This window comes from Neopsephotus bourkii, unplaced genomic scaffold, assembly GCF_033783945.1.
Source record: "Neopsephotus bourkii isolate Nb327-2 ecotype Australia unplaced genomic scaffold, CSIRO-AGI_Nbou_v1 NB_533, whole genome shotgun sequence".
In the NCBI taxonomy this organism is placed as follows: Eukaryota; Metazoa; Chordata; class Aves; order Psittaciformes; family Psittacidae; genus Neopsephotus; species Neopsephotus bourkii.
In genome coordinates, this window is record NW_026901034.1 from 2,369,427 (window position 1) to 2,635,524 (window position 266,098).

General features: G+C 44.1%; 10 protein-coding genes and 1 pseudogene across 22 annotated transcripts in view; 8 read left to right on the forward strand and 3 right to left on the reverse strand.

The window, feature by feature from the left end:
• AMDHD2 (amidohydrolase domain containing 2) overlaps positions 1–7,920 on the forward strand; it is a 9,741-nt gene extending 1,821 nt beyond the window's left edge. Inside the window, exons 5-12 of one of the 3 annotated variants that reach the window (XM_061350806.1) lie at positions 894–1,106; positions 1,849–1,937; positions 2,256–2,400; positions 2,648–2,755; positions 3,467–3,535; positions 3,620–3,698; positions 3,962–4,063; positions 7,833–7,920. In XM_061350806.1, the coding sequence (XP_061206790.1) occupies positions 894–1,106; positions 1,849–1,937; positions 2,256–2,400; positions 2,648–2,755; positions 3,467–3,535; positions 3,620–3,698; positions 3,962–4,025 (767 nt within the window). In that variant the 3' untranslated portion in view covers positions 4,026–4,063; positions 7,833–7,920. Of the gene's footprint in view, positions 1–893; positions 1,107–1,848; positions 1,938–2,255; positions 2,401–2,647; positions 2,756–3,466; positions 3,536–3,619; positions 3,699–3,961; positions 4,064–4,423; positions 6,143–7,832 lie in introns of those variants that run through there. The other 2 variants (XM_061350805.1, XM_061350804.1) reach the window with 2 other exon arrangements.
• On the forward strand, positions 7,012–13,902 carry CUNH8orf33 (chromosome unknown C8orf33 homolog). The gene is made up of 6 exons (XM_061350801.1): positions 7,012–7,920; positions 9,466–9,603; positions 9,699–10,495; positions 12,027–12,117; positions 12,233–12,379; positions 12,510–13,902. Exons 1-6 carry the CDS (start codon positions 7,824–7,826, stop codon positions 12,704–12,706), a joined length of 1,467 nt encoding a protein of 488 aa, XP_061206785.1. The 5' UTR covers positions 7,012–7,823; the 3' UTR covers positions 12,707–13,902.
• A 38,578-nt stretch (positions 13,903–52,480) lies between these two features.
• LOC133210936 (uncharacterized) lies at positions 52,481–55,295 on the reverse strand. Its single transcript, XM_061350829.1, has 3 exons — positions 53,860–55,295; positions 53,565–53,725; positions 52,481–52,507 (listed from the first exon to the last, which is right to left on the reverse strand). The coding sequence occupies exons 1-3, from the start codon at positions 54,341–54,343 to the stop codon at positions 52,481–52,483; spliced, it is 672 nt and encodes a 223-aa protein (XP_061206813.1). The 5' UTR covers positions 54,344–55,295.
• An 11,388-nt stretch (positions 55,296–66,683) lies between these two features.
• On the forward strand, positions 66,684–76,364 carry RNPS1 (RNA binding protein with serine rich domain 1). Of its 2 annotated transcripts, XM_061350749.1 has the most exons (8): positions 66,696–66,826; positions 69,821–70,012; positions 70,364–70,519; positions 70,805–70,996; positions 72,208–72,310; positions 73,072–73,225; positions 73,812–73,953; positions 75,293–76,364. In XM_061350749.1, the coding sequence occupies exons 2-8, from the start codon at positions 69,942–69,944 to the stop codon at positions 75,396–75,398; spliced, it is 924 nt and encodes a 307-aa protein (XP_061206733.1). In that variant the 5' UTR covers positions 66,696–66,826; positions 69,821–69,941; the 3' UTR covers positions 75,399–76,364. The 2 variants fall into 2 exon arrangements, with proteins under 2 accessions (XP_061206734.1, XP_061206733.1); XM_061350750.1 differs by lacking the exon at positions 69,821–70,012 and having other exon boundaries at positions 66,684–66,826.
• Positions 76,365–76,473: 109 nt separating this feature from the next.
• Positions 76,474–98,892, forward strand: TELO2 (telomere maintenance 2). 3 transcript variants are annotated; one of them, XM_061350779.1, is made up of 20 exons: positions 76,474–76,795; positions 77,213–77,490; positions 78,191–78,259; positions 78,896–79,043; positions 79,421–79,523; positions 83,253–83,321; positions 84,234–84,375; positions 85,572–85,708; positions 86,296–86,384; positions 87,570–87,680; positions 89,490–89,575; positions 89,858–89,949; positions 90,953–91,069; positions 91,817–91,888; positions 92,435–92,605; positions 93,307–93,398; positions 94,161–94,260; positions 94,625–94,689; positions 95,311–95,426; positions 98,483–98,892. In XM_061350779.1, the coding sequence occupies exons 1-20, from the start codon at positions 76,509–76,511 to the stop codon at positions 98,584–98,586; spliced, it is 2,448 nt and encodes an 815-aa protein (XP_061206763.1). In that variant the 5' UTR covers positions 76,474–76,508; the 3' UTR covers positions 98,587–98,892. The 3 variants fall into 3 exon arrangements, with proteins under 3 accessions (XP_061206763.1, XP_061206764.1, XP_061206765.1); XM_061350780.1 differs by having other exon boundaries at positions 87,573–87,680; XM_061350781.1 differs by lacking the exon at positions 95,311–95,426.
• A 1,013-nt stretch (positions 98,893–99,905) lies between these two features.
• IFT140 (intraflagellar transport 140) lies at positions 99,906–180,572 on the reverse strand. Of its 2 annotated transcripts, XM_061350757.1 has the most exons (30): positions 179,868–180,572; positions 179,381–179,556; positions 177,923–178,144; positions 173,159–173,280; positions 171,901–172,043; positions 167,774–167,949; positions 166,566–166,657; positions 165,220–165,326; positions 164,208–164,353; positions 161,087–161,290; positions 160,646–160,718; positions 156,012–156,103; positions 155,006–155,133; positions 153,226–153,343; positions 152,658–152,785; positions 150,242–150,389; positions 148,545–148,676; positions 146,863–147,059; positions 108,647–108,824; positions 105,881–106,071; positions 105,080–105,175; positions 104,597–104,729; positions 104,252–104,395; positions 103,751–103,879; positions 103,236–103,418; positions 102,089–102,295; positions 101,665–101,877; positions 101,421–101,587; positions 100,937–101,078; positions 99,906–100,386 (listed from the first exon to the last, which is right to left on the reverse strand). In XM_061350757.1, exons 2-30 carry the CDS (start codon positions 179,525–179,527, stop codon positions 100,183–100,185), a joined length of 4,362 nt encoding a protein of 1,453 aa, XP_061206741.1. In that variant the 5' UTR covers positions 179,528–179,556; positions 179,868–180,572; the 3' UTR covers positions 99,906–100,182. The 2 variants fall into 2 exon arrangements, with proteins under 2 accessions (XP_061206741.1, XP_061206742.1); XM_061350758.1 differs by lacking the exon at positions 161,087–161,290 and having other exon boundaries at positions 179,868–180,566.
• Positions 117,767–146,567, forward strand: TMEM204 (transmembrane protein 204). The gene is made up of 3 exons (XM_061350816.1): positions 117,767–118,744; positions 131,621–131,776; positions 144,444–146,567. The coding sequence occupies exons 1-3, from the start codon at positions 118,465–118,467 to the stop codon at positions 144,686–144,688; spliced, it is 681 nt and encodes a 226-aa protein (XP_061206800.1). The 5' UTR covers positions 117,767–118,464; the 3' UTR covers positions 144,689–146,567.
• A 5,424-nt stretch (positions 180,573–185,996) lies between the features above and the next one.
• On the forward strand, positions 185,997–190,654 carry LOC133210866 (intraflagellar transport protein 140 homolog). The gene is made up of 4 exons (XM_061350632.1): positions 185,997–186,755; positions 187,871–187,962; positions 189,202–189,308; positions 190,175–190,654. Exons 1-4 carry the CDS (start codon positions 186,660–186,662, stop codon positions 190,357–190,359), a joined length of 480 nt encoding a protein of 159 aa, XP_061206616.1. The 5' UTR covers positions 185,997–186,659; the 3' UTR covers positions 190,360–190,654.
• A 5,253-nt stretch (positions 190,655–195,907) lies between these two features.
• Positions 195,908–241,515, forward strand: CRAMP1 (cramped chromatin regulator homolog 1). Of its 4 annotated transcripts, none has more exons than XM_061350771.1 (21): positions 195,908–196,199; positions 198,396–198,739; positions 211,839–212,029; positions 213,230–213,383; positions 215,532–215,615; positions 217,200–217,248; positions 219,711–219,796; positions 220,569–220,692; positions 221,776–221,857; positions 222,296–223,555; positions 226,320–226,497; positions 230,504–230,694; positions 231,312–231,386; positions 232,596–232,677; positions 233,367–233,471; positions 234,433–234,608; positions 235,192–235,272; positions 236,612–236,846; positions 237,138–237,302; positions 237,883–238,028; positions 240,244–241,515. In XM_061350771.1, exons 2-21 carry the CDS (start codon positions 198,397–198,399, stop codon positions 240,397–240,399), a joined length of 3,963 nt encoding a protein of 1,320 aa, XP_061206755.1. In that variant the 5' UTR covers positions 195,908–196,199; position 198,396; the 3' UTR covers positions 240,400–241,515. The 4 variants fall into 4 exon arrangements, with proteins under 4 accessions (XP_061206755.1, XP_061206752.1, XP_061206753.1 ...); XM_061350768.1 differs by lacking the exon at positions 195,908–196,199 and adding an exon at positions 197,830–197,965; XM_061350769.1 differs by lacking the exon at positions 195,908–196,199 and adding an exon at positions 197,830–197,965 and having other exon boundaries at positions 230,504–230,685.
• A 5,661-nt stretch (positions 241,516–247,176) lies between these two features.
• Positions 247,177–256,295, forward strand: JPT2 (Jupiter microtubule associated homolog 2). 4 transcript variants are annotated; one of them, XM_061350823.1, is made up of 5 exons: positions 247,177–247,292; positions 250,961–251,109; positions 251,593–251,735; positions 253,133–253,178; positions 253,895–256,295. In XM_061350823.1, exons 1-5 carry the CDS (start codon positions 247,270–247,272, stop codon positions 254,071–254,073), a joined length of 540 nt encoding a protein of 179 aa, XP_061206807.1. In that variant the 5' UTR covers positions 247,177–247,269; the 3' UTR covers positions 254,074–256,295. The 4 variants fall into 4 exon arrangements, with proteins under 4 accessions (XP_061206807.1, XP_061206806.1, XP_061206808.1 ...); XM_061350822.1 differs by lacking the exon at positions 247,177–247,292 and adding an exon at positions 247,358–247,408; XM_061350824.1 differs by lacking the exon at positions 247,177–247,292 and adding an exon at positions 247,575–247,964.
• A 1,707-nt stretch (positions 256,296–258,002) lies between these two features.
• LOC133210933 (major facilitator superfamily domain-containing protein 1-like) lies at positions 258,003–264,855 on the reverse strand (annotated as a pseudogene).
• Positions 264,856–266,098: the final 1,243 nt, after the last annotated feature.

A 266,098-nucleotide genomic window follows, 5' to 3' on the forward strand; every position in this document is an offset into this window, starting at 1 on the left:
TCACTGTCCTCTCTCATTCTACTCTAAGAAGGCAGTTATCTTGTTAAGGGGAAAGAAACTACTGTAGGAACAGCACAGATGGGGGCTGGAGCTCTTTTCATGGGAGGGATGGGTGGTCACAGACCACACCTGGAATATTGTGTTCAGCTCTGGGGGCAGCAACACAAGAGGGATGTGGAGCTGTTGGAGCGAGTCCAGAGGAGGCCACGAAGATACTGCAAGGGCTGGAGCAGCTCTGCTCTGGAGCCAGGCTGAGAGAGCTGGGCTGGTTCAGTCTGGAGACAAGAAGGCTCCAGGGAGACTTGAGAGCAGCTCCAGTGCCTAAAGGGGCTACAAGAAAGCTGGAGAGGGGCTTTGGATAAGGGCCTGTAGGGACAGGACAAGGGGGAATGGAGATTGAGATGAGCTCTTAGGCAGAAGTTCTTCCTGTGAGGCACTGGCACAGGTTGCCCAGAGAAGCTGTGGCTGCCCCATCCCTGGCAGTGTTCAAGGCTAGGTTTGATGGGGCTTGGATCAGTCCGGTCTAGTGGAAGGTGTCCCTGCCCATGGCAGGGGGTTGGAAGTGGATGAGCTTTATGGTCCCTTCCAAACCAAACCAGTCTGGGATTCTGTGATCCACTTTTTCTCTCAACCTGTGCCTGGCCTGTGAATGGTCTGTCATTGTACGTGCTCTGCTTCAGCCCTTTTGTCCCTACGGCTTAATGGCCATGGGGTGGCTGGGCTTGGCTAGCTTCCAGCCCTGCATCTTTCTCTGTGCGGAGCTCAGAGTAACCTGAACTGTGTGTTTTGCTGCAGAATGGCAGGAGCTTGACCGGAGCAGGGTAGACACAGCAGGTTTCCTGGTCCTTGGCAGGGAAAGGAAGGGTCATGGGTTTGTGTTCCTGTTTGGGCAGGGGCCCACCTGGAAGGACCGTTCATCAGCAAGGAGAAGAAAGGGGCGCACCCAGAGCACTGCCTCCGCACCTTCGAGGCAGGTGCCTTCCAAGACCTCCTGGCCACCTACGGGTCCCTGGACTGTGTCCGGATTGTCACCCTCGCCCCAGAGATGAAGAGGAGCAGTGAGGTGATCCGGGAGCTCACCAAGAGGGGCATCTGTGTCTCACTGGGTAAGAGCTAGGGGAGAGGAGGCTTGCGGGGGGGTTCTGTCTCCCTGCCCCTCTTTTGGGGGGGTGTCTCAGTGTTACTGAACAGGATGGGATTTTCTTTTCCCTGGCCTTTATAGAGGTGACAGACGTATCACAAATGGTGTGACACAGTGTGGTGCTGTGAATCTGCGGCCCTTTGTATGATAATAGCTGAAATTCATATTTATTGATTGAGGAGCCCCTGCTGTTGAACACAAGGTAGCATTTGGTGCTGGTCATACACAGGAAAGAGTAGCAGTCTTACTTGAACAAAGACATAATAGAGGATTGGTGACATGGAAAGGTTGAAACTTTGAAATTTCACTGCTTTAGGCCTTACTTGACAGGTGAAATAAATTTCTAAAGGTTACTGCTGAGTTTTGATAACTTTTTCAACCAGAAGCACTGTAGGAGACCTCTCCCTCCAATATCTTGCTGGCCACTGACTTAACACTGGCTGCACTTTTCTTGTCTTCTGTTTCACAAACTCTTCTTTGCCTCAGATCATTGAAGAAATCCCTTTAAAAGAAAGAAAAAAGAAAGAAAGAGTGGGGCAGTTATTCAGGGTGAATTTCACCCTGACACATTAGACATCTCTGTGATGAGGCTGGCATCTCACGGTGAGGCATCAGAGTTGAGTCCTAGTGATGAAGCATCTTCACTCCTGCAAGGAAATAAATGGAGGTGAGTAGTAGAGAAATCAGGTATTGGTCTTTGTTCCCAGGTCACTCAGTGGCTAATCTCTCCCAGGCTGAGGATGCTGTGCAACATGGCGCTACCTTCATCACTCACCTCTTCAATGCCATGTTGCCGGTGAGTAGCTGGAGACACTTGCCCAGCACTGTTATTGCTTCTGGTGCTTTCATCTCCTGCATATAAAATATGCATGGATGCATATTTTCCCCAGGTTGTTTTGTACCAAGTCTTGCAGTGAGGTTTCAGCACTGAACCTCTGGCTTCACGTTTCTACAGTCTGATCTAAAAGACTTGAGATTGGAGGAAATGTTCAGATTTGCCTCGTAAAGGACAGAGCATTTAGCTGCCAGGCACTGTTTAATAGAGATGGCAGCTGCATCCCCTGCCATGAGTCCTGGTGGTGCTCCACAGCTTGTCCTCTCTCCCTTTGGGCAGTTCCACCATCGTGACCCTGGGATTGTGGGGCTGCTGACAAGTGACAAGATCCCATCTGGGCAGAGGGTCTTCTATGGCATGATTTCTGACGGCATCCACACCAACCCTGCTGCCCTGCGAATTGCCCACCGAGCCCACCCCAAAGGTGAGCCATGATGGGCCCACGCAGTGACACCAGCCATTGCCCACAAAACACACGAGTTCTGTGGTGTGCTGCCCTTGCTGCCTGACATACCACAGCCACAGGGGCTGACCCACTAGCCCTTTTGCTTTGGTTGCATGTGGCTAGAGGCATCTTGGCCCCTCTTTGGGAGGGCTGGTGAGGTGCAGTGCTCAGAGCTCAGTAAGATGAGCTGCAAAGCTAAGGCAGCCCCTTTTCTTGCGTCCCTCAGGCCTGGTGCTGGTGACAGATGCGATTGCTGGCATGGGGCTGGCACCAGGTCGGCACACACTGGGGCAGCAGGTGGTGGAGATTGATGGGCTGAACACCTACATTGCAGGTAAGTGTTTCTTGCTAAAGAGCCAAGGACAGTGCTGGCAGTCATGCCTGTTCCTGGAGAGCTCAGCACACCTTGCAGTGCCTGTCAGAGCAGGGCAGCACTTGTGCCACCCTCTTGGGTTTTGGTGCCTGATGGCTCTGCAGGGACTTGGCCCTGGAGGGAATGAGACATCTCATAAAGAGGGGAAGTACCCCATCTTCGTGGGGTGAGGAGGAATCTTGCAGTTCGTAGCTGTCTGCAACACCTTTGAACACTGTCATGGATGCCAGAGGTTCCAGTGGGATCAGAAAGGACAGAGAAATCCTACACATACTTATTGTCCCTTGTCTACTGTAATACGACCACTGTTGCTAAGTTCCCTAAGCTGCAAGCAGTTGGAAACGGGGAAGGTATTTCAGGAAGGATCATTCTCAGTGTCCTTCTGCTGTCTCTGGCAGCAGATGCCTGTGTTGTATGCTAGTTTCACCCGGTCCAGCTGGTCTAACACTGGAGCTGTGGGGGGACATCCCAGTACCTCTCCCTGCACTGCCAGCACGTGTCCTCTCTTGCTGCCTTCTGTCACTGGGCAGCAATGGCTGAAGGCCCTTCGACTTGCTTCCTGTGCAGTCCAGGATTTCTACCCCTTCTGGTCATGTTTTACTTTCTAGCCACTCCACTTCTCCTTGCTATGAGTTTTGGGACCTGCTCAGCACTATCCTGTTCCTCTCCCAGGCACAAAGACCCTGAGTGGCAGCGTGGCGACCATGGACACGTGTGTGCGGCACTTTCAAGAAGCCACAGGTAAGTAAGTGTTGTCCACAAGCTACTGCTCCCTACCTTGACATGGGAAGAGGTCTCTCTTGCCAGCTGTGTCCGCTCCACCAGGCAATGTTCCCTCTCACCTGAGACATGATGAGAAGGGCTGGGATCAGCAGCACTGGCCTCGGATGAGCACCTTTTTTTGGTGAGGGTTCATTTTAACCCATAGCACTGTTGAGAGGTGAACCCTCCTGTGCTTTTCTCCCCTTCCCATTCCCTAGATGTTCAGTTCTCCTCTTCCTTCTATCTCCCATAGGGATGTTTCCCCTCCCGAGCTCTATCCGCTGTGGTCAGGGTGTTCCAGGTCAGGTCCCTGCCAGGCTGACAGTTTCCTTAGCTGTGGGGGTTCAGGCTGCTGTAGCAACAGGGCTGTTTGCTGCCCTAATGTCTCCCCCTTCTCTGTCCAAGGGTGCTCATTAGAGATCGCGTTGGAGGCAGCGTCTCTGCATCCTGCCCAGCTGCTGGGGATTGAACACAAAAAAGGGACACTAAATTATGACTCCGATGCAGGTACTGGTGTGGGGACTGGAGATACTGGTATAGGGACAACAGTGTGAGGGCTCCTGGCTGCTGGGGCTGCTGCAAACACATCTTCAACCCCTGCTTCAATGGGGGCTGCAGGGAGACTTGCTCCACCTGGGATTTGCTCTGGGCTTTTGCTCCAGGGGTGTTTCCCTTGGTTGCTGGTTGTTTTGTGAGCCCTTCGGTGAGACCCCATTTCTCAGCCAACATGAAGCAGAGCTGCCATAGCAAGGATGGCACCATGCCGCTGTCCTGCTGCCGTTTGTGGGGTGGGGGGAGTCTCTTCCCTGCTGAGCCAGCTGTTCCCAGCCAGCTTCAGCTGCTTGCTTTCTCTCTCACCCGATGCAGATTTCCTGATGCTGAATGACGATCTGTATGTGCAAGCCACGTACATCGCAGGCGAGGAAGTCTGGAGACAGGATGCATTGGGCATGTGACGCTGGGCTGTCCCAGTGCCCTCCAGGCTCCCTGGCACTGTGGTAGCAGCTGGGGCAACCACCCCACTTCTCTCTTTTCTTTTGTTTTTTTTTAATTCCTTCCTGCAGTTCCCTTAAAGGAGCCTCATACCAAAGAGCTGCATTTTCCAGCGCAGCCGCTGCTTCCAGTTACAGCCATGCCTGCACCACATATGTTGGTGCTTGGTTGGTGGTGTGGGGAGAGCAGGCAGATCTGTGCGGGGGGTGCTGCCAGGCCCTGGAGTGACCTGAAGGCCTGCACAGTTGTCTTGCGTGGTGTCCCTAGATAGAGGTGCGCCTGTCACCATCTCGTAGCAATGTGAAGCTGTCCCAGCCTTTGCACTGTTTTATAGAGCACACACTAACCTGCCCTTGTGCCCGAGGCAGGCTCAAGCCATTTCCATTTCCCTGCCTGCTCTTTGCCTTGCTTCTGGGCAGCCATGGCTGGTTAGACATCAGCTTCCACCATCTCAGCTCTCAGCTCTTCACATTAAAAGGTTCCTGTTGTGTCAACAGAAGTTGAGGATCCCATTCTGTTCCCCCGGCAGTCCCTCTGCCGTGTATCCTCAGAGCAAGGCTGTCACAGCTTGCTGACTTGGTGCTGTTGTGGGGCTGTGAATCCATGTGGGCTGAATCCTCAGGACAGAGGTCAAACCAAGGAAAAATGAATCATTGCTGGTCCTTTGTGCCTTTCCCCTTCATGGGCACTGAGTTCATAGCGCGTGATTTCAGCTGGAGACATGAACAGCATCCTGCCACAGAGGCAATGTTCCTCTTAACCCCTTGTTCCTGATAGATGGGTTCTGCAGGGTCTGTGCTCAGCCCCTGATGGGGTTGTGAATCCTCAGGTCACAGACAGGAAGTTTTGGTTTAGGGGATGCATCCAGATTGATGCTGACAGGCACACAAGCTCTCAGTCCAGCTAAGCGACAGAAAGAAAGAGAACTACACTCAGATTATGCCATTTCAAGGCAGCTTGTGATAGCTCATTATTCCCATATTATCATCATCTCTGGTGTCTGGCTGTCAGCTCTTTTCCTGACACTTGGCCACTTCTGTGTGAAGGCTGTTTTTGATTTCAAACCTACCACAGTCAGAACAGCCTTGTGATAGTTCTTGGACAACCCCTGGACAAGTCTCAGACCAATTAGATGGGTTTTGTATGAGGGGAGGGCTTAGACAAGGGCTAAGTCTTATCAGGAGTGGAGGCTGTAAGGCAAGGCAGGAGCCCCGGTCAGGATGGGCAGAAGTGTGCTCTTTTTTTTCCAATAAATTTTTGCAGCCTTTAACAACAACATTTGGAAGTACTTTCCTCACACTTACAGCCTTGCTGGAATAACTGGCAGCCTTGGAGAATTTCTAACATCAACTGCCAATGTCAGCAGAAATTATAACCTCCATGATGTGAAACATTTGAAAGAAACATCAAATACTGTGCTAGGAAACATGACCTGCTGCAGCATTACATATCCCCATGAGGGCATTTTGGGCTGCTGTTGGAAAAAAATCCAAGGGGAAAAAAATGCATATGAAACAACGTGTCTAATTTTTTTCATTATTATTTACAAAATTAAGCAATTGAAATCTAAAATAGAAATGGAATTAGACAACATCTGTACCTATCTGTTTATTGCCCTCTTTTGATCTGCTGAAGGTATGGTGTACCCTGTGTTGTATGGTGGTGTGTCAGGGTGGGGTGGGTGCTGCTGTCCCAGGGCCTCTGCACCTGGGTGGGGATGCTGCTGAAGTGGCTGTGGGATTTGGACCATGGAGGGAGGCCACAGCTGAACAGCGGTGTCCTGGCACTGGAAATGCATCATGGAATGGTTTGGGTGGGAAGGCATCTTGAAGCTCATCCAGTTCCAACCCCGTGCCACGGCAGGGACACCTTCCACTAGACCAGGTTGCTCCAAGCCCCGTCTACCCGGCCCAGCAGCTCCGCGTGGGGTTCAAGAGGCAGGAGGCCAGCTGGGGGCACAGATGCAACACCGAGGCTGGAGCTCGGCTCATCCGGTCCCCAGCCGCTCCGCGCCTCGTCACCTCTGGCCTGTCTCCAGCCAGTCCCGCGATGCAGGCCCCGCCGTGGGCTACCACCGGGCTTCCTCTGCCCTCGGCGGGGCCTGTCCATTTCCCTACTGGCGGGTCCGTGCCGCGGACCGGGCCCTGGCTGAGAAGGGCGCCGTTTTCGCCTGGGCGAGATTGCGGAACGAATGCGCGGGGACGAAGGAGCGGGCGGATCACAGCGAGGGGCGGTGTTCGGGCGGTGCACGGCGGACTGTCTTTTCGCGCCTTCACCCGCGGCCCTCGGCGGCTGCCTCAGGGCTGGGCCCCAGTCCTTGGTGCTGGGCCCTGCCAGGGTGAAGCCCGACCCTGGGAGCCCACATGCTGGGAGCTGGCCCGGAACCTCCAGCATGGAGCAGGTAAAGGCTTTGCTTGTCCCAGCTCCCTCAGGCACGTCTTGCCCCGGTGCTTCCGGGGTCCAGGCTCTGCTCCGGCCGCGGCTCTGCCCACAGCTCCCGGGGGCTCTGTAAAGCGCTTTCCGTGGCACTTGTGCTGCCTTTCCCAGTTCCTGATCACCTCCGTATCCCCCTAAGGCAGGATTGTTAATTCACCTCCTAATGCGCCGTAAGGTGTATCTTGTTCACAGGCGGGCTTCTTTGATTAGTAGGAGGCAGAAGGGGTGTAAATACAACAGTCTGGAGGATTTGTGTTCAGCATAAAGATAAATTCTGTGTATTGTCAGCGCTGTGCTGGTGGGAATTTTATACTGCATTCTCTCCTTTTCCTTTATTCTTTCCCATATTCCCATCTAATGGCTTGTTGTTCAGTTCTGCTACAGTTCTGCTTTTGTTCTACAGACGTAATGAAATTATGCCATAGAATAAGCTTCACGAAAAATGAGAAGTCTTTCACTGGGGCCTTTAAAAAGGGTAGAGTGGGGAAACAACCAACCAAACACCCCTAAAACCAATAAAATAATCAGGAAGCCCTGGTTTGCCATGAGGGGCTGGTTTACTGCTAGTTAGAGTTTGTTGTCTCTAATTTTTGAGATAAAGAGGGCTCATTTGGTGCCCTCTAAATAGGGAGAATTGTAGGGCATTTGTCCCACCCTGTGCTGTGTTGATTTATGGTATAAATTGAAATGTGACATGACACACTTCAATCATAACGCCAGAAAAGGGGTTAATGACTCATTAGTTTGATCTCCTATAAGATGGGAGAGGAAAAACTCCATTTTGGAATCAGTTTTGCAAGCGAGAGATTTGTGCTTCTTTTAAACACTGTGCCTTCCCATGTCCAAGGGTCCCCAGGGCACTTTCCAAGAGAAGCTGCAGTGCTGCATTTCACAGCTGGAGGCAAATCTTCGCCTCAGCCCAACTCCCAAACAAGGTATGTTGCCACCTTCACAGTCCACAGCCATATTCCATCCTCTGACCTGGGTGCTTTTCTGTTTCTACTGTTTCCTGTTCTTGTGTTATATGGGATTTATTCTAAATGCAAAACAATATAAAGCATTGAACTTAAGATTTGTCTGTCTGGAAGCAGCTTTTATTCCTGTGACTTTAATCTCTGTTTTATTTATTCTTTCTCATGTTCCCTTCTAATGGTTCATTGTTTGGCTCTGCTAAAGCTCTGCTTTTGTTTTCTGATTGCAGTGAAATACTGTGTCACTGCATCTGGCCCTTAAGCACCAGCAGGTTTATTTCTGTGAAGCTTGTTCCTCACTGTTCATGTTCCAAAGACAAATTACACAAAAGATAAAATCCTATTAAATCATTTTCAGCAGAAGTTACATCTGGTCAGTCCAACGTGTAAATGTATGAAGGAAGGCATATATCCTGCTTCTGCCAATGTCTGGTAGTTAACATTTAGAGGAGTGGTGTGACTACCCTTTGTAAGGTGCCAAGGTGAGTGTTTGCTGGGGCACCCGAGGTTATAGCAGTGATGAATTTATGCCCACACACCAGGCTCGACCATCGGACCATTTTGTTACACCTGTGTCTTGTGCTTGGTACCTAGTGTCCAGCAGCAGAGGGGAAGGCTGAAACTTTTTCTAGCTCTTTCTTTGTAGCAGCTCTTAATAGTGAGCAGGCCTTGAATACAACCAGTCAAACGCCTTGAAAGTAGGGGGAAATATGTACTCAGGGCCTTGACACCCACTTTTAGTGGGCAGCTGCAGACCTGCTGTGGCACTTATGCCTGTGTGTCATTGCTCTTTCTGTAGCATGGGACTAACTGTTGAGTCTGGAAGATACACCTCATTTGGAGAGTTCTAGAGAGGTGCACTGCAGCCAGGGCAGATGGGGGGGGGGTGTCCATTCCAAAATACTAGTTGAAGTACATTAAGCTTTTTTGTGGCTTGAAATGTGTGAGACAAGCACTAGAAGACTCTGCATATCTGGAGTTCTGAAAACAAAGTGTGTTGGGAGCAACTATTCCTTTTAGAGAATTACTCTGTCTCACAGAATTGGGATTACTGTTGTGGTCAGAGTGGTTCATCTGGGAGTCAAGCAAGAGTCCTCCTTTTCAGGGTGTTCTCTATACTCAGATTTTTCCCAGTTTTCCAGAGAAGAGACACCAAGCTAGGCTCTTGGATTTGTCAGTGGCTTTGGGGGAAGGGTTGTTGAACCCTGTGTAGCTTCTATGCCATTGGTGGCACACCTTCTGCAGTTTAAGATTCTTGCTGTATATAATAAGCAGTTAAAATCTACTTATTTACACACACACACACCCCCTTTAAGAACATTTCATGGTATTCCAACTTCTAGAAGCACTTGGAGTTTTCTTTCAATTGAAGGCCAGTCATGGATTAGTCAGAAGTGGAATGAATACGACACATTCAAAGGAGACCCAGTCATCAGCATCCCACAGTGTGGTGTGTAAGGCCCACTGTAACTTGCCTCTTGTCTCTCTTGGTCTTTTTCTTGAGTGCAGCAGAGGAGACCCAGTGCATTCTCAAGGTCCTGTGCTCCCATGACACCCCTTTTGTGAATAAGCAAGAAGTGATGAACCACATGTTTGAGGATAATCACCTCAAGATGGCTGACGATCAGATGTGCATGGACAAAGCAGGTGAGCTTCAACTGTCAAGGGTGATGGTGACATTTGGTTCTTTCCTGTTGATTTCTTACACTGCAGCTTATGACTGGATTGTCTCTCTGTGGCAGTGTCTTACAGAGGGAGTTGCAGTAGCAGTGGCATCCACACAGTAGGAAACTGGCAAGTTGATAGAAACGTTATGCTTTCTTTCCTAGTCATGAAACCTGGTGATGTGGAAATACAGCAGAGCAGTGGGCAGACTTCAGATGGTGTGCATGGGGAGCGATGTGACCAAATCTCCAAGGCAAAGCCAAAGTGGTTTATGTCACCTGACAACAGCTTCCGATTTGATTTTACACTTTCTGACAGTGACCCAGAAGCAACTGGCACACCTTTGGAAACAGTCTCTGATGTCAGTGATGATGAGCAGATACAAACCAGTGTTGGAGCCACTGAGCAGGAGAATGAAGCCTTGAGTTTTGCTGCCTCTGGACAAGAACCCAAGTTTGCTTTCAACTTCGCCATCGCAGATGAAGACTGTCCTCTGACTCAGTTAGTACCAGGAAGCCAACAGACAGACTGTACAGCAGATCATGAGGTGCTGGGTAATTCTCTGCTTGCTGAATCAGGAAGTATGCCACAGATTGCAGCCTTGCAGAAGCCTGAATTGGCTCAAACTACAGGTAGTTCACCAAAAGAGGATAGAAGCCATGTCACATTAAAGATCCCCCAATCAGAGACTGCTCCTGGAGATGAGACAGTGGCAGAGAAATCAGCAGATGGAACTGCAAAGAAGAAAAAGAAGAAACAAAAAACATCTGTCAGTAAAAAGGATATAAAAGAAACTGAGATCAACAGGAAGGCAAGGGCAGAAGCCAGCAGATGTCAAAATGCAGGTACTTCCCACCAGGATGAGACCTCTCAGGTATTTAAATATTGATAGGATCCTGTAATTTATAAATCCTTGAGCAAAGGAGAAGCTTCATGTCTTTGCATATTTAACAGTGTAGTGGCTTGAGAGAAAACCTGACAGACCAGGGTTGCTGCTTATTTCTTACAGCAGCTGTTTTCTTTCTCTGCTAGACAGCTGAAGAACCTGATTAGTTGAGAAGAAGTTAATGGTCCTTCGTTGTCTGCTTCAGGCTTGTGCTGAAACATTTAATGTTTAAACTTCTGATGGCTAATCCTAGTAAGCTGGGTGCCACAGTTTCTTAAAAAAAATAGATGCAGCTCTCCTCAGTCAGAGCTAAGCTGGTATCTGTGCATGCTGAACCAGGCACTATACCCTGATTGGCATGTTACTGGGTACGGTGAATTGCCCACATAACACAAATAGCAAATCTGAAGTGCAGAGCTGTTGCCTGGTATAGCAGCAGCTATGGCAGGGTCTGGTGTGAAGCTTAAAGGTACTTCTGAGAAGATTCTTGGTGTAAGGCATGGCCAAAAATACACTGAAGTTGTACATTATGTGTAAACACACCATTAAGGCACACCCCGAGGTTTTCTGGTGTTCTGCTAAGGTCCAGATCTTCACTTCATTCTTCTTTCCAGCACTGGTATAGTTATTATTAACAGACAATGCCAGCTAAGTGATATTGAAATACAGGATTGCAAAACACTTGGTTACATTAACATTTTACACAGAAATTGCACTGAGTGGTTACCTGCCTCTTCAGGCATTCCATCCAAAATGCTGCTTCCACAGCTACCCTACCAATAAACACAGCTGAGTACCGGGAGGGTAGGAAGGTGATGGAAAGATGGAAAGGTGATTTAAAACTCCTTCAGCCCATTGGAATGACACTGTTATAAGGAAGAGGAGACAGTGTGAATGCTTTTGTGTTTACATGTACATAACAGTTAAGAATTGCTTCAGCCCCAGAGTGCTGCTCTCATTCCTTCTCCCTGCCACTGCTCAGTTAGCCAGCTGGCTTTGCTCAATGGGACTTAGCTTCTTTCATCTTCATGGGCGTCAGCCTCCTTCTCATGCATTTCTGGTTGTGCAGGCAACCAGAGCTTGATGTTTCAGGAGCTGAAACACTAAGACTCAGTTTCTAATTTGACCATTGTTTGCTTTTTGGATTACGGGCAGGTTTGGGGCAACTTTATTTTTTTTTTTTTGTTAATGCTTATTCCTCCCACCTGTAAGTTGACTTGACAGCTTCTTTCAGAGGCCTGGAAAGCTTTCCAGAAAATAGCATTCTGATGATGCATCTAAATGACAGCCAAATATTAAATCCATGAAATAGAAGCAGTAAGTTGCAACTAAACATTTGTCCAGTGCTTTAAGTTTGTCCAATGAAAAACACTACAGGGGAAAGTCATGAAGTTTGTGAAGTGATAACCAGAACATGAAACTTGGAATAGTCCTGCCTCTATGCAGATGCTTTTTTCCTGTGTAGCACCTGCTGCTCTAATTTTTGGATGTCATGCTCACTCTGCTTCATGTTGCATAGCAGTCTAGGGACCAGCTGTGGAAGGAGGTGGACTGGTGTGTGGAACAGCTGGAACTTGGCCTGAAGACACAGAAATCTACTCCAAAGCAGGGTAAGCATTCCAGTGAATAAGAGATCTCCCCTGTGGGAAGGGCTGGCAGGCATGTTGGAGCATAGAGCCACCTGGGGTCTTAAACTGTGCCTTGTTTCTCCTTTGGGTGCTTCAGTTGATGAGGCTCTCCGTGCAATCAAGACATTGCGCAGTGACAAGGCTCCACTGGTGAAGAAGCGTCAACTCATGAGAGCCATGTTTGGAAACTACAGGAAGAAGATGGAGGAGGAGCTGTGCAAAGAGCTGAAGCTCATGGAAGCAGGTAAGAGAACTTTGCATGATGGGGGAAGAGAAAATGAAAGTGCTTTGCTTTTCATATTGCTTTACAGAGTGAGACCTTGCTATACGAGATTAGTAAACGTCTTTCATTGCTCTTTGCTCCCCTCCTTGAGCTGTGAAATCTGCCAGAGTTGTGAAAGTGAAGAGAAACATCTGCAAGAAGAAAGGCCAGTTCATCCGGAAGTGCTCAGAAGCTTGCAGGAAAAGCCAAGATTCAGCAGGATGCCTTTCAGAGTCACCTAGGACACTTAACACAGGCCCGTTCAAATTCACACCTTCCCAAGAAGAGTTTCGCTTTAATTTCTTGTAGGAAAGTCTAAAACTGTGGCTGAAACCTTTGCCATATATCCTATAAACCTAAGAATAGTGGAAAGATGCTGTGCAGTAGGAAATGTTACCCAAAAAACTGTCTTTTCTAAAGTAAGGTTTGTCTTTCAGAAGAAGGTTAAGTTTCTGTGAAGATTCAGCACAGAAGCATCCAACTATAATGGCTGGTTGGATGCTTCCACTCCGTGTGAGTCAATGCAGCGTCTGGTACGCAGAAAGCCCTGGGCAGTGTGTGTCAGCACTGCCACCTAGAGTAGGAGTTCAGGGTCTTGGAGGAAAATGAGTGAGAATTCTTGCTCATTCATCTATTCAGTTGAACAGGTATAGACTTCAAAGACAATTGCAAATGCTGCTTTAATCTAGCTTAGGGATGGAAGGACAGTTGTTTCCAGACAGGGATGGATTTTTGTTGCTGAAGCCAGATACTGGCCAGCTGGGAAGGTTGTACAATTGGCTCTTGGAAAACAAGTTTACTGTATAAGTAGCCCGTTTACAATCACCAGTGACTCAGAGGCTGAATCAGCTGCATGCCAAGCTTGGGTGGTGGTGAAATGAACTGAGAAAGCCCACTGACTCTTCTGCGTTGGATATGTATTAAATTTTTGCTACCTGAACAGTTGAATGTGTCTTTCCACACAGTGGAGTTTCAGTGTTTCAATACTACAACCCATCTCCTGTGTTTATGCAGAAAATCTTCCTCTTTAAGCTTAAAAAAGATGAAGGAACAGAAGTCCTTTAAAAGGAAAAATGGTATCAGGTGTCCCTGGGTGCAGTGCTCTCCTTCCTTTTTATAGTCCAGTCATCCTGCCTGAGAGACAAGAAAAGAGAGTGTAGGCAGGTTCCAGGATATACTGGGAGCAGCTGAGATGGTGGAAAACGTTTGCTAGGAAAGGCTTCAAAAAACCTGATGTTGGCTACAAAAAAGAAATAAAATACTAAGCTCTGATACAGTTGGTTCCATCTGTAATATTTTTTTGTTTGTTTTAAAGAATGCTTGTCTAGCATAAGGAGAAACTGAACCTGGGTAACATACCTGATGAGGAAAAATATACAGAGAAAACTTTTAAGTCTTCTGGAAATCAGTAGGTGAGCAAATTAATTCTTTTGCTTGCCAAGGAGCACTGCTGGGACTTTGACTGTATGGAACAACACTATACTGTGGTGTGTTTTTTTATTTCCAGGGCCTTATATTACGCATGCAGAAGCTGTGTCATAAAACTTTGTGTTTTCATGCCATTTAGTAAGATTAAAAACAATCTTGTACATGACTTGGATCTACAGTTGTCTTCTTTTCCAGCTGATTATGAAGCATAAGTCTGGAAAAGCAGGTATCTTGTTCCTACCTTGTTTCAGGTCAATCATTCTCAGATCTGGGAATTAAGTTTGCACTTTCTAGAAGTGTACAGTCCTTAGGATGGAGGAAAAGCAAAGGAGGCTCCTTTCTCCAGGCTTGGCCTAGTTGAGCACACAGAGTAATCTGTAGTGGCAATATACAGGCTGACCAGGTACATCTAGTACAGGATAATTATTTCCATATGAAGAATCCCAAGGTCATTATTCATATAAATTCCCATGGAGGTCAGTTGAGCAAAAATTTGAGGCATTCCCCCCAAATACAGAATACATAAAGAGTATTTACAGTAAATTGCAAATATAATCAAAGCTGGATGATACACTTTGGAATCACTCTCTTACTAGCCATACTGATCTTATTCCCCTGTTTTTTTTTTCCCTCTACTTGGATCAGTTGCAAGTCAGCTAGCTGGGAAATCCTTTCAGGCAGGAAACTGCACAGCTAGTGTTGGTAAAATGTTTAACATCCTGTGCAATGGAAGGCTGCAGGAGTATTCTGGGAAGCATTCTTAGATAATTGCCTTGTGATTATAGTATTTGTTAGGCTTTTACAACTAGAATAAAGAAACTGGTGGGGTGGACATTTGATGTAACCTAATCCAGCTGGTGTGTCTCCAGAGAGATCAGAGAAAAAAGCATTCTAACACATGAATGGCTCCTGTGGCTTTTCAGAGGTCTTCACAAGATGCTAACCAGCCAGACCATATTCCTTTTGCAGTGCTTCATTACTAGGGGACCTGGAAGGCAAGTGTTAACCGAGGCAATGCTTCATAGCCCTGAGTGCACCTGTGTGCAGTACCAGAGCCTGCTGGATCAGTTCACGACTGTGTGACCCTGGCCAAGGCATTTTGCCTTTCTGTTTTCATAGTTGAGATGATGCCTCCTGCCTTTATGCCGGACCTGCCCAAGTTATTTCATTAATCATTGTGTCTTGAAGAGGCAACTCTGTAGTATTTTGCATGTGAACTTACATCTGTTGCATTATCATTTGTTTGAAAGGAAGCTGTTATTTGAAGTTACAAAATGCTGTCACTGCTCCATTTGTTTGTTTCCCTTCACAGCAGCTACAATGCAGTCTTAATGACATTAAAAAAACCCCAGTGTTCTCTCCTTTTAGCATTTCTTTCTTTCAGATTTCAATGTTGGCTATGATTTCAGTGATGTCTCTTATTACAGCACTGTCAGGTTTGGGTCAGGGCTTTGCTCTATGAGTTACTGTAATATGTGTGGCTGGAGGTATGATCCATGCCTGAAGGCACTGATGGTGTACAGCAGTGAGGGAGAAAGGTGTTCTCATCAGCTTGGAGTGCTCCGTTCCAGTGCTCTTGCATTAAGGAACCATAGCTCGGGTTTGGTAGAAAATTGAGCACAGTTCTGGCTTGCCTCTTTTTCTGCATTTTCTCCTCCATTTTGTGCTGTGCATTTGGCATTGGTACCAAAGGGGTGACTGGATTTGTGGTACAATATCTCTTTGGTGATTGACCAAATAAATGCAGTGCAGCAGTGCCATGCCCAGGCTTGTAGGCAGCAAACTGCTTGCAAGAGCTTCCAGCATGGTTGTGATAACAGCAAGCTGGGTGGGAGTGCTGATCTTCTGGAGGATAGGGAGGCTCTTCAGAGGGATCTGGACAGGCTGGATCGATGGACTGTGGCCAATGGGATGAGGTTCAACAAGGCAAAGTGCCATTTCTTGTGCTTGGGACACAACAACTCCATGCAATGCTGCAGGCTTGGGGAAGAGGGGCTGGAAAGCTGCCCATGGAAAAGGACCTGGGGGTGCTGACTGACCGAGCTGAACATGAACAGCTTATGCCCAGGCAGCCAAGAAGGCCAACAGCATCCTGGCCTGTGTCAGCAATAGTGTTGCCAGCAGGACCAGGGCAGTGACTGTCCCCTAGTACTGGACACTGGTGAAACTGCACCTCGAATCCTGTGTTCAGTTCTGGGCCCCTCAGTACAAGAGAGAATTGAGGTGCTGGAGTGGGTCCAGAGAAGGGCAACAAAGCTGGTGAAGGGTCTGGAGCACAAGTGTGATGAGGAACAGCTGAGGGAACTGGGGGGTTTAGTTTGAAGAAGAGAAGGCTCAGGGGGGACCTTATCGCTCTCTTACAACTGCCTGACAAGAGGATGGAGCCAGGAGATGACTGGTCTCCTCTCCCAAGGAACAAGTGATAGGACAGGAGATGGCCTCAAGCTGTGCCAGAAGAGGTTTAGACTGGATATTAAGAACAGTTTCTTTACTGAGAGGGTGTTCAGGCATTGGAACAGGCTGCCCAGGGCAGTGGTGGAGTCACCGTCTCTGGAAATGTTCACGAACCATGTAGATGAGGCCCTCAGTGACATGGTTTAGTGGTGGCCTTGGCAGTGCTGGAGGAACAGTTGGACTTGATGATCAACCTGATGGATTCTAGGATTCTATGACCTCAGAAATGACTTTAAGGCAGAAAGGGGGTGTGAAGTACAACACTGCCCCTAGAGCAAATCTGGCTCAATTGCATTGGTCTTGAAAAAGCAAAAGCTGAGACTCAACTTCTAAAGTGAATGGGATGGGGGAACAGGGATGTTGTAACTTTTCTCAGACCATCCACTGTAGCAATGCATGGGAGAGGTCCTGATTTTGAGAACAAAGTGAAGAATTTTAGAGTTGTTTCTGTGGTGCGGTGAGCCCAAGAATATTTCTACATAGAGGCAGCAGAAATCTGGGTGTGAGTTCTGCTCTTAGGCTTGGCACCCTCATCTGTAAACAGATCCCCCAGCAAAGGTTAGGAAAGGCAATGCCCTTCCAGGCAGACCCTACCGCGGGGGGGGAGCAGACAGTGGCAGCCCTGCCCGGGTAGCTGCACATCTGTGCTTACGTTTCAGTTGTCAACCTGGATGCTGGGCACCAATTGGTAAGTTCTTTCAACCCCTTCCCTTGGGCTTGGTCTGTGGGAATGCATTTATTCGTCTCTGTGCTGCCTATCTTCTGCTTTAGGTTATGGGGGACCAGAGTCACTGAGAAACAGGCTACAGAGGATCTCCAAGGGATCCCCATGAAGCTCAGCTGAAATTATCTCCGGAGTCCCAGAAGCTGCCTCTATGAGGACTCCCTCTCCCAAGACCAGCAAGGACAGAAGGAGGCCAACAACAGATTGGTCCTACTGAATCCCTAAGTCAGGTGACTAATGTTCCTTTTTGATACTTAAATTGGTTATAAGAGTGCTGAGGGTAGAGTGTGAACTCAGCGTCTAATGACCCCTACAGGATAAAATATTCTGTTCTCTTCCTCTGGGGAGGAAAATCCCAATCCTAACTTCTCTTTTCTTCGAATTAGAAAGAAGAAAAGCTTTGCCACTTCAAGCAAGACAACAGTTTGAATACTGTAACAGAAGGAATGTTCTTTGAAGAGAATAGACATTGAACCTGCAGTTCCTTAAGCAAAAAGAGAGATTCTGCTGTTTTAAGATCATATGGAGCTGTGACAGATGATCTTGTATTTTTCTGCTACTTTACTTCAAGGACAAAGTTTTATTTTCTTTAATTTCTTTCTCTTTTTTTGCTGCTCACTGTTTATGCTGCTGTCCTATTTAGAACTGCAGGAAGGTTTGTAAGCCACACTGCTTTAGAAAACATAGAAAATCAATTACCACAGTGCTTTGATTGCTGGCAACAGTCCTTCCTGTGGATGCTGACGGCTGGGAAGCGCTGAGCACCCACTGTGCCTGGCTCATCTGTCTTCTTCCCTCTGAGTACATCAACAGGGACTACTAGCTTCTTGGTATCTCACCAGACAAGATGGAAGAAGTCTGGGTTGTGTATCTCTGCCTGATCTTGCTTATCATAGTGCTTCTTCTAATGAGGCATAACCCACACGTGGAAGAGGCCAAGAAGGAGAGGGAAAGCAGAAGCCCCCCACCACCCTCCTCCTTTGCTCCCAGTGATGTCGGCAAACAACTGGAACACAGCCAGGAAGAGCTGGAGCACTATCTGGACAGGCTGACCCACGTCTTGTTTGCCACAGAAGCCAGGAAAAGGGATGGCCACCACGATCAAAAGTCCCACCATCACAGAAGTGCTGATGTTATGTCTGAAACTAAGGAGCATTCAGGAAAGGAGGCAGCACATGCTCAGTATCTGTCCAGCTACACTAGGGTTCAGGTATGAGGCTTATAAAAAAATTTTAGACTCAACCAGACTTGGAAGTCCTGGCTGAGGTAGAAATGAAATGCACAGTTCATGAACTTGGATTGGGAGTGGGGGAGGGAAGTCTCACTATATCAAAGGATAATACACTCCTATTTTTCCACTGTGTATTTCAACATTGAGCAATTATCCAGAGACAGCTCTATGTGACATGAGTTGTATGCATGTTATGTATGTAAGATATCAGTGTTGGCATTAGCATCTATGCACATATGTTTATCTATATGTAAGTGTATTATCTTCCTGTATTAATAGAAATAGGCGTCGTTTCTTACTTCAGGAAATCCTTGTGCAGCTCTTCAGCTGCTCTTCAGCAGAGATTTATCTTGACTCTGCCCACAGTTTCCCAGCTCAAGGTCTGGTCCAGGAGCTCTGCAGACACTTGTCTAAAGTGAGCGCCTGGTATTGAGCCCTGGAAACACGATGCATTTCTGCTGTGCACCACAGTCATGCACTGTGTACTCTGTAAACATGACAGTCACTATTGTCAGCCTGCAAAATTCTCTTTGCCTTGGCCAAGGCTCATTTTTAGGGGCTGGAACATGATGCATGCCTTTATATTTTTATCGTTATCCTCATTGCAATACATCAGATTTTGCCCTTCAGATGACGGAGGCTCATGGTAGCCATGCGAGGCTATGTTACTTTATGCTAGCAGCTGTTTATGGTCTTCATTCTTGAGACGTGTATCACGCAGGGCCAGTGCCCTGCTCTTTCACTGAGAACACTCTAGGTCCAGGTGGGAGCTCCAGTACAAAGCCTCATGGTTAGAGGGGGGAGCCAGAGCTTGATATTAGTAATTATGCCCTGCCAAGGAATCAAGACACGATTTCTTAGCAATAAGGCACTGCTGTAAACAGCCTTTACAGTGAGCCAGGTCATAGTAACTTCTAAAGTCCTCAGGAGATGCCTGAGCTGTTTGGGGAATTGGTACTTTCAGTTGAAGGCAGAGGGGCAAACATACGAAATGTGAGGATGTTGTGCAGAGTATGTGGGCTGAAAAAGTAATTCAAATGGTTCTTTACCTACCAGCATATTTTGTTTACTAAAGAAGGTGCTATTTTATAAGACCTATTACAGATTAAAAAATAGTAATGATTTTTTGTTACAGAAATGGATCATAGAATCACAGAATAGTTAGGGTTAGAAAGGACCTTAAGATCATCAAGTTCCAACCCCCCTGCCATGGGCAGGGACACCTCACACTAAGCCATATCACCCAAGGCCTCGCGAATCATGTTGCAAAACAATAGTGTTAGCTTAGTTTCCTACTCTGGTTAAAGACAACTGTTTGCAGAATACAAATTGGGGAAAAAAAGGGTGCTGTGGTCACTATTTTCATCCAGTTCAATGTAATGCTATTTAGCTTCAGTGAACAGTCACTTGCTTAGAAAAAGGGAGTACACTTTTTTTTGTAGGCTTGATGCAGCAGATGGTCCTCCTTTGGACCGTTGGATACTTTAATAAAAGTTCCTTTGTATGGAATGGACAGTAGTCATACAGAAGTAAAGTAGCAGAAATAATCTTTTATTGTCCCTCATTTTGCATTTTGGGAGCAGTGAGAAAGAAGTCACCACCTAAACAAACCTACAAAAGCACTTGTCAGTAAGGTGTCCAGCCACTGAAATGAAATGGGGAAGTCAGCTTTGCTTGGAATAGCATTAATGCCAAAACTGCTGGGAGGGGGTGTGCATTACTCAGGCAAAGGCAAAGTGTTGGAATGGTTTCAGGAGCTGTGTTTGAGCATGGTTACCTGGGTGCATGGTATGACGGAGATGCAATCAGCTCAGAACATGATTTATGGGCCATCTGCAAGCATGAGAACGTGTAGGTATGTACAAAGGCTTTCAGGTCTCTCCTGGGTCAAGGAAGGACATTTGTCCAGGGACGGAGTAGCATTCTCTTCCTTCTGCTAAGAATTTTGCCTCTCTTTCGGAGTGAATGTAGGTTGTTGGGACAAACCCAGTTAGGATCTCTGGAAAATTAAATCCTCAGCATTGTCTAGCAGAGGTAGGAGGAGTTGCAGTGAAAGCTTCCTAAGTGTGCCAGTCTTCTCAACCAGCCACAGCCAGGATCTCTGTAGCCTGCTTTTTCCACCCAGTTCTGGAAAAGCCTGCAGATCTGCCAGCAGTATTATGCAGAGAGGAGTGATCTGCAGCCTGTTACGGATGGAGAAAGAGAAAATACCATCAAGCCTGAGCAGTGGGCAGGGACATTTAGGAGCAGTATCTGTGGAAATTCAGAGTAATGTAACTAGTATTAGCAACAGGCAATACTAGTTGCAGATTTCTCAGGGGGCATTGGACTTAATTAATGGGCTTTGGTCATGCTTGGTCACCTGTCAATGTAGACACCTTCAGTTATCCCGTTTTCCACTGGAGGAAGGTGTTTTGTCTTGCAAATGGATGTTCAGAAGGAGCTAAGTTTGGGATTTTTTTGTCATTCATTGCACTTATCTAAGCCCTTGCCTAGTAAGGTAGAATTCATATTTACTTGCAAATTTCTGTTTGTTGCTACACATGAAATTATTAAATAAACTAAAAATAATTTATAGATTTCCCCCCATTTCCCAGTGGCTCCCTATTCTCTTGGAAACTGAGCAGTCCACTCATAACAGCCAAAATAGGAGGAAAACAATGGATTCAGGAGTGCAGGAAGGTAGGATGGGTAAAGGCAGTAGGTGAGACAGAGCAGTAAGAAGGTTATTTGAGAAGAATGTACTTGGAGGGTTTCCTGCTTCATTAAACTTAATCCAGAGTAGGTTTGTTTTCAGCAGCAGTGAAAACTGAATGGCAGCAGATGGCAGAGAGGCATGCGGCCGCCTACATGCTGGAAAAATAGCTTACCAGCCTGTGTGTTCATGTACCATGGGTGGCTAAGCACACATGCCTGTTGGGACAAGGCACAAGTTGGAAGTCTTTAACACAGCCATGGATTTAGAAAGCCCACAGTGCCAGCTTCAGGCCATGCAGTGGGGAAAAAGCCAGTGCAGTGCCCCAGCTGATGGTGAGTTGAGAGCTGTTTGGCTGAGCACTGATGTGTGCCCCATGACAGCAAGAACTGGAGTTCAGAAGGAGTGTGTTGGAGATGTCTGTCATCAGAGGCTGTCAGATACCTGCTGGGTACATTCACAGTAACTTCCCTTACTCCAATGGACCTGTGTTTGTGTATGCCATGTTTTACATGGGTGAGCCAATGCTTCTGCTGGAAGTTCTTCCCATAGCCAGTCATCTTCAATGCTGTCCTTAACCTGAATAGGTTTGAGTCATACCTATGGCAATTCTTGTGCTGCGTTCGTCAGTGCTAACACAGCACATGAGCATGGCACCAACAGGGAGAGCTGCAAGGAAAAACAGTTTTTATTCCTCTGCAGGAGGTTGATTTGTGTGGTAAAATGTTGGGCCTCCTTGCTTCTCCGGGTCTGGCAAGAGTAGCAAGCTTCCTGCGGTGCATTCCTGGTGGACTTGGTGGGTATACTCATGCTGGAGGAGGCTGTACTCCCTCAGTCCATCATCTGATTCAGTCTGCTGCTTTAGCCCATCACAGGCCCTGAAAACTATGATGAAATCATATTATGAAATGTCTTTGTGAGACTCAGGCTGTGGTGATTGACACCTTAAATGACATTACCTGAGATAATACTGTTGGGGCTTGTTTCTGTAACCCTCTCAAGACCTGCCATTGTGCTGCTTTTTAGGTCTGTGATGCAGCTGTCAGTTTTCAAGAATAGGGGCTTGTATGCAGAAAGGGTATCTGTCATTACAGTCATGGATTTTACATGCACAAAAGCTTCTCTGCTTAATTTCTTCCCCCCCAGCTATATCATTTTCTCTCAGAAAAGGTATCTGTCTGACACACTTGGGTTCCAGATGCCACTGGCCTATATTGTCCCCTGTGGAACCACAGAGTATCACAGTATGTTAGAGATTGGAAGGGACCTCAAAAGATCATCTAGTCCAATCCCCCTGCCGGAGCAGGAACGCCTAGATAAGGTTACACAGGAACGTGTCCAGGCGGGTTTTGAATGTCTCCAAAGAAGGAGATTCCACAACCTCCCTGGGCAGCCTGTTCCAGTGTTCTGTCACCCTCACTGAGAAGAAGTTTCTTCTCAGGTTTAAGTGGAACCTCTTGTGTTCCAATTTGTACCCATTACCCCTTGTCCTTTCATTGTTTGCCACTGAGAAGAGCCTGGCTCCATCCTCATGACACTCCCCCTTTATATATTTATATACACTAATAAGGTCACCCCTCAATCTCCTCTTCTCCAAACTATAGAGACCCAGCTCCCTCAGTCTTTCCTCATAAGGGAGATGCTCCACTCCCTTAATCATCTTAGTTGCCCTGCGCTGGACTCTCTCCAGCAGGTCCCTGTCCTTCTTAAACTGAGGGGCCCAGAACTGGACACAATATTCCAGATGAGGTCTCACCAGGGCAGAGTAGAGGGGAAGGAGGACCTCTCTCGACCTACTAACCACCCCCCTTCTAATACAACCCAGGATGCCATTGGCCTTCTTGGCCACAAGGGCACAGTGTCGGCTCATGGTCACCCTGTCGTCCACCAGGACCCCCAGGTCCCTCTCCCCTACACTGCTCTCTAACAGGTCGTTCCCCAGCCTATACTGGAACCTGGGGTTGTTCCTGCCCAGATGCAGGACTCTACACTTTCCCTTGTTATATTTCATCAAGTTATTCCCCGCCCAGCTCTCCAGCCTGTCCAGGTCCCTCTGGATGGCAGCACAGCCTTCTGGCGTGTCGGCCACCCCTCCCAGCTTAGTGTCATCAGCAAACTTGCTGATAGTACACTCAATTCCCTCATCTAAATCATTGATGAATATATTAAATAATACTGGTCCCAGTACCGACCCTTGAGGCACTCCACTAGATACAGGCCTCCAACTAGACTCCGCCCCATAGACTACAACTCTCTGGCTTCTCTCCTTCAGCCAGTTCACAGTTCACCTCACTACCCGATCATCCAGACCACACTTCCTCAATTTAGCCGCAAGGATGCTGTGGGAGACCGTGTCAAACGCTTTGCTGAAGTCAAGGTAGACCACATCCACCGCTCTGCCATCATCCATCCACCGTGTTATTTCCTCATAAAAGGCTACGAAATTGGTCAAGCATGACTTCCCCTTGGAGAAGCCATGTTGACTGCCCCTCATAAGCCTCTTATCCTTGATATGCCTTAAGATGGCACCAAGGATAAGGTGTTCCATTACTTTCCCAGGAATGGAGGTGAGGCTGACCGGTCTATAGTTACCCGGGTCCTCCTTCGTGCCCTTTTTGAAGACAGGAGTGACATTTGCTTTCCTCCAGTCCTCAGGCACCTCTCCCGTTTCCCAAGACTTGGTAAAGATGATGGAGAGCGGTCTAGCAATGACCTCCGCCAGTTCCCTCAGCACCCGCGGGTGCATCCCATCTGGACCCATGGATTTATGGATATCCAGATTGCTCAACTGGTCTTTAACCCATTCCTCATCGACTAAGGCAGACCGCTCCGTTGACCTGTCTTCATCCGAGGTCTCAGCAGTACAGTAGATGAGGTTAGAAGGTATGTCTGTAGAGCAGCTAGTCCAACCCCTCTGCTCAAAACGTGGTCAGCTAGAGCAGATTGCCTAGGATTATGTCCAGTCAGATTTTTAGTATCTCTGTGTAGTTCCTTGGATGTTTTCAACACAGTAAAATTTGAGCATTTTGTGCAGGAAAAACAGCACACTGTCTCTTTTGAAGTCCCTGCTTCTATCCAGGTCCTCCATCTTTGTATTACATCTAGATATTTTCTCAGTCTCTTAACTCTGTCACCCCAGAGAAGTTACTTAGGCAGGTGTCAGGTTGTGTATCTGAAAATTGAAGTTTCATGTTTGTGCTTGAGCCCTAACTTTGATCAAGTATGTTCTATGAAACATGGTGAACTTCTAAGCTTCGATTTGAATTGTGAGGAGACAGTTCTGCCCTCTTTTTCTTTCTGGTAAGGAAGCCTAGGATGTTCTAGCAAGATGATCAGAGGTTCACTAGGTTTCAAGCCTATGATCAGTAACAAGCATTGGTTTACAGGTACAGAATTTCCTTCCCCTTGAATCACTCTCCTTCCCTCAGCAGCTGGTGGCAGTTAAGTAACAACTGTATTTCTAGTCTACAAGACTAGGATTTTTTGACTCAGTTGGCTGAACAGTTAATTGTGGTATAGGCTTCTTGTGATCCACAAGCTCTGTAAGAATCCAGCATGTCTCAGCAGTCTGTAATGTGAGCCAGTACTCAGCAGTGTAGATGTGTGTGTGAATCCACCCCCGTATTTTAGAAGGACTAATACAGACTGAAGAGGAGCAGGAGAAGGAGAACATTCATTTAATCATTTTTGCTTTGTCAGACAGCATGTCTGAGTTTTTTGTGGACTTGTTGTCCAGGAATTGATAGAAGAATATTCAGAGAATAAGTCAGTATCGTCATCCTGTACACATTCCCATTTTTAGGCTTGTTGAATTGATTTCCCATTTCAGTAGTGGATGTAAGATTAGGATGTAAGGGGTAATGGCTTTAACCTGACAGAGGGGAGACTGAGATGAGCTCTTAGGCAGAAGCTCTTCCCTGTGAGGGTGCTGAGGTGCTGGCACAGGGTGCCTAGAGAAGCTGTGGCTGCCCCATCCCTGGCAGTGTTCAAGGCCAGGTTGGACGGGGCTTGGAGCAACCTGGTCTAGTGGAAGGTGTCCCTGCTCATGGCACGGGGTTGGAACTGGATAAGCTTTAGGTCACTTCCAACCCAAACCAGTCTGGGATTCTGTGATTCAGGTTAAAGGAGATAAAAGCAGTGGTATAAAGTGACAGATTAGTAAGACTATTAGAATGGCAAAGGATGGATATTTACAGTCCTCTGTGGGCCTTTGCTCTTAAAAGACTGCCTAGGCTTGAAGTTTCCAAGAACTCTGCCCCTGGATTTTATTTCTTTGAGGATATTGTGCAAATAGCCTTTAGGTTATTCCTAAACTGACTGTACTGCATGTGCTATCCTTTGGCATTACCACTGTGCATTGTGGTGAGGATCATGTGGCACTTGCTCATAGAGCTGGGTGAGTCAAGATGAAGAAAGAGGGCATATCACCTCAAGAAGACATTTGATTCTTTGGGGAAGAGTAGAAAGAGCTGATGTATTTTGGGGAAGAGTAATGAAGAAGAGTTCATTGGAAGAGCCTTGTCAGCTTCCACTGTTTCCTTTCCCAGCTGTTTGAAACAGGCAGTGTTACCATAGCGTTAGTGAGAGCAGGTACTACATCTCCTGCAGCTAAGCTGGTGCTGAGCTTTAGTCTGAAGTTTTGCCACCTGCTTATTGCAGTCATTGTCATTACCTGCTTATTCTTTCACTGGTAAGGTTAGGAGGGTCATAGGATCTGAATCATACCTGCCGTGTCAAATTATTCCAGTGCTTCTGTCTTTGACTCTGGTTGTTGAGCACCACTTCATTTGTAGTAGGCCTTACAGACATCCAAAAGGCATAGCAGGGTAAAAGCAGAAGAAAACAACCATAAGTAAGCAACCTCTTGGTGTAAGCAAAGTCAGTATGGTATCATCCTCACAGATAGCCATGCCTACCAGTGCTGCTTTGCTGGTTCTCCCTTTAATGTATCAGTCTCTCCTTCCAGCTCTCCTCTTCAGTGGCGCTGTCCCAGACTGTGATAAATGGGAATCTGTTTAACTGAGAAGAGTTTGTGATCACTGTTCTCTGTACTCTGTTCAAAGTGTTACCAGGTCTGGAGCTGTATTCCTGTCAACGTGTTCAGGTGAGCAGAAGTGACCTCAGGGGTATTCAAACTATGAAACTGCAGATATTAACTTAGGTGCCCTGAGAGAGAGGTGTGATTTGGAGCACTGAAGGTAGGAGCAAAAATAAAATGCCTAAAATAACCTCAATTAATGGTGTGATTAACCATACAGCACCTCCCTTCCATTAGCTTGTCCCTAGCCTGCACCACTGCAACGAGCCATGACATTGCCACTGAAAAGAGGTGAAAATGCAGACTTGCAGCTCAGGCTTTAACATTGCCTGTGGTGACAGGCTTTAACATTGCCTGTGGGTCTGAGCCTAAAGCTTTAACTTGTCTGACTTGAGACATACGTGGGAGGAGAATTCCTGTGCCTAAACTTAGGCCCCTGAAAGTTAGATGGAATCATAGAATCCCAGACTGGTTTGGGTTGGAAGGGACCATAAAGCTCATCCAGTTCCAACCCCCTGCCATGAGCAGGGACACCTTCCACTAGACCAGGTTGCTCCAAGCCCTGTCCAAGCTGGTCTTGAGCACTGCCAGGGAAGGGGCAGCCACAGCTCTGGGCACCCTGTGCCAGCGCCTCAGCACCCTCACAGGGAAGAACTTCTGCCTAAGGTCTCATCTCAGTCTTCCTTCTTGCAGGTTAAAGCCATTCCCCGTTGGTCTGTCCCTAAAGGGCCTTGTCAAAAGTCCCTCTCCAAGATGTGGAAACCTCGAGCTAATCAACCATGGCTCCACCTGTAGCCAAGACAAACAGACATCACTGGAGGCTAACTCATTTAGTGAATCACCGTCTCCACTTAGATGGATTGCCCATGCTGGGCAATGAGTTCCATCCCTCTTCATGGCACAGCATGGTGTGGTTTAGAGCTGCTGGTGGGAATGGGTGGTAGAACAGGTGGTCTCTGTTGGAATGGTGCTCTGTGCACACTACTTAGCATTTTCCTTAGCATTTACTTTAAACCAATAGATTTTAGATTGTTCCACCATTTGCAGGTCATGGTTTTAGAATTCTTTTTGTTTATTTCCCTCCACAGACTCTGTGAAAGGGGCAAAAATGAGCAATATATCTGCATAATAATCCAGAGGCTAATAAAGGAGCAGGAGTCTTCCCATTAAGTTCAAGGTCTTGGGAACAGTCATGTTCTAGCACGGATTTATCTCATTTGATCCTAGTTAAACAAATGAACAAAGAGATTATCAAATGTATACTTTAGCCTTAAAACAAGATTTCTATTACTTGGTCAGGGTAGTTCTTGTGATTATTCTGTGGATTAAAGGCAGTAGAGTAGTTGATCTTCAATGGCTTGAGTTTTTGCTGTAAACTGACAATCAATCAAAGAGAAACCTCCTGATGGAAGGAGTTACAAGAGCTAAAGTCCTTGTCACTGGTCCCAGAAGGAAATACTGTAGTTTGGTCATTTTTTCTTTGTGGGTGAACACATATTTACATTATGATAAGGTGATGGGCTATAGCAGCTTGATGCATTCCTCTTTATCCGTGAGCTTTCTACAATGGCAGACCACAGTATGTTAGTTGAAATTATCCTTATATAAGGGTAATGAAAATACCCTTCATTGAGCTGTATTAGTGTATTTGCTTCAGGCTGTTCAGGCAGATCCTTAGTTCTGAAGAAATCTCTCAAAGCCAGTTGTGTCTGAAAACACACTTGAACAGGTGCCTGAATATTTAAGGAATTGTACATACACAGTAAGTAGTTTTCAAGTGGATGCCCTAAATACCAGCTCCTCAGTGAGTGAGTGAACACTCTTGCACCTGATTTTCCAGTGGCTTCTGACATCTTTATTTATAGAGTCTACTTGTTAGTAAACACATATTTTTGTCTCAGGTTGGTACCTGCTGGAGTCTTGGCACAAGCTGTGGAGCTAGCTGTTGCTGCTTGCCAGGCCTGTTTTGTGGGCACACACAGAAGTTTGCTTTCTGATACAGTTGATCTTTCTGCTTTCAAGCAAACACCAAATTCAGTTTTGTTTCTGAAAGCATTAATCTAAATTTCAAATGTGTCTCAGAGAAAATCAGTTTAAGATGATATAGTAAAGCCTGAAGGACTGAGAAGGTGAGATGGGAATGACTGTGCACTACCTCTCTTTCTGTGCAAAAATGTGGGTTAGCCAACAAAATTCCCAGGCATCAGATTTAAAGCAGAGCAGCACTCACGGAGCACATCATTTAACTGTGAATTTCTGCAAATAACCTGGAAACCAAATGTATTAATTGCTTTCTAAAGGATTAAATGCATTTATAGAAGCTGGGGCCATGACAGGCTCTTGAACACTTTTGTCCCTGAATCCCAGAAACCAAAAGGACAGCTGATTTGTCCTTACATGTCCTTAGTTTACATAATATAGAACTCACTCCAAAAAAGTTACGTTATGCATGCCACATCTTGGATTTGGACTGAAAAATACTTTTCAGTGTCCCCTTAAAAACTGGAAGAGTTAAAAGTAGACTATTTCACAGGCTGAATGGAGGCAGGACATGGCAGGTGGGCTGAATATTTAGCCTTTGGAGCCCTGCTCAAAAAGGAAGAGTTTTCCGAACCCTGGCAAACATAGAAAGTGACCTCACAGATAAACCAAGAGAGCCATTTGTTTTATCTTGCCTTCCTTCTGACAAACCAGGTTTTGAGATGTTCTGGCCACTGGCATGGTTGCTCGCTATCCAAACATCAGTAGTGAGCAATGACAGCGGCATTCAGAGTGACAGATTTACTGTTGGTCATATATCTGTCTTCAGACCTGAGACAGCTGAAGGGCTCTATGAAAAATGTGGATGCGTTGCAGAGGTCCCCTGAAAGAGCACACAGGCCTGCAGAAAGATGTGGAGCCAAGCAGGGTTAACCCCCTTGAGGAACCATTACAAGCCTAAAGGTAATGTCCAAGACATAACGATGACTCCCTTCTTCCAGCTGGCCAAAGGTACTGCTTCTTGAGACTGATGAGGTAGGACTTACCTTTCAGAGTTTGGGAGCTTGTGCTAAGATAGTAATATTTAATATTTAGCTCTTTTCAGATTCCTGATCTTTGATGTATAGGAGGGTAGTAGTATGGTCAAGGCTTAGGAGTTCTGGGTTCTATTCCCCACTTTTCCACTTCAGCTTGGGTAAGTATTACTGTAGGCTTTATTTTGCAAAACATTTGGAGGCTGCCATCAAGAACAGGTTCATGAAGAGAACAGCATGTTCTCCCTAGATGAAGGACCATTTGGTCATTAGCAAGCATATGCAAGGTTGCTCATGGGGCACCTACACAGGCTTTGAACGCATGGGAAGACAGCTGGGTGCACACTGCTCCTGGGAGACACAACGTTAGCTTGTCCTCTGAAAATGGAGCTAATTTATCCATATGTAAGAGAGCCTTAAGGAAAAGGTTGTATTGGGCTGCAAGAGGAGAAGTTAAAAAAGGCTCATCTACGCTTTTCAGCTCTTCAAAAATCATATGAGGAAGGTGAATGACCAGGACTTAATGAAAGCTTGTGTGCAGAGGCAAAGACAAAAGTTTCCAATTAATACGAAGTGGTGGAGGGAGTATAACATGACTAGGACAGAAGGGAAATGACAAAAGTTCTTAGTGAGGAAATAGAGAATATGCCTATGGCACATCAAATAGACAAAGCTGGTGTAGACATACAAGAGATGAGAAAGGCTGAGAAAGTTGGGGCTGTTCAGCCTGGAGAAGAGAAGGCTGCGTGGAGACCTCATGGCAGCCTTCCAGTATCTGAAGGGGGCCTATAGAGGTGCTGGGGAGGGATTCTTCATTAGGGACTGTAGTGATAGGACAAGGGGTAATGGGTTAAAACTTAAACAGGGGAAGTTTAGATTGGATATAAGGAAGAAATTCTTTCCTGTCAGGGTGGTGAGGCACTGGAATGGGTTGCCCAGGGAGGCTGTGAATGCTCCATCCCTGGCAGTGTTCAAGGCCAGGTTGAACAAGGCCTTGGGTGATGGATTAGAGCGAGGTGTCCCTGCCCATGGCAGGGGTGTTGGAACTTGATCTTAAGGTCCTTTCCAACCCTAACTATTCTATGATGCCTTGGCAGAGACACCAAGATAAGTCATCAGTGTAAAGGCAACAGGTGGCAATCAAAAGACTCTTTATTTGGCTCAGAACTGGTAAGAAGCAATTAAAGAGTAGAACTGGCACTGGGGCTTCCAGCAGGAACTGGAAGAAAACAAGGCAAGGTGAGTATAGAGAGGGCCAGAGGACTGTGGAGGATAGAGTTGGGTAGTAAACTGGAAAAGCAGATGGATATGAAAAGTAAACAAGAAGGAAAAATGAGAGGGGATGTATTTCACGACAGCAAGCCAGAGAGGACCAGAGTTTATGGACTTGTGGACTTACAGTCCACCAGTATATGATAGAAATATAAATAAAAAAAAAATGCTGGTTTCATCAGGAATGAAAGAGAGAAGTCATAAGATAAACTTGAGAAGTCATAGAGTAACAGTGGTGGAAGGAAGAAGGAGTAGCTAATTGAATTTCCCCAGGCTGAACAAAGAGGGCTAAATGTCATCTTTGTAAAGAAGAACTTGTTCAGAGAGCTGTTAAGTCCAGAGGACTTGCTGGATGGAGAGAGCAGGGCAAGCCCAGAGTGGTGACAAGGGAACAGCAAGAGTGACCAAGACAAAACTCAGGAGAATCACAAAAAAGTGATGAAAGATTCTATAGTTAATAAAACTTTCCATCAGAGATGCAGGAGCTGTTATGTGGATACTTTTAGCACAAAGCAAGTATGGAGGTATGGTGTTAGTTTAAATCACTCTCAAGTCACTTCTGCTTTCCAACCAGCATGTGCCTTGGCTCAGCTGACTGGTAGAGCATTCAGGTGCAGTAAGTTGATCTCATAAGCCTGAGGCAGGATGGAGCAAAACCACCACTGGCTGTGTCCAGTGGCAGTAGTGCATCCATGGGTGCCACTTCTTAGCAGATACCCTTTTAGATTTATTATAGAATCATAGAATCCCAGACTGGTTTGGGTTGGAAGGGATCTTAAAGCTCCTCCAGTTCCAAGCCTCTGCCACAGGCAGGGACACCTTCCACCAGACCAGGTTGCTCCAAGCCCTGTCCAACCTGGCCTTGAACACTGCCAGGGATGGGGCAGCCACAGCTTCTCTGGGCACCCTGTGCCAGCGCCTCAGTGCCCTCACAGGGAAGAACTTCTGCCTAAGAGCTCATCTCAGTCTCCCCTCTGTCAGGTTAAAGCCATTCCCCCTTGTCCTGTCTCTACAGGCCCTTGTCCAAAGCCCCTCTCCAGGTTTCTTGTAGCCCCTTTTAGGCACTGGAAGTTGCTCTAAGGTCTGCCCGGAAGCACAGCTTTGTTCATCTAGTTGAAGTTCAATTAGCTACTCCTGCCCGTCTCCTTCTATCACTATTGTCCCATTTAGAAAGCGCAAGTTCATGATGGCTGGGGCAACTAGTTTGCTATAACCTACCAAGTACGAGGAAAGTGTCTGTGCTCTGCTTGCCTGGCAGTGGGTACTGCTGTGGTTCTCCTGTAGATGTTGCACTGGGTGGGGGAGCTGGTTGGTTTGAGTTCAAAACCAGCAGTGTGTCAGACACTCTGGTCCACTCTTCCTGTCTGCTTTTGTTCAGCTTTGCATCAAAGTAGTTGCTTTTCCACTGAAGGGTGCTTTCAGGAAACCCGTAGCTCTTGCTTGGAAAAACCTTGGTGAACTGTTTGCTGCGGGAAGCCTGTCTTTGTTCAAGCATCACCCTTGCATGCTTCTGCCTCCTGTCCTCTCCAGTGGTGTGCATGGGGCGCATGGCCTATGAGCAGGAGCCAGGCTCTGGGAGTCCTGCTCCCAACAGCGGGTTGCTGCAGCACATGGACTGCCTGACACAGACTGTATAGAGTAACAGTCAGGCCCCTGCAGGAACGCAGGGCTGTACCAGTATGTCCTGTTCAGATATCCCAACCGAGAGCAGGAGCTGTTGGCAGCCTCTAAACCGGAGAGGTCAAGTTAATGCCACAGCACACTTTTGCCAGAAGGAAGGCTTCTGGAATTGCAGTCTGGGAGCTAACTGGATATGTTTTCCCCATCTGTTCTGTATTTTTCCATTCCTTTGTTTGGTTGTTCCTTCTCACCCACCAGCCCTAAGCTGCTGGAATAACATCAGGGTTTGGATGCTGGAGGGCAGTAGTGGAAGTGGAGCACATATGAGCCAATCTTTCCACTGCAAGGCTCAGATGGTCCCTTCAGGTTCTTTAAAGCCTGACAAAGTTCAGGGGGGCAGGCAGCACTCAGCAAGGAGCCCACATAGCACGTCCACAGTAATTCTTGCCTGCATGGAGGCCTGCACATTAAACAGGCATTTCTGAGCTCAGAGGTCAGGTCCTGCTCAGCTGCTCAGGCAGGTTGTACTTGACTCTTGCCCAGGACTTAAAGTGATAACTTGCACTTGAGTTAAATTAAATCAGACTTTTGTTACTTTCTCCTTATGAGTGTAAAAAAAAAAAAAAAAAAAGAAAAAAGAACGGGGGGGGGGGGGGTGTTCTTTACTCTGATTTTTTAAAGCTTCTTTTAATTTTTTTCTAATTTTTTCTTAATATTTAAAATCATACGCCACATCATGGACTCTGTGGTGTGATTTTCTTTGTTATCCCAAATAACAAAGCACTAAATACTCTAGCACCTGTGGAATCAATGTAGTCAGTGTTTCCCCTGATAAACTCTTTGAACGAACCCCTAGGGAAATTCATAACATCATTTCACTGGATTTCCTTTCCTAATTTAACTTTTTCTATTGTTGCTGAGTTGAAAAGATTAGAAAATGGCATTTCATGTTTTCAGGTATTGGCATTCATCGTTCAGCTGGTATTAGGGAAGCCTCCTCTGGTACAAGTGATTAGAGGGAGTGGATTCCTGATCCATTCTTTTGGTGCAGGAGGGTGAGATACAGCTCCTGTAGACGTGAAGGTGCCTGTGGGCAGCTCTAGAGTGGAGCTGCAGGGGTACAGCACATCTTTGACTGGGTTTGCAGTGCCAGTGGCTGCATCTCAGTAGGACCTAAGCCTTTTGTATACACAAATCTCTAGTAATTTCACAGATCATGGAATACCAGGTTGGAAGGAACCTCAAGGATCATCTGCTCCAACCTTTCTAGGCAAAGCATGACCTAGACTGGGTGTCCCAGCACCTTGTCCAGACAGATCTTGAAAGAGTCCAGTGTTGGGGAGTCCAGCACTTCATTGCTTGCTCCACACCTACCACTGGTGATAGGGGCAGGTCTGGGGGCAGAATCGTTCATCGTTGTTTCTCTGTGTGCGTATCAGTCCTGTTAATGGTGGCTTTCAGGATGAACAGTAGCTGTTCTTGCTCTTTAACCCAAACTATGGAGCAAACACTGTCGACTTGCACTTACCTGAATGTTCCTTTTTAAAGAGAAAAAAAAAACAAACAACCCTGAGGAGGACTTAGCTCTTGAAATGGTTGCATAGCGGCATAATTGAAGGGCTTGCGCTGGCTGGGATGGACACCACTGCTGGGTGGAGTGGCTGAAGACATCAGGGGCTGGTGCTGAGAGCAGGAGGGCAGCAGTTTGGTGTCCGTGGTGTTAATCACAGCAATGACCAGGAAAGCCTCAGCGCTTCCGATTCCTCTGTCATAACAAAAGGGCAGGTTGAGGGGGCATCCACCTGAGGCTGTTACTCTTGTTTTGTTTCTGAACAGGAGAAAACCACTCCTCCTGGAAGCACTGAGAATATTGTGGAAGAGATTGGTGAGTTGGGCCAAGCCCTAAGATTATGGCTGGAGAAATCTTCCCCCATGCAGGCATTTGCTTTTCCATGTCAGCCAGGAGTGACAGGGAAAACACTTCTGATTTTTTCATCTCATGCACCAATATCTGTACACCCAGACAAATAGTCAGGTTCCTCCTCCTTATCACCTTCAGTCTAGCTGTGAGTACTGTGCATTATCTGCCAGGCAAGTGGGCATTTCCCTGCTGATAGTTTTTGAAGGAAAGAAGGGAAATCAAGTCAGGAGATGTCTTTGGGCATTGGTTTCATGAGAGACCATTGTCCTGAACACTGTGGCGCTAAGCCTTAGAGCCCAGGAGATGAGTTCTTAGTGGGCAGAGGTGGGTAAAGGAGGGTTTACCAGGATGAGGTGAGGAGCTCATGCTCATCCCAGCCCTTCCATAGGCAGTGGCTTTCAGAACTGCCCTCCACAAAATGTCGCTGACAATTACTCTTGATGGCAGCTTTTGGGAACTTGTATTGCTTCTATCCATGTCTTAACAAGCATTTTTGACCAAACCCCAGATAATTAAATGCATGTTTTTTTTACAATAAATCTTCCATTGCCTACATTCGATTTGACCAGCTCTACAGCCATTTAGTATTGTGTGTGCTGAAAGGAAGGAAGCCCCCCTAATTTTAGTTTCCTCTTTATCACCTGCAGGTAAAGCTGCTTTACCCACTTCTTTACCCTGCAGTCCTGCAAATTTATGTTTGGAAATCACAGCTTATTTATATGCCTCCTTATTGTGCTCAATGCACACACATATTTATCATAAGTCACAATGGACTGTGTGACACAAAAAGCACAAGGCCAGACCTTCATCTGCACCAGCTGGTGAGGAAGAGACTGAACAGCCATGAGCTGATGGCAGTTCTCCAAAGGGGGAGGGATTTTTGGTTTGGCCATTTGGTTTTGTACTTTTCTGAGCTGTTAGAACCTATGTGGGAATTGTAGCAGGTGATGTACCTCCTAGGAGAGCAGGACAGATAGCTTCAGGTATTGAAAGATGTGCTGCCTTCATATGGTGTAAGGCCAGTCTTGTTGGCCAGTGTGGAGAAGAGGGAGACCACAAGGATGTCAATGAAGTCATTTGGTCTCCTGCACTGTGCAGAAGTTGTGGTATTCCGAAGGTCAGTGTGCTGGGTTTCCAAAACACCACCCTAAAAAAGCACCAAATTTGAGAAGTTTATTAAACATGAGGGGATAAAGACATTTTCAACTGAGAAAAGAAGGAGGGCTGCAATACAGGTTTTGTGAACTTTTACATAATATCCACCACTCAGGAGTGCCGTTCCTCACCCCATGGTGTTCATCCCCCACCACCAACTATTCTCGGGCAGTCTCCTGCAAGGAGCTGCATCGACAGAGATTTATCTTTCTTTGTCCTGTTTCCAGAGCAAGCGGTTCAGGAGACAGTAGCCACAGATCTGTATGTGAGAAGAAGACAGCACCCAACTGCTTCCAGGAGATACCTTGAGGGTTACTGGTAAACACAGCTCTCCACAGGCATCTTGTTTTGGCTGTAGCTCTCCTTGCATCCTTCTTCTTTTCTTTTCCTGCTCTTCTGGACTCTGTTTATGCTGATCTCAGCTGTATCCTTACAAGGTAGGGTGAGAGGACAACTGTTGACAGCTCTTCATGGTGCTGATGGCTCCCTGTGGGAGGTGTCCAGTGGCTCAGGGATAGGAGGGGACTACAGATGAGTGAAGTTGTGAAGATGGGGGACGTGGATGATCACAAGATGGTTCTGGGGTACCTTCCCCTGTTAATATGGGGCAGAAGCTTTGGCCATGTGGGATGAGAACAGCTGGGGAAGAGTTGGCATAATTTTCTTCCTTGACATGGGCCAGTCAAGGAATTGGCTGACATGTCAGCAAAAGCCCTACCTGGCTTCCGTTGTTCACCTCTGTGTGCGTGTCATGGGGCAGTGTCTTGTCTTGGGAACCTCTGTGGAAATGGAGAGGCCTTTCCCAGTGCATGGCCTCAGGGTGGCAGCTGAGCCCTTCATGGAGCCCACAGCATCTAGATGGGCTGCAGTGGCCATGCCAAGTAAGATCTGGAGGCAACACTGAAGCTTGGTCTTGCATTGTCCAAGCTGTCCTCGGTCACTGTGCAGGGACAGTGGGGGCTACACCTCTGAGGTGGAAAGGAAAGGTTTTATTTCTGTTGATGAGCCTTTTCACTGCAGAGACTCAAATTGAACCATGCTGATGGACCACAGCTCTACAGCCTCGGTACAGCAGACTCAGTCCAGCTCCAAAGTGGACCAAAGTAACAGGAAAGGGAGAAATGGCACCTATGGAAACTCAGCTCCTACAGCAGCTGTCTGTCCAGGTTCTGCCCACTGCAGGGAAAGGAGGAGAGCAAGGGGGATATAAGGTTTATGTAGGTTTTCTTTCTTTTCCATTTCAGTGGTCAATGCTTACACAGTCTGAGAGCGGTCCTATCATCTATAGCTTGGGGGAGCTTAGTTCCACTCCTTGTAGTGGTGCTCTTTGTCTAACATAATGCACATCGTGTAGACAAATGTATGTGCATGCACAGCTATGTGAGTATATATTTGTCCAGCACATCCTCTGCCATTTCCACCTTCTCCAGCACGTGTTAAACATTTGCTCTGGTTCCACAAACTGAAGCGTGGTTGAAGATAGTTCATGTAAGCACACTTACATTGTTAGGTATCAGGGGAATACCAATATTTGTGATGCATTAGCTGTGTACAATAGGTCATATAGGGAATATATTGTGTGTGTGGTATGGGGATGTAATGACACAGTTTAACATCACTTTGGCTCTGCAAGATAGGTCATGCTCTGTCATGGCAATTTAGAGGTGACTGAGGGTCTATAAGCATCAGGTTATGTTGGCAGCTGAAATAACCTTCCTCAGACATGAAAAGCATCTGCTGTTTTACAATTAGAGCCTTTTCCTCAGAAGCTGCACCAGTGCAAGGTCTGTTCAGAGAAAGATGGGGAATGGGGAGGAGTGATGTTCATGCTACGTAGGTGTGGGACCTTGGTTGATCATGTCAGCCACCATCAACCATGTCAAGGGGAAGGTAGCTTGGTAGGACCCACAAAGCCATGTTGTGGTCACAGGTCTGGGTCTCAAGGGAGCAAGGAGCCCTGCCACTCCGCATGGAGATGTTCACCCCGTGTCCAGGACTGGGCAGATGTTTAGGCAGCTTCCCCTTTTTGCCTTGAGTACATAGTACTTAAGGGAAGTAGATTCAGAGAGCCCATATCCCTGGAGCTGATGAGCAGGGAAGAAGATATCCTTTTCTGTCAGATAGATATCCTTTTCCTTTCCATGCATGTATCTGAAAGCGAGAACTCCTCATGCTTCCAAGTGTCAGGGGTTATGTGCATGTTTTGACGCCCTTTGAAGTATGTGCAAACATTCAAGCACTCACTGGGCAAACAGTCTCAGCATTTCATACCTGGGATGCTCCTTGAGAGTGGGCACTGGGCCTCTGCATGCCGGAAGGGTCTTTGACAATCTGATCTGCTGCGGCTGCTGTTTTGCTCATCTGTGCTCTGTCACAGCTCATTCTGGTATGAAGTCCAGCGTGGGGCACTGAAGTTATTTGGTCTTTGCACCACTGCAAAGAAGAGGAGCATCTGGGCTGTAGCCATAGGTGTGCAAAGAGCTCTGCAACTGGTTGACCACAAGCTGCTCTGCTCTCCCCAGAAACCTTGGTTTGAATTGCTACATCCTCAGCCTATGAGCAGCATCAGCAGGTCCCACCTGCAAGCACTGGGCTGACGACCACTGACTGCTTCACCCTGGTGAAAGTATCTTTCCTCCCAGGGGTGATGCCACTGTTTAGTTTCTCCTCTTGCTTCAAAATGGGGTTGTCACCTGCCCACTGACTGCCTGTGTGTTTTGGTTTTGTTCTTTTATTGCAGGCCTGAAATAGCCACTTAGCCTGAGACTGATGCTGCTTAGTGCAGTTATTGGTAAGTGTCCCCCATCATTCACTGCTGTTTTCTGTAGCTCACTCAGGCTGTAGGGGTTAGGTGGCCACAGCTTGTGACACATCTGTGGGTGGTCTGTCTTGTCTAGCCATCATGTCCACAGATCAAGAAACTGCAGAGCACAGGGTCTGAAGTCCTGAACTTTGTATTGCACCAGCAGTCCCAGTGGGCTTAAGAGTCCCATTGAATGCCTCTCCCTGCCTGGCCTGTCCCTGCCTGAATGCTGCCAGAGAGGAGGACTAAGGTTGAACCCCTCTGCCTGCACTGCTCCATGACCACAGGGCTCCTGTCTCAGCCTCTTGTTCATGTGGTTCCCATGGGTATGATCTGTTCACCAGGTTGAGACTCTCTTGGTGCTGCCAAGACTCAGCCTGTACCTCTGTAAGAGATGCAGAGCTGGCAGAAGTACTGCTCTCAAAGCTTTCCAGAGCCACTTGGATCAGCAATCAAGAAATGGTCTTTGCCACCAGTTCTCTTCCCTGTGAGGGTGCTGAGGCGCTGGCACAGGGTGCCCAGAGAAGCTGTGGCTGCCCCATCCCTGGCAGTGTTCAAGGCCAGGTTGGACGGGGCTTGGAGCAACCTGGTCTAGTGGAAGGTGTCCCTGCCTGTGGCAGCGGTTTGGGACTGGATGAGCTTTAAGGTCCCTTCTGACTCAAACCATTCCATGATTCTGTGATTATTGTCCTCTTCCCTGAACTGAAGCTGGCCCTGAGTAGACACTTGCCTTCCATGAGGGCATGGTCTGTCAGTGCTTCCTCCTGCTGCTCCTCCCAGAGTCTTTGTTTACATCCCACTCCTGTGATCTTCAGCCAGATCTCATTCCTTTTTCATTTCTGTTCCCTGACAGCTCCAGTTTTCATGGTGTGTAGCAGCAGCTTGCAGAACTAGTGTCATCGCAGCCTTACCAGAGGAGACCCGGCATGAACCAAGGGGTTTGGTGGGGTGGGGTGGGATCCAGGCACCTTTTGGCATGTACCTGGGTGAGGGGATCGCTTGACATTGTAATTCTGTTGCAGCTAAGACAAAAAGCTTTCCCTGTGTTGAGGCCAGGTGAGGTACATTTGCTGTTTCTTGAGAATAAGCATCCCATCATGCTTGTACAGCTGCAGTCTTCCTTCACCATATGTTCACTGGCTGAAGACAGGCTGCTCTCCTGCTCCTGTCAGCAGCCATGGCTTCTCCCCCAGCTGGAGGCCCTGTCCAGCACCAAGCAGCACTGAGAGAAAAGGCAGTGACTAGAAAGAGAAAGTGGTATCTCAAGAAAAACCGAATGGCCTGTCCTGGCCAGCTTCTTTGAGCACATCAGCACAGCAAGTGCCTGTCTCAAGCCATGTGGAATCCAGACCCATGTGGAATCCAGGCCCATGTGGAATCCAGACTCATGACCCAAGAACTGCTGGCATTTATAGCTAGTGGCTGCCTGGCTTGACCCTTCTGTCTACAAGGAGATAGGGTTTGTACAGTGGTGGAACCACGGGGCTGGATGTGCGTCCTACTGTCAGGGCCCAGCCCAAAGCCATAACCTGTGGCTCCGGTTCACGTCTCTGAGCTTAGAACAAAGCGAGAGCATGCTGGGGCTAAGCACTGGCATGTGTCCTTGTTTAGAGCACTTTTTACCCTGTTCAATGGCTTTCCAAAGCTCCCTCCCACATGGCAGTACTTGGAAGTCAGAGGAGTTGGATAGCACTGGTGATACTGGGTGGCAGAGGGCAAAAGCTTGGTAGGGTAAAAGAGCCAGTACAGCTGGTACAAATGCTTTGGGCTGTGGATCCATCCCATCGAGCCTGCTAATCCCCATCGGTAGCTTTTTCAGCCCCTTTTTTGTGCAATGTAAAGTCTGTCCCCAAAGCAGCCTCAGTTCATCATGTCCTCAGCCTTTTTGCCTTTGTGACTTGGCAGAGGGGGAGGAGAGCTTTCCCGAAGGCTAGTACTCCTCTGGAATAGACTTGGAGGCAGTAGTAGGCTCTGCTTTGCTCCCAGATCTCCTTGCCTTTTCTGGCCTGCGTTGTAAGTCCTGTGGGAATCCTAAACCCCTTATCTGCATGGGAGATGAGAAACCCCCCTGGCTGTGCTAGGATGCTCTGCCAGTTAAACACCCCTGCGGCTGGGATGGCAGAAAGCAACACAAAGAAGCATTTCCTAACTGCTCCGCACCTATTGTCCTTTGAGTGGGACATGTGGCAGTGGGACCCCACAGGAAGCACAATGAGTGTGGTCTGCCAGGAAAAGGAAAACAACTCTTGGCAGATCTCCTTCATGGCCATTACAGGCAGTGACTGTGGAAGGAAGAAAGGAGGATAAATAGTAAGGATTTCCTCAGGATTGTGACTGCAGGTGAGCAGCATAAAGGTGCTGAAAACAGTCTCCAGGCGGACAATAACCTCTCATCCTTGAGAAGTGCCAGGGCAATAGCACCTGGAGCAGGGCTGTGTTCAGCAGGAAGGTAAAGGCCATGCTGTCACTCAGGCAGCAGATCCCATGGAGGGACAGCATCCCCCAGAGCCTGGCTCAGGACCATCTCCTGGATCCCATGTAACAGGATAGGTCACATGTTTTTGTTTCTTGTGTTCTCATCCTAATGCCAGTGTCTGTCAGTCATCCTGCGCTTGGTGCTGTTTTTTCGGGTGGCCAAAGCTACCTACCAGCCCTTTGCAGAGGGGGAAGGGGATGGAGGAGGGCTACAGCTCATCTAACTATGCCCCTGTGGTCTCCCCAGGTCCTGCCATTGGGTCCTACATCTGGGCAGCATCTCCTGGCTGGGTGCCACAGAACCCACCTGGGGACCTCGCATCTTGCCTCCTGATGGGCTCATCCCCAGCAGGAAATGGCTCATGTGTCTCAGCCTGCAAGGGACAGGTCAGCAGCTCTGAAAGCAGTTTGTTGGAAGCAGTGGGGAGGACTCCAGCTCCAGAAGGGCAGCACTTGTTAGACTTGCTCTTGCTTTGCAGCAGCAGCTTTTGAGGCAGTACAATGTACCGCAACATAGCGGAGTGATAAAAATCCTGTTGACTGCAGGACAGGAGCTTAGAGATGTCTCTGTGGTGGCAGCAGAGCAGAGGTTTGGGCAGCACTTCTGAGGGATGGGGGTGCTGGTGCAGGCTGGGGCATGATGGATCCAGGATGTCAGGATCGCTGTGGATGCGGCTGCAGCGACAGCTCACGCCTGTGTGTGCCACAGGGAAAGCTTGTTCCTTGGACAAACCAGTTGGAGTGAAACCAATAAAACTGAGTTCTCTGTGCCTGCATTAATCAGTGAGCTGGGCCTCATTCCACGTCACTTTATCTCATGGAATCAACCAGGTTGGAAAAGACATTTAAGCTCATCAAGTGCAACTGTTCCCCAGCGCTGCAAAGGCCACCACTAAACCATGTCACTGAAGGCCTCATCTATGTGGTCTGTGAACATTTCCAGGGACGGTGACTCCACCACTGCCCTGGGCAGCCTCTTCCAATGCCTGAACACCCTCTCAGTAAAGGAATTGTTCCTAATATCCAGTCTAAACCTCTACTGGCACAGCTTGAGGCCATCTCCTCTTGTTCTGCCACTTGTTCCTTGGCAACAGAGACAGACCCCAACTCACTACAACCTCCTTTCAGGCAGTTGCAGAGAGCAATGAGGGCCCCCCTGAGCCTTCTCATCTCCAGACTAAACCCCCCAGGTCCCTCAGCCGTTCCTCATCACACTTGTGCTCCAGACCCTCACCAGCTCCATTGCCCTTCTCTGGACCCACTGCAGCACCTCAATGTCTCTCTTGTAGTGAGGGGCCCAGAAATGAACACAGAATTCAAGGTTCAGCCTCATCAGTGCCCAGTGCATGGGAATTGTCACTTCCCCACACCCTGTCCCTGCTCTAGGTGCCCAGTGCAGCTCAGCTGTGGCCACCTGACCAGCAAGACAGGACACCCATGGCCATGGCTGCCTGTCTGGCCGCGATGCCCAGAGCTGTGGGTTGCCCTCCACACCTGTGTGTGCTGCAATGCAGGGTGAGTACCCACTGCTTGGCCCCCACCCCATGCTGGGCTGCACTGTGACCACATCCCTGCCACCCCCCACCTGGCAGTGACAGCCCACAGTGCCCAGTCTGGGCCCAGGGTAGGAGTGGTGGGGCCCTGGTGCACTGTGAGGGCACGAACTTGGCCAAGCACCCCAAGGGGCTTTGGTGGAGAGTGCTGGAGTTGGTTCTGCTTGTCCCATACACTCAGCATCAGCCCCCTCTGACCTCCTCCGCCACTGCAGGTCCCACCCCAAGGTAAGACCATTCTGCCCAGTGTTGTGGTTTAAGCCCAGCCGGTAACTCAGAACCACTTGCTCATCCCAGAGGGATAGGAAGGAGAATCAAAAGAATGTAACTCCCACAGGTTGAGACAAGAACAGTTTAGTAACTAAGGTATAACAGAAATCACTGCTGCTACCACCAATAATAGTAATGATAAAGGAAATAACAAGGGGAGAAAATATAAAACTAGGAAGGGAAAACCAACAATAAACACAAGTGATGCACAATACAAACACCACTCGCTGATTGATACCCAGCCTGACCTAAGCAGTGATCTGGGCCTTCTGGGTGACTCCCCACAGTTCATATACTGGGCATGACGTGCTGTGGTACGGAATACCTCTTTAGCTAGTTTGGGTCTGGTGTCCTCTCTCTGCTTCCTCCCGGCTTCCTGTTCTCCTCCTCCTTGGCAGAGCGTGAGACTAAGAAGTCCTTGATTGGGGTAAGCATCACTTAGCAACAACTAAAAACATCGGTGTGTTATCAGCACTGTTCTCAGACTAAAGCTGAAAACACAGCACTGCACCAGATGACTAGGAAGGAGAAAAATAACTTACAGCTGAACCCAGGACACACAGGTATAGGCCATGCTCCAGCACCTGAACACAGCAACTTCCTCTGCGGAAGGGTGTGTTTTGACACAAGAAACACATGCCTTTGTGCAGCATTTCAGCCTCCCAGGTTTTCCTGCCTTCAACAAGCCCAAAAGCAGCAGATCTTATCCAGAATACATGTATGAAATCTATTCCAACAGTGAGGTGTTTTTCCTACAGAAGTGGTTCAAGGTTTTGCAGGGCTGCACCTGCTTGACCCGCAAAGCCATCGGTCTGAGCTTGGTGGCCACAAACAGGAGGTTCTGCCCCACCATCCCTTTGCTTCTCCCGTCTGCTGGGCAGGTTCTCATGCATGGGCAGCAGCCCCTCATGGTGGGGGGGACCACATCCTATCATCTCATGGCACAACACCTGGTCTTCTGTCCCCAAATCCCCCCTTGCTCTGCCTCACCACAGGTTGGTGGGCTCTGGTGTGGCTGGAGAAGGCACACATGGGAGGAAGGAGCTTTCTGGGGGTCTGGAGCAGACCCATTGCAGGCGTGACTGGGAGCTGCTGGAGTCCTGATTGTGCAATGCAGTTCCCAGCAAGGGACAAGTCAGGGCTCTGCTGGGCAAGAGTGTCTCCCCAGCAGCTCCCCACCTCCCTTTCTCATTCCAGAGCCTTGTGACTGCTTCAGTAGAGTGTCTCCAAGATGTGATAGCTCAGCTGAATAATCTGTGTCAAGAGGAATATGAGCTCTGCTGCCCAGCACTGGGCACTGTGCAGGGCTCTCAGCCCAGCACTCAGCTCTGTGTGATCAGGAGTTCATCCTGCTCAAGCCTGTAGTAGGAACAGCATCAGTGCTGCTCCAGGGGTGCACACCGCTGGAGCCTGCACTGAGTCACTGGGAAAGGTGGGAACACTCACACTGCTGAGACCCTTCCTCCCATCCCTGGGTACCAATGCCCTTGCGCTCTTTGACACTTTTCACTGTTTGACACTTGGGGCTGTACCTGCCCCTCACAGCACAGCCTCTCCTCCAGGAATAACCATGGAATCCATGAAGATGTGGGGGCTGCAGGAGAACAGGCCCCTCTGGCAGACCCCCCCTCCCACCCCCCCCGCCCCCACTCTGTTACTAGAGAGTGGAGACAGCAGGCTCCTGAAGCACATGCAGCGCACACATCTGGTGCAGCTGTGGGAGCAGCTGCTTTGGTAAATGGGCATTTGGCACTGAGTCCAGCCCAGAGCAGGATCTCTGAGACCTCCTCCTCCTTTTGAGTCCCCCTGTCTGCAACCACAGGTGTCTCCTCGTGGGGTGATCCAGGGAAGGGGCACTGGGCAGTGCCATGAGGAGGTCTGGAGCAGCAGAAACCAGGAGTTGATGAAGAGGAAGAGGAAGGCTAGCCCTGCTTCTTCCAGACTGCCCCGGGAGTAGGGTCCTAGTGCAATATGGTGGGGGCTTAAAGCTTTCCAGACTAGGTGTGCTGGGATATGCACACTGGGATTTGCTCTTCCCTGACATCTGGACAGGCTGGGTGCTGGATCCTACACAGCAGAAGCACAGCACAGCATCTCATGGAGGCTGCAAGGAACAGCCCCACGGGAAAGCCCCAGCACTGCACAGCCCTGCAGCTCCTGGTTCAACCACTGCAGACAGTGCAAGGAAAGACACAATGTCCTTCAGCATGGCCCTGCTGCACATCCTGTCTGGGGAGCCTGAGGCCTGGGAGGGATGGATACAACCAACTGGTAAACACCTATCTGTCTGTCTGCTCATTTAACAAAAAATCACACAATCCCAGACTGGTTTGAGTCGGAAGGGATCTTACAGCTCATCCAGTTCCAACCCCATGCCAAGGGCAGGGACACCTTCCACTAGACCAGGTTGCTCCAAGCCCCATCCAACCTGGCCTTGAACACTGCCAGGGATGGGGCAGCCACAGCTTCTCTGGGCACCCTCTGCCAGTGCCTCAGCACCCTCACAGGGAAGAGCTTCCTTTTTGTATTTAGTCTAAATCTTCTTTCTTTTAGATTAAAATATCACCCCTTGTCTGTCCTTTAACAGACCCTAATAAAATCTGTATCTTTCTTTCAAGCCCAGTTTAATTACTGAAGGGCTGCTCTAAGGTCTCCCCTTAAAGATCCTTCTCTTCTCCAGGCTGAACCAGCCCAGCTCTCTCAGCCTGGCTCCAGAGCAGAGCTGCTCCAGCCCTTGCAGCATCTCTGTGGCCTCCTCTGGACTTGTCCCATCCCTCCCTTCTTCCATCCCGCCTGGAAGAAGACCTGGATAAAGCCAAAGAACAATCCTGGGCACGGGGCCAACTGAACGTAGGTTAGGGCGGGACCCTTCTCTTTCTCCGCCCCGCCCTCCCAGGCACGGTCCCGGCGGGGGGCGGCAGCGAGCGGTGAGTGCTGGGGGCGGCGGGGCCGCTTGGGGCTGCTCCGTGCCGGACTCTCGCAAACCGGGCCGGGCGCGGAGGGTGCCCGGAGCCGCAGCCCCGGGGAGCGCATGTGTCCGTGTGGTTTTCCCGCTGTTCTCTCCGGTTCTGGGGGTCTCCTCCCGGCCTGCGCACGCTTCTGGGCAGGAACCCCCCCCCGTCCCCCCCGTGTTCCTGCTCCTTTCTCCTGCCTCCCGCTGAAGTGGGCGGGGCCTGTGGGAATTAGGCACCTCGGGATGAGGAGCAGAAGCTGCTGCAGTTCTTTTTTCTTTGGAGGCGGGGCGAAGAGTCTGCCAGGGGGCTGATGTTGATAGTGATTTTGGGGATGAACTGTGCCAGAAAGGGGGCAGAGACCTGTCTGACAGTGACCATCTAACAGAAGAAAGCAGCGCCGGCCCGATACTGCGCGGCGGAGGTGTGAGGGGTGTGTATGCTCCTGCATCTTCTGCAGCCTGAGAGTGAAGGAGCTTCAAGTGCAGGGAGGGGAAGGTGTTTGGGGGCTCAGGGTCGTTTCTCCACCGGGGTCTGTTCTTTTGTGCAGTTGCTGTCAGCTTCATGCTTTGGCGATGCTGCAGTTTCTGCAGTTATCTGGAGTCCTGTGTCCAGCTCTGGGGCAACAACACAAGAGGGATGTGGAGCTGTTAGACTGAGTCCAAAGGAGGCCATGGAGATGCTGCAAGAGCTGAAGCAGCTCTGCTCTGGAGCCAGGCTGAGAGAGCTGGGCTGGTTCAGCCTGGAGAAGAGAAGGCTCCTTAAGGGGAGACCTTAGAGCAGCTCCAGTGCCTAAAGGGGCTACAAGAAGCCTGGAGAGGGGCTTTGGACAAGGGCCTGTAGGAACAGGACAAGGGGGAATGGCTTTAACCTGACAGAGGGGAGACTGAGATGAGCTCTTAGGCAGAAGCTTTTCCCTGTGAGGGTGCTGAGGCGCTGGCACAGGGTGCCCAGAGGAGCTGTGGCTGCCCCATCCCTGGCAGTGTTCAAGGCCAGGTTGGACAGGGCTTGGAGCAACCTGGTCTGGTGGAAGGTGTCCCTGCCTATGGCAAGGAGTTTGAACTGGATGAACTTTAAGGTCCCTTCCAACCCAAATCCATCTGTAGGCCTATGATTTTCTCCTGTTTGTGAGGAGACACTAGCACTAGCTCAGGTGGCCGTGATTAAACAGGACCACACTAGCTCTCTCACAGGCCTGGGTGTTTGTGTCTGTAGTTAAAGGTTGCTTTATTATGCTACAGTCCCACTGTAGCTGGAACTTCACCCCTTCGGGCTGCTGTGATCTTCAGATGTAATTTTAACCAGCTGGAGGATTGGGTGTTATCCATCAGCCCTGCATGGATGTGGCAGGCAGGAGATGGGCCTCTTGCATCTGTGCTGGCAGTCATACACAGGTTGGAAACCTTCTGTCTGCTCTCAGCTGGCCAAAGGTTGCAAGGAGACCATCTGAACCCAGCAGGTGATGGTATGGCTCCTTCTGGAAATATCTCTGAAAATGGGAAAACTAATTTAACTTCTTGTTTTTCTTTTTCCAAACACCTCATATCTCCAGTTCCTCCCCATGTGTGTTCTGCATCTGTTGGTGCTGCAGCAGGCTGGGTGGGTTGGTCACTGTGGGCCTCAGCAGAGCTGCCCTGTCATGCATGTGACAAGAACCCAGCCAAACCGATTTGTCCTCTCTTTCCCCACCCTCACCTTGATGGAGAAGGTTGTTACTATCTTATTTAGTGCTGTTTTGTGTTAATTCCTGTGGCTGGACTCAGGGAAATAACCGGTAACCACAGACACCAGACAACTTTCAATGTTTGTTCAAGTCTGCTAACTTAGCAGTTAAGTCAGAGGACCAGCTGAGCACCCTGCTGCTGGCATTTAGGACTTTCCTAGAGACACACAGACTTGTGAGTTTTGGCAGAAGGAACATCACAGCAGAAAGCTCCTGCTTCAAGGATATTGATGTGCTAGACTTGCCTCCAGGTACCAGTCATCATTCTTACAGGTCAGGGGATATAATGTGTTTGAAGGTGGACATGTGCACCCACCTCTCCAAGAGGAGGGAGTTGTCCCTCCATTCCCCAACTCTGGCAAAGATCCTTTCTGATTCCATTGCATCCAGTTACTAGAGCGCATGTTGCTCATTATCTGGGTTAACAGCAAGCTCTGATGTTAGAGCTGGTATTAGCCAGAGTGTGGCCAGGGCTCTTCTAAGGAGTACAGAGCACAGAGATGATAAAAATTGTAGTCAGCATCCTCAGTCCTCTGCTGAAAGTGGTCTCCCCCCAGCAGAATAGTGTGCAATGTTGTGTAGTTTCCCATATTTGTGGCTTTCCACTGAAGATACTAGAAGTGACTGAAGAGCCTTCTGTGCAAGTGCCCAAGTTATTCATCAATAAGATGAACTCAAGACAACCCAGGGGGAGGGGAGGAGGCAGAGTACATTGAACTCTTTTACACTGGATGGATACAATCTGACCTCCAGGGATACTGGTTGGTCCTCTACAATGGTAAAAATAGCCAGGTCTACTGGGTGTTGGACCTGTCTGGACACCACACAGATGAGCTGGGTTACTTCTTGGTGGGGAGCAGCACCATGAGCCCAGCACCCATGATCAAGCTACCCCCCACACCATCTAGAATGGAGCGGGCACTGTGGCTCTCTACTACAGCAGCACCACCCTCTACAAGGTGAACGTGACTGTGACTGCGGGGGGGATGGTAGTTGCCGTGGTGTACACGTCCCAGATGCTGGAGAAGGCAACCCAGCTGCTCACAGTGCTGGTGCCAGGGCAGAGCATCCTCTATGAAAAGAGTTCTCACAGCACTAAGGATGAGTCTCTGAGCCACTGCCACAACCTGAGCACTAAACTCCAGAGCAGTTTCCAGGTGGGTTGACAGCAAATTTCCTTTCTCCATCCATAGTCACAGGAGGGCAGCAGTTGTGTTTTCCGTATGCCCTTTATTTGGGAAAGTGGGTCATTCTTGTGTGCCACATCTACCTCATGCCATCTGCTGGTGCTCTCACCAGGCCTCACCTCCCTGCCCCATCCACCTGCCTGTTGACAGCCAGGTGAGAGCTCCCTGCCTTGTGCAGCGTGGCTCGGAACCAGGAGATCCCTCAAGACAGCTCACATGCCACCAATGACAGAATGAGGGAGTCTGCTTCTGAGCAGCATCCTGGACTTTCAACTTACCCTAAGCCAGATGTGGAGCCACCTCCACAGCCCTGCTTATCTGGTGCTGGCTTTTGGATGTGTAGCACAGCACATCCCTGAAATCAGCTTCCTGCAGGGCTAATGTGTGAAGGATATCCCTTGACCACTGGTGTGATGGATTCATGTTAAAATGCATCTGAACTGTTCCTTTTAATTTCAAAATATCTAGTTTCAGATAGTTCCCTAGAAGGAATATGTATGTTTTCCCTGTACAAAGTTGGGTAAGGGAGGGCTTTGCTGCCCCACTGCTGATGCCTGCTGGGATAAGGCTGGTACAGAGGTTTGCTCAGATCCAAAACTGGGGCAATAAAACTCTAGAAGCAGAGGAGGTCTGCGTTTGCAGTGGGAGAGGACCACAAAGAAGCTTTTAAACTCAAAGAGGGGACATTTAGATTAGACATTAGGCAGAAGTTCTTCCCTGTGAGGGTGCTGAGATGCTGGCACAGGGTGCCCAGAGAAGCTGTGGCTGCCCCTTCCCTGGCAGTGTTCAAGGCCAGATTGGACGGGGCTTGGAGCAACCTGGTCTGGTGGAAAGTGTGCCTGCCCATGGCAGGGGGTTGGGACTGGGTGAGCTTTAAGGACCCTTCCAGCTCAAACCAGTCGGATTCTGTGATTGTACAAAGTGCTCCCAACAGCAGGGAAAGAGAATTGTTCCTAGCCATAAGGGTGGGAGCAAAAGGCAGGGATGGGAATGCATGGTGATGGGACCCCATGGTCAGGACAACCCTTGTGCAGATGGTGAGGTGAGGAGCAGCTGGTGTGAGGCAGAACCACCACGTCCTCCTCATGCCTCAGGAGGGAGCTGGAGGATGCACAAGGAAGAGGTGACGCAGTGAGCCACTCTACATTGGAGAGCAGCGTTGGCTGCAGCTTTTGTGTCTCCCCGCAGGTGACTGTGGTGATGCCACTGCAGGAGAACTTGTGCAGCAAGTCCTCAGTGCTGGTCCCTCCTGCTGTCTGCATCAGTGAGCTCTGTGCCTCAGAGGAACCTTGATCTTTTTGGATCCAAGCAGTATGGCTCAGTCCTCACTCCAGAAGCAAAAGTACAAGGGTGTTTCCAGCCCCTGCAAAGGCCATGGTTGGATCAGCTTGGGGCAGTCAAGACCTGGGTAAAATGAAACAGAGGTTCCTCCTCCAACTCCAGCCTCCAGAGAGGGGCAGGCAGTGGACCTCTCCCTCCTCTCCCAGCATGAGAGACCACTCTGTACTCAACTGTGTGGTGGGGCATGTCTCTTCTCCACTCCCCTGTGAGGTTGATGAAGGAGAGAAGCTGCTGTACATGGTGGTAGAAGGCTACCAGTGAAGACTCACCCTGCAGGGAGGGCGGAAGGAGGATGGGATATGGGCTCTGTAGAATCTCTGCTTCTGAAGTCAGGCATGAAGCCAAGTGTTTTGGAAGGGGTATGCAGCTGGGAGCTTATTAACAGCCCCAAGGTGTACCCAGAAAACCGTATCTCCTTCCACATGGACCCTGCACCAAAGGAGGATGCTGGAAAGCTCAGAAAGGGTCTTGGTGAGCTCCCTAGAGGAGAAGTGCTCCTGTGGCATCTCTGAGCTCTATCTGCAGTTTGCAATGCCCTCCTCCTTCCCTCATCCACAATGCTCATCATCAGGATGGTCCCTTCTTAAGCCAAACTTGCAGGCTTGCACTCCTTCAGTGTCTTATACATTTTTGAAATACCTGGACCAAAAAGTCACTTCTGGAAGTGACCTATAGCGTTTGAAGGATGGGAAGAAACATTTCCTATTTTCTGTCTGGTTTTGTAAGGAAGTTACAAAAGGCCAAGGTTGGATGGGGCTTGGAGCAACCTGGTATAGTGGAAGGTGCCCCTGCCCATGTCAGAGCTTTGGAACTGTATGAGCTTTAAGGTCCCTTGCCACCCAAACCAATCCATGATTCTATGAAGTGAAGGATTCACAGCTGTGTTTTGTCTCCCTCATCTTTTTGACCCTTTGAAACACTTCAGACAGCTCTCACTACTGGGTAGAGATCTTGAAGTTACAAAGTGTAGTACAAAGTATTCTACTGGGTTCCAAGTCCCTTTTATCACCAAAGGTTGGGTATGTGCTCAAGTTACCCGCAGTAAAGCATGGCAACATAATTTCTGAGGGAGAAAAGCATGGGAGCAGGAGGGTTTTACTGGAGCAGGGCATGAGGTCATGGGAGCAGTAAGTTCCCAAACAGCCAGAGAGTTTCTGACCGCCTGTGTTGTTCCTCTGCAGAACTGAACGTGATGTGCGTGGGCTTCCTGGCAAAGGTCTGGGACCAGGCATGGGCTCGGCAGCCAGAGCAGCAGCACTCCATTGAGACATGGTGCTGGTGCTTCCTGGCCAGCCCCGACCCCTTCACAGTGAATGGCAGTGTGCTGAAAACCAGCCCTGAGTGCATTGCTCCCAAAGCCACCCTGTCCGTGTCACACGGCGCTGGTGAGCAGGAAGCAAAGCTGAGCATGGTGATCTGCTTCCAACACAGAAAGCAGGCCTGAGACCAGGGTTAGGATACTTCCCCACGTGAGAGGGGCAGTGCAGGGCAAGCCACCAGACTGGGCTTCACCAGCTAGCTCCTTGCTTTTGGAGCTCTTGGACAAACGGCTCAGAAGCCCAGTTGCTCAGAGCAGGAGCTGGGACCTAGGCTGGAGCTTGCCAGAGCCAGCACACTGTGAGGATGCAACCAAGGGGTGGAAGAGGGGCTCTCCACCTCAGGAGGCTGGTACAGCCCAACCTGTTGTCACCCATTGAAGCTGTGTGTGCCCCCATCATTAGAAGTGTTCAGCGCCAGCTTGGACAAGACAACCAACAAGGGACAAGAGGGAATGGCTTTAAACTGACAAAGGGTTGAACTAGATCATGTTGAAAGGTCCCATCCAATCCAATCCAGCCCAACCCAACCCATTCTGTGACCTCTTAGTGGCAGTCTGTGCTGCGAGAGATCCTGGCTACAATACTCTGTCTCTGCCCTTGCACTCTCCGCTTCCTCCAGGAATGGGAAATTGCCCTGTTTCTCATGGGATCTCTCCTGCTCATGTTCTTGTTGGTTGGCCTGGCATTTTACTTCATCAAATTGTGAGAAACCATCTTCCTATCTGCCTTACATTTCTCACTCTCTTTCCCCAGTGCTTCCTTTCTAATTGATATGCAGTGACCTGCTCCTTCTCCCAGGTGATCACCTACATTCTTCATCCAGACACTCCAATATGTTGCTCTTAATTTTTTTTTGCAGCAAAGCCCCTTTGCTTTTGGTTCTGCAGGAGGTTAAGGGAAGCATGAATGAAAACATGCACAATGCTAGGCATGTCAGTGGGCACAGTGTAAAGACCATCAATCTTACTTAGAGCATGTGGTGGGAGAGCAGAAAGCTGAAGGCTTGTGGCACACAAAGGCAGTGAGAGCTAATGCTTTGGCTGCAGGGAAGAGCCCTTTCTTTAGAGCAGGGTGGAAGCAACAGACAGCTTAGGATTGATTACCTTGCTGGGAAACAGCTTCCACATTATAACATGGCAGCACTGTAAATAATTGCTTGAAGTTCTCTAATGTCAGCAGGCAACGTGCAGTTTAACAGGCTGTATGTTTAAAATGAATGTTATGGGGGATGGGTTATTTAACTAGCCCAAGTGATTTTTTACCATTCATTTTTACTAATCTGATGTACAAGAGTTAGAAAGGAAGAAAGTCCTTAAAATTCATCTGGGGAATAGAAAACTGTGAGTAACTTTTTAAAGACATTTTAGAAATATCGTAAGTCAGGTTTAGGGAAGCTGTTTCAGAAACTACTGTGGGTTTAAGTTGATGTACACGTGCCAGGTGATGGCAGGAGTTCTGCTCTTGGTTTTCCCCAAAACATTAACAAAGACCTTAGGAAACTGTGTGCCTGCTGAAGGCAGATCCAGCGTCTTCATTTCAAGTGCCAAGGAAAATGCAGGTTAGTTGTGCAAAAGAGCAGAGTGACTGATTTCCCATTTCCCTTTGTCTTTTGCTTTTTAGACACGCCCAGAACTACACCAACATTGAAATGAGCGACCACGGGAAGACAGTAGCAGAGTTCTAATGCTGCCAGCACAGCAATGGGACAGCCATGTGTCTGGGGAGGTTACACACACTGCTGCTGCAGGGACCTGGGAAACACCTGGGGGGGGTTGGATGTGAGTACAGCTCTGTGTGTGTGTGTGCTCACAAATACGTGGATTATGTTCAGCAATGGCAGGGGAGCTGGGAGCAGCGGGAAGTACTGAACTGCCCCAAGCAAGGCTTGGATTTGCAGGGCTCGTGGGGTTCAGCAGGACCGTGTGAGTGCTGTCATCTGGGAAGCAGGAGAGAAGGGAGGGTGAAACATTGCCAGCTGCTCCTTCAATGACATTTGGCAAAAGGAAGATTTATTCTGTGCTTAACTACAAAGTGTGAGAGAAAGCCATCACTTCGTTAGGGACCTCTAGACTTCATCCCCACCCAGCCCCTCTGCTGCTGCTCTGCAAGAGCTCCACATGCTCTGCATGCTGGCAGCATGTGTTTAGACATCCACTGGTGGATGCTGTTCCTGGACCAATGTCAGGCACACGTTTGCTCTGTGCAGGGACAGAAATAACACATCCTGGGGTTTTCTTTCTAGTCCCTCTATGTCTTGTATTGTATCCTGAAGCAAAGAACTGTTCTGCTCACTAGGGAGGACCACATGTGGTTTTGAGACCCCGGGGAGCTTTTCTTCTGGAAAGGGTGTTGAGCAACCTGTGTCCTCTCAAGCAGCTGGAAGGGCTCTTGGCAATCACTTATGGGACAATGTATGCATGGCCACAGCCTGGGGGTCTCGTGGCATGGCAAGGCAGGGGGGTACACAATGGGGATTACAGCAGTTGGATGTGTCCCAGGGGTGGCTGTCCTGGCTGTGTCAGTCTGTTGTGGCCTGCCACAGCCCTTCATCTCCTGGTACAGCACCAAGTCATGCAGCTGCTAATGTCCTTGTGGTGGGCTGGGGAAGCTCCTGAGCTGGTACTGAAACCAAGCCTTAAAGAGGGGGTTTGTGAGCTTCAGGTTGGAGGCCAATGCTAGCAAAACTGACCTATCCATGGCTGGCATCACCTAAGAACAGCAGCTGTGTGGGCAGCATGTCCCACAGCCCTAGAGAACAGAGGGGCTTCCCAGGCAAGCTCCCAAAGTGCCAGGATTGAGCATTGCTGTAGAGTGCAGGTAGCAGAGGTTGGGAGGTATTTCAAGAGTGTTTTGCCCCCAGCAGCCTGCCCCTTCCATCTGCATGAAGTGGATACAGCAAGGTGCTGTGCAGGGTGTCCTGTGGGCAGCACCACCGCAGCTCCTGCCTGGCACAGACAGGCTCTCTCACCCCACCGTACTGCCCAGCAGCCTACCTGTTTCTGCAGGATGATCGTTCTGTCCACAAGCTGCTTCTTCACCATCAGGGCTGGGTTCCTGGCCAGGGGTGCACTTGGCCACTCTTGGCTGGGCAGGGGCTGGTGAGTGCTGGCCATGATCCCTGGAGCCAAGAGAGCACCTGTGGAGCTGCCATCGCCTGCAAGGGACAGAAAGAGAAACGCCTTGAAAGGAGACTCCGGGGCAACCCAGTGCAGGGCTGGGAGTCCTTTCCCTGATCCAGCATTGCTGAGGGTGCCATGGCAGTGACCCCTGTTGGAAGCCAGGCCTTACCATTCCCAGGGGGCAGCCCCATGGGGAAGGCCTCGCTGCTCTGCCCACCGCCCTGGCACAGTGAGGCTGGGCTGACACTCTGGGTGCCCTCCTTGGTGTCAGGGCCAGCTGCGGGGCCCTGGCTGACCAGTGGGTCCCCACCAGGCACTGCGGGGGAAAAGGGACCTGCCAGCTTGGGCAGCTTGGTCTCTTGTCCTTGCAGTGGAGGCTGGGGCTCATCTGTGTCCCAGGCAGCTGACACCAGCACCCGCTCCACACTTTTCTGCTTGAGGAAGAGGTACACTGCCTGTGGCATCACGTAGATGTCATCCAGCTCCAGCACCTTCTTGATCTTGTGGAAACTCAGCCCGGCCCTGCACAGCTCCACAATCCTTCTCTTAGCATGGTCATCCAGCCGGCCCATAGCTCCCAGGACCTCCCCTAGCCAGCACCTACATCCCCCCTGTGGTGACAGCAGCAGCACCCTAACAGCACCAAGCCCCATGGTGGTGCTCAGACCCTGCTAGTACTCTGCTGCTGGGCTAATGGCCCTGGCTGTGGATCCACAGGGTGCCATCCCCAGCTTTCAGCAGTGACCCAGCTCCCAGCCAGAGAGGAGGAAGGAGCTGGCTCTTCCCACCAGAGCTACTAGGGACAGTCCAAACCCTGTCCCTAGCTCACACAGAGCCCCCTTGGAGCTGGAGGTCCAGCCTGGTCCCCCTGTCTGCTAAAGGCACAGAGGATGGTAACAGACTTGGCTGTGTCCTGTCCCCCAAACCGGACATCAATTCTGCACTGACAGCAGCACAGGGAGGAATTAGGAGTGGAGTCAGCAGCAGTTCAGTATCTTGGGAAGCTCAGTGTGAGCCCTGGCAAATGGTGGTTCAGTGCACAAGGCTGGAAGGTTCCTACCAGAGCTTCACATCTCCTTGGTGGTCTGGAATGGGACCAAGCAGAACCTGGGAGGCCCATGATTGCAACATCTCCATGGGAACTGCTTGGACTGCAGAGCCTGCACTTCGCATTTGAAGAGGACACTATCCTGTACCTTTGGGAGAAATAAAAGCAACCACCTATACACCAGTTGTAAAATGGCACAAGTGTAAGTGTAATGACAGTACCTCCCATGCCTCCGTGTCCTTCCCAGGGGCACAACCCTGGCTGGTGGCTCAGGAGGTGTCACACTCATGGTGCACGCATATGTGATGTAGCAGGGATGGTGCTGCTGGTGTGGTCCCTGCATGCGTGACTCCTCTGGGTCACATCTCAGAGCCAAGCACCATGGTAGGACCAGCCCATTTCCTTGCTGCAGGTATTATGACAGGGGTGGGTCAGGATGTGCAGTGCTTGAAGCTGTGTCTTTGAGTCACGCACCTCAGTTATTTTGCATTGCTATTGTTATAAAGCCATAAAACTTAACGTTACTTAGAATTGATTCTACTTATTTACAAAGGTTTATATTTTGTGCCTTTTCGTCTCAAATCCCCCATTTTTCTGTTCTTTTGCAAATCCTTTTGCAAATCCTTTACTACCATTATCATCTAGAGTCTTTTTTAAATAATTTCCTGTTTCTACTTGATGTTGATTTCATTTCTCTTCCAATCTTCATAATTCATCATAGATCGTTTACAATACCAGAAGGAACATTGTATCATACCACAAGTAATCAATATTAAGACAATATTAATATTCCTCCAACCAGTTGCCTCAACCAGGACAGATTTGATAACCACAAAGTTAACTTTTTCCATATTTCTTCAAAACCCCAGGAGACATGGGGATCCACAGAGGATGATCATCCCAGGAGAATAATTCTTGCCCATTTCATTAAATACTTTAGTTTGTTTCCACGTTTCCTCCAGATCTGTTTCAATTCTGCCACTTTGATCTATGTAGGAACAGCAACTTTCATTGACTATGGAACAAACCTCTCCTTGTGAAACCAATAACATGTCTAGAGCCATTCAGTTTTATAATACCACTTTAGATACGCTAGTTATCTCTTTTTGTTCTGCTTGGATTATACCAGTAGTTTTACTTTCTATTTCCTCTGTGGTTGCTGAGATATTTACGACTGCCTTCTCTAATTCGCTTACTCCCAAAGATGGATTTAGCCATCTCACAAAACTATGAAATGCGGTGTTCCATTCAGCAATAGGGTTAAACCCTCACTTAATCTGTTTAGCAAAACTTCTAACCCAGGCTCCAGAAGGATACATGTCAATAATAGTAAGACTGGGTATCACAGCACCTAAGGTACATGCCCGCTTCCAGTTGTGGGGTAGTCTTATAAGCATTTTCTTCACATAACCAATACCGTCCTTTCCCTTCAGGAACAGGCCACCACTGAACTACGATACAATCTATATTAATAGTGTGATTGGAATTTGAATGGTGACCTACATCTGTGGCATTTAAACAAACATAATCTCCTACTCTGGTTCCTGTAAACAGGTATAGTATTTTTTACTTGGATTAGGATTAACTACCCCAAATCTTAACCTTTCTCTCAGATGTAGACTACTAGTGTTCACCCACAAATTTCTCCATGAGATAGTGTTGGTAATTGGAATGCCAATTAATGGAACGTCCAGATTTTCTCCTGATTTAGGCAATTGTGCACACACCCAACAGTCACTATGATTAAAAACTTTAGTAACATTTAGTAACATTTTAGTAACAAGTTTTGGTCCCAAGCTTGTATGCCAGTTATCATATAAATCCAAATTATGACTGACACAATTTTATACGTAAGGGTCCTGAAGGTTCAATCCGTCGTATCTTCTCTGGCTCTGGTGCTTTCTTCATTCTTGAATAATGTATCCAAGCAGGTTGTTCCTTTATCTTCACTGCTGTAAAGGTGGTCGATAATATCTGGTACAGTCCGCTCCACTTCTCCTGTAGAGAATCTCCTGTGAAGTGGTAGTAACAGCATACCCTGCCTTTCATTCACCATTTTTCATGAAACTACTACCATCAGTAAACCCAGAATCAGCATCTTCCAAAGGTTTTTCTTTCAAATCTGATCGGCTCAAATATACACTCTCTATAGCGGCCAAGCAGTCATGTGTTAGTGGTTCTGTTGACTGTTCCTACAAAAAGGATGCAGAACATAATCATGAATTCAAAGTCTGCACCATCCAGTCATTCCCAAGAATGTCTGGAGCTCCTTGACGGTCACAGTATCACAGTAGGTTAGAGATTGGAAGGGACCTCAAAAGATCATCTAGTCCAATCCCCCTGCCGGAGCAGGAACGCCTAGATAAGGTTACACAGGAACGTGTCCAGGCGGGTCTTGAATGTCTCCAAAGAAGGAGATTCCACAACCTCCCTGGGCAGCCTGTTCCAGTGTTCCGTCACCCTCACTGAGAAGAAGTTTCTTCTCAGGTTTAAGTGGAACCTCTTGTGCTCCAATTTGTACCCATTACCCCTTGTCCTTTCATTGTTTGCCACTGAGAAGAGCCTGGCTCCATCCTCGTGACACTCCCCCTTTATATATTTATATACACTAATAAGGTCACCCCTCAATCTCCTCTTCTCCAAACTATAGAGACCCAGCTCCCTCAGTCTTTCCTCATAAGGGAGATGCTCCACTCCCTTAATCATCTTAGTTGCCCTGCGCTGGACTCTCTCCAGCAGGTCCCTGTCCTTTTTAAACTGAGGGGCCCAGAACTGGACACAATATTCCAGATGAGGTCTCACCAGGGCAGAGTAGAGGGGAAGGAGGACCTCTCTCGACCTACTAACCACCCCCCTTCTAATACAACCCAGGATGCCATTGGCCTTCTTGGCCACAAGGGCACAGTGTCGGCTCATGGTCACCCTGTCGTCCACCAGGACCCCCAGGTCCCTCTCCCCTACACTGCTCTCTAACAGGTCGTTCCCCAGCCTATACTGGAACCTGGGGTTGTTCCTGCCCAGATGCAGGACTCTACACTTTCCCTTGTTATATTTCATCAAGTTATTCCCCGCCCAGCTCTCCAGCCTGTCCAGGTCTCTCTGGATGGCAGCACAGCCTTCTGGCGTGTCGGCCACCCCTCCCAGCTTAGTGTCATCAGCAAACTTGCTGATAGTACACTCAATTCCCTCATCTAAATCGTTGATGAATATATTAAATAATACTGGTCCCAGTACCGACCCTTGAGGCACTCCACTAGATACAGGCCTCCAACTAGACTCCGCCCCATAGACTACAACTCTCTGGCTTCTCTCCTTCAGCCAGTTCACAGTTCACCTCACTACCCGATCATCCAGACCACACTTCCTCAATTTAGCCGCAAGGATGCTGTGGGAGACCGTGTCAAACGCTTTGCTGAAGTCGAGGTAGACCACATCCACCGCTCTACCATCATCCATCCACCGTGTTATTTCCTCATAGAAGGCTACAAGATTGGTCAAGCACGACTTCCCCTTGGTGAAGCCATGTTGACTGCCCCTCATAACCCTCTTATCCTTGATATGCCTTAAGATGGCACCAAGGATAAGGTGTTCCATCACTTTCCCAGGAATGGAGGTGAGGCTGACCGGTCTATAGTTACCCGGGTCCTCCTTCTTGCCCTTTTTGAAGACGGGAGTGACATTTGCTTTCCTCCAGTCCTCAGGCACCTCTCCCGTTTCCCAAGACTTGGTAAAGATGATGGAGAGCGGTCATGGAGTTTGACAACTGGCTTATTTTCTAGTGGTTGCAAGTTCTCTCTGTCCTCCTGTTATTTCATATCCTGGGATTTCAGATGCCCAAACTCCTGGGTATACCTGATTGAGAATTTCTTCTACTTTGGGTGAATTGGACTTCCTGATTTCCTTCCTCTGAGGAAAGACCCATTGTGGTGCATTTTCACATAGTTTCTCTGAGCTTGTCCAGAAACTCTGTTGGCAACCCCTTTGGCCCCTGTCTTATTTCAAACAGCACTGACCAGTTTACTGCTTTAGGTATAGCGTTTTCAAGCCCCTATTTAATCCAATGTTGATATCTCTTTAGAGATGCATAATCTCCAGCATCATTATAACCCCAATCTGGAGCTGTAAAGGGAATATGATCTTCAACCCTCCCAGCCATTGCCCCTGCAGTAATCTAAGCATTTACCTGAGTACAAGCAGTTTTTATAACCAATTGTTTTTCTGTCTCTCTTAATGCATCCAATATTACATCTATATCCTTCCAATCAGGATCCTGACTTTTTACCAGTATCTCAAATTTCTTAGCTACCCCTATGGGGTCATTTTGATCTTTTTTTGCCATCTGCTTCCAATTACCCAAATCTCCTAAAGAAAAATTCACTTTTATCCTGCTACATCCCTTTGATCCCATTGCTTCCCTAAGAGGGGCTTACAGGACAGTCTTAGTTTTATTAAGGACATGGGTGGCAACAGGAGTGGAGGGAATTTTCTCTACACTTTGTTCTGTTCTTGCTCTTCATCTGAAACAGAGGATTCCTCCTGAATCGGAGGTGATCTCTGATCCAGTACCTTTGAGGAAACATAATCCTCCATTCTATCCTCAACCATGTTATCCTCAGCTCTTAAGTTTCAAACACGTTTCCCCAATATCACAACCAGAACAACATCTTTCCAATCTATTCCCAGCCTGCTTCCTTTCTTTTTTTAAAGCTAAAATTAAAGGATCTGAAGGTGCTATATTAATTCCACATTCCTTCTGCCATTCCAGGTGGTTTTGCAACATGAAAAACTGCATACATCACTTCATCCCATTTTCCCTGCTGCCTCAAAAACAACATTAATTGTAACAGTGTATTATAGTTCAGAGTTCCATTTTTAGGCCATTTCTCCTAGTCCTCCAGAGTATACAAAGGCCACCACTGGTTACAATATTTTACCAACATTTTCTTATTTACTGAGCCCCCAGGAGACACACACACACACACCCCGGTTCTTTTCAATGTGCCAGAATGCCCCCTAAAGGACTCTTTTTCAGTATCTCTCCACTCTGCTGGTTTCCCATTATCAGTCTCACATTCACACACGCACATGGGATCCCACAGACATGCTCCACACAGTTAACAACACTTGAGACAGAGACTAAAATCGTATCAAACAAACAAACAACAGTAAGAGTTATAACATCCTGTCACCAATACCAAAATCACAAGACCAAAATCATCACTATAACAAGCCACAACATAAATCGAATATCAGTAAGATCCCAAACCATTTCCACAAGACACCCCCTGTATCTTGTAGGACCCAAATCACAAGATGCCCCCTGCTTCTCGTGGGTGTATACCAAATGGACGCTAGCAGCCGGGTATATGCCTTTACCTACCAGATTTCATATCAGTCTGCAGAAGGCTTCCTAACCTTGCGTACGCTTACCAAACCAACCCAATTTAGTACCTTACAGACTATATAACAGAGTATCTTTTGTGAAGATGGTCTTTGTCTGCCCCCGCAGTGATCTGAATGAGTCGAAGGGTCCCTCCGGGAAAAACTCCCGAGGGCCCGAGGGAGCCCTGTCCTCAGCGGGTCCTGCAGCCGAGCAGAGCGGGTCCCATCTGGGGTGCTAAATTGATTCGGAGAAAACTCCAGGAACAAACTTGCCAACAAAGTTTTCAAGTTCACAAGCAGGTATTCTTTAGGGCGGCGCCGGGAGACACGGGGGATAGCTCCACCTAGCGTGTGTCCCTTTATTGCTACACAAGCCGCCCTTATATAGTCACTGGGCATACATACATATTCATGAGGCTACGTATTTCTCTTGACCCAGACTATGCCTCTACAGCCTGGTGCTAACTGGGGAATAGGGCATAAAGAGAAGGTGACAGGGTAAATAGCAGTGTGCACATGTAAAGAGTATTAGGATTGTATAGGGCACAGGGTAAAGCCAGTGTAAACATAGTACTATTTCCTCATGATTGAGGGAAGGAACAGTTTCAGGAACACAGGAAAATCCTCCCTGATGGTCAGAAGGTCCCAAGCCATGCAGCACAAAGCAGTTGTAAGGGATACAATTATGATTCGTGTCAGCAGCTTAGAAACCCTTGTAAGCATTGCACTTGGTATAAGAAGAAAGAAGAAATAATGTAATAATCATTTTTTTATATTAGTTAAGTACCATAAGAATTATATTGTAAAATTCTGAACACTTTGTAAACTTTAGAATATTGCTTAAAGGGAAACAGCTGTAACCCCCAATATATGCTTATGCAAGATTGTAATCACAATATATAGGAACTAAGTCTTAAGCAAATAACAGATGTCCGGTAGTGCCAACAATGCTTATACAAATTGAGCTCTTTGCAAAGGGATGATTTGTCACTCAAAGGTCACGAGATAAGGAAGAAGAATGATAAGGAAGAAGAATGATAAGGAAGAAGAATGATAAGGAAGAAGAATGAAGAGCAATCTTCAAGAAAGCAGGATAAGCAAGAAAACAGAACAAGGACCCTAACAACAGGATACCATAGACTCAGACAATACCCTAACAGGACACGTATGCAGGATGTAAAGAGCACAGATACCAGATGTGATAATGTATAAAAGAATAAAACCCAAAAGAGACAGCGTGCGTTGCTGGTGGAGTGAAGGCTCCCCTGCGCACCCAGCGCTGCTTGCTTATTGCCTCTCAATAAATTGTAAATAAATTAAATTTGGACCAAAACCCTGTCTATGCTAAATTTTTATAACACAGTGACACTGTATAAAATCACGTTGATGAATACATTTTTGTACAAAAAATCTTTGCATTGGATCAGCTCTCCTACAGCTCAAAGCCAACATTAACACCATATCACAAGGGCTAACACATTGAGCATGGTTGTGATTCTGTGCCTGTACCTGATAAAGGTCGGGTTTGTATTAAGAAAATATTTGGAGCATCCAAACCTCATATGAAGGCCTGTGGAACCACAGCTTGAAGGAAAAAGAGGCTTTCACAGACCTGGGGGAGAGGAACAGGCTGGATTTCACATCCAGGTTCAGAAATCCATTTCTGCTCTGGAACTCAACAAATTTGTCAGGCTGAGCTATTTGGACAAGAACAAATACTGCCAACATCTCCCTGCCCTGCCTTTACCTGTACAGTCAACATTAGCCTCTCTTTAAAGTGTTACAGAGCCTTAAGTATCTACTCTCCAAAGATACAGCCCTTCCAGCAGAGTTGCAAAGGCTAAACCACACGCACACCTTGATTTTCTAATGTCTTTCACATGGGTGAATAAGAAGCAAACAAATCACTGCATGGTATTTGTTCCTTGTGGTGCAAGGAGGTTTGAGGAAGGTTAACATTGAGCAGGCACATTTCTGCAGGGTCGAGGCATGCTTTCTAAGTGTTGCAGGAAAACAGAGAAAAAGTGCATCGTAGCACAATTTGTTTGCTAAAAGACATGAAATACAAATGTGTGCACAGGCACATTCGGGTGCAGATAGTCCTTAAGTGTTGAGCTTGTCCACGGCCTAGCTGCTGGTGTAGACTGCAAGCCTCAGACCTTGAGAGAGGGCAGGCTAGATGTTCAGACTGCTGCTGATGATTTCATTCAAGCGTTTCAGCTAAACTGCTACATTCACCTCCTTCTGCAGAAAACAGAGAAAACCCAGAAATACATTTTTTTTTCTGCTGTTCCAAACCTATACCAGTACTCAACACCGCAGTCATTGGAAATTGAGGCTCATCTCAACTCTATGCAGAGATACCCAAGGCAGTACTACACATTAGGTTGAAATATTTCCAAGCCTTCAGAAGACAAATCCCACATCCTCTAACTTCTGTAACAAAGCCACACAGACTATATTCTTGAAAGGCAGGCATACACCTAACCCCACTCTCATACAGCCGCAGGGGGAGTGACAGACTGAACAGGGAGATGACCCAAGCTCTTACAGCACAGGGAAAACACCAGTATTAAGATGTTGTGGGCTGAGACAGTGCTGCAGTTCAACCCTTACAAGCATGAAGCAATGTCTGGTGCAGGGCACCTTGCACCTCACCATGAAAAATGACTACCAGCAGTTTAGTGCTGCTGTTGGCAGAATAACCCACCGATTGCCTGGACCTCCTAGGACTCAAGGAGAGCTCTTTGCAGCCACACCCCTATGCTGCAGTGGCTCCAAACACAGAGCAAGTGAATGGGAAGGACAAAGGGAGTACCCAGTTGCAAGACAGTGCAAAACATAGGACAAGCACTTTCAGCCTCAAGTGGTAATGCAGACACAGTGACTAATTAGTCCTGACCACCATCTGCCACCACAAGTGGAGCAGTTCATCTGCAGCAGTGGCAGTAAATAGCACTGTTCTCATAAATAGCCTTGAGATGCAGGAGGGAAGGGATAGAAAAATACAGAGGCAAGACCCTACAGCACTTGTGGTGCTCTGTTCATTCCTCTCCTGCTCATCTACAATGTCTTGGCTGGAGCAGCTTTGTGGTTGTCTGATGCCTTAAATCCACCACCCGGCACTCTACTGACACAGGGGCAGTTTCTAAAGAGGGTCTGCACCTCTGCTGAAAAATTTCTGGGCAGGCTGCTGGGTTCAAGAAGCAGCTGGGGACAGCATTTTAGATGGGGCACACCACTCCCACCCTGACACTGAACCTCGGCATCCACTGAACCTCCAGAAGCCAGATCTCTGCATCCCCACTTGAGCGCATCACCAGTCTGCATGCTGGGCAGCAGTCATCTCCATCCAGCAGTGCTCTGCCAAGGGCCACAGGACCCCAGTGACACTGGCCTCTGGCCACCTCTCGCTGCCACTCACCCCCCGTTGAACTACCACTGCCAGAAGTTTCTCTTTATCTTTCCCCATCACTCTCCCAGCACCCAAACCAGCTGAATGCACAGAAGCAAACAGGCAGAAATCCACCTACAGGGAATAAAGGGGAGTACCAGGATCCTCTTAGGCGATGGCACCAACCTGCTGCCACTGCTGCATGCTCCCGCAGCTGTGGGCAGGCCAGGCCAGGGTCCCAGCACAGCACAGCTCTCCAGCAGCAAACTTTCTGGGGGGCTACTGCTCGATAAGCTCCTACCCTCTTTGTTTTGTTGAGGCAGAGCCAGCAAAGGCTGCTGGGAAGGTCACCCAGGAGGAGACTTATATACCCAGAGGGAGGAGCTCTCTCTTAATTCTTTCAGGGCAGCCTTGCTTCAGGACCATGAGGAGCAACATCACCTCTGCATTCTCAGAGCGCTGACCTGCCATCCATCCCATTTCCCACCACCCCTGTGTCAGATGATGGAGGATAAGCCCTACAGGAGGCAGCAGTGCTGTCTCAAGAGGTCCCATCCAGACCTTGCATGGGACTGCAGTGGTGACCGTGGGCTGAGCTGCTGGCATCTACAGAAGATCTCAGTGGTGCCGTTCACTGAGGTGGACACATGCTCTGTCTGACCTGTTCTCCCAGACGAGATGTTCAAATATCTCTTTTTGCTCAGGCTTGGCCTTAAGGCTCAGTCCTGCTGACTGTTCAGCAGCCACTGGCACCCTGGTGCCACAGTCCTGGGGATGGTCCTGCTGCTTACAGCTCTGTGGGGAGCTGCTTCAGGGAGACAAATATTAGGAAATATCTTTTTTTTTTTTTTTTTTTTCCACAGTAGCATTATTTTTCTGTTTGTTCAGTGAATTCACCTGACCACCCTTGGAGAGATGACAGCCATTATGTGAGCATAAGGGTGTGCATGGCCTTGGAACCAGCCAGCCAGTATGGCTTTGCTACAGCTGAAAGAGGATAAAAGTTTAAATATCATGCTCTAAGGCTAACAGCAGTCAGCAGAGTAAGTGGGCCCAAGCCTGGTGTCCATTCCCCCATCCGAAGGAAGTACAATCTTTCCTGTGGGTCCTTTTCTCCACAGCAGGCTAGATTGCAACTGAGCACTAAAAGGCTGTCACTAAACAGTACAACCTGCTGAAAGCCACAGGTCCTGTGGGTACGGCAGGCTGAAATATCTGCCTTGTCTTTGTGGGGCCTAATCTTTAGCCCATATTGCCATTTACTGAATCCAAGTGGTGGCACTTGCCATCTTCCATAAAGTGTTTTCAGATTAGCAGCTAGAATGTGCTACACAAGAGGCCTGGAGCACAGGTATGATGAGGAACACCTGAGGGAACTGGGGGGGTTTAGTCTGGAGAAGAGGAGGCTCAGGGGGAACCTTATCACTCTTTACAACTACCTGAAAAGATGGAGCCAGGAGGTGGCTGGTCTCTTTTCCCAAGTAACAAGGGGTAGGAGAAGAGAAATGGCCTCAAGCTGTGCCAGGGGAAGTTTAGACTGGATATTAGGAACAATTTCTTCCCCAGAAGGGTTGCCAGGCATTGGAACAGGCTGCCCAGGGCACCCTGGAGGTGTTAAAGGATGTGTAGATGTGGTGCTTGGGGGCATGGTTGAGTGATGGACTTAAAAGTCTTTTCCAACCTAAACTATTTAATGATTCTAAGGCCATCATGACAGTCTGCTGATAGCCTTCAATAGGCATAGCCCGGTTTTTTGTTGAACCCATGAAAACTTTTAGTAGGCTACCACATCCTATGGCAGGAAAACCTGCCCTTTATCAAACTGTTACGTGAAGAACAACTTCCTTTTGTGTTTTTCTGAGCCTGCCCACAGCAGGTGTTCTTGCAGCAGAAATCAATTCTCCTTTCCACACAAGATCTTACAGACACCAGACCTATTCTCACTCACATTTTGTGATGGAGTTACACAGGCCATGTTCTTACTCTGTGTTTAGGAGGTGGACCTGTCTTCTCTTCACAGCTGACAAGCACACCTGCTCCTCAGAAGGGTTTGTCATGTTTAGGGCCCTGCATTAGGAATGGGGTCAAAGCACACTCCCGGCTTTGTTCCTTTGAAGTCAGAAAAAGTAAGGCAGCCAATACAGCTGGAACACAGTGTGATGGGTCAGAAGACCACTACCTCCAGTGGCAAATTTCCCTGTAAACAGCACACGTTTTGGTGGGGAAAGGGAAGAAGAGGTGGGGGGACAGGAAAAGAGAAAATCCCATATAAATCTTTGGATTTATAGAATACCACTGGATGGTGCTCCATGTTAGGTCTTTCGCTTGTCTCTTAACATTCTTCTTGCACTTGTGCAGGCCAGGCAGCAGGTGACTCCCCTCCTGCGGGTGCTGTCCCTTTTTGCTCCGGGTATCCTGAGGGGACATGACTGCCACCACCTCCAGTTACAGAACTGAGCTGAGATTAATTCAATTGAAATTTGAATCTGCAACCTGGGCATGACACTGGGCACGACACCAGGCACAGAATCCACCTACCAGGGAACACCAACAGTTTGCTGAATTGTCAGACTTGTGAAGAGTCAAGAGTTGAAGCCCTGGCTGCTATGATGATGATGATGACGGTGACAATGATGACGACAACTTGAGGGGAGATCTAGATTAGACATTAGGGAGAATTTCTTCCTTGTGAGGGTGCTGAGGTGCTGGCACAGGTTGCCCAGAGAAGCTGTGACTGCCCCATCCCTGGCAGTGTTCAATGCCAGGTTGGATGGGGCTTGGAGCAACCTGGTCTAGTGGAAGGTGTCCCTGCCCATGGCACAGGGGTGGAACTGGATTAGGGTCCTTTCCAAGCTAAACCATTCCATGGTTCTATGATTCCGTGGGGCTAGGCAGGTCAGAGATCCCTGCGTGAACGGGGCTGGACACACTGAGCTAGACACCTCCAGCCGGGGGAACACTGGGTGCTCCAGTGGATGTGAGTGACTTCTCCAGGGCAGAGCTTGTCCTGCTAGCCAGTGTCCTTGGACATGACCACAGCCCATCAGCTCTGGAGATCCCTGATGAGCAACTGAGGTCCCCTTGCAAGAACGCACGGGCCGTTTCCTTCTCCTCCCACTCCTACTCCCAAAGACTGTTGGTTGACCGCTGCCACCATCAGCCCCCCGCCGCTCCGGCACTGGCCCTTTAAGCCCGCCCTGCTCCCTTCCCCGGTGCGTGACGATATCAGCGTGCGCCGCGCCCCTTTCCGTGCGCGGTGCGTTGGTTAAGTGCGACGGTTTCGTATTGGCGGTTGTGGCGGGTGCCGAGGATGTGAGTGGGGCAGGGGTTAGGGCCCAGGGCCCATCGGCGTCCATCCAGCTTGGCCGCGGCGCTGAGCGGGCCCGTCGCTGCGCGGGGGTGCTGAGGGTAGCGCGCCTTAGCTGCCGAGGGGGAGATGGCGGGTCGAGGATCAGCGATGGCGCCTCGGCGCTACGGCCTACCGTTCCCGGGGGCGGGGAGGGAGGCCGGGGGGCGGAGCCAGGCGGGACCGGGTCGGGGCCTGGATGGGAGCTGGGACCAGGTGTTTAGGCGCTCCCCGCGGCTGGAGGAGCGCTGTGCGGACCCGGGGCGGGTGGCGCGGGCCCCGGGGTGCGGGATTTTCTCTGAACCGACTGTGTGCTTGGTCTGTGCTTTTCTCTCCCTGTTCCTCAGCCCGCGCCTTGGCTTCGGTCGTAGTATGGCAACACGTACGGTGCGGTCAGCAGCGACAAGCCCTTGGTCCGCCCGGCGCCGTAACGTACCCCATGGCGTGCGAACCGGGACGTGGAGCTGGCTGCCCTGCGCTCCTGCGGCCCTGCGCGCTGTAGTTAGCTAGTCCGGGTCGGCCGTAATTTTGCAAAGAACTGCTGAGCATTGAACCCTCCCGTCACATGAGGAAGTCTTTACCGTATTTTGTAAATGAGGATCTGAAGCAAAATGCCATTAAAGGACTTGTCTGTAGTCAGGCAGGAAATCCTGGGAGAGCTGAGTTTCCTTCCTTTGCCACAGAATCGCAGCTCTCTTAAGAGTGTAAATCAGCTTTTTAAAGCAGAGAAGTGTGCATGTATTAAATGAATGCTTGGCCTGTGTAGACTGCTCTTAGACTTGTTTGAGGTGAGTGTTGCGAAAACATTGGCTGGCTAGGGATGGAGAGGATTTTGGATTGTAAGAAAGCAGTGTGTTGCTTAGAAATGAGTTTGCTATACACCCTCCTGTGAAGACCATGGTTTTGTGCTTTCCATATCTTTCTGTGAAATCTGAACACGTGCAGGTGACAGTCCCACAGGCTGTGTCTCTTGGACTCAGGTTTGCAGGTGAAGTAAGCTGGCGAATGGCATTTTTGACATAGGTACATATATTTCGGTGGAGAGAAATGCTGTTTAGTTTGGAGGTGGCTTAAATGCTGAAAGTAACACCATATGGAAGTTTGCTGACCATGCAGACATCATGTGATTAATTTATCTGATCTGAGGAGCGGCACCAGAGCTGTAGCTGTTTAGCTGAAGTATTTCCTAGTGCTCCAGCAGCAAAGCATGTGCTGGTCTTCCCTTGGGCCCTCTCTCCCCCTCCCATTAGGGCTGAAACAAGCTAGCTATCAGGTGATATGAGATAGTTTTGCATGGCTGAGTTGATAGTATCAGCCCTGTGATATCCACAGGTGCAAGGTAAGTTGCTGTGTAGGAAGATATAACACAAAACTGGCTATGGTATATTTAGAACGAGAAAGAAAGCGATTGGTTTTTTTGGTCTTGTGAGTCCAGAAACATGTCTGCTCTGTTATTCAAAGTAAGTCAGTGAGTCTCATGCAGTGGCTTTCAATTTTGAACTTCAGTGTAGAGGCATGGAGCTGGTTAGAAATGTTGTAAAGCTGAATGATGTACACAGGTTTGCTTTTTTAGTCACCTGTGCAACACCTACAGAGCAGTCTGTGGACTGCCTTCTAATCACTGCTGGTGTTAGGGAAGACCTTTCCTCTCCCAGCAAACCTTGTGGTGTCACATTTGTGTTGTGGGTTTTCTGTTCTTCATGCAAAACGGCATTGGTTTTTCTTGGCTTCTGGATCTGTGGGGAGCTGGATTTGTGAATATTTGTGTTGCTTTTTGGAGTTATCGTGTTGTGGAAAGCTGTGAAGCTGAAAATCAGGAAAGTGAGCTCAGCTGTTGAGGAATGAACAAACATGAATTTGATTGTAGTTTAGAGAATTAAGTAATTGCTTACCAGAACCTGACACCAGAAGTGTAGAAGAAACAAGACTGTTGGATGCAGTGGACTAGAGAGGGTTTTTTTTCTTTTCCTTGTTAGCTAATTTTGCCTGTGATGCATGTGGAGGTACAGATGTTTCTAACATCATGCATTACTGTGGATATTCAGTGCCACTTCAAATGGGCCTGGCAGTTAAGACATGCTTGTGCCTGCTCTTCCGTTTCCTGCATGTTCCATTTGTAGTAGCTAAAGGGTGTCACAGCAAATCAAATCTGCTACCCTCTTTATGTGCTTATTAACATAGGTTGGAGGCAACCATGTAATCCAGGTGTTAAACAATCCATGTGGAATGGTTAAAATGCAACAGCCTGTTTAGATATTGCAGAATATGTGGTGGATGCAGCCTTTTCATGGGAAACATTCAACTAATGCTCAGTATTTCAGTGTTAAATAGTGGGGTGTTAAATTTGTCTCCTTTTGGAACTAGTGTAAAGAGAGAACTGATTTGGGTAGATAGGTCAGAATCCAGTTCAGCCTTTCTGCTAAGAAGTTAAAGCAGGATCTGCTATTGCAGCAGTACAGCAAACTGGGCCTTTTAACCTGGTCTTTCCAGGGCTGACAGAGCTTTGGGAACAGCAAGTTGACACTGAAAGCAGACAGAATTCAGTAGCGGGGGGGTTGTTCTGAACAACCCTTTCTTCCTGACAGACATGATGTACAGCACAGATTGTCTTTGGAGAAAAAACAGTGTTTACTCCTCCGGAGACAAGGTTGTTACGAAGGTGCATGAGCTGCATGTGCATCTTGCCAAGAAAATGGCTGTTCGCAGTCTGCCATTCTTTGGATAATTAAGATCCTCTGTACCTCTGTGAATGTCATATGAGGTGGAGACTGCTACACTAGGCACAGGGTGCCATGCAAGGGGCACAGAGCCCCCGTGTCAACAGTGGTGTGACAGTGTGATTGAAGTACACTGTGAGAGTCAGTTGATGCCCAGTGTGCTGCTATTGCTGCAAAGTAGGTTTGTTGTTTTGTGCCTATCTATTAATTTCTTGTTTCTAAACCCTCTTATCTTGTCACTAGGCTGTTCTTTGGAGTTTATTGCACTCGATTAGGGATCGGTTCTCAGAATCAAGGAGTTAGAAGTGAGATTTGAGATAAGTGAGGCCCATTCAGTGCTGCTTTGGACACCTCCGAAGGGAAAATGGAGTTATCAGGATTGAAAAAGAAGAGTTTGCTAGGACTCAAAGAAAATAATAAAAAATCCAACACTAGGTAATCATTCTGTCCGAATTTTCTAGGTGTAATGAACCTGGGGGTGTTACAGGGTGCCAGGGCTGTCCCAGTGAGGGTGAGGAGTTGAAAATGCCCCTCTTCCCATGTGAGTTTCTGTATTTGACAATTTCTGTATGCTATAGCTGTCTTCCTCAAAGCTGCTCTGCAATGTATTTTCTTTTTTCTAAGAAGTCCAAACTTGTCTGATGCTTTAACTCTGCAGTTACAGTGATTTTTGAGTTAGAATTGAAGTTCAATGTTTTGTGTTGCTATTCTGTTCTTCGGGCATGGGGTATTTTGTTGTTCATGTTTCTCTGTATTATAAATGTCTTCTGCAATTTGTTCTTGAAGGGCTCCTTCACCAACCAAACGCAAGGATAGGTCTGAAGAGAAATCAAAGGACAGGTCCAAGGATAAAGCAGCCACTAAGGAATCGGGTGAAAAGGATCGTGGTCGAGACAAGACACGCAAGAGACGCAGTGCTTCTAGTGGGAGCAGCAGTACTAGGTAGTTACTCCTCCAGGCAGTAAGAAATCAGTGTTTTCAGAAACCACCAGTTTGATTTCCAGTATGTTTCTATTGAAGGCTGGCGCCATGTTAGGCATGGTGCAGGTGCATCTAACTGAAGGGGTTGGGATGGTTTAGGTGTGAGTTTCCTTACGCTGTCTAGTGAGCTGTGCAGCAGTAGTTTGCATTGTTCCCACTCACAGCCGCTCTCTGGAATTATCTGAAGTTTTTCAGCCACTCTTTTTTTGGGTATTCCACTCATCTTTATTCCACCCCATGCTCTAGATCCCGTTCCAGCTCAACTTCCAGTTCTGGGTCCAGTTCCAGCACTGGTTCAAGCAGTGGCTCCAGCTCCTCTTCTGCTTCAAGCCGCTCTGGGAGCTCCAGCACCTCACGCAGTTCCAGTTCCAGCAGCTCCTCGGGATCTCCAAGTCCATCTCGACGGAGACATGACAACAGGAGGCGCTCCCGCTCCAAGTGAGTTTTATTTGCCTTCTGGGAATTACCAGGTGGCAGGTTCTTTTCACATAGATTGCAGGATTGTGGTCAGAACAGATTGTTTTCTGAAGACCAGTTGCTTTCTTCGCAAGCTAGAGATCTGAATTTTGTTAGGATGGGTGTGCTCCTTTTGCTTATGATTGAAGCATATTCTCTGTAGGGGAAGAGGTTAGAATCACTTATTTTAAGATGAGTAATTTTGAACTTTGTAGAGGCATTTTTAATCAGTGTTTACCCAATAGTATGGGTCTGAATGGGGACTGGATAAGAGTAAAGCTCTTTGTTGCCTGTAAGTTACAGCCAAGACTTAACAGAAACATCAGGGCTGAAAATGGTGTGTGTGTTCTTATGTATGAAAAAAATGAAAGGCGGGGGGATGGGAGCAAGGGATGCATTTTCCACTAAGGGTTCAAATCAAGCTCTGTTAATGTCCATACAGTTCTTCTGGGCAATTCTGTAGGTAGGGTGCTGAAGGCTGATAAAAATCTACTGAAGTATTATAAGCCAGTGTGGGGTTTTTGGTTGGGATTTTGAGGTTGTTTTTTTTTTCTATCACTCCATTTATGGAGAGTAAGATTAGAAAGAAGCATAAATCCAGATTTTCTGCATACTTATTTTTTTTACTGATTAAAGTTACATTCCAGACTTTTTGGGTTTTTACCTTGTCGAAGAAATTATGATACGCAGCTACTTAACTGTGGCATTTTTGGATCTCTGTAGTGAACTACAGGTACAGAGACACAAATCTTTGGATCCATTAACTGCCTGTTGTGGTATGCTTTGGTGCTTATGTCCTCCTTTTGCCTCTCTAATTGTTGAGGCAATGAATGTTTTTTGTCTGAACAACTGGGAAATTCTTACTGTAGCCAACAATTTTATAGAAAAGTTTGCTAAACTTCATGTTTGTTAACCTTCTTGCAGTAAAATTGAAAACTCACAAAAAAAATGGTCTCAAATTCCAGAATGTTCTAAAGCAAAAGCAGACAGGACAAATGCAGGTCTTGAGAGTTTCCAAGTGAAATGCTCTCAACACCACCCCAGCACTTCCTAACCTTAACTTTCTTAACTTCTGAATAAAGATGCCCTACCAGGAGAAGTGCTACTTCTTAATCATGTGTTATTGACCCGCCTCTTGGTTTGGTCTTGCTTGTTCCCTGAAAATTATAAGTATTTTCTGCTATGAAAATCAGGTCCAAGCCACCCAAAAGAGATGAAAAGGAGCGGAAGAGGCGGAGCCCATCACCCAGACCTACAAAAGTGCATGTTGGAAGACTCACTAGAAATGTGACCAAGGTAATGCCATGCTCCCTGTCATGGGAGGCTCATGTATCATTTGTGAGGACATGCGAGTAGCTCTTTTGAAGCTCTCAAGACTTTGTTGCTGCCAAGGTGTTCCTTTTAGAAATTCTTGCTTTTTGTCCAAATGATCAGTGAGGAAATTTTTGGTAGGATTTTACCGAGTCAAATACAGTGCAGGCTTTTGCAGCTGTAGTGCTGGAGAGGTCTGTCTGCTTTGTCAGTGTTTCAGGCCTTGTATCCTACCTTCCTAGGAAGAAAGCTGTAGAACTTCTGAAATAACCTCGGAGGCATTAATGATGTATAGAGATTCTTGATAAAGGATCTGAAGAAAGCTGGGCTGGTTTGAGTTGTCTTTGTTAGAATGTAGCTCAAAGGTCTTCAGAGGTAAAGGGCTTCAGGTGCTGAAAAAAAAGTGTTTTAAGAAATATTACAGTTGCACCTTAAGAATTTTCAGCTGGGGGCATAAGCTCCATTTACAGGTCCCCAAGAAGATTTTTACACTAATTGTATTTTTGTAGCTGGTGTTGACACGCAGCAGTAATGCTGCTAGAGCTTAAGGTTTGGAACAATCTGAGGAGCTGAACATCAGTAGAGAAAGTAGTGGTAATCCTCCCGCATCTGGCCAATGAAGTTTGTTTTCCTCATGGTGGGATTCATCCAAAGCTGATCTAGTGCTATGGATTTACTGCTCTGCATGAGCCACATCTGGTCACTAAGTGTGGTCTGTGTCCTTAAGAGTTCCTCTTTCTCTGCAGGATCACATCATGGAAATTTTTTCCACTTACGGAAAGATTAAAATGATTGACATGCCAGTTGACAGGCTAAATCCACACCTGTCTAAAGGTTATGCTTACGTGGAGTTTGAGAACCCAGATGATGCTGAGAAAGCCCTGAAACACATGGACGGAGGTAGGTATCAAATGCTGCAAGGAGGCTGGGTGCTTTTAAAAGTCTTTGGAGCAGATGAGTTTGATCTGAAGGTGAGTTAGAGATGATAGGGATTCAGAAGTCTTTGGGGAACTGATCTCTGCCCAAAAGTCTTTGGCTTTTGTGTGCTTCAGGATAGATCCAAAACATAACAGAGCTACTAAAACTTGAGGGTTGGGGTTGGGCTTTTGTTTGGCACGTTTGTTTGTTTGGCACGTTTGTTTGTTTGGCACGTTTGTTTGTTTGGCACGTTTGTTTGTTTGGCACGTTTGTTTGTTTGGCACGCTTGTTCATTTTTCCCCAGAATAGTAATAAATTTCTTTAATTTTCTGTGAAAACCTTTCCCAATTAACATCTGAACTGCAGTGCGATAGGATGTCGGATTATGAAGTCTAGCATGTACATGGACTTTGTCAGAACAGTTCCTGAGTGGGTGGTGGGAATGGCACTGTTGGCTGATTCATGGTTCGGCTGCTGGTGACAAAGCTGTGAGTTTCAGTAATGTGATGTGTAGACATTAGTGTTGGAAAATACTTACTTCTTCCTGTTCCTGCGGTTCCCTAAAAAGGCCAGATTGATGGTCAGGAGATCACTGCCACAGCCGTGCTGGCACCACGACCCAGGCCACCTCCCAGGCGCTTCAGCCCACCCAGGAGGATGCTGCCACCACCACCAATGTGGCGCCGGTCCCCCCCTCGCATGAGGAGAAGGTGAGAGCTGTGACAACTTATATTTCCTTCTCAGTATAACAATAGGTTATCGCTGAAAGACTTATTTGGGCAACAGTTTCATCCTGTTGGACTTGACTTTCTGGTCCAAACAGCAGGAGCACCTTTTGGGTGTCAGTTGAACCTGGATTGTACTTTGGAAGTTGGTCACATGAGGATGACCTGCTCTGGCCTACACCCCAAACGCAGCCTCTTGGAAGTGTCAGGTGCCTTCCAGCTTGTTCCCTGGAGTCCCTTCTGCATAAATGCTTCAAGGTGGAGTGGGAAGGGACTTGTAGCTGGCAGAATGTGTTTGGCAGCCTGCTTCAGCCACTCGCTATTCTGCTGCCCTTGCACCTCCCTCCATTATTTCTGTGGATGGGCACATGGCCGAAAAGCATCAGTTGAGTGGAGAGCACTTGATCCCAAGATGTGACCCTGTGTGCCTGCGCCTGTTCTGTGTTTCAAGGCTGCCTGAACATGCTCTGATAATAAGTCTTCTGGAGTCTCCCTCAGCATCTGAATGGTCCTTGCTTGTGGCAGGCGGTTGGAACTGGATGAGCTTTAAGGTTCCTTCCAGCCCAGACCAGTCTGGGATTCTGCTGTTGGCTGCTCAGTCTTGGAAATGGGCTTAAACTCTGGTTGCTAGTAAAAGTGCCTCCAGTTTGAGGCACTTGCTGAACAGTTTATGATCTACAGATTTAAAAATGAGAACTTAATGTGGCGTGTGATCCACCACTGCCTATTGGTCCTCCTCTGAACATGCCTTTTACTGAGGCCTGGCAGGTGGTAGGTTTGACATTCCCTCCTCCTTGTTTGTACTCTTCCCTGGTCAGCTTCTGTTACCCTGCTCAGGATCCGTTAATACTCTGTGCCTGAAGCCTCAGTGTCATGCTGGTGGCTGTACAGATTGGTTGTAGTACTGAAGGGCTTGAAGCTTAACTGCTTCTTTAAAGTTAGACTTCCTCTAAGAAACATCCCTGTGGTTTGGAAGGGTTTATAGGAATCCTTTCCTTGAATACCACTGTACTTCAGGAGTCAAAGCTGACTTTTCAGGTGACAATCTGATATAGAATCAACTTGGGCTGGTTTTGCTTGAGGAAGAAGACGAGATTGTTGTCTGTTCTGTGGATATTAAACATTCATTCCACTTCTGGAGCAGAGGGAGGGTAGCCAGAATATCCCTGCTGTGTAGTCAGTGGCTTTTTCCTCTCTTGAGCTGGAGTGAAATACTCGCATCGTGGTGTGTGGGGTTGGAAGGAGTGTGTTTGAAAAACTGACAAATGACTGGAACCTGTTGCTCTTGTCTTGTAGCTAAAGGTTTCTCCTTCCTCTCTGCCAGGTCGCGTTCTCCAAGGCGTAGATCCCCTGTTCGCCGACGATCAAGATCTAGATCTCCTGGACGAAGGCGCCACCGGAGCCGCTCTAGCTCAAACTCCTCACGATAAAGCAAAAGAACTGGACAGCTGTTTAATTTTTAACTTAAATCCCATCAGACTAAATATTGTACCTTTTTTTTCTTTTTTTTTATATAATGGGTCTGGGTGAGGAGGAGTGTGAGAGAGAAAGAATCCTGGCAGTGAAGGAAACCTAAAAGGAGAGAGCAACAGCCCCTGGCCAGTGTATCACCTGTGCTGTAGGTTTCAAGTTTCCTGATATTGAATCAAAATGATTTTAAAATGGCTTTGATTTTTAAAGGACGCAAAAACATCTTTTCCTGCTAAATGAAAGGAAAATTTGGTGCAGTCTCTCTTTCTCCAGTTAGCAGGCTGCTGCTTGGTGATTTTGAAATGTTTAGCATGCTGTTACAGACCAGCATGTAAATCTTGAGCTACTTCAAAAACCCTGTGTGGTAAGACAGGAAGGCATTTAACCTGAGCTTGGGGTTCCAGCACAGAACTTCTCAGAGCAGCTGGAGCCCAGATCTGCTGAGACTTAAATTCCAAGCTGTTGCTTTATCACAGCTCCCAGACAGCTAGTTTCTAACAGCGAGCTCTTCTGCAGATTAAGCTCTTCTAACGCATAGACGAGAAGCAACAGTCCAGCCCATGAAACATCATGCTTTAGAAAAGAAGCCAGAAGTCTTAAGAACTGGTTTGTAGCGGCCCCTGTAAATCGATTTATTTCACGTTCCCTTAACGGGTTTTTGTAAAACCTCCCGCAGCCCTGGGTGGAACAGTGCTTCTGCTTTTACATGTCCCAAATTGACTGGGTGAATCCCTGGAGGCTGCTGAGCAGGGAGGTGCTGGCTGGATTAGCTGGGCTTCCCTTGGGAAGTGCAGAGGATTCACCGCCCTTTGTACAGTCAGTGCTATACAGATACTTTGGTTTGTTTTGTAAAACTTTGTAGCCTTTTGGGCCGTGTTGTGTTTGTACTTGTGTTAAGACTTGAATAAAGCAGTAGACTGAGAAGATCTGGCCTGCTTCGTTCCTGCTTCTGCCTGTCTCTTTTAAGACCTAACGGCGCCTTTTTCTGGCGTTACGCGGGCAGGCACCGCTGATTGGCTTTAGGAGAGGGCGGGCGGAAGTGGGACAGCGGCGTCTTTGCCGTTTGTGTCATGGCGGCGGCGGGGCTGGAGTGGGCTCTGCGGGAGGCTGCGCCGTGGCCGGGGCGGGCCGGGGAGGAGCAGGCGGCGGCGCTGGGCGCAGTGCGGGCCGCGCTGGCGGCGGCGGGGGGCGCAGCAGCCCTCGGGAAGAGAGAGCGGGCACTCTTTGGAGCCTTTTTGCGGAGCCTGGCCGGGGCGCCCCGCGCTGCGCGGCCCGAGGGCGTGTGGCAACGCTGCTTCCTGGAAGGGCCGCCCGTGCCCGTGTTCTGCGTCCTGCTGGAGACGCTCGGCTGCCCACGGTCAGTCCCCGCTGCGGGCGGATGTCACTCGGGGGCTGCCCGAGGCTCGTTCTTCGCAGCGCAGGAGGGAAGGGCGAGGGCGTCTCTCGCCTGTGAACAACGAGGGCATAAATATGCGGGCGACAGCACGGGGGAGGCACTGCTGTGCCCTCAGGTTTTCTGGTTTCAAACTCACATGCAGTGCTGGTGCTGCTCGCAGAGGTCACCAGGCTGGGTTTAGCAATGCTGGCAGGGTGTCCTGAGACATTAGGGGCTGAGGAGGCTGAAGACCAAAGAGATTAAAATAGATTCGATTTTAATATTATTTTGATTAAAATTCTGATACAGCAGGAGTGTTGTCGTGGTGAGACCACAAACAGTATGCACGTCTCTGTCAGTTAAGAGGGGCAGGGGCTTACTGCTGTTGCTCTCTTCCAGCCCTAGCCTACATCCGAGAGAGGTGGTGGAGGTTCTGGAGCAGTTCCTGCAGGAGGGACGGATGTTGGCTCTGCTGTGGGAGGTCTGTCAGCAGCCAGTCCAGGCTGGCTCCCAGGAGCTGCAAGAGGCCCTGCTCAACAGGATTGTGTGTTTGCCCAGCCACGTGAGCAATAAACTGGAGGGGAAAAACCCACCAGTGTTCTTCCCCCAGAACTACTTCCCTCTCTTGGGTGGTGCAATTATCCAGGTGCTGCAGAAGATCTCTGATTATCTAAGAGGTAAGATTGCATGAGGAATGTGCTATGGAGATGGCACTTTTGAAGAGGTGTTTTGTGCATGGACCCCATTGGCTGATGCTAACAGGTATTGCAGAGCTTCAGGTTCATCCTTGAGGCTGAAGTTCATTGTGCTTAAAAGCATAAGGTACTAGGGATGAGGAAGATGGCCATGGTTTTTTAAAATCCCACTGAAAGCTGCAATCCTATAAGTAATGTATTAGGACAAGGGGGAATGGCATTAACCTGACAGAGGGGAGATTGAGATGGGATCTTAGGAGGAAGCTCTTCACTGTAAATGTTGTGAGGTGCTGGCACAGATTGCCCAGAGAAGCTGTGGCTGCCCCATCCCTGGCAGAGGGTTAGAACTGGATGAGCTTTAAGGTCCCTTCCAACCCAAACCAGTCTGGGATTCTGTGATTTGTTGACAAAGCTTAACTGTGGTCATTTGGTCTCTGCTGAAGGAGTCATATGGGAAATTTAAACGGTAATGAGTGACACTGTGGCTGTTACCATTGTGTTAAAGAGGGACTGAGCTACTTTAGTCCTCTGACTCAGTGGTTTGTGCCTGAAGGCAGGTGGTGGAGGAAGAGATGATGCTTGAAGAGAGTATTTTCAGTCTTCAGCACTTGCAGAACCTCCTTAAGGTTGTTTGAAGGGTGCTGGTAATGCCCTTGTTAAGCTTGTGTCTGTTTTATCCCAGGTGGCTTGGATTGCTCAGTCTCTTTTGTTTCTCATGTCTTGGGGAAGGTATGCGCTCATGGAAGACAAAGTGAGTGTTTCACAATCCTGTTCTGGGGAGGGAAATGTCTGTTTTACCATATTAGGGCAGAAGGATGGCAGTGATGATTGGCAGAGGAAGTGGGAGACTGACCAGTTAATGCTTTGGGAGTTATATGAGTTGGGATGTACAGGCTGCTCTCTGCTTTCTGAGGTCAGCTACGTATCTGATAGATGTTGATGCTTTTCTGTCAGCTTCTGTCAATGTGATCTGTTCTCTCAAAGACTGATAAGGTAATAAGCTGCCTCATCCTCCCATTTGGGGCAAAACTATTAAATGTTCTTTTAGGGCTTTTCACCCAGTGCTCTGAAACGCCTTGTAAGTACCAGCAGAAATCACTCCTATGGGAGTAGCCTTCAGTCTGGCTTTGCTTAGGATTTTGAAGCCACTGAACACAGAAGCAGTGAACAGGGCTGGGGAAGAACAGGAAAGATTTTTTAGCTGTTTAGTGTCATGAGGAATACTTGAAAGTTCCTTAGCCTGCTTAGGTTAGTTTTTGCCAGAGGAGCAATTTAGAACTACAGTCTCTATATTGTATTTTTTCATCTTGTAAGGATGTTGACCTTGAGTACTGTTGCACCAGTTCTGGCCATCTGGTGTATTTACCTGTTTCCTTTTATGCTTCAGAGGAAATCCTGAGCATTCTGGTGCCTGGCCTGATGGAGCTCACCAAGTCAGACTGCATCTGGCAAAGAATTTGCTGGCAACTGGTTGAATGTGTGCCAGACCGCTGGGTGGAGGCGGTGGTCCTTGGTTTTGTGCAGCAAACACCTGGGTAAGAACTCTGCTTTCCTCCCTGATCTGGAGCAAAGTCTGGAAGTTTTCCATGAATACTTGCAGAATCAGTGTCTGAAAGATGCTGGGGTGTGTTTGTGCAGGTGGTTTCTTCCCAGTTCCTGAGAGACTCCGGGGTTCTAAAGTAGCTAATTGTCACCTCTCATGTAGAACATCCACCATTCCTTAAAGATCTGTGTTGTGACTTACAGTGAAAAACCAAGTGTAAACATTCCTTGCAATTACTCACTTACTCTTGAAGTTTAGCAGTGTTTTAGAGACTGTTGCAAATAGCTACTCACAGAATTTCCTGATTAGTCGCAGCATGACAGTAATTCCATGGATTCCTAATGTTTTGCTCTTGTCTTGATTTGCTAGGGCAGATGTCCTGTCTAGGCTGCTGGGAAACCTGGTTGTGAAGAACAAGAAAGCTCAGTTTGTGGTGACACAGAAGGTGCTGCTCTTGCAGTATGGCCACACGGTGAGAACTCTGCCTTGAACAGCAGCGTGGGAATGCCTTTTTTTTCCCCACGTGCCAGTGTGTTTTCTAGCTGAGCTGCAGGTCTTCATGGGTAAGATTTAACTCTTTGCTCTGAAATCAGTCTCTCCGCACATACCTGAGCTGTGTAGTTACAGTATCACAGTATGTTAGAGATTGGAAGGGACCTCAAAAGATCATCTAGTCCAATCCCCCTGCCGGAGCAGGAACACCTAGATAAGGTTACACAGGAACGTGTCCAGGCAGGTCTTGAATGTCTCCAAAGAAGGAGATTCCACAACCTCCCTGGGCAGCCTGTTCCAGTGTTCTGTCACCCTCACTGAGAAGAAGTTTCTTCTCAAGTTAAAGTGGAACCTCTTGTGTTCCAGTTTGTACCCATTTCCCCTTGTCCTATCATTGTTTGCCACTGAGAAGAGCCTGGCTCCATCCTCGTGACACTCCCCCTTTATATATTTATATACACTAATAAGGTCACCCCTCAGTCTCCTCTTCTCCAAACTATAGAGACCCAGCTCCCTCAGTCTTTCTCATAAGGGAGATGCTCCACTCCCTTAATCATCTTAGTTGCCCTGCGCTGGACTCTCTCCAGCAGGTCCCTGTCCTTCTTAAACTGAGGAGCCCAGAACTGGACACAGTATTCCAGATGAGTTCTCACCAGGGCCGAGTAGAGGGGAAGGAGGACCTCTCTCGACCTACTAACCACCCCCCTTCTAATACACCCCAGGATGCCATTGGCCTTCTTGGCCACAAGGGCACAGTGTCGGCTCATGGTCACCCTGTCGTCCACCAGGACCCCCAGGTCCCTCTCCCCTACACTGCTCTCTAACAGGTCGTTCCCCAACCTATACTGGAACCTGGGGTTGTTCCTGCCCAGATACAGGACTCTACACTTTCCCTTGTTATATTTCATCAAATTATTCCCCGCCCAACTCTCCAGCCTGTTCAGGTCCCTCTGGATGGCAGCACAGCCTTCTGGCGTGTCGGCCACCCCTCCCAGCTTAGTGTCATCAGCAAACTTGCTGATAGTACACTCAATTCCCTCATCTAAATCGTTGATGAATATATTGAATAATACTGGTCCCAGTACCGACCCTTGAGGCACTCCACTAGATACAGGCCTCCAACTAGACTCCGCCCCATAGACTACAACTCTCTGGCTTCTCTCCTTCAGCCAGTTCACAGTTCACCTCACTACCCGATCATCCAGACCACACTTCCTCAATTTAGCCGCAAGGATGCTGTGGGAGACCGTGTCAAACGCTTTGCTGAAGTCGAGGTAGACCACATCCACCGCTCTACCATCATCCATCCACCGTGTTATTTCCTCATAGAAGGCTACAAGATTGGTCAAGCACGACTTCCCCTTGGTGAAGCCATGTTGACTGCCCCTCATAACCCTCTTATCCTTGATATGCCTTAAGATGGCACCAAGGATAAGGTGTTCCATCACTTTCCCAGGAATGGAGGTGAGGCTGACCGGTCTATAGTTACCCGGGTCCTCCTTCTTGCCCTTTTTGAAGACGGGAGTGACATTTGCTTTCCTCCAGTCCTCAGGCACCTCTCCCGTTTCCCAAGACTTGGTAAAGATGATGGAGAGCGGTCTAGCAATGACCTCCACCAGTTCCCTCAGCACCCGCGGGTGCATCCCATCTGGACCCATGGATTTATGGATGTCCAGATTGCTCAACTGGTCTTTAACCCATTCCTCATCGACTAAGGCAGACCGCTCCATTGACCTGTCTTCATCTGAGGTCTCAGCGGTACAGGGCTCTTCAGGACTGCCTCCAGCAGAGTAGACAGAGACAAAGAAGGCATTCAGTAACTCTGCCATCTCTGTATCTTCTGTCACCAGGGCACCAGTCCCTTTCATCAGCGGGCCTGCATTGCCTCTGGTGTTAGTTTTATCTGCCGTGTATTTGAAAAAGCTCTTTCTGCTGTCCTTGACCCCTCTCACCAGCTTTAATTCCAAGAAGGCCTTAGTCATCTTAGCAGCTTTCCTACATCCTCTAGCAGCAGCCTTATATTCTTCCCAAGTGGCCAACCCTTCCTTCCATGACCTGTAAACTCTTCTCTTCCACTTGATCATACCCAGCAATTCCCTATTTAGCCACACCGGTCTCCTGACCCTCTTCCTTGACTTCCTACGTGTCGGGATGCTCCGATCTTGAGCTCGGAAAAAGCAGTCCTTGAACGTCAACCAACTATCTTGGGCCCCTTTACCTTCAAGCAGCCTAGCCCATGGGATTTCCCCTAGCAATCACTTGAAGAGGCTAAAGTTTGCCCTGCTTAAGTCCAGGGTTGCAATTCTACTTGCTATTCTACTGACCCTACCACACAAGATCCTGAATTCTACCATCTCGTGGTCGCTGCAACCAAGGCAGCCCTCAACCTTCACTCCTTCAACCAGACCCTCCTTGTTAGTGAGGATGAGATCCAGCAGCGCACCTCTCCTGGTTGGCTCATCCACCATTTGCATGAGGAAGTTATCATCTATACACTGGAGGAACCTCCTGGACTGTGGCTGGGTTGCCGAGTAGTCCTTCCAGCAAACATCAGGGAAGTTAAAATCCCCCATGACGACCACGGCCTGTGACTGTGAGGCCGCTCTCAGCTGCCTATAGAAGGCCTCGTCAACTTCCTCACCCTGATCCGGTGGCCTGTAACAGACCCCCACAACAGTATCGCCCCTGCCAGCCTGCCCCTTAATTCTCACCCACAGACTCTCAACTCGCTCATCATCTGTCCCCGGACAGAACTCAACGCATTGTAGCTGCTCTCGCACATAAAGAGCAACCCCACCACCCCGCCTGGCTGGCCTGTCTTTCCTGAAAAGAACATAGCCCTCCATGACTATATTCCAGTCATGTGAGCTGTCCCACCATGTCTCTGTAATTGCCACCAGGTCATAATCTCCTGACTTAACACAGGTTTCTAGCTCCTCCTGCTTATTTCCCATGCTGCGCGCATTGGTGTACAGACATTTCAGGGAGCGAGCCGAGCACACCGATTTCACCCTAGGATTACAGGAGGCCTCCCAGTCTTCATCAATTCTGGAGCGCTGTCCCACTGAGGCATGTTCACTTACATCCCCTCAACTGAAGGTAATGAAGAGGGAGATGTTCAAAGCAGTTGCTTTAAATCACAGGATTCATATGCTGTCAGGGTTGATGGTGAGCAGAATTACTGTACTCTCTTTCTGGAACCAAGTGGTTATTTGCACATAATTTCAGTGTTCTAGGGAGACCTAGTTAATTTAGTATCTGAAAGAAGACACTGAAGAAGTCATGACCCACCCTCAGGGGTAAGAAATAGGTTAAAAGAGATAAGACAAGGACTGTTTGACTTGGTTTTTTCCTGTGCACCTAATTTTGGCACAGGGTGTTAAGAGATGTTCTGTGGTTTGTGATTATTGTTGAGAGAGATGTTCTCTAAGACTTTGTGTCCCATGTTTGCTTGAGACTGTCCTAATGTGGTTTTGATGGTAAAAATACTGCTCTGTATTTCTGTCCTGGTTTTCCATGTATTTTGCCAGCAGCTGCATGTGTGTGGGTTTGGTTGGTTAGTTGGGTTCTTTTAATTTACTCACTTTCCTGTTTCTGGATGTTGTAAACCAGTCCCTCAGAATGAAAAGTTTAATGTAGTAGAAGTGCACACATGTCCTTGTCGTCACTTTTTGCCCAGTTAAAGCAAGTCCTGTGGTTTTTGTTGCAGACTGCAGTGCTACAGAGCCTCCTTGGCTACCTGGCTGTGGATAGCCTTCGACGTGCCTTGTTGATCAAAGTAAGCTGTAGTAACACTGTTGGTGAGGTACCTGATGGCAAAACCCTCTGCTGTGTGTTGCGGGGGGGGGATGCACAGTTTTGGTACTTCTCTGAGACACTTCTGTTCCTATCTGTGAGTGTGAGGGAAACCCTGCCTCAAGTAAATGGTGATTTACAAATCAAAGACTTTCTGCACTGCTGAAACGTTAGTTTTTCATAATTAATTGCCAAATTCCCTGTCAGGTAGCAAACCTAAGGAGGCTTGGATTCTAGTAGATGTCCCCTGTCCTCCATCTTTCTCAGCTTCCTCTGTCGTCCCCTGTTTGCATGGCTGGGCAGCTGGCAGCAAGTGATGAAGTTGGTTGAGAGCTGTCTGTGTGCCAAATGGTTGATGCTTCAGAATCTCTCATGTACCTTTTCCTCAGTGGGGATGCAGATATTTTCCCTTTCCAAGTCAGCAGTGTGATGGAGCTTCTAGGAAATCTGGGTCTCTGGAAACCTCTACCATTTTTATTTTTTTTCTCTCCACTGGTTACATGTTCTAAAATTCTAAGGGGATATTATATAAGATTGGACTAAACTCCTGTCATATCACATCGTTTTTTGACAATAATATGCATTGCTTTATCTAGACTGTTTATTTATGAAAAGTAAGTGTATTTACCACTTTAAAAATCTATATATTTAATAATATATCAAATGAAGGTGGCATGGAGGTCTCCATTGGTGAAACACAGTATGTTTTGGGCCCTGAAATACAATGTTAGCTCCATTTGTAGGAGCGTAAGATTCACTGGGAAACATGAAGACCAAAGGGCAATCAGAATATATAGCATGTTTTATGAAAGTACATACGAAAATGTGTTTCAAAAAGATTGCTTTTACATGTAGAGGAGATCCATTTCAGGCCAGCTTGAGTTCTTTGCTTCAGGCTCTGCAAGAACTATTGGAGACGTGGAGCAGCAGCAGTGCTGTGAGACACTCGCCACCTGAGCAGCAGCAGTATATCAGCAAGGCCATACTTATCTGCCTCTCCCACCTGAAGGAGACTGAAATCGAGAGCTGCAGACAAGGTCAGGCAATGGGAAAAGTGGAGATGAGATTTATTAGCAGAAGGTCTGTGAGTAGAAAAACATCTTGTTTTGCTGTGTGGATAAACAAAATGGTCCCATTTTCATCTTGGCAAACAGGGTAGCCTGCTGGAATCCTGTTTAGCACCCATATATTACCAAGTGCATAGCTTGAAATTATGAGAGTGCAGAAGCATCTCTGACTTGAGGTCAAACCTAAATATGGTTTAGGAACCCTTCAGTTTTGTTGCAGGAAAAGGAGAATTAACTCTGGGACTAGTTAGAGGAGTGGTGTGATCTGCAGTTTTTATGCTTAGTGTTGGAGCATGAGGGTACAGCAGAAAGTATGTCAGGATAAAAAGCTGTTTGGTTGGTCTCTGACTACCCATGTGCCCAAGGACCTCCAGTTTATTGTACACTGTGCAGTACATTGGGGTCCTGCTCTGGAATTTATGCTTTTATTGCAATAACAAAACCTTAACTGTTCAGTGTTTAGAGTTACTTCTGTGTGTGGCTTTCTGGGGGGAGCAGATTGACTTACAAGACCTGTTAATCTGCTTCATTTAAAACTTAATTCTTTAGGTGGGTAAGTGACCTGTTACCCACTAACAGTAGTGTAGTTTTATAATCAGTTTTTTATCTGACAGCTGTTGAAAAGTTAGCTTTTCTGAGTTGAAGGATGTCTTTCTAACACAGTAAGCCTGCCTGGTAAAGCTGGCAACCATCCTTCTGTGTGGGCTGAGAAATAGCGCTGTTATTTGCCTGTTTCAACTTACCTAGGTGCTGTGGGAAATTTCTCATTCATGATTGTTGTACTGGTCAGAATTTGTAGCTTCCTCAAAACGTGACTTTAGTGGCCTTGAAGCATTCCAAAACAAAGCTAAAGATTGACTAGACTTACGACCCTTTTTTGTTTCAGTGAAAACTTAAATACTCCAAATTTAGACTGTTGTAATGCTTTGTTGACTTCATACCTCGTGAAAAAGCACGGGTTTACTGTATTGGGGCAGAAGAACAAAACAGCCACTGCAGAAAGATAAGTCACAGTTGCATGGGCCTTTATGTCTTCCTTCCAATGGCTGGGTGGTGACCAGCTAAGGATGCCCTCTCAGGAAGGATGTTTCTCTGTCACTTTCACCTCATCAGGTGGATGTTTCTCTGTCACCGTTTCATGCAAAGTTTGTTGGTTTTGTTTTCAGAGCTTCTCACAAGCATGATGGAGGGTGTGAAATGCCACTTGGACAGCAGCCTCCCACAAATACGGCGTCTGGGCATGATTGTGGCAGAGAGCATTAGTGCAAAAATAAACACTGATGGGCCTGTCCTGAAGTTTAAGGTGAAAGTTACAATGAAATTTATGTCTAGTGTGTAGGGTGTAGAGGAGAGAAAAGCTTTAAGCCAGGTGATTCAGGACATTCTGACAAGTTCTAATATTTACCCTTTAGAAATAAGGAGAGGCAGCAACACTCTGAAAAAGAGAGGAGATCTGTTTACAAAAACCAACTCTATAGCAAATAGCCTCTGACTTGAGTTTTTCAAGACTGACAAGGGGAAATACGCTTTGCTGTTTCCAGGAGAGTTTAGAAGAATTATGTGATTAAATCACATTAATTCTTTAAAACCCTGCATCATCCCTGATGTCACATTGCTATTTATTAAGTGTTTTAAATATTGTAATAATATTCAGGCAAGGTCTGATCAGGTGCCACTGTTAGATAGGGACAAAGATTATATGTGGCACAGATTGCTTTACCGCATAAATACATTACTGCTGGCAGCAGAATGATGGAAACAAGTGGGATTTGTTTGGGTTCATCTGCTCGTGATTCAGTCTTCACTGGCAAGAAGCAGAAGGGTGAAATGTTGAATACTGAGCATATTGCAACCAAATAGAGTTCAGTAACAGTTGTTCTGACTGTCCAGTATGAAGAAGATGATGAAGCAAGAGAACTGAAATCCCTCCTGGTGCAGACTCCACCATTCTGTGCTGTCCCCAGCCTTCCACGTGATGAGTAAGATGTTGTTACTGTTCATCTCCATGCTGTTTGTTTGTCCTCTCCGTACCTCTTTTGAGTCACATGCTAGAACTGTATAGAGTGTGCAAGATGTTATATATATTCTTAAGCATTATAATGCACCTTATTCTTACAATGCAGTGTAGCAGTTACATTAAATTCATAACCAGAATGGTAATATGTATTAAAATTGCTTGTTGGATAGCTGAATGTGGTGAAACCATGCTCCAGGGGTCCTTTGTGCTCCTGGGTAGGATCAGATGGGCCTTTCTGTTCTTACTTACTGTATTCACTCTACTAAATATGTTTATTCTCCATTTGTTCAGTTTCATTGACAGCTTTAAATATGGGGCAAGCCAGGTTACTGCAGGGGAGCACAGCAAATTTTTGTTACCTATTGCTCTTAAGATAGAATCATAGAATCATAGAATAGTTAGGGTTGGAAAGGACCTTAAGATCATCAAGTTCCAATCCCCCTGCCATGGGCAGGGCACCTAAACAGTGCCACCCAAGGCTCCGTCCAACCTGGCCTTGAACACTGCCAGGGATGGAGCATTCACAACCTCTCTGGGCAACCTATTCCATTGCCTCACCACCCTTACAGGAAAGAATTTCCTCCTTATATCCAATCTAAACTTCCCCTGTTTAAGTTTTAACCCATTACCCCTTGTCCTATCACTACAGTCCCTAATGAAGAGTCCATCCCCAGCATCCCTATAGGCCCCCTTCAGATACTGGAAGGCTGCTATGAGGTCTCCACTTAGCCTTCTCTTCTCCAAGCTGAAAAGCCCCAACTTTCTCAGCCTATCTTCATATGGGAGGTGCTCCAGTCCCCTGATCATCTTCATGGCCATCCTCTGGACTTGTTCCAACAGTTCCATGTCCTTTTTATGTTGAGGACACCAGAATTGCATACAATACTCCAAGTGAGGTCTCATGAGAGCAGAATAAAGGGGCAGGATCACTTCCTTTGACCTGCTGGTCATATTCTGCTTTTTTTCTCCCGTCACACAATTCTCCTTCCCAAGACATTGTTCTGTGTGTTAGCCAAGCTAGGTGGGAGACTGCAGCAGAAGTAATTATTTGCCATTCTGTTCAGGCAGCAAGGGTTGATGGTGTGGGTAGTTTCTTGTACATAAGGTCTGTTACTGTATTGGTTTTAATATTTCTTGTTCCTCACAGCAGGAATGAGAAAGCAGACACTGCACTGCCGGTGGTATTGGAAAGTAATGACAAATCACATACAGCAGCCCCTCTGATGCTGGATGAGGAGCTGGATACTGAGCTTGACAGGTATGGGGCAAGAAACTGCTAGGAAGTGGAAAACGAGCAGACATGGGGAGAAGGGAGCTATTGGTAGTTGCATCTCTTGGCAAATCTTGTGCTGACCTCCTTGTGGCATACAGCACAGCAGGACTTTGTGTAGGAAATTACACACAAGTCAGTATTTTTTGCATAGCCCACATCATGTACAACCATTCTATTGATTTCATAGAATCATAGAATAGATAGGGTTGGAAAGGACCCCAAGATCATCTAGTTCCAACCCCCCTGCCATGGGCAGGGACACCTCACACTAAACAGTGCCACCCAAGGCTCCATCCAACCTGGCCTTGAACACTGCCAGGGATGGAGCATTCACAACCTCCCTGGGCAACCCATTCCAGTGCCTCACCACCCTTACAGTAAAGAATTTCTTCCTTATAGCCAATCTAAACTTCCCCTGTTTAAGTTAGAACCCGTTACCCCTTGTCCTGTTACTGCGGTCCCTAATAAAGAGTTCCTCCCCAGCATCCCTATAGGCACCCTTCAGATACTGGAAGGCTGCTATGAGGTCTCCACGCAGCCTTCTCTTCTCCAGGCTGAACAGCCCCAACTTTCTCAGCCTATCTTCACATGGGAGGTGCTCCGGTCCCCTGATCATCCTCGTGGCCCTCCTCTGGACTTGTTCCAACAGATCCATGTCCTTTTTATGTTGAGGACACCAGAACTGCACACAATACTCCAAGTGAGGTCTCACAAGAGCAGAGTAGAGGGGCAGGATCACCTCCTTCGACCTGCTGGTCACGCTCCTTTTGATGCAGCCCAGGATACGGTTGGCTTTCTGGGCTGCAAGCGCACACTGAAGCCGGCTCATGCTCATTTTCTCATCAACCAACACCCCCAAGTCCTTCTTGGCAGGGCTGCTCTGAATCTCTTCTCTGCCTAACCTGTAGCTGTGTCTGGGATTGCTCCGACCTAGGTGTAGGACCTTGCACCTGGCATGGTTAAACTTCATGAGGTTGGCATCAGCCCACCTCACAAGCGTGTCAGGGTCCCTCTGGATGGCATCCCTTCCCTCCAGTGTATCAACCAAAACACACAGCTTGGTGTCATAGGCAGACTTGCTGAGGGTGCACGCAATCCCACTGTCCATGTCAGCGACAAAGATGTTGAACAATACTGGTCCCAACACCGATCCCTGAGGGACACCACTTGTTACTGGTCTTCAGCCGGACACTGAGCCGTTGACCACAATTCTTTGTGTGCGGCCATCCAGCCAGTTCTTTATCCATGGGGTGGTCCATCCATTAAATTGCTATCTTTCCAATTTAGAGACAAGGATGTCATGTGGGACAGTGTCAAACGCTTTGCACAAGTCCAGGTAGATGACTTCAACTGCTCTACCTCTGTCAGTTTCGTAGCCCCATCACAGAAGGCCACCAAATTGGTCAGGTATATCTAATACTTTTTGTGGAATTACGGAACTATTTACCCATTCTAATAGTGGTCCTGCCTTATTCTTTCATTTTACCGATACATGAAGAAATCTCAAGAATCAGCTTATGTTCATTTGGTCACCTGCCTTGTCCCTGCAGTTTACCAGGAGATTCAGTCCCAGATACGGTCACAGAACTGCTCTTTCACTGAGCTTTGGTGTAACTCGTAGGACTGTCTAAGGAACCCTTTCAGGCTAGGTTTCAGCAGTGCTGCAGGATGATGCAAGAGGTGACAGTGTTACGACAATGTATGTGCTGGTTCTTTCCCTTTTCTGTGGATAGCTGGAGAAAGGAAGAACATCTGTACGCCATAGACTAACTCTTGCCTTCATTTTTCATACAGTGATGATGACCTCATCCCTTATGACATGTCAGAGGATAAAGAAGTAAAGATTAAGGCTCCTGTGTATATCCGAGACTGTATTGAAGGTAAAAGATTTTGGGCTGAGTCTTTATCTGTTTCTCACTGGTTGTAGCAGAGTGATCCCTGTGTAGGCTTATTTTTTTCTGAGCTATTTTGAAGAAACTGGGGGATTTCAGTAATCTGGGCTCAACTAATTGTGAGTAATTTCATTTAAGTTCCTAATGCTGGTTGTGCACTGGGTCAGTGATCTCTGCCTGTAACAACATGCTAATGGCAGAAGAAAGCTGGGGGTATATACCCAAGCACAGCCATTCTGTTAATAGCTTTTGTTTGTCTTTTACCTTCAGTCTTGACAGGATGTGAAGATATGGACAAGTGGGAAGCTACAATCAAGGCTCTTGAGAGCTTGGTTCGAAAGAACCCGGAGGCAACAAGAGAGGTGAAGTAGTATGAGCTGAATTCCCAGTGGGCTGCGGCACAGGATTATCCCTTTGCCCTCATGAGACTAAATATGCAACAGAGCAGGAGGCCAGGCTAATGTGTACCTGGATTTAAAGCTTTCAAATTGGGAAAGGAAATAGGATATAGCCTCTTTGGAGGTGAGGCTACAGAGCAGAAAGGGACAGAGCAGCAGGCAGAGGTTCAAGCAACAGTGTGACATTTAGCAGCTCCAGTGCTGCAAATGAAATGCATTGCAGGTAAAGCTTGCCAGCAATGTGAGGAAGCAGAGGAAGCTCCATGCTTTGTGCTGGGCAGAAAAAAAACATGAGAAATGCAGCACAGAGCAGCCATGAATTCCTCAAACCAATTGATTTTAATTCTGGATTGAATTGATTTTGAATGGAAATTGCATTTGTTACTCCCCAACAAAAAGGGAGATAAAATCAAACAGACTTCTCCTATTTGCTTCTACAAGCATAATGTCTTCTGGAGGGAGTAGTTGGATTCTACTGGTGAAGATGAAAAACTGAGGTGAGAGGAACCTGGGACAAGGTCACCAGTGTGATGAGTGCTCACCACCACTTGTGAACACTTGAAGGCAGCTGAGAAACCACCTCTGCCACCTGAGAAGAGGAATTGGTGTAGTCTGGTAAACAGCACACAGCTGCTGCTTATCAGACTTGCTGTTGAGCTGTATGGGCTTCAGATGTACCCTTTAACCCATCAGTTACAGTGACAAGTCTTGTATAATGATGCCACCACTTGTCCATAAAGCCAAAATGAATGTGGACACACAAGTTGGCATGGGATTTTGTTCAGTGTTTTGAGAAAACTTGACGGCATTTATTTTAGTGTGTTTTCTGTCCCTCCTAAGTAATGGACATGGTGCCTCTATTCCATACACTCATTGTCTTTGCTTAAACATTAGGAATAGTGTGTAAATCCTGTGAGAAAACCAAACACCTGCAGTGTTTTGATTTCTTTTTGCATGTTTTTAACAGGTTAGCGTGGAGCTGGCAAAGATACTGCTGCATCTGGAGGAGAAGACCTGTATTGAAGGCTTTGTGGAGCTCCGACAGAGAGCTCAAGTAGCTGTTTTAACCACAGATCCGATACCTGTGAGTCCCTCTTACTTCTTTCGTTTTTCCAGTTGAGGCACAGCTAAAAATTTAAGGAGCTGAAGTCTCTTGCTAGCTTGATAGAAGCAGCTACCAGGGTGTGGTAGAATACTAGTCCATCTCTAGCACCATTTATGATCAATGCAATGAAGAATCTGCAATGGATGACTGAAACAACAGGAATGAGGAAACTGTCAGAGCTATAACAGACTGGAGGAACTGTTTGGAGGCTGTTAGTATATCTAACAAAGCAAATTAAATAAGGACCTGTTGCACTGAAGGAGAGATTGTTTTGTACAGAGGAAAGCTAAGGTGCAAAGGGATTCTCTAAGAAAAGACTTATGTCTAATCTAGGTCTATCAGTTTAAAACCTTCACCCCTTGTTCTGTCAGTACAGGCCCTGATAAGTCTGTCTACATCTTTCATAGAAGCCCCTTTAAGCATTAAAATGCTGCAGAAAGGTCTCCTTCAAAGTGGCAAAGCTGCTGTGGCAGTTGTTAGGTACCTCTGCCTAGGAAGGAGAGAAGAATGGCAAAGTCCCATTTGTCATTTACTTCCTTTGGGAGAATCTAGAAGTAGAATTGTCTAAATTTCCTCTGTTTGCACAGCATGTCTCTTCATTTCTCTTGGAGGCCTGCTGTTGACTAACAGGAAGCAAGACTTCTGCAACGGAGTGCATTTAGAATTAGTGGGAAGGCTGTTTCCAGACTGGGGTTTTTTTCATTGTGCCATGATTTTTCTGTACAGGTAGCAAAGTACTTGACATCCCAGTTCTATTCTCTGAACTACAGTCTTCATCAGCGCATGGACATTCTTGATGTAAGTGCTGTTCTTTTCACTTCCCACTTCACTTGTGTCTTTGTTGCACCAGTGCTGTTTTCCTGAGAGGTAATGGGGTTATCTTTTATTCCCTGGAAGAGGAGGCAGAGGCATGGAAATCTCTTATTTTGTGCCTGGCATTTCCCTCTCATTTGTAACACTGCTGCACTACCGTAATACAGTGATCCTTCCCCACACAATGCAAAACATGGGATGGTTGTTTGCCCAGGATAAGCCACTGTTTCCTAACATGTCCTTGGTCTGTCAAACTTCACTTTCTGAAAGACAGCAATCTGCCTGGATTCCTACATCATTTTACTTGCTGTGTCTGAAGAAGGAACCCCTGTTCTGTTTCAGGGCTAAGGGACTGAGTGCTTGGTTAGTACCTTGAAGCCAGCTGGCTATCTGGGGTCACTCACCTTGGTATTCTGCATTCAAAACCTGCTGTGCTTTCTGCCTTGCTATTCCTAGCAGTTTGGGTGCAGGTAACTGTTACTGTTCTCTAGTACACCCTTTTTTAACAGAACCTCCATCTTTTTCATCTAGGTATTGGTTTTGTCAGCTCAGGAGCTGTCCCATCCCAAATCCCATTGGAAGATCAAGCATTCTGGTGCCCCAAAACCTTGTATCCAGCTCCTTCCTGGAAGTGACAGCTCTAAGGACTGGAGAAGAATTGTCGATGAGAGGATCAAAAACAAGACTCGGAGATTTGCTACGGTGAGGCCAGGGCACACACAAACCAATGTGAAATCCAGCAAAAACAGGGATGCTAGGAGCTGCTGTAGTTTTATCTGGAAAGAGCACAATACCTGTGAAATTGGTCCAAAGGAAATACTGTGTAATTTCAAATACAAAATTATCTTGGTATCTGGCTGAACCAGTGCAAAATACCAACTGCTTCAGCAGGGAGAGGAAAATGAACCTTGAACTGCTTGCCTTGCATTGAGGGATAGTTGCTGCTGTTCCATGGCTGTTCTGAGCTTGTCTGGCCACTGCAGGGAGCTGTGGCTGCACCTCACAGATCCCAGAGCCTCCTTCATCAGCCTAGCTACCTCTGGACCTGGACTGTCTTTGCCTTCCTATTTTCAGTAAGATAAATGGATTCCAGTTTCCTAGTTCCCAGAACTCCCCTGTGGTTCTTCCTGGAAAACCTGCTTGCCAAAACTCCATTATCCTTTGCATGCTCTTGTTTCTTGTCTCTAACCCAGCAATACTGAGCTATATTGTACTGATGATTAGATGTGTGAAAGGATCTGAAGTGGGAAGTGATCCATCCAATCTGGAAACTAGTAGCTGTAGACGTACGAACAGGCAGTGACTGACAGCAGGATGGCTGCAAGGAACCTGTAGTTTCAGCAGTGGTGTGAAGTGTCGGATGCTGCACCTTGTGTCTTAGACTTCATTTTTCTCTTGGACAGGGTCAGTCTCAAGTGGAACTGTCTTCCAGCCCAAACGAGTTCAATTCTGTTGCTGGGCACTTCTTTTTTCCATTGATTCAGCACTTTGACAGGTGAGTGTGAGCATACTGGGTCATGGGCATGGCAGTGGCTGAGTGAACTTGCCTCAGAGCAGCAGCCTAAAACCCAGAAGCTGTGTGGAAGTCCAGTGACACCACACTGATGTCTTTATGCTCATGCATAAAGTTTAGAGAGGAGGGGTTTGTGGTCTCTTGGACTTAGCCTATGAAGTCTTGTTGGGCAAGAATATGTGAGACCCTGCAGAAGAGAAGGTCTATTATGAAGAATAACCTGTCAGCAGGTGCAGAGGAGGGTGATTTTCGCAGTACTAAACCTGTTGTCTTGGCTGACCCTCCTCCTTGTTGAGATTGCAGTCTTAGCCAAAGTTAACTCTGTTTCAGGTTTGGGCCTGTCACCTGGACTGGTCCTTGAGACCACATTATAGGATGTGGTTCATTGTTAATCACTTAAGTCTTTGCTTACCTAAAGATGGCTGAATAATTGATTCCATGAGAATCAAGATTCTTGGCATACCAGTCTTAATGCTTTATCTCTAGCACGGAAGTAGTGCTTTCAGTAGTAAAGTCTGTTAGTAGAATAAGTGATACCTGCTGTAAGAGTAGAGGGTATCATTGGTCTGGAAGCAAAGATGAGAGCAAACAGCTGTGGCTTGTGTTAAACTGGGATTAACTTTAATGACTACGTCATAGGGATTCAGACTTGTGGGGGTGTTTGCCCTGCATAACCACTGTGACTGCTCCAGAGATGCACTGATCAGCCTTCTCACTGCTGGACTGTGTGTCTTGCACTTGCAGGCCTCTGACAACATTTGATCTCCTGGGGGAAGATCACTTTGTCCTTGGAAGACTAGTCCACACTTTAGCAGTCTTGATGTATTTGGCTGTCAACACTGTGGTAAGAAAGGCTGTGTGAGCTTGCAGAGAGCAGGGGAGGCTTCCAGCCTAGGAACCCTGGGTCTGTCACGCTGAGAGTGGCAGCAAGTTTGAGTCACATGTGCTGAGAATTGAGAAAAGAGCTGGGAAAAAAATGGTCAGAGAAGAGGCAAGGGAGCCCTGCACAATCCTGTGCTGCTCCTGGCAGAAAAACTATCAAATTGGGTGGAGGTTGGGCTCATTGTTTTGCTACCTAAATTTCCTCATCTGTAAAATAAAGTTAATCATAACCCTGATGTTCACAACAGAGCATCTCAAGGTGCAGTTCTGTAAGGCAGTGTGAATGTGAAGGTGTTCAGTGTTTCTGTCATCATCCTGTTTTGCAGGCAGTTGCTGCAATGGGAAGGGCACTGCTGGAGTTTGTCTGGGCTCTGCGCTTCCACACTGACTCGTGAGTTCTGATTGTGTGTTTTAATTTTTAAAGATCAGCTGCCAGCCAGTCTCCCGCCATGGTTTCTCTTTGTCCAAGGGTAGCACCAGACTGAGAATGTCAGTGACTTAATAGATTAACTGTATGCTCTCTTCCATCCTGAGTGTTACAAGAATATGAAATGAAGGCACTGCTTTAATGTCAGGCCAACATATGAACCTGGCTACTCCTAGTGTGGAGGTACAGTCATTAACCATGGAAAGCACAACAAGTTTCGTGATCAACTATCCATGGGATAGTTTCATCTCTTTATTTGGGGAGCTCATGGAAATTTTGATTCAATTCCAGTATGCAATGCTGGAAAGAAATTAAGGCATGTAGCTAAAATGCTGTAAACATCCAGTTTCTGGTTTGGTCTCAGACTTGTCCAGGACTCTGAACTACACAAGACTCGCTGCCTTACCACATGGCAGGGGCTCTGGATGTGAGCACTGTGCCAGCTGTTGCATAATTCCACTTCTGATCAGTAGGAATATGGCAAAACTCATCCTAATCACGAATATTTGAAACTGGAGAACCCCTGAGGTGAGGAAATCAGGTAGATCACAAAGCTGCAGGCTCCAAACAGCCTTTCTCCGACAGGTATGTGCGCCAGGGTCTTTTGTCCTGTATCTCCTCCTTGCTCTTCAGTGTCCCTGCAGAGTGTCTTCTGGAGGACATGACAGAAGAGCTTTTGGAGACTCGGTCTTGGTTGGGAGGTAAGAGACAGTGTTGTACACTGGGGTTTTTCTGGTTCATGGTGCAGTTTTTGTGCAGCATCTCTGATTGTGATGGCAGCAGGCATGTCCTAGTGTCATACACCAGCGATCTGCACAGTACATGTATTTATTGCTTGCTAGTTTAGGGTTCTGTGGTCTCACACTGTATTACAAAGGTATATAAAATATAAGCTGAGAGCTGTGCATTTCGAAGTGTGACTGTCCTCACAGGCCAACCAAAAAAGTCCTCAAATATAGTATGTGTCCTCCTCTGCCTAAGCATCCAGTGACCCACTTCACAAAGCTGCAGAAAGTATTGTTGCATATTACACCAGTAATAACGTACAAAGCTTGTACATCCCATTTACACCATGTGCGCAGAACATGGGTTTCATTATTCCTTAAGATACAAGGAAGAGAAGCATAGCCCCATCTCCTGCTGCTGAGGGAAAGAACAGCCTATGAAAGACAGCAGATGATTGTGCTGTGCCCAGTGCACCCTTCATCCACACAGGCTGCTTGTGGGTTCTGGTAGGATGGAACCACACAAATTGGGGGTCAGGTATCACAGTACAAGAGGAAGTACAAGAGTGTGCTCTGTAGCTTTGAAGTCTTCCCTGTATTCTGGGGGGATCTTTTATGACTCCCTGGATTGGTTTCCTTCACCATTCTCACTCTCAGTGAGCTGGCTTCCCACAGGGAGCAGGCAGGAAGCGATGCTGATACAGCTGGGCTGGGATTCTTGAAGACTGTGGAGCTCTGTGCCCTCAGAAAGGAAGAGCTGTGCCTTGTGGGGCTGAAAACTTTACTTTTCCCATGACATGGTGTGTTCTGGCAAATCTGCTTGTCTCTGCAGTTAACGCTGCTGTTACCAAGTACAGCCTTCCCAGGAATGTGTTAAATGTATTTTCAGCATGAGGGTCTGCGTAATCTGTTTTTAATGAGCTATTTTTGGGAGGAGGATGATGATAATGCTAGCAGCTTTTTTTTTTGTGGCTGTAGGCAGTGTAGTAGCCATTTCTTTACATGTAGTGCTTTGGCATGAAAATTGCATGGTAGATCCTGGTGGGTAACCTAAGATCACAGTTGTGTGTGTGGTAGAGAAGGGAAAATTGTTACAGGAGCTATTCAGAAACCTTAAAAAATACTACCCAGCTCCACGTCTGGTCACATACGATTCCAGTACAGTTTAAAAGGGCTGCCAAAGCTGCTTCCTGAAACAAGAAGCTTATGCTGTCCCTTTGCTCGTCATTGTAGGACTGCTGGGAGGCACCAGGCTCCTCCTCACTGCTGCAGCTGGTGAAGTTGGTCGCTAGAGACCTGCTTTGTGACTGGATCATTGCTTTGAGCTTGTGCACTTGCTGCTGCTTCATGACTCTTCCAGAAAAGATGTGCAAGACATGCCATGTATTAGACCTACTGTCATAGCTTGGAAAAATGACAAGCTGTCAAGCAGGCAAGCCTACTGCCATACCTAATGGCCAGAAGTAATATTTTTGGATGTCAGCTTAAAGCATCTGCATTTCTCCTGTTGTGGCAAAAGCATGAGAAGTAGTGGGCTAGAAAATGTTATCTGTGATCATTTATTATAAGTCTATGAATCTGCTGCAGTTTGTTTCTCTGTCATGTCTGTGCAGACCGCTGTAGTTCATCATGTGAATGTGACTGACTGTTCCTGCCCTTCAACAGAACTGTTCCCTATTAGAAAGCATTTCCAGTGTGGTGGAAGGAACTACTTCAGGCACTGTCACAGTACTATCCATTAGTGGATGTTCTGGGCCATTTCAGGTGGAGAGGCTGGGATCCACCTTGTCCTGTCTTTCATTAGTGCCATGCTGGACCTAATGTAGTAGCCTGATCTTTCCTGGGGAAGGGAAGGAATACCTAAACATTTCTAGGAAACGGTTCCTTTAATTTCTCAGCAGCTGCCTTTGAGGGAGTTCCCCACCCCTTGCAAGTGCTGTAGAGCTGTGTTATAGGTAAGTTTGTTTTATGTGAGGACCTGAATGATACTCTGGTGCCCTGTGGCTCCCTTTTAGTTGCAGCAGTTCAAGGTCTGTGCTCACGGCAATTGGAAACACTGCCAACATCAGTCTCTTAGCTTCTGAACTTGTGCTCATGTTGTAATCTCCCCCTTGCTGCCTTCTGTAGAGAGAGCACAGAAACACCATCGTGAAAGCTCTCCCTGCAGTATAAATAACCCCACTCCGAATGAGTCATGTGTTTGGGCTGATGAGCTGGGCTCTGAGCACAGTGCTTTGTGCGTACAGGATATCCTCACACAGGCTCTCTGCTCTTCCAGGCTCCCCCTGCTCAGACATCCTGCGTGCATCCTGGTTTTTACTTTGCAGGCTGATTAAGGGCCCCTGAAATAACAGCTGCTGGAAGCAGCTTCATGCCCTCCCTTAAACACTGCATAAAGTGGGAAAGAACTACTGGTTTATCAGAAGGCTAATTTCTCAGTATGGAGAATGTGTTGGAACTTGGGTCTTGCCTTTTTCTTTCCCCCGTTTGAAGGGCAGCACAAGTTTCAGGAGGGAGCACTGAGCATGTGTCTAGATCACAGGAGATCTAGAGCAGAATGGAGACTTCTATATATAGAATAGAGCAGAGCAGAACGGAGACTTCAGGCTTTTGAATAAGTGGATTCTAGTTACAAATAGCATTCACACTAGAAGATCAGCTGTGGAGAGGTGATGTATATATAGCTCAAGGGCACAAGTCGAATTGGGCAAGAAGGTTACCCCATGGAATGAAAGGTCAGACAGTTCTGATGGTGTTTTAACCCAACTGTTTATTTCTGCTACAAGAATGAACTGAGCATTGTCACATGTGACAGAGTTCAGCTAAACTCATGCTGCTGAACATGATCAAGGTTGAACGTTCTTGGTCTAATGTAATTCTTGCAAGTGTCGATGTCCAACCCAGATGTCACTGCATATGCTGGTGCATCCCGTGCTGTTCTGGGTTACTGCTAAGTGAGATTAGGTGAAGAAGTGTCAGGTAAAGGACAGTTTTTCCCATTTTCCAGCTAATGGTGGCTGCTTCTTTTACAGATGTGGTGGAGAAAGATCCTGACGGGGACTGCAGGAGACTGGCCTTGCAGAACTTGCTATTCATGGAGAACCTGAAAAAGAAACTCCAAACTGCCCCTTCCTAGCTGGAGGGTAAAAGAAATGACCTTTCTCTTGTGCTCCTGCCAGCTGGATGTGTGTAGGCACTGCCTGGGCCTCCAGCAGTCACCTGGCTGGAGGAGAGGAAGTAAGGGGAAGGGTGCAGAGCTCTGAACTAGCAAACCTGACATCTGGACTTTGTAGTGGAGGCCAACTTAGTGAGCTACTGCTATCCGGTACGGTGTGTACAGATGCAGGAAGGTAGGCAAGCGCTGCCATCCTCCACCCACCCCAACCCCAGTTATTTATAACCTTGGCAGGTTTGAGTGCTCTGATAAAAATACAGGGAAGATCTCATAGCAGGCTTCTTGTCAGAAAAACAGAGGCTGGAGAGGGCCACGCATTTCCAGGGCTAAGGCTCCCATGTCTTCCAGCAGTCAGCATTTGATGCAGTAGTTCCTGATCTGCTGGTGGAGGGGTGTACAGAATGCCACTGCTGGTGAGATGTAAACTGGACAGCTGAAGTTCTGAACATGTGCCAAGCCTTAAAGGCTTGAGCTAAAGCTGCACAGTGGTTAGGGGAGAACACAGCAGGAATTCTTTTTGTATCATCTTAGTACAGAAATAAGTTTCTGTTAAAGGATAGTTAAGACTCAGATTTTTGACCTTAAAATCTGTCCCTCCCCTTCTTCCCTGAAAGCATACAGTTCAGAAACTTCACATTCACCCCAAGTTTTGAAGCAAGTCACAAAACAGGAAAAAGAAAATCCCTTCTCAGCAGAAGGGCTGGCAGGTAGTATGAAATGTATGAGAGAGAGCTTCATGGGCAGGCTGACAGGCTTAAAGGTGAGCAAAGCCTTGGTTCCTTACGCTGGGGTTCACTTCTCATGTGAAGCCCAGCTTCTTCCCATGCCTGGGAAGAAATTTGCAGCCTAAAGCCTGGTTAGTACAGTGCAGCTTGACATAACTGATGTTTGGAAAAGAAACTTCAAAGTGAAACAGCTTGAGCCAGGGGATTAGAGCAGATGTGACCTCGAGGGGTCCCTTCCACCCCAACCTTTCCGTGAGTCTGAGGTTCAGTCAGATTTCTGTAAGTGGCTCTAGCCTGTGTGACCCTGTAATGTATTTAAACACAAAAACTTTGCTTTGGGGGAAGGCTCCTCCATTCTGCTGGAGTTTGACTTGAGTTTTAGCCAAGCTCCTCCCCAAGCAGGACAGGGATTGTTTTCAGAAGTTGTGACTTCCAGGGAATGACCAGTCAGTTTGCACCTCAGCAGATCAAAGCTGGACTTGAAAACTTTTGTAACCTCAGGAGCTTTCACCTCAGTTACTCGGCTCTTTTCTGTACTTGGAAAAAGACCTGAAGTTACAATATGCAGTCCTTGTTGGGTTTATTTCCCCCTCAAATTCATTAAAATACTAAAACCAGCTTCGTAACAGGATATCAACATAAATGTTTGTATGTAGTGTTTGAGATAAGAGAGTAACTTCAATACTGTTGCATATACAGTTGAACAGGAAAAATAAATTTCTTGATAATAATCAAAAAGCCTCCGCGCAGCCATCATGACACACGGTCCTAACATGGACAGAATAAATGACCTGGTATTAGAGTCTGCTTTGCCTTTGGTAAGTGTAAGTTGTCAAGGTTCCTCTACATCATCAGCCACTTCTTCTCCCATCTCCTTGTTCTCCATACTGCTGTGGAGAACAGGCTGTGGAACTGGGGTTTGGCTGACAGGAATGCCTGTTCCTCGGTGGACTGCCTCAAGGGTCTGCTGCGTCACATAGTAGCTCAAGTTGGTGACTGGAATTCTTTTCTGCATCTCCTCCAGGTACTGGTAAGCCTAAAGCAATGCACAGAGCTTGTTACGGGGCTGTTGTGCTGAGTGAGTCCCATCAGCCCCCCATGGCACACAGCTGAGGCCTTGAGAGGAGATCAGTGTCAAGGGATGCCAGCGTGAGGCCAGGAGCCTGCAGCCTTGGCTGAAAAAGCAACCTTTCCTAGTGACTTGCGTCAATTCCGTCTTGTTCAGTTTAATAAAGAAGGGGTCTCCAAGCCTGTTTTTATACTCTCCTGACAGCTGAAGCAGTGTCAAAACAATGTGGTAAAGGTTAATGAGCACAGCTGGAGAAACTTGTGCTTGGCATCCCTGTGTTTCATAATAACAGCATTAAAGCCATTCCTGTCACAGAGCTAAGTCGTAGTTAACTTGTCACCCAACACCATGCTAATATGGATGTAGCTCCTGTGGGTCTGTCACACCTTGCTGAGCAGTTTCGTTCCTCTAAAGGAGCCTCTACTATGGAATGTCTTCCTGTAGGATAACCAAGCGATACCAAGCTGCACTGGTGTGTGTAAAGTACAGGCTCTGTAGATTGGAAGAATTCACTTACCATATGGAATTCCTCCACTTGCACATAATGTTCAACCAGAAATCCCAAAATGTCACCGTGACGGATGATGGTGTCATAATCTTGTTCAGCTAGGAGAAGTTCACACTGTCTGACTGCTTCTTTGGAATCCTCACAGTAAACTCTAGTAGAGAGCAAAAGGAAACTGGTAACAATCAGAGAGGGGAGAGCATTCAGCCTGTATGGGAAAACCAGGGAAGGTTTATTTTTACTGTGCCATGTTTCATAATCACCCTTCTGACTACACTTTCTTGGGTCAATACACTTGTTAATATTTCAGGTTACCTTTTCAACTTTGATGTCAACAGCACTTATAAAAAGCATGTAATGGTTTCCTTGCTAGAAAAATGTAACAGCAGCTGTTAGAGGCAAGTCTGCAAATTGTCTGTTAAACTGCAGGTGTTTGTAGAACTTCTTGTCTGGTATTTCTGTCATTAGTTCACATGCTCTGACTCCTGCAGCTCACCTCCGAGCATTGATGAATCGCTTAATCAGGGTCAGCTTGCTCTGCAGATGTGCTAGTTTACTTTCCTGTTCCGGAAGGCTTCTAGTCTTTGCCTTTGAAAGGCACTTACAGGCTTCTGTCAGGGCTCCTTGTGCTTTCTCATAGTTCTGATACTCATCAATTTCTACCTGCAGAGGAGAAATGAGATATTTTGCTCCAGAGATAATAAACCAAGCACCTTTAGCAAGTCACAGAAGGGATGTACCTGAGCACATGCATCATAGAAACCTGCCAGGAGGTCCAGGGCCTGCCCTTTGGTGTAGAAGCTGATGATGTTCTTCATAATCTCTGGGTCCTTATGCCAATCCAGGGATTGTAGATAGTTGGCTGCCATGATATAAATCTCTCTTTGTCTGGAAACTCCCGCAAAGAAGACAATTTTCTCAGTATCTCCAGATTTCAGCAGTGCCCTCATAGCCTAGCAATGGAAAGGGGCACATGAGGGAAGAAGGGAGGAAAATATCATTGTGAATGTGAACCCACAAGCTATGTGAAGATGGATTAGAAGCCTCTCTACTGTATGAAGTCTGTTCCAAGATACACTTCTCAAAACACCCTTGTTTTGAGGAATCTTAGGAAGGTAACAGGCTCAGCCTCCTCAGCTTTTCTCCCTAAATATCCAGGCTGACCTTTAACTTGTTTCCTGCTTGTGTGTATTTCTTGGTGGCCAGGTGGTAATTGCCTTGTCTCATGCAGCAATTAGCAGTCTGCTCCAGCAGCTCTCTCCGGGACTCCTCAGAGAGGTCCTTGGAGTCCTTAGGGACAGTCATCTTCTCAGCCATCTCCTCTGTAATGGTCAGGTTCTGCTTCAGGCAGAGTTTCAGAGCTTCATGATACTAATGGGAGTGAAAAAGCAATAAGATATTGCAGACACTATGCTGATACTTCATATTGCTTGTGAAATTAGCTATATGAAGGCACAAACACTAGCAGCTGTGGATGCTCTATGAGAACATTGTTGTGCAGTCAAGCATCCCAGCATCCATACCTGTTCAAGCACACCCCATCTCATTTTGTTTGCTAAGAACACATATGTTCTTCCATGAAGACCACTGATTCTTACCTGTTTTCTCAGAGGACACTAGTGTGGATACTAAAGATTCATCCATTTCATCTCTTTGAACATAACATTCTCAGAGGCACACAAGTCACACAAATGTCTTAGGCATGATTGATTATGTGAAGGTTTTCAGCAGATACAAATAAAATAAATATAGGCATTTGAAAGATTTTGTTAAATATTTGTTACTTCCCATATAGGAACAAATTCTGAGGGGGACAAATAATAGCTTTTAGACCAGAAAAAGGCTACCCTACCCTTGTAAAATGTGGAAGAAAGTAAGACTGGAGCTCACTGAAGAGAAGTAGGTGTGGGACTGCTCTGGTAAGGCTGAGCTTCAGCACAGTAGAATGTGTGAAAATTTAGGAGAGGAATGAAGCACCTTAACTAACACAAGAGGGACATTATGGGTTTTTTTTGTTGATGATGTTCTAATTTCCTTGTCTACAAATATGTTAGTTTTGAGAATAGGAGTTGCTCTTTTCCCAAGACTGCAAAATCTGCAGGTTTTAAGCAAGAAATACGACCAAAAGTCAGGAACCCATTTCTAATGTTGAGCCAATTGGGCTACCATCACTCTGGCCTGAGAAGCTTCAAACCTCATAGGTGCCTCCATGTCTGTTTACCAGCAAAGGTCAATGCATGTGTGTGAACTTAGGCACTTCTTGTGCTCCTCTTTAACCATGCAGTCAGGGCCCAATGAGGATGGAGCTTACCTTTTTGGCTGTGAGCAGCAGCTCCATTGCCTTCTCGTACTGTGCGTGTTCGATGAAGAAATCGGAGCAGCGAGCCAGCAGGGCTGGGTCTGACCTCTCATCCAGGTCTTCGGCAATCAGCTGTAGGGCCCCGAACTGCTGTGTGGCAAAGGCTAGCTCCAGTGCTTTGGAGAAATGTCCTGCCTGCAAAGTTAGAATACTTGAATGCTTTAGAGACTAGAATAAGCACTGCAGATCAGGTTACAGGATACTCTAGAATGGATTAATAAAGCATGAATGACTAATAAGCAGTATATATAGTAAAAACTAGCATTCAAGGCCAGGTAGGACAGGGCTTGGAACAACCTTGTCTACTAGAAGGTGCCCCAGCCCATGGCCGGAGGGTTGGAACTGAATGAGTTTAAGGTCCCTTCTGACCCAGAGCAGTCTGGGATTCTGTGATACAGTTCATTCCTCTGCTGCAGGAACTGCTTCAGTTTAAAGTTTGATATTTTTTTACTAAAAAAGGCATTTACCTTGTGGTATAACATGACAGGTCTGTCCATTTGCTCTCCCTTTTCCTCATAATAGCAGGCTACCTCTATCATGTCTTCTGGAGAGCTCAGAAGAGCCAGGTTCATCAGCTGGTCATCTAAATTGTGCTCCTATTCAAAAGCAAAGATTTGGTTCTAGGAATGCTGCGAACATTTCATTAATTCTGTCTTCTGGCAAGCCTGCAGCTTTATGCTGTCACGTAGAAGCCCATCAACCCTCTTCTGTGTAAAACCCATGCCAACCCAAGTAACTTTGGACTGCAATGATAATTTGTTTCAGGCAGTTTTCTGTTGATATATAAAAGAAAACAGTGTCCCATGCAACCAAGCAGGCAGAAACCAGGCGCATCTTTGTTGTGGGCTGTGTATGAGCAAGCAGTCTCACAAGAGAAATGGGCACAAACAACTTGTACTGCTTTAATTCTGCTGCCTAAGGGTAGAATCCTACTTTGCTTTGAGACAGAAATGTATGTCTTTACACACCTTACACAAGCGGATAGCATTGTTGAATGCCTGGGCCCTGGTGTAGAAATGTACAGCCTGCTTGATTTCATCCTGGCTCTCATACTGGCGGGCTAGGTGATACGAGGCTGCCCAATTCCCCGTTTCATTCGCTATTTCAGCAGCCTGAAAAGGAAATAGTGATATCATTACTTTGTGCCCGTAGTCTCCCCAGGAATGAGCACTCTCCAGAAGCAGATTGCCAGTTGGACAGGGCAACCTGGTCTAGTGGAAGGTGTCCCTGGCTGTGGTGGGAGTTGGAACTGGATGAGCTTTAAGGTCCCTTCAACCCAAACCAGTCTGGGATTCTGTGATTCTATGCCTCACCTTCTGAATGTTGCCCTGAAAGCAGTGGACACGGACTAGGGAAAAATAATCCTGAGCCAGTGCATAATATTTTAGCGCAGACTCCATCTCTGACTGGCTCTCCAGATACTGTGCCCACCATTTCCACAGGTTCCTAGAAAAGAAACAATATTAACTGCAGTAACAAGAATCACCGGAGACTGATTTTGTCACTCCTTGAGATGTTGAACTCAAGACTAGATACATTTTATAGCATGTAGACAAGGCTTTATCCCACCTCAAGAGTGACATTCACCATAAGGGAGGTCAGCCTAGCTAGGTAAGGTTCTTTCTTGAGCAAGATGTGTCAAAATTCTGAAAAGCTGAGGAGGATCATATGGGTAAGGCAGGGGTTGAAGTTGTGGCTGAAGGAATTCATACCCCTCATTCCCTGCTCTCTTCACAAGTTGTATTTCAGACCTGAAAGGCCTGAAATTATGGAGAAGGAACAAGCATAGCACTGACTTGTCTTTCATCTTGTTGATGTAGCTCTCCAGGGCTTGTAAGTCTTCAGAAAGCATTCGTGGTATCTCGAACCTATGCGTGTCTGACTTCTCATAGCTGTAGCAGAGAAGAACGTGTTAGATGTGAAATGACTACCTTAGCCCAATTCCTGTGTAAAAAATCCATTAATGTTGTTTGACAGCCATACAGTGACAAAACTGGTAACTGCTTCATTTATGCTACTAAGTTCACTGTAAGACCAGCTGCAGTCAGCCAGCACCATCAAAAAAGGTGTTGTTAATATTATTGTTATTATTATTATTAGGCTTCATAAGGCAAACTAGAAACCCAAGATTTCAAACAGCAAATACATTAAAAATCACTTCCACTAACTTCTCTAGGGACTCGTCAGTTCTGGGAGAGGATCAGGCACCAGAAGCACCCAGGTCCGACTAAATTCTGCCACAGCAGTTGTGTCTGGGATGCTCAGGAGAAGTAAACAAGTGGGTTTTGTCATGGAAAAGGAAGGAAAAGAGGGCACTGGTCTTCCAGAGCCAAAGTACAGGATTGGATATTAGTGGGGTTCAACCACTGGCCCTGACAAGACACTTAACCTTTCTGACAGTAAGCTGTATTATCCTGGGAGGGTGCTGGGAAGTTTATTTAACAATGCTGTCACTCCATGAGACAGAAACCACCAGAAACAGGAAAAGACTTTAATTCATTATTACTGGTCATTACCAGCAATCCCCCTTCGCCTGCCCCAAGCCCTCATAGGAGAACAAGGCTCCAACCCTCCAGGTGCTTCTGGCTGGTGCTTACTGGGTGAGGGCCAGGCTCTGCTCGCCGGTTGCCTCCAGGTACTTGGCATAGCTGTAGTAAGTGGTGCGGAGGTGAACCCGATCATGAGCTTCTGCCGTTTCGATGGCTTTCTGCCACTGGTTTGAGGCCTGATAGAACTTGTTCAGGAGGTCATAGCGTTTGCAAGCCTTGTAGAGCCGCTCGGCATCCTCCTGGGAGGAGAGCACACAAACTCCTGCTAACCCTGGTTCCTTGGTGTCCCCCGCTGCCATCACTGTGCTTCAGGGTAGTTCATCAGTACTGGTCATTGTAAAGTAATAATAATCCAGGCAGGGGGGTTAACCAACTAAATATACATAGCCTTGGAATAGCACATCAGTGGGAAACAGGATGTTTATGTGAAAATAAAGAAAGCACTCAGATCCTGGCATTTACTGTATGGTATCAACTTGGGGGGGGACACAACAGGAGTGAGCCATCAGCAATTAACCACTGTCATCAGAAGCATAAACCACTTCAGAAAGGGGAGATCTGCTCACATGGGGCTGCCTGCACTCCTTGGGACCTCTAAGCATGCCTCAGGGGCAGCAACATCTATTGTGGACAACTGAGATCCATTCGTGGGAATAACCGCTGTTCATTTAAGACAGGAGAATTCTGCTGATGCTGATGCAAGGACAAGCAAATTGGAACTATTGTTTGTACACTTTGAGAGGTACTCCTGCGGAAGACGCATTTTCCTGCTCCACCCAGTGGCTGTCCGGCTGAACACTATAGATAGTAAATTGGGATTATCTGTCCAAGACTGAAAAATAGTTTCCGTCTCTTATTGTTTTAAATTCAAAAAACCATAGAGAGTAGAGAAGGAAGATGCCTGCTCTATGAGTCTGCAGGAGATGCAAAAAAAGCAACAGAACTGCATCCCTTTTGGTGCAGTTTCCCTCCACCTCTCCAAACAGATCTAAATATCCAAAAAGAATATTGACACTTTTCAGCCTCACAGCTTTCTCTGCCAGGAAGTTTTTCCAAACATGTAGTTTGAATTTTCCTTCACTTTAACTCAGAATAGTTACTCTCTACCAGTTGTACTCTAAAAATTGTTGTAGGTTGCTAAACACCTTTTTAAACCAAATTCTAATCTTCTATCTTAAAGATTTCCTTGTCTGTGAGATCTTTCCAAGAGCTTAATAATTTGCACTGATTTTTATCTGAACTCCTTCCAGTTCATCAACTTTTTTTTCTGGTAAGGAGATAACTTCAGGGTGAAAGTCAGTGTTCCAGCTGTAGCTGCAACAAATACAAAGAAGTCATCAAATAAGAGCCCACGATGTGGTGTCTCCTCAAATCAGCCCCAAATGGATTTTTGCTATTATAACACCTCAACATTTTTGATCTAATTGGTGAATTCCTATGATCTGTGGGGTATTTCATCAATTCTCCTTTCCCAGTTTTTCCCTCTCACAGATCATATGCCTGGGTCCTTTATGGTTCCCAAACTAGAAATCTCTGCTTTTCTTACAGATCATTGAGGAAGACATTAAACAAAGGCAAAGTGAGGGGAATACATGCTCTTATTATTCATTATCTCAGCAGTGCTTTTCCCAGTTTTCATCTGGTCTTGAACCCATTTTAGATCTCATGTCTAATGGTGATCAGGGGAGTGGGTTCAGACAACGATAAAGACCCATGGGGAAAACAAGATCCATTTTGCTGCCAGGTACAGGCCCAAGGGACTGTCATCCCATGCACCAAACTACAGGGAGAACAACCATGCATGACCATGCCCTCTGGCTCTGCTGGATCTGGGCAAGTTATTGCTCAGGCAGTGGGAGAAGCCAGGATGTAACAGCCAAGCATGGCTCCCTGGGATGGCACCAGCAGTGGATGTGACTAACCAGAGCTCTCCATCCGTGCAGGAAAACTCCATTTTGCCTAAACTCCTGAAACACCTTAAGGCAGCTCTCACTGTCTGGCAGAACAGAGCTTTAGCCTTTCACTCCGAAAGCACATCAAAATGGAACTTGCATTTTCCATACTGAACCTTGAAATACGTTTGATGGAACGTTTTAGTTGGAATACTTTGAAACACATCCGTTTTCAATCCAGTCAAAACTAGAATGATTAAACTTGGTAAAATTATGTCCCAAGAAAAGTTCTTCTATTTAATGTTTCACACATAAACTATCCTTAAAAGATGTTTCTTTTGTTCAGCATTTTCCTTCATTCAGAAATTCTTCATATGGGAGTAAAGCTCCATATGAATTCTGTATAGCAGTTAAAAAAACAGATACAGAGAAGAAACAGATGGCTGCAGTGTTCAAGGCCAGGCTGGACGGGGCTTGGAGCAATCTGGTCTAGTGGAAGGTGGGTTGGAACTGGATGAGCATTAAAGTCCTTCCCAACCCAAACCAGTCTGGGATTCTGTGATTAATTTGCTAGCCCCTTAGGCAGCAATGTCTCCTGGTACTTACGTTTCCAGGCATCAGATTCTGCCATACTCGATATCACCTACCTTCTAAGGAACATCAAAGGGTTTGGGGACTGTTGAGCTGCTGGAGTTCAGGGAAAGCCCCTGGCCAGTGTCAACAGAGAGATGATGCTGAAGGAGGTGCCTATTTCCCTGGGATAAAAGCTCAACTTCAAGAAAATAATTGTCAGAACTATTCTTCATCACTCCTTGAAAACCTGGCAACAGGCTTTTTGCCCTTCCAAGGTTTTTGCACTAGTTTCTCATTTTTGTCTCTAGTGAAGCAGGTGAATATTCCCTTGTATGGTTTGTGGGTTTACCAGCATGCCCAGCTGAATAGCCAGCATAGCCACCCGGGCCTCCTGCTCTGGTTCTTGCTCAGCCTCCCTCAGTGCCTTGGCTCCTCTTGCGTGACCCATTTTTCCAAGGCAAATTCTGGCAACATCGAGACTCTGAGTCTTGACGCACATGCGAGCCATGTTCTCCCAGACAGCTTCACTGTAAGAAAGGAAAAAAAAAAGGGAGAGCTCTTATGGTGTCACCTTCAAGGCCTGAGTACTATGCAAGTAAGATGCAAGGGAAGAGGAGAGCATGAAAGGATAAACGAGTAGTACATAGACAATCTCTGGATGTAACAAAAAGACTCCAGTTGCTGTGCAAAGAAAGATTGAAGAGGCACAGAAAGAGGCATCAGATATAAAGGTTAGTTCTGGAGCTGAATGCCAGAGTCCTGAGGAAATACTGTGGGTTTGTTTTACACCAGTGTCTAAACAAAAGCAGTTACATTTGCACATATATAAACATTTATCATGCATCACTGTGGTTTTTGCTGTATAGACAGTTATTCCCACACTGATGTTCAGAATTCAAAAGAAAAACTATGGGAAAAGTCTTAAATAAATAAACTTTACACTGGAAACATCCTGCTACTGTCCTGCATAGGTCAAACATGGAACAGCTCTTAGGAGCCTTAGGGTTGCACTCCCATGCAGGAACGTCAGGTCTCTGCAGGCAGCATCGCTCAACAGAACCACGGCGCCGTTGACCATAACATGGGGTGACAAGCAAAGATTTTTACAGATTCTATTTACATCTGAGGCTCTTCAGAATAAAGTGCAGCATGTTTGACTAATAGCAGCAATAAGCATTCAAAACATGTTTTTTTTCAGTGTGTGAACCTAAGCGGAGGTATGGTCCATACAGTTCTTGACACCAGCACAGCACAAAATAATTATCTAAATGATAAAAGCAGGGGAAAAAAAAGAATAAATAAAGAAAGAATTGAATAACACTTCAGGTCCTGCATCTACATGCAAATCCCCTTCCCATTTTACTATAATTAAAATGTTTTTTGCTTCCCAGTTGCTGTGGGAAAGCCCTGTACAAACAGGAGAAAAGTGACTAACTGGGAAGCAGTAAAGCAAATGAGACACAACGTGCTGTCAGACACATACATGAAGAAAGGCAGAGAAAAAATGCATTTCCTAATTTACAATTATCACAGAATCACAGACTGCAGCTACAACTGGTATGAAGTTTTCAGGTAGTAATCAACATAAATATGTGGCACAAAGAGTACAGAGAAAATAACACAGGATCAGAAGTGATAGATCAGGGGCAAATTTCAGATAGTTCAGAAGTTCTGCTTGTTTAGAAAAGTAAGAACACGTCTGAATATTTTACTGAATTCCTTCCATCTGCATGTCCACGCTGCATGTACTTCAAACACAGCCTCCTCCCATGCTCTGCTCTGACACGTCCATGTCCCCCAGTCTAGGAAACCAAAAGGACTGTTGAAAGAGAGCACAGAGCTGGAAGGATCTTACCAAAACATCAGTGCTAGATCAAGCTGAGTGCAAGTCCATGCATTGCCACTCAACACAGAAATGCTGACTTAGCAGTAGATGTGACCTTCCTAATTTCTGCAAAGTTGGAACTGGTTTCTCTTTCATTCCAGCCATTGCCTGTATCTGGAACTGGAAAAAGTAGGAAAAATACCTTTAAAGAACATTTAGGTCATGTTAGACATGGTCACCTGTCTTTGATCAACATGGACAGGGAGTTGTGTCATTAGCAGATATCAACATGGACAGGGAGTTGTGTCATTAGCAGATATCCAGTCTTGGGTGCGTGGGCATGGCTGTGCTTCACTATATGGGAAAGAAGCATGCTTTCCTGTCTTCATGCCAGAAGCTGCCAAAAGCCATGTCATTCTGGTAAAGGAATGCACTCAGGTGCTGCCCTGTCAAACTGACCAATAGCAAGTTCCTGAAAGGAAACAAACCCTTTATTTTTCAGAGCTTTAACAGCTCACAATTCCCTCAGTGCAAGATGAGAGTGGGCTTGAGCAGATGAGTGGATGAGAAATCTTATTTAGACTGGAGGGAGTGGAAACTTCTGAAAGGAAACAGACCAAATAGGGTATTTTAAAGTACATAGTTAAAAGATAAGCATGCAAAGACACACAGCAGGACTTGGGATCAATCAATCTACTAGACTGAAAAAGACCCTCAAGATCATCAAGTCCAACCATTCCCTAGCACTGCCAAGGCCACCACTAACCCATGGCACTAAGGACTTAATCTACACGGTTTGTGAATACTTCCAGGGACAGTGACTCCACCACTGCCCTGGGCAGCCTGTTCCAATGCCTGAGCACCCTTTCAGGAAGTCTAAACCTCCCGTGGTGCAGCTTGAGGCCATTTCCTCTTTTACTATGATTTGTTCCTTGGGAGAAGAGACCAGCCACCTCCTGGCTCCATCCTCCTTTCAGGTAGTTTTAGAGATGTTACTCACCACCTATCAGCTGCATTACTCTTTCTTGAACATCAATGGCCCCTTGCCAACTTCAGACCCTGGTGGGACCTGCTGCCCCAGGTTTCCTTTGGGAGCTCTTGCCCCATGCACACCATGAGCCACCCCGGCACCAAGCCAGCTGTGTGCCATGGGCCATCCAGATGACTTCCTCAGGAGCTGGAGCTCTGACATCCCAACTCTCCCTCCTCCACTTCAAGCCGCTTGTCAAACTAACTTGAGGGGCTCTGGCAGCATAGTACCACTTGAGTGCAAAAAAATACAGAGGAAGAAACATCTCCAATTAATATGCCCTGTGCTTAGCAATTTTTGCAAGCTCTGCCTTCCAACAGAGGGGGAGTACACTCCAGATCTCAGCACTGTGGTCACACCAGACCACAGATAGACTCCGGAAGTACTTAGGGTAGAGCAGTGCATGCAGACTAACAGCACAAAGCCTGAAGCAAGAGACAGGCCAAGAGCAGCTCAGCAGCACAAGTACCTGTGACACATAAAAACATTGCCTCCATCAACCCTGCCTCTGCCCTGCAGGAGCGCTTAAAGGAATGTTTCATCTAACAAACCCAGCCATGCTCTGCAGAGGAGCTCCCATTCTCCCACTGGAGCTAAGGATTGTTTTGTTAGGAGCTGCACAGCTAAACCTTCTCCCTTGGTCCATGTGGAGTTGCAGCAGAGGCTGGTTATCTCCAGCAGACATGTCCCTCACAAGAAGGTACATACATGTGATATTTTAATTTTATTCCTCCAGCAAAATATTAGAAACCTGTTTCTGCTTTGAGAGACCATTCATTTTAGCACCATGCTGCACATGCTGCTGCTAAGGTATGCAAGTATTTCTGACCCAGCAACATACTGTTCGCTTGCAAAGACCACCTCCATGTGCATCTATTATATACTTATATTTGTTTGCATTTATTATTTTAATATATTATTTATTATAAGGGGAATAATTTTAACCTGACAGAGGGGAGACTGAGATGAGCTCTTAGGCAGAAGCTCTTCCCTGTGAGGGTGCTGAGGCGCTGGCACAGGGTGCCCAGAGAAGCTGTGGCTGCCCCATCCCTGGCAGTGTTCAAGGCCAGGTTGGATGGGGCTTGGAGCAATGGACTCTAGTGGAAGGTGTCCCTGCCTATGGCATGGGGTTGGAACTGGGTGAACTTTAAGGTGCCTTCCAACAAAAACCAGTCTGGGATTCTGTGATTATATCTTATTTAAAAACTAGAATGGTACCAGAGCAACACAAGTGTGTGAAATGTGAAAGATTCAAAGTACTAAGCTACCACTCAGCACCCAGAAGGTCTCACTGCCTAACAGAGGCCCTAACCCCAGAGCTGTTACCACCACAGACCACTGCACCACACCTCGGCTGGGCAGCGGCAGGGGCCATGTCTCACCAAAACCTTGGGAGGTAACACCACAGATGTGCACTCCCAGACCTGAGCCACAGCCAGGACACTGGGACTGATGCACCCAGCTCCTGAAGGAAGACCTGAGGACCGTCAGCCAGACCCTCAGTTTTACCTTCACCCTGAAAAGACACATCCAGCCTTTCCACACCATGGCTCTTCAGAGCAAACAGACACTTTCTATATTACCTATATAAAATATTATATATTATGAAAAATAATATATAATAATATATGTACTATAAATACATATATTATATACATATATCTTTTTTGAGCTTGCAAACTCCTCAGGTCAAGGTACCCATCAGGTTTGCTGCCAGGAGCAGGCATGCCCACAGGGAAGGGGTGGGTTTAGAGAAGAGAATCATCCAGGAAGCATCAGCAAAACACTTCCACATTTCCCTGTGTTACAAGCAGACCAGCCTTGGCCTTGGCCTTGGGATGGCACAACTTCCCTGGCAGGCAGACATCTCCAGCACCAGAGTTCTGTCCATCGGCTTTGCTGCCCATTGGAATGGGGCAAATTAATGCAGGTCTGGGTTAGAAGAAGAACCAGGAGGTGCAGGACAGTCAAACCCACGGTTTATCTATCCACAGTTGTTAGTATAGGGAGAACAACTCTGTCCCCACATTCCTACAAGGCAGCAACTCTTCTTTCCAGGCCCAGCGTCACTGTCACATATAAAGTGCCAAGTAATGTTTTACCCAGCCACCAGCTCATGCTCTGGGAATTTCCTGTTTTTCCCCTCCTCCTATTTTACTCCCCCCTGAAAAGCCACTCGCATCTGTACTTCATCAGCTAAAGCTAGAAACTTAATGAAGACCAGATGCGGCAACAGTATGAGCAGAGCCACAGGAATGGGTTCTGGGAGCATCCTCCCCATGCAGTACCTCCTCGAAGCCTGAACTCCCCAGGATTCAGGCCACAGTAGCAAACTTTGATGCCTCTTAAGACTGGACACAAGTTTTACTATGTATTTGATACAAAAGTTTTTCTTCCTTTGTATCTGATCTTTTGTATCTGTTATTCTATGAAATTGTTTATAGCATCCAACTGTGTGATTTTATAAACCCTCCTGTTACTATGTATTTTTCATTGCACCTTTTGCATGAAATGTTGAAGGAAAAATCTTCAGGAGTATTATTTAGAAGTGCTGGAGATTTGTTTGTCAGAGGAATCTCACTACAAAATTTCTTTCCATTTAATGGGGGGGATATATTTAGAAAAGGAACATATGTACCATCTCTTGCCTCCAAATATCTTGATCAGGAGAAAAAAAAAGACTCCAATCTGCACCTCACTTCATTGAACTGGATCCTGAGCATTCTGCTTTAAAAGACTACAGCTTAATGCAAAGGAAAACACTAACACAATATTTTTAACACTAACATCAGATATAACTGTTATAACACTGTATTATATAGAAAAACATGTTACTGCATCCTTATAACATTATATTATAGATAATATATTCTAATATATGGTCACATCCCTAATGTGTACATTTCCCTGGAGTGGGAGGGTATCCCTCTGTGCCTCAGCCACAGCCTGGGCTGGCAAAAATGGAAATAAATCCAGCAAGTCAGGGAGCTGCAGACCCAGTGGTGGGGACAAGAACTCCACTTCCTCATCACAAAATAAACCACATAAAAAATTCAGCTCAGCGGTGCAGGCAGCTGGAACCACAGTGGTCTCAATGTGTTTGCCATGAGACTTACCCTGGTGCAACCAGGATCTGGACACTGCTGCAGGGCACTGGGTACCAGCCTTCCCCAGCCACCACCCCAGCCTACGTGCTGCTGAGGGTGGGGTTTCATCATAGAATGATGGAATGGTTTGGGTTGGAAGGAACCTTAAAGCTCACCCAGTTCCAACCTCCTGCCACAGGCAGGGACACCTCCACCAGACCAGGTTGCTCCAAGCCCCATCCAACCTGGCCTTGAACACTGCCAGGGATGGGGCAGCCACAGCTTCTCTGGGCAACTTGTGCCAGCACCTCAGCACCCTCACAGGGAAGAACTTCTGCCTAAGAGCTCATCTCAGTCTCCCCTCTGTCAGGTTAAAGCCATTCCCCCTTGGCCTGTCCCTACAGGCCCTTGTCCAAAGCCCCTCTCCAGATTTCTTGCAGCCACTCTAGGCACTGGAGCTGCTCTAAGGTCTTTCCTTAAGGAGCCTTCTCTTCTGCAGGCTGAACAAGGGCCTCTCAGCCTGGCTCCAGAGCAGAGCTTCTCCACCCCTTGCAGCATCTCTGTAGCCTCCTCTGGACTTGCTCCAACAGTTCCATGTCCTTCTTGTGCTGGGAGCGAAGGAAAAGGCTGGGACAAAGCAGGTGCTGCTTCCTATGGAAAATAAACCACATTCAGTAGTATTTTTCAAATGTCAATAATTTGCCTGGACACCAGTAACTTAAAATTGCACCTTCCGGTCCCTGAAAAAAACGTGTGAGAATAATGTCATGAGGCTTAAATGTACAACAGTGGGGTATTCTGAACAAATAATTCATTTATGATCAACTTTACACACAGGTGACGCTGTGGCCCATGGCTACAGAGGGCTTGGACATGCTCAAATGAAAAAAACCGTGTGACACTGATGGTCAGCAGGGATGAGAAGTTGATCATTCAGAAGTACTATGTAGAATTTCAACACATCTATAAAAAGGACACTGATCTTCAAACCATTGCAGACTGCAGTGCTGCTGTCCTTTCTGCTCTGCAAGCAGCAATCAGCATTCCCAGAAACATTTCCATCATTACAAAAAGTCCCAAATCATCTGTGCTGTGGTAGCACCCATCAACAGATAGACTATATGCACTTAAAATCCTCCAGCCTTCGGCAGTGATTACCTCACTGCAGCTAGAAGGATGAAGCATCTCATTCAAGGCCAGTGCTGTCCCCAGTCTCAGTACCAGCTCCTATGTTTTTACAAGATGGCAAATGGATCCACTTGTCTCATCCCCATCTGTTCCCAGCTACAACATGCTCTGTACCCACCCATCCATCTGCAGCCACAGCAAGAGCCAATCTGGGACAAACATCCACTCTTTTCCTCTGGGAAAACTGCCTGAAATACAAGCTCATTGACTTTCATGGATTTGCATATGTAACATGAAGAATTTCTCAAGTATCATAAATCTCAAACCACAAACTAATGCCATGATGTTTGTATCACCTGGTCCCTTTGATGCTCAAAGGCAAGTATAACCGAGGAAGAATATGATTTATTTTTAATTTTGAAGGAATTAAAAAAAGAGGTTGAATATTCTCACACCAAATAATTGGTGTCAAAAGAGGAAGAGATCTGACTAAGTTTTAAATTATTAGACTGGTTTGTTCAACTTTTGTAAAATAAATTTTACATGTAACATGCAAGTTTCTGCCCTTCTGAAAATACATGCTCATACTTCCACAAATCACAAAAGCCAAAGACAGAAGTGGGCAGAAGCAGTTAGTGTGATGGGTAGAAGGGATTTTTCCCCAAAGGTAAAACTCTCCTGGCATTATCTGTATATGAACATCTGCCTTGCTGGTGAATAAAACAAGTAATCAATGGCTTATAAAATATGGAAATATGGTCATTGTTAGGAAGTTTCTCTGAAGAATGGCAGACACCAGCCACTGTGTTATGCAGACTGAAACTTCTAAACTCAGAGATGTACAGAAACATCACCAAACACAGGAAAAAAAAAAAAAAGAAACCAAAGTTTCTGTACTGCTGTCAGAGGATGAAGATGCTGAAAGTACCTACAGCTTAATCCATTTAAGGATTAAAATGAACCAAGCACATAGAGGAGGGATGAATTCATAGCCAGATTTGTACATTCAATTCCAATAGCTGAAAACTAATTGTAGAGGCAAATGAACCTCATTGGAATATTGTCCACTACTCTCAGCAACAAGTCTTGCAAAATGAAACGTTGCCTTTCAAAAAAATTCCCAACCAGTTTGTCTAGGTATAGAGGGTCAGTACAGATCTGTCAATTAGGGCAAAGTAACTTAGCTGGTAAGAGAGAGCTGCCATAAAACTAAATCAGTTTCTAATCTATTTTGTTAATTACACTGATGTAAACTCTCGTGCCAGCATCTCCAGTGTGGCTGGTGCAGCTGCTGCTGGTGATGCCAGCACTGAATCATGGCTTCTGCTCCCTCTCCAGCTATGGACAAAAATGTCACACCTTCACCTCACCATATACTATTTAATACACTCCATACAGTAGGACTTTGACAGGCTCAGACCAAAGAGCAGAATCCCAGGCAGGGTCAGGGGATGCTGGTAGCTGCAGCAGGGTATTACCCACTGCGATCTCTGCCCTCTCCCTCAGCCCTGAGCAGGATACATCAAACCGCCATGTGGAGAGCCAGCCTCTGCAAGACCCCTCCAGAAACATCTGTGTTCAGGGACAGTGTGAAATAATGGCCTCAACAACTCCTTAATTTGCTTATCAGAGCTGCTTTCCTTGCAGCTTTTGCAGCACCAGTGCCACTGACCTGGTATGGATGTCGATTTTGTACTGGACTGTATTAAGCAACTTGCAGTGGCTTTTCCATGTTCTGAGCACCAAAGGGAGGTGACCAGCCTCCCAGGGGCTCTTAGGGCCACCAGTGCTTACAGCAAAGTGGGATGTGCAGCTCAGGGCTATACCAGTGATTTCCAACTTTATCCACATCGCGAACAGTTGCAACTGACTTTTCAGACACCCCCAAATCTGTTTGTTTATCAGGTGCAGACTCTCGAGATTTCATATTTTCTATTTATCTTTCATGCTTCCTTCTAGTCTTGCAGAGAGGACGGGGGTCATCAGTGGGCACACACAAACTGCATTCATCATGCTGTTAAGCAGTCAACCCCCCTATTGTTTTGCTTTCAGTAAAAAGTATTTCAGAATCCGTCTCCTCTATCTGTTCCTGCAGACCCGATGCTCCGAAGGCTGATACTGGGGATTTCCGCCCCCTTCCTTAGAGGACCTCTGGGCTGCTCCCCATCTCCACTAGGATGCGCAGCCCTGGCTGGGCGAGTAGGAGGAGTGGAACGGGGAGGGGGGTATCTCCGAGGGGAGGAGGGACAACTTTAGAAGTCACCCTAGTCTTTTCCTTTCAGGAAACACATCCTGTTAATGTTCGACTGCCGTGGCAGTGGCTCTGTTTGTTGCAGTGGACTACGCCCTGAGGCTCACCAAAAAGAGCCACAAAAACCATTTCCTCTCCGCGGAGGTGGGGAGGGGTCGGAGGGGGCGCGCTCTTTCCCCACAGCAGTGGCTGTTCTTCGGCCCCTGCACTCGCAGCTTGGGTTTTCAGCGAGGGACACGGCAGAGCAAAGCCCTGGAGATTCTCCAAACTCGCAGTGCTCTGTGAGATGACAGCACTCCCCTCCAGTTTGGCTTGTCTTTGAGAGAATGACATTTGTCACAGTTTGCGGGATATTCTGAAGCTTGCATCCAAAACCAAGGCTTTTGGAGCAGTGCTGGCTGAGTCAGAGGACCGGGCGCTTGGCACACTGCTGGCCAGCATCCCAGCCTCAGCCCCGGCAGCAGCTCCAACCTCTTGCTTCGAGACTGGATTCTGTCAGGATTCGCTGCGTCTCACAAGGAATGGACCTCCCTGTTGTTCAGTTTATCACACGACTGGCATTACTTATCAAAGTACAAGAAGGTGGATAAGCCAAAGCTGGGAAGCACCTAAAAAAGCCTCTCTGTGTTCCTATTTTATGGAATTCTCCAACCTACCTTTCAAAATTCTCATTTCCTTGATCTGAAACACCTCTGGAGATTACTTTGAGAATGAACGGTGATGTCCTCTAGCCCTTCATAACATCCTCGCAAAACTGCCTGTTTCAAGTCCAATTTCAATGTGCTGCAGCTGACTGAGACCTCGTGTCTTCTGCAAATAGGGACTGGCAGCAAGCTGACAGTCAGATATGACTGTCCAGAAACTGGTAGCCACAGCTGTGTTGGTAGCCCTGGTCTCACTTGTTCTCAACAATGCTGCTGCCTTTACTTCAAACTGGGTGTACCAGACCCTGGAGGATGGGCGTAAGCGCAGCGTGGGGCTCTGGAGGATGTGCTGGCTGGCAGAGAAGAGCAGAGGAGGTGCAAGCACGAATGCCAGGCATGGGCAAGGGGAGGAGCGCGAGTGTGAAGCCCTGGGCTGGGGTTCGGAGTCAGCTGGGTTCCAGGAATCCCGGAGCACTGTCAAACGTAAGTCCCATCTCTTGTTTGCTCTGCTTTTGCTATGCTGCAACTGACACAGTGTACCTGGTCCCCAGGAGATTTATAACCTAATCCCAAAATTGTTGATGACCATCTGATTCTAAATATCACTTAAATTAATTTGGGAGAAAAAAAATGACATTCAGCAGTGATGAACTAAACTCCTCCTCCCCCACTCCACAAAAGCAATAATTTATACTGTGTAGTTTTACACAGTACATACAACTATATAAGTGCAAGTTCAAAGCTCTGAGAAATCTTCTGCCTGCTTTTACCCCCTAGGTCCCTGCTATCAGCATGTCCCTTGCTGCTCAATACATTTAACCCCAGCCCCAGTTGATCTGAATAACATAAAATTAAAAAAAACAAAGTAAGCATTCAGATGCCACATGAAGATATTTCGCCCTCTGCTTACATTTGTGGGAAGTGCCAGAAGCAGAAAAGACAGAAATACTTTTGGTAAAAACATGTAAAATTGAGACAGGCCTTAATGTATGCAACTACACACAGCAATTGGTATCATGGTTGGGAACATGAATGTCATGAAGCATGGTGTGTTCCTCATTTTGCAAATTCACAGACCCATTGGATCTGACAGATGTCTATGGCATAACCTGAGCTAGTTACAAGTTTTAGATGAGATGAAGCCTGTACCTGTTGAGAAATACAAAGCTGAATAATAAAAATATTCATTTTACTTCTCACAGTCCTCGTATTAACACCCCCGCTGTTGCTCAGCTCTAGAGCAGAGCTGTGCCTGGAGTAGCTGTGGCCACTCAAGGCAGGCCACAAGCAGCTGGTAACAGTCAGGGCCATGTGTCCCCCACATCACTGCTATGCAATGGTTTGGGTTGGAAGGTACCTTAAAAGATCATTCAGTTCCAACCCACATCCTTCAAGGAACTGAATTTAACAGAACAACTGCTTGTGAAGCTTACGCCTTGACAGACACTAAGATCTTTCCAGAGGTTTTAAGTGCTCATAAACAGCTCTGCTACCTTGGTGCCATTAGTTAATAACAGAAATGATTTCAGAGATTTTTTTTTTTCATGGTTTGAAATGTGGAGAAAGAGAAAAATGCTCTGTTCCTCCTCACAGTCTCTGAAGATGAAACCTCAGAAGTATGAGGGGGACTTCTTTAAAAACCTGTTTTAATGTGGACCCATTCCACACATTTTCCGACACAATTGTGCAGTAGTGTTTACTTCACATTTGCTAATATTAAACCTGCATAAAGCACAAACAGAAAGCTTCCAAACCATTGTAAAGCCCTAAACCTAACTTGCAATTCTTTTTTAACCAAAAGAACTTCTGTTCTTGACAAATGACAAATAAAATGGATTAGACTGTTGAAAAGCTCCTTGATGTGTATCACCAATTTCTTCACTAGAATCACTGTCCCAAATAATATTTATAAGCCATTTCTAACTTGAAAAACATGCACACCAGTCATTAATGTTAAAAGTACACATTCTGTAATCAACAGCTGGAAAGAGCTGCATATTGGAATTTGGCACCTGCAGCACTTTAAACCCACCAAATTGTATTTCAAGTCAGAACATGGGTGGTGAGAAAAAAGATGGGCGCAGATATGCCAGTTTCATAGCAGAGTTGTTTGGGCAGCAATTTCTTTACATCAAATAAAAGCAAAATGTGATAGGGAAATTTAAAATTTCAGAGTAATAATCACAGCATGGTCTAGTCCCCAGAGGAATCCTCTAACAAACACTCTTAAAGTTTCTAATTTAAAGGAGGACTTTGAAGTCCAGTGACACAATTTGTATAGGAATAAAGCACCCATTAACTATTTAACGTGGAAGTAAATAGTAAGCAAAAGGCCAATTCTGCATTTAGAATAAAATCTCCACAGCTGTGCCATGACAAACTAAGCAGGAAACAAATCTGTTGACAGACATGTTTCCAAGGATTGTACATACAGTCAATACAGGCCTGATTCTGCATCCACAGTTTTGTCATTTTTTCTAATGCGAAATCATAACTTATTTTAGAAATATATACATGGCAATCCTCATCTGTCAGTTATAGATAAATCACAAACATGTATGTGTATGTTTATACATACATATAAAATCTTTCTGAACAAAGAAGTTCCTTCCTCAATGATAAGAGTTAAAATGCAGTATTTTGGATTCCATTTGTCCAACAATAAACAGAAAACATGTTCTTCCAACAGCAATGCAATAAAAACCACAATCTTGCTCATATTAAAAAAAAAAGATTATGTATACACACACATACATACGGGGGGGGGCAAGTTATTTATATCACAGTTAAACAAAAAAAGTAAAACCTTTGAGAATTTGCTTTTACTAATGGCTTCGTACAAGTAGTATGGAAGTAACAGCCAGCTAAATGCACTGCTACAAGCAGGCTCACTCCCTGGCAGAGAGAAGTGCATTCTTAAAACTTCTATTTTTCACTGATTTTCACTGCCTGCTCTTTCTCCCACTGAAATCACAGCCAATGCTCCTTCTCAGAGGACACAACACAGTGGGGTGGGGTTTTCCCCCCATCATCATGTACACAGCTCACACAAAATGACTGCAAGAAAAATTGTGGAAGTAGCTCATTGTGTCAGGATTGCATGTGCTTAAAGTGAAAATAACCTACAGCAAATTGAAACTAATCATAATAGAAGTTTTGCACATTTTTTTGTGTATGACAGATCATAGCAAATGATCTGACAAAAGATTGTGCAGAGAATGAACTACAAAAGTCACTGTGATGGAGCATGTTGGCCAAAAGCCTGTCTGAATAGGCAAAGTCACATTCCATATGAAACACCTCTCTGATCCAGTTCCCTGGTAACAGGACACCTGTGTGAATTATTTCACCATAACACAAATCACTGAAGCTAGAGGAAATGAAGGTGTTTCACATTCATATTCTATGATGTAAACACTGCATCAGGGATATTTAAGTGTCAGTAAAGGACTCCTGGTATAAATGCCAAGTGATACAAAAGACCAGGGGACTTTACAGATGCTGCAGCAGAGGCACCATGAGAAATAAAAGATGAGAAATGTGGAAAAAAGAAATCCAAAGATAGAAGTAGATTATATTAAAAAACTTATATGGAAACAAAGTGTCTCATCGTCAACTGTTTCAGCAAAGCACAATGGAAGAAACATGGATGACACTGGTAGTAGGGGAAAGTACCTCAACTCTGGTTTTCAAACTTCTTTATCCACTTCTTTCACTCCTTACCCTGCACCCTTCTTGTAACTATCCGTGATGCCAAAAAGCTTCTGTGAGACAGTTCAAATGACTAACAGTAAGAATAAAAATCAGGTGGAATGTTTGGGGTGTGGCAATTAAATGCTTTTTTGTGTGTTTTTTTTTTTTTTTTTGTTGGATTAAGTGGTGGTACCAGCAGTTCAACAAGTTCTGCTTCTAGCCCAAGCTGAGTGATGTTAGTGTGTGATAGCTCCCTCAAAGTGGCAACAAACTGCCACATCTGAAATATTTACTTATGCTGAGAAGCAGAGCCCAATTATGAAAACACCAATCAAAGTTTTTCTGACATGGACAAACCTAAATGACAAACTCAGAAGGCTTCGTCAAGAACTCAGATGGTACATCCCCTCTTCAAACACTTTAAGGAAACCTAGACAGGTCACCTAACTCTCTTGTCACCTGAGTGAGGGCAGAGAAATTTGCCAAAGATGCAGTTTCAGAGCTGTTGCAAAAATTCAGAAGATTATGCACTTGTCTGCATCCCTTAACCCTTCAAAAAACACCACACGTAGTAGAAGCATGCACTTAGTAACATCTTGGGTGAGACTGTGTCTTGAGCGTACTCAGCTTTGGGCCCATTTAATGCATCAGCAGACACATTACACTAAGCAACACAGCATCATGCAAGGACACACAAGCTACCTCGAATAGTGAGAACAGGAAGCTACACCACCAGTGATGCCCTCTCAAGTGTAAACGAAACCTACTCAAAGCCACTGTTATTAGAATCATAGAATCCCAGACTGGTTTGGGCTGGAGGCACCTTAAAGCTTACCCACTTCCAAACCCCTGCCATGGGCAGGGACACCTTCCACTCAGGTTGCTCCAAGCCCCGTCCAACCTGGCCTTGAACACTGCCAGGGATGGGGCAGCCACAGCTTCTCTGGGCACCCTGTGCCAGCGCCTCAGCACCCTCACAGGGAAGAACTTCTGCCTAAGAGCTCATCTCAGTCTCCCCTCTGTCAGGTTAAAACCATTCCCCCTTGTTCTACCCCTACAGGCCCTTGTCAAATGTCCCTCTACTGTTTCCTATGTCCTCACCCAGTACCAGGCCAGTAATAAATGTGTTGCACTGTGTGAGCACACAAAATTACTTGGAATCAGCTTAGGTATTTTTAACCACACTGCACGGTACTTGAACTTCACTTGAACTCCACCCTTGAATTCCTACTGTGCTGCAAGGCTGGCTGGGTGGACAGATGGAGCTTATTTATTAATTACACAAGTTCACACTCTGTCCCTTTTTGTCTAAAGAACATTATGAACAGTGTGGAAATGCAGGAATAGGGAGGGGTTTGAAAAAATACAAAAACCTTGCTCAGTTCTTCAGGGCTCCATAAGGCATAACAAAAGTCCCAATAGTGGGAAGCTTTTATGAGCTACAGATGCCTGGAGCGAGATAGCTCTGGTCAGTTGTAGTTCTTACAAGGGAGCATAACCGGTGCCAGGGAGAGGCACAGTGTCATGAGCATCTATGTGACTGCCACAGGGACCAAACATAAACACCTGTCCAGCCTAAATGTATGATTTAGGCAAACACAAGTACACCATGAAACACGGCAGCAAAGGCAGGATGTTGGAGGATGCTGTGCCGTCTGGGAGCGAAGAGCTTGCCTTGGCTTGCAGAAGCAACACTTCACTGGAGTGTCCACGTCCACTGTATGTCCACAAATATCCAATGTCCACACATGTCTCTGAAATTTGTCTGGTTGGGAGCCAGGTTGAGCCAAGCAGCTAGGCATGTTGCAGGCTTGTGTTACTATTTCAATATATGCAGATCAATAAAGGAAGCCCACTGCATTTTGAGAAGACAGGAATGACCAGTAGATTAAAGCATGCCCAAAACCTTATCATATGTATGATTGCCTGGTAAACTGCTCAGGCTCTTGCACAGAGATGGAGGCAGTGACAACTTGGGCTTGTGATCTCCCCTCCCAACACATGCATTATGATCAATACCTAAATAATTGAAATGACCAAATTAATGGTAAATGCCAGTGAAGGCATATTGTAAGATGTCTGGCTCTTCAAATTAATGTGAATGCTCATTTTAATATGGATTTTACTATGCTGTGAATATGAAAAAGTTCAAAACCTTTCAGGATAAGAAAATTAACCTAGTATGTGTTTCAATACAGTACCTTCATGTACAGAAATATTATCAGAGCAATCAGTGTTTGGTTTCTCTCACTATCAAGACTTTGAATTCAATTTAAGGATTAAGAGTAAAAATGGTGCTTTTGAACATTTCACCTTAAATACATTTATTACAGACACCAACAGAGAATACCCTACTGATGCTTATAAACTGGCAAACCATAACATGTAGACAACTAAATATCCTTGCAAAGATAGATCTGTTAGAGCTCTGACCTGCTAGATCAGAGCCCTATCTGTTGATAACTGTATAGAAGCATTCTCAGTGCTGAGTTTGCATAACATTCTCTTAATCATTAGTACTTGTTCATCTTGAAAGTAGTTGATGTGGCTATGTCTTCATTGCAAAGTAACTACCGATGCTATTAAAAACCAGCCAACCAAACCCCAGCCAAGCACAATCTTCTTTCCCCAAACAAGATCTGTGTGCCTTTCAAACTCAATATTCACATTTGAAGTTTCACACTCAGATGAGCTCAATCATCAAGTTCCAAAATATCTAAAGGGATGATTTCACCACTCTCTCACACCAGAACATTCTTTTAATTGTACTGAAATAGAATGGTTTATCTCCCTCTTTCTTTAATATTAAGTGAAAAAGCAGAAATTGCATACTTCAGCAAGAGATGAAGCTAAGCAAAATAAGTGACTGTTACAGTTTTTAAGATCTCCATTCAGCAATAGAACACACTGAGGACTCCTTGGAGGTGAACGCTATATGGATGCTTATGAAGATTTTAAAGTAGGGAGGGAGAGACTTTCCTTTTCAGTATCAAGTCCTGTCCTTACAACAAGACATGGAAACAACATCATCATGTGCAAAGACTACAAACCGATGAAGAAAAATTAGTTCAGATGTCCTTCACTTTTAAGAAATTAGTGTCTATTCAGACCAACAAAATATATCTGTATCAAAAAGGCAGTGCTATATTAAACCTTCTTAGTCTCAGTTAGACAGTCATGCAAAGGTGCACTTAGATACTGCCAGCATTTGGCTTAGTTTGTTTCACAAATACCTTAAAAGTGTTTCAATATATTTCCTAATTCATATTCCAAAAATCAGCTCAACATTAATACCACAAACTTAAATCAACAGAAGAAATGAAATGTCCAAAGGCTTCATAAATAGAGTACAAGTTTGGGAGGCGCAGCATGATGCTGACTGTCAATAAATAATTACAGGGACATTCAAGACACGGCTCCAGCTGATTTCCATGTCAGCTGCTGACACCTTTTCTGCACGTCTGATCTGTGCTGACAATACTGATATCCAAAACAAGAGGAACACACACTTGGTTGCCAAAAGTTTGAATAAAGTGGATGTTTTTAGAATTGTAAAAAAGGGGAAAAGGGCTTATTCTAAAATTATTTATTAATATGGAATTCAGTTTTCTCCAGGTTGGAACTCAACTTCATTACAAGGAAGAACGTGAGTAAGAGTTAGTGAGAATGAAATTAAATAGAGAACTAGTCTAAACAGCACCAGTTCAGTGTTTTTGCAAAGCACTATTTCATGTGTTGGGTGATAAAACCCAGTTAGGTAAAAGTGTACTGTTCTGGCTTTTCCCAATGCTTGCATGCTTGGGTTTGCATTTCTGAAGTCCCTATAATGTGATTTTAACAAATACTCCAAAAGGCTGAAAAAGTAGAACTCTGTAGAGGACAAGTAGAACCATGTGCTAAAGCCTGGGCGCAGCCTTCAACCCTCTCAGTTCATGCACAAGCATGACTATTACTTATTTTCCAAATGACTTAGTAACGTGTGCAGGAATGACGAGTGGAGCTCACAGGAGCTGTGCAGTGACTGCTCAGAGCTTGGATAGAATGAGCTCTTCGCTCTCTGCTCTTGAATGGCTGGATGAACACATGCAGACTGTAGTCAGTATTGTGTAAACCACACTGCTCCAGGACAATGGAGGCATGATGTGATGACCATGCCTAGCAGGGCTGGGCTTTCCAAGAATTTAGTTGCCAGCTATGGTTCTGTCAGGGCAGGGTATGCTAACACCAAACTACTTACTGGAGTAAATTAACAGAATAGAAGGAGACACACCCCTTATCTCAGTGTAACACCACAGCAAAAGGTCAAGTTCCAGAGGAAAACTGTGTACTCGGTTTCAATCTCTTAATTATATTACAGAAAAATCTAATTACTGACCTAGTTGGATTAAATTTTTACAACATAACATGATCTCAGCCTGCAGACATCCAGCCCAAGAAGATGAAGTCTAGCAAAGTTACCAGCAACTGAAAACCAATTCTTACAAAAATAAGTGAAGCAACTTCAGCATAATAAGCATTACCAGTTCTATCCATAATTATTTAGAAATTGCTATTTCAGAAATGCAACAGTTCATCCTCCTTTCCAGGATAAAGCCATGTATGAACACTAAGCATTTATGAAGACAGGCACATCTCAGGCTGCATACTCAACAACTTCACTGAATAAGTAATCAATAAATAAACCCAAGAACCATAAAAAGGAGAGAGCGCTGATAGAATACTTGGGGTTTTAATTCCTTCCATTGCAAACATAGCAGCCATTGAATTCCTCCTATAATGTCTGCCCTTTTATATGGACGTTGAAAAAAGGTTAACAACTGAGTAATGTTTAAAGAGCAAGCTAATGATGAAAAGCTATTACACACCAAACATGGTTGGAATAATTTTTAAACCAATATCTAAAAGTGCAACATTTGTTTAAAAGAACAGTAAAGTTTGAACACAGCTAAAGTGGTTGTTTAACATCAAAATAATCAATAGAAAACAAGGAAGCAAAATTCCTCGGGAGATTTAGAGTATGGATAAACTGACTGATGTAATCAAATTAGCAGCAGTCTAAAATGGTGCTCTCCTTCAGGTCAGCAGAACCAATTCCTGCCCATTGAATCCCAAAGTTTGAAACAGCATTTTTCATGCCCTACAGTGGGGATACAGTAACAGCATGCTCACAGGCAGCTCCTGCTGCTTAGAGGACAGGCAGGAATTGTGAAGCCACACAGTTCAGAGTTGGTACTATTCCTATCTAGGGATAAACATGCCATCACTAAACCCCTTCCCATGGCTGGAAACTTAGTAAGTTACAGAAGCTGGACTTAAGTTTGCATTACAATTTTTGTTCACCAAAACTGATATTTCTCAGGGGGGGTTTTAGACAAACATCACAGTATCTTGGACCATGTAGTTTCCATCATACACACTCTGTACTTTCATCAATAAAAAGCATGAATCCCCACCTATGATTGTTTTTTCCCTCTATGCAGACAGAAAAGAGGAAGAAAGCTTCACATTTTAAGCCATTAGCATAATTTGATTCTTCAGTGAGGTCATCCTTCCTCATTAACCCAAAACACTTCAAATTACTCTCCTTTATGATCAACCTACTTCTGCAAAACACAGATAGTCCAGGAGCTATCATAGAAAATAACAAAACAAAATTACTGCTTGCAAATAACAAAATCAAATTAACATTTCTAATCCAGGTGGATACATACGGTCTAGGATGTGAGCAAAACAAAAAAGTATTTGAATTGGTCTCATCCCTGGAGTTTGGGTTTTGACCCTTGACTGATCACTGTTTTAAACAAAGCAGAATTCATTAGCCAGTATCCAAAGCTATACACGAGAACCAGATGGATATCCTGTCCATGAACTCACTACTTCTCAGAATAAACTGGGATCAAGATGGGCTTCCAGAAGGAAGAAATCAGTGACTAGTATTGTTCATATTGATTAACAACGGCCACTTAGAGGAAAGCTTTGGAGACATTCAGTATTAGTATTCTTTCTGGTTAAAAGCAGCAGCTATGCAAAATAGTAATTGCATTTTCACATCTCTCTGGACAGTGTAGTGTATCAGGCAAATACACATCTGTAAACCTGCAGTTCTTCCAAACAGTAATAAAGATCATCAGTGTTACACATCCAATGCCACTGCACTGTCCAATTGCAAGAGGACAGTGATGATAGAACCATTATTTAAAGACTAAACTATTACAGATTTTGTTGGAATTCAATTGAGTCACAGTTATAAACTTGCTGGTGTAAGCATTCTATATACAATATCATGTATGGCAAGGTCAAAAGGATTTACAATACAGTTTAGTGTTTAAAAGAAGTCATAAGTAACAGTGAAGGGCAACATTTGGTGTTTGTTCATATGGGCTAAGCTTCAGACATTTAGAGGGTATAAAATAACAGAAGCTGTTGGTTGTTTTTTTTAAGCTCATGCATATTATATACAGACAAAGCAATGGAATTCCTCATGGCTGTAAACTGACCTTTTCTAGTTTGGCACTACAGATAGCTCTGTTGACAAATCAAAGTACTTTAATACTAATGGCAGCAAGCCTGCTCTTTACTTAGGACACTTCTCCTTTGAAAGGTATTACTAACTCTTCAACAAGCATTGATTTCAAGGTATTCGAGAAGTCTGTTTAAGTGGAAAAACAGAACACTCCAAATGCTCAAAGTTTTACTGATATTTACAAAGCTCAGCCATCTGAATACAATTCTGTTATAAACCAACAAGTGACCTGTAAGCATTCAACACGGCAAAAGATCTAAATGCTCCCAATGCTAGACAAGACAGTTTTTAAAGTTAAACACAAAATCTTTGAGCAAACTATTTTTTGGGGTGAAATAAGTTCCTCTCTGTTGAGAGATGAACTCACTAGGAAAACCAAAAAATACTTAGTATGTTATCTCCTTAACATTTCATTCAATGTGAAAAAGTTTAACAGACTATGGTTCTTAACTAACTTTCAGATACAATACCATATTTTATTAAATTTTAATTAAATCATGAGTTGTTACTTAGAACACTGGAAGCTAAAGATGACCCATGAAGGGAAAATAAAGGGTAAACTCATTTTTACAGCTCAAAAAAGCAGACCAGACTCAATGATGGCGACAATGCTTGTTGATACCAAGTTTTGTATTCTGCACTTCCTAGCTGTTTCCTTGGAAGATCAGGAATCAAACTGTGTGCACCCACTAAACTTATAACCAGTTAAATTACTTTTGAAAATCTGGGGAATATTCACATCCAGAGTCTTTCTAACATATGACAAACCTAAACATTGAGCTGCTTCCATTTCAAGATGGCAACAACATGTTAGCAAGAAATGTTGAACTGGCACAATGATATTTAGAAATCCCACCTTTTGCTAGAGAGGAAGGAAAAGGATGAAAACAGGACATACACCAGGTTAACAGGAAAAGTAGGAAAAAAGCCTGACTAAAAGTACTCAACTTTGCAACAAATGTATTCCATTCAGTAGCCAGCTGGGAGACATATTTAATCAGGTTTCTGCTCAAGATTTCAAATACCTATGTCTGTAATTATTTCTGCATTTGTTCTTTATATTTAATATTGAACCACAGAATCATACAGTCACAGAATATCTCAAGTTGGAAGGGAGCCATAAGGATCAGAGAGTCCAACTCCCTGATCCTTGCAAAACTACCTAAAACTAAACCATATGACTAAGACCATCATCCAGACATTCCTTGAACTCTTGACAGGCTTAGTTCTGTGACTGGAGGCCTGTTCCAGTCACCAACCAGCCTCTCAGTGAAGAACCTTTTCCTAATTTCCAGCTTGAACTTCCCCTGATGGAGCCTCATTCCATTTCCTTGTGTCCTATCGCTGGTCATTGGAGAGAGATCAGCACCTCCCCTTTGCTGCCTGGCTTGAGGAAGGCAGTGATGTAGGAAGGCAGTTGACTGTGATGAGGTCCCCCTTCAGTGATGAGGTCCTCCCTCAGTCTTCTCTTCTGCAAGTGACCTCAGCTGCTCCTCAGAACTCTGCTCGAGTCTTGCCCTTGAGATCTTTCAGCATCTTGGTCGCTCTCCCCTGGGCACCCTCTCATAGTCTGATATCCGTCTTGTATTGAGGTGCCAAAACTGCACCCAAGACTCGAGGTGGGGCCACACCAGTGTGTTGGAGAGTGGGACAGTCACCACTCTTGACTGTGCTGTGCTGTGCTTGATGCACCCCAAGACATGCTTGGCCCTTTCAGCTTGCCAGGGCATGCTGTTGACTCATATTCAACTTGCCATCAGCCCGATCCCCCAGATTTCTTTCTCTTGAGCAGCTCTCCAGCCTCTCATCCTGCAATTTGTACCCACAGCCAGGATTACCCCATTCCAGGTAGAGAATCAGGCACTCACTCTTCTTGAATTTCATACTGTTTGTGACTGCCCAGCTCCAGATCATTCTGTAAGGCCTCTCTACCCTCAAGGGAGTCTGCAACTCCTCCTACTTTAGTATTGTCAGCAAACTTATTTAATGTACCTTTGATTCCTACATACAGACCATTTATAAAAACATTAAAGAGCACTGGCCCCAAAACTACGCCCTGGGGAACCCCACGAGTGGCTGGGCACCAGCCTGATGTCAACCTATCTACTGTAACTCTGAGCCTGACCTGTCAGCCAGTTCCTCACCCATTGTATGATGAACTGGTGTAGGCATGTGCTGGAAAGTTTATCCAGAAGGATACTGTGAGAGACAGCATCAAAAGCTTTGCTGAAATCCAAACCCATCACATCTATTGGCTTCCCTTGGTCAACTCATTGGCAAACCTTGTCATAAATGGAAATTAAGCTGGTTAAGCAGGGCTTTTCCCTCATGAACCTGTGCTGGTTGTGACTGACTGTGTTGTCTCTCAACTGCTTTTCAGTAACTCCCAGAATAACCTTCTCTATAATTTTACCAGGCACTGAAGTGAGACTGACAGGCCTGTAATTACCAGGACTTTCCTTCTTACCCTTCTTAAAAACTGGGACAACATTTGCCAGCTTCCAGTCACATGGGACCTCTCCAGACTCCCAAGACCAATGTAAAATGATAGAGGTCCCATCAGCCAGTTCTTTCAGTACCCTGAGATAAATCCCACTGGACCCCACATGTAGCCGGAGCAGCAAGTCTTGAACAAGTTCGGCTTGGCTGGGAGTTTACCATCCTACAGTCATGGTCCTTCAACACAGGGCTCCAGGAGTCCCAGGGCTCATCATCGATGTTAAAGACAGAGGTGAAGAAGGTGTTAAATGTCTCTGCTTTGTCTACATCCCTATTTGTGATGCCAAGCACACACCATTCCTGCCCCAGAAAACGGTGCCACTAATTACAGGTAGAATAAGGCAAAAGCCAAGCACCTCCAGGGCCATCCATGGAAATTAGCTGCTTGTATCATACAAAATTATTTTGCACTGAACTTATGGGATGCTGTGTAACTACAGGGAAGATTCAATACACATCTTAAAAAAAATCTTTTCTTAAGCAGACCACAGGGAATGTGCTACAGCAGGGGGCTGCTGGATTATGAATAGTGTCAGAATCATTTTCTGTGGACTGACATATTTTACTTAGCTGCTCAACCAGGATTTTCTTATTCACCATTTTATATCATTTTAACGTTATGCCTACTTCTTATGTTTCCCTAGTGCAGTTTGATATGATGCGTGCTTGCAACCTCATTGCCACTGTTGCTCTGACTGCTGGCCAGCTCATCTTTGTCCTGGGCCCAATGGAGCTGCCTGTCATTTCCCAGGATACCCAGTGGTGGGAGGAGGCTATAGCAGCCGTATTTCAACTTGCCAGTAAGTCCACTTCTTTTTACTGATAGAAAAATACTTTGTCTTTACTAAATCCAGGTCAAAAAGAGTTTCTTACTTTATAAATCTTTCAAGTGACAAAGAATAGGCAAAGCGGCCAAAACCTAAAAGTAAGCTCATTGTCTCTTAAAAGCTTTCCCCATGAGATTCTGCAGTACATAAATAGAAGCTTTTATCTTGGATATATCAGAACGAGTCTTCTGCCCACCAAGAAAAACAAGCCTTTATTATTTCCTATGAAACCAGGAAGGCAAACATGAAAGAAATTCACAGGATGCAAAGTAATCCCCCAGTTTAGCAGGACAAAATATACCAAAGGCTTGGCATATCTGAAAACAGAGCAGAACAGCCGAGGAAAGTTTTGAAGTCTTGCTGAAATATGATTATTTGCTTTTAGCTAACTAAATTGTACTAAAGGACCGTCAGATGGATTTTGATAGACAGACACATCTGCAATCTAGCAAAGAAAGCTGGAGTCAATTCATAATATTGACTGCTATAAATAAAATTCCACAGTAGCTTTCATGCACATAGATCACATACAGAAATGAATGAGGAAAGGAGGAAATGGTTTTATCACAATTCCATGTTGACAGCAGTGACAATGAACTGTAAATTTTTTGCAATAATGCCTTTCTTTACTACATAAGTTACTCATTACAGCAAGAGTCCAATCATTTAAGATATCCATGCATGAAACTGTCATTAATGGAGTAGAATATCCAAGCTGCTTACAAGATCAGCTTAAAATAACATATTGTTATTAATGTAAAGCGCAGGTTATTTTTCTGTAAATTTTAAATTCAACTTTAAAAACTCAGACAATTTAGAATGGTGTAAACCTGCTGAGTTTCCCAAATCTTCGTTCACGAAGTCAAGCCATGATGCTGAAACCTGCTGAGACCTCAGGTTTATACTGCTGCATGATCAGAATCTAGGCATTGAAATAGGGTGCTCAGCAGTGAACACCCATTAAGGATGATGAACATGACAGCCAAACAAGAAGAGTCTCAAAGCATCTGATCCAGCCTCAAGGAGCAGAGACCCTCAAGCAGAATTCAGTGCTACCAAGAGACAGATACAAGATTCCGTACAGCCTCTTGATGTACACCGTGGTGTTTGCAACTCTGGATACCTTAGTTCTCCCTGATGATTGGTGTGATGCCTGCTCAATTCTTACTCCCTCCCCTTCTCCCCAAAACTTGACATGTCTGTTTTTCCCAGATCAGAAATGCATTCTGGCCCTGTTTAGCTGTGTTGTTTCATTGACAAACAGCACAGGGGAAAGCCCTGAGCCTTTCTTCTATCAGGGCTGCTAATTTTAGACTGGGATTTTTTCCTTTTTTTTTTTTTTTTTTTCCTGTGCTGGAGTCTGTTTTAAACACAGTCAGAGAGAGACTGAAGGGCGCCAGGATATCCCGACACAGGAGAAGGAAATGCCTGCTATTACCTGTTATGCAAGCTGAACCTTGAAATCCCCAGTGCTGGGAGGGTAGAGGGGAGGGAAGCCAGAGTCAGAATGATTAACAAAACACTAATGAGAATGGCTGAAGAAGCTGTTGAACCAAGGAGTTCATCTGCCTGCCTGTGTTCAAAAGGTGTGAAGAGATGGATCTGGCAGCACATGACAGTTACAGAGACAGACATTGTGCTGTATGAATCAGAGGTCTGCCATCTGCAGAAATAATGCAGTGACTCTGGTGGCTATCCCTGCCCCTGCCCTCCATTCTCCTCTGCAGTTAATGCCATACTTTCCTTCACCATCAGATTGTTTTCTGCCTTGCAATCAGTAACATAATACTCATTTTCCATCTCATTATCTTAATGAAGTTTTTATTTTAAACAAATTTCTTCCTGATAGCCAGAACCAGCTGAAGTCTTCTGGAATGTATACTTTCAAAAAAAAGAGGGAAGGAGTCATCACGTCTGCCATTATCCAATATAAAATGGACTTTTTGGAGACCTCCCTAGTTTTTCCGTGTTACATTAGCTGCTGACTACTTGGGTAATCAAGAGCCTATCTTTCACACTGGAATACGCCAACAAAAGAGAGAACCAGTCACCTGTAGAATTAGATCTATTATTGTGGAGGAAGGCTTGAGTACGTGGTTCATAATCACAAAGTCAACTCACAATTTTCTTATTTCCAGTCAGAGTTTACAAATTGAAACATTATGTACGGGTTTCATCACAGTTTCCCAATGTCTGAACAAAAGTCCTTTTTGTTTTAGAAAACTAAGTGTATCAACTATTCTCTTTGAACCCTACCACAAGTTGGAATCGCCCATCTCTGACCCCACTGGAGCCTGCAATGATTCCAGGCTCCACTGCTTTTCACTCCTGCCACCTGCAAAAGCATTTGAGAGTCATTCAGAAAGGATGGACCTCTGACAGAAAACAAAGCCCCAGGAAGCAAAGAGGAAGGAAAGAAGAGAGGAAACAGCACTGCTTCAGAGACAGCAATGGGATTCACACAGCTCTACAACCTCACACTTCCCCATTAACAGGAAAGCGAGCTGTTTGCTTTGGAAAAGGCATGTGGTGAAAATGGAACCAGTGTTTTATGTGGAGTTTTGTGTCAATGCTCAGAAATGTCCCTCCAGAGGGTTTTGGGTTTTCTGGAGTTCTGTTTTTTTGTTGTTGTTGTGTTTGGGTTTTTGTGTATGTGTTTTTTGTTTGTTTTCTGTTTTTGCTTTGTTTCTTTCTTTTTGTTTTGTTTTTTTTTTCTTTGTTTATTTTTTGTTTGTTTGGTGGGCTTGTTTTTTGCTTTGTTTCTTTCTTTTTTTTTTTCCCCCCCAAGGAATTGTTACAGCCTCTATGTGTTGAATATAGGATGAATAACAGAGCTGACAGAAGATCAGCTGGAAAGGGAAGTTCATACTAACAGGATAGGGAAGAAAGAGCACTTCAGAGAAAACTGAACTACTACAAGCAGTAACCTGCCAGACTGTATCAGACCCAAAGGGACTCCAGCCAAGTCTCCAACCTTGTACAATGGTGATTATCACAGACTTTAGAGTGAAATGTTTGAAACATAATGGGGAAAATCCAGGATACAATATCCCTTACATTAGATCTCATCCAAGTTTCTGAAAGTCCAAGATTGGAATAAACCTGAATCATCACGATTAATATTCTTGCAAATCCATATTCAGCATTAAATTACTTCAGTAAGTCACATCATGAAGATTAAAAAGTTCTGCATTCCTACGGAGCTTGTAATTTACAGCCAAATAAATTACAGTATCACCACTCCTGAATTTCAAGCATTGCATTCCAGCTTTTCCCACTGTGTTTTTCTGCTGACAGTGGGTTTCACTCCAGACCCCAGCAGGTTACAGGAAACTGGAATTTACCCATACTCTCCTTTCTGTGCTACTAAACTGAAATCAAACAATTGTTAGGCCATTTAACTTCTTTCTGGGTACTACAACTTTAGATTGGTTGACTTCCAGAAAATCTTAATGCAGATAGACCAGCAAAGCAGCCATTTGGAAAATATAGCTGAAAATATCCACGATAGCAGTGTGATTTTGATTTCTGTATTACTTCCTTCCACCTCTTTCCTTCACAACACCCTCAAGCCAGATCTGTTCCAAGATGGAACCTGTGGAGCTGTAAACCTAATACTTCCTGAAAATGAAGCAAATAAATGAGATACTGTAAATAACCTAAAAATCATATCAAAGACAAAGAACTTAACTGCTTAATTTGTACTAAATGTTTTCGTTATTTCTCATTTTTATTTCACTTCAGTGCCAAACTTGCTTGTTCTTTATGTGGACTGCAAACCTAACAATAAAGTGATCTTTTTTTTCACATGTTTGCAAAGATCTTAAAATATAGAAGCCTATCCCACTTGTGTTGACTGAAATGGTTCAGGTGAGCAGCTGAACCAGCAAACTAGATGGGTAGTAGCTCAAAGAGTAAATTGAACGCACCTGACCTGTGTATATTCTTCATGCCTGAATACTGATATATGAGTAGCAGCTGATTTGTTGTAGTATCTCAATGTCAAGGGCACATATTTAGATTGGATATAAGGAGGAAATTGTTTCCTGTTAGGGTGGTGAGGCACTGGAATAGGTTGCCCAAGGAGGTTGTGAGTGCTCCATCCCTGGCAGTGTTCAAGGCCAGGTTGGACGAGGCCTTAGGTGGTATGGTTTAGTGTGAGTTGTCCCTGCCCATGGCAGGGGGGTTGGAACTTGATGATCTTAAGGTCCTTTCCAACCCTAACTATTCTATGATTCTATATTCTAATGAGAAATATGGTAACAAATATATCACCTGATAAATATCATTTGGATGTGCAAGTAGAGGGAACATCTTTTACGACAGACACAGCATTAGAAATAATGCAGTTATGCACATAGAAATGCGTGAAATGAAAAGTTCTTCAACTCAAATATCCACTTCATTGCTTACGAACATATTACACATACAGGGAGGTGTCTCCTAGCTAGATCCCCAGTTACACAAATCTTTGATGCATCAGGAGATGGGCACAGCACTTGAAAAACAGAAGTAGATGACCACTGAAGCTTCCAGGAGGCTCACTTGTCAGTGACTGCTTCTCTCTGCACAAGTTGTTTTTTCTCAGGATGACAAGACCTCTTTGTCTGATAGAGTTTACTGCCACCAAAAGCAGAGCTTGCTTTGCCTCCAGCTGAATCGAGGTGCCAAGTAATGTTTGCTGCTGACTTCCTGGGTGAAAGTCTGCGCAGTTATCCTTATGTAAACAGCTGCCCACCAAGAATTACACCTTATGCACAGGGAATCCTTTTCAGACTTCAGTTCAAGGACTGCCATAATTTCTAAGTCAACCTCTAAAAGGTAACAGAAAAGCAAGTTCACTGTCAGTAGACTTGTTAAATAGTACTCTACAACTCCCTTTGAAGTTTTCCAACTAACATAAAGTAGAACCCACTGCCTTACACTGACTAAATTTCACAACTTACCAGGTTAAAGACAAAAGTGGAAAGCCATTGCAATTCAGTGAAGGTGAAAAGTGAAGGACAAGAGGGCCGTATTGCCCCTGAGAAGGCTGGTCTATGTAATATGCATGTTCATAAGCAATTAAGTGAATATTTGAGTTGAAGAACTTGTAATTTCGCACACTTCTTTCTGCATTCTAAGAGATGTTATGTCCTACCAAAATATTTGGAAGGAAATTTTTATTGTACTCAACAACGTACCACTGAAAAGTCAAAGGCCACTAAAGTCTCCACAGCATTTAAACCAAGCAAGCACACTTCTGCAGCTTCAGCCTGGTCCTACAACTAAGAGATCACAACTACTACACAACTGTAGGGGCCCTACAAGAAATCTGGAAAAGGGCTTTGGACAATGGCTTGTAGGGACAGGACAAGGGGGAATGGCTTTAACCTGACAGAGGGGAGACTGAGATGAGATCTTAGGCAGAAACTCTTCCCTGTGAGGGTGGTGAAGTGCTGGGCACAGGTTGCCCACTGAATCTGTGGCTGCTCCATCCCTGGCAGTGTTCAAGGCCAGGTTGGACGGGGCCTGGAGTAAACTAGCCTAGTGGAAGATGTCCCTGCCTGTGGCAGGGGGCTGGAACTGCATGAGCTTTAAGGTCTGTTCCAGCCCAAACCAGTTTGGGATTCTGTGATTTTATGATTACAGAAGCTCCACATTTGCCTCACACTGTAGCAACTCTTTTTTGTGCCAAGCTGACACAGGAAAAGGTGTTAATTGAGTAATCATTTACATAAGTCCTATAGCAATCACACTTTGGGAATCTATCTCACTGTGAGAATGAGTTGAGTTCCTACAAGCAGCTTATTTAGGCTTGCGGTTCATTGTAGCTAAATCATTCCCTGTAAATGTTTATGGGGTATGTAGAAAGGGGGCGAAAAATTTCTCCTTCCTGTTTGCAGTTCTGCTGCAAAGGTGTGGGTTGTCAACTCCCAGCAGTCTGGCTCTCTATTTTCCTTCTTCTCCCTTTTCCTGGCAGCAAAAGTCATCCTAGAGGACAATCTGTAAAGAGGAGATTTATTAACTCTCAACATAGACTCTCTACCAACCTAGAAAAAAACATAGTGTAGATTTCTTCAACTGCACTATCAATGTATTAATAAAAAGGAGGAATTTGAATCCAGAGGTGTCTAAAAAGAAACCAATCCAAACAAACAAAACTATCACAGAAGTAAAAAAGTGCCTATGAGAGTTCTTTTAAAATGGTAAAAATCTGTAGGTGGCTTACAGCCAGCTACAGTCAAACAGGAAATTCAGTATATGGATTTGAAACATAAGTTCAAAAAGTAACATTTTCCCAACCCACCCTCATTCACAGTCAATGCTGTCCCAATCAAAAGTCTTCCTAGTGAATTCATTATCTGTTTCCTTCCCCAATGAAAAAGCCCCCCCAGCCAGACTTATTTTTCTACAGATGGGAAACAACTAGAGATAAACAGCAGATCTATGGGAAAATAAAGTACTTTAAGTAATCTCATCAGGATTTTTAGTAATGATGTGGCCTCTGTCCAGACTTCAGACAATACACAATAAAATGATCCGGAATTGACTGATGTATGTAATTAAATTAATTCAAGGAAATTCAGCTATGCACCTGAAAGTCTTGTCATTGTTACAAAACAGAAATGAAAACAAATCAGATGAAAATGTTTAATATTTTCATAACTAAACTTAAGGAAATATTTCCCATCGCAGCTCTTTTCAAACTGCATCATAAATTAAGAGATCAAGAAAACTGATGGCAAGCAGAAGAATTTTCTGGTTATTTTTAGGAGAGTTACCCACGAGAAATAGTCTGGAAAGCTAACTGTCTCCCTTCAGGTATTTTATTTGAATACTGAAACTAAATTCAATGTCACAAATGTCTTTTAAAAAGAGAAAAGTCACCTCAGTCAGTTTTAGTCATGGAAACAGAAGCTATTCTTAATACAAGGTTAATTTTTATAGGTACTTCTAACTGGTCCGCATACCATCCAAAGCCAAGTTCTGCACTGGTATATTTACATTAAAACTGAGTCTAACGCATATTACACAAACATCAATAGGAGTAGAATTCCAGCACCATTTTTCTTAAATTCTCATCAAAGTGAAAAACTAATTGAATACTCAACAGTATCCAAAGGCACCAAATCAAAATGTTGTCAAAGATAACACAGTGAAAGCAGTAAGCAAAACTGGAGATACCAATATCATGGAAATGCTCTGCTTTACCTATCTTCTTAGTAAAAAGAAAATATTAGTCAAACTTCAGTTTTATTCTCTTTCCTTAGAGCAACTGAGTATTCCTGAATCAAAGCACGAGGGTCTGAACCCAGTGGTACACACATAATTGTCCATAAGGTTCCATCCAAACTAGGAAGACACCACTCCTCCATAGACTCCGCATCCATATAACAAAGGAATAAAAAAAAATATTTTTAAAAAATCTACTTTTCCTAAGAAAGAAGAAACTGTAAAGAAGGGCTAGGCTGGCACAACTAGAGCATTTAGTGTTTGCCCAGTCATTCAGAGAGCAGACTTGCTGCTAAATGTTTCATCTCAATTCCTAGCTGCTGAACACCACCACTGGAAGGGCAAGGAAAAGATAAGTAGCACAGTGGAACACTTTGTTTCAATAAATCTGATTTTGCTGAAGTTGTTGCAGACAAAATCCCTCTCTGGGGGGTTTCACACATCATCTTTACAATAGCAGCACTCAGTAAAATTTAAGTATCGTTGTATGCAAATGCAGCCTTTTTTGCATCAATATGATTTCTTCACCCTTCGCCCTTTAGTTCCTACATTCATATATCCAGTATCAGGTCATGTTAATATGAAATAAGAATGCTCGAAAATGATGTTCACAGTGACATTTTTATTCTGGAACTCACGTACACTGGCAGAACTGTAAAACTAATGATGGAAACTCTTCACAGTAACATGTTTCCAACTCTCCCACCTCCATCATGTTTTTCTCTCTTCTAAAATGTCAGTTTCTCTTCAGCCTGCAGCAAAGTATTCTGAACAGATAACACATTCTTCACTCAAGAGCTCCAGTGACTCACTCCTGCTACCTGCCAAGACAGGAGCTTGCAAACCCATTATCTTCCTGTTCCCCCCTGATCAGGCAGTGGCACTGGACTGCAAAAGGACAGAAAGCCTCTTGCACAACCGGCTGCTCATCTGATCAGGGTTCAGGCAAAGGGCCTGTGAAGGGAAACAGTCTTGCTAGCATAGTTTTATTTGGGGACCCGTAAAGAAGCCTTACTGCTTTTTCCTGGTGGATGATTGCTCCACTGGATGGAAGAGAGCTCATGAAGATGGACAGACTAGCGTAGCCATTTAGGACAGTAATCAGCTGTGATACATAAGCAAGAAAGAAAAAGCTGAGTAATTTGGGGAAAAACCAGTTTAAATAATGGAAATGTTCCTGTGGTGTTTATTAGCTTGTACTGTGCCATAAAGAAATGTGTATAGACCACTGCTGCTTGCCTTAGCTAAGCAAACAAAAGAATGGGGCAAAACTGATGTCTAAGGAGTGCAGCTCTCTCACACTTGTGCAAACCAGCTTTTCCCAGCAGGTTTGCACAAGCAGATCTGGCTTTCAGTTTAAATTAAAAGTGCTAAACATTCATACTTCCCTAAGGCAGAGATAATGATAAACAGCAGTGGGAAAGCACCAGCCACAATTCCATACCTGGAAATTGAGCTGCAAGACACAACAATATCAGGGTTATTCTGCATAACTGGTGTTCCTGAACCTAGCTCCTTCTGCCAAGAAAGCCTCAAACATATAATGCAAGATAAAGTGGACCGTTGTTAATATTTACAACTGTCTCTCAGAGGTACCTGTAAGTGGTCACTGGTACAAACAGCTTAGTTCAAAGCTTTTGCTGCTTATGGTTTTCTGATTTGCATCATACTTAAAAAAGAAAAATAAAATTTCACAGAAGCATAGAATGGTTAGATTTAGAAATAACCTTAAAGATCATCTGGTTTATTCTTATTCAATGCTTTTTGGATTCTCTGAGAAAGTGTATGTGAACTGGAAAAGAATTCTGAAAGGAAAACTGATCACACAGTTTTGTCATGTGCCAGACTCATCAGGAAGATGGGTTTCTTGATTTGTACCAGAATACCCTCCTTCCTGCAAATTTTAAACCATAAGAAAAAGAAACAGGTTAACAACTTGGCCATAGGAGGTGCAAGTAATCTTCTTTTCTCTGTTTCATACTTCATAAGAAAATCGGTATTTATCACCCTTTGAAAAGTAGACTGCAACCTGTGGAACAGCAAAGCACTATAGTATTTATTTGCATTACAAGACCTAAAGACCTCAAACATAGATGTAGACATACATATTCTCCCTATGAGCACGTTACAACTCTCATGCTCTGCTCCCAAAGCTCTGAAATACAAAACAGAGCACAGAAGTTTTATCATTTTGATTCCACAGATGGGAACCAAGCCATCTCAGAAGAGAGTTTAAAAAAGTTGATATATTCCATTACACAGTATCTAATCTCCCCCTCTCTTCTCTACCATATGCCTTAGGACAAAATGAACTTTGAGAATGACACTGGAAGTGAGGAAAAACTATTTTCTTTCTGAGTTCTGCTGCAATCTTCTTATATGCCATTACCACTAACAATAAAGAAACAGATTAAAGTCATAAAAGACCCAGATAACACCAATCAGTAAGGTCATGAGAATTTAAAAGCAATTCAAGGAAACATCATAGAAAAGGAAGAGCACAATTTACTGTGGCTTTGAGGACAAAAGTAGAGTTCTTTGAATGCTGAAAAAACATGTGCAAACTTCACTGAGGATTGTGAATGAATAAGAACATTCCCACTTTCACATGGTGATGAGCTAAGCATATGACTATATAGAAAAAATAATTCCTTTGAAGAAGATCACTTGCTTTCAACAGTCTATCCAAGAATGTAGATAACATCTGCCTGGCTCCAAGAGATCAGGATTTTAAAAGGTATGCATAGTCTGATATGTACCTTATACAATATTGTCATTCAGCAGTGATTACTGAAAAAAATGAGTGAAGATTCAAGCTTAATTGATCAAAAGCACATCTTCTACAATTTTTCTGTACTCAGTATATTTTTGAACAGGGGTGAAGAAACAACTTTCAAGCCTGTATACTCTGAAATAATGCTAGATGACCACCTGTGTAATTGGGAACCCATCTCCAACCTGGTTAACATTAGAAATAATTAATTAACATTAGAAGTAATCCTGCAGACTGAATTTGTGAGTGTTAGATCAGTGATCTCTGCAACTCAATTAAGTCAGTGTGCTCCATGTCACCACATTTTCCCCAGATGAAACTTGCTCATTTAAAACTAAACTGAACCATTAAATAACTATTACACTTAACTGATGAAATCAAGGTTTTATTAATTTTTTTTTTCAATTTTTTTACAATTGAGTTGACAGCCTAAAACCTATGTTAGACTTTTCCCAGCAAAGACTACTGCAGAGTGGTTAAAGAGCAGGAAAAAGCTACTCTTCCTGTAAGAACCTATTTCCTCTTTATATATCCTTAGGAAGAAATGCCTCACTTCAGACCTGCTTTGGTCCATGGCATCTGTGGAACAGTGCTGCCTCAGGAGAAAAAGGTGTAGCAAGCAACTGAGTTACAAACCGCCTTCTAAGTAGAACCAAGAGAGCTGAGGATACCAGATGTCTGCGGAATTAATACTCATTTGTTGCTTGTTTCATTAGGAGGGGGATTCAGCCCTCACATTTTTAACTCTGAGAATAGTAAAAATGTGCACGACATTACTACTTATGTAGTGTTTTCATCCTATTTGTTATTTCATTTTCCTCTATTTTTTTTCATCTGTATGTAATTCATGCCTTTTCCATTTTCACTGTATTACTAATACTCTTTTTAGAAAGAAACCTGATACAATGATTACTCAGGATGTGCTCTTTTATGGAAAATCAAGGACCAGAGCCACGTGTTGCACCATGTTAAAGACACAGATCTGTGGGAACAGTGCAGGCAGTGTGGCTAGCTGAGAGGACAGCATGCAGCCACTGGGACCTACTTGTTCTTGCCAGTCTTTGCCCGTGAACTTAGGAAGATGGTATATAGAAATCTGTCTGTTTATGTGTCTTTGTTGATTCTAGTCTTTCTTCATGAAGGGGTCCTTTGATCAGTGCTGTTTCTTGTGTGATGCTGGTGGTTAAGGAATTGTGTAGGAGAAAAGAGAGAGAACCTTTTGTCAGCTATAGAAGCACATTTGCCTCCTTTTATGTTTGTTTCAATCTAATCACATGTATAAATTACTTCTCTTGAAAAGCTGAAAAGTAGTTCTGTTTGAGAAGAGGCACAGGAAGGCACTAATCCAGTAAAGGGCAGAAAAGTAATTGTGTGCTTATCAGTGCATTCTTCAGGGAAAGGGCAGTCTTAGTAACATAAAAAGGAGTCAGAGATACGGATTCTGCCCCTTGTTCTGACACGGGCCTCCTGCATGGCCCACCTCCCCCCACCTCATATCTGAAATAACACTATTTACCAGTGGTGTCTACCAAAAAGAATGTGGAAAATATTTTTTTCAGGTTTTTTTTTTTTTGTAAATCTCATTGTCTATCATCTCCAACCAGAGGTCTCAAGTGCAGTGTTATCACTCTAATATTACTTACCTTTTAGGGAACGTACAACTGTGCTTAAGGTTAGGGAGGGAGTGGAAACCTTGCCTTTGGCAGCTTCTGGAGGAATAATATTGCTCCTGGCCCATAACAGTATGTTCTGGCATAGAAAAAATAGGACCATAAAGTCCCATTTATTTCACCTTCCACTTTTTTAAGCCTCTGTACATTTCTTTTATTAGCAGCCTTCCAGTATCTGAAGGGGGCCTATAGGGATGCTGGGGAGGGACTCTTCATTTGGGACTGTAGTGACAGGAAACGGGGTAATGGGTTAAAACTTAAACAGGGGATGTTTAGATTGTACATAAGGAGGAAATTCTTTCCTGTTAGGGTGGTGAGGCACTGGAATGGGTTGCCCAGGGAGGTTGTGAATGCTCCATCCCTGGCAGTGTTCAAGGCCAGGTTGGACAAGGCCTTGGGTGATATGGTTTAGTGCGAGGTGTCCCTGCCCATGGCAGGGGGGTTGGAACTTGATGATCTTAAGGTCCTTTCCAACCTTAACTATTCTATGATTCTATGATTCTGTAAGATGATTAGCTATTCATCATTTTCGCAGTTTACAATAGCAGCCTGCCTTATATAAACATTTCTAAATTTCAGAATAAGTGTACCATATTCTGAATAAAAGATTTTCATTATTAATATTATTAATATACCAGTTTTCTGTGGTGGCAACAGAAATAAGGACATCTGTATGAGACAAGAGGATGGGAAAAAACCCCACCACATGAAATACAGCTAAGTGGGTGTAAGAAATTTAAATCAGAGAGAACAGATTTAAACCTGACATTGAGACTCCATTTAGGCACCCAGCCTTTGCATATATCATATATATTCATATATATATATAAATAATGCCCATATATGCCTTCAGGAGAACACATACATCATAGTAGGGATGGAAAGGCTTTACAGACTCAGAATTGCTGGCCTGTGGCCTCTTGCCACTATAGAAATTCAAGAGAATAACTCACTAAAAGTAATTCTCACATTCTCCCTGCAGGTTTTGTTCTGGTCATCGGATTGGTGACTTTCTACCGCATTGGACCATATACCAACCTCTCTTGGTCTTGCTATCTGAACATTGGAGCCTGTCTTTTGGCCACACTGGCAGCTGCCATTCTCATTTGGAACATCCTTCACAGGCGTGAGGACTGCATGGCACCCCGGGTCATCGTCATTAGCCGTACCCTGACAGCACGGTTTCGCCGTGGGCTGGAAAATGACTATGTTGAGTCACCGTGCTGAAAGCATGGACTTGAAAGGAGAAAGATCTCCAAGAAAATCTACACTGAAGTTGTCTTCTATAAATATATGCTATAATTTAAAATTAAGGGTTGAAAGACATCACAAAGCTCACTCTTGTGGGCAGAGGCCCTCAATTATTACTTGGATGGGCTCCATCTATATACATATGTATAAAACACACAATTTTATATATATTATATTATATTCCCCTCTCCCTCTGCTGTACAGCACAGAATGCTGGATTGTCAGAATCCTGACAGAGCAGCACAGCTACATGTCATCAGGGTCATCTGTAGCAGATGTAGAGTGTAAGCAATGAGAATACAGAAAAAAGGCAACCAAACATGTTTTCTCCATCTGCATAAAGTTATTCTAATAATATGAAAAACCTATAGGAGACCAGTGACAATAGCTTTGGCAATCTAAGAAAGCAGAAAACTCACTATAGAATAAGTGATTATTTTAACATCTATTTAAGTTTCATGAATCTTCAGTCCTTCCATCCACCTCTCTTCAAGGCACTCCTCATCAGCTGCAGCACCTGCTCTGCAGCCATAGCGTAGCCCAGACAGTAAGAAGCAAAAGCAGCTCTAACCATGCTAATTGCAAAGAATGCAGAAGAAATAAGTTGCAGTTTTTCAGACATTACTTTTGTAACCTGATACAAAGATTTGAGTTTCTCCTCTACGTAAACAGACATGCCACTAAAAACTAAGAGGATACACAGCTAGGACTGGCCATACACATTACTGAATGATCTACTTCAGTGTTACAAGGCCAAATATCTACAGAAGAAGGACTCCCTAATAATCACAGATACTATTAACTTAAATTATTGTAAATGATTATTAAGAACAGGTATTTCAGCCCAAATTAATTTATTCTCAGCTAGCTTTAACATTTGCTGTGACATTTTCAGATTAGAGTGCTATGTCAGGACACCTAACTCTGCCCGTGTAACACTGGAGGATGTAACTGCCTCCCAGGAACCCAAATTGGAGACTAAGACACATACACAGGATTAAGCATCAGATTTAAGACAGATCTGACTGGTAACTTAATATAGGAATGAAATGAGAATAATTAGTACCTATGGAATTAGGCATAATGTTTATCAGCCTGACCCTGCACATGGGCTCACGGCACTCATGTGCAGGTAACTTTCAGGGAGGAAAAAAAAAAAAAACAGGACAAAAATTATTGTGCAGAAGTACTTAGGATACAGCAACTAGAGGCAATGACAGATGTTTAAAAACTCTAAGGATGCTACTCTGAGCAGTTACAGAGAGGTATGAAAGACCACCAGCTGTGAATGTTACACATTCTTTAGGACTGTTGTGTCACTCCCAGCTGAGTACACTGCTTTTCTCCCTTATATTTATTTCCACAATACTTTTCCACGCTTTGTTAAATGTGATCATCAAGCTGGCTCTTGAGTTCTGTTCTGCACTCAGTTCTGATGTAATAAGAAACTCAACCCCAACTTCTGCTCTGCACCATGTTCAAAGTGAGCAACACTCTGCAGAGACTGATGCTCTGGAACAATGTTTTGGTCTATTGGGGCAGAATGCCATAAAGCTGACAAAGAGTTTCTTCTAGCAGTAGGTTTGTAAAAACCAACTAAGATTTGTATTCATTTGCCTGCATTACTTTCTGGAAAATATTTTCTAGAAATAATATGCTATGATTAATTGCAGGGGTTTTGAAAAATAAAATAATGGAGTATTTAAAAGACAATATATTATTTCTTCTAATATTGCAATATCCATATTATAATAATATACTTTTAATTTTAAAAATCAGCTATGTGGTTGGTAAATTGTAATACTCGGTATTACTGTGATTATGTTAGGTGTATAAATAAAGTTGTGAATGTTTAGTTTCTTCTAGTGACAACATGAGATTTTTGCAGAGACACAGAAAGGTGGCTGCTAATTATCGAGTGTTTTCTCCTGTTTAGGAAAAAAGAACCCATAGAACTTGCAACATCTTTTAGGCAAAGAATCATCAGAGAATATATTAAAATGGTGTAAGATAAAGAGGCTTCATCTTCTTAGAAACAAAAGGGAGAATGAAGTCAGACAGGAAAAATATAAGGAGAATTTAGGAGGATCAAAACTTCTTACAAACGCTTAACAAAAATAAACTGTACCCATACACACAAATATTTATACCTTTTTATCAGCTTGATGGATTTGAAGGCTTTATCCATGTCACCAGCAGTCAGATAGAAACTGAAGTTTAGCACGGCATCCCGGGTGGGTTTATCACAATCTCCTAATCCAATGAAATCTCTCATGGGTCTTCTTGCAACCATCTGAGAGGCCTCTATTGAGCCAGACTCTGCTTGTCCTTTCTCAGCTTCTCCCAGCTAAAATGAGAATGTTATCATTTAGATATCAAGTAGGTTGAAAGTTACTCCTTTTTGTACATGTCATAAATTACATGATTTCTACTACAGTCCAAGTTCTCTATTTCTACAGGACCATGATCAATAGTGACAACAGTTCCAACGTTTCAGAACTTCCTAGAAAATGACCCAAACTATTGAGTGTCATAAAAGAGAATGGTGCATCATAACAATCACAGTATTTCAGGGATGGATTGGTGACTGGTAAAATACCAGGGGAGAAAAAGCCTATTATTATAGTTGTAATTATAATTATTTTTCATGTATGATTATTATTAATACAGTAGCACCTATTACTTTAAATTCCCAGAAGAGACATTATAATGAATAGGGAGAAACCCTGGAATGAAAAAAAAAAAAAAGAGACATAATATTGAAATAAAATGGCATGAGACATGATGGGGGGGAAGCGTTAAAAGAATAGAAAATGCAGCAGATCACCTTTGACTTTTTAAATTAAGAGAAAAAGGAAAGTAAAATGTAGTGCAACTCTAAAAGCTAGATCTGCACAGGAAGAATGGCAAGAGTCAGCTCTTTGAAAGGGGGCTAAATTGCACAGTACTGCTCTAAATCTAAATATATTAAGCAGATAAACATCTAGACATATTCTCCCTGTTTAACACTGCTCTTAAGCTACATGAAATTAGATTGACATGATCATATTGGTCTGTCTTATTCAGGAGATATAGAGGATTAGAAGTCTTGTTAATATTAAGTTCCTGCTGATCTAACAAAAATAAATGCCCTGGTAAGCTCCCCCTATTAGAAGGGATCAGTGAAAATCATCATCTTAACAGGCACTAATAAACTTAGATGAGACCTTAACCAGAAACCCAATTCGTAGGCTTCATTTCTTCCTGTATCCATGGAATTAAGCATGGCATTATTTACATAAGTTGCAAACAATTTTGGATTCATATTCAGGTTTAAGAAGTTAAAGCATGCATTCCTGGTATTTGTAGCACATAGGCATTTGGTGATAGAGCAAAATGAGTATTCTTGCTCTCTCTGGTATTCTGTGGGGGTTAAACTCCATTCCAAAAAGGAAATGGGTTGCTTCTGCTAAAGCCAGTAGGAAATGCCCCCTCCTGCCTTTGTAAAGTTCACCCCCCCCCCCCCCCCTTGCAAGAGGCACGGTGACTATATAGAGTAGAAGAAGAGAATTGCTTCACATCCCTTTTGTAGTTACATTTCCTGATAATTACTGTGTCTCCTGTGCTTGTTCGTCACATCCAGTTTGCGATACCCATGGAAAGCCAATTCAGTGCAATTTCCATAATACTGCAAAGTACGCCCACATTAGAGATATGTTTATGTCATTTCTACAGGTGATGCATCAACTGCCACTGTAGTTGCTCTACTTATCCCAGACTCTATTTGGTTAAATTTGATCCCTGTGAAGTCTGCACTTACGGGAAAGGCCGGAACTGTGAAAGTTTTCCTCACCTTTTTTGCAAAGTAATAATAGGGCACCTCTATGCCCAGAAGAACCTGGTAGGATGAAGGCAATAGGAAACTGTCCTGAAGCAAAAAGCCATGCTCTTCAGTACTGAAGAATGATAAAATCCAAACATCCATCTGGAAAAGGAAGCAAAGCTTTATTTTGTTTTTATGCTGCAATATCCTTTGTCAATTTGTTTTTATTTCCATATTCACTTGGCAGAACCTCCTCTTGAAAATAATATGACATATACATTCACACACACACATAGGCTGGAGAGGGCAGAGCTGCACACTTCCTCTCTAGCGTAAGTAGCTAATGACTCATTGTACAATACAGATTGTGCTCCTACTGCAAAGAGACCTCCACCTCTGCCTTTCAGGAACCAACTTCACCACTATGAAGAGGGAAATCCCTGCCCACGGGCTGCTGCTTTAGAAGTCTCTCTGACAGATCTGACTCAGGGCAAAGAAATAGTTCCAATTGTTTTCAACATTTTTTATTTAATTAATACTACGTTATTTCTATGATAATTTTAGCAGTTCACTGACCGGTTTAAGTTTCCAGGGAATATACCAGCCATTCAAAAAGTTTCTTTAACAGCTTAAATATTGACCTGACTCAAGTCAAAAAGAAGTATTTGCTTCCAGATGAAGTTCTCATTTCTTAAAGGATAAACACACAGTTAAAAGTCCCTTTGAATAAAGCCAAAAAGTAAGTTATGCTCTTTTCATATAATTTTATTTTTCAATTTTATGTAGAAGCCAAATATTTTTTCTTGCTTATATTAGGATTATTAGGTTGAAGTATTCTTTTCTTTTTGGAGGATCCTAGCAAGGCCTTTAAGGACATCCCTATTCCATTCCTCCTTTCTACATTGATCTTCCCATGATTTTTCTAAGGTTATTTCAACCAACAAAAGAAACAAGGAGCTTTCTCTCTCCAATTGGAAGAGGTTTAACTAAAATCATGCATGAATCAGAAAATTTTATATCAACATGGATGTCTCAAATCAATGGAGTATTTATGAAGAACAGGCAGTTCTGTTCAGATAAAATGATAAGGACCACTGCAAGCATGTTAGCAGGGAATGCGGGGAAGAATTGTTGGTCTGATGAAAGAAATAATTGATTAGATCATTTCTGATCAATAAAAAGCAAATCTTTTTTCTAATGTAAAAAAGACTGTAAAGGAAATTTGGAAACTACTATAAAAATGTACAATGTCTGTCCAGAAAAGCAGAAGATGGTAAGAACTGGGTGGGAAAAGTGTACTTCACTGTTCACCTGAATGGTAGGGTCCCTGTTACTCTATCAAATTAATTATTGCTGCTAAAAGTGAACTCAAGATATAAAATATGCATTATTAAAAAAGAAAAAAGAGAGAGAGTAAGTATCAAACCTCTAGATTATTAATTCACCAAAAATGTCACCTGAAAAACTGTAGGCCTGATAGAATCTAGCATTTAAGATCATTCTCAAAATCACCTCCTTTTCTTTGTCACTGTATGCAAGCTAGGGTTAAATCAGAGAACTGATGTACAGAAAGCTGTACAGACACCAAATACAGTTTCACTGCTCTTTTTTGTACAATATAATGTATACTACCTACTTCCACACTGTTAATGAAGGGCCAGTGACTTATTACTTGGACAGCAAGGACATGTAAAGCAAGGTCAAACAAACAAACAAAAAGACCATACTGTGCTTTCAGTCTGGTTTTTCTTCTGCTCTGGAGACTCTAGGCCTGTTTCAAGAATTGCTTCACATACAAAAAGTCTTGATTCACTCTGGTCCCAGAAATGGCAAGTAGGGATGTGATTGCGCGACTCTGGATACTCCACAACAGACCTACCAAAAGATGAAAAAAATGTAGAAAGCGAGAAAGTGAAATAATTCCAGCCCATTCGGTGCATGCATGTAAATAAAGGACTAACCAAAGGATAATTTTTCAGATGACGATCAGTTACCTCTGCATTGTAACATTAACCATATATATCTTCCTGACTCGTTACACTTTGTACATGTCAATGCTTCTTCTAATTTGTTCTGTATAGATTAACCATGACTATACGACATAAAGCATTTCAGTAGAAAAAAGATGGTACTACCACAAATACAAATAGGCACTCAGAATCTGCCTCCAGTGAAACTATGTGTCCTACAGAAATACTTGAACATCCATCAAACAATCTATTTGAGTGACTGTTACTGGTGTAGGTACTGTAACATGAGGACTATGTCAGCTCTGTCTTCTTCTGGGTTTTACAGTGCTTATTGCCAGCACTGCTAGAAATGCCCAGCCAGGCATTAAAAGAGAGCTTGAGTACACTGATGTGCATTTGATAACCAGTAAAGAGAGAGTTTCTGGTATGTTCACATGGGATTTGTCACATTCAAATCCAGTTAAACAGTGGTCTTAAGAGGTCACAACTAGACAACTGTAATTAAATTGATTTAATTGAGAAAAAAGCATATTTGCAGGCAACAGATCTTAAGAGGTCACAACTAGACAACTGTAATTAAATTGATTTAATTGAGAAAAAAGCATATTTGCAGGCAACAGATCTCTCTCTACAGAGAGCTCAGCAAAGAGATCTGGGCATGCAGCACAATCGATGCTTTGAACTGCTGAACTTCGCAGTGTGGAGGAGAAATCCAGAATTCTATACATAATCAGACTCTTTTAACAATGGCTTAGAATCCTTCTGAAAAAAATACAGACTATAAATAGGTGTCAAATTTTAAAAATAAAGACATAATATTTTTCTTATTTGCTGTCACCACTGAAGGGTGGACTTTGCGGAGAGGACTGAAGTAGGGCTGGAAGGCAAATTAAGGAATAGATCCAAAGGGATGCAGAAATATACCATGTCCTTTCCATGCCATGAATTCAAACTAAATTACTTACAAACTGAAAAACAGGATTTGTGTAAAAAAATAGTGTTTAGATTCTGCTTCAGGAGGAAAGAGAGAAGAAGTATATAGATTATTATTATTTCCTGCTGAGTTTACTCGTTCCAATTTCAAGATACTCTAAAATGAAGCACAGATAAATGTGCTTCATTCATACTGGCACTATCCAGCATTCAAGTATCTGTGAAAAAGCATCACTAGCTCCTGGTGGCCTCTGTTGGGCTACACAAGATACTACACTTGAAAACAACTTCCTCACCACTCATTATTTCGCTGTTTGCATGACTGACCAAGACATAAGGCAGTGTTCTTAGCTTTTGATGAGCTGCCTAGTTTCTTCTGATTTTCAGTGCTAGAGAGTAGATCCTTTTTTTTTTGCTTTCAAGACCTAAAGAAGACAGCTCCTAAAAAACCAAACCAGCTTCTATTCTAACACTACTTTTTTTCTTAATACAGTCAGAAAAAATACTGTAAAAAACAGATGGGAATTTGTATTCCAGCGTTCCACTGTACTTCCATGAGAATTCCTAGTTCACTGCATTTTGCAGCCTTGATACTAGGATTTCTAACGTATTTGCCACAGAACAGCTTGTATGAAAACAAAGCTGGCAGTTCTAAATAGACATTTTATGTGGTTAACTTTTTCCTAGATGGAGCTTCTACATGCCTCTTTTCAGTTCTGACCCCGTAAACTCTTCATGGAAGAGTAGCTTTCCAAGATTTTAAGATCTGGATTCTTATTCCAGTCCTACACATACCCCCTCAACACTCAATAATCCTCATGTGAGACCTTTTGAGCCAGATATGTATTCCACATATCTAACAACTCCCACTGCACTTCTCTTCTGTGGATTGTCCAATACCTCCATGAACCCTCCTTCACAGTCTGTATCTTCCTTTGGCAAGGAATCCCTTAGCTCAGCTGTGTGTTGTCTGAAGAACTGCCTCGTCCTGCATATTTTGAGCTTGCTTTCAATACCTTCATTTGACACCCTATAGTTCATATTGGAAGAGATAGGGATGCAGGCTGATTGACATACAATGCATCAGTTTTAATTAATTCTTTAGAAATAAAATAATTACGTTTGTACAAGTACCTATACAAAGACAGAGGAATGTCAGTTTAAGGTGCTGCTTATCTTTGTAGGACAGATTCCTATCTTAAATCTACAAGTAATACTTCTTGAAATAAAAGCTTCTTACTTGTTAATGCCTTGTCCAGAAAAAAGTTTCTCTCTACCATTTCCCTGTTCAGCCTTCAAATCAAAGAGTGTGACTTTGTCCATTTCAACATCATAGAAACAGATCTTGGAATCAATGTTCCCATCCGCCTACAAGAAGGGAAAACAAGTTGCTGAAGCATGCAGTCAAAAAGAAAAAGAGGGCTGTTTATCTCATGTGATTCATGCTCTCTTTTTTGTTTACTGGTAATCACACAAGAATATTCTTTGTAAGAAATAATTAGAAAATTTCTTGCTGCTCTTCTATTCCAGCAAGTTAGCCTTTGATTTCTTTGAAATGCTATAAAGAGCTTTTGTACCTAAAGTATTCCTTCCTTTTCTGAGGGGCTGTTCTTCTCACATAACATGCCTTAATTTTACCAATTAGTTAGAAGTTTGGACATGACATTTCAAGTCCGAATACACTGCACAGAACATGTAGGTTTATTTCTGAGAAGCTAATCTTGGGTCTTCAGTAATCTTTTGGAACTGCACCAGTCTATTAACTGATGGTCATGTCCTAGGGTAGTAAGTGAAGAGCTTTGCCTCACCTTGCTAACAAGGATGCTGACTTTATTACCATTAGCATTGCACTTGACAGATGCAATACCTCCCAGGCCAGGAAACAGCTCGGAGAAATTCTTGCTACTGCAATGTACTTTTGGCTCTCTGTGGAAAGGAATAAACTTAAATCAGTGACAAGCAACTGGCAATACATGAGCCAAAACATTTTCACATGATGGGTAAGATTTTTAAAAACAAACTATTTCTACTTTATGACACCCCTGCCCCAGACTCCAGCTTCCCCTCCAGGGAACTGCTGCAACTGCTTTTCTTCCAGGAAAAAGTTAATGACACACTTGTTCCTCAATGAATAAGCAAGAATAAACTTTAATGCTCCTACAGAATTCCCCAAACAGGGCTATCCAGCAAGAACATCCTAGCAGAATTTTGAGGTCTGTTTTTCCTACATTAGTAAGTTGAACAGTACCATGAATGTTGAATACAGACCACACATAAAAGTTCTTTCTATGGAGAACACACTGTGGAGCAGAAATAAAGAAATATCATTGAGGGCTTCTATTTATGTCATATTAGTGGTGACCTTCCCTCTGTACATAAGTTCAGAAACTGTATCATTCACATACTTAACACCCACCCTTCCCCACCCTCACCTGCCTACAGCTTATATTATCTCAAAAGAATCTCACTGCTGGTATAGACACAAACCCAGTGATCACTGAGCCACAAAGAGGACAAATCTCATGAATCAAAAGAATATGACAGAAAGAAGTGACACTAATTTAAACCCATGATACAGCCCCTTGAAAAAAAAACTTTGACTCCGTAAAAACATCCTTGGGTTACATGTTTAGATCTCTCATTTATTCTACACCAACTATGCGTGCTTTGAAATTAAAGAGCGCTATAGTGTCACCATTTGTTTTTCATTACTAGCCACAAAAATTGGACATCATGTGCAGGATTTGAGCTACTTTTTCTTCACTATCAAACATCATAATCCAATATTCGTGCTAATTACAACCTTCCCAAATCCATTAACATTCACATTGTGCCCCATGCAGAATCTGTGTGACCTCAACACAAGTAATGAGTTTCCAAGTGGGTAACTAACTAGCCTTCAGCATTCCTCTGGTGACAGTATGTTAAGAACATAATTCACTGGACTCCTGAGTTTTTTCAGGTTTTCAAAATTACACTTGTCATTAGCAGGTAAATTACGAAACTGAAGATCATGTCAGTCTTGGATTTTTTCATGCCACAGGTGTTTGCCAGCATGGAAACACACAGAAAAGTTTTTAAAAAGTCAAGTTCAGTCTTAACCTAAACAGGAGGAAGAACTGAGTGTCCAGAGTTCTAGGGTCACTTCCTCCATTGATACACTGAGTCAAGGTTGTTTGTTTATGAGGAGATAAAAGACCTGTCTTTTTTTTTGTGTTCTTTTTTTTTATTTCAACTCTTCTGAGATAAGTCTTATACAAGTTATCAGCAGAAACATGTGACATCCTTGTCTTCATCTTCCATAAAATCTCCACATACTTTCAAATGCACACATATCCCTTACAATATCCTTAAATACTATTATGATTATTACTATTACTACTATTTCTCATACCATGATTTATGTAATAATTGTCTCTTCCCTTGCTTTTGGGATAGGCCATCAGTTCACACAGGCTGCACATGTTGAATCTCAAGATTCAAAGGAGTTACCACTTTTCATTAGACCAAAACCAATCGAAGATTTCCCCTTCCCCACAAAATACATGCTCAGTTACAAAGAGTTGTTTCTAAAAGGCTTATTAATACCTGTGAGAGAGATCAAAGATTTTAAAGTGAGACAGATCAGTTCCCACAGCCAGGAAATTTCCACAGACATCCAAGAGGCATGGATTCCCTTCTGCTTCAGAGAACACTAGCAGCTGTTTAACTGTCCCCTGAGAAAAAACATGTAACACATGTTTGTGTGTTCAGAGTCAAAGGAGAAGGGACTTACTTTGCCACCAAGTTCACCAGGCTGAACTTCAGTGTTAGACAAATCACTACCAGCAAAGTGAGAGGAGCTACAGACATCGTCTCTATAAATGCAACCTGTGTTTCAGGTTAAAAACTGAATAAAGAGCCCCCCAAAAAATTAACATTTAGAGGTATCCTGCAACAACCTCTACTTCAATAATACAACTTTTTCCAATCAAGATGGATACAGAAATAAAAGTACTTGAAGGTCCTTTAGTACACAGCTGCAAAAATAAATGTATGAATGAAATCAGTCCTTATTGTGATAAATCCAACACATCCTTGGTTATAATATTTCCTATTATATATTTTTATATATGAATTTATATATTCCTAATATATAAATTTCCTAAATAAAATTATTACAGAACTCTAACAATTAGATTTCTCTTTTTGGTTCTCCCCGACTAGCAGAGGCTGCAAAGGCTAAGCAAAAGATTTTGCAAGAAGACACAGAATGTGCATAGGATATTTTTCATTATCTTATAAGCATATTCGGTATGTTCATCTTCCTGTCAGTAATATAAATATTCAACCTGCTTGCAATTCTGATCCTCTTAAAGTCCATTCCTTACAGAATTCTGATTTCTTTTATAAATACTTTTCAGTTTCAGTGTTTAAAGTGACAGACTTTTTAAAGAACATAAAATATCAAAAATATTTCTGCTGAAATACTCAAAATATATTTTTAAAGACAGTTAATAGATTCATAGAACATGCACTTAACTTTTAAGCTGCAACAGCAATCTCTGAAAACAAGAAAACATAGTTGTCAGTTCATGGTTTCATCAGCCCTTACCTGCCAGGTACGGACCTGGACCTGATATGGCTCAACTGTGTACAGGTTTTCTTCATGCACAGACAGAACTGGAGAGTCACAAGGGAAAGAGCCTGAAACAGTCATAATAAAGCCATCATTGCAATAAGCAGATTTTAAAAAAGGGCAGAGGGGCAGGGGGAAATGGAATTTTGACTTAAAGCATTCAATTTTCACTATCTTGCACCAAATACAGCTGTCAATCCATCAGTCTCTACTGATTCTTAAACTCTTTGGTGTTGCAGCCATTCTTCCACTACAACCAAAAGCTGGGTCTCCTATTGAAAACAAGAACTTTGTACACTCTGCCCATGAGAACAAGTGGAGAGGAAGGGGAAGGATTTGATATGGGAAGGGGATGGGGAAGGGAAGGGGAAAGGGAAGGGAATGGAGGGAGGGAGGGAGGGAGGGAGGGAGGGAGAGAGACAAGTGCAATGTGAGGTTCTGTTAAGAGAATTCATTCCTTCATTCACTGAGCTACAACTGAAGAATGATTAAGGAATTTCTGTCAGAAGAGTGGCTTTGAAATTATTTCACGAGTGTGAGAGACAAGTGAAACCTAGGTGGCACCAATACATTGATTCAGCATGGGAAAGTTCTAAACTAAATGAGTAAATATAGACAAGAAGAAACAGGAAACACTTGATGTGTCTTAAAAGAGCTCAAGATTCTGGATGGGAATGATGGAATAACCTGTTTCTCAAGGCAGAAATATTTAGGGGAAATTAGTAATAGAAAAAAAATACAATTTACTTGACTGTGGAGACAGTGTTCTCACAGAAGAATGGATAATTGGTACATGAACTCTGAATAATCCCGAAAAATACAGCAAGACCATGAGAGGCCCGAGGAAGCTTAAGCAAGCAAGATACGAAGAAGCTGGAATTCACCGAGTTATGAGAACTGTGGACTGTTGGCAAGCTTTCGAGGTCAAGTTCTCACACCTGTGCTTAACCAATTATATGTTAGTCGCTAAGGGTCTTCAAGACATGTATCCAATCATAATATGCCAAATCACTGTAAGTGCATGTAAGAAATAGTATATAAGGAGTTAGGGCTTTGCAATAAACGGCTTTGGTCTGATCATACTGATCTCTGACTGAGTCCATATTTTTTCTGTGGCAAATGGCACCCAACATGCCCTCTCCCCTATTTTTCATATTGAAACTGAAGGAATTAAAGCGTGTGGCACTGAAGAAAGTGGAAAATGTGGAGTCACAGAGACATTGGCTGGGTTCAATCCGGCAGGACCAGGACTGGCAGGTAGATGCCTCGGAACAGAGCCTTGTGAGCTCGGAAGACACTGCGCAGTGCAAATAAGGTAATAGCCGATGGGTCTGGAAGAGGATTAGGATGGGGAATCAACTAAGTAAAGAAGAAATGGTCATCCTTAAGCTCTTCCAGCATATCTTCTCAGTGAGAGGGATAGAGTATGATGATAATCTGTCAAAAAGACTATTGCTCTGGAGTAAAGAAAAAGAGCTGATCCAGGGGGTTAATGAAGCCTTTGAGTTTGGGACTTGGGAAAAAATCGCTAAGGAAGAAGCTTCTGTTTTATGGATGTTTTCAGTCCTTCTTAAGGTGAAGGGTGTAACCTTTACAGAGACAGACTTAAATTTAATGTTGAAATGGTTGAAGACACGTTATCGAGAGACTGATGAGTCTACCATATTTGAGGTCTCTTTGTGGAATGGTGCAGGAGTTAAATTGTGGGATGCAGTTACAAAAGGCAATGACACTGTGAAAAAATTGTTAGTCATTTGGAGATCTATTTTAGAGATGTTAAGAGTCAAAAAATGAGATCGTGGAGCCCAGTTGTCATTCCCCTACCCCCCACTCCCACCTGCCCTCCCCCCCCCGAACTTCCGCCGGTTGCCGCCGCAGCTGCGAAGACTGAGGACAGAGATGAAGATGATCCTTTTGATTCAGGCCTTACTGACCCCAAGAAGGAGCCTGTGCACGTCCATCAGACTGCTGTTGCTGCTCCTGAGGTTCTGATGCCTGATAATTCTGATGCTGACCTGGATGGTCCTTTTGACCTGGAGTCTATTCATCTGGTAAAGGAGCCTTATTTATATCCCCCAGATCCTCATGTTAAATGCACAGCTGTAAAGGGAGAAGCAAGGCCAGTGGGGGATGCAGACATACTGTGTGCTTTCCTGGTGGTGTATGTGCTGGATCAAGACCCGTGGTGGCAAGGTCTCTCGTATGCTCTTATCAGGGGTATCGGGCAGACTGTGGCAGACCGTGGACTTGGGACCCTGTATACAACTCATTTGATACAGTCTCTCTGTGATATTCATGTACTAGAAGTTGGTAAATATAAGTATGCCTGGGTTTCTATCGACCTTTGGAGACCTTTATAGATATTGCTGGCCGCTTATTCCAACATAGGCTGGCAACCTGTGTCAGAATGAGTGTGCATTTTGGTCAGTATAAAAGCCCAAGCCTCATGCAATGTGGGGGAGGCAGAGCCTCTGTGAGGACGCCTGCTAAGGTTGAGCCTGCCACCTTGCACTGCAATGGTGTTTCTCAGAGCTGGTTTCCTGATAGTCTTCACAGGGTCCTTGTGCCACGTTCTGTATGTGGGACTGCATAGTGGGAGTAATGATTGTCTGGATTTTTGTGCTTCAAATATTGTAGTTGTGTGGAGTGTGCTTGTGGAATCCCATATGTGTGTGTGTGTTGAGGGCAGTGTTCTGTGTTTTTTTGTTGTTGGGTTCATGTAAAAGTTTTTAATGGGTAGCAGTTTAACATTTCAGGCAAGAAAGGGTTAATGCAAAAGTGCGGTTGCCGGCAGGTATTTATGGTTGCTGCTGAAGCAGGCAGGCAGCTGTAGCTGCTGCTGAGCAGGCAGGCATTTATAGCTGCTGCTGAGCAGTCCGGGGTTTGTAGCCGGGCAAAGCAGTGTGAGCTACTTTGGGGAAAAAAAAAAAAAGGGTATTTGATGAGAGGTCGGTCCCCATGTCCAAAAGAAGCTGCCCTCCAATTTGGCTCCAAGTGCTCCACCGGTGTAACGGCCAGGATGGACACCAGAGGCGAGGAGTGAATTAAAAAAAAAAAAAAAAAAGAAACGAAAAAAGGGCAATGATGCAGCAAACTCCTTGACTGTTAACAATGTGCAACTTAACCTTTCTACTTCTCAAGAACTGATAACCTGAAGGAAGGGTTATACTTGTGTCCTCCTGCCTACAGGTGCATGGCCACTGCCTGCAAAGTTTGTCAACCCTTGCCACGAGCTGGACAGACGAGTGGAGGAACCCGATGCCTCAGCTACAGGAGCTGACCATGAATACCCCAAGCAGAATGAGATAGAGGAAAACAAATGATTGCAAAACATCACCTGGGGACAATTGAAAAGTAACAGCTTGAATATGTGTATTTGTAAAGTAGCTATTATTAGAGGCTGTGATTTTGTGCATAAAACCACCTGTATTTACTAGCCATTTGCTAATAAGAAACTACACCTTATATTGTATGGATTTGTCACTTGTAAAAGAGATGTTAGAGTATGCGAATATGCAGCAGCTGCTAGAAAATGCTAAGGCAAAAGCTAGAAAGATTCTAATACAATGGTAGTGTTATAAAGCAGGTAATGGAACAAATGAAGAGGGTGGGAAAACTCCACTGGTAAGAAATTTCTTTGGCTCATCCCTTGCTGCCATCAGCATCTTCAACATGCTGCTGCACCCTGTAATAGTTACTCTGCTAATGTAAATCTGTGTGTGCTTTGCCATAGTAGTGACTTGTAGGATGCTTCATAGGATGAAGCAGGTGAAACTCTGCACTGACAACAAGGTGTAAGGACTGAGGTTGACCAAATGCCTGCTACCACAGTCAAGGGCAAGACTGGCTGGCTTCTGTGTTTGCCACCAAGAAGAACCTTTAGCTCCACTGTTGGCTGCAACCCAGCAGGTGTGGAGCGGTGGGGACACAGGCCATGCCAGACCTTGATGTGAAGGATGGCCTCCCCTATTATCAGAGACCCATACAGGAGAAAAAAGGGGGGGCCCAGCAGCCTGTAGTTGGCATATGTTGGAGATATGATCTAGCCCAAATCCCCTGCTCCAGTAGGGTCGTCCAAAAGATATATAACACTAAAAGGGGAAGATGTAGAAACTGTTCTCACGGAAGAATGGATAATTGGTACATGAACTCTGAATAATCTCGAAAGTACAGCAAGACCATGAGAGGCCAGAGGAAGCTTAAGCAAGTAAGGTAAGAAGAAGCTGGAATTCACTGAGTTATGAGAATTGTGGACTGTTGTCAAGCTTCCGAGGTCCAGTTCTCACACCTGCGCTTAACCAATTATACGTTAGTCACTAAGGGTCTTCAAGACCAATATATGTATCCAATCATAATATGCCAAATCACTGTAAGTGCATGTAAAAAATAGTATATAAGGAGTTAAAGCTTTGCAATAAACGGCTTTGGTCTGATCATATTGATCTCTGACTGAGTCCATATCCATATTTTTTCTGCAGCACTTGACTTAGCTGTATATGATATTTTTCAACTTGCATATATGATCACAGTCCATCAGCTATCATGAATGAGGAGTATTTATAACTTTGGAGGAAGAGAACCATGTTAATTCTGATCATTCTAAGTCCTACCTGCACTTCTGAAGGTATCTCCTGCACACTCAAAGACAGTAACTTGCTTCATGTTCCAGAATACTACAGCATCCTAAAACCACCAAAAAAGCAAAAGGATATACACAATCAGTTTCTTTTGAATCATACAGGAATTCATGCAGTAACACAGCCAGACCTTCCACACAATCACCACCATTTACTAGTGCCCCTGTATCCTGGGTAGGAAGGCTTCTGGTAATGCAAAAATTCTCTGGTCAGTGCCTAGAGAGTTACTAAGTCACTATGCTGTATGAAAAAACAGCTCCACCACAGCATCATTGCTACTATCATAATACTACTTCCATAACATAATAAATTGAATATCAAAAGAGGTTATATTAAAGACTTATAAAATTGGTCTCCATACGCCTAACTAGGCAATTGATCAAGCAAATGAATAAAAAAACCAAAACAATTAACCTCAGTAGTGAAGATTCCATTAACATTCATATCAACATGAAGACTGTGTGTGGTTCCTCTGCTGAAGCTGGTTACGTTAAACAGGCTGGGAGACACCTGTACAATGGCTGCTTGCTGGTGAAAATGAGACAAAAGGGCCTGCTCACTGAGGATCACCACAGAGCTGGTGGTGTTCACGGCCAGCAGGTTTCTCCGAGAGCCCCACTGCACAGGATGGGAAGAGAAAAAAAAACCCCACACAATTTCATCTAAGATCTTGAACAGTCACAGAATCACACAGAATCAGTTACAGCAATGTCCCACATCAGATGGCAAGGGGTAGGATAAACATTTTCATACATATACAGAGTTCTACTCTCTAAATGCAACTAGTAAATGACTAGAAATTATTACCCATTAAAGCTGTTATGCTCTTACCCGGCTATGCAGACTGCCTTTGACTAAGTACAGAAGCTGGTTTTTTCGATCAAAACCACTTTTCTTTCCTGAAATACTATAGTACCACCTTACATTTACTACTGCAAGATAGCATCAAATATTTAAAGGGATTAATAACTCTGCAATCTGTAAAAGCCAGTTGCAAGCATATTTTCTTTTTCATTGCCATATTCCTTTCTGCAGTTTTAATAAGGTTTTCAGTCAGTTCAAGCTCCCTACCGAGCAAATCCTGCTAAATCACATGCGTCAATAAAAGGGTTCCAAAAGTACACATCTCCCCTTCTCCTGGAAGAATATTCATGTTCCAGCTAACTCCTCCAGTGAGTTCCATGAAGGTTAAAGAATCACAGAATTGTTTATATTGAGAAAGGCCCTTAAGATCATCAAGTCCAACCATTAACACAGCACTGCCAAGGCAGAAGGGAAGATATTATGGTGCCCTGTTCATTTGTCTAATTGGGATAGAAATCTTTCACAGCAGGGCTTCTCTGTTGAACACTGGAGGGCAGGAAACTTTAATTTCCAGCTAAGCCTGCACAAGTAGAGATATGTTGTTTACTTATTGGGAAAAATTTTGTGTAACATTGAACCAGGCAATTATGAAAGCTGTAAAAATGGTCACTTGACCAGAAGCAGTTTGGGGGATTTTTAGATTAATTTTCTTCCAGCCAAGAAAGGGATGATGGACCAGATGATGGCTTAAGGCTCCTACTGGCCAGGTAGCTCTGACTTGATTGCACTGTGTGCAATTGTACTTGATTGTACTGTGACTCTATGCAGTTACAGTAGTTTCCTCATTAGGCTGGTTGTCTGAGAAAACAAGACATTTTCATATACGGTCTGCTCAAATACTCAGGTATGATGATATCAAAAATACAATGGGCACAGGGCAAACAGTCAGCTGGACAGAGCCATGAAGTGAATTACTGACTGGACTGTGGGAGTGCCACCTGAGTGAGCTAATGGTGGCATTACCTGTCCAGGATGCCATGAATGACTTTGTTAGAGTTGATGCCTCATAAGGGAAAAAATGGAAAGCTGCAGGAAACAGGACTTTGCCAGTTCTGCTGCTCAGCAAATAATTTGTTCTAGAGCAAATCACTGATTTAGTAGCAAGAAGGTGCAAAGCCAGTGTTTTGTCTCTCTGGCTAAAACCTATCCCTGAGATCTGGAAGAGGCACAGTGGATTTTAATGCAGTTTAAATCCCACCATTTTTTTTTTTCCCTACTTGCTAAAAAACTGATCTTTTTTTTTTTTTTTTTTTTGTCAGAAGTATCCAGGTAATTGCTGTATCCTTGGAAAAGGGAAATGGTATGAAACAGCACATGAATTGCTATGTCACACTTGCTGGAGTCAACATAAGTAGTGCATGCAGAAACTCTTGCTCACAGCTGTGCCAGAGGTTTGGCAGCTTCACATCTGTGTAGAAGTTTGACATCAGAGGAACTGCAAATGATTGTGGAGGCAACAGCGGAATGAGGATTGAGTCTTCAATTCTTTCTGTTGAAAATATGTTGGGTACAGGTGGCTGCTAAGGCTGAATGCAAAGGTGGGGAGTGTGTGAGGGAATAGAAAAGAAGTGAGGTCTAGTTCTGATTTTCCTTCTCTCTACTTACGCTTCCTTCTCTATTTTAAGAATATTCCTTTATTAACCATTGATACTTCAGACTACTTAAATCTTTCATAACAGGAGATAAAAGAACAGTGATTGTTGACAACGTTTTGCAATGCTTTTGTTTATGCTAACGAACATTGGGAACAAGGTGCTATTTCTGGACAGCGCTCCGTATCTTGTGATCCGGAAAATGCTTGAATGCTCAAGCCGACATAAACACCTACATCTCTTCCCTTCCCCCAACGTATTAGCGGATGTATGATATACTAACGCCACATGCTATTTCCTATATCCTGGACCTTTCGTTACAGCCTTCAGCATTACAAATATTATAAATAGCAGAAGAAATGTTTTAAAGCAAAGTTTTGCATATTTGCAAGAGAAAACTTATCATTCACATCTAGTCTGTCACACCTAAAAACTTAGCTACTAAAGACACCTTTTCTGAGAAGAAAACATCTGAAGGCATCATTTTGTGTACTAATACAGCATTGCCTTTCAGATTGTGCATCTTCCCACAAAAAAATCTGTTATAAAATGTTATAAATACATCTTTTTATTTTTGCAACTACCACTAAGAGCAAATTTTATGTTGAAAAAGTGACTAAAAAGAAAATTATCTACAAATAAAATAATTCATTTATTCAGATTTCCTTGCTTTCTATTTTAATAAATGTCTGTAAATTTGACATTTCTGACAATCTGTCTTTTTCAGAAAAACATTTCAGGGTGCTGAATCCGAAGGGTTTGTCAATAAGACAAAAAAAAACGTTTGGATTTAAAGATGCCATGACTGGTAATTCTCCCAGAGAGAGTGATGTACTTGCATTTCAGTATGTTATACTGAGCATTTCAACCCTGCCTGTAACAGAATAGCTACAAACAGGTAATATATCTGACTGTTTCAATTTTCAAAGTTATTGACCATATGGGTTTTTCATCCTTCTTCTGAAGGAAAACCAGCCTCTGCTGGTGCACACATCTGTATGACAGTGATCATACTGATCTATTGCACAAAGATGATCTATTCATTTAATGCTTGTGAAGAAGACACCTTCCTGTCTTACCTTTATCTGAATGACACTTCCTTCAAGTTCTGTAGGTGCCTGGAGCTTCCACTTCTTGGCCTCCGAAGCCCGTGTGCCCTGATCAGACCCTGCAGCTTTCCTCCACATAGCTATTCTCCCTTTGTTAGTACCAGCTGCCAAGAGACCTGCCATTCACAAACCTTTTAGGCATTTTGTACATTAAAATTCAAAAAACCAAACCCACATTATAGGAAGCAGCAAGCAGCCAAGCTCTGCTTCTAAGGTACTGAGAAGCCTTTTTCTAGCAGCATCCAGTTCATAGAATCATAGAATAATTTCTTTGCCTGACTGCAAACCAGTATCCTAGTCCCGCTTCTAAGGTACTGAGAAGCCTTTTTATAGCAGCATCTATTTCTTTGCCTTACTGCAAACCAGCATCCTAGTCCCGAACTGGAGACAAAATGGGAGAAGTTTCACAAGGCAAGGCCCGTTTTCTAAGCTACCAGCTGAAGTTATCTTTTAAATATATCAGATTTAATTTTAATGATTTATTTTTGAATAGTTGGTTTTGTAGGCACCATGACAAGTCATGATTGACAACCATTCTAGCAGACACAAGCTATGCCTACACTGGCAAACAAGGTGATGCACAGAAGTAGCTCTGTAGAAAACATCAGTCTGAAGGACTTGACGTTCATGCCATACATGTTTGGTGAGTTCCGCTTCACATCACCTCTAGTGTGGGCTTCTAGACTGAATGACCACAACATACTGGAGTGCATTAGGTGGACCACAGGAGCACGTGGACCAGTTCAGTGTCATCACAGGGAATTCAGCTTGTGTGCCAGGAGATAACTCTGCATTGAGACACTGAGTATCTAATAATCTCATTGTACCTTCAAAAGCACACTCCTGATCTGAACTAAAACACTTCTACATCACATGCTGTTACCGAAACCCTCAGTAACAAGATGAACATACTGCACTGAATGCAGGGCGCTGAAAATGAGGTTTAGGATCCAGAGACCACAGCTGACATGTTATTTCTCACCTTTAGCACTGCAGTAAGAAACACAGTTAATACATTCTCCTCCCTCAAAGCCAAATTGCACATCTGGAGAGAGCACATAGTTCTCATCTCGGTCCAAATCCCAGAACCTAAGATATACAAAACAAAAGCGTTAACAATGCTTTTCCTTACAGGTGTCTTGCTAAACACAGTCAATAATAGGATGCTGTAGATGGCATTAATTTGCTACTTCCATAATGCCCAGATCATTCAATCTTTAAAATTAAATTGCCAACAGCTGCCTCTGGAATGTGAATTTCTTAACAATCACCTTCCTTTCGCTTTGACTTTTTAACCTGCAGCATGTTTTGTGATATTTTCCTGTGAAGAAAGAAGTCAGAAGCAAACCAAGCTTCAAGAAAAATAGAATAGAAAGAAGTGAGGTCTAGTTCTAATTTTCCTTCTCCCTACTTACGCCTCCTTCTCTATTTTAGGGATATTCCTTGATTAACCGTTAATCCTTTAGACTACTTAAATCCTTTAGGTTTATTTTCTAGCACTGAATATTGTCATCAAACATATTCCTTCTTGATACTTGGTCTTTATCACAATCTCACAAAATCAACAGATCATTTTGTCTGATAGCAGCTGATAGAGGCTCAAGAAAGTGAACTACTGACATAACGGAACACCCCGACCCCCCAGAAAAAGTTAGAGGAAACAGGTAGAACAAGTCTTAGTAAAGACAGGGAAGAAAAAGATTTAGGGGGTTGTTTTGTGTTTTGTTCGTTTGGGTTTTTTTAAGATGAAAAAAATATAAAATCTACAGAACAAACATGGTAACATAGAAGCATGGCAAACTAACTTACTTAGTTTAAATCATTAGGTATAGAAGTAACAAATTCTTGTCTTCTATTACAGCAACACATACACATTCTTAAAAGCAAGCACTTTTTTCCTGTTGCTGATGCTGGGACTACCCCAAGAATCAGATAGTAACAATAGGAAGAACAGCAAAGTCATTATTTTTTTCATGCAAGAACACAAATGGGTGTATTTTCAGAAGAAATCAGTAACAGTGCTTGAGAAAGAGAGAGATTTGGGTAGTACTGCCTGACAAAATAAAGTAACTAGAGAGAAAGATATATAGAATTAGTTTTTGACTGCAAGGACACAGATTTTTCATTTCATTTATTTACTTTGAGAAACAAAATTAGAAAATATCGGAAGTTTTTCTTAACTGGTAAAAAACCAAACAAAACCAAAAAGAAACAAAAAACAAACCCAAAAAACAGTTCAATAAAAATACTCAGTGCACTGCAGACCACAAACCTTTTAGATGGCACTTCTAATGGGCAGCCAGAACAGTTTTAAAACAGGATTCTTACCTGATGACTGTCTCACCTAGTGCTGTAACAATAAGGCTGTGGTCTATCAAAATGATGTCTGCAGAACGACCTGTCTTCCCACTCAACTTCACCTGCCAACCATAAGCAAATAAATAAATTTACAGAAGGTAGGAGAAACATGCTGAAAGAGAGTAAGCAGCTGAATTGTGTAGCTTGGCTAAAAAGTTAAAACATAAGAATAACTACAGCTGTTAGTTCAGACAGACCAACAGTTCCTCTCAGGCAGTGATCACCACTAAATGCATCAATTATATGATGTATAAATTTAATAAAAGAAACCTCGTAGTGGGTTAATGAAGTAGGTAAGGAGCAGGGATTTTTCTCTTGTACTACATTTTCTCTTAGCACTTTATGAAGATTGCCTTAAAATATGAAGCACCAAATCTTACTTCTAGTTAAAAATAAGTAGTGATTTACAGGAAGTGGACACTCCTGAAATACAGAAGTGCCCAGCCTTCTCCGTCTGAAATGAAAAGCAAAAAAAGTCTTAGGAAGGTGAAGATTTGAGTGCCATCTCCCCAAGCAGTATTCTCTAACAGTACAGTGTTTTATTTGAGCCAAGGCGATTACAAGTTCTGGATGAGGTCACTTCGGGTTTTATCCCTACACAATAATTTTTGGGTCACTATGGTATTATTTGTGATTCTGTGACTTGCAGGTTGCAACTTTTTAAAAGCCTCCTCGCCTTTGCAGCTATGAAGAACCCTTCAACAATGTGAGAACTAAACCATCTGCCAGATTTGCAAAGACAGTATCATCAAGAGAAGGTGCTACTTCTACTGATCTGAAAGGCAAAACAGCTCTGAGCAACTGATGATAATAAAACCAAAGACACAGATTATCAACTATTTATCCAAATTTAAGGAATATTTGATTATACTGGAATTTCCAATTCTTCTCTAATTCACTTAGACAAGGTAAATGCAGTGCAAAAGGATTAACATAGGGTCAGAACAAAAAAAAAAAATCAAGAAAAAACAGGAAGGCAAGATGAAAATTTATCTTTCCAAGTTCAGTAACACATCACTCTCTTCCACTTTTAAATGAGGATGTATTTGCTCATCAAGGTATCATCCAAGAAATAAAAATGAGAGTTGATTCATTTCTAAGGGAAAAGTGATAATCAAAAAACCCTAACAAACACTTACAAAGATGAAACATTACAACTTTTCCCTGTATTCTCTTACCTTCATGAGCTCTTCTGCCTCTCCCTCAGGAGTAATTGCATGCAAGGACAATTGCAGGTTCTCTGTTATCACTACTAAAACCTCTCTTTCCTCCATGAACAGAAGTTTTTGGATCAGACTGTCTGTGGACAATACATGCCTTGTCTTTCCTTTCTCATCCACATAATGCACAGAACCTGCAGTACGTGTAAACGAGGTATAGCTTTTAGTCAGCAGTTTTTAGCTACAAAAATCAAAGTTGCTGCTTCCTACCTTAAAATATTCCGCAAGTGCTAAAAAGGTAAAAATAACCATCATTCTTTTGTCTTCTAGTTTGTCTCAGGATACAGACTATGGTGGCTCACCAGAGCAATAATCCAAAACTTACTCCCTTTTTTCCTGTCTAGGAAATCCAGAAGGGAGTCACTTAAATAATTTTAAACTACAAGTAAACTTTCTGCATACATGTGCACAAATGATGGCTTCTGAAATCTTCAGTATTAATAATAATTTCTGAAACAGGAATGGTAGCTAAGAATTGGTACGATTTGCAGCAGAATACAGATTACAGAAAACTGTGCATAGGGAGGTCTTAATTGCTTAGAAACACTCCAACACTACACCACGCACACTAAATACATCTTTCCTACATTAATTTCACATGCAAATGGAATAGTGTCGTTCTATGGGCACTGACAACAGTACTGGGTGACTTGGCAACTACAGCTTGTACCAACATTTTAAAAGCCATTAAGCTTCTGTTAAATTGTAATACTGTGTAAATCATGCACAGGTCTACCCAGCAAAAAAACCCTTGAACTAACCCAGAGTTTACAAATGGCATTACAGAAATCACCCAAACAGATTATCGATATTTGACAGATCTCTTGCCACACACACATTATTTCTTAGCAAATCATAGTATTGCATAAATGTAATATTTCATATTACATAAATACGATGTTTCAAACCAGTGCAAATCAAAAAACCTTATGAAATGAAACAATATTTTCCCCAAAAAGGCTGAAGTAGAAAACACAAATGTTTAAGAATGAACATTAAGGATCCATGCTAAAATGTTGCACACAAGAGGCAATATGATGTATCTAATAAAAAGAATGTTTTTCCAAAACTCTTACAATATATTACCATCCTCCATGTTCCACATATTTAAATAAAGTATTTAAACTCCTCTCCCACCTCTTTCCACACTGCTTCATTTCGTCCCTGAAATAAAACACTGAACATGTAACTTCTCTCTTGTCTATGGTTTGGCCTGGGAGGGACCTTAAAACTCATCCAGTTTCAACCCCTGCCACGAGCAGGACACCTTCCACTAGAGCCCATTGCTCCAAGCCCATCCAACCTGGCCTTGAACACTGCCAGGGATGGGGCAGCCACAGCTTCTCTGGGCAACCTGTGCCAGGGCCTCAGCACCCTCAGAGGGAAGAACTTCTGCCTAAGAGCTCATCTCAATATCCCCTCTGTTAGATTAAAGCCATTCCCCTTTGTTCTGTCCCTACAGGCCCTTGTCAAAAGCCCGTCTCCAGTTTTCTTGTAGTCCCTTTAGGCACTGGAAGCTGCTCTAAGGTCTCCCTGGAGCCTTCTCTTCCCCAGGCTCAACAAGCCCAGCTCTTTCAGCCTGTCTCCAGAGCAGAGCTGCTCCAGCCCTTGCAGCATCTCCATGGCCTCCTCTGGACTTGCTCCAACAGCTCCACTCCCCTCATGTGTTGTTGCCCTAGAGCTGGGTGCAGGACTGCAGGAGGGGTCTTCCGCAGAGTGCAGCAGAGAGGGCGAATCCCCTCCCTCGACCTGCTGCTCATGCTCTGGGGATGCAGCCCAGCACACAGTGGGTTCTGGACTCAAGCACACATTGAAGTCCGGTCACTGGCGCTTCTCATCCACCAGTACTCTCAGTTTCTCCTCCACAGGACCGCTCTCAATCCTTTCATTCCCCAGCCTCTATTCATATTCAGGGTTGTTGGAATAGTTTTTTATTTTCTAACACACAGCTATCTGTTTATTGTAGTAATACTCAGCAGTAACTAATTATTGAATCTCAGTTTTATGTGATCTTTTACAAGAAGCAGTGATTTTATTTGCCATTTGAAATTGTTTCATAAGTTATATTAACCTTCTGTACTTTGATATTACCATACAAAGTATCAGGAATCACACAGATAATGCTAACTACTATTTTGAAGCTACTTAGGCAGGTAGGGAGAAGGTTATAGCTTTCTGGTAACTTTAAGAAAGTCTTCACACTTTATCATACAAGAGACTGATTTCAAAACTTAACAAATCTGAGCTAGTTAAGTAGAGCAAATAACTCAGACATTCAGAAGACAAAAAGCAGCAAAAAGTGTATGCTGCTTAGGAAATAAAAAGGGGACCAAAGAAAATTACTACTCACCTAAAACGTTGTTTGTTTTCAACAAAGGTGCATGCAGTAAAAATATCAGGATGATTTCCACTATTCTGGTTATGTCCCAAAACCTGTACCAGTCATCTCAGATGCTCAATAATGAAGATGATCCTTTATGCTCATGGAAAGTGTTATGAAACAACCTCCAAAACTGTTACCAGTTCAGGGATCCTCTCTTCAGAAAAGCATCTCATGCAACACATTACCTGAACTGTTTTACTGCAACGATCAGTGTTTTGGAAGCACCAAAACATATCTAAACATTAAATACTTGTAACTTAGAAGGTTTAATTTTGCTTTGAGCTTTTTTGAGGAACTTCATTGTTTAGTTTTGCTTTAAAAGATGTTTTATTGACATTAGTCAAATCTCTTTTGAGATTTTAAAAGCATGTAATAAAATTCTTTTTTTGTTTGTTTTTATTAAACAGGTTTGAGCTGAGAATCTGTACCTTGGAGGGAATTTACAAGTCAGCTTTACACCTACAAAAACATTAACTGATCCTGCAGTTATGAAAGATAATTAACCAGATTGAGAACGGCGTCCAAAATACATATGCCCAAATCAACCTCGGCAGTGAGGCTGCTCCAAAGAAGGTCAGTGTCATCTACCTGGAAAGTTTGTACAGGAGGCCCAAGAACCAGGCCGTGAAGGTCAGCCCCTTGCAGGATGCAGAGTCTGTCCCTAGATGGAGCTGTGTGCCACCACAACGGCTGCTGTCAAGTGACGGGGTAATGGGCACAGCCAGGCATTTTCTCTCTTTGCACGCTTAAGTACCCTGTACCCCGTACCCCTTTTTCATTTAAATGGTTAATATCTAGTAAAGGGGCTTGTACCTCACGAATCCAATGAAGGTACAGCCTAATGTCTTGCAAAGCTGGACAACCCCACCCCTGAAATCATTCAGAAGCTATTCTGGTGTAAATGCTGGGTCTCACTCCTGAAAATGTAACCACCGAATGAAACTATAACAAAGCTGCAGAAATAGCATAACTTAAACGGTTTTTAGAATAGTTAACACTTGAATTGAGAGGATTACATACTCAAATCATCTACCAGACACATACTCATTACAATACTTGTCACACACCTTCTCGTTTGGGTTCAAAGACTTGGCAGGTTAGAGAAAAGGAAGGCATAATGAGAACAACTGGGGTAGGATGAAAACGATCTCAGGGCAAACTAGTAACCTGAACAGTAAAGGGACAAGGCAAATGCCAGGAAAGAAAAAGCATTAGGAAGAAAGCTAACAAAACAGATACTCAGATTATTTTTCTCCCTTAGACTGAAGCATCATTTCAAGGCATGAGAAAAAAATGAAAAAGTAAAGTAATAATTTCTTTTCAAAGGTATGTTCTAGCAGCATTTGCCTATTTCTAGAAAACACAACACATGCATTATTTTGAAGCTTTGCACAAAATGCTGACAAGATCTAATTTTATTTACACTTAGAGATCACTTTTCTTCAGGAACAGTAATCCAATACCTATGGTATCCTTTTGGAAAGGACTCACCATGAAGATGCTAAGATGTTAAATTTAGTAATTTCTTCTTACCAATATTCTCCAACTCCTGTGAATATTCTTTTGGATAGATGGATATGATGTATATATAGGTATATTCTAGATCTTGGACATACAGAAACAGGACTATTGTGCACTAGGCTATTTTGAAGTATTAAGGGAACAAATTTCCAGCAGACTGGAGAAGTAGTTTTGCTCTTACCATCTGTCAAGGCAATAAAGAAGGACAGTCGTTCCTGGAGTCCCATTTTCAGAGGTGCTCCTGCTCCAGGTTTTCTCCAGTTAAACATATCCAAGGCCTTCTCATCACCACTCACAGCTGCTTTTGCCAGCTGTACAAAGTCCCTGCAAACAGATACTTCATTTCAATTTTCTTATATGACAGAGTACTTTCTATCTCAAAGAATGAAGTATTGTGTGCAATTCTGGTGTCCTCAACATAAAAAGGACATGGATCTGTTGGAACAAGTCCAGAGGAGGACCACGAGAATGATCAGGGGACTGGAGCACCTCCCATATGAAGATCGGCTGAGAAAGTTGGGGCTGTTCAGCCTGGAGAAGAGAAGGCTGCGTGGAGACCTCATAGCAGCCTTCCAGTATCTGAAGGGGGTATATAGGGGTGCTGGGGATGAACTCTTCATTAGGGACTGTAGTGACAGGACAAGGGGTAACGGGTTAAAACTTAAACAGGGGAAGTTTAGATTGGATATAAGGAGGAAATTCTTTCCTGTTAGGGTGGTGAGGCACTGGAATCGGTTGCCCAGGGAGGTTGTGAATGCTCCATCCCTGGCAGTGTTCAAGGCCGGGTTGGACGAGGCCTTGGGTAATATGGTTTAGAGCGAGGTGTCCCTGCCCATGGCAGGGGGGTTGGAACTTGACGATCTTAAGGTCCTTTCCAACCCTAACTATTCTATGATTCTATGAATGAGTAGTTAATAAAGCATATTGTAAAGAGAGAATAAGGATGTTTCATACACTGATTGGAAAAAGAAAAAATACTCAGAAAGATACAAAGCAAAACTTTCATACTAATTTCCATTTCAATTGTTTCACCTTTTTTTTTCACAAGCATCCTTATTTTTACGGAGATTTGAAACAGAAGTGGTGCAGACAAGAAAAAATACTTTTTTCTACTGAGCTGTTTCCTATTTTTTGCTTGGAGAGGAAATAAATAATATTATTTAAGAAGTGACTTTAAAATTAATTATTCTTGCCAAAGATTTAATGGATAATTGTGTTTCAATGTGCTTTCTGCTTTTCACAGTCAGTGACAGTTTTAAACAGAAGAACTAAAGGAAGAAACAGCAAAAGAGAGAATGGCATGAACAAAAGGAAGATCTGTTTCTGCATACAAGACACAAATAGCTAACTACTAGAGAAGGAGAAGAACCTGAAAATAAATGACAGTCAGGAGAAGAATGTTTTATATATATATTTATACAAAGGTTTGTCTGACTTACTCGCCTGGAGGGGGTGGTCGGAAGACATAATGACACAGAGATTTTCCATACTCCTGTTTCAGCAGGGAAGGACCATGTACTCTTCCTCGCTGGTCCATTCTCCAGAGAACCAAGATGCCGTCCTAGAAAAAGACAACAATTAATTCATTACACTTTGTAAACAAATGAGAACCCAGATTCCAGCTACCCGGTGCACATACAAACCAACATTTTATTGACAGGTTACACCTTTACTCTCATTTGGTTGACACATCTCCTACTTAAAACTAAGCCACAAAGAATAAAAAATATCTTTAACATCATATTATTTGCTTATTTAAAATCAAGTTATATCGAAAAGCTGGTTGATTATATCCATTCTTAATAAAACAACACAGCCAGAACAATTAAATGAAACAGCCTTGTTTTTCCTCTGTAAGCAGCAAATGCAAATATTTGTTGAGGTAACTCCACTTTTTCTTTGCAAGTAATCTGATTCCTAAAACAAAATATATTGAGAAAAAGGGTAGTAAAGCATAAGATTTGCACCCCTGAGTAAGTGCATATAATACTGAGAGAGATGAGCATGGGTATATGACCATACACATGCGAAGTCACAGGATGCAGATAACTGAAGGGAAGAATTTCAGAATTTCTGGAGCTTCCAATTCTTTCAAAGTAGACATTAAAATACAACAAGAATTAATTTTTAGAAACAGAACTTAGCAACCAGAAAAATCATGGATGCCAAAGAAAGGGAGATAGGTTAGCTAACTGACTCAATAGCAGGCAATAGAAGCTGGCGCTTAGAGCCTGGCACATGTTCTGAGCGCTCATTTTGCAGGTCCAGCTCAGAGTGAGCACCAAACCCCTGGTGACTGGAGAGAATGGAGAAGGCAGAGAAGTAAGAAGACAGTTCACCATGACATACACAGGAACCATTCCAAAAGTGATTTATGTTACAGCTTCACAGCTGCAATTTTAAGATAATTATTTTTGTAATTATGTTAATCTTAGGGAACCAAATTGCATTTGGAGGCCCTCTGTGCAAGCATTTCATGAAAAAAGCAGTAACAATTTGCACCATCAAGTTCAATCTCATTTTATTTCATTAAGATAGGTAACAAAAAAGAGGTATTGTAATTTGTTCTATTTTTCTTTATTGTTTTCAGTATAGTCCTTCTAGAAGTGAAGCACTAGTAGCAGTGGTACACTCTAAACACTCTTCATCATCCTAACTAGAAGTCACATGAGGTGCAGCTGAGGCCTTCCAAGGTAATATTTCCTTTGCCTAAAAATCAAAGTTCGAATTTCTTTTCAGCAGTGAGATGATAATATTTATACCACTCTAAAAGTGCAGTGCTGTTTCTTACAATTTAAAGAATGTGAATCCAGAAAAAAAACAGTGGGTCGTAGTGGTAGGTGACTCTACTTTGAAAGGCACAGAGGTACCCATCTGTTGGCCTGACTTCATTTCAGGGGAGGTGTCTTGTCTACCAGGGGCTCAAATCAGGGGTGTTGTTGAGAGGCTGCCTGGTCTAGTAAGCCCTCCTAGTGGTCCATGTGGGTGCTAGTGAGATAGACAGCAGTAGTCTGGAAAGCATCAAGAAGGACTACAGAGCCCTGGGAAAGGTGGTTAGGGGCTCTGAAAGTTCATGGCCTGTTGGCTCCTCCTCTCACTTTTCCCTCAGCTTTAAATGTCACCAAATTCCAGGAACCCCAACTAAGAACACCTGCACCATTTATAAGCTGGAGGAAAAGCCTGCAGCTTTATAAAACTGCTGTCACGCATCTGCCTCCTGTGTATGAATTCCTGTCCTCAGTTGCCTCTTCTGTATCTCTGCAATTCCTGTGCTGCTCTTCACCTCTGTAGCTTTTCCTCTCCCATTCCTTCTCCAGCCCTCTACTGCAGCGCTCTGCCGGGGCACACTGGGGACTTGCAAGCTCCCTCACATGTAGAGACTGGCCAGGGCCTGAGGTGTGCCTGGGTGCCTTGAGAGAGGCGACTGCAGGAGAGTAAAGCCCCACAGCAGCATGGTGGGAACAGAAATGGGAGCATGTCCCAGATCTGTGCTGGAATGAGGACAAGTGCCTAGCTCCAACAGAGCTACCCAGAACAACTCTGGTAAATGGGGCCATCGTCTATTCCATCTGTCCCCTGGGGGTGTCTGCTGGGGCTTGGGTGTGAGAGCTCTCATAGAGGACACATAGCCACTGGAGGTGGGGGCACAGAGCTATGGCTTGGCAGCCATGCCTAGCCATCTCTCATATCTTGGGCTGCATCCAAAGGAGCATGGCCAGCAGGTCAAGTGAGGTGATTCTGCCCCTGTATTCTGCCTTGATGAGCCCCCACCTGGAGTACTGCATCCAGCTTTGGAGTCCTCAGTACAGGAAAGACATCAATCTGTTGGAAAGGGTCCAGAGAAGAGCCACAAAGTTATCAGAGGGATGGAACACCTCTTCTCTGAGGAAGGGTTGATAGAATTGGGTCTTTTAACCTTGCAGTTCTTAAAAGAGGTCCATAAGAAAAATGGGGAGACACTTTTTAGCAGGACCTGTTGTGACAAGATGAGGGCTGATGATTTTAAACTAGAAGAGGGGACAGGCAGGCTGAATAAGAAATTTTTTACAATGAGGGTGGTAAAAGACTGGCACAGGTTGCCCCGGGAAGTGGTGGATGCACCATCCTTGAAGACATTCAAGGTCAGACTGGATGTGGTTCTGGGCAACCTGATCTAGATGAAGATGTCCCTGCTCATTGCAGGCAGACTGCACTACATGACCTTTGAAGGTCCCTTCCAATCCAAACCATTCCATGATTCTATGATTCTGTGACCTTCCTTCCATTCCATTCTAGATGGCCCATCCTGTATCTAGATTAGCCTAGCTGCAAACTAAATTCTGAGTTTAAAGCACTTGAGATTGGGAATAAAAAAGCTCACTATCTCTTCTGAGTGTGACAGGTTATAGAAAAGATGCTGAACTGGTCTGTTTTGAAATGGTATTTTTTCAAAAGGACAATGAACATTGACCTCACCATCTATAGGAGTCCATTCCAACTTGATTCTGTGATTCTATCCTGTATCTTCCCAGTCATTCTTAACAACCCAAAACTTTAGCTTCTTGTTATATAGGCTATTTGCCTTCTAAATAGACTTTCACTACAGAAAGCACTCAGATCCTTAGGATTCTTTTGTGTGATTGAAACCTGGAAGTCATCCATGTTATTTGTTACTTAAAACACAAATCAAGAGCTTCTGATTTTCACAGTATCCCGTTCCAACTTTAAGGAGTTATTTCAAAATAATTTTCTTGCAACTCAGGATTTATGATGACTGAATATTCTCAGCTGAGCACTTGCAGTTACGAAGTCCCAGTGAAGATCAAACAGAAACCAAATCAGGGCCCAAATATTGATCTTCTTTCTAAGCCTATACTTCTAATATGGGCAGAATATGATCCCAGCAGTACTCAACTAATAGAAACTTCCTGAATACCAACCTTCATGGGAAACACTTTAAAATTACAAGCTACTGTTTTTACACAGGAAATGAAGCATAGCTACACACCAGACTATGGTACAATACTGAGTGGGCCACACAAGGGATGGGCAAAGGGGTCATCTTGGAACTAGGCATAGGCTGCTGAACCAGCTATGTGCTATGCCTCACATGCCTGGCTCTGAGGAAGCCTAATTAGCTCCAGCTGGTCACTACACACACAGCTGTAGGCTTTTAAGGACCATGGACACCAGAGTACCTTGAGCTGTGCTCAGCTGTGTTTTTCAATGTTTGTTTGAGGCTAACACAGCTATTTTGCAATAATGAACTTTACTGGGTTCAGCTGTGTTGCTCTTCCATCTGTTGAGTTTAGTCTTTCCAACTACAGCAATTGAAACTACATAAAACTGAAGACTGTTCATGCCAAGAGATGCATTGGCTTTGTTTTGTCATGTTAAGGCACTTGTTTAAAACCACTGCTTATTTGCCATTAGTATTCTCATCAGAGGAGGAGTTAGGGTAAGTCAGTAAAATGTTATATTTGCCTGTAAGAACACCTACATCTGTTTTAAGATGACTTCATTACTGTGATCTTACACCAATTAAATTAATCTGAAAAAGAAGTTTTCTTACAAATATAGGGTTAATGTAAGCTGTGGCTACATTAATGTGTTATCTCCATATAAATAAGGCCTCAGCTACCTCATCCATTAAGTAGCCTAAACCCTAGTCTCCTGCTCAGCATATACTGAGATTAGATATGCTTTTATTTAAAGATAAATGGATAAAACAGCAATAAGTACTGTAGAAAAAGTTAAAACACTGGGATTTTATTTTACTCCCTAACAGTTTATATTTGTACCTAAAGTAAGGAAATCTATCTCTGCCACAACTATCCCTTCTTATAACAATCCATTCCATAATCCATGGACTCTTCATTAGGGACTGTAGTGATAGGACAAGGGGTAACGGGTTCAAACTTAAACAGGAGAAGTTTGCGTTAGATAGAAGGAAGAAATGCTTTACTGTGAGGGTAGTGAGGCACTGGAATGGGTTGCCCAAGGAAGCTGTGAATGCTCCATCCCAGGCAGTGTTCAAGGCCAGGTTGGAGAGAATCTTGGGTGACACGATTTAGTGTGTAGTGGCCCTGCCCATGGCAGGGGGGTTGGAACTAGATGACCTTAAGGTCCTTTCCAACCCTATCAATTCTGTTATTCTAATCCCTTCCTATTCCAGGATTTGCAACACTGTGTTCAAACACAGATTTGGAATTTCAACCACTCACCCTGTCACCAGACACAAGGCGGGTACCATTTGTGCTCCAGTTCAGGACTGTGATGGTGGTGTTATGATGCAGTGGCACAGCGTGGTGCTCCTTGTCTTGTTTGTTAAGTATCACGACTTCTCCCGTCTCCCAGCCTGCTGCAAGAATGGGTCTGGAAGGGTGCCAGGAAAGTGATGTGACCTGAAAGCTTCTTTCAACATGTGCATCAGACACATGTTCTCCCTGCAAATGAAAATAAAGTACAAGCTCAGCGCAATGGAAACTCAGTACGAGGGTCCTGCTAAACCTTCAGATTCACTTCCCAGCCAACAAGATATTTTTCTATGGGAGGGGACTGGCATGTAATATTGCTTTCTGAAAGAGATATGAAGTGGCTACACAAATTCTCTTAGCAGCTATTTCACATGCATAAAATTGTGCTACAATATGTAGTACATCCACTTGAAAACCATTAATGAAAACACAGCAGTGTTAAGTGATGGCCTCCCTCTGCTTTTCCAGGCTGTTCTTCCCTCGCAGCACATATGAGGACCTCTCGCTGAGTATCAAACTTTTACCCTTATATGATGGGTTAGAGACTTTGAGTACATTTCAAGGAAAAAAACAAAACTTTTGAAGAAGAAAGCACTTCAAAGAGGACACAGAATAATCTAATGCTTAAGCAGCTTTTAAAAGTAGACCTTCCTATGTGCGTAGTTCTCAATAAAACTTCAGGCAAATCATTTAACCTCCCTGTGCGTTTATTTTTCCATTTGTGAAATTTGGATGACAATTTTTCATAATACCCTTTGAAAAGTGTACATTTTACAGACTACTTCTATTAACAGACTGAAACATATCCAGTACATCTGCTACAGGATAGCCTGTAGTGCCAGTTCCCTAAATACCACTTTCTGCCTGAAAATTATGCAAGCCAAAGTCCTACACAAGCCTCTTGTGTAAAGTTTTGAGTAGGCAAAGGACATATTTGTTTAGAGTCAAAAATCATACTAGGAAGCTACCTACTCAAATGGAACAAGCTGAGTCTAGCACACCACCTCAGTCTTCAGGTGGAAGAATGATTTTCTGTTTTAATTTCTTAGTACATTTTATTCAGTTTTCTCTTTAAAATAAAAATCCCAAACAAAACAAAGCTTGTGACCATTTTACTTGTAAGCCTGAAATTCTCATACCATGAGAAGTAAAAAGCAAATTGGTAACTATCACAAACAAGACCTGAAGTCTGTAAAAATTAAATTTCAATAGAAAGATCAATTTATGAAGACTTTTTAATAAAATACATTTAATCAGTAGCTGATTCATCTGACAAGTCCTATATAGCATGGGACATGAGTAATAAGTAAAATCCAGAAAGAAGGATTCAAAGAGCACAAGGCTGGAAATAAACAGATTAAAAACATGAAGTTTCAACCCAGCAAAATGATATCAAGTCCAAAAGTAAAGCTGCTGCTGATTCACCTGCTCCAGGTAGATATCCACACAGCCCCCAGATGCTGTGCTGATGGAAGCCACTGCCAGGAGTGGGTGCAGGGGGTGCCACGCTATGTGAGAAGTGGATGTAACTGAATCTGAAGCTTGTATTCGGTGATCCACATACACAGCCATGACAACAGAGGCTGTCACAGGCTGCAAGCCTATACAAGGAAAACACACATGCTTAACTATATAACATACATAGTTATGCTATATTATAGCTATATGTAATATATATGGTATATAAAATAATAAGTATACTTAAAAATGGGGGAAAAATAAAGCTGCAGCATCATCATGTTAATATGCACAAGAGAGACATGAAAAAGGTTATAGTGGTAGTTTTAAAAACATGGAGGAACACTGAGCCCTGTAGTCTGTAGGTTCATAGTGCACATAGGATGGTACCAACCTCTTACCAGTGGCTTGTGCTGGCTTATTTCAGAGGACTCTGAAATAACTCAGAATTTACCAGAAAGCTACTTCCAATTCTTCATATCCAAAGGTGTCAACTAATGTACAGACAAAGCAAGTTTATGTTGTAAAGCCTCATAGTCTCATATCAGGGCTTTCAAAGTAAGTTTTAACAGCTGTCACCACCTTGGAGCTTGTACTGCTGAAATGACACAAGATTAGTTTAACTCATACTGTCTGTTACCTACATTTGAACTGTTATTTACATTCGAATGAAAACAGTAAGTGCTGACATTCCAAGAAAAACCTGAAAGCAATGCTCTCGTCAGAGTTGTGTGTCAAAAATGGAGATAGTCACTCCATGACACATGGAGATGGTCTTCAGGATTTGTATTCCGTGATTTGAGTGGCTTGGTTTCAGTAGCAAAATAGACTGAGAAAACCACCTCCAGTTATTAGCAAATAATGCCAAAACACAGTGAAAAAAACATACACACAAAAAAAAAACTGTGAAAAGTTTAAGACTCCCTTCACATTTCAGGGGAAGACACTTTTTCTTCTGCACAGCCAAACCTGCAGTTCTATTCGGCTGTCACCAGCTGGAACGTGAAGCAGAATGTAAAATGGACACAAACAGACTCTTAAGGTCTCTTTCCTTCAAATATGCTATCAGTGCTTAAAGTAAACATTTTGCTTTAAGAAGTCTGTCTTCCCAAAATAAAAGAAAAATTAAATCTGATTCAGCACCTTTGATTAGACTTTGATTAGAAAGGTGGGGAACATTTTTAAACAGACATCAGGAAGTTCTTCTTCCCTGTGAGGGTAGTGAGGCACTAGCACAGATTGCCCAAAGAAGCTGTGGCTTTGGGTTGGAAGGGATCTTAAAGCTTATCCAGTTCCAACTCCCTGCCATGGGCAGGGAAACCTTCCAGTAGACCAGGCTGCCCCAAGCCCTGTCCAGCATGGCCTTGAACACTGCCAGGGATGGGGCAGCCACAGCTTCTGTCCGCAATCTGTGACAGTGCCTCACCACCCTGACAGGGAAAAGCTTCTGCCTAAGCTTTCATCTCAGTCTCTGCTCTGTCAGGTTAAAGCCATTCCCCTTTGTCCTGTCCCTACAGGGCCTTGTCAAAAGCCCCTCTCCAGGTTTCTTGTAGCCCCTTCAGGCACTGGAAGCTGCTCTAAGGTCTCCCCTTAAGAAACCTTCTCTTCTCCAGGCTGAACAAGCCCAGCTCTCTCAGCCTGTCTCCAGAACAGAGCTGTTCAGGCCCTTGGAGCATATTCACAGCATCCTCTGGACCTGCTCCAACAGGTCTATGTCTTTCTTGCACTCGGGACCCCAAAGCTGGATGAACACTTTCCCCAGGCGAGTCTCACCAGAGCGAGCAGAGGGGCAGGATCCCCTTGGCTTTCTGGGCTGTGAGCACACACTATTAGTTCACATCCAGTTTTTCATACAGCAGTATCTCTACTCCTTCTGCACAGGGCTGCTCTCAATCCATTCATCCCCCAGCCTGTACCAATACTAGTCATTGCCCTGACCAAGGTGCGGGACCTTGCACTTGGCCTTGGTGAACTTCATGAGGGGAACACTAGAGATGACAGGAATTCCTGCCCACAGGGAAAAAGAGAGGTTCAAGGTCATTCTCTGTCCCTATTCTTAACTGGCCAGACACAAGTGAGATCTAGTCCAGACATCATACACCATACTAATGTGGCCTGTGCTTGGGATATCAGATCCTTTGGGGAAATCAAGCCTTATTTCAGGGTTTATCAGTTCACAGGTCATGTAACACAATACTGGGTGGTTTTCCTGACAAGACTTGACAGTTTCCTATGAAGAAAATAGATTTTTCTTGTAATCCCTACCCATAATAAATGCAATTAAAATTCTAAAATAGCTAGCCCCAGAAAAAAAAAAATCAAATACAAAACTGAGTTACGCTAAAAACTATGCCTAACGACTAAACAGTGCTTTCTCTAACTAGCCAGGTAGTAGCAAACAGTAGAAGCCTGCCTGAATCCTGAGCGCGTTGGTAAGAAGACGGAGCAGGGACGGCGCGGGAACAGGCCCGGCCCACGGCACAAGCCTCGCCGTGTCCCGGCCGAGCTGCGGTCGCCACCGCACGGAAAGACGATGGGCTCCGAGAACCCGTCACAGTCACAGCAGTTCCGAGGCCGTAAACGTGCGGGTCCCGCCTGCCGGCAGGCCCGGCCTCTCCCGTCACGGCGCCTGCTACCGAGGCCCGGCCGCCTCGGAGTCTCAGGCGGATCGCGACCGAACCCGCTCCCGTAGACCAGTCCCGCACCGACCGGGAAGAAACCGGCCAAGCCGCGGAGGGCTCCCAGCGGCTTCGCTCAGGCCGGCCCCAGAGGGCCAGCCCCCCCCCACCGCCAGCTCTTACCCACCGGCAGCCCCGAAGCGAGGCCAGGCGCCGAAGGCCGCAGTCTCTCCGAGAGGCTTTGCGTTACCCCTGACAACGGGGAGAGCCCCGGCACGGAAACTCCCGACCTGGGCCGAAGAGCCACGGAAACAACCGAAGCCGTCCCTTGGCACAGCGGAGAGAGACGGAAAGCGCCGAGCTCCTGGAAGTGGAGGTTCCATCACAAACACACCAAGCCCCAATGCGACAGACTGGGACTTAGTGAAATACAAACACAACTCAGAACCGCGCGTGACTGTACAGCCCAGAGTACATCAGCTTCTTCAGAGCTTTTGTGGGAAGAGGAATTGGGTAACTTTTTACGATAGTGGCCAACTTTTTCTAGTAACACCTAGTGACATACTGAATTGAGAGCAGCCCTGAAGAGAAGGACTTGGAGATACTGGTCAATGGGCAGCTCCCCATGACCAGACTTCAGTGAGTGCTTGCACCCAGAACCCCCTTTGTGCAACAGCACAAAAGGGACATGGAGCTGTCTGATCTGGAGACAGGCTGACAGCTGCATGATTTCTGTAATGCTATTTGTAAACTCTGTGCTAGTTCAAGGTTTTTTTTCACTGGGTAGACCACTTCATGATTTACACAGTATTACAATTTAACACTCTTTCATGGACACCCCCTTGTCATAGGGAAAGAGCTTGCATGCCCTTGTGAGGTTGGGAGCTATGCTAGTGGTGGCATATGCATCCGGTAGGGTCTCCCATGCCAGACAGGTCTCAACTGAAGGGTCAGACAAAGTGTGTCCATAGTCAGGGTGGGCTCACTAGCCTTTGGGAACCAACCTAGGAGAAGGACAACTCTAATTTCAAACCCAGGGAGATGGAGCTCTTTTAGCTCTGTAATGCCATCCATCTAGGAGAAGCATACTCTAATCAAACCTACTACGTGAGGACTTTGCTGTCACCATCCAAGCTTGCTAGGCCCTGGCAGATAAACCTCAGGTGTAAAGGGTGGGGCCAGTTCCGCACACGCTGTGCCTCACCTTAATAAATCCACTGCTCAGGCCCAAAGGGTTTACCCACACTTGCAAAGCCCTGTAGCGACAGGTGAGGGATAAAACGGCAGCTGATAAGGTGCAAGTGTTAACTATTCTAAAAACCGTTTAAGTTATGCTATTTCTGCAGCTTTGTTATAGTTTCATTCGGTGGTTACATTTTCAGGAGTGAGACCCAGCATTTACACCAGAATAGCTTCTGAATGATTTCAGGGGTGGGGTTGTCCAGCTTTGCAAGACATTAGGCTGTACCTTCATTGGATTCGTGAGGTACAAGCCCCTTTACTAGATATTAACCATTTAAATGAAAAAGGGGTACGGGGTACAGGGTACTTAAGCGTGCAAAGAGAGAAAATGCCTGGCTGTGCCCATTACCCCGTCACTTGACAGCAGCCGTTGTGGTGGCACACAGCTCCATCTAGGGACAGACTCTGCATCCTGCAAGGGGCTGACCTTCACGGCCTGGTTCTTGGGCCTCCTGTACAAACTTTCCAGGTAGATGACACTGACCTTCTTTGGAGCAGCCTCACTGCCGAGGTTGATTTGGGCATATGTATTTTGGACGCCGTTCTCAATCTGGTTAATTATCTTTCATAACTGCAGGATCAGTTAATGTTTTTGTAGGTGTAAAGCTGACTTGTAAATTCCCTCCAAGGTACAGATTCTCAGCTCAAACCTGTTTAATAAAAACAAACAAAAAAAGAATTTTATTACATGCTTTTAAAATCTCAAAAGAGATTTGACTAATGTCAATAAAACATCTTTTAAAGCAAAACTAAACAATGAAGTTCCTCAAAAAAGCTCAAAGCAAAATTAAACCTTCTAAGTTACAAGTATTTAATGTTTAGATATGTTTTGGTGCTTCCAAAACACTGATCGTTGCAGTAAAACAGTTCAGGTAATGTGTTGCATGAGATGCTTTTCTGAAGAGAGGATCCCTGAACTGGTAACAGTTTTGGAGGTTGTTTCATAACACTTTCCATGAGCATAAAGGATCATCTTCATTATTGAGCATCTGAGATGACTGGTACAGGTTTTGGGACATAACCAGAATAGTGGAAATCATCCTGATATTTTTACTGCATGCACCTTTGTTGAAAACAAACAACGTTTTAGGTGAGTAGTAATTTTCTTTGGTCCCCTTTTTATTTCCTAAGCAGCATACACTTTTTGCTGCTTTTTGTCTTCTGAATGTCTGAGTTATTTGCTCTACTTAACTAGCTCAGATTTGTTAAGTTTTGAAATCAGTCTCTTGTATGATAAAGTGTGAAGACTTTCTTAAAGTTACCAGAAAGCTATAACCTTCTCCCTACCTGCCTAAGTAGCTTCAAAATAGTAGTTAGCATTATCTGTGTGATTCCTGATACTTTGTATGGTAATATCAAAGTACAGAAGGTTAATATAACTTATGAAACAATTTCAAATGGCAAATAAAATCACTGCTTCTTGTAAAAGATCACATAAAACTGAGATTCAATAATTAGTTACTGCTGAGTATTACTACAATAAACAGATAGCTGTGTGTTAGAAAATAAAAAACTATTCCAACAACCCTGAATATGAATAGAGGCTGGGGAATGAAAGGATTGAGAGCGGTCCTGTGGAGGAGAAACTGAGAGTACTGGTGGATGAGAAGCGCCAGTGACCGGACTTCAATGTGTGCTTGAGTCCAGAACCCACTGTGTGCTGGGCTGCATCCCCAGAGCATGAGCAGCAGGTCGAGGGAGGGGATTCGCCCTCTCTGCTGCACTCTGCGGAAGACCCCTCCTGCAGTCCTGCACCCAGCTCTAGGGCAACAACACATGAGGGGAGTGGAGCTGTTGGAGCAAGTCCAGAGGAGGCCATGGAGATGCTGCAAGGGCTGGAGCAGCTCTGCTCTGGAGACAGGCTGAAAGAGCTGGGCTTGTTGAGCCTGGGGAAGAGAAGGCTCCAGGGAGACCTTAGAGCAGCTTCCAGTGCCTAAAGGGACTACAAGAAAACTGGAGACGGGCTTTTGACAAGGGCCTGTAGGGACAGAACAAAGGGGAATGGCTTTAATCTAACAGAGGGGATATTGAGATGAGCTCTTAGGCAGAAGTTCTTCCCTCTGAGGGTGCTGAGGCCCTGGCACAGGTTGCCCAGAGAAGCTGTGGCTGCCCCATCCCTGGCAGTGTTCAAGGCCAGGTTGGATGGGCTTGGAGCAATGGGCTCTAGTGGAAGGTGTCCTGCTCGTGGCAGGGGTTGAAACTGGATGAGTTTTAAGGTCCCTCCCAGGCCAAACCATAGACAAGAGAGAAGTTACATGTTCAGTGTTTTATTTCAGGGACGAAATGAAGCAGTGTGGAAAGAGGTGGGAGAGGAGTTTAAATACTTTATTTAAATATGTGGAACATGGAGGATGGTAATATATTGTAAGAGTTTTGGAAAAACATTCTTTTTATTAGATACATCATATTGCCTCTTGTGTGCAACATTTTAGCATGGATCCTTAATGTTCATTCTTAAACATTTGTGTTTTCTACTTCAGCCTTTTTGGGGAAAATATTGTTTCATTTCATAAGGTTTTTTGATTTGCACTGGTTTGAAACATCGTATTTATGTAATATGAAATATTACATTTATGCAATACTATGATTTGCTAAGAAATAATGTGTGTGTGGCAAGAGATCTGTCAAATATCGATAATCTGTTTGGGTGATTTCTGTAATGCCATTTGTAAACTCTGGGTTAGTTCAAGGGTTTTTTTGCTGGGTAGACCTGTGCATGATTTACACAGTATTACAATTTAACAGAAGCTTAATGGCTTTTAAAATGTTGGTACAAGCTGTAGTTGCCAAGTCACCCAGTACTGTTGTCAGTGCCCATAGAACGACACTATTCCATTTGCATGTGAAATTAATGTAGGAAAGATGTATTTAGTGTGCGTGGTGTAGTGTTGGAGTGTTTCTAAGCAATTAAGACCTCCCTATGCACAGTTTTCTGTAATCTGTATTCTGCTGCAAATCGTACCAATTCTTAGCTACCATTCCTGTTTCAGAAATTATTATTAATACTGAAGATTTCAGAAGCCATCATTTGTGCACATGTATGCAGAAAGTTTACTTGTAGTTTAAAATTATTTAAGTGACTCCCTTCTGGATTTCCTAGACAGGAAAAAAGGGAGTAAGTTTTGGATTATTGCTCTGGTGAGCCACCATAGTCTGTATCCTGAGACAAACTAGAAGACAAAAGAATGATGGTTATTTTTACCTTTTTAGCACTTGCGGAATATTTTAAGGTAGGAAGCAGCAACTTTGATTTTTGTAGCTAAAAACTGCTGACTAAAAGCTATACCTCGTTTACACGTACTGCAGGTTCTGTGCATTATGTGGATGAGAAAGGAAAGACAAGGCATGTATTGTCCACAGACAGTCTGATCCAAAAACTTCTGTTCATGGAGGAAAGAGAGGTTTTAGTAGTGATAACAGAGAACCTGCAATTGTCCTTGCATGCAATTACTCCTGAGGGAGAGGCAGAAGAGCTCATGAAGGTAAGAGAATACAGGGAAAAGTTGTAATGTTTCATCTTTGTAAGTGTTTGTTAGGGTTTTTTGATTATCACTTTTCCCTTAGAAATGAATCAACTCTCATTTTTATTTCTTGGATGATACCTTGATGAGCAAATACATCCTCATTTAAAAGTGGAAGAGAGTGATGTGTTACTGAACTTGGAAAGATAAATTTTCATCTTGCCTTCCTGTTTTTTCTTGATTTTTTTTTTTGTTCTGACCCTATGTTAATCCTTTTGCACTGCATTTACCTTGTCTAAGTGAATTAGAGAAGAATTGGAAATTCCAGTATAATCAAATATTCCTTAAATTTGGATAAATAGTTGATAATCTGTGTCTTTGGTTTTATTATCATCAGTTGCTCAGAGCTGTTTTGCCTTTCAGATCAGTAGAAGTAGCACCTTCTCTTGATGATACTGTCTTTGCAAATCTGGCAGATGGTTTAGTTCTCACATTGTTGAAGGGTTCTTCATAGCTGCAAAGGCGAGGAGGCTTTTAAAAAGTTGCAACCTGCAAGTCACAGAATCACAAATAATACCATAGTGACCCAAAAATTATTGTGTAGGGATAAAACCCGAAGTGACCTCATCCAGAACTTGTAATCGCCTTGGCTCAAATAAAACACTGTACTGTTAGAGAATACTGCTTGGGGAGATGGCACTCAAATCTTCACCTTCCTAAGACTTTTTTTGCTTTTCATTTCAGACGGAGAAGGCTGGGCACTTCTGTATTTCAGGAGTGTCCACTTCCTGTAAATCACTACTTATTTTTAACTAGAAGTAAGATTTGGTGCTTCATATTTTAAGGCAATCTTCATAAAGTGCTAAGAGAAAATGTAGTACAAGAGAAAAATCCCTGCTCCTTACCTACTTCATTAACCCACTACGAGGTTTCTTTTATTAAATTTATACATCATATAATTGATGCATTTAGTGGTGATCACTGCCTGAGAGGAACTGTTGGTCTGTCTGAACTAACAGCTGTAGTTATTCTTATGTTTTAACTTTTTAGCCAAGCTACACAATTCAGCTGCTTACTCTCTTTCAGCATGTTTCTCCTACCTTCTGTAAATTTATTTATTTGCTTATGGTTGGCAGGTGAAGTTGAGTGGGAAGACAGGTCGTTCTGCAGACATCATTTTGATAGACCACAGCCTTATTGTTACAGCACTAGGTGAGACAGTCATCAGGTAAGAATCCTGTTTTAAAACTGTTCTGGCTGCCCATTAGAAGTGCCATCTAAAAGGTTTGTGGTCTGCAGTGCACTGAGTATTTTTATTGAACTGTTTTTTGGGTTTGTTTTTTGTTTCTTTTTGGTTTTGTTTGGTTTTTTACCAGTTAAGAAAAACTTCCGATATTTTCTAATTTTGTTTCTCAAAGTAAATAAATGAAATGAAAAATCTGTGTCCTTGCAGTCAAAAACTAATTCTATATATCTTTCTCTCTAGTTACTTTATTTTGTCAGGCAGTACTACCCAAATCTCTCTCTTTCTCAAGCACTGTTACTGATTTCTTCTGAAAATACACCCATTTGTGTTCTTGCATGAAAAAAATAATGACTTTGCTGTTCTTCCTATTGTTACTATCTGATTCTTGGGGTAGTCCCAGCATCAGCAACAGGAAAAAAGTGCTTGCTTTTAAGAATGTGTATGTGTTGCTGTAATAGAAGACAAGAATTTGTTACTTCTATACCTAATGATTTAAACTAAGTAAGTTAGTTTGCCATGCTTCTATGTTACCATGTTTGTTCTGTAGATTTTATATTTTTTTCATCTTAAAAAAACCCAAACGAACAAAACACAAAACAACCCCCTAAATCTTTTTCTTCCCTGTCTTTACTAAGACTTGTTCTACCTGTTTCCTCTAACTTTTTCTGGGGGGTCGGGGTGTTCCGTTATGTCAGTAGTTCACTTTCTTGAGCCTCTATCAGCTGCTATCAGACAAAATGATCTGTTGATTTTGTGAGATTGTGATAAAGACCAAGTATCAAGAAGGAATATGTTTGATGACAATATTCAGTGCTAGAAAATAAACCTAAAGGATTTAAGTAGTCTAAAGGATTAACGGTTAATCAAGGAATATCCCTAAAATAGAGAAGGAGGCGTAAGTAGGGAGAAGGAAAATTAGAACTAGACCTCACTTCTTTCTATTCTATTTTTCTTGAAGCTTGGTTTGCTTCTGACTTCTTTCTTCACAGGAAAATATCACAAAACATGCTGCAGGTTAAAAAGTCAAAGCGAAAGGAAGGTGATTGTTAAGAAATTCACATTCCAGAGGCAGCTGTTGGCAATTTAATTTTAAAGATTGAATGATCTGGGCATTATGGAAGTAGCAAATTAATGCCATCTACAGCATCCTATTATTGACTGTGTTTAGCAAGACACCTGTAAGGAAAAGCATTGTTAACGCTTTTGTTTTGTATATCTTAGGTTCTGGGATTTGGACCGAGATGAGAACTATGTGCTCTCTCCAGATGTGCAATTTGGCTTTGAGGGAGGAGAATGTATTAACTGTGTTTCTTACTGCAGTGCTAAAGGTGAGAAATAACATGTCAGCTGTGGTCTCTGGATCCTAAACCTCATTTTCAGCTCCCTGCATTCAGTGCAGTATGTTCATCTTGTTACTGAGGGTTTCGGTAACAGCATGTGATGTAGAAGTGTTTTAGTTCAGATCAGGAGTGTGCTTTTGAAGGTACAATGAGATTATTAGATACTCAGTGTCTCAATGCAGAGTTATCTCCTGGCACACAAGCTGAATTCCCTGTGATGACACTGAACTGGTCCACGTGCTCCTGTGGTCCACCTAATGCACTCCAGTATGTTGTGGTCATTCAGTCTAGAAGCCCACACTAGAGGTGATGTGAAGCGGAACTCACCAAACATGTATGGCATGAACGTCAAGTCCTTCAGACTGATGTTTTCTACAGAGCTACTTCTGTGCATCACCTTGTTTGCCAGTGTAGGCATAGCTTGTGTCTGCTAGAATGGTTGTCAATCATGACTTGTCATGGTGCCTACAAAACCAACTATTCAAAAATAAATCATTAAAATTAAATCTGATATATTTAAAAGATAACTTCAGCTGGTAGCTTAGAAAACGGGCCTTGCCTTGTGAAACTTCTCCCATTTTGTCTCCAGTTCGGGACTAGGATGCTGGTTTGCAGTAAGGCAAAGAAATAGATGCTGCTATAAAAAGGCTTCTCAGTACCTTAGAAGCGGGACTAGGATACTGGTTTGCAGTCAGGCAAAGAAATTATTCTATGATTCTATGAACTGGATGCTGCTAGAAAAAGGCTTCTCAGTACCTTAGAAGCAGAGCTTGGCTGCTTGCTGCTTCCTATAATGTGGGTTTGGTTTTTTGAATTTTAATGTACAAAATGCCTAAAAGGTTTGTGAATGGCAGGTCTCTTGGCAGCTGGTACTAACAAAGGGAGAATAGCTATGTGGAGGAAAGCTGCAGGGTCTGATCAGGGCACACGGGCTTCGGAGGCCAAGAAGTGGAAGCTCCAGGCACCTACAGAACTTGAAGGAAGTGTCATTCAGATAAAGGTAAGACAGGAAGGTGTCTTCTTCACAAGCATTAAATGAATAGATCATCTTTGTGCAATAGATCAGTATGATCACTGTCATACAGATGTGTGCACCAGCAGAGGCTGGTTTTCCTTCAGAAGAAGGATGAAAAACCCATATGGTCAATAACTTTGAAAATTGAAACAGTCAGATATATTACCTGTTTGTAGCTATTCTGTTACAGGCAGGGTTGAAATGCTCAGTATAACATACTGAAATGCAAGTACATCACTCTCTCTGGGAGAATTACCAGTCATGGCATCTTTAAATCCAAACGTTTTTTTTTGTCTTATTGACAAACCCTTCGGATTCAGCACCCTGAAATGTTTTTCTGAAAAAGACAGATTGTCAGAAATGTCAAATTTACAGACATTTATTAAAATAGAAAGCAAGGAAATCTGAATAAATGAATTATTTTATTTGTAGATAATTTTCTTTTTAGTCACTTTTTCAACATAAAATTTGCTCTTAGTGGTAGTTGCAAAAATAAAAAGATGTATTTATAACATTTTATAACAGATTTTTTTGTGGGAAGATGCACAATCTGAAAGGCAATGCTGTATTAGTACACAAAATGATGCCTTCAGATGTTTTCTTCTCAGAAAAGGTGTCTTTAGTAGCTAAGTTTTTAGGTGTGACAGACTAGATGTGAATGATAAGTTTTCTCTTGCAAATATGCAAAACTTTGCTTTAAAACATTTCTTCTGCTATTTATAATATTTGTAATGCTGAAGGCTGTAACGAAAGGTCCAGGATATAGGAAATAGCATGTGGCGTTAGTATATCATACATCCGCTAATACGTTGGGGGAAGGGAAGAGATGTAGGTGTTTATGTCGGCTTGAGCATTCAAGCATTTTCCGGATCACAAGATACGGAGCGCTGTCCAGAAATAGCACCTTGTTCCCAATGTTCGTTAGCATAAACAAAAGCATTGCAAAACGTTGTCAACAATCACTGTTCTTTTATCTCCTGTTATGAAAGATTTAAGTAGTCTGAAGTATCAATGGTTAATAAAGGAATATTCTTAAAATAGAGAAGGAAGCGTAAGTAGAGAGAAGGAAAATCAGAACTAGACCTCACTTCTTTTCTATTCCCTCACACACTCCCCACCTTTGCATTCAGCCTTAGCAGCCACCTGTACCCAACATATTTTCAACAGAAAGAATTGAAGACTCAATCCTCATTCCGCTGTTGCCTCCACAATCATTTGCAGTTCCTCTGATGTCAAACTTCTACACAGATGTGAAGCTGCCAAACCTCTGGCACAGCTGTGAGCAAGAGTTTCTGCATGCACTACTTATGTTGACTCCAGCAAGTGTGACATAGCAATTCATGTGCTGTTTCATACCATTTCCCTTTTCCAAGGATACAGCAATTACCTGGATACTTCTGACAAAAAAAAAAAAAAAAAAAGATCAGTTTTTTAGCAAGTAGGGAAAAAAAAAAATGGTGGGATTTAAACTGCATTAAAATCCACTGTGCCTCTTCCAGATCTCAGGGATAGGTTTTAGCCAGAGAGACAAAACACTGGCTTTGCACCTTCTTGCTACTAAATCAGTGATTTGCTCTAGAACAAATTATTTGCTGAGCAGCAGAACTGGCAAAGTCCTGTTTCCTGCAGCTTTCCATTTTTTCCCTTATGAGGCATCAACTCTAACAAAGTCATTCATGGCATCCTGGACAGGTAATGCCACCATTAGCTCACTCAGGTGGCACTCCCACAGTCCAGTCAGTAATTCACTTCATGGCTCTGTCCAGCTGACTGTTTGCCCTGTGCCCATTGTATTTTTGATATCATCATACCTGAGTATTTGAGCAGACCGTATATGAAAATGTCTTGTTTTCTCAGACAACCAGCCTAATGAGGAAACTACTGTAACTGCATAGAGTCACAGTACAATCAAGTACAATTGCACACAGTGCAATCAAGTCAGAGCTACCTGGCCAGTAGGAGCCTTAAGCCATCATCTGGTCCATCATCCCTTTCTTGGCTGGAAGAAAATTAATCTAAAAATCCCCCAAACTGCTTCTGGTCAAGTGACCATTTTTACAGCTTTCATAATTGCCTGGTTCAATGTTACACAAAATTTTTCCCAATAAGTAAACAACATATCTCTACTTGTGCAGGCTTAGCTGGAAATTAAAGTTTCCTGCCCTCCAGTGTTCAACAGAGAAGCCCTGCTGTGAAAGATTTCTATCCCAATTAGACAAATGAACAGGGCACCATAACATCTTCCCTTCTGAGTGCTGCACTTGTAAAAGATGTCTAACAGCTCTGAGTCCCTGAAGTTCCAGGACAGGCTAAGAGCAGGCAGCAGGAGTGTAGTCATACACACTGCCTTTCATCCCTTCCTCTAGGGGCTGGACCTTACATGCTGAGAAAAAAAAAATAAAGTTGCATGGTTAGGTGCTTCCTATTTAGTAAGTCATAAAGGATCAACAACAAAAGTCTTACCTTCAGTTTAAATCCTCTTACCTGAATGAGAAAGAACTTCTTAGTAACATGAAGATCATCCATTATCACTTGCCAGATTAAACAACTTAAAAGCCTTTTAAGAAGAAATGAGTTATGAATGGAATATAATAGCTTCTAAGTAACCTAAAAGGTAAATACAGGACAACATCTGTTATATTGGCTTCTGACAACTAAGAGCTTTGGAAAAGTATTTTCATATTATAATTAATGTAATGATCATGCACATTAGATGCAAAAGTAAAACCACCTCAATATAAACCAAAAGTATTAACTTTGTCCTTCTGCTGGATGTTCTGCATTGTGTGCTCTATTTCTATTAAAAAAGCAATTTCTTATTCATAACTTAAAATACACAGGATGTGCAACAAATCCAGGTTAACCTTCTTGCCTAGTCTAGAAAACTCCACCAACAAACACTGAAAGACAATATGCATTTTGTACCCATGCAGGTCTGCCAAAGCAGGACCATGGACCCTTCCTACTGTTAAAAAAGTGAATGAGAGTTCAAATGTCTTTTGACATCTCAGCCTACCCCCTGTCTCTCAGCTCTAGTCCAACTCCTTTTTACTCAGTCTTTCTTTAACAAACATTTACACATGTAAGCAATTTCACCCACGGAGCATATAAGCTCCGTGGAAATATATGGCTCTGCAGATGGCAAATGCATTGTTTCCTGTCAGCATGGTTAAACTTGGTTTTGGTCAAAACAACTGGCAAAAATCAGCTGTATGATTTTGGGCTACATTATAACAAAACCCTACAAAACCAGACAAACAAAAAAAACCCAAACCCCAGACAACACCCCCACCAAAAAAAAACCCCAAACAACAACTTAAACCAAACCCAAGAAAAATATTTAAGATGTAGATTTAAATGCAAAGCTCTACAATGGAGACAAGACCATGAGGCAATCTGGCTCTTTTGTTTACAAATTCCATTTATAGCAATATACTTGGTTACATACAGATATGCTTCACAGCATATTTATAGGAGATGACACAGAGTCCAAGGCATGTTCAAGTTTAATTCACCATCCTAAGATTAAACTTGTAACACTCTCCATGGGAACCCATACTTTCAGAATTTAGATGCCATCATAAAGTTTTAAATTGTTAAGACTTCTAAGCTACAGATTATGTGACCAGCAGGTCGAAGGAGGTGATCCTGCCCCTTTACTCTGCTCTTGTGAGACCTCACCTGGATTATTGTGTGCAGTTCTGGTGTCCTCAACATAAAAAGGACATGGAACTGTTGGAACAAGTCCAGAGGAGGCCACGAGGATGATCAGGGGACTGGAGCACCTCCCGTATGAAGATAGGCTGAGAAAGTTGGGGCTGTTCAGCCTGGAGAAGAGAGGGCTGCGTGGAGACCTCATAGCAGCCTTCCAGTATCTGGAGGGGGCCTATAGGGATGCTGGGGAGGGACTCTTCATTAGGGACTGTAGTGACAGGACAAGGGGTAATGGGTTAAAACTTAAACAGGGGAAGTTTAGATTGGCTATAAGGAAGAAATTCTTTCCTGTCAGGGTGGTGAGGCGCTGGAATGGGTTGCCCAGGGAGGTTGTGAATGCTCCATCCCTGGCAGTGTTCAAGGCCAGGTTGGACGAAGCCTTGGGCGAGACGGTTTAGTGTGAAGTGTCATGGCAGGGGGGTTGGAACTAGATGATCTTAAGGTCCTTTCAACCCTAACTATTCTATGATTCTATGATTATGAGAATTCTCCTCAAAAGGGGACTATGGCATCCTTTCCCTGCTGTGATAGGCACAAGATTTAAAAATTATCTAACATTCTTCCCACAAGCAATTTATTAAGGAAATAAAATCTTTTGCAGTACTAGTTGTAGGATTTTTTAAAATCATTCTGACAGTTAACATGAAGTCACCACATCAAAGTATCGGAGAGCAGTGACTGGAAAACAGGCCAAAATGTTAGGTCAGCAAACAGAATTCACCCTTTAATTCAGTCCATTACTGACTGAAGCTTCGTAACCTGGTAGACAGTTGATTAAAAACCCAGATCCCAGCGAAGGGCAGCTGCAGATGTGCAAACTTCTCGGGAGGGCCGGGGCTGTGCACACATGCAGCCTTCCCAGGAGATGTCGCCTTTATCATCTCGTGTTATTTGTAACCTATACGAACCACAAAGAGCTTATTAACATCTCCAATTAACACCGCTATCCAGCAAGAAGCGCGCTGTGAGACGCGGCCTCGGCGGCACCGCTCCTCTCCTACAACAGCAACGAGAAGCGATCGGTTCTTCAACCGACACTACGGAGCCGCCAAGAGCACGCTGCGGCAGGATGCTCTGTACCAAGCCCCACGCCTCTCCGGTGGGCACCGTGGCACTACCCCTGCCACGGAGAGCATAGACAGCCCTGAGGAGCTCAGCCACGGGTCCCGCACCGCGACCCAGTTTCGCCTGGGCCAGTGGATTTCTCCGGGCTAGCGGAGCACCGCATCACCTCTATAGCCAGGCTAAGCCCCAGCACCAGCTGCAAGGCCGTGCGAAGGGCAGCTGAACCCGACGCCCCAGCTGCGCCCCTCCGTACCGCAGAAGTTCCGCTTTCCCGACAAGCAGTACAAGCAAAGCCACGTGCCGTGATCCGAACTACCATTGGTCAGGCAGCTGGTGATTTACCGGCAGTCTGACCAATGGCAGCCCCGACTCCGCCAAGGCCCCAGCTATACGACCCTCAATTGGTTTTTCTTTCAGCCAATCAGCCAGGCGTCGGGATTCACCTCCCCCTTTGACGGACGGACGCCCGCCAGCAGCTGCCTCTCCCTTTGCGCTCAGCGAAAGGGCCATCTCCCTACCCGCGCCGCGCTTTGTTTGGCTTGCGGGAGGGCCTCGGCCCTGCCTCCCGACTCGCTCCCGCTTGCTGCCAACCAATGGGGCGCCTTGTTTGGGGTGGGGGGTGACGAGCGCCGGTGCGCTCGGCTGTGCCCGCGCGCTGCGTGCTGTCCCGCCCCGCTCCGCCCCCGCGGCCCGGCGCAGGGTGACGGGGAAGCGGAGTTGCCGCAGCGTGAGCACAGCAGGATCCTGGAGCTCACTGCGGCCCAGTCCCGGGCGCCAGAGAGCCGCGGGTCCGGGGGCACGGCTTTCAGGCTGAGGGGGGAGCCGGCGGTGCCAGTACTGCGGCTTCCGAGGAGCGTGGGGAAAAGAGATCGTCTCCGCTGCAGGGAGCGGGGCTGCCGCCGCCAGCAAAGCTGGGAGGGCTTCTGGGGCCAGCAGTAGCTGCAGGTCGTGCCGGCCCCCTCCCGAGCTGGCGGGTCTGGGGCGCAGCCTGGGGGTGCTTGGGGCTGCGGGTGCTCGAAGACCTGAGCCAGCCGCCGGCGTGGGAGCTGGAGCGCGGAGGCTGCGCGGCGGCGTTGATGCGGCAGGTAAGGCCTGGGGTGGGGGACGGGGCCTCCTGTGCGGTGGAGGGAGTTGGGAGCGATACGGAAACGGCGCCCTGGGCCCCGCGGGGTCTGCCGTGTCCCGGGGGCACTGGCCTGGCCAGGCCTGGCTCTCCTGTCTAGGCCATTGATAACCGGGAGCGGCGGCGCCGGGGCCTGCGGGGAAAGCGTCCTGCCTAAGCGGAGCTGGGTGCCGTAGGGCATGGCGGCCGAGTAGAGGTCTAGGGTATCAAAGCGGCGAGGTTGAGGTTTTCCCGTTGGACGGAAAAGGGAAACCGGAAGCCGTGTGAGAACGGAGGAAAAAGTTTCCCAGAGCGGTGAGGTGGGCGCAGGGCAATCCCGGGGAGCAGGAGGCTGCGAGGAAGCGGTTCTGGGACGTGGGGCGGGCGCTGGTATTTGCTGCCTTCGTTGGTGACTGCCCCAAGATATGTCTCTTTGGCTTCCCCTCGCTTATCACTGAGGGAGGCCAGTGGAAATTAAACTTAAAATCAAGGAGATTTAAGCCTTATTTAAGTGAAGGTTTTGAGCATAGACGGTCAAAGTGGGAAGATTTCTGTCCTCAGTGTAACTGAAATCACTGCAGTTTTTTTTGTAGCGTGGAGAACAAGTTTGTGTCTGTAATCAGGGACTTGTCATCTGGATAGTTGAGTGTTAATATAAGTTTAGAGCCATAGTTCAAATCGGTCTACTGAGTGTTTGCAAATAATGGAGCGTTGCCCATTGCAGTTCTGAATCGGTTTAGTTAAAAATCATTAGAGGGAAAAGCAATATTTTAATGGTAGAAATACAACCCATAAACCGAGATTTCACCAGTTTGCACACCGTGCAAAGCTGATGCATCTTGTTTATTCAAAACAATGCTGTTTTGGTGTCAGGCTGATCCATAGCAGTCCCAATCTTTGTGATACTCAGCATTTCCCTCTCTTGTTCATTTTCCCCCTTTTCTCCTTCATTAAAGATGGGCTGTGGTTCTTGCTCTGATGACAAGGCAGCTGCTCCTTGCTGGTTTGCTGTGAGTGGTTTCCTTCTTGGACATTGACTTATTGCAGATACAGTGTAATATTTTTACACTCTTCTAAGTGTAAAAAGCCCAACAACCAGTTGTTGGGTTTTAGCACCTAATATAATTTAGTGTGTGTGTGTCTCGTGTTTTGTTCCAAGCATTCAAAAAACCCCGAACTGTGGAACTGAGGGGATGTATGAAGTGAGGCACAGGGTGAGTGGTCAAGTCCAGATGGTGAATGTGATTTAGGTGATGCCTCTGCTGGTCCAGCAGTGGTCCTCCAGCACATGATGGTTTAAAACAACTTTTCTGCTTGGCTCCATCGAAGTGAGGGGGAAGAAGCCGCAGCAGATGCTTGCGGAGTTTGTCGCCCCTAAATTAAAGAGAAACAATGGGGTTCGCGTCAATAAAATGACGAGCCCTCGAGCCCGAGCCGCCGGGGTTGCCGCCTCGAGGACGCGGTGACAGGCGCCTGGCCCGCGGAGCGCTGCTGTCGGCCGAGGAGGTGTCAGGGCGCGGGGCAGACCCTCGGGGAGAGGCGGAGAGGTGCCCGGGGGGGGGGGGGGGCGGCTGGAGCGTTTAGCTAGCCTCCTCCAGTCCCAGCCCCAGAGACAGACACGTACGGAGGAGGAGAAGCCGCCGCGCCTCGGAACATGACTCCCCCCCCCCCTCGCGGCGGGCCGGAGCGGCTCGGCTCCATGGTGAGGAGGAAGAAGAGCCCCCCGGAGCCCGAGGAGCCGCGGAAAGGGTAGGATGGGCGGCTAGGCGCCTGCTCGGCCGCGCTGTCCCGCTCCGCTCTGTCGGGCTCGGCGGCTGCCTTCGCCTTTCCTCTCGGCGGCTGTCGAGCGCTTCCCCACGCCCGAGTTTGGCCGGGCGATTTCTCCGCCAAAGCCGCCCAGAAGCGCTTCGGGAGGGTGCCGGAGGAGCCCGGCTGTCTTTTGGGGAGGTTTGGGTGGGGGGGTGTTCCGGCGGGGCATTCCTCCTCCCGCTCTCGGCACAGGTTGTTGGGTCGGGACAGCAAACGAAAGGGGATTTAGTAACAAACAACGGCGGCCATGTTGAGAGGAATTTCTGCAGCTAAACTTCTCCCCTCGCAAACCAGGGATTTCTCCCCCTCTCTGGGGGGCTCCCTGTCCTCACTCTGTGTCCCCCTCTGTCCTCTCTCTCCTCCCCAACAGGATGACAGTGAAACTGGGAGAGAGCGGCAGAGAGGAAGGGGTGAAAAAGCTGGGCAAGAGAGCAGGAGATGAGGAGTCCCTGGAAGAAGAAGGGGCAGGAGGAGGAGAGGCAGCTCCAGGCAGCAGCAGCACAAAGAAAGAAGATAAGATTATTAATAACAGCACTAACAGCAGCCCTGCACCGAACCCCAGCTTGTCGCAGGCCCCTGCCTCCCTTCAGCCCGTTCACAGCCAGGACCAGCATCATTTTCTCAGGTCCAGCGTCAGACCTCAGAGCAAGAGGCTGAAGAAGGATTCCCAGGCATCCTCCTCAGTTGGCAGCAGTGCTGCTGCAAAAAGCAAAGGTACAGTGTTTTGGCACCCTTAAAGCACACAGGGAAGGGGTTGGGGGGGGGGATCACCTGTGGGCTTGGGGGGTTGTCATTCTCCTCCGTCTTTTGTCTGGTTTGGTGGAAGGTGTTCTGGGGCTTGTTTCTCACACTAGCTGAAGTCTTCTTTGTGTCCCAAGGCTTCAGCTTCTCTGCTGCCCACTATCCTCTTTGCACTTTCAGAAACAGCGGGGGTTTTAATGTGTTTATGAAGCAGGAAAAAACGTGTTATGGAAGCAGACCATTAATTCCTGCATTTCACCTCTTGAGTTTTAGGAAATTGCTGTATTTGGGTTAGGAAACTAGACTGTAGCTAGCTGTGTAATCAGGTGGCTGTACTCCGAATTCTGTTCTAGGATAACAACAAAATACTGGGTACTAGTTAAAAAAGGGGAAAAAAACGCAACCCACAAGACACTGTTGGTTTTCTCCAATTATTTCTTTTTATGGCTGTTTTACCCAAAGAATTATTTTGGAAGCAGCTAGGAAACACACATATTGATATGTTTGTTTCTAAGGTTTTGTGAGTTCTGCATTACTGTTTCAGAACAGTTTGGGCATTTCCATGGAATTTGAAATTTTATTAAGGTTGTTTTGCACACATCTGAATGTCATGTACATACATACACACATGCTTTGTCACTTTAGCATTACAGATAAGAATTCGGGTGTTTTTCAACTCATGTTTCTTACTTCAGTAGCTCAAAACAAGAAGGATGTTTGAACGTCTTGATGCTATTGTGTGTGCTCAGCAGTTACTAGATGACATCTGGCACTGTCATTGAGCTATGCCTGAGACTGATTTTTTGGATACCTCCCACAAACATACTTGGGTGTTATTGTCTGATAAGTTCTGAGGAAAACAACTCTGAGATTTCTTCAACATTTGAAATAACATTAACTCTTGTTTGCTAAAACGGAATCTCCATGTGCCTTGGAAATTTTCTTACTCCTTGGTGCATTGCAGTGGCCTGCACATAAGGTCAAAATTGTGATGGTTTTGTATTATAAAGCAGTCCCAGTTGTGGTATTTTATTTATTACCATATCACTACAAAATTATTGAACTTGGTTGCTTCATGGTTAGTGTATACAATTGACTAAAGTTTTTTTGTTGGTTTTTTTTTTTTTTAGTATCTTAGTAAGTCCTCTTTATGAGATTAAACTTTTTGTTTCAAGTAAGGAACTCCTATGTGTAATGTTAGAGGGCAGAACTGAAAGGTGTATGTAGTTTTTCTCCTGCTTGCATTAAACCAAGTAAGCAGATGGCATACCCAGGAGCGCTTAGCTACAGATCATTATCTCAAGGGTTGCAAATAGAATTAAATTTAAGGAAGTCTTTCTTTGGGGTACATGTTGTCCATGATTGACAAGTTGAATATATGCATTTGAAATTATTCCATTGCTCTGGAAGTGTACACATGTGTGAAGAAAACACATTATCTTTGTGCATGTGTATATTCATGTCTGTATATTTGTACATAAACATTCAGTGTCAGTTTTTAGAGCAGCTTAGTTTTAGAGCAGCTCCAGTTTTCGAACAATTTTTAACTAGGTGTATTGACACAATTGTAAGGCAAACTTTGTTTATTTTGCAATTCAGATTCCAAAACAATCCCATTAAAATTATATACAGACCAGAAAATGCTATTTCAGTAACTGGTCACTTTTTGAGTTGTAAGACCAGCCACAGCTCTGCCTGGCTAGTTTTGGTGTAAATGTATTAAAGTTGACTTCTCTGATACTGTTGAGATTCTAACTGTCAAATCTTGGAGAACAGGGCCACAGAGTGGAATCCATTCTAATCTGAGTTCTTTACATACATGGATGCATACTGAGAGGTTTTCCAGGCTTGTCTGAATTCCCCCTAATGGAATGTCTTGTGATCAGAATTTATAAGGCTTTGTGTGCTGAATAAAATGCCTCACAGAGTTAGCTTCCATAGGGAACTAACAGGGGTGAAGATTATTCATAAACATTGGACTTAAGTCCTTGCATCAACTTTCTCCTCCCCTTGTAAGTACGAAAATGCTAAAAAGTTGAAATGCCCATGCTTTGGATCAGCTGAAAACTGGCAGCATTTCCATTTTGCATGTCACAGTCAAGGCGATGGCTGCAAAAGTCATTTTTGACATTGGCCTGTCAGAGTGGCTAGACCACACTTGTGCTTGGTCCCGTGATACCAGAGACTTGGTTTTACCATAGTCTGTCAGTATTGCTAAATTAAAATTTTATTAATCCTTAAAATTAGGATTTTGTGTATTCTAAAATGAAAACTCTGTCAAAGGCTATTCCTAAGGAGTGTAATTAAAAAAACTTAATTTCTTTCAAACTGTAGTTACTCAGCAGACATTGGCTTGTCCTAGACATGTCTTTAAAAGCTGTTTAAAAATGCTCTTATTTTCTGTCTGTTGTGGATCCCTTTTTTCTTTTGGCATTTGTGCTTTCAGGGTGCATCACTGTAGCAAAGTATTGATGAAGTAAACCTCACTGTAAAGGGCAGGAAGAGTTTGCCTGCTCAGAGGCAATTTTAGTATGGTTCAGGGAAGAGTGTTGATAGCAGTTCTCTAGTTCTGCCTAGTAGAATGTACAAATGGTACTGGTAATTTTCAGATTACTCTGACATAATTTTTTAATCGAGCATTTGGATGTTATCTCTTGCTATTTGTCTACTGAGTTGCTCTTTCAAGTTAAAGGCAAGAATGCCATAGAAAGTAGCACTGTAAAACAAACTTTGAAAACTATTTCACTTCAAACAGCCATTTAGTTTTGAATTGCTGAAAGATTTATCAGATTTCCTGCACAAATGTGTAAATCTGTGCATTGTTTTTATAATGGTTATTACCTTATTTTAAAATGTTGGTCATCTTTTTATTGTCTTTTCAAGTTTGTAGCTTCCACCGCAACTAATGCACACGTTTTCAAGTATGAATGCCTGGAAGTAAGTCTTAAAGTGACTTGCATGAAATCAGAGTAACTTGAAGGAATAGTGAGTGAAGACAGTTTATTATGAGAGTTCGAAAGCAGGGAGGTTCATTGAGGGAGAGGAAGCAAACCAGTCTAAGGATGAAGAAGAGGAAGTTTTGAGAACTCAAGTACAAATACACCCCAGGGCTGTGGAGCACAGGGTTTAAGGTGTGTTCTGGGGCATTTTCCATTAAGCGAGTGGTTGCACTATGCATGTGTATGTTTTGCCCACCTTGGTAAAAGCAAATGTGGAATACATTACCATCATATGCCATAGATTTAGTTTGAACTAGAGTGTTCCTATTTCCATGTTTTTATCCGTTTTCTTAATGCAGGGTGAAGTCAGGAGGAAATAGTAACAAAATCTAATGGTGGTGAGCTGAAGCTTGAAGATGTCTTTCATGTCGTTGCTCTGGATTTATTCATAAAACATGCAGAATGGCCTAAGCAAGTATTTGGATCTGTTTTGCAGTAACAAGCAGTTCTTTCTTGAAAAAAGAATTATTCAGCTGAAAGAATTAATTGAATTAAAACATTCCATCTTTTGGCATCGCAGAAAACTTGCTAGGCACCAGTCCAGTTTGTTTCAGTGCACCAAAGTTGCATATCATGTACTATGTGAATTAAATCGGGTACTGTCCTCCCTTGTGGAAAGAATGCATATACCAAGGTATCTAATGGATGTACTTACAATGCAGTTTTGCTGTATCTTGCCAGATTTGTATGCTGCAGAATATTTTGCAACCTTCATTTGAAATGCCATTCCTCCAGCATTATTTCTCTAGGGCAAGAATGTCCAAAAACTACTGGCATGGTCCCCTGTTCTAGTATTCTCCTTAATTCTGTCTGTCTCATTTGCACTAGGTACTTCTCCTTCCATCCCACCCTGGCACGTTTTTTTTTTCATTCTTTGTCTTCCCATGTACGCCAGTTTTTCTTCCTTCCCTTTGAAAGTGGCTCAGAACCAAAACTCTGCAGTATCTCATCCCATACCGCAAGAGGAGGATTTTTCCATGTGCCCTGTGCAGTAGCTACTGAACTTCAAAAGGTGGCTGCCCATAGAGTTGCGCAACCATGTGGTTTAGGTGGAATCTCGTATGAGGCTTTATGGGTGTTTTTTAATGGAAGCATGAGAGAATAATGATTTACTGGAGATGCAGGAATAACCAAATTTATAATAAGCCATGTTTATTTTTTACAGCTCTGTGTGGTTAGCTTAGGTAGTGCTGCATTTGGTGTATCATATATTAAATATATACTGCCCGTAGAAAAGCAAGCCGTGGGTTGAGTTTTGTTGTAGACTCCAGTTGAGAACTGGTGGTGTGTTTGTTTAAACATTTTCAGCTACATCTCGGTTGTGCAAGTCTTCTAAATAATAAGAGGTGGAAAAAGCTGGGGTGTCTGTATCCTTGGGGGACAGTTACCTGTTGTGTTTAAAATGTGACAGGATGTTGATTTGTAACAAGAACACTATCTGGTGTAACCATGCCATATGGTATAAGCTGTCCTGGACTTAACCTTCTTAGGTGAACTGTTTACTGAGGTGGCCCATTAGGTAGAAACTTTTTTTTCCAGTTATGATATTGGTACTCAGAATGAAGTGTGGACTTGCAGGGGATGTATCTGTCTGTCTCCTTCTCTCATCTGTTATTCTCTCGTGCTATTCTCAGCTACATTTCTTGGTGACAAATGTAAATTGTATCCAGCCTGCAGCTTTGTTGGGTTGTGCTTACACACAGCAAGTGGCTTTTCTGAAATTCCTAATGCACACACTTTCTGTGGGATCACCTAATTCGCGTCTTCACTGGAGCAGATGATATAGTATCTGCCATTAGAAAGATACGTGGCTAGAAATGGGGCTTGTTTACCAGGCAGTCAGAAAGAAAGTTTAGATGTTTATCTTTGATTGTTTTTTCATTGCAGTTGAGTAAATGCTTATGAAGCTTTCTGGAAAGTATAGATGATGGCAGCTTACCCAGCTCTGTTGGCAACAGATGCTTTGATATACGTTTCATGAGACTGCTGAGCAACAATTTGCAGATTTGTAGAAATAAAAAGGCTGTTGAAGGTGCTTTCTGTTAGGGCGTTCTAAATGGGAATTTTGGTGAAACCACTTTTGAAGGGGATCAAGTTTAGCCTTGCCATTGGCTCCTGTATAAGCTAAAAGAGAAGGAAAAAATGTTCTGAAAGAAATGTCCTGGCATGTTACAAGTTGGCGTTCGCATCCTGGGATCTGGGGAATGAGTTCAGTGGTCTGACACTCAGCATTTGTGCTGGGGCATGCAAGAGTATGGGAAAGTACTGTCTTGTTTATAAAGTATTTCATTATGGTTGTTCCACCTGTGGTTGACTGGTGACTCCTGAAGAAGCTGAGATTTTGCAAGCTAAGGCTGTAGAACACCAGTGGGAGAACCAGCCTGCGTATTCAGATACGTGCCAACCCATGAAGTTCAACAATGCAAAGTGGAGGGTCCTACACCTGGGTCGGAGCAATCCCAGGCACAGCTACAGGTTGGGCAGAGAAGAGATTCAGAGCAGCCCTGTGGAGAAGGACTTTGGGGTGCTGGTGTATGAGAAAATGAACGTGAGCCAGCAGAAAGTCAGCCATATCCTGGGCTGCGTAAAAAGGAGCATGACCAGCAGTTCAAAGGAGGTGATCCTGCCCCACTACTCTGCTCTTGTGAGACTCCACTTAAAGTACTGTGTGCAGTTCTGGTGTCCTCATTGCAAGAAGGACATGGAATTGTTGGAGCAAGTCCAGAGGAGATCCATGAGGATGACTGGGGGCAGGAGCGCCTCCCGCATGAAGACAGGCTGAGACAGTTGGGACTGTTCAGCCTGAAGAAGAAAAGGCTGCATGGAGATCTCATAGCAGCCTTCCAGTATCTGAAAGGGGCCTACAAGGGTAACGGAGAGGGACTCTTCATCGGGGACTGTAGCAATAGGAGAAGGGGTAGTGGGTTCAGATTGAACAGGGTGTTGTGGTTTAAGCTCAGCTGGCAACTCAGAACCACACAGCCACTCGCTCATTCTCTCCCTTCCTCCCCCTGTTCCTGGAGGGATGGGAAGGAGAATTGAAAGAGTATAACTCCCACAGGCTGAGATATGAACAGTCCAGTAACTAAGGTGTAACACAAATCACTACTGCTACCACCAATAATAATAATGGTAAGGGAAATAACAAGGGAAGAGAATACAACCGTTCACCACTTGCTGATGAATACCCAGCCTGACCCGAGCAGAGATCTACTCTTTCTGGGTGACTGCCTTCAGTTTATATCCTGGGCGTGACATGCTGTGATATGGAATACCTCTTTGGCTAGTTTGGGTCAGGTGTCCTGTTTCTACTTCCTCCCGGCCTCCCCTCCTCCCTGGCAGAGCATGAGACTCAGAAAAGTCCTTGGTCAGAGTAAGCAGTACTTAGCAACAGCTGAAAACACTGGTGTTATCAGTGCTGTTCCCGGGCTGAAAGTCAAAACCACGGCACTGTGCTAGCTACTAAGAAGAAGGAAAATGACTGCTGCTGCTGAACCCAGAACAGTATCCACCCCTTATTCCATACCACTCAGGTCATGCTCAGATCCCACATTTTTCAATATACCATCCTTTTTGTCTCATATATATATGTATATATACACATATATCCACACACACACAAAGAGAGATATATCATTCCTTAGTGCATGGACCAATCCCCAAAAAGCTGCTGAGTTCATCTAGTCCATGATGTTGGGCTCCATCTCTTGTAGCAGTCTTTCAGAGCAGGAGAGACAGTGTGTAGTGTTGGATTATTGCCTGCTGATGACACGACGGAACTCATCTGGTCACTGCTGAGCTTGACTGGTTTCATCAAAGTGGTCTTTGTTGGGATAATGATCAGAGGGAAGTCAGGGCCAGTCACTGGTGACCTGAAGACATTTAGTTGGTGGGCTGTAAAAGTTATGTAGCAGGCAACACCATATAATTGAGTTCATTGGCTGTTTTCCCCTAAAATCAAATCCGCTTGAGGTACACATTGGACTTCTCTATCTTCCCGCATTACCCACCACGTATATCGGGGTCCCTGAGCAAAAGCAATCCCATGAGTGGGTTTGCCATTACCTGAAGCAGGAATAACCCAGACTGTATTTCCCAGCAAATTCTTTATGTGCACCAGAGGAACTTTATCCCCCTCTGCAATATGTAAAAGTTCTGACTGGGCTGGGCCAGCCCTTTTGGCAGATCCTCTGGTGTTGACCAAATCTGGAAGCTTGGTAAATGTGTATCCCAATGTTTGAAAGGCCCACCACCCATTGCTCTGAGTGTAGTTTTTAACGGCCCATTTTACCGTTCAGTTTTCCCAGAGGCTGGTGCATAGTAGGGGACGTGATATACCCACTCAATGCCATGCTCTTTGGCCCAAGTGTCTATAAGGGTGTTCCAGAAATGAGTCCCGTTGTCTGACTCAATTTTGTCTGGGGTGACGTGTCACCACAAAATTTGTTTCTCAAGGCTCAAGATAGTGTTTGGGCAGTGGTGTGGGGCACAGCATATGTTTCCAGCCATCCCGTGTTTGATTCCACCATGGTAAGCACATGGCGCTTGCTTTGGTGGGTTGGTGGGAGTGTGATAATCTGAAGGCCTCCCCATATCGTCCTCCATGCCAGAGAGGCTTTGACCATTTGCCTTGCTTAATTGCAGCACATGTTTCACACTCATGAATAAGCTGGGCAGTAGCGTCCATTGTTGAGTCCACCCCTCGTTCATGAGCCCATCTGTATGTTGTGTCTCTGCCCTGATGGCCTGAAATGTCATGGCCCCACTGGGCCGAAAATAATTCACCCTTATGTTGCCAATCTAAGTCCATCTGAGCCACTTCAATCTTAGCAGGTTTATCCACTTGTTGGTTGTTCTGGTGTTCCTCAGTGGCCCAACTCCTGGGTACATGAGCATCTACATGGTGTACTTTCACCACCAGTTCTGCACCCGGGCAGTGATATCTTGCCACAGTGCAGCAGCCCAGATGGATTCACCTCTGCGTTGCCAGTTGCTCTGCTTCCATTGCTACAACCACCCCCACAGGGCATTTGCCACCATCCATGAGTCACTATAGAGGTAAAGTACTGGCCACTTTTCTCATTCAGCAATGTCCAAGGCCAGCTGGATGGCTTTCACCTTGGCAAATTGATTCAATTCACCCTCTCCTTCAGCAGTTTCTGCAACTTGTCATTGGGGACTCCATACACCTGCCTTCAATCTCTGACACTTCCAAAGCACTAGAGGGGCCCACGGGACTAGATATTTGCCCATACTGTCCCACATACCGTGCCACTCGTGGCTGTCCATCCTTGGGAAAATCTCTTGGTGGTCCTCCTATATCGTCATCTAATCCTAGACAAGATTTGAGCTGGACACTGCTTAGCTTCCGTGATCAGACAGGATCGGTGTTCTTAGGGTGATCATGCCATAGGCAAAACGTAGCATGTGCAGCAACAAGCTGGTTCCCAGCAAGAGGAGCAGGGTGCTTTCAAGGGCATTGAAAGGATATTGAGGATCTTTAAATCTTCCAGAATCTGCTCCCACTGTAAATAGCCTGGTGAGGTGCAGAGGGTGTGAGGGAATGCCTCCTTCATACGTTGACCACCCGAGGAGGGAAGGAAAGATGTGTAATTGCTAAACACTTCATTATGTACCTCCCGAAGTATAGAAGTGATGACCACACTGGGAAGTGAGATTCATGGTCAGTGAGTCAATTGTATTGCAAGTTATTGCCATGAAGTACAGTGAAACAATAACCCTAGATCAGGCCCCCCAGCTGATTAAAACAGCAAATACTGGCTATAAGTAAGGTACGACATGCTGAAACTCTGAGATCAAGAGCAACAACTTTGAAAGGCAATAAATCAGCATTGTGACGAGTGACTATTAATCTGAAACAATGAATGCTTATCACAGATACGATTAGATGCAGTGGTCATATCTGTCGTTATCTCAACCCTTTGTGCCCGACCTGGAGCGCTACAAAGTAGTGTCGTGGTTTGAGTCCAATGGACAACCCAGAACCACGCACTCACTCTCTCCCGCCCCATGTTCCTGGAGGGATGGGAAGAAGAATCGAAAGTATATAACTCCCAGGGGTTGAGATAAGAACAGTCCAGTAACTAAGGTACAACAGAAATCACTACTGCTACCACCAATAATAATAATAAGGGAAGTAACAAGGGAAGAAAATACAACCACTCACCACCTGCTGATGGATACCCAGCCCGACCCGAGCAGTGATTTAGCCCTTCTGGGTAGCTGTCCTCAGTTTATATACTGGGCATGACATGTTGTGGTATGGAATACCTCTTTGGTCAGTTTGGGTCAGGTGTCCTGTCTCTGCTTCCTCCTGGCTTCCCCTCTTCCCTTGCAGAGCATGAGACTCAGAAAAGTCCTTGGTCGGAGTAAACATTACATAGCAACAACTAAAACCATCGATGTTATCAGCATTGTTCCCAGGCTGAAAGTAAAAAACACAGCACTGCACCAGCTACTAAGAGGCAGAAAAATGACTGCTACTGCTCAACCCAGGACACAGGGAAAGTTCAGGTTAGATATAAGGAAGAAGTTCTTCCCTGTGAGGGTGGTGAGGCACTGGAACAGGTTACCAAAAGAAGTGGTAAATGCTCCATCCCTGGCAGTGTTCAAGGCCAGGCTGGGCAGAGCCTTGTGTGACATGGTCTGGTGTGAGGTGCCCTTGCCCATGGCAGGATGGTTGGAATTAGATGGTCTTAAGGTCATTTCCAACCTCAACTATTCTATGATTCTGTTCTAGGTTTTACTCTGGGGATTCCAGCTTCTATGGATGTGGAATCTGTCACAGATAGGAACCGGCTGGCGTGTAAGAGCTGCCAGTGGACAGCTGAAAAGCAAACCGTAAGATGAGGTAGAGCCTGGAAGGAAGAACTTCTTGTGGCTATAGCCATGATTAGACACTGGTGCTTTCAGTGACCCAATTATTTGATTCCATGCAGTGTTTGTCATCTTCATATCATTTTCTTTTAATTTCAGTTTTTAAATCCCTTTATATAAATTTTTGCAACTCTTTGTGTTTTGCTTAGAAATACAAAGACAACAGCTTTTTCTACAGAAAACAGAGCTTCAGATGATGTCATGCCGTTCACAGATAGATGAAGTTCTAATAATGGGGCATACAGGCAGGTAGAGAAAATTGAATGAAAGGAATGAGTTTCTCTGAAACGTTAGTGTTCTAAGCCATGACACTGTTGGGGGTTATAGTTCATATATAGTTATAGCTGTAATTGTTTGGATGTCCAGTCCAGTGGCTGGGTGGAATGGCTGTCTTGTCCTTGTCACATCTGCAGCCTTCTCCTTATAGAAATGATTTTCCTTAGACCAAGCACCTATGTAGATGGTTAGAGCAAGGTCCCTTCCTCTCCCATGGAGCTCTGCAGCAGTAATGGTCTGGCTGCCCTCTGCAGACCCCGTTGTTCTAATGCATTGCTAAAGTTTTAAATAGTCTGTTGTTGGGAATTAATGATCATTCTCATCTATCATTTGTGGGAGGATGAAGACTTGTTAGCTGTTCTCTGTGTTACAAGAATCCCATACAGTAAGATTGAAAGAATGAATTTATGGGATGTGATTTAATGATGTATGACTACTTTTTCTTCAACCTATTACCCTCAGTTGGTTTATAATACTATGTTTTAGGGTATATTCCAATCTGCTACCTTACTGAGATCCAGTGAACTCTAGGGTGGATTGTGGTAACCCAGTGAGAAACACTACCATGCTCAGTAGTAAGAAGGTTTATGTGAAGGACTGATAGAGCAAACTGCTTAATTCCTGGAAGAATTAAATGGCATATAAGATCTCTGTGGAGGTGACAGTGTATTGGAATTTTTAAATCTTCATCTACAGTACTCTAAACAATTACCTGGATAGGACATCTTTTTCATTGGGAGCTTGCTGCACCAGGAGAACGTAGATTGAAGTCAAGCACTTGTGTGTTTGAATTCCCCTTTCTCAACCAAAGACTTTAAATATTAATATTTGTATTTCTGGATCATGCATGCTGTGATATCCCAGTCCCACACTTGCCGAACAAAGAAGCAATTCTGTGTCTTTAAAGTTGTTGGGTTTCTCCTCAGCCATTTGTTGAAGTGCTCAGGGTTTGTGGTGGTTTCCTTTTTATTTTAAGGATTCTTTTTTTTACCTTTAGAGTAATGGAAAGTTAAGCATTTGAATTCTGGCACTGTATCAGTGGCTGATGAAAACTTTAGGAAATAGAGAAGATGTTTTGAGAAGTTGGTTTTCTCCAAGATGTCCAATTCTTTCTCATGTTTTGCCTCACATGCGTCCCTGTGGTGACAGTAATTTTCTTCAAAAGGATCAAAGTAATTTCATAGAAATAAAAGAAACATTAACCTTAAAATTGTCGCAGTATCATTTTTGTTGTCGAGTAAATATTTATTGTGTGCAGGAAAAAAATGTCTTCACATACATCTTACTGGATTCCAGGTTTGATTTCAAATGTTCTTCATCACTTGAAGAAGCAGATTTTTAGGATTAGGAGAAATACAGTTTTGTCACCCAATGGAATTACTTTCAAATTGCAACTGAATAGTTACAGTTCAGATTTACATACAAGTCTTTCAAATCTCTAAAGCATAGTAAGCCTGTAACAGTTGATTCTTTTGATACTCTTTGTTTAAATAATACTAAGATTATCAAATTTGTATATTCTGGGTCTTGAATGAGATCTATGTGTATGTATAGATATAAAACCACTGACTTTGTCAGGTAAACAAGCTGCTTTACAGAACTTGAAAGATTTTAAAAGGTAACATTTTAAGCCTAAATATGATGGAACTGTGACAGTGTGTAACAATGGGAAACTAGTTGGGACCACTGTATTGTGCAAGCTGGATTTATAAGCAAATAATTGGCTGGCCTGAGTTTATGTTTTCTGTTTTATAAAGGTCTGTAACTGGAATTAACACGCTGATAATCTTCTACAGTGTCAACCAAGCATGTTTGGTTTCATTTCTGTTGTCAATAGATCACAGGTTTAAGGTTAGTTGCTAATATTTTTGCTGATCAAAATGTCTTTGAAAGACTAATAGTTTCGCAGGTAATTAAACAAAAAAGTAAAAAAGGATTATTCTTCTGAATCAAGGCGAGAGAATAGAATCTTCCAGCAAGCAGTAGATGTAGCTCTTGCCTTCCTGCAAGTTCTCCATCCCATTTTCTTCCATGTGCCCTACTTGCATAAACAGCAGATTCTCTTGGTTCTGCCAGACTTTATTCTCATCCCAGGATTTCTGATCTTTGGGATTTGTTTTTTTTCTAATCTCTGTTTCTTGGTGTGCTGATAACTGACAAAGGTATAATCAAGGCCACTCTTCTGTGCCTTTTTTTCAAAAGTGCCAAAACGATTTGGGGAAATAGAGGTTGAGAGTTTGGAGAAGCTCAAGGGAAGGAGAAAAGAGTTGGGGACAGCTCAAGGTACCCCTTTCTCTGGGATACCTTTAGCCACCCTAGATGAATTCAGTGTCTGAGGTGGTGCTCTTCACACTGAGGATCAGGCTCTTGAGATTGCTGATCCATTGTCATGTGATGAAATTCAGTGGACATGTTTCAGTCATTTAGTTACCACAGTTACTTTGGAGGCAGTAGGATCAAGACCAAAGACAAGGATGTGAGCTTCCATCTGTTTTCTCCTGGTCATTAGTTTGCTTTATTGTCACATGCATGTTCAGCATCAGTCAGAAGTTCCCCTCAGCTGCAAAAGGGCAACTTTGAGCGCACCAGTGTATAAGCATCAAAGTATATGTTGTCTTTCAGAGGTTGTTTTGGTGTATTCCTGCTCATCTGTCTTATATCTGCAGTTGAAGCCTTCCCCTTGTTTTTCACTCTTTGAGATTTTATTTCTTTAACACAAATCTTGTTATACAAGAATTGTATTTCAGGTGAAATATCTTGAAATAAAACCTGGTACAGAAAGGAGTGATGAAGAAGGAGGAAATTCTGAGTTCCTCAGAATTCCAAGTTCGTCACTTACCTCTACCCACAAGCCATCCTCTTGGTTTAATAGTCATTCTGGTCATGCTTTTTTTTTGCAGCAGATAATGGAACGACTGCATCTGGTGGTACATCAGGAATTCCACACAGCAATCCTGCTGGGAATTCCAAGTCAGCAGCAAGGAACCTGGGCTCCTCAGCTGGAGAGAAGGAGGAAGGAAAGAAGGTCAGGAGGCAGTGGGAATCGTGGAGCACAGAGGACAAAAACACTTTCTTCGAGGGACTGTATGAGGTACAATAACACACTTAGATGGCTTCATGTAGTATCTGAGTATTCCTAGAGAAGGTTGGTGCATTTGAGATTTTCATGATGAAATCACACATGTTTTTGTACAACTGGCTATAAACCAGCTGACAATAAAAGCTCTTTTTGTGAAATATTTGTGTTTTATTCATAAATGTTTATAATAATTTCAGTTATTTTTCAGATACAGTTCTGTTTCAAATGAGAAATAAATACATAGCGTAGTGTCCCCATCCCAGCTTTCAAAAGCAACACATTTATTCTGTAGTATTCTCAAACAAGAAAGTAAGTTTTGTTCTAATAAGAATGGTTAGCACTGTACTTGGGCTTTGGTCACAGAAGGGTTTGAACCAGTTCAGTAGTAAGTCTGAGAGACAAGGAGAAGTTAAATCATCTTCTATTTCATATGACATGTATGAGCTATTCCTGGTTTAGGATTACTTTAAGAGCACTTCTGTTATGAAAATACATACTAAAGGAGAAAACAAAAGCAGTGCTGGTGAGGGTTTTTTCTGCACGTCTGGATCTTCTTACAACTACAGTTTTTAGTGGTAGGCATGATTCACACATATGTGTTGTGTGGAAAAAGTGAACACTCTCTTTACCTCTTCTGACGTGCAGTGATGTTCCTGGTAATCATGTAATTTTTAAATCACTCATCACTCAAAACTTACAACTTTTTTCCCTAAGGTGGATTTTTTCCTGCATTATTTGAAACTCAAATTTTACATTTCTAATTATTGGAACATGAAATTTACTGTAAATAAAAGTTAAGCTGTTATATATTACAGGCTTTTCCTTCACCCTAGTTAGAAATGGAGGTAGGAGGGAAAATGCAGAGGAAAGTAAAGAAATCTGAGGGAGAGAGTTGAGATTTTCAGTCCTGCTGCCCAGCACATTTCTGAATAAAGTTGTTTGGGCTGTTTTGTTTTTTTTTTGAAGTTTGCTAGCAACTTACAGTTTTTATTTTGAAGCAGTGCAAGAAATTGGAAAATAATTAATTTGGCATCTGAAATGCACTTTAGATATCACTGTCATTCTTCTGCTGTTGAGTTTTGATACCTAAGATTTTGTTGATGACCTTAAAAATCTAATTTCCCAAGAAGAACCCCCAGAGTCATTGTGTTGTTTTATGACAAGACACAAGTTTGGTTTTGAGTAATTGTGTTTGTTTTATTTATTATTTAGCATGGGAAGGACTTTGAGGCTATCCAGAACAACATTGCTCTGAAATACAAGAAGAAGGGCAAACCAGCAAGCATGGTGAAGAATAAGGAGCAGGTCCGCCACTTCTACTATCGCACCTGGCACAAGATCTCCAAGTACATTGACTTCGATAATGGTGAGTATGCAATGACATGGGCTTAGCACGGAGCTCACAGCCTCGTGAGGGTTAGAGTCCTGGTTTTCAATGCCATCATGGAGAGCAGGAATGTTGGAAGTTAGAAAATGGGTACTGAATAGGATGCCTGTGAACACGTGTTCATGTTGTTTTCATCAGTGTGGCCATACTTCATGGGCTTTGGAAAATGCTTTGCAAAAAACGGTATTTGTATTGCTGCTTTTATATGAATTCACCACAGCACAATAAACACTGATCCTACCATTAATACTGGAGACAGGCCAGGTTCAAGGGAATACAGGGTTTTTTCCCCCTCAGGAACCCACCTTTGAGGACAGCTACCTAAATGTTAGTCAGGCATGACTTCATTGTGCAGATTGACTTCAGCCCTACTTTGCTGTTCTTGAGGGACAGTACAAATTTAAAAAAAAAAGGAATGTCTGATACAAGTATAAATGGTGAAATATTTGCTCACACTTTAAATAAGCTTTAAGTTGTATGATTGGTTCAGTAATTTAGGATTCCAACTGCCATATTCCCCTCCTCTATTCTTCCCCAGGAAAACAAAATTTGGAAGTCATAAATACTGCTAATGGTGTTTTGTAGCAATAATACTGATGTATGATCACTGATAATGGATTTTTACCAGATTCGTCCTATTCAGTAATGGGCAGTGAGAAGCCAAGTCAGTTTCTGGGTAGCCTCATCTGAGTCATGGGTTAAAGGAATTTATTTCAGAGTGAACAGATTTTACTGAGATCCAGTTCTTTTGATTTTTAAGGTATGAAGAATGTCAGTTTTCTTGTTAGCTTGTTGACCAAGTAAAGGTCTCCAGGGCTTTCCTATATTTCTGATGCTGTATTCCAAGTTGCATAAATCATGGCAGTTTCATGGTGGTTGAATTTTCTGATCTTGATACAACTCTCTCACATCAGCCAAAGCTGGGGTAGTAAATTCAACTATGTGATTTGTGGCCAGAGCCTCTCCAGTTGAAAAGAACTCATTAATGAGAGATGGAGATGGCTTGAAAAAAGCTGAAGGAGTGGAAAGATAGTGTATGATATAGTCTCTTTAATTAAATGGTTTTGTCTGTTCCTGAGATATAGGTGGACTGGGATCTAAACGAGGACTTACACATGTAAAACACCTGTCAGAACACAAATTTTGGAGTTCTTTTTTAAAGCATGGCAGTATTTTAAGATGAAAGAAGCCATTAGCATTTTGTTTAAAAACAAATGTTACAGCAAACACAATATGGAAGAACGTAAAAAAAAAAAAAAAAAGAATGTCATGAGGAAACTTAATCTGTTTTCTGGATAATGTGAAGTTCTATATCTATACCTGTAAGGTCTGAGATGTCATTGGCTGAAGGAATTTAAGAATTAGTACAAGAACTTGGTTAGCCGTAGTATTAGTAATATGTGTACCTGGATTTTGAGATTAAATGAGTCTGCAAGTCAGAGAACTGAGTTATCGATGAACAGATAAGAATGACTATTCTAACCTGTTCTGTAAACCATGAGACTGTCTTTCCATGCTGTCATAGACATTTAGATCTATTAGCAATAATAATGTCCACGTCATCTGTGTTGGTGAGAAAGGAGGAAAAAACCTTGGAAGGTTGAATGAAGTGTGTGCAATTCTTCATATAAAAACATAGAATCTAGAACTTGCATTAAATCTCTACAGTGAACTCGTGCACAGAAACATTTTTTCTGGAAAATTCACACCTGCTTCTTAATTTTCATAGAAGAAAGAATTCTGTATGCATTTTTCTGGGAGCATCTGGGCATCCCCTTTAAAAATCATAAACAGTTAAGTGATGCCAAAGTTAGCTTCACTATGATTAGCTTTATCTTGCATATTGAATTGTTGCGTATTTGTTTAAGTCCTAGAGAAGCAGCTTTTTCTTTCCTGTAATCTAAAAGATGTTGTATTTCTCAGATATTTAAGTCACCAAAAGGAAATTGGTGAACTTGTCTCATTATGGTGTTTCTTGAAACAGAACTCAGTCTGATCTTCCATGAGATGTTTGTCTCATTGAAAATACAAATAATCTCATTTTCAGTGTTGAAATGGGTATCTGCAGTGTAGCTGTGTATGGGTATCTGCAGTCTGCATATCACTTCCACTTTTTCTGCTTTCCAGTGTTTTCTCAAGGGCTGAAAAAATCCTCCTTGGAGCTTTATGGCTTAATCTGCTATGGGGAACTGAGGAAAAAGATTGGGGGATGTGAGTATAAATTACTTAAAATTGTTATATGGTAGAATCGGAAGGGACTACCCTTGAAGATGACAGTGTCTTGAGTTACTCCGAGTTTGTGATCATTGTATTCTGTTGCTGGGATTTGTTGTATCTTGTCATTAAATGTATTTGCATTTTTAAAGACCTTCTTATTCTTTTGAATTAGTCTCCTTTTTCTTTAAAAGATTTCTTTAGCTTGTGCTATCTGTGGGATACACTGCATGTGGTAACCGCAGATGACAGGTAAAAATGTGTGCAGCTCAGGTTCTCTCTGGTTTAGTCTTGAAAACAAAGCAATTAAATGTGTAAATTATCTAAGAACTTGGTGGCAGATAAAAAAGCAAATCAAATGTTAGAAATCACTGGAAAAAGGTTTACAGAAGCAGATGATTTACAGAAAGCAAATGAAATATTAGAAAATAGTAGGAGAAAAGGAAAGAATGGAAGGCATCTTTTATCATAGAATCAGAGAATGTTTTGGGTTGGAAGGGACTTTAAAGCTCATCCAGTTCCAACCCCCTGCCATGGGCAGGGACACCTTCCACTAGACCAGGTTTGCTCCAAGCCCCATCCAACCTGGCCTTGTAACACTGCAGGGCTGGGGCAGCCACAGACTCAGTGGGCAACCTGTGCCCAGCACTTCACCACCCTCACAGGGAAGAGCTTCTGCCTAAGATCTCATCTCAGTCTCCCCTCTGTCAGGTTAAAGCCATTCCCTCTTGGCCTGTCCCTACAGTCCCTTGCCCAAAGCCCCTTTCCAGGTTTCTTGTAGCCCCTTCAGGCACTGGAAGCTCCTGTAAGGTTTCCCCCTAAGGAGCCTTCTCTTCTCCAGGCTGAACAAGCCTGGGTCTCTCAGCCTGTTTCCAGAGAGAGTTGCAGTTGAAAGTGGTTTGTTCCCCTCTCCTGCCTCTCCTCTTCCCCCTTCCTCTTGTGATATTCACCTAATTCCGTCTTCCCAGAAACTGAGATAACCTACATAGAGCTGCCAAGACACAGAAGCGTTATCATGAATACTTTCAGCATTGCTGAAAAGTGGAGGTTAATTGTTTGGTAAGCAGATTTGGCCTGACTATAATAGAAACTATAAATCAAGTTCCCATTATGTCCATTTAAAAATGTAAAAGTGTAAAAGAATTACACGTGTTTTTTATTATTTTTATTCACTTTTCTTTATCACATTCAACACTGAGGGCTTGATGGTCTTTCAATACACTGTGCTGCCTTAGCAACAGTGATTGAGCAGGAGGATGAGGAAGCTTCTCTTTTTAATATTGCAGTGTCAGATTAATGCCCAGCAACCCAAGAGGACTGTATTACGTAATATGCTGTATTAATGTCCAGCACCCAAGCTAGAGTTATTTAATCCATGAGTAAAATGCAATTTTTGTGGCAAGGATCATGTAAAGCTTGCACATTATGAAAATGGAAACTTTTCAGCATGTGTGTGTTACAGTGTATTTGTGCACATTAATCCTATGTGAGCATAAAATGTAATAGCTTGAAAACTGCTCTGAGCACTAAAAAGGCCGTGACTTTATCACTTCAAATCCTAATTCACTTTGTTGTCTCAAGGTATGGATGACAAGAATGCAGTAAAACTTAATGAGCTCATTCAAGCTGGGTAAGTAAGAACTTATTCCTGAAACTCTTAAAACCAGGTTGTTCAGCAGCTTGACTGTTGAGTTGGTCATCCAGAGTCTAGGAGGCATTTCTTACTTTAGAGCTACAGTTTGACCTTTTCCATTCTTTGTTTGTTTTATATGCTGTTTTTTCTCTCTTTACCATGTGAATACTCTTCCCTAAGAGTATTCTCTTCAAGAGAGAATTATGGGATTGCAGGGTTCAGTCTTGGCAGTGTACTTTGGGAATATGGAAGGGGCTAGAAGCTGCTGTACTATCGTAACTTGTGTGAAATCTCTTTGAAAGGATGCTATTTGAAGTGGAGTGACCATTAGGCATCACTCAGCAGGCATTGGTTTGTCCTAAGTGTGTCTTGAAAAGCAATTTGAAAATAGTACTATTTTCTGTCTTCTACAGACCCCCCCTTTCTTACTTTTAGCATTTGTGCTTTCACGCTGTTTCATTGTAGCAGACACATTATTGGTGAAGTTTATTGTCAACAGGAGAAGGAGTTTGCCCACTCAGCAGTTGATGTTTTGCCTTTACCTTATATAAAATGCAGAGTTGCTATTGTGCCTTTCTGTTGTTCAGGAACTGAGTTTCCAAATGAATTCCATACAGTTTATTAACCTTTCCTCTCCTGGGAGATTCACTCTGTGCAGTGTGCTGCTGTGGTGCACAGCTTGGGTATGATTATTTATGAAATCACTTGTTTGTTTTTCTGTTAGTTTCGAATTAGAAGAGAAATTGCCATTTGGCTTGGGTTTTGTACATTAAAGACAATCTTAGCAGTAAGTCTTTCATATAAAGAAATGATTCTTGAAGCAAATTACCTCTTTAAATTGGGGTTACCACTTAAAGTGGGCTCAGGATGACCCTTTCTCCCCCGTGTCCTGAGCATCTCTGGAGTTCATATATGAGCAGTCATTGTTCTCTGGGTTGTACTGGAGAGCCTTTCTAATACTGTCATCCAAATAGATTAAACCATAATTAATGAGGCTGATGACTTGTAGCTAGCTGTATCATCAGTCTAAGCCCTTGGCATGATTAAGGCTTTACTTCTAATTAATTGTTAACGAGGACTAATGAGTTCTGTGAAGTCTAGGTGTTTATTCTGAAGCCAGTCTTGTAACAGATCATTTTGAAAGCAGTTGTCTTTGCATATGAAAATATTAATGCTCATCTTCTAACTAAGAATGACAGTGTACTTAATATTAACATTCTTGGGCAGTTCAAAACTCTTGCATAAGCTTTTTGTCTTCCAGGTGGGAGGCACATCTCTGCTTCCCTTTTTCTCTTGCATCTTTAACTTGTCAGTCCAAGAGGACCAAACTCTGCAGGGAGGCAGTTTACATCTGTGTTACCACCTGGATGTCTACACCCTCTGAATTAATCCCCTAGCACAAGGAGGGCAGCCTCACATCTCATACAAGCAGTCATGTCACATATATCCCATTAGGTTGAACTTTCTACTTTGCTCAGAGATGTTACAGTTCTGTGATCCCCCTCTCTGTAAGCAATTCTTTTTCCAGTACCTAGCACATTTTTCAAGTGTGGTCATCTCAGTCTTAGGTCTGGGTTCACTTCTGCTGCCTTTTGTGAATTTTCCTGTTAGCAGTATAGACAGGTGCTCTTTTTACCTGATGTTGTCTTCCTTTCAGCATAGGAAAAAAGTAAGATCCTGCTATAGGAATATCTCCCATAATTTCTTTCATTTTACCTGCAAGGACTTGTGTTCAGTCCTGTTGGTTCTATTCTGATTCTTATTGCTTGAAGTATTAGGTAGTAAATGCAGCCATCAGTGACTTTGGTCTCAATGTCTGCCTTCTAAGCCTCCAAAAAGAAGACAGGGTTGAGTGAGTGAAGAAATCAAATAGTTCCACTGTGCAAATCCAAAAAAATGTCCTCTTGCTTTTAAGGGTCTTTTATAGCTAATTATGTGGTATTGAAGCTAAAAGCCAGTGAAATCGTACTGTAGAAGTTACTTTGTTCAGATTCCAGCACAAGCTCTTAGACCTAATTTTTGCAATGGATGTTGTGTTAGTATTCCAGAATGGAAAACTCTTCAGAAACTTTAGACTTTTTCTTCCCATAATAGTTTGGAGTATAAAGAGAAGACTAAAGCAAAATCACTTGTCTTTTAGGAGGAAGCTGTCTCTAAGGGTACTGTTGAACTGAAGTAACATAATTCTTCTGGTCTGCTTTCTAAATAGCAGGCCTGAACAGGCAGCCCTGTGTTTCTTGAAAGTCTGGAAGAGGAGGGTCAGAAGAGTAGGTTTTCTACACCTAAAAGGAAGGTGATAGAAAAGATGGAATGCTCTTGTGAATCTGCACTGCAAACCCTTCCGTTTATTTGGTTATTCATATAGCTGTGATCATATTTGGCTCTATGTCCCTGTCATGTTTGTATTTGCAAACTTTTATTAATGGTGCTTGTAAGTACTTCTCTTTCAATATATTCAGGGCTACAACTGTTCGTTACAAAGGCAGAAACCTTCGTATCAAAGCTCCAATGTGCAGGGCTTTGAAGAAACTCTGTGATCCAGATGGTGAGTAAGAGATGCTGGGACATGAAACGGTTTTAACAGATGAGCAGAAGAAAATGAGAGAGAGAGAGTAGGGCTGCTCTGAGGTGTCCAGCACTGGCAGGGGGGATTTGAGCTATTTCCCATTTGTGTTAGGGATATGTCCCTCTTGTCCTACGTATCCTGTTTACTTGTATAATCCCAATAACTTTAGGCCCCACCCAGCTCTTTAGTCTTGGAGTATGTCACTAGCTAAACTGAAAAGGAAGTAGTTACACCAGATGAGATTGCTACTCGTCTACCAGTTGTGCTTTTGCTATATGTAAAGTTTAGTCCCCTGTGCCAGTGAATAAGCACTAGTATTTTTTTAGCATTGAGCATTTTTTACTTTTTTGTTTTACCTTCTCCAGTTCAACTGTATGTGATTTTTTTAAATTATTTTTTCCTTCCTTCCTTCCCCCCAGTAGTCAGAATCAGTGCAATTTTAAAGTCTGAAACAGTGTACTTGTTCAAAGTTTTCAGTCACCTGATCCTCACACTGCTTGTTCAACTGGAAGCTCCAGTACCATTGTATTGCAGTGGTACTGGAGTCCCGTGCACTGTTCAGAGAAAAAAAAATCATACTGGAATAGGAAGCAGTCTGAGGAAGCAGGCTCCACTGGTGGATCTGAGTTGCCTTGGTTGTCTGGAGGCGGTGCTGATGTCTGTGACGCTTTTTTAACATGTAACTGAGTGTAGTGTTCTGAGTGTGTTGTGCTCACTTAGACTCATGCTCTTTGTGCTTCATCTCCCTCAGGTGTTAGTGATGAAGAGGACCAGAAGCCAGTACGTCTGCCCCTCAAGGTCCCTGTGGAGTTGCAGCCACGAAATAATCATGCATGGGCACGAGTACAGAGTCTTGCCCAGAATCCACGGCTTAGGTAATGAGGAATGGATGGTGGTGCTCAGAATAGGGAAACGTATGAGCAGCATTCTGGCTTCTTCCTCTCTCTTCAGGGTTCTCTGTGCCAACAGGGCAGTTCAACTTTGAGAATGCAGTTTGCCTAAATGTAGTTGTCCTGTAGGCTTTGTGCAACCAGAATACACAATTGTTATGAACAGACTTACAAATCGTATTGCCACTCTTCTTTATATCTTCTGAGTGATTAGAGTTGGAGATGAATTTACTTTGTGCTACTTACACTCAGTTGCCAGAGCAGAGTGCAAGGGAACTGGAGAAAAGCAGCACTAATTCTGCTAAAATTTGTATTGAATGTTCCATGAGACAAAGACACAGGAAAGTAAAACGACAGAGGCGCCTACACCAAGACTTGGTGGTTCAGTTGAGATTAGCAGAAAAGAAAGTATTTGTAGCATAATCTCTACCCTGCAAAATGAAGTTGATGCTGTTGTTTGTCATCTATGACTGCTCGTCTTGTACTTACATCTTGTCCAAAACTCAGAGCAGAGAACATGAGGCCTCTGTGATGTTGACTGAGGACTTCAGTGTAAAGAGCAAAGATCACCCAGAGAGGAGAATGAAAGTTGTTAGCATTAGGTTTATTTTGTAAATTGCTTTGAGAGCCAATATTAAACATTTGGGGCATTTTGGTGCCCCTTTTTCTCTTTTTTTCTGTACTCCATGTGGTAGCTTTGGGCCTTGCTTGCACCTCTGCAGTTCAGCTGAATTTCACTATCTTTTCCTGTCTTCTTCCATCTGGAGAAACTAGTATCTTGAATCATGGCAATCAGATTTATCTGATAGGCTTTTAGATCTTTCTCAGTTGTGAGTTACCCAGATTTTAACGTTGTGGGATAAAATGTGGTTTTTTGTTATTTTTTTTCTTGGATTTTTTTTGTGGAGTTTGGAAACGGTGAGTGTGTTCTCTGGGCTTCTATTCCAGAATGTCAGTTTTTTCCTGAATTCCCATTCTAGCATCAAGGCTCTGGTTGATGCAGAGGTTGTCAGCAGAACTTCGGCTGACATTTCTTCTGTTCCCTTGCTTTGTTAATCTTGCATGCAGGATGATTGTGGAGTTACATCGGAAGGTGTCCAGCCTTATTGAGTTCCTGAAGCAGAAGTGGGCTCTCCATGAAGTACGTATTGTATCCTTTCTGGTTTTTAATTTGTGAGGCTGGAAGAAGTACCAGTGTAGCACTTCAAACTTAGAACAATGTCAAATGTGTCAGACAGAGGTTACCGCACAGGAGGGGAGTCTGGTTTGCTGTGCAGTGACACTGGAGTTTTCTGCCTGGTTCTGTTTGGGCTCGATAGTGGGATAAGATTTATTTTTTTTTTATTACAATGGTGTGTGAAGTAATTTTGTCTGGAACAGAGATTTAGTTTGTGCTTGTATCAAGTCTTCGTTGTAGTCTTTATCACAACAAAAGGACTTAATTTTTGATCAGAGAGTCTTGATAGCTGAGCACTGAGCAGCTACTGTTTTTGTTTTTTTTTCACTTTTTTAACTTGCAAAATAGGTGCCCGGGTGCTTGTTCGGAGGGGGCAGGTGATTGTTCTGTTCTTTGACACATCTCTTTTAGCGTAAAACACTAGAAGAACAGCAGCTTCAAGACTCCAGAGACTCAGAAACAAGGGGCAGCTTCTCAGAAGAGAAAGTGATGCTCCATCTCTTTCCTGGAGAGAATTGTACACTCACTCCCCTGCCTGGGGTAGCCAGAGTGGTCCACTCCAAGGCTTTCTGCACAGTGCATTGGCAGGAAACTGGCAAATGCAAACAAAACACGAAAGACTCTCACTTACTCCCCCCTGCACAAATCCTAGGCATACAAAGTGGTCAGGGGACAGCGAGGGGACAGCTAAAATACCCACGGGGAACAGAAGGTAAGGGTGTCGGAAGGGCAGAGAGTACTATAGAGTCAAGCAGAACCTCTCATACCGTAGCTGAACTTTCTGCAAGCACTGAAGATGGTGCCTCAGAGCCTGGCCTGGTGGAAGAAACAGCCTCAAATCTTGGCATCACTAATTCCCTCCAAAAAATGCCTTCTGGACTTCAAGATCCGGGAGGGAAGAACGAAAAGCTGAGCTCAGTGGCCTTCTGTGTGGAGGGCAGGGAGGCCTTGACGAGTGACCAAGCAACTGTGCTACCATCGTGCAGCACAGCTTGTGCTTGCAGTAAGATTCCTGATGTGGAGGAACTCTCTCTGCTTGATCCATTCCCACGATACATGAAGTCCTGTCAGGACCTGATTGTCCCAGAGAGATGTTCTTGCACAGACAAACTGCATGGGAAAGACTCTACTCAAGCAGCTGGTGATACTTCTGCTGGGGCTTTTCCAGGCGGGAGGAGCACAGAGATATCTGACTCCTGTTCACAGCTACCGAGAGGTGGTGTGGCTTCACCCAGCAGTGGCCCGTATGACACCCAAGCTAGCCACAGCCAGGGCCAGCAACTTGATGCTTGTACCAAGGATATAACAGATACAGTCATGGAGGATTCTCAAGAGAAGCTGGGATCCTCGTTTCCACCTCCACATCAGGAACAATCTAGTGCAAAGTCTCTCAAGGATGATCCAAGCCGGCTCTCTCAACAAGTTAGAGAAGAAGGATGGAGTCTGAGAACTTCTGAGAGCCTTACACTGGCTGAAGTCTACCTCATGATGGGCAAACCAAACAAACTGCAGCTGGAATATGACTGGTTGGCTGTCTTGGATCCGGAAACCCAGGATGCTAGGGAGCAAACATCTGAATCAAATGCTGCTGCTGCATGTCCAGCCTTTCACAAGCAGAGACTCCTGAACTGCCTTTTAAAACTCATCTCTACTGAAGTCAATCCCAAACCAGTAAGTAACACTCATTCATCCACCAGTTGCTAAACTCTTAATTTACCTGGGGAACAGTTGCCCAGTCATGTTTTCATGGTAAGTCAGTGATCAGTCTTGTCAAGATCTTTGAAGATTCCTGTTTAAAAAAAAAAAACCAAAAAAAACTTAACACAAAGAAACCCAAACCAAAACAAAAAACCCAACCAGACCACAGCCCACTTACTACAGAGTGGACTTTTGCTCAATATGCTGCATTTGCTTTTTACATGACCTTTTAGTTTCTGGTTTCCTCTGAATCTCAGTGGTATTACAGTGAACATTTGATGTGACTCCTGAAAAGATCAGTCATGAGGTGGAGGCTTTCTGTTCTCTCTCAGGTTCATAGAGCCACAGGATAGTCCAGGATGGAAGGAACCTTTGAAGATAATGTGGTCCAAGCTTTCGTGGGAAATGGATCCTAGATGACAAAGGGAGCCTTGATGAGATTAATATCCCATGTGAAAACTGCAGCTCTTAATTTTCACTGTTTATGTAGTTCAAGTTACACTGAGTGTGTGAAAAGAATTTATTTGTTCGGGCTAGCATAGCAATTATAAATATGCCTGCTACAGCAGCTTTTGTAAAAGTTCCATGACTCTAGGATAGTTGCTTATCAGACCCAGAAAAGTATGTTCTTCCTCAGATAGACGACTGGGAAGGAACTTGTTTTCCTTCTTGTGTGTTGTAACCAGTGTTTAAGGTCTGGAGAAAAGAAGGCTCTGGTGAGACTTCAGAGGAGCTTCCAGTGCCTAAAAGGGCTACAAGAAACGTGGAGAGGGGCTTTGGACAAGGTCCTGTAGGGACAGGACAAGGGGGAATGGCTTTAACCTGACAGAGGGGAGACTGAGATGAGCTCTTAGGCAGAAGCTCTTCCCTGTGAGGGTGCTGAGGCCCTGGCACAGGGTGCCCAGAGAAGCTGTGGCTGCCCCATCCCTGGCAGTGTTCAAGGTCAGGTTGGATGGGGCTTGGAGCAACCTGGTCTAGTGGAAGCTAAACGTATCTATCTGAATGTCTGTGATGGAGGTGTGATGAGTGAAAGATTCCATTTGCATCCTACTCTAGAAGAGGATGCAAATGTACTACTACTCTCAGGCACACCTAGTTCTTTGATGTTCCTTTGTTGGTTGTTGTGGTTTAACCCCAGCTGCTCCCACCCACCCACCCACCTTGTTCCAGGTGTGGTGGGAAGGAGAATCAGGGGAAAAATTAAGGTAAAAAGCTGTGGGTTGAGATAAGAACAGATTAATAATTGAAATAAATCATTATAAAGATGGTGATGACAATTCAGAACCATCTTTGCTCATATACAGACTTGTTTAGACTGTAGAGACTTTTCATAGGCTTATGGAATGGTTTAGGTTGGAAGGAGCCTTAAAGCTCATCCAATTCCAATTCCCTGCCATGGGCAGGGACACCTTCCACTAGACCAGGTTGCTTCAAGCCCCATCCAACCTGTCCTTGAATACTACCAGGAATGGGGCAGCCACAGCTTATCTGGGCAGCCTGTGCCAGTGCCTCAGCACCCTCACAGAGAAGATCTTCCACCTAAGATCTTGTCTCGGTCTCCCCTCTGTCAGGTTAAAGCCATTCCCCTTGTCCTGTCATTATGTGCCCTTTGGTCTGACATCTCATAGATCTGTGACAATGTCTCCTCTTTCGGCATCTACTTTTACTTCTGGTGACATGTGACAGCCAGGGGTGACATGATTTGACAATCACAAACCGGAAAGAAGGGCATCCTCTTAAACTGAGCAGGGAGAGGGATAAGAGAGGAGGAAAACCCACCAGTTCTTATTTGCAAGTGTTTTGCTGTCCTTTTAGTGCTCTTAGTGTCTTAAAGTATCGTAGTGCTACTGAAAAATCCAGGGGCTCTCTCAGCTACATACCATATTGTGCATTCCAGTAAGAAAAAGGTAATGTAACCTTTGATTTGTCAGACACCTTGTCATACTCACTGTATGACAGCAGAGAAGGGTTGATTGTTCACATCCCTGCTATTTTCTCAAGATAATACCTAGCAAAGCCAAAATGGCCAAGTATGCTGAAGTTTATTCTTTAAATGAACTTTACAACAAACTGTAGCAAATGGTGCTGCAGTCAGGTGTGGGTAGTGATTTTGTACCTGTGATTGCACAGATTCCTTACAAGGGGAACATTTTCTAGAAAAGGACTTGAACAATTTAATGAAATAACTGGATAGCCTGGAAAATTAGTAAAGCACCTTGCCATGTGTCTCTTGCTATTGCTGTATTACAGTGTGAATAGGAGAAGGGATGGAAAAAAAGTCAAAACTGTTGGTCTCTGCTTGACTAGAATTAAGAACAAAAAGTCTTTGTCCAGGTCTCCTTCCGCCCAGAGGAGCCCTTTGGATAGTGATGGTTATGAAAATCATTTTTGCACTGGACTAAACTCCTCACCTTTTCCATTACTGACATATCTGTATCTTTACCTTCTTTCTTTTCTTTTATCCACATTTTCGAGCACTGCGTGAAGCTTGTTGAATGTTATCCCCTTGTAACATAAATTAATGATACTAAACCAATTTCATGTAACACTGCTGAATGCACAGGAAGGGAATTTCAGCTATCCACCACACACACCTGGAAGTACTGGTTAGAGTGCTTAAAGATACCGTAGTCTGTCAAACTATGGTTTGTTTTTTTTTAGCTTTCTAAGTAGAATGATTTTAATGGTGTATTTGTTGCAGCAGCACATAGTATTCATGTCGTGTGTGCATTTTCAGATGCCTGAGATAAGTTCCATTGCCACGTCACCTATAAAGCCTGCTCAGGAGGAGCAATCACTGACTCCTCCAGGGAAGGTGATTGCCATCAGCACCAGGAGTCCGGGTTGTGCACGAAATCAGTCCAGCCTTCGCAACAACAAGACTTTTTCTCCTGGTGCTGCTTCCAGCTCCTCAGGTGAGTGTTCATGAAAATGCATGTCAAGAGGTCACACCATTAGTACCTCAGCCCCGATGAGTATGCTTAAGTAATGTAACACCAGGGGAATGAGGTACTTCCACTTGTGAATTTAACTGTTTAAGAGCATTGGTATGTGTTAATTTGCTTTAGAGTTATTGTAAATTCATTAGTACTTTGAGTCTTGGAGAACAACGCATGTCAATACTGCAGTTTACAGTCCAGAAGAACTCTGAGGCGTTAGACACTGGCAGAAGACACTGGCATGTGCTGTAGTTTAACCCCAGACACAGCTCAGCCCCTCAAAACCGCTCACTCCCCATAGCTGAATGGGGAAAAGAATCGGCAGAGTAAAAGTGAGAAAACTTATGGGGTGGATAAAGGCAGTTTAATGGGTAAAGCAAAAGCCACATGCACAAGCAAAGCAAAACAAGGAATTCCTTCACCACTTCCTATCACAGGCAAGCGATCAGCCGCCTCCAAGAGATGATGTGTAACGGTAACTTGTGAAGACAAATGCTGTCATTTCCAATGTCCCCCTCCTTCTTTTCTTCCCCCAGGTTTATGGGCTGAGCATGACACCATACGGTCTGGAATATTCCTTGGGTCAGCTGAGGTTGGCTGTCCTGGCTGTGTCTCCTCCCAAGTCCTTGTGGACCCTTAGCCACTGGTGGGGTTAGGAGCAGAACAGCCCTTGTTGCTGTATAAGCACTGCTTAGCAGTAATTAAAACGTCCCTGTGTGATCAAAGTCATTTCCAGCACAAATCCAAAACACAGCCCATACTAGCTTCTATGAAGAAAGTTAACTGTATCCCAGCCAGAACCAGCACAAGCTGACAGATACAGTGTATGGGATCTGAAAGAGTGAAGGTATACAGAGCAGGAGTGTGTAAAGTTTGTTGATAAAATAATTCACGAAACTTTTCTGTGCTCTTCTGCCTTTATAAAATACAGAATGATTACCTTTTAATAGAAGCTACATATTCTAGAACTTGAAAGCCCCAGCCCTGCAGACAAAGAATTTTGGTTCTATTCAGTCCAGTTGCAATGGCCAGCAAATGTTTCATGACTTCAGAAAAGCCAGTGAAGGTGTCGGTTTTACTGGGAACACATGGGATTCTTGGCCTGTCCTTTTCACACCCTGCTGTAAGAAGCAGTGGACTATGAGCAGTTTAACTGATACTGCAAAGCACTTTGGGCACTCTGTGGTTTTAATTTTAAAATGGAGTTACAGAAATTTAATCTTTGTCTAAAACTGCATTGTGTGTACCTGCAGACAAAGATGTACTTGCTTAAATAGCTAGTAGAAAGCCAGTAATTTAATAGCTCAAACAAATTGTTGTATTTCAATGAGATACACAGGCTTGAAGGACACATCTCTTCAAATCAGACTTCCTTAGCTTGTGATATTCTTTTTTTATGAGATAGTTCTAAATGCTTCCATAATGCCTTAAAAATCCTTTCTAGAATAGCAAGAAGATCACAGTACTTTATATCTGATACCCTAGGAACAGGCACCTGTTCTATTAGACAGACCTTCACTGATTCAGAAAAAAATCTATTTGTCCATGTTCATCTTTGATTCCCTTCACTGAGTTCCAGTTGGGTTGTGAGGCCTTGTGGTTTGACATGCTGTAATGAAACACGGAGTCAGGAAACAAAAAATACAGCCTATGTATCCCTGCGTTTGTATGGTACTAAAGAGACAAGTTGCCTTCAGCTGAGCTGCTTGGCTGGAACAGAGGAGCAGAAGTGTGTGCAGTACAACATTCTACCTGGTTCAGCTCCTCAGCAGCTCTGCTTGGGGTGAGGCTGCAGGTAGCGGCATTCCAGCATGTCCAACGGATACCCAAGCAGGTTGTTTTGGTAGACAAACTGAATCTCATTTACCACCCCTGATAAAGGTCTTCTTGATTTAAACTAGGATTGTTTGTGGTCTGGATTTCAACCTTGTGTATACAATAATTATGGTGCTTCTTTGCACCCTCAAATACAGCGCTGTTAAATTATTGCAGTAATGTGGCTATCAGAAAGGAAGCTGCCCGCTTACTTTTGGTCATGATCCTTCTAGGTGCATTCCCTCACAGAATTTGGTCCCAAGTCCATCTAAGTGCTATATACTTCTATATGTACATCAGGGGTAAAAGGAAGACAAGGGAAAATGTGGGCCCTCTGGAAGGAAAAGGTCACCTGGGACACAGAGAAGGCTGAGGTACTCAGTGACTTTTTTGCCTCTGTCTTCACTGGCAAGAGCTCCAGCCACACCACTGAAGTCACAGAAGGCAAAATCGGGGACTGGAGAATGAAGAACCACCTGCTGTAGGAGAAGATCAGGTTTGAGATCATATAAGGAACCTGAAGGTGTACAGGTCCTTGGGACCTGATGAGAGGGAGCTGCAAGTCCTGGTGTAACTGACAGATGAAGTTGCCAAGCCATTATCCATCACACTGGAGAAGTTGTGGTAGTCTAAAGTTCCTCTAACTAGAAGAGGGGGAAAATGGGAGGACCCAAGGAACTACAGACCGCTGGCAAGATCATGGAGTGGATCTTCCTGGAAACTATGCTAAGGCACATGGGAAATAAGAAAGTGATTGGTGTCAGCCAGCATGGCTTCAATCAGTGAAAATAGTGCCTGACAAATTTGGTTGCCTTTTTGATGGGCCACAGCATCGGTAGTTAAGGAAAGAGTGACTGATGTCATCTACCTGGATGTGTGCAAGGTGCACTGTCCTGCGCAACATCCTTGTCCGTAAACTAGAGAGGCATGAACATGATGTATGGGGGTGGATCCTCAGTGGATGAGGAATTGGCTGGATGGCTGCATGCAGAGAGTTGGGGTCAACAGCATAATATCTGTGTGAACATCAATAATGAGGGGTTAGTGTTGGGACTGATCCTGTTCAGCATCTTTCTCAGTGACGTGGACAGTAGGATTGAGCACCTCAGCAAGTTTGCTGATGACACCAATCTGTGTAGTTCAGTCAGTATGCTGGAGGGAGGAGATGGGATCCAGAGGGACCTGGACAGGATGCAGAAGTGAGGCTGTGTGAACATCATGAAGTTCAACAAGGCCTTTTTATCTTCTTTTTTATGTCTCCACGTAGCAGTGTGCCTTTTGTGGAGCTGTCAGTGTTTGCCAGTGCTTTTAGTACTTCTGGAGTGGGTGCAGGCTATCTTCTAAGCTTCATTTTCTACTGAGTAGGTCAAACCATAGAATGATTAGGTTGAAAGGATTAAAGCTCACCCAGTTCCAACCCCTTGCCAAAGGCAGGGGCACCTTCCACTAGCACAGGTTGCTCAAAGGTTTTTTCCAACCTGGATTTTCACCCTAATAGGATCCCTGCAGAGTGGGCACGGCACTGAGGAGCCAACAGTAAAGAGAAGTGTAAACGGAGAAGTTTTACTTGGAGCAGGTGCTGTTATTTCAGTGTGTCTTACGTATTCCTAAAACAATCCATCTTGTCAAAGATACTTTGGTAAACTGATCCCTGCTGTCTCATATCTCTGCCACCAGAATACTTCTATTGTGGTTGCATTTTGGATTGCCATGGATAAGAGGTGAGAGGTGTGGACTGTAAATGAAGCATAAGCAGGTTGTCGAATGAGCTTGTCTATATTGTCTTCCCTTACAAAAAGGATAGTGGATGTATAATGTGTTCAGTGGAATGGGCCTTCAAGTATTTTTCTACAAGCTGAACAGATAAACCGATTAACAGAGTCTGTGTGGGGCTTAAATTCTAGTTTCTTTAATAGTGTAAAATCACATTTAGTTGCTTCCTTCTGAAGATTTCAAAGCAAGTGAATGTTTGCAGTAACCTTGTGAAGCAGTTAAATACTGTGAATTTGGAGGTGGGAAAAATGAATTATTGAGAGTTGCATGATTTAGGACCATGCAGATGGTAGCAGATCCAGAATCCATAAGTCTCTGCTCTTTCTGAGCCTTCAGTTACTAAATAGTTTGGTTTTGGTTTTGCTTCATTTAAATTGCTGTCCAACACTTGCAGGTTTGAGAAACGTCCCTAGACCTCTCTTGGTGGCTGGTCCTTCAAGTTCTGGAAGCACTGATGCAGACGGTGGACTCTTTGCAGTTCCTACGACTCTGCCACCCAACAGCCGCCATGGGAAACTGTTCCTGCCCAGCAAAGAAGCAGAACTGACCTTCCGGCAGCACTTGGACACAATCAGTGTGAGTGAGGTGATCACATGAGCAAAGCAGTATGTTGTGCCTGAGCCTGCTTCCAGTAGGTATGACAGGATGGTGTTGGTTCATCAGGAGGTATGGGTTTCTTATGAAGCAGTGCTGCTAGTTATGGTCTAGCATAACATTATATTAGCTGAGATTAGCCAGAATTTGACTATCTAACTGTTCCTTGCAGTGACATCACCTGTTGAGACCCCAGCCTGAATGTCATCACATGGCTGGTTCACTCTCTAATTAAGTTGCTCCAGCAAATAGATGTTCCAGCTTTAGTAAAACTGATACCCTTCTTCCCGTGCAGCTGGTTTTAATACAGCCTCACAGCTGCATTTAATTCCAATTCTAATTTTAGTTTTACATACACAATCTCAGTAACAGTTTCATAGCAAGCTGCAGTAGTTAAATGGTGAAATGACTTTTTGGGGAGAAAACTTTATCTCCATAAGAAATAAAACATATATTCCTTGTGGAAAACTTTCCTTCCCTAGCAGAAGGAATATTCTGTCTAAACCAAAGTGGAGTATTTTAGTAGATAGTTATGACATTATTGAAAAACAGATTTTGGGGTCTGTGTGCTTAAAATATTTTCTAATGCATCTCCTGTTCTTGTCCAGATGCAGTCGGACTTCTTCTTGCCAAAGCCAAGGAAACTACGGAACAGACACTTGCGGAAGCCATTAGTAGTGCAGGTCAGAGCAGTTTGCAAAGTGTGAAATATCTGTTTTGCTTTCTGAAGAGGTATCATTAAGGCTATAATGATTTGCATCTAACTGAAATAAAAAAACTGACCTTCTCTCATACATGCACTGGAAAAGTGAAGCTGAACATATGAAGCAGTTCAGTTAACAGTACATGCCTGTATTGTTAACCAGGTGTGTTATATTCCCTCTGTGAGGAATGGCAACAACGTAGTAGTCCAGTGCATGAAGTAGTTTGTTAAAAATAAAAAAATCCCCTCCTGTGAAGGCAGGTTCTGCTGTTTGGGCATGGTCCTGGTGCACAAGCAGTGTGTTCATCTCGAGCTGCCTGTTGGGGCTATCACAAGATCTTCCCTGAGATAGCTTTTCCTGCTCACTTGTGATGTTCAGCTGGGGTGGATATAAACCTCTGTAGTGAAATAAAGCACAGTACTACTTGAAAGAACAATGATTTCTGCAACAAAAATAGGACTTGCAAGGAGGTGTGTGGAAGAAATAGCCTGATGTCATGGAACTTTGTTAAGGGAGGTGTTAACCTCCTTTAAGACTGCTCTGATAACCCAGTGAAAAGGCACATGCTGTAGAGAAACCACAGGCAGGTGGAGAGCATACAAGAAATCTACAACCAAAATAATGGAAACTTGTTTGAGGAAAACAAAGTTACCAGATGTCAGTATGTCCTTTTGTCTCTTCTGCTCTGTGTGACAGTAGCAGGCCTGGAAATTACATATGTACTGGGTTTTTGGTTCTGAGACATTCTGGGCTATGCAATTCCATTTGCTTTAGGAGTCCCAAGTACACACAGCTGCCTTGTTAATTTACACTTGTGTAATTGTAATGGAAGATAAGTTTGCACACAGGCTGGATCGCATCCTTAAGATCACTGCTGTAGTTCTGCAAGGGATTTGAAAGTTACTGCAAGTATAAACAGAAAGAACGTGGTTCTGTTGAGCATTTCTCTGAGAATTGTCCATGTGGAATATTTCTCTTACAGTAGTTTACAGGGAAAATATATGACTCCTATCTGTAACTTCTTTCTCAAGATTACACAGACATTGTTGTGTCTGTTACACGATAGTCATGCTGTGTAAATACTCTGCTTATTCTGGAAGGTATCATGAGCTTTTGTGCTTCAGAAGATGAGCTTTACCCTCTGCTCTGTGTTTGAATTAATTCTGGTGTATTGTTTCTCTCATGCAGAGAACGCTGCTGCCCAGGCCATCTGGAAATCCATCCCAGCATGTCTGTTCCTTTTCGATCTTATCCAACTCATCCATTACAGGTGAGTCTCTGCATATCTGTCAAATTTTATGCTCTCAAGAGCTGGCCTGTAAGTGTTCCTTAAAACTGCATAAAGGAATAACTTCTGAAAAGAGAACCATATCCTTTCAAAACCACAGTCATTTACCAGTTGTTTGAGTCACTTCCTGCAGGAAGATGGTATTGTTCTCTTGGATGATTGTAAAGCAAGTCATGATTATGACGGAAATTTTCAGTATTGAAAGTAGGGAATAGTAAGGAGTTCTTTACAAAGAGGCAAAATTTTGGAATAAATTCATTAGATAAGTTGTTTGGTCTTTTTTTTTTTCTGTAGGGTGTGATGATTTGTCTAGATTTTATAATGGCCTTTTTCTAATACCTGGGGATACCATTTAAGTTTCAGACTGTAACTAATATACTGCCCATTTGTCCTTTCTTGCTTATACACTCTTGAGTACAATGGTAGTATGGGTGATCTCAGCTTAAATCTTAAAGTTAACATGAGTCTTTAAAGGTTTTCTTCATTGTACATAAGGAGTGTAGCTGGTTAGCTTTCATTACTATTTCAAGTCTGTTTCCTTATCTCCACTACTTGCCTTCCCGGAACTTGCTACTGCTTGGAATTTGTTTGCTTTCATTGAACTGTGTTGTACTCTGCTTTAAAGATGTTGGATTTCATTTGTTTGAGAGGTATTTAATTCTTCACCCTAGGGAGAGGTTCATTTCGGCCAGTCCAGTCCTCACTGACGAAAGCTGCTGTTTCCCGTCCAATCGTGCCCAAAGTTCTTCCAACACAGGCCACCAATCATCTGTCCAGTAAGTCATTTCTGGACCAGACAAGAGTCAATGGTCTGTTGAGAGCTGTGTGGTGTTTTCTGTAGCCTAGGTAAAATCAGTGCCCTTGGGAGTTACAAGAAGAGGGCTGTGTTAATGAGATCTTGCCTCTTGTGGCTTTGTGTGACTGCAGGAAAGGAGCAGTTGGTGGTGAGGCAGTCTGAACTCTGTTCCTCCGCTGTGTCTGACATGCAGGCAAAGCAGGGGCTCAGAATTTGTGACCAGAGTTGAGCTCTTTTGTGGTGTTTTGTGGTAAGAAAAGGGGTTGTGACATACTTGAAAGAAACTTACAAACTGCTTATCTGCTAATATGGGATTATGAATTCTAGAAGAAAAAAAATCTCTTTGTGTACCCCAAGCAGATGTTGTCTGGCAGGAAAAGAATGGGTCCCCCAGTTAGGATAATTAGTGAGGCAGAAGCGATGACTGCCTCTCTGTTTTACTTAGAGGATTCCCTGTGATGGGAAAACATTCAGGGCCTTTAAGTGGGTTTTTAAATGATCTGAGTGAGGTTGATCCTTCAACCAGGTAAGTTTTTTACATAGAGTCTAAACAGTTGCTAGAGGCAAGATACCAAAATAAGGCTGTGTTGGGTTTAGAGCCCCTCTAGTAAACTGTAGGAAATGTCTAGAAATTGCATAACCAAATACTTTGCAGACAAATTAAAAAAAAAAAATGCAGGAAAGGGCAGGGGTTGACAACTGGGATGTTTCTCCGAACTGGTCTGATGTACCTGGTAATGGTGGTGATGGAATGGGGCAGAAGAATTAACTTTAGGTGAAAGAAATACTACACTTTGAAGAGTTACAACTGGTACTGCTGATCGGATAAGGACCATTTTAGCTTTTTGCATATGTTAAGTTTTTTGACTCTGAGTCACAACAAAGTCATTGCCTGAAGAAAAGCCTTGTAATGGGATTTTTGCTTTTTTGTTTCACAAAAGGTGCTATTGACTTGGCAGCTAAAAGTGCTGGTATTATTCCTGGGAGCCCTGTGCCTGTCCTGGATGCAGATGGTTTGTCAGGTGTGTCTCCACTGTCATCAAACGAAGTGACCACAGTGGTAACAGTGCAGGAGTCAGCAGCGCAGCAGAACAGAGGCTCCATCAGCACCGTGGAGGTCAGTCTCAAGTGTGCTTTTTACGGTAGTTCAGTGTCTTCCATTGTGTAAAACAAACAAACAAAAAAAGCCGTATTACTAATGACTGTTCAGTGAGCTTTCTCCTGGAGCTTGCTGTTAGACATTTGGATCATATCAAAGCCAACCCATGTTGTATAGTGTGTATTTTGGGGTTGAGGAATCAAACTGAACATTGAACAACATTGAACAGATTTCTGTCTGACCCAGGGGCTTTCAGCTGTGAGACTGTTGAAATTGTCCATCCAGAAATGCGGGCTTGAAAAGAAAGAGTAGCATTTCAGTAGACAGTAATTCAGGAGGGAATTTTGGGGAAAACCTGGACTTCCAGGTGGGTACTATGAATGTGAACTCTGATTTCTCCTTGCCCATTCCTTTCACTGAGACCCAGATACATGTTGGTCCATTATCATTTTCTCAGGGACTTGCTGGGTAGTTTTGAAAAGCACAGTATGTTAAAAGAGCACGCAGAAACAGTGATAGGCATGTGTCTCTCACCTCCTCAGGTATATTTGCAGCATTTTACATAAACGTTTGTCACTCACGTTTCCTGTTGTGCTTCCAGGGCTCAGGCCCCGGGTGTCGGGTTCCATTCATCAGCCTGCCTGCACAGCAGGAGCAGCAGGCAGTTCCTGATGGCTTCCAGGTAGAGTATGTGTTGAAAGAACAGTTGTATGAAACGGGCAATGTTCTGAAGACACCACTGGTATGGGTAGCTAAAACCCCTGGTTCGGAGGTGGTGGTATATACCACTGGTACTATTTTGTGGGAATTGAAATGTTCAGCATCTGAAGAAATTTGAAGAAATAAATTTTGGAAAGCTGTGTAAATTCGTGTGGCTGCTGTTGTCTAAAAAAGCAAAGCAAAGCTGACAGTCCTTGTCCTTTTGAAGGTAAAGCAGGTTTTATATATGTCCTTATACAGTGGTGTAATTGCCCTGCTATGTTGTACATAGGTATTTTCTACATCACAAAGAAAGTTTTCTGCAGGTGGAAATCCTGCTGCTTGTATGTTGGTGAAGGAGGAACATTAAAAGTATGATTGTAAGTGTGATCCTCATCAGAATTTCACTTTTTTTTTATGCTGGATCCATAAGGCATAGGTACTTAAAAAGTAACTGTGGCAGCACCTAAGTTGCAGGTGTTGTCATCCTGCTGCCAGTTCCTTCTCTGTTGGGATCCAGGACCTTGTATTAGATACTTAAGCCTCAGAATATGGGCTTCTCTTTTTTTTCAGTGGAAGCACTCTTCACCCTTCTTGTGATGAGTACATGTGAAAAAGGCCCAATTAATTTGATTTGAGAGTATAAAGCAGAGGAAGATTTTAATTACATTTTGATATAGTACAGGTGCTAGGACATGAATCAACATTTATTTGTTGGTAATGAGGCCTTAGGTTCTCGTTCTTGCTCTCAGCACAGCTTTGTATATACTACATCAGAAGAGAATCAAGCAGTTCTGTGTTGAGGTACGAATAATGAGACTCGTTAAAAAACGTCAGTTGAGTTGAGCTTTGGGAAGGCTGTAAAAAGGAGTGATCTGGCTGTTCAAAATATTTATATACTCTTCAAGTAGTTACAGGTTTTTTGCCTATACAAAGGCAAACTAGTACTTAATTCTTCAGAACTATCTTGTAGGTTCATCAAAACCATGTTCATATTACTACACTTGTTTCTGTTACGTAGGCTGTATTAAAAATTCTTTGGAATGATGCAGACCCTTGTTTTTTCCAACTATTTGGCAGAATATGGGATGAAGCATATTTGTTTACACTTACAGATATTTTTCATTAAAATAATTCAAATTTATCATACAAATAATATATCCTAAAATTTTAGGATCGTCTGCTGGATTATTAGTCCTCTCCTTCTGCCCTCCTAAAAGTCTGATCATAATTTGATGTTTAGGAGCTAAGCTGCTGCTTTTCAAGTGGATTTCCAAGTCCTTCATAGATTTATGAACAGTTAACTCTGTTGCTTGTAACAGGGCACATCAGTCCTTTCTCTGTCAGAACTGTCCAAGACTTCCCTCCAGAATGGTCTTTCCATCCCTCCACTTCCCTCATCAGAGGCTTCCAGTACCCGGCTCTCTCCTCCCAATGTTTCTGCTCTTTTGGATATTTCTCTGCCTGGACCACCTGAAGATGTGCTTTCTCAAGGAGAACCTGCCACTCAAATCAGTGACTCTATTATTGAAATAGCTATCAGCTCTGGTCAATACAGTAAGTCTGAACTCAGCTGAAGTCTTCCTATTAAATAATTCCCATGTCAGCATGAACTTTTCCAGGAATCAGTTGGGGTTGTTTGTTTTTTGGTTTGGTTTGGGTTTTTTTAATATCTGTTAGAAATAAAATTAGGTGCCTAGCTTTTGGTTTGTAGCATATATAGGTGGTTTTCTTGTTGTTGTGGAGTTTTTGGGTTGGTTGGTGTTTTTTTCCTTTCTGAACAGAAATTGATGCAGTGTCCTGTAATTTCACCACATTGAATCAGTGATTCCTGATACTGGCTTACAGGTGAAGGTGTTTCTCTCTCTCCTGCAAAACTGAATGGCAGTGACAGCTCCAAAAGTCTTCCGTCCCCATCAAGTAGTCCTCAGCAGAACTGGATTGCGTCCCCCAGCCATGATCCCCAGTGGTACCCCAATGACTCCACAGATTCCTCTCTCAGCAGCTTGTTTTGTAAGTGTCAGTGTGCAGAGAACTGCAACAAAACAGCTCTTCCCTAAAAAAAAAAAAAAAAAAAAGTCATTGCTCATTAGAAGTGGATCCTTTGGAAAACTGTAAACCCTGTAGGATGTTAGTAGAACTGTTCCCTTACTTTTTGCTTTCATTTCAACAGTGTTGCCTTGAATATGTTTTCTTCCTCTTTGAAGTCTGTTCCTGAAAGATCCTGTTGCTAGATTGGGGCCCTGACTCATCAGTTAGGTTGAGACATTTTGGTTGGTCTGGCAGAATGAGAAGATGCCATTGGCTTTGCTGTTCGAAAAATAGGCTTTGTTCTGTGCTTGGTGAGCGTAATCTCAAAGACATCATCACTGGGTTTGTTTGGAGTTTGGTTGGTGTGTTTTTTTAATTAATATTTAATGTGTCTCTGTACTCTTAGCAGCACACTGATGGTGTTCATGCTGGTAACATGCTTTTTAAGAGATAGAAGAAATAGGTCTCTGTCCTTCCATTTTCTACTTCATTGTCCTCCTCTTTATCCTGCAAATTGCAAACATTGGATGCAGTGACTTAATGGCATGCCTGTTCCTTATAGCGAGTTTCATCTCCCCTGAGAAGGGACGAAAAATGTTGCCAACCCCTGTTGGGACTGCCAGTGGCACCTCCTTACTGGGACCCAGCCTTCTGGATGGAAACTCACGGGACTCTTTTGTGTCACGGTCTCTAGCAGATGTAGCAGAGGTATGTCATCTAATTACAGGCAGCTATCTGCTTCCTTTTTTAGTGCATCATTACTGTGTATCATTCATCATTCCTTCCTGACAAGGCAAACATGCTTAGACATCTGCACTTTAGCTTAGTAAAACACGGTGACAGTCTAATGGAAAGATGTAAAATTACTTGGTGCAGTAGGTCCAGAAGGAAGAAGCAGGAAATGGCCAATACCAGGTTACCTGAGAGTATGGCAGAAGATCCTGTGCTGCTGGGTTATTTTCTCTGATGGTGGAATTATCCTCCTGTTTTGAAATCTTTTGAAGGGGTAGAGTGAAGATCATCAGTTGCTAAGGCTTTGATACGCTTGAGGACAGAACTCACTTTCAGAGGGACAGACTGGAGGAATAAGCTGCAGGAACATAATGGAATTGAACAGAGACGCATGCAAAAGGAATAACCCCAGTAGCAGTATAGGCTGGAAACTGACTGTTTAAGAAACAGCTTTGCTAAGTGCATGAACATCTTGATAGTCAGCAAGCTGAATATGAGCCAGGGCGTTCTGTGGCAGCTAGGAAGACCAACAGTGTTGTCAGCTGTTCTAGCAGGAGCATAGCCAGTAGATTGAAGTAATGATAATCCCGCTTTACTCAAAAGCTGAGATACTATGTCTAGAATACTGTGACCAGTTTTGAGCACCTGATACAGGGAAGACATTGGTAAGCTGAAGTAGCTTACCTCATTAGAGGGCCACCAAGACTAGTTTGGGGCTGAAGCACCTGTCTGATAGGAAAGGCAGCTGATACTGGGCTTGTTCAGCCTGGAGAACGCTTCAGGGCAGGAGGGACCTGGCTGCCTGCCTGTTCTTGCTTGTGTGGAAGTCATCAAGAAGATGACTACAGGCCCTTCAGAGTAGTGGTGTGATGTGGGAGGAGCAAGCAAAAGCTGAGTTGAGAAAGATTGTGAGTACGTATAAAAAAAAGCTTTTTACCCTGAGGACTGGCAGGCAGGGGAACATGTTGCCAAGAGGTGCAGAGCAGTGTCTGTCCTCAGAGCTCTTCAAGGCTAACATCAGTAAAGCCCTGAGTAAGATTGTCCTTCTGGGTGACAGGACCTTGGATGACCTTGCTTTGAGCAGGAGGTTGAACTAGAGACCTCTTCAGGTCCCTTCCAATTTTAATTACCCCACAGTTTACATTTGTTGACTCAATGTAGTGTTATGTACATTGTAGCTTCAGGGGGGCTTCCCCTCATGGAAGGAAAACGACATTCCTCCATGGCTTTTTGTGTTTGGATAAGGAGGTTCTGTACAGACCTTGTAAGCAGAAGCTGCAGCAAGCCCATAATGTTTTAATGTGCCCTTGGCAGCTTCAGACTCTGCACACAGCTCCACGTCCTGGCCTAAATACAAAGATTATGCTTACTTACTTGGTGGTGAGACTCTGTCAAGGAGTGTGCTAATTAAATGAATATATGATAATTTATTTGGTATGTATTTGAAGTGACATCACAGCCCTTGGTCTTACAATCTGCCTTCAGAAGAAAATGGGGTAAGCCACCATTTTAGGCACACCAAAGCAGCTGTTTTGGCAGATGTAGGATTGCATAGGAGTCTTCAGAGGAAACAAGTGTAATCTAAAAATGGCTTTAATGATGGGAGCATTTGGAAGGCCTTTTAGTAAGTTTCTTGCAGAGAATCAGGTTTTATTTACAAATGCTTAGAGGCTAGAGGTTATATGTGTAAAGTAATAGAGGTAGTATCTATAAAGCGCACCTTAATGCTGAATTAAGGATGAGCAGGTAAGGCCCACTGAGACTACAGGTTAGGTTTTTTTAGAGGCTTTCAGTTGTTCATGGACAAGAGCTTATCTCTTAACTTAGATAAAGTGTATCTTTCATATGAGGAGAGGCTGGGAATGAAGGTGAGGAAGCCACACTCAGGACAACAGGCAGCAGGCACAGATTGAAACATGAAATTCCATTTGAAAACAAGAAAACTTTATTAATGTGAGCGTATCAAACATGGAAACAGGTTGCCCAGAGAGGTTTTAGAATCTCCCATTCATGGAGATAATTCAGCACCTCAATGGACAAGGTCCAGGTCAACCTCTTCTGGCTGACCCTACACGAGCAGGATGGTTGGACAAAATGATTTCAAGATGTCCCTTCCAACCTAAAATAGTTCTGTGGTGCTGTGAAATTTCTACTGACATGTAGCTCTTGTTTTCTCTCATGTCTTTTGTAGGTGGTGGATTCCCAGCTGGCCTGCATGATGAATGAGAACAGCATAGATTACATATCTCGTTTTAATGACCTTGCCCAGGAACTCTCAATACCTGAGCCCACTCGCAGGGAAATTCTGTTTGATGGTGGTGCCCCAATTGGGGATCTCTCACAGTGAGTGTGTAAGACCAGCAGGCTGGTGTAGACTGTTCTCCTAATGTCAGAGCTTGCAGCGCTGGATCATGGTAAGGGCAGGTTGTAGAGAAGCAACTGAGGTTCAGTTCCTGTCTTGTGCGCTTCTTGCAAACAGAAGCATTAACTTCAGAGGTGTGAAAAAGTATTTTCAAGTCCTAGAATGTGCAATATACTGTGAACAACAAAACATGGAGCAGTATTACAGGAAATGGTGTGTCCCCTGCATCAGTGATATGAGATGGCAGCTTTATGGGACAGTCTTGGACTTGTACTTCAGAATGGCCTAAGCAAGAAGCTCAAGGAGGGAATAGCATTGCCATAAGCTCCGCTACATTAATTATTTTTTGTGTTGTAATCAGAATACCATGATTTGGGATCCACATTTGAAGCTGTGGAAGATGAACGGTGGGGTTGGGGATGGCAAACTTTTTGCATTTTGACATGTCCTGGTTGGCACTCTTTTTGTCAGTCAATCAAACTGAAGTTTCTTGCATTCTCTTCAAAGGAGTTGTGACTCTACAGTGCTTTTTTATAGAGCAGTCTGTTTCTTTGGCTGTGTTTTGTTGTTGACCATTCCAGCAGGGCCACATAGCTGCTTTCTTGGTTTGTGGGGGAGTTCTGGTTCACCCTTCTCCCAGACTGCATGGATCCTTGGGGAGTTATCTCTATTTTCAAACTCCATCGCATGGCACAGTCGTCATTTTCGTCATCCTGACTGCACTCATGTTTTCCATCTTTGAGATTCGTCATCCCATTGCACAGTTCATCCCATGAGTGGGGGAGTGCTTTCTTGCTTTCCCTGAAGAACAGTTGCTTTTTCAATCAGGAAACACTGCAAAAGAGCCTACTGGAATCACTATAAAAGCTTTGTCTCAATTAGTCTTGGCTTTGCTGGAAATCTTTATATATTGCCATCTTACTTCACAAAAACTGAGGATTTACTTGGGAGAGGAAACAGGAAAGAATATTATTAACACATAACATGCTAACACTAAAGTTTTTGAGAACTGTTTGTATTTTGAAGAGGAGAGGTGTTAGTCCAAGCTTAATCCCTTAGTACTTCCTTACTTCCTTCTTGTTCTGTGAATTCCAGATGCTCTGTAGTTTTCACTGTGGTCACTCCCAGGCACTAGTGGATATGGTACTCCCTCTACTGAATCCCTGTGCATTCAAGGTTTTAATATTGGAAAGACCCAGATCCTGATACCAGTCGGTTCAAAGGAATGTGAAGTTACTTTTTTGAGAGCTGGTTTTCCATCAGTTCTACCTTGACAACTCAGGAGACTTTTCCTGTTTCCTTTCCTATGAGCTGTGAGATGTAATACTTTTACTGCGTCCCCTTTTTAAGCACTTGTCTGCTTCTCCAGTAAGAGGCTATTTTAAGTAGCTCTGAACTGATCCAAGGGGCTAGTCATATATAAACCTCAACTTTATATTATTAATGAATAAACAAAACTCCATCTTGTAGGCTATTACCAGGAGTTCGTTTTCCCAATTTGCACTGTACTTATACTGTGGTGTATGTGGCTCTACTTGCCTTTAGCTACTTTTACAAGGCTTTTGACTGGGCATTTCTTCTTGTAACCCTGGTCATGACGCACTGATTGTATTTGCTGTTTTCCCAGTCACTTCATCCTGCTTTATGTCAATTATTTTTAACCACTCTATAGTTTACCTTATGCTTTCTGTCACTAAGAGAAAATGTAACACGGTTTTTGATGCACCTTTTATGTGGCCCAGAACAACCTTCCTAATTTCACTCAAAATGTAGTGACATTTGGATGACATTCCAGGACGCCATGTGTCAGGTTGCAGCTCTTTGACATAGGAACCATACAGACGTGCAAAACCAGCATTAGAACAACTGAATGTGCCCAGCAGGGAGGCAAACTTCTATTATTAGCAAGAAAACAATCATGACTAAAAGAACGGAGAGTGTCCTACCTGTGGGCTAGCTTCCTGTTCTGAGCACATCATGTGTTACATTAAGTCCTGGCATTATTTCTCTTTCGTTATTATTTCAGAGCCTTGTTAGAGAATTCTGATGAAATTACCAGGAAATCATGTAAACCTAAAACATAAAAGGTTGAAGGCTGTCAGAAAAATGAATGCTGGGGACGGTGTCGTTCCGGGCATTGACCCTTGGTATGGAGAGGGTACCTGTGGGTCTCAACAGTCACTCCCTCTAAAACTTTTTACTTTGAGTTGAGCTGTATTTTGGTGTGGTCTTTCCCAGATAGTTTCTTCTTGGGTTTGACTTCTTGCATGAGTAATGCTGATTATTCTATATGCTGTACCTCCAAAAATCCTTTGGATTTGCAGGACAAAAGCAGAGGGCTCTTGCTGTGACCATGGATTACAGGACATGCAGGATTTGTGATACGTTCTAATCAACTACTGTATAAAAGAGCAAATCTGAACTCTGAAACTTCTAAACACAGAAGGAGCAGCCTGATGGTCTCCGGTGTGTTTAGATGGCTTGACAAACGTTTTATCTTTACCCCTGCTGGTAATGGAGTGGATGTGATGCTAGGTTTGACTCCTTGGTTGCCTAGAACAAGTGCCAGTGTTGCTGCACTGACATGACAGAGCACCAGTACCCGTGACTTCTTGACATACAGGGGCCTGTCATGCTGCACTTCCTCAGCCCATTCCATTCCCATAGGGGAATAATAGAATAGCAGAATGAAGTCAGCAGAATGACTATTCTAATGGTGCCATGAGATCAGAAAACTTAAAATGTTCTGAATGTTTGCAAGTAGACTTGGACCACTGAGTAATAACAAAGTGGAAATGACAGAGGTCAGTTCAGCACTCATAATTTTGTGGTTAGAAATGTTTGGCATCAGCCTCTTGAAAGTTGTCATTATGAAACAAAATTTGATTTCAGAGCTGTAACACTTCATAAGCTCCAGTTCAGTCACAGAGCCCTTTCAGGACAAGTCTTACCAGGGAATAAAAAAATGAAAATAACATAGATCATTGTGGTGATGTTGAATCAATGCAGAATTTGTTGTCCCTGTTATGTGAAAGGTCACTTGAACACACCTCTGAATGCACCAGTTCTAGATTTTAGGTGGATGTGCTTTACAATTGTAAATCATGAGCAGTTTGTGCCTAAAGCTGCTAAGCGAAAAATTAGTGGGTTGGGGTGTGTATGTGTACACACATATATGCATGCTTCTGTGCGTATATTTATTTTTTGTAAAACACAGTACTTTCTCATTTCTACTTACTCAACTTCCCCAACAGAAGCAGTAAGATCCCTCTGTGTAACAATGCCAGCCTGTCCTGCACACACATTCTGGCAGGTTACACTGACCCACAAGCAATTGGTTTTGATGTAAATGTGACTTTGTCAGCTTAACAGCTCCTTGGGGCACTGTAGGGTGGTTAGAGAAGACAAATGGACACTAACAGCTTCCATTATCAGTTGTTCCAGGCTCTCCCCGTGTGACTGTGTAATAAGGAAGTTCTGAGTCATTCAGCAAGGTGAATGGTGGAAAATGCAGTTTGTTGCCATCGTGGTCTGGGTGACAAGCAGCACTACATCCTAGGCACTAGAGCTGCCCATGTGTGCAGTGAGTTTTCTGCTGGGTGTTGCATACTGATTACCCCCACAATTCATTTTATCCTTTATCACTAAAGCTACTAAGCATAGGAATACTGTTTTTAATACAGCCTTGTTAAGCCTTTTTTTTTGACACCCCTCTCTATTTTGAAATTAAATAAAGTGGATTGGATCAAATCTAACCCATAAAGACCATCTCATTTACTGACTCCACAGGTCCCAGAGTGGAAATTGAGTTATATTTTGTTTTTAACAATCAGACTTTGGATGCATTTATAAGGAAAGTACTGCACTTTTTTTTTTAACCTTTTCAAACCTTTGAATCTCTTAATTCTACAGCAATTTGTAAATGTTGACTAAGTGAAACCTTGGCAAGCACTACAGCAACAAGTTATCATTAATTACTGAAACATGATAACTGCTTTAGGGCTTATGGTTCTGGCAGCAAAATTTAATGTTTCTTTTAATAATAGTTAAGCCATATCATCTAAGGTTTCTGGCTTGAGATGTGAATTTGTTTTATAGATTATAAATATACCTATATAGTGTATGTATAAAGCAGAAAGCCTGTCCTTACTGGTTATTTTTTGTACCATATTGTAAATTATATTATTTATTCTTTACCAATTTTGGAAAAAGGTGGTTTTGTTATTTAATATAATATACAAAAGCTGTTAAACTTCCTCTGTTTAAATTTCCAATTCAACTTGTAAAGCTGTTTTTATTCTTATGCATAAATACATACTAATACTTGATCTAACTTGCGTCCAGTGTGGTACTTCCTGTTTATGCCCTCTCAGATGGGCGTTGGTTTTTTTTCATTTAAACTTTATTTACACATTAATAGGAAGAAGAGGGTGCTAAAAATTTGTCCAAAAGGCTAAGCCTCCCAAAGTGAAAGTGTGATTTCAGTGAAATCGGACTTCCATTGACATCTCCCATCCCAGAATGCTTTTTACCATGGTGAGAGAAGGGGGGGGGAGGGATGTTTGGATTTTTTTTGCCTTTTTCCCCCCCCACCCATTCCCAGTAGTGTCTGCTGACTGAGTATCAGAAATGGGTCAAACCAGAGGGCTGCCTGTGCTGTCTTCATCCGTGGCCACCATGGTGAACAAGGGGAAGGAAGAAAAAAAACATACACTACCAATCAAAAAGGCACAATAAAAATGGTATTGTACATTTTGGGGTTGTTTTTGTGTTTTTTTCCTTCACAGCTTTGGATAAGCAGGCTGTATTGATGCTGTATATAACCACTATCAGAAAACCCTGCTCAGACTCAAGGCCCAGGTTTCCTTCCAAGCTGAATTATCCTGTGATCTGTGTTATTAACCAATTCATTTTTGTACACATTTAGGATTTTCATCTCTGCAATATCCAATGGCAGCTTTAGTTCAATTTTGCATTGACCAAGTGCAAGAGCATTTGTAAACTAGATAAGAAGTTAAAAGGATTTTTAAAATCTCAGAAAAAACTTTTTAATAACATTCTGCAATACTTCCTTTTCCCTTCCAAGAATGAGGACGCATCTCTACCACCTCAGTACTGAGAAAACAGTAGTGCAGGACCAAGCCTGAGCTCTTTCTGTACAGCTTCTCACCTCCACCATGCGGGGCAGCCTGACCACACCCTTTGGGGAAGAAATTGTTCCTAATTTCCAGTCAAGTTCTCTTGGTGCAGTTACCTCTTGTCCGACCCCTTGTGCTGAAACTGATGTGGCCTATTGTGTACAAGGGGGTTAGATAAAATGTACAGGGGGGTTGTACAAGGGGGTACTGCTTAAGTTACAGCTTGTTTGACAAGCTCAGCAAATGCCTTATCAGGCAGTCACAGGACAGAACCTCCTAATGAGAATAGCTCATTAAATCAGTTGGACATAGACAAAACCCATCCAGCTTCTAAAGAGCATGCGTGAGGACCAGAGGTAAAAAGTTCAAGCCTGAGGAAGACTCGTTTACTTCATCTTGAAGACCCCTACCCACAAGAGGAAGACTACTTACTTCATCTGAAGACCCCTGCCCAAGACCATCAGGAGGCACTGCGCATGCATGGAGAACCTTTTAGCTCATTATAATACAAAGGGGGGGGGGGGGGATGGATATAAATATGTATAGGTGTATTGTGCAACTTAGTACATGCCTTTTGGAGGATTAATCCCCCGTGAGCCTTCAGCTGAATAAACGCATACCTACTTTACAACTTTAATGAGTTGTGAAGTTTATTCCGCTACCTCCTGGCTCCATCCTCATTTCAGGTACTTGTGGAGGCCAGTAAGACCACCCCTGAGCCTTCTCCAGACTAAACCTCCAGTTCCCTCAGCCGTTCCTCATCACACTTGTGCTCCAGACCATCACCAGCTTCATTGCCCTTCTCTGGACCCACACCAGCACCTCAGTGTCTCTTGTACTGAGGGGTTCAGAACTGAACACAGGATTCGAGGTGCAGCCTTTGCCCTGGCCCTGCTTAGCTGCACTATTGCTGATACAGGTCAGGATGATGCTGGCCATCTTGGTTGCCTGGGCATACACATGAAACAAAGAATGCAAGAAGTTGCAGTTAAAGTACGTATTTTTGATGTGTTGCTTTGGGTGGTTTTGGGGGATTTTTTTTTTTTTTAAATCCTTCAGTACTTGAACTATGTTAAGTTGTGGAGCCATAATTAAACCCTTCAGCTGAAAACATTCACTTGTTATGTCCCTGTCACTGAACACCGTTTGGTTGAGCAGACAGTGCAGCGTGACTGCAGCAGCGTCTCCCCGCTTGGGCTGTTTGACAGCTGGCAGCAGTTCATGGACAGCATCCCCCGGGACAGGGACTGCAGCGCTGGATTTTGAGGCTGAGATGGGCCACTCTGCTCAGCGAGAGCTGCTGCGGGTCAGGGGCTCCCTGCACTCGCGGTGCTGAAGCCATCCGCTTAGAGCTGTCTCCGGGGTTATCCCTCACGATGCTCTTCCTCCCGGTTTCGGCTCTGCCCGCAGGCCCCGGCTGCGCCGCTCAGGTACGGACCGGACTGGGTCCCCCTCAGCTGAGAGAACCCTGCGGCCGAACGCAGCCTCACTCACAGCTGCCCTATCAGCTCCTGCAAGCCCCGTCCCGCTGTTCACCTTTTGCCTTCTCCCAGCCAATGGCTCTGCAATTCCGTTCGTTACACCAGGCGTAACCAATGAAAAGCAAAGAGAAGAAACGACGGCGCGAGTCCTTTTCAAGCTTCCCTTCCTCTTTGGGGCTCACCGGACAGGCGGGATATCGAGAGGGCGGGCTGCACACGATAGGCTGTTCGAAGTGATGGGCGGGTGGGACAGCCAATGGTAGGGCAGGGCGGGCCCACCGGCGCTACCTGCTGTCTGGGGAGTGCTGTGCACGGGGTTGAGTTTGACATCATGTTTCAGGCCTCGGAGGCCGATCCGCCGAAGCCGAGCTCCAGGTGCCGCAGCGGGACAGCGCCAGCGGCGCAGGGTGATGGGAGGAGTGGAAAGAGCCCTGCGGCAGCGCGAGTCTTTGTTCGTGGCGCTCGGCGGCTGCGGCTGAGGCGCGGTGCTGGGGGCGGGGACGCGGCACTGAGGGGTTGCGGGAGTAGGTCTTTGCTGAGGGTACTGTTGCTGCGTTGGGTCGGCACGTCCTCCCCGGCTCCCCCATCGCCGGTAGCTGGGGGCTAGCGCAGGGCGTCTGTGCTCGCTGCCTGCCCGGGTGCCGCGCTGTGCCTCGGTTTACTGACTTGGGGCCTAGCGGGGATGACGACGCCACTGCCCTGAGCTCGGGGCCGTGCGTGGGGCAGGCAGAGGAGGGGCAGGGCCGGTCCCGTGGGGCTGCGGCGCTCGGCGCCCAGCCCGGTCCGTAGGGAGCCGGGCTGGGTCCTGCTGGGTAGGGCTCTGGATCCTGAGGGCTTCCGTGCTAGTTTGTACCTCCTCGGGGAAGGAGCGGGGTCTGGTCAAGCTCTGTGAAGCTTTGCGAGGATCTAGAGCAAACGGCGGCATGAGCAGGTATGAGCTTGTTTTAGCCGTATGAAGCTGAGATCTGTTGTTACACTTGGACGAGGGCACCTATCTTAATAACGTGGAACTGGAGTGATTAATCCATCCGAGAGGTAATTGTGTGCTCGGCGGGGAAGGAAGGAAGTATTTCAAAATCATGAAAGGGTGCTTTAAGTCTGTCTTTTACTTCAGTCGCTCTGAGCTATGACCTGGTTTTAAAACGCTTCTGAAGGTTACTTATACTTAGTCTTACTATAGTCTCTGAGAAGCTTCTGTTCTCATAGCAATTCTGAAACCACGTATTACTCATAAATTGGGTTTCAGGATAGAGTCTCGACTGCAGATCATGAGAACCTTTTAGCTGACAGCAAGCAAAGGTGGACTTGTTCCAGCTTGTTCTCTGGCACTGTGGCTGTGGACAAGCTCCAGCAGTGCAGGCAGCAGCATCTACAAGTCCGGCACAGCACATGCTGCAGCGCAGTGTGTTTACTGGCTCCATACATGGGTCTCTGAGATGGTCACTCTTGACACACGGCCTGTGCTAGCAAAAACAAAGTATTATGTTTAAGGATGCTTTTCCCAGAATTTATTCATTCCCTAATGAAAACTTCATTTGATAATAGTGTAAATCCTCATGCAGCTCTCGTTGTTGTATAGAAGTTTCATTAGTTAAAACTACGTCCAACTCAAAATCCCTGCAGCAATTGCCAGCAGCTGAGGAAGTAGGGAAAAATCAAAACTGCCTAGTTTTATTAAACCTTAATAATGATGCTTTCTATTGTTAAGGAAGTCTTGCTTTTCCAAAATAAAATGAGGAATTGCATGTTGCGAGCTCCTGTTGCTCTGAAAGCAAAGCAGGACAGAATTCTGTCTTTCTGCTGTTGTTGCACACTGTAAAGATGAATTGCTCTTATGTATCCTCAGCTCATCTAGTATATGAGCAGCTTCACAACTATTCGGTGGGGCTGAAAATATTACATGTAACCATCTTAAAAATATGGCTACAGATGTGTTTGTTCATATAGCCAGTGTCTTGAAGTAATGGGTAGGTCTTGGCATCTCTTCCGTAGGTCAGCTGAAAGGTTTAACAACGAAAGGGCATTCAAATCGTTAGAATGTAGGGGGAAAAAAAAGAAAAATACCACAAGAACTAATTAAAATTCTTCAGGCCTGCCAGAAGAGAACAAAGCAATTAGTAGAAGCTTTTAAATATACTGGGGAGGGTTCTTAATTCAGCTCCTCCAGGTGAATTGACAAGACTTCTGGTCTACTGGAGGAGAGGAGGAGAAGAGGCAGATTTTGATTGCCTAGAAAACTAAGGTTTTTTTCAGTACTGTTTAAAATAACAAAACAATACTTTCCCTTTTCCCTCTCCTCCCAAGGGAAGAAAGAGCTAACTTATCTGGCTACAAGACAAAAATATTTATGTAACCAGAAATAATACCAGTATGAGCTAAAATAGCTGTAAAGTGTAAGTTGAATTTCCTGGTACTCTGTTGAGGCAGCTAACACTGGCTTCTCAAGAAAGCAGATAGTATAGTGGATCTGTAGCCTCTTGGACACAAAACTGTAAATAAATAGCTACTCCCTCAAGTTAAAGAGGTTCCTTAAATGCACACTCGTACTAAGGATTAAAATAGTGAAATGGGCCAGTAAGGACAGTCCCTGGGGCTGGTTCTGTGCCTACTACTACCTATTAACTACTCCCAGACTGAAAGAGGAATTTTTTTATCCTTCCTCACAGAGACAATAGAACTGCTTTCTGCATCCTGAGATCTGAAATGCTGACAACACTCATTTTCTAACAGGGCAGCCAAATATTTCTGCTTTTGGGAAATAAAATCTTAGAGTTAAACTGGAGTAGATCTTGTCTCCTAGAGGAACCTCTCTTTTATGCTGGCAGATGTCTACCTGAAAAGGCTTGCTTCTGTCACAGGCCTATGGAGGGATGTGTTGTATTAATTCACTGACATTTGAATTCTGTTTGGTAGAGTGGGATAAAGATCTTGCAGTGTAGAACTGACTTCTTTGTGTAAAAGTAAAGGTTAGTTTAGGGCACAGATCAAGCATTCAGATTATAAGAGGTATGATTTGACTGCTACTTTTGCACAGCTGCTAAGATAGTGGGTAATGGGTCAAGTAGATATAACTGTAAAGGTTATTTTTGATACTGAGGTATTCAGCGTTTTCCCAGGCTTTTTCTGTTATTTTTCCAGTTAATTCCACTGATTCTACTCCCAGGTAGTGGTTCAGTTTCTTTTCAGGGCAGGACCTTAAGTCTGTTGAACAAGGGATAGGTATTAACTGTGTACTTTCTACTCGAGAACAAGCACGACTATTTTTGAGAAGTCAGCTCATTTCTGTTGTAACCTTCAATGTCTGTGAGTGTCTGTTGAATATAACTCAACAGGCTTTGAGGAGCTTTGGTTGTAATAGATTTGCATCTTTACCACAAAAAAATTGGCTCTTTGGCATCCCACCTTTCCATTGTAAACTCTACAGCAGCTAACATAACAACTGAGCAAGGTTGAGCGTAGCTACTAAAATACTACAATTTTTTAGTAGCTATAAAATATCTGCTTTTATTTAGAAGTTGATGGGTTTTACTTGTAGCACAGATGCACAGTTGGTATGTGCAGCTTAGCAGAAAGTCGGATTCTGTAATGGGCATGTTGTCTCTCAATCCGTTCCTTCTGAACACCACAGGTAGCTCAGTCACTGCTTCTAGTGGCACTGTGATGACTATTCGAAGTCACTGTAGACAACATATAATGATCAAGTTGACTGACTAGGAGGCTGGCAGTGTTTGTACTGAACTTGAGTATATTTTGTTAGAACAGCTCCTGACAAGGGGATACTTCATGGATGTAGCTGAATTACCTGAAGTAAATTCAAATCAGAATAGTTATTCATAACTACAGGGGAGAATGTGGACATGAAATATTTTATCTGCTGGAAATTCCAAGCAAGCTTCTGTCACTTGCTTCTGTCGTTCTGCACCATAGGGCATTGAAACCCCCAGGAGGAGGGTGTAGTAACCTCTTTGAGAGTACAGAGGTTGTTTCTTCTTCAAGCAGGCCACACCGAATGGCATCCAGTATCTTTGGAGCATCAGAACAGCCTCAAAACATTCCAAAAAGAACAAACCCTCCAGGTAAGAGCTGCTACCTCCTTCATCACAGTTGGGCTCTGAATGACATCACAGAACTGGTTTCATATTCCTACAGTGGAACACTGATCTGTCTGCCTTTTTATGTTGGATTTTTCAAACTGAGTGGGCTTGAGCAATGAATCTATTCAGATTTCTGAAAATCTGAATATATCAGTCATCTGCATGTTCATAGACTTCTTAGCACATCATCCAGTCTAATTCTTTCAGAGTTGAGGTCTAGGAACTGATGAAAGGAAGCTGTTCCTGTTCTAGGGCTGTGTCATCAATTAGCTGCAGTGAGTACAGCTGTGAATCTGGAATCTGCTAGTGAATTCTTGTAATGAAGGATTTCAGCTAGTATCTTCAGGAAAGCAGAAGTGTCCAGGCTGTAGGGTTCTAGAAGTCTTAAATTCTTGTATCTTTTTTTAATATAGTGTGGTAAAACTAAGTCATCTAGGAAAAAATAATCCAACAACTGCCTTGCAGGAGGAAAAGAAAGTGGTATTTTTGAGGATTCTAGTTCTGCTCAGCCTCGTCCACGTATGAATCCACCTGGTGGGAAGACAAGTGATATCTTTGGGTCTCCTGTGTCTACCGCTGTTGTGCGAACACATCCAAACAAACCCAAGGTACTTGTGCTACTTCTTTTGCTGTCAAACCAAGGAGCTCGCCCCACAGCCCTGTCACAGTGCAGTGTCTGTAGTCAGTTTAAGTTGACAGACCTGAACTATAACATAGAGTAATGTCAAGTTATGTAGTTACTCACAAAGACTCTTTGATAGCTTGTTGTCTTTGGTGCATCAGATCTCAGCATGCTCTGCAGTTTGCAATGAAACTATTCATTAGACTGTGGATGTGTGTTCACACCAGTGAGCTGCAGTCATAAATCTTCACATGGATTTTAAGATGAGATATGTAATAGCTGTAGAGGCTTGTAGTAATGACCAGATCTGGTTTCTACAAAAGGAGGACACATTGCAAATACATGCCAATTAATTTATTTAAATGCTCTATATTCAGATTTACAACCTCCTGTCTTACTCGAAGTAGATACTAGTAAGCGAGTAGCTACTATTTTGGCAATGGTTTTGACATGTCAGCATGGAAACTGAGCATCCCATGAAATGCAGCTCACTGCTGAACAACTAGCAGCAGCCTCACTTGTTCTGGAGCCTTTAGAAGAAAAACTGCACACTCTGGAGTAGATTTGAGTGGATTTGGGTCATAAGAAAGGAGGAAGGGAAAAGACAGACTAAAAGATTGGGAGGTGGATTTTGTCAGAGGTAGTGCTGGTGGTGTGGAAGGGGCTTTGCTTTGTTCCTATGCGTCTCTTCTTTGGGCTGGTCTCTGGGGGTTTTTTTAGTCACTTTTTGGAAAGTGACATTTATTCCTGTGAATTCCTGACTAAATGGAAGACAACACTTTGGAAATTCCTGTCTTTAATTAGAGCATGGGAATTGAGGGAAATACTGGGATGGAAAGGAGACAGTGTATTTCATGGGTGGGAAAACATGCAAGCTTTTCTGAAGCATTGCTGGGTAGAAATCCCAACAATCAGTTGGGATTGTCAGGGATATGACTTGGCTGTTGGGTGCTGTGGACACTCGCTGAAGACAGTAACTGCTGCATGTACATTGGGTGCTCAGGGGCTGCCTGTGCTGTAGTGAACACCAGATTTCCCTGGGTGCTAATGGGTGCTTGACACAAATGGTAATTCCAGACCTTTGGACTGAACTGTTTATCAGAGACAAAGCTTTAAACTCCTGATGAACTAATGTAATGTGTTCATCTGTGTTTCAGCGGATTGTGTGGGATGTGCACCTTGGCAGGAGTTATTGTCTACCACTACTTTTGGGGTTATGTAGCTGTGGAGGGGACGAAGGGCAGCACACGTGCCTGCAGCTGTTGGCTTTTACCGTGCTAGAGGTGTATACTTAGATCAGAAACAAAGCAACACTTTGTGAAGGATTTTGTGGAAGACACTGAGAACAGTAATATTCTAGGATAGTTCTTGCTTTCTTTGCAGGATCACATTGTCTTGAAAGAAGATGAAACACCAAAGAAGCTTGAAGGTCAGCAAGATAAATTCCTGTATCTTGAAGAAGTTAAGCTCTGAGGAATAGTTTGTTATGCTTCCTCTTAAAAACATGAGACTAAGGCTGGTGCTTTTCAGAGCACCAGAGAAATTTCAGAGAAATTTTCTTTCTGTTAGACAGAAATGTAATCACTTGTCTCAGGGAAGTGATTCTCCTCCACTGAGAATATATTTTGATTGATGCCATGTGTGTATATAGTTACACGTGGAATCCATAGATATAGAAAAAAACAACCTATCTGATTACTTCCTTCTCCCTTGCCATCTCCTTTAGGTGTGCAATCTCGGCTGCCTGTAGTTGTAAAGAACAAATAGCTGACTGAAAAAATGTATTATTGCTTAGCTGATGGTTATTAAAGAATGATGGGAATGTGGCTTTCAAGGTCAGCATGAAAAGATCAGTTGCTACTTTGCATCTCTTAATTGTGTGAAACTGCCGGAATAGTTCTGTAGGTGCATTACTCAGCTGATGTATCCTTGTTAGAAAGATGGCTGAAGGAAGAGAGGAATTGTTATGAAAAGTTAAATTCTTCCTCAGCACCTATTTTCTGCAAGAAAAATGAACAGATGTAGAAACACTGGTGTGCTATGGATGGGAGACATGGGGAATAGTGCAGCCTGCCAGAGAGGTGCACTTTGTGCACTGCAGAATAGAAACAGCCAGTTGATCTAATTCCTTTTCTTTTTATTCAGCTACAGAAAATACCAAACCACAGCTGGAAGATGGAGGCAAGAAAGAAGATGTGGACAGAGAGGAGCGACGCTCGGAGCCCAAGATAGACAATCACGAGCCCCGATTAGGACCAAGGCCACGCTCGCACAACAAGGTCCTCAATCCGCCGGGGGGAAAGTCCAGTATTGCCTTCTATTAGTCATCTGTTCCCTGTCACTAACAGAGTCTGCACAGAAATACTTGTCTGTTGTTGAGAGACGGTACGCTTGTCTGTGGTACGGACTGCTGTTTGTGGATAGGTCATTAGGCAGATGATTGAGGTTCATGCTTAAGTGTGTAAGGGTGGTTAACCTGATGATTTGGGGAGGGAGGGGTGGGGAGGGAAAGGGTCCCTGGTGGGAGATGTGAGCATTGGCCTGCCTGTGTGGGTAGCCAAGGGGAACATTAGTGTAACTTTGTGGAAGAACAGTGCTACTTCTGGAGAGTTCATTAGACTGAGTTTCTCAGCTAGCCAGTGGCTCAGGATGCTCTCATGGAGTCTGGTGCATCCATACAGTCAACATGCAAAACATGGTGAATGGTAAGGACCAAGAGACCACCCCAGACAGCTTCTGCAGGAGGCAGGTAGGCTGTGTCTCCCTCTGGGGCACAGGATGCAGCCTCACACAGGAGCTGGTAGCAGTCACTTGAATGTAACATTCTACTGGAACTATGGTGCTACGGGTTTGAATGTCTTCCGTCTTTGGTTCTTTTTCTCCTTTCTTCCCTTGCAGCACATGATTGCTGGTACAAGACCAACACATGCTGAAAGTTTCTTTTATACTCATGAACCATCATAGGTTAATAAATATAGTGGCCTTCCCTTCCCCAGAGTATTCAGGCCTTTCTGATGTTTTCAGTCATCTGATTACTACAACTAGCTCTTGAACAGTAATAGCATCAGTCTAACACACTGCTCCATGAAGGTGCTTCTAGAGGACTTATTTCAAGTATCCTGGTTGAGTGCTTGCACATTTTCTGGTAAAGATGTGGCTGCAAACAATAGCTTTATAGTGCTCTTTGAACAGAAGCTACTTAAAGTGTACAGTTACCACAGAGAGTATCCAGTAGTGTCCAGTCACTAGCCCTGACTCAACCAGTGTAGAGTTGCCTCAGCTTCTGCACAGGTTTTTCCTTTGTACCCTGCAGAAACCAAGACTGGTTCTGCTGGCTTTACCACAGTGCATTTGTTTGTCTGTGCTGATTCTGTTAGTGACTCTCTTGTCTTTGGTCAGCCTTACTTTTGCCTTCGACTGCCTCATTTTTCTGTTAGTAAGGTTGTGAGGAGTACATGGATTCTCCCAAACCAAGCACTGTAGTTGTTGTGAGACATGATGTAGGCTATCCTAGTTGGAGAAACAAAGACTAGCGATACCAAACTTTTGGTTGTGCTGGCTCTTAAATGATGTTTGGAAGATGTGCATGTTCTGAGCAAGCACATGTTGGGGAGGGTAGCTCCCATCATTTGTTCTCTGCATGGACTTTCTGATCATATCCAGAGGTATGAGCTGTGACTGTTAACATGAGGTGCTTACTGTTCAATGGATTTCATAGTGACTTTTTACACTTATCGAAACAGTTGTTCAAGTTCACCAAAGAAAAAGTGGCCTTGACCTGCCTCTATCTGCTGCTGTTCTAGACCAGCTTCCCTGGGACTGGCTCTGCGATGGGGGCTAAAACACCCTGTGATGATGGTGCTTAGTCAAGGGCTCAGATCAGTGAACATCAGCCATGGTGGATGAAGACTTAGTTTCCTTTCCAGATAGTGGAAGTGAAATACATAGGGCTGCACTGAGGGTAGAAATAGTCGTGAAAAGTTGGGATTTCAGTGTCTTTGTACCTTTCAGACAGGTTTGGAACTCCCTGTTGTTTGCCCTTCTGGGAAAACAGGAGGAAAAGAGTGGTTCTAACTGCAACCCTGAAATGGACTTTGTTAGTTCCAAACATGTCTTTCCTACCAGCAATGCTCGAGTCTGTGCTGGCTAGACTCTGGCTGAGTCTGAGCCATCAATTTCAGTTCCTGCATCCAGTACTTGACAGGGTTTAGGAAGCCACTATGTGGAAAAGTCAGCCAGAGGCTCCTTTTTTCACTGAAGGGGCTGGTGTAATTGACACTGTAGCACTGAGCTCTAGGGTGGGCATCTTCTTGCACCTGCTGTGCATTGGCTCCAGTGCCTGTCTTTTAAACAGAAACTTCCAACTAGGCCTTAAATTAGTTAATCTAGGTTAATTTTCTTGGATTTCTTTCTTTGGAATCTAAACCATGTTTTTAACTCATCAAATAGGATTGATAAGAGCATTATTTTTCCGGGATGGAGGTGGTTTGGAAATCAAATGATGAATAATGCTGTTGTCAATAAACTTCTGTATTTTGGTACTTCACTGTTGTGCTACAGCTGTCTGCTTTTATACATCAGTCGGTTCCTAGGTCAGTGTAGATACATCAGTGAGTTTTGTTATGCCTAATTGGGAAGATTGCACAAATATCGTCTGGCCTCCACACTGGGAGTGTGCTTTGGAGATAGGGTGTTCTGCTCATAGGACAAGCACCTCTGATGCCTACAAAAGGCTCAGAGGGGGATGATAATGTGAGCGAGTAGTTCAGGTTGGTGCCTTTTTGTGGGCACCATTCCAGGTGTACTGGAGTCATTTTGAACTTCCCTACTGAGAGAGATGTGGCTTGGGGAGGGAGTTCTGTCTTGGGCTGCGAAGGAGGGCTATAGCCTCTTCCCTCGGAGGAGGGGCTGAGGGAGCTGGGGTTGCTCAGCCTGGAGAAGAGAAGACTCAGGGAGACCTCCCCAGGGTGGTGAGTCTTGCTGGAGAGTGTGAGGACAGGGGAGCCAGGCTCTGCTCTGGATGAGGAGCAACAGGCACAAATCACACCACACAAGATTCCACCTGAACACAAGCAAGCACTTTTTACTGTGAGGGAGGTCACCGGGATAGACTGTAGAGTGTCCATCTCTGGAGATGCTCAGGCTCCAACCAGACACAGTCTTGGACAACCTGCTGCAGTTTATCCTGCTTGAGCAGAGGGTGCTGGACCAGATGAGCTCAGGATGTTGCCACCAAACTAAAGGAGTCTGATTTTGCAGTTATGTGACTCTCACCTCACCCCCAAATTTCTGCTGCACCAGACTCCAACAAGGAGTTTTTAATTGTGCTGTGAAATGAATTCACAGCCTAACTTAAAAATTGGAAAATGGTGCTCTCTGAGCACGTTCTCTCCAGCGAATCAGTTCATCGCTGGATGCTGCCCTTGCCTCAATTGCTTTCAATCTACAGTGTTTGTATGAAATGCAACTTGAGCAGAGCTGCTCTTTCTCTTAATGAGAACTGCGCGCTCCGCTGGAAGAGTAACTGGAACCTCAGTCTGGGGGTTAGCAAGGGCTGATGTACAGGGTTCTTATGCCTGCCTGCTTTGCTACTGATCTCCATCACAGCTCCTGGTGCAGGATTGAGAAGCAGCTCTCCAGTACCTTATGAACAAGCTTTACCCGGGTCCATTGTATTCACTGTAGTGTTGCTCTTGAAGTGCTGCCCAACGCAGGTTTCTGTGTGTTGGAGAATACCCAAGAACCATGCAGTAAACATCTCCAGCATATGTGCCAGGCATAACAAAGTGGAAATGTTAACTTTCTGTGGACGGTTTCCTTCAAAGACATTTAAAATACACAGGATAAAAATCTACTTTGAAGTGGAAGTGATCAGTGCTGTGCCTGGCAGCTGTCACTGTTCTCATACAGCCAAGGTTCAGCTGACAGAGCCCTCATCCCCTGCTCCATCACCAAAGAGTGGTGCTGCATCTGCAGGGCCTCTGTCCTGCTCCACATGCGTACCTTTCTTGTTCTGTTCAGTGTTCCACCTTAGAAATTCAAAGCAGCAATTAGTGACCAAAAGAAGAGAGTTCTTCCTGTACACATGTACTGCTACACTGCATCTTGGCCCTGCCCCTCACCTTGCCAAAAGCCACAGCCACCAACAGCTGAAAAGTAGGTAAGACCACTACACAAAGCAGCAGTAGTATAGCTGAGAGTTCTTTTTATGCAGTCCCATTTTTATGTCGGGGAACTGCTGGAATACACACCCAACAGCTATCACATCAATAAAAGCAACTTGGTGATGCCAGGCTATTCTCTACCTCTTATCACACTTACCTCTCTCTTGTCCACAACACTGAGGCTAATGGAGGCAGCAGTGCATGCTACAGTGTTTGCCAACATAAAGATCATCACCTGTTGCCAGCGCCACAGGGGGTCTTTAATTCACTAGAAAAGGCCAAAACAGGATAGAACAACCAGTCACCTGAAGATATTTAAGGCCCTTCTACAGCTTCTTGCAGCATCAGGTTGCAAATACACTGATTTCTGTTCACTCAAGCACTGTTGATTGATGTCTTTTCTTGAAAAATAAGCAGCCACATTCCCACCTGGACTGTGTTCCTAGAATGCATCCCATGATCAGATTCAAAAGGCCAACTCCAACCACCTGTGTGGAAGTTGCAAGCCCCATTGCCATCCCTAAGGTTGCTTGGGGGACCACAAGAGGTATGGATGGCCACATACTAGCCTGCTGGGAGGAATGAGAAGAGGAATCACGGCCTTATTTAAAGCTGTTAGATGGTCGTTGGTTTAAAAAGGCATTATTCCCACTAAATAAACATGTATACTTTCTCTTCAAAGCCTCTGGTATTTATACCTCCCAACCTATTGCCTGGTTCTAGACTGTTCCCCAATTTTTCAAACAGCTTAAGACAGCATAGACAACAAATGCTATTTGAAAGTGGAATAACCAGACTCCAGATTGCTGAAGGGGAGTTAAACCTAATGGTTTAGCTCATAAGACTCAACGGAGATTCAGGTATTACATTCAAGGTAAAAAAGCACGAAGAAAAGCACATGCAGATTAATGTTTCATGCTGTACCAAACAGTCCCTTACTCTGCTTTGTATTTTGTTCTATATTCTTTGGGGTTATTTGTTACTAACCAGTCTGGAGGACTGGGGAGCCAGTGACTTCAAACTGTGGCTGCTAAACCTGCTCATCCAGACACCAGGGCAGTGACACAGGCCACCCAGGAGGGAGCAGCACAGCCCCAAAACACCCAACTGCAGCAGAAGAGTTGTGAACTTACAGCAGCAAAGGAGTAAGTAATCCCCAGCCAGAAATTGGAGACTAACAGAGGAACAAACATGAATGCCAGGAGAGCAAAGACTGGCAGAGTCAGTGCAGCACAGCTGACAGCAAAGACACCTCTCAGTCCAACATAGTCCTGGTAAAGGAAACGGAGTCCACTTACAAGGGATCCCAGCCTCCCACAGGCCCTGGTGACAGGAGTGGCTGTGCAGAGTACACTGAGGTGACTCGCAGTGACATAATTTCCTAGCTGCCAATATTATAGCAGGCATATATACTAGTTCCTTTTGTGTCCTCCTGAACCGAGGATGAAATACTTGTCAGAACCAGTGTCCATTATTCATGTGAAATGGCAGCTTTAATAAAGGGGGAAGAAATCCCCACCATTATGCCCTGACAATTAGAGAAATAAGGAAGAGTTTCACAAAACAGGGACTGATGACGTGCAGGTCATCCCATCCCATTTACTTGCAAAGCTTATCCTGATCCTTTCTGTTCCGGTCTCAGACTTCCCAAAATGTACCGCACTTCCCGTGGTTTGATGCTACCATAGCACGATTAGGGACAGAGGGAAAAAAAGGTTAACATTATTTCTTGTAAACTAATTCAGAATTTGCAGTTTTCAAGGAATTAAAGGCCTGCATGTTCAGCAACAACAGGCTAAATTCTGGTTAAGGGGGTTGTAACAAAGACATTTCAGAAAGTTAGGAAAAAGTTACCAACCAACATTTCTGGCTCTGGATACTCACAATTAACATGCCAGCTGCTGCAGACAGAAAAAGTGAGCTGTCATACACTGCCCCAGCAATGAAAGTGGCCGCCTGCTGATTGTAACTAGAGTATTTATCCTGGATAAACTTGCTAAAAATGAAATGAAGGGGAGGGAGAAATTACATAATTAGCATTCTTGAGCTGGTTATTTTCTCAAAAAGTCAGTCTGAGCACAAGCATAGGGAAAAGAATGGTTTTATTGTGAGGACTTGTAAACAAGTTTGATTCCATCTGGTTTGTAGTGCCAAGCCCTTGTTGTTCAATTTTCTGGTGTACACCAGTAAAGCTGGTGCTTAAATGGCCATTTTCAAGATGCTTCTGCAAGTGCAGAATAGAACTGCAGGTTAAAGCTGGGCACATACTCCATTACATCAGCACAGCTCAGGAGCAGCAATTTGCTGTCACCTGTCCAAAACACGCAGATGGATTTTGTACATTCTCTCTGAAGAGGCAGAAATCATGATCAATCCAGGGGTGAGAATGCTGAGGGGCAGGAAAAAGAGTTAAAAATAACCCAACAGCAAAGATCAGCATTTAAATTGAACACCTGCACTTAAGAAGTAGGAGGATTCCCCCCTCCTTGGCAGCTTGAAGGAGACCTGTTTAGAGCTGAGAGCATCCAAACCAAATTGTATTTTCATTGTCACAAGTCAGCCTTTCACCTTCTTTAAGGATGTGCAAAAATGATGTTAAAAATTTCTGTAATTCTTTACAGAACTTAGTCATACAGTTGCAACAGCTTAGATCAGAGTAAGCATTACTTAGCAACAACTAAAACCATGGGTGTGTTATCAGTGTTGCTCTCAGACTGAAGTTGAAAACACAGCACTGCACCAGATGACTAGGAAGGAGAAAAATAACTTAAGCTGAACCCAGGACACTAGTTTATTTAGCAATCATGTAGCTACTTAAACCTGGTTTGGCTGCTTGCATGGATGCTTACCCTTCATACCAGTGAGACTCTGGACCTCTGCTGGCAGTGAAGTTTATAAAACAAGATGCTGTTCCCTGAAGGTTTACTGCAGCAGAAGTCGCCACACCCATGGCCTTGGGACCATTATTTTCCCACCTGGGAAGCAGCACAACATTTTTTGCCACATAGGGTGTGTTAAACGTGACTCCTGGTGCCTAAACTTTGCTCCACAGGGAGGAAAAAATCCAACTCTGCAGGTTGGCAGAACTGCAGAAATGTGGACTCTGTGATAAATGGAGACAGTTCACAGGGACAGTGAGAGGGCAGCTGTCTCCTCAGGCCTGGATATCTTGGCCATCTCTGATGTCTTTATCTTACTGGTAAGAGGTCACTTGTACGTGTATTATGACAATGACGATGACATTTCTTCACTCCTAATTTCACTGTGGCTTGCTATACATCACTCATGAAATACTACCAAAATAATGTGGTGGGCCTTTGCTAATATAAAAGTTCATGTTCGTTATGGGGTGGATGTTGCATCATCCACAAACGGGAGAACAGCAGCAAAATAACAAGGCCATGGCAGAGCCACGGGACAGAAGCTGGAGTCCCAGTTCGGCAGGTTGATGCGTTGTTTTAAGCAAATGAAGGCATACAAAAGGAAGTGTGAAAACCTTGCACTGGGACACAAAGGCTTCCTCACCTGCAAACTCTGGTTGATGCCAACTTAACTTTGTTCCAAACACAGAATATGCAGGAACTCCAGGACAAAACTGCCCTAGGCCTGTGAAGCAAACACCCCCACCCTGCTCCAAAGACAGCCACTTCCTTGGACTATCAGAAAGGTAATATATCTACAGGCTGTGTTTTAAATAAAGGATTTCTTCCCCTCCTCCCAAATGTTCTGAGCCTCCTTTGACAGTGTTCCAAGCTTTAAATATTGGTTAAATAATTTCCCTTTAAGTTATTTTTGCTTTCCTTCAGAAGCCTCCCTCATCTTTGAAGGCCAAAGCACCCTCCGATCTTTGACTAGGTGTTGAAGTCATCTTTCTGTGTGCTTCATGACTGCAAGGAGCAAACATATTACCCCTGTATTTCCCAGTCAGTGAAAAATCAAGGGACTGCAAAGGCTCTGATGGGCCTCTATCAGTCAGTGGGACTACAGCCACCAAGCAATACCTGGCATCTGCCACAAAAGGAAAGATTCTATTATAGAAGAACATGATGGTGAGGACCAGCAGCCAGTAGCAGAGGCGAAGTCACTTGATGTCCTCAATCCGCTGCAAAGAGAAGATGTGCCCTCACTCACTTTCAGCCTCACACTTAATGTCACTTTCTGCAAGCCATTGAAGGTCACAAAAAATGGAAGAAGTAACAGCAGGTAAAAGGGAATTGAAAGACAGCTCACTAACATCTGAGTGAAATTTAGCATGCACTGACTCCAAAGCACTCCTTAGATAACAATACTCAAGCAAAACAAAACAAAAGCTTTCTTCTTAGTTTTATAAAGGTTATGGCTGCAAGAGACTGTTCTGAACAGCTGACTACAAAAACTTCAGTGAAACATAGTTGAAAGATACAGGACAAACACGAATCACAACCCTAAGCTACAGAAACCATTAAGAACTATATCATGAGAAGGAAGCTAAGAGATTTAAGTGCCATAAAGATTGCAACCTATTGCCCATAATGCTTGTTGCTAGACAGAAGAATGCAATGAAGAATGGGAGATAAGGGATAGCAAAAGACTGTTCAGCACTGACCATATCAGCTATTTTCTGTCATGGATCCTGTGAGCCAGAAAGCAGTTCCAGGGGGAAGCTGCTCTCTAGTTTTATGTATAAAATTCTCTTCTGAGCCACCTACAGTGGAAGAAGTGACAGGCTCAGAAAAGTAATGCCATTTAGAGTCTCTGAAGACTGCAAATACACAAACTCCAAACAGAAAGCTGACACTTGTTTCGTAGCTTGCAGTTGCAATAACCTCAGCTTTACCTGAAGAACTGCTCTGCAAGGTTTAACTAGTGTAAATGCTCTCTTCTGGCCAGGAGCAGATGCACTGCAGCTTTCCCTGCACTGCAAAAGCAGCACTCCCCCACCCCAGGCTTTCACAGATCGAGATGGAAAAACTGTCTGTGCACCATGTACCACATTTTTGGATTCCTGCTGTATAATCCCATCCAAGCCCTGCTACTTTATGCCCACTTTATCTAGTACGCTGACTGTGAGGGCTGAAACATAACCACACAGAGCAGGGTACCTGGATGAAACACAAGAGGTGTTAGAAATTCCTCATTGTGGAGGCACCAATGAAGAAAATGCCTCTCCATTGCATACAGAATGCAACAGGAAAATCTAGAAAACAATGTTTCTCCTGCTAACTTCACCATCCTTTCCAGGCACTTCTCATAAGTAGATGGAACAGGCTAGACTTAAGTCCAAAAAAACAAAAGGCCAAAGCACCAGAGAAACTCACCTCCTCAGAGTGTCCACTGTATTCCAAATTTTGCCTCAAACTGCTGGGTGAAGAAGAAGTTGAGGACACTCTCAAGTTGGGAGAAAAAGTCAGTCCAAATGCTGGTGCCAGTTCCTTCCCCTTGAACCAGAAGGCTGTGATACAATTCTGCACAACTTGGAGAAGACAGGATTTTCTCTCGTGTACAGACAGAAGTGTCCAAAAGCATTGCACAGGAACAACAAACACCCTCTCAAGTCAATGCTTGAGAGGGAGTAAGAGATCTCTACACATCCAAGTGGAGGGATTACTTGTCAACTTCACAGTCCATTTGAAATCATGCTGGGACATGGCAGGTGAACTTACCCCTCAACAAGGCAAGCAAAAAACAACCCCAAAGGCATAGCAATCCTTTCAGTCCCCACCTCTTGGAGAAGGACAAACTTATTAGAGGGGGAAGACTTTCAAAATTTCAGCACACATTAAATCCATGCAACCCCTCAAGAAGCAGTGTTCTGTTAGCAATGCAGGTTCCTGCTGCAGAGCAGGTGAAGCTGACTGGTAGCACAATGGTTTAGGAGGCAAAATACAAATGTATCATGACCACCCTTCAGTGAGGTGTAATTAAGAAATGTGAATTCCTTACTAGTAAGTGACCCATCTCCAGAGCCAAAGAGCAGTCTTCCTGTTAGCATCACTGGCAGGAGGTATGATGACCCCTTGAAATGTGCACCTAAAGCAAAGACTGATGATCCCAACACAGTCAGAAGAGAGAAAACAAGGACAGCCACAAGGGAAAAACAGAAGAAAAAAAAAAATAATACACAAACCTCAACAGACATGCTGAGATAAGGACAAAAGCAGTCTGTGCAAAAGAGTAGCCTCAAAACACACCAGAGTACCTGTGGGCTTCCATCAGTTTACCCTCATTATTTTAATTTTTTAAAGACTGGTCTCTTTATGAAATTACCCGTGAATCCTCAAAATACTGATGTTGTTATCATGGTGGAAGGTTAGATCATCAGGGTGAGACAGAGGGCTTTAAACACTCTGGAGTCCCTGTTCCTGTCCTGATTTCTACTACAGACCATGGCCTAGAGCAAGCTATCTCCTTCCCTGTGCTATCTCCTCATCTGTAGGACGTTTACCTCAGTGACACAGATATGGAGCACAACTGCATTTGCTGGGACTGAGATTTATGGCACATGCCAGAACAAATGTCACAGCAGGGAACAGAATACTGCTTTATCAGTTTGTCCCATAGAAAACTGATAATGCTATTCCCTGGTAATGTGCGTGTCAGAGAAAAGCATATTTACTGCACTGTTGTGTAAATTCAGGTAAGTCAGTGGTCAAATGGTGAAAATGTCTCGGTTGCCTCAGTAGAGCTGCTCAACTAACCGTCACATGCTCCACACACAGAGCTGTCCCTCTTCTCCCATCCCTCTGTGTCCTTACTGAAGTGGAACCTTTGATTACCCATTTGAACTGAAAGAACAGCCTGAAATCCCACTTCAGTATGAGAATAAATTACTTAGTGCACAGAACTTACAGCAATTTCCTAGTTTATCAGTCAGGAATCCAGCCAGAATAACCATTACTACATTTCTAGGAGAAAATAAAAACAGGAACATTGATGTCTTGTTGCTGGGAAGCAACTGGTAAACTACCCCACCCCTTAAAGCAAGAGAAAGTGACTTGTGTCCAAGCACAGATTGCGTACAAGTTGTATTGTGCAGCTGTCACTCCCAAGCCTTCAACACAGCCAAGCATGCTGATATGCCCAGTGCTGTTACTGTGAGTTCCACTGCAGCAGGTCAAGCTCTGTATAACAAGTCCCAGAGCCTTTGGTAGGCAGCAGACACAGATGAAAACCCAGCGTCCCTTTAAAATTTAAGTTAAACTCTTGGCTACTGGATTTCTATTTCTCCTACTCAGTTCCCACTTCCACAACCAGGAACTTGAGGACTTGTGTCCTCTCCCAGGCAGCCAGCCCTTACCAAATGAGAAATGACCAGCCACCAGCACCGCACATCTTCCCTTCCCGTGGCAACACTTTGAGAGACTCAGCAGTTCCAAACACACTCCAGTCCACAGGACAAGCCAGGAGGCTGCACCATGAGGTTTACCTGATCCTTTAGTTTCTTGGCTATAGCTTAGCTTGATCTGACTCTTCATTATGTAACTCTAACATCTTAAGCAGTGTGTAAATATGAAACTTAGAAGTATCCCATATTAATTTGCAGATAAAAAGCATCTGCTGAACAGCAGGAATCTGATAATCGCGGCATGGCTTAGTAACATCGAGTTTGCTACTGAAAAGCAACCTCTCAACACCACCTGATCAGGAAAAAAACACTAGAGCTTCCACTACTAAAAATCTCCCTGCATTAGGAAATGGACACCAGGTCTTCCACAGCAGCAGGCACAAGCTGAATTGTGAATACAATATACACATTGTGAATAGGCATGACAACATGACATTAACCACATGACTTTCATACAGTCATTATATCTACAAACCCCTCAGATGTGCTGTTGTAGAAACATCTGAGGCTGTGGGGAAACACTTCTCTAGAACCAAGTGTATTCACTGCAAGCACTGTCATGGATGCTCTGACTACCACTGTACCACTTGTGTAGCAGGTGGAGGATAAATTGGTCAGAGTTAAAATATGAGCGTGTGAACAGCTAAAACCACTGTTTGCCCAGTTCCTAGCTCTGAAAAATATGGCTTGGTTGCACTATGCTAATCAGTTAACTAGGTAACAAAATACGAAAGAACCTTTCATTTACTGCTCTCCCACATGAGTCTTCTCCCACAGACCTACAGAAGATGTGGAAGGTCAAGGAATAAATGCTAACCTATTTTACTCTTTTCACTCCTGTTTGCAATGAGGCATGTTCAT

Excerpts from the sequence above, each read along its gene's own strand:
- RNPS1 (XM_061350749.1), top strand. The coding sequence starts at position 69,942 with ATGGAGTTATCAGGATTGAAAAAGAAGAGTTTGCTAGGACTCAAAGAA. Across the intron at positions 70,997-72,207 it reads AGGAGGCGCTCCCGCTCCAA|GTCCAAGCCACCCAAAAGAG; the intron begins GTGAGTTTTATT and ends TATGAAAATCAG. Across the intron at positions 73,226-73,811 it reads CCTGAAACACATGGACGGAG|GCCAGATTGATGGTCAGGAG; the intron begins GTAGGTATCAAA and ends TTCCCTAAAAAG.
- TMEM204 (XM_061350816.1), top strand. The coding sequence starts at position 118,465 with ATGACTGTCCAGAAACTGGTAGCCACAGCTGTGTTGGTAGCCCTGGTC. Across the intron at positions 118,745-131,620 it reads ATCCCGGAGCACTGTCAAAC|TGCAGTTTGATATGATGCGT; the intron begins GTAAGTCCCATC and ends ATGTTTCCCTAG. Across the intron at positions 131,777-144,443 it reads AGCCGTATTTCAACTTGCCA|GTTTTGTTCTGGTCATCGGA; the intron begins GTAAGTCCACTT and ends TTCTCCCTGCAG.
- LOC133210866 (XM_061350632.1), top strand. The coding sequence starts at position 186,660 with ATGGAGGAAAGAGAGGTTTTAGTAGTGATAACAGAGAACCTGCAATTG. Across the intron at positions 187,963-189,201 it reads CTAGGTGAGACAGTCATCAG|GTTCTGGGATTTGGACCGAG; the intron begins GTAAGAATCCTG and ends TGTATATCTTAG. Across the intron at positions 189,309-190,174 it reads TTCTTACTGCAGTGCTAAAG|GTCTCTTGGCAGCTGGTACT; the intron begins GTGAGAAATAAC and ends TGTGAATGGCAG.
- CUNH8orf33 (XM_061350801.1), top strand. The coding sequence starts at position 7,824 with ATGTCCAAGGGTCCCCAGGGCACTTTCCAAGAGAAGCTGCAGTGCTGC. Across the intron at positions 10,496-12,026 it reads ACCAGGATGAGACCTCTCAG|CAGTCTAGGGACCAGCTGTG; the intron begins GTATTTAAATAT and ends CATGTTGCATAG. Across the intron at positions 12,118-12,232 it reads GAAATCTACTCCAAAGCAGG|TTGATGAGGCTCTCCGTGCA; the intron begins GTAAGCATTCCA and ends TGGGTGCTTCAG.
- TELO2 (XM_061350779.1), top strand. The coding sequence starts at position 76,509 with ATGGCGGCGGCGGGGCTGGAGTGGGCTCTGCGGGAGGCTGCGCCGTGG. Across the intron at positions 87,681-89,489 it reads CTGGATACTGAGCTTGACAG|TGATGATGACCTCATCCCTT; the intron begins GTATGGGGCAAG and ends TTTTTCATACAG. Across the intron at positions 95,427-98,482 it reads GACTCGGTCTTGGTTGGGAG|ATGTGGTGGAGAAAGATCCT; the intron begins GTAAGAGACAGT and ends CTTCTTTTACAG.
- LOC133210936 (XM_061350829.1), bottom strand. The coding sequence starts at position 54,343 with ATGGGGCTTGGTGCTGTTAGGGTGCTGCTGCTGTCACCACAGGGGGGA. Across the intron at positions 53,726-53,859 it reads GGGGCTGCCCCCTGGGAATG|GCGATGGCAGCTCCACAGGT; the intron begins GTAAGGCCTGGC and ends TGTCCCTTGCAG. Across the intron at positions 52,508-53,564 it reads CGATCATCCTGCAGAAACAG|ATGACAGCACTCACACGGTC; the intron begins GTAGGCTGCTGG and ends CCTGCTTCCCAG.
- IFT140 (XM_061350757.1), bottom strand. The coding sequence starts at position 179,527 with ATGGCTGTGTATGTGGATCACCGAATACAAGCTTCAGATTCAGTTACA. Across the intron at positions 103,419-103,750 it reads CTGTCATGTTATACCACAAG|GCAGGACATTTCTCCAAAGC; the intron begins GTAAATGCCTTT and ends CTAACTTTGCAG. Across the intron at positions 101,588-101,664 it reads TCTATGATGCATGTGCTCAG|GTAGAAATTGATGAGTATCA; the intron begins GTACATCCCTTC and ends TCTCCTCTGCAG.
- CRAMP1 (XM_061350768.1), top strand. The coding sequence starts at position 197,871 with ATGACTCCCCCCCCCCCTCGCGGCGGGCCGGAGCGGCTCGGCTCCATG. Across the intron at positions 236,847-237,137 it reads TATCAGCTCTGGTCAATACA|GTGAAGGTGTTTCTCTCTCT; the intron begins GTAAGTCTGAAC and ends ACTGGCTTACAG. Across the intron at positions 237,303-237,882 it reads CTCTCTCAGCAGCTTGTTTT|CGAGTTTCATCTCCCCTGAG; the intron begins GTAAGTGTCAGT and ends TGTTCCTTATAG.
- JPT2 (XM_061350822.1), top strand. The coding sequence starts at position 247,365 with ATGTTTCAGGCCTCGGAGGCCGATCCGCCGAAGCCGAGCTCCAG. Across the intron at positions 251,110-251,592 it reads AAAAAGAACAAACCCTCCAG|GAGGAAAAGAAAGTGGTATT; the intron begins GTAAGAGCTGCT and ends ACTGCCTTGCAG. Across the intron at positions 253,179-253,894 it reads AACACCAAAGAAGCTTGAAG|CTACAGAAAATACCAAACCA; the intron begins GTCAGCAAGATA and ends CTTTTTATTCAG.